General features: G+C 41.3%; 9 protein-coding genes across 19 annotated transcripts; 7 read left to right on the top strand and 2 right to left on the bottom strand.

The window, feature by feature from the left end:
• The first annotated feature begins 20,411 nt into the window (after positions 1 to 20,411).
• Positions 20,412 to 39,170, top strand: cpeb2 (cytoplasmic polyadenylation element binding protein 2). Of its 2 annotated transcripts, XM_061737936.1 has the most exons (11): positions 20,412 to 21,518; positions 23,795 to 24,064; positions 29,837 to 29,927; positions 32,045 to 32,095; positions 33,145 to 33,168; positions 34,305 to 34,478; positions 34,586 to 34,675; positions 34,825 to 34,943; positions 35,040 to 35,154; positions 35,270 to 35,451; positions 35,592 to 39,170. In XM_061737936.1, exons 1-11 carry the CDS (start codon positions 20,832 to 20,834, stop codon positions 35,817 to 35,819), a joined length of 2,031 nt encoding a protein of 676 aa, XP_061593920.1. In that variant the 5' UTR covers positions 20,412 to 20,831; the 3' UTR covers positions 35,820 to 39,170. The 2 variants fall into 2 exon arrangements, with proteins under 2 accessions (XP_061593920.1, XP_061593921.1); XM_061737937.1 differs by lacking the exon at positions 32,045 to 32,095.
• A 1,864-nt stretch (positions 39,171 to 41,034) lies between these two features.
• LOC133458251 (complement C1q tumor necrosis factor-related protein 7) lies at positions 41,035 to 47,023 on the top strand. The gene is made up of 3 exons (XM_061737940.1): positions 41,035 to 41,209; positions 42,964 to 43,200; positions 45,796 to 47,023. Exons 2-3 carry the CDS (start codon positions 42,972 to 42,974, stop codon positions 46,422 to 46,424), a joined length of 858 nt encoding a protein of 285 aa, XP_061593924.1. The 5' UTR covers positions 41,035 to 41,209; positions 42,964 to 42,971; the 3' UTR covers positions 46,425 to 47,023.
• Positions 43,015 to 68,264, top strand: cc2d2a (coiled-coil and C2 domain containing 2A). The gene is made up of 40 exons (XM_061737938.1): positions 43,015 to 43,133; positions 48,035 to 48,099; positions 48,204 to 48,284; positions 49,309 to 49,474; positions 52,056 to 52,147; positions 52,279 to 52,380; positions 52,458 to 52,538; positions 52,624 to 52,818; positions 53,074 to 53,289; positions 53,394 to 53,550; positions 53,649 to 53,785; positions 53,866 to 53,997; positions 55,540 to 55,749; positions 55,871 to 55,980; positions 56,083 to 56,223; positions 56,437 to 56,593; positions 56,734 to 57,008; positions 57,121 to 57,298; positions 57,405 to 57,558; positions 57,687 to 57,834; positions 58,441 to 58,579; positions 61,855 to 62,058; positions 62,157 to 62,249; positions 62,345 to 62,433; positions 63,050 to 63,064; positions 63,471 to 63,638; positions 63,776 to 63,830; positions 63,955 to 64,064; positions 64,290 to 64,386; positions 64,463 to 64,561; positions 64,650 to 64,826; positions 65,131 to 65,145; positions 65,329 to 65,532; positions 65,627 to 65,716; positions 65,804 to 65,917; positions 66,016 to 66,150; positions 66,249 to 66,371; positions 66,704 to 66,762; positions 66,850 to 67,027; positions 67,880 to 68,264. Exons 2-40 carry the CDS (start codon positions 48,067 to 48,069, stop codon positions 68,063 to 68,065), a joined length of 5,115 nt encoding a protein of 1,704 aa, XP_061593922.1. The 5' UTR covers positions 43,015 to 43,133; positions 48,035 to 48,066; the 3' UTR covers positions 68,066 to 68,264.
• Positions 68,265 to 68,346: 82 nt separating this feature from the next.
• Positions 68,347 to 77,010, bottom strand: fbxl5 (F-box and leucine-rich repeat protein 5). The gene is made up of 11 exons (XM_061737939.1): positions 76,899 to 77,010; positions 75,117 to 75,332; positions 74,126 to 74,221; positions 73,755 to 73,950; positions 72,679 to 72,864; positions 72,380 to 72,505; positions 71,881 to 72,035; positions 71,688 to 71,770; positions 70,758 to 71,480; positions 70,091 to 70,239; positions 68,347 to 68,942 (listed from the first exon to the last, which is right to left on the bottom strand). Exons 1-11 carry the CDS (start codon positions 76,980 to 76,982, stop codon positions 68,866 to 68,868), a joined length of 2,091 nt encoding a protein of 696 aa, XP_061593923.1. The 5' UTR covers positions 76,983 to 77,010; the 3' UTR covers positions 68,347 to 68,865.
• Positions 77,011 to 80,829: 3,819 nt separating this feature from the next.
• LOC133458764 (serine/threonine-protein phosphatase 1 regulatory subunit 10-like) lies at positions 80,830 to 86,824 on the top strand. The gene is given in 10 exon segments (XM_061738967.1): positions 80,830 to 80,846; positions 82,984 to 83,084; positions 83,242 to 83,279; positions 83,396 to 83,546; positions 83,643 to 83,786; positions 83,873 to 84,113; positions 84,194 to 84,269; positions 84,366 to 84,628; positions 85,136 to 85,299; positions 86,685 to 86,824. Coding segments are annotated over 10 exon segments (1,335 nt in total).
• Positions 86,825 to 90,413: 3,589 nt separating this feature from the next.
• nek1 (NIMA-related kinase 1) lies at positions 90,414 to 107,388 on the top strand. 3 transcript variants are annotated; one of them, XM_061737941.1, is made up of 36 exons: positions 90,414 to 90,470; positions 90,819 to 90,967; positions 91,072 to 91,168; positions 91,291 to 91,388; positions 91,626 to 91,709; positions 91,814 to 91,881; positions 91,986 to 92,072; positions 92,519 to 92,573; positions 92,768 to 92,968; positions 93,059 to 93,131; positions 93,850 to 93,965; positions 94,127 to 94,192; positions 94,447 to 94,506; positions 94,584 to 94,631; positions 94,846 to 94,926; positions 95,071 to 95,264; positions 95,363 to 95,485; positions 95,569 to 95,671; positions 98,427 to 98,513; positions 99,022 to 99,105; positions 99,206 to 99,283; positions 99,527 to 99,622; positions 99,724 to 99,918; positions 100,009 to 100,062; positions 100,203 to 100,437; positions 100,685 to 100,801; positions 100,888 to 101,064; positions 101,326 to 101,478; positions 101,596 to 101,701; positions 101,909 to 101,985; positions 102,089 to 102,306; positions 102,760 to 102,917; positions 104,017 to 104,390; positions 104,632 to 104,765; positions 104,867 to 104,999; positions 106,591 to 107,388. In XM_061737941.1, the coding sequence occupies exons 2-36, from the start codon at positions 90,851 to 90,853 to the stop codon at positions 106,602 to 106,604; spliced, it is 4,161 nt and encodes a 1,386-aa protein (XP_061593925.1). In that variant the 5' UTR covers positions 90,414 to 90,470; positions 90,819 to 90,850; the 3' UTR covers positions 106,605 to 107,388. The 3 variants fall into 3 exon arrangements, with proteins under 3 accessions (XP_061593925.1, XP_061593926.1, XP_061593928.1); XM_061737942.1 differs by having other exon boundaries at positions 100,203 to 100,422; XM_061737944.1 differs by lacking the exon at positions 98,427 to 98,513.
• A 6,176-nt stretch (positions 107,389 to 113,564) lies between these two features.
• Positions 113,565 to 144,046, top strand: sh3rf1 (SH3 domain containing ring finger 1). 2 transcript variants are annotated; one of them, XM_061737945.1, is made up of 12 exons: positions 113,565 to 113,994; positions 115,049 to 115,550; positions 129,761 to 130,036; positions 130,582 to 130,677; positions 133,368 to 133,673; positions 135,843 to 135,953; positions 138,177 to 138,304; positions 139,040 to 139,210; positions 139,781 to 140,058; positions 140,136 to 140,455; positions 140,803 to 141,146; positions 141,576 to 144,046. In XM_061737945.1, the coding sequence occupies exons 2-12, from the start codon at positions 115,170 to 115,172 to the stop codon at positions 141,742 to 141,744; spliced, it is 2,580 nt and encodes an 859-aa protein (XP_061593929.1). In that variant the 5' UTR covers positions 113,565 to 113,994; positions 115,049 to 115,169; the 3' UTR covers positions 141,745 to 144,046. The 2 variants fall into 2 exon arrangements, with proteins under 2 accessions (XP_061593929.1, XP_061593930.1); XM_061737946.1 differs by lacking the exon at positions 113,565 to 113,994 and adding an exon at positions 114,578 to 114,596.
• Positions 144,047 to 145,792: 1,746 nt separating this feature from the next.
• Positions 145,793 to 152,944, top strand: cbr4 (carbonyl reductase 4). The gene is made up of 6 exons (XM_061737954.1): positions 145,793 to 145,901; positions 148,589 to 148,736; positions 150,592 to 150,712; positions 150,856 to 150,992; positions 151,379 to 151,513; positions 151,613 to 152,944. Exons 2-6 carry the CDS (start codon positions 148,592 to 148,594, stop codon positions 151,786 to 151,788), a joined length of 714 nt encoding a protein of 237 aa, XP_061593938.1. The 5' UTR covers positions 145,793 to 145,901; positions 148,589 to 148,591; the 3' UTR covers positions 151,789 to 152,944.
• Positions 152,660 to 213,417, bottom strand: palld (palladin, cytoskeletal associated protein). Of its 7 annotated transcripts, XM_061737947.1 has the most exons (23): positions 213,233 to 213,417; positions 210,619 to 211,608; positions 188,745 to 188,920; positions 186,798 to 186,864; positions 186,072 to 186,189; positions 185,893 to 185,955; positions 183,164 to 183,305; positions 183,012 to 183,035; positions 180,662 to 180,781; positions 179,485 to 179,956; positions 177,292 to 177,327; positions 161,994 to 162,677; positions 161,126 to 161,270; positions 160,782 to 160,883; positions 160,012 to 160,050; positions 158,904 to 159,125; positions 158,427 to 158,576; positions 158,061 to 158,149; positions 156,971 to 157,103; positions 155,128 to 155,335; positions 154,890 to 155,055; positions 154,311 to 154,444; positions 152,660 to 154,216 (listed from the first exon to the last, which is right to left on the bottom strand). In XM_061737947.1, the coding sequence occupies exons 2-23, from the start codon at positions 211,605 to 211,607 to the stop codon at positions 154,056 to 154,058; spliced, it is 4,440 nt and encodes a 1,479-aa protein (XP_061593931.1). In that variant the 5' UTR covers position 211,608; positions 213,233 to 213,417; the 3' UTR covers positions 152,660 to 154,055. The 7 variants fall into 7 exon arrangements, with proteins under 7 accessions (XP_061593931.1, XP_061593932.1, XP_061593934.1 ...); XM_061737948.1 differs by lacking the exon at positions 177,292 to 177,327; XM_061737950.1 differs by lacking the exon at positions 160,782 to 160,883.
• Positions 213,418 to 217,312: the final 3,895 nt, after the last annotated feature.

The following is a 217,312-nucleotide window of genomic DNA, read 5'->3' on the forward strand; positions in this document are numbered from 1 at the left end:
TGTGTGTGCAGGCAAGTTGTATCAAGGGCCCCGGTGTCTGCACGGGTGCAACCGCGATCAGGACGTTCAATACATGCACTTCTTCACCTATGAAGAACCCGTTTTTGTTGTTTTCGAGGCAGTAACTGGAATATGGCAAAAACACCACCAAACCGGTGCAACGTTTCACTAATCAGCTGCGGAAATTCCCAGTGAGGCATGACAAGTGTTGTTGTTGTTGGCTGTTCCTGTGCTGAAGCCCAGTGAAGCAAATATTTATCCAAGATAAGCGCCATTCTCTGAAATGAACTCCCAAATGTGTCTGCTTGTGATGAGCAGGTGGTCTAAATTTAGAGGATGTGTGGACTTTTCCTGTTGTTTCCTCCCGTCTTTCTTTTGGTGCATCCGCAGGTTTCCACCACTTTTCACGCGTGAGCTGCTGCAGGTTGCATGCAGTTCTTCCTGCAGGGGTCAACGAAGGCCCCTTCATCTAAGTTCGACCCACTGTCTTGTATATTTGCAAGGAGACACATGACAAGTGGTGCTTATTCACTCGTAAACATCTGAAAACTGAGGCATCCACGCTTGGACGACGCAAGTCATGATTCAATCTTATGGTGTATAAAAAGTAAACCCAGAAGGTAAATGCAGAACAACGATAAACATAGACTGAGGAATACAGCTTTATATTCTATTTATTTTAAATATATATATATATACTTTTTTTTTATAGCCCCAACACCCCCCAAAAAAATATATGTTAAGATTTAAGTAGAAGTGTGTATGTGTCGACGAAAGTGTACAAAGCCTTAGTGCAACAGCGACATCTAGCGGTATAAAAAGTAACCACATGGTCTGCATCATTCATTGGATCAAAAATGTACTTCTTTGCCTCCTGAAAAGAGTTGCATTTGAAGTTGAAATGCTCTGAAATGTTTGGTATTCTTACACTGTTCGATGAAAGTTTCCTTTTTTGTGTTGCTATATTAATACAGGTGACTTGCAAATGTGTCTGTGTTTGCTTTTGTTTTTGTTGGGGTTATTGACGCCTCAGGTCACAATCAAGACCTCTGCATATCTTGGGGATTTAAAAAGATGCCAGACTGAATGTGCTATAGCCACACCACAAAGCTGTGAAAATGAATCCACTCTGGGGACAAATGTATAATCACAATAACCTTTATATGTATGCATACTCACGCTCACACTAACACATACACTGACCCAGCAACATGCCAAAGTCTTGAAAATGAATCCACGCCAGGGACAGTTTAGTGCCGATAGAGAGAGCTGGGGAAGAAGGAGGTCTCAGCTTTCATCCATTACTGAGAGACTGAAAAAAAACACATTTTAACAGTCTTACAATAAAAAAGATTGTCTCCATTTCACATTTTTGACCTTCTACTCATGTATAGTGAGATAGAGTTGACGTCTCAACTGTGCACGTGTCAACTGAGACCGATTTCCAGAGTCCAGCAGCCAGACCAACATATGCTTTTTGTCTCAGTTTAACTAAGTCTTATATTTGCATTTTCAAATTTTCTCTTAACACTAACAGTTAGATCTAAAAAAAAGAAAACCAAAAAGAAGATAGTGGATAATTCAGTTCAGTTCAGTTTGAGTTTAATTATGTTGATTTACAGCAAAAGTCCTCTCAGGACACTTTTACGTGAAGGAAAACCAAACCAAGTCCCTCTGGACAAGTGACTAGTGACAGTGGAGAGAAAAAGTACTTTTAAACATAATGAAACCTTCAACAGACCAGAGTCAGGGAGGCTACCTGCCTCAAACATTCTGCCTTGAATGGCCAAGAGGCAGAAAGATAGAAACAGTGAAAAAAGCAAGTGAAAGAGTTAAAAAGTGAAAATGATGTTGAGTATATTAGAGCAGAAGGTTCATTCTTCACAAAATTACAGTCGGTAAATTAAACATTAGTAAAAATGTCTTTCAGAATTTGGTTGAACCAACCCTTTATCCATGTAACCTAGTAAAGCTCATTATGATAAGGGCCACAATCTGAAAATAGATCATAATTTAAAAAAAACATGTTTTTCATGCCGGAGAGTATAAATTTGGGTGATTGAAGTGTGTACTAACTGGAAAACTCTGATAAACTCAGACATTTCACCTTGTTTCGGGGGTGGCTTTTAGGTGTGAAACAAATGTCAATTAGTGAGTATTTATCTCCACTTTCTGTCTCCCTGAAGTATTTAGACCAAAACTCATCTCAGGAAATTGTGTCGGATTTTGAACAAAAGGGAACAAAATGTCTCCTTTGGTGAACAGTTTATTATGACTATGAAAAGTGCAGGGAGGACTTGTTTGTGGATGTATAGTTGCTCGTTTTCATTCCTGATTATATACTCTCTGTTACATGAAATTAATGCATCACTCAAACTGTTGTCCTTAACCTTTAGGGTTTAACCTCTTGTAACCTGGCATGCACATGTGTGGACGTGACAGGTTTTGTTGTCTATGTCATGATATCTAATTTCTTAAATGGGGCCCAAAGCAGCAACAAAAGAACTTTGGCAGGTCTGAGGAGGTTAAGAGACTATTTACCATAATTTATGGCATCTGAATGTTTTTTGCAGGTTAGCTCATTACACTCTCGCCTCAGTCTGTTTGCTTTAGTGCTTAAGTCTATAACCTTCCGTCGCCTCACAACTATTTACTCTTCCCCAGTGGTTCAGGTAATCTAATAATGCAATCAAGGTGGAAAAGTATTATCCCATTTGTCTGAAATGCATTCACGTGATGCAGATTGGAGCCTGGAACGTGACAGAGAGGCTTTCCGTCTCCACTCCGGCGCTTCAGAACAGCAGGTCGGCCTCTTAACGCGCAACCTTCTTAATACCGAGTTCATCATTAACTCGGCAGAGCCGAGAGCTTTCTCCAGACAAACATCAGCTCTGTAAACACCTCCCCTACATTTTCTCCCTCTCGTCTCCGCTGAAGGGATCTGGGGAGGACAAACAGTGTGTGAACTCTGACCTAACAGGGGATGGAACACATCTCGCCATTTCCTCCAAGAGATACAGTGCACAAAGTAAGCAGTTTTGCACACTTGGTGATATTGTAGGCATCATCCCAGAAGAGAACAGCAACACAGAGGAGGAGGAGAGGGGTTACGGTTCAAGGGAAAGAATGAGGGAGGGAAGGTTAGTGAAAGCTTTACCACATCACGTGCCCGCCAGCCTTCAACGGAGACCTCTGTCAGCTTGGGAACCTCTGAGTGGAGAGGAGACAGGACCGGGGTTTGGAAAGTTTGTTTCTTATTTGAGAAGATTATTTGGTAGAGAGATTATGGCATGTCAGAGATGGATACAAATAAACATCCAAAGAAGCTTTTGAGTAGTTTGGTACATCAAAAATTATTTCTAAGCCATCCTGAAACTAACACATCCATTCCTTGTTCTCCTTTAAACAAGCACCACAACTCAAAACAGATGAAAGGGGACACTAGTGAGGAGCACATGTCCTGTCAGTGTTTCACTTCCTTTCATCACACAATAAAGGGGTTTGTTGTTGTTGGTATTTAACTCCATCCTTTCATCCTGGGAGGGAGCAGCATGTCAGCTGTGCCCGAGACACTCAGGGGATGCTGAGGAGTAAACAAAGGGCAGCGTTTCATACCCACCAGCGCTCAGACACACAGGCAGATTCAGACCGAGGTCTGTCCTGGACCTTTTTGTGAAACTCTAGAGCGTATCAGCTCCGGGCGTGGTATGCCAACGGTAAACACAGCGGTGAGGAGGCAGGAACAAGCGGAGGAGGCTCCGCTCTCCCTGCCCTGTTTTCCATCTACAGGCAGGAGGAGGACAAACCTGTTACATGTTAAACAACTGATGTTCACATGTATGTCATCAAACAGAGACTTCAATCTGAGTGGCTATTAAAGCAATGTTGGTTCAGGATCAAGCTGCGTCTGTTCATGAATTGATCATTTCAGTTTGCCACAGATGTTATATTGCTGTGTGTGTGCTTGCAGTTACATGTCTGAAAAGAACGATCAAATACTAAAGAATAGGGGTGGGACGATACGGGTAACTCACGATTCAATACTGTGGCGATATGTGGCCCATGATAACGATAATATCACGATACACAATATCTATGATATTTGATATATTGTAAGAAATGTAATCAACGATATATCACGATATATGTGACTGAAAAAGAAAAAACACCCATAAAAAGGAAAACGTCTGTAGTTATGCATTTATTCAATGCCAAAACTTCATACAATGTACAAAGATAGTGCATTTGTATAGTGCCTCACTGTCTGCTAGGCTTGTAAATGTAAACACTGTACAGCTGGACAAATTAAAGTGCATGAACAATAGTGTGGTGACAACCGCATAAATCCATTATGTGTGTTGTAGTAAAATATCGATATTTGCCGTCAGTTTATCGATTATTTATTGCGACAGAGAGCGCAACAATATATTGCAATATCGATTTTTTTCCCCACCAATACTAAAGAAGTCGGGTTTTGTGTGTTAAGAGTAGATTTTTTCCAATGGAAGATTTATAAAGTGTGCAAAGTTAATACTGGACAAGGTGTTCATACATCATACATGAAGAGGAAAGGAGGGATCCAGTGGACAGCACAGTCACATTTCAAAGGGGATTAAGAGTGTTGTGTTGAAACCTTAAAATCTGAAATCATTATGAGAAACATCTTCAATATAAGATTATTGATCCATCCATACATGTAATATCTTTAGATGTAAAGTGTTTACACCTTGGCACAACTCAGATCAGATGCTGATCCATACAGCTTTAATACAACTGGGAAACTACTCACACCTGATATTTATTCCATTGTTTGAAAACAGCTGACTTTAATTTCACCTTTAATTTAGTGCTTATCCCAAAGGCTCCCACTCGCTGATACTCTTGGACATGTGATCGGGGATCGGGTTCCTCTGTAAATAAAAGAACAAGTTTACTATTAGTATCTGTCTGATTTCATTTGGTTTAGATGTGTTTGGATGTTTCAGTGCATACCTTTGTTGAAGGGGAGGGGAAGTTGTTCACAAACTTTCAGGCTCCTGGGAAGGCTTGAACTTGAAGATTGTTTCCCAGGCAGAGCTAGAAAGAATCAGTATGCAAACGACAAGTTAATGCCAAAAACACTGGGATGCCGTGTGACATGTAAATAAAAATAGAGAGGCAATTATTCGTGAATATCATGAATATTGTGCATTTCCTTATGATGATACGTTTACTGAGGGGTCCTCATGCCTCTTTCAGAAGCAGAAACAAAGCTGGTCGTGTCATGTGAATGGTTAAGTCAGATTATGCAAAAGCCCAGGGGAAAAATGTTTGTGTTCTTGTATCTGCTGGCTCTTGTTGTTTTCTTCAAACACTTGTACGAACAGACATTTGCCAGCACAGGAAGAGCAGAACATTAGAATCACATAAAACCAACACAAAAACATATTTGTACCCCGTACTTCAAATGGAACAGTTTGGAGCACATTTTCAAAAATGTAAATGTACCCGCAGGACTATTTATCCAAATTACTACTTATACTAGTTTATTTATCTTCCAATTCATCTCAGATGTATTTATTTAAGTAAGTATTTATTTTATGATCTGTCTCCACACCTGCAGGTAGGAAGTCTGATGCTGCAGCAGGTTTACACACAAATGCATGCAAAATTTAGGAATTTACAAATGACTTACACTTTTGGTATTTCATCTGTGACTTTGTAAAATAATCTAGTGATCCAGTAATGATCCTTTTGTGGAGCAGCTGTGTGAATCCTGTTCCTCAGGGGTTATTTTCTGTTTCAGTACTGATGATTTACTTGTTTCATGTTCCATTCGAAAGCTGGAAACCTGCATTACATGTAACCCCAGCACAGGTTAACATGTGTCAAGCATTAGAATGGTGGTATGATTCACATCATTATCTTGTAATGTTTAGCACATGATGGCGCTGAGCTAATACCAATAACGGTTGTGATGCAAAACAGTCTCGTGGCTCACAGATTTCAAGTTTCTACCTTGCCAACAGCTAATATGTCACTCCTCACTGGGAGATGAAAAAGCGAGGCGCTCAGACTTTATTAGATTTGTTCCAGGGGTACTTTCTACAAAAGCCTTCTGACTGCTGAAGACTTTCAGTCCCAGAAGACACCTAACTAGAAAACACAATAAAATCCTCCCAGAAAACACTCTAGCAACAATATCACAGTCTACTGGAGCAACCCAAGTTTATAGCTCTGATGTGAATTATTAGAATTGAATCACTCAGCGCACACGCACGCACACGCACACGCTTACAACCCTGGAGAAAAAGTAATTGGTATGAAAAACAAGAGTCCTGGAATAAAAAAAATCTATCTATCTATCTGTCATGGCAGTATGAAGGGTTGATACCAAGTGAGTGAAGCTTTAGGAAAGGAAACGCTGCCCTCCTGTGGTCAGAAATGCGCACTGCAGTTTCTGCATGATTACCTAAAAGATCAGTCTGTTTGGTGTATGGATCTTAAGTGAATGCCTTCCCACATTGAGTGAGCCAGTCATATCTGTTCAAACAGTATGCATATGCATGATCTACCTCTCAAACATACAATGTTAATTATTCAGCAGAAGAGATGGCTGCATCCATAGACGGATTACCGCATGGGCAAAGTGGGCGTGTGCCCAGGGCCCTGGAGCCAATGGGGGCCCTCGACTTTCAAACATTTTTTTTTTTTTTTTTTTATGTGTAAATTAAAATAAATTTACAAGCTCATAGGGCCCAATGATAGGGCCCCGTTTTGTGTGATACGTTCATATATAATCGTAAATTGTAGGCTATAATTACGATAAAATGTGTATTGTGCGGCCAGTGTAGACTAATTCTTACTTTACAACTGTCCTGAACGCATCAGGGCCGTGAGCCAACGCTGATTGGCTGGAAAGCCTGATTTATGGTTCCGCGTTAAATCGACGCAGAGCCTCCGCGCATCGCCGCGTATCCTACGCCGTAGTCGCTGCGTTGGTTTAACGCGGAACCATAAATCAGCCTTAACAGTTGGAGCCAATTTGCCGACTCGGCAAATTTGCGGCCATGAGATGAGCGCTAAACTTTAAAAGAGGACTAAGCATGTACAAAGTTTTATGGAAGAGTCTACCATTGGTGAGTCAGTGTAACCTTCATAAATAATTTCTCAGAATGTTGTGTAGCTTTGACCAGCTGCCTATTTGAATGAGCTTGTGTTGTTGTCAATTAGACCGCCGAGTCTATTCTCTGTTATATAGCTCTATGATGTTATAGACCGCTGTGTCTATATCTATCTAAATAGATTGTGTAATGTTTTTTTTTTGTATTTAAGCTGTATCAAAGATGGAACTGAGTCAGTCCGTGACTGAGTTTTCAGCGCCGTGTGATTGACAGCTGTCAGGCCTGTGTGTGTGTGTGTGTGTGTGTGTGTGTGTGTGTGTGTGTGTGTGTGTGTGTGCTTCTGAACAAGTTTGTGACTTTATTCTGCTTTCTGCAGCATAGGCCTATAGGCTTGCTTAGTTCAATAAAAGTGAGAATAAATGTAGTTTGATGGGTAGGATGAGTTGTTGTTGAACGTTAAAAGACTATCATAAGGGCCCATGGAGAATGCTCCGCCCCCTCTGTACTGAAACCCACGCTCCGCCACTCCGCCATCCACAATCACACGGTGTGATTGTGGAGTCTCTGCGCCATTGTGAGACCAAACTGAGTGCTTGGGGAGGGCATGCACCGTGCACGTAGGATATTATTGTAGATAGGGGCCCATAGCGAGTTTGTGTCCAGGGCCCGTGGTCATGATAATCCGTCCTTGGCTGCATCTCCGATTTACAAATAAGATTTTCAAATTTTGATTCACCAGACTACAGCATGGCAATCTGCTCAGTCTTGGTAGATCTTACATCAGCTCAGGCCCAGAAAGGGCCTACGTGGCTCTGCTGGGTTTCATGAGATTCATTAGCTTTGTTTTCATGTGCCCATTCAGTATTAGATTTGAGGTCATAGAAGTGCTGCACAGTCTTGAGCAAGTTAGTCACAATTGGTACTGCAGGATGTGTGAAGAATTCAAATTCAAATTCCGACCCGTCTTTACCTCTGAAAATCTGATCAAGATATGTGTGTATATATATATATATATATATACACTATATATATATATTCTTTTTCCTCTTCACCAAAATGCTGCTGCATGTTTGAAAAAGTTTGCATTTTAAAATCAGCTTTATTTTGTTTTCCATAAAGAAAAATGTGTCGAAATCCCTAAAAAAAAATGGTGTCAAAGGAAGCATAGGCAGTAATAAATGTCTACAATGACTTTTTGATGAGAGTACTCAAAGTTGAGCAGTGAAACAGCCTTCTGGAAGAAACTGTACTGACGTATGAATCTCCTCCTTTTCTGCACAGATTTGCTTGTTAACCCCATTTTTACAGTTTAATGTTTTCCCAAGGCACCTTGAAGCAAACGAGGACAAGATTGATCAATTACTGTACGTCTCAGTTGATACTTCTTCTATGAGAAGCCTGTATCAGCACTAGTATGTCAAAGTACTTTAACGGGGTCTGAAAGGTTAACTCTAGTCCTGAAACAGTCTTGGAAACATAAGTTGAACATAAAACAGGGGAGAAGTGATGTCTCTTCTTGGTGGTTCGGTCAGTAATCGAGCCATAGCATTTCAGATCAGCTGTATTTTCATGGAATCCTGCAGGCCCTCAGCTATAACGGCACCACAGTCTTACAGCCTGGGTGTGAAAGGTCAAAGGATTAGCTGGTGAGTGTTGGTTTAGGACAGGCTGCTCCTGATCTTGGTAACATTACACAGATGACAGAAGACTGGTCTAAATACTTATTCAATGAGCAAATAAAAAAAGGGAAAAAAAATCCAGGTCAAAAGTGACTTTAAGGTCAAAGATGAGAGATTTGTAAGAGAACAGACAACAATAAGGCCAGACATCACATCACTAAGAAAGAATAACTTCAGTAACGGATTAACTCTGTTTTGTTGACAAATTAAACTCAGTGTCATTAAAATGTTGGCAGTGCATGTTATTGCCTAAAGGAGACACATAGTGAACATGATTGGTACCAACCTAGAACCTTAGTCATTACTGCTAATGAAAATCAAGAATAAAACTGAAAAAAAGGAATCCTCTCAACTGAAATAAAGATAAAAAGTTGTTTTTCATAAAATGGAAGCTAAACATAAACTAGACTCAACAATGCAAAACTAACAGACAACATACATTTACTTTGTTTTTTTTCATTTTTTGCTGCATTCTGACTACCAGTGCCTTTTTACCTCCGACACTTCATTTTCTAATTAATCAGAGGAACAAATAAAAGATCTTTGTTGTGTATGGCATTGTTGATTGGATTCTTACAACCTAGATTATTTTAGTCAATATCTGTAATTTTATTCCTCAAAAATTAAAATTAAGACTAAAACAAGGCTAAAACTAACCGATTCTTCAAAACTAAAAACTTCTGGACTTGTAAAGTAACTACAACTAAACTAAAATAAACAAAGTGGAAAAACAACCCTGAAGAAACACTGTAATTAAGCTCATATTCAGGATGCATGAAGTGGAACTGCTGAGGAAAAACCATGGCTTATACCGCTCCAAAGATGCACCCTTGATCCTGATGTCACAGTGAAGTCTTTGCAGTGCAATTAGAAGTTGGTCGTGTCAAATGTATGGACATCTTTTAGGGACAGCAAAGAGATATGTCAAGGGGTGGTTGAGTGTAGAACCCAAATGCAGGAGACCAAGGAGGCAGGAGTGCCAAAAAAGGGTGATTTATTGTATCAAAAACAAACCAAAAGCGCTGCAGAGCAGCGTAAACAAAAAAAACCCACAAGAGCTTACCAAAAACCTGGTGGAAACAGTACGGACCAGCAGGGAGCGGGGAAAGACAAGACTAGATATACACAGAAGACTTGACGAGACACAGGTCCACACGATCAGGGCAGATGGGAACAAGAGAAGTCAAGACATAATTGAAACACAAGGACACGAGGTTTCAAAATAAAACAGGAACTAAATACCAAACTGTGACAAGATATGTCTTTAGCACTTTCACAAATGCAGTATTAGTACCATAGCATATTCTAAATCCAGACGGAAACTATTCATACAGACCATTATTCTGCAAACGAACAGTTAGATGATGTAAGATGAGGGTTTAAAAGATGAAAAGAAGGTTGGATATAGGTCTGTAATTGGCCGGCACATAAGAATCAAGGGTGTGCTTTGAGGAATGGTGACCTAACTGTGGTTAAGAGCTAGTTGATACAGGTGTATGAGCCTGACTGGAGTACAGAGGTGTCGGTGTGAGGTAACACACCTATAAACAGTTCAGTTTGGACGTAGTCCAGTAGGCATGTTGATGCTTTAAACGCCCTGATTGATGAAGTTAACTCGCCCACATCAAAGACGGAATAACATTGCACTGTTAGGTCAATAAGTATCTGGAAAATGGCAGATATTATGCTTTTGGCTTTATAGTCAAGATTTCATTAGAGTGCAGATTTTCATTTTAATTTAAGGTTTTACTAAAATATGACATTTACCAATTAAGAATTACAGCCGTTTTAAACAATGTACCTCGATTTTGAGGGGTTTAAAAGTATTTGGACATCTTACTGAAAAGAAGCTTATTGGCCAGGTGCAGTTTATAACGAAGCAGATCAAACGTCCATGTCATGTGCTGAGTTGGCATTTGAGAGATGTTTAACTGGAGCTACCGATATGACCTGATATTAGATGTGATATGTTATGTTATGTTATGAATCTTTATTTCGGCTTGTACAGAACAAGATGAAAAGGAAAGAAAAAAAAAAAACATTTCTTTTGCCGAAAAGGTGTAGGCTGAAGCCGTAGCTTATAGTGCATACCCTTTTTTCTTATGATCAGCAAAAATATGAGACATTAGCTTTTACTCAGTGGAAACAAACAATACATAAAGAAGAAGAAAAATAAGTAAGACAAAATATAAAATTGACGTTTCACATCCTAGAATGTTTTTGATAGTATACTTTATAATTATAGTGTTTTATATTTATTTACAGTATTTTCTTTAAACAATTTCTTAAACTTGACGATAGAGCGACACATTTTTAGGTTGTTATTACAACTAAATATGATATGATATGTTCCTAGAAGAGCTTGATACATGCTTGATACATGCGAAGGAGCCAATCATTAGGTAAAAAAAAAACAACACAGATCATAAAGAGAGATAGTAAAAACCTTAGATATGGCCAAATCAACAGTTTGCTACATTTCTAAAAAAGAAAGAAAACACGGAATACAACAGGAGATTACTGGGGAAGGCATGTGTATCATTGTTCAAATATGTGACAATGATATGAGACAAGAAAGGAACAGCTCATGATTCAAAGCATGCCACATGTGCCGGGCATGGCAGTGGCAGTGTTATGGGATGGGCAGACAGAATTAAGAAGAATTGTGAGGTGAACAGGGCTACAATCTCTGCTCACATTCAGCCAAAATGCTACAAAACTGATATGATGACGGTTCACAGTGCCGGTGGATAAAGATCCTAAGCATGCTTTAAATGCAATTCAAGACTTTTTGAAGGCCTAAAAATCGGATGGTCTTCAGTGGCCAAGACAATCTCCTGATGTCAACCCAACAGAGCAGATTTCCAATTACTGAGGACAAAGCTGAGGGCAGAAAGACTCAGACACAAGCAGCAACTGAAGGAGGCTGGCGAACCATGTCCACAGAAGGAAACCCAGGTTCAAGATGTCCACGGGCTCTTGACTTTGGACACTGGCTCTGAAGGGTTTTCATCCAGGTATTAAAAATGATTTTTATATTTACAAGAATCTCACTTTGTCCTATTACTTCTGAGCTGCTGAAAATGGAAATACTTGGTTTAAGGTAGCTATAATTCCTAGAGGCCTAAAGAAAAGACAAATCAATAATTTCTTCAACTGACACGATTTAAATATAGCAAAAATGTTTAAAGAGTCATTGCTGCTAAGTGCTGAAAGGATGCAATATTCAACAGCCATAACCCAAACCCAGCCCTGCACAAGACCTTTTACATGTTAGAAAACTATCTTTAAAGGTTAAGTAGCCGTATTTATGCAATATGTATGGAGGACTATACCTACATTAATAAAATACTTTCTTCTTTATGAACTGTACGTTCTTTTCATTCAAAATGACCTATTCCTGTGACTGTAACCAGGTTTCTATTCTGGTGAAACTTTGAGAACATGTACCAAATAGTTTAGCTGATTCTTTTGTAACATGTCTGGTGGAGGGCTAACAGTGTCAGTGAGTGTCAGTGAGGTAGTACAACGCAAAATATTTGAACTGTCAATGTTTGGTTCAGTACATAGAAACAATAACAGAAGATGAAGAGCATGTAAACAGCAAGTGTGGGAAATAAACAGTCAGTCAAGTGGGTAAATCAGGTGAGGCTTGTTAGAGATCATTGTCCCACTCAGTCTGTTTAATTAGATACCGTCCTTCTTTAAACAAAAGCCAGCAATCACAGAACTGATTAACAATTGTTGATGAAACCCACTGAGTATTAGAAGTACCGGTAATAAGATTAAAGTGGCAAAAAAGAGTTATTTTTCATGTTGAAAAACCGTTTCAATTTAGAGGAACATTAAAATGATACACTGTATAAAGAGAACTGGACAAGACCACTTTGAAGCCTAATTTTCAAGCCTCTGGATGGTGTATTGGAAATAACTGACTTCAGCCAATCTTAATTCATCCAAAAATGGGAAAATGGGTGGAACAAACAAGCAACAAAGAACTGTTTGGAGCATGCCCACCTAACCTCAGTCACCACTAGTTTGCTATTTTACCTATGTCACCTATTTTAGCATGGCTGATGCTAAACTATGACGGCAACTAGTATTACCTTACATCATGCTGACTTAATCTGTCCATCTACCTCATTTCTGACATCGACCTTGAACAAAACCCTGAAACAAGTACTTCTGGAGTTGAAAGCAGGTCAATCGGCGCTCCAACTAATGCATGCTCAGCTAACTGACCACAGCTTTGAGGTCCCCCAAGGCTCTAACGCAGGTCTGGGCAAAGTTAGGCAATATGGAGGGGTCCAGGCCAACCTGGATGTTGGCTCGACTGGAGAAGTCACTGATTCCAGCTGCTGCCAGATGAGATGGAGGCCTTTCCTGCACCTAGTTCAATTCAATTCAATTGTATTTATATAGCATCTATTACGATACAAGTTGCCTCGAGAGACCCAGAGCATAAGCCTCGGGCAATTATTACATAAACAATGGCAGGTAAAAACTCCAATAGTGGGAGAAAAACCTTAAATCAAACAGTGGAAAGGAAAAACTCTCCTTTAAGAGGGAAGAAACTTTGAGCAGGACCCGGATCATGAGGGGGGACCCTCCTGCCGGAGGCCAGCTGGGCAGAGCAGGAAAAGAGAGAACAGAAAGAGAGGATTAAGAACAGAAAGAGGAGATACACAGACACAATGGCTAACTGGTGCACTACACTATACAGACGATTATGTAAACAGACAGCAGACACTGAGGTGGTCAGAGGGTGGGACTGCAGGTCAGCAAGTAGAAGCTCTGGCCTGCAAACATGCACAGAGGAGAAAAGGAGGGGACAGGCCAGCACAACAAACTACAACAATGGAGAAAAATGATGGTAATGAGATACTTCTAATTAATAAGTGAAGGTTGATCTGAAGAAAGGAAAGAGGATAAGAGGATAGGAGAATGGGTGAGGGGCAGCGCTCAGTGGATCATGTTGGTGTGTAGTCCAGGGAGAAGCCTTCATCTGTGGCCAAGGTGGCTGCTGACTGCTGCTTAATTAAATCTCATCCTCAGAGCCCTGCAGGCCGGCCCAGTCAGCTGCAGCAGTCTGCTGCCACAATTAATAGCCCAGCAAGCATAAACAAGAATTATTATTTATCTCTTAGGGGTTTGTTTACACTTCAGAAGTAAAGTTCAATGAAACGATTAAGCGCTAAGTTGCTTATAAAGTGATGACAGCTAGCTAGATCCACTTCTGCAACACAAACTTATTTTTCTTAAGTCTTTATAACCTAAAGAGCCACAAAGGGACTTAAACTTATAGACAAAATGTTTTGTTCCCTTTCAGTTGGATCACTTAGTATGACACATACACACATAGATACATTTCTATTGAATAAAGAACAACCTATACTAGCCACTGGAATGACTGTTAACTGACTATACTCATAATGAATAATAATTTGCTGAACATTTACTAATGAAAATCAGACATTAATCCGAATTGTGTCACATACAGCTGTCACTTGAGAAAAGCATGATCCCAATAATGCACAGATTTACAAAAAACAGAATAACAGGAGCGCTGCTGGTGTCCCTACAACCACCGGTGCTTTTGCAATGGGTGCAACAGTGAACTCAAAAGAAAAAATGCAGGCACTTTGGTGGATTGAAAAAAGTAAAAAAAAAAAAAACTTTATTTAGACTGGGTTACATCTAAAAAACACCAATGCGTGTCGGCTTGCGCCTTCCTCAGGGTGTATGGAGACAAGAGACAAAAACCATCCATAATTATAGGGGATTCAGTTCAGCTGTGGCTCCTCAAGTCTATGCAGTGCTGCTCCAGGCCTGAAGGAGGCCCCGGCACAAGCACCCACATATCCTGCTTCCTGAACAATCAAACACAATCAATTGACTGTTACTGTAATAAGTTACACAGTGTAGCAGTGTAACGTAAATCATGGGTGACAAAATGAAAACCATACAAAGAATAATAAAACTAAATATATAAAGAAAATCTCCCCTCCCTTAAACAAAACATGACAATAAAAACAAAATGTTTTGTTCACTTTCAATGGGATCACTTAGTATAACACATAAACACATAGATACATTTCTATTGAATAAAGAACAACCTATACTAGCCACTGGAATAACTGTCAACTGACAAAACTCTTAATGAATAATAATTTGCTAGATAGATAGATAGATAGATAGATAGATAGATAGATAGATAGATAGATAGATAGATAGATAGATAGATAGATAGATAGATAGATAGATAGATAGATAGATAGATAGATAGATAGATAGATAGATCTGTGTCACATACAGCTGTCACTTGAGAAAAGCATGATCCCAATAATGCACAGATTTGTTTTGTATGTTTTGTACCAAGTTAACCCATTAAAGTGGACAAACATTTTTTCTATAACTTCAAGTCCATTTGTGCCTCTTTAGGTTATAAATACTTAAAATAAAAATTAGGTGTGTGGCAGCTATAGATCACGTAGCTCTTTGATTAATATATTATCAATTCCGTTACATTAATCAAAATCTAATTTTTGAACTGGCTGACCTGCAAAGTTGTGGTCTGGTCATGATGTTAAAATATCTATATTATCAAGGTGCATCCTAAAGTTAAGCCCACACAATCAGCTCTGGAAGAAAGTGCAAAGGAGCACATTCAGGAAGAGGGTTTGTAAAACATAATCAGAACCACTACACCACCAAAAACCACAAACTTAATTAGCAGCCAATGTGCGTTATATCCAGGACTGCTTATTATTTTAAGTCTGATGTTGGGTAGGTAAATAGAAGAAAGTCCATGACCCATCTCACTAGTCCAGACTAGCACTTTCTAAACTGGCTCCACATAAACTACTGTAGATGCTGCCTGGTTTTGTTCAGTTTTTCAATGTGGCATGATCGTCCTCCGCTTTGTGAGATGCGTGTGTGTGTGTGTGTGCAGAGGTTTCTTTCTGTTTATAAAAAGGGTTTTGTTGAACGTTGATAGATTTACGTTATCTTTAATCATTTGAAAAGAAAACATAAATTATTTTATATATGTGAGAATAAATGTTTTTTTATGAGTCTCCCACAGGGCAAACTACGGCAGCATCACACAAAGCATGAAAATTATTATTTCATGTTATCTTTCAGCAGAGTTTTGTTGGAAACCAGCATGTTGTTTTTGGTGGTATACACGGTATACACTACACCTGCCGACTTTCCACACGGCATCTGGAGGTAAAAGGCACACCTGTCAGCGATGACCCCTGACTCCCAGCTGCAGCCCTGCTCTGGAGTGAACCCACACACACAGCACACATGCATATGTACAGAGAAAGGAAGAGGGAGAGGCACACTCACACCTAATTACATTACTTGCAATAATGTACTGACAAACAGGTGCTTCGATAGATTTAATCAGAAACACACTGGCTGTGTGTGTGTGTGCGCGTGTGTCCTTTGTTTCTTCCTTACACAATACTACAAGCATCCTTGTGTGTTTTAGACCACTGTTTGGGTGTGACATTAGCATGCATGGGTGTGCCATTCATGTGTTTGTGTGTAAATAAACTGCCTATGGAAAACCAGAGGGCTGGAGGCTCTTATCTGCTCTCGTGGATGTTTGCTTTTACAACAGGGCTCTGGCTTCTGTGCGACAACCGAGGAACATTTGGTCTGACATTAAGATAACAACATCTTTTCCCCTCACACTCACACACACAGATACAAGAGCTAAAGCCAAGAGAGCAGACAGATGTGATACAGACACAATAACTGGAGAGCACTCATGGGAATATTGGAAATAGGATTAGAGACAAGAGATATGAGTCAAGAAAGCACCGAGACAAAGAAAACAGGAGGAGGATTATCAAAGACAATGAAAACTGTAATTATTTGAACGGGATTGATCTTTTGACTTTCCTACAATATTGTGAGGTCATATTGGGTCCATTCTTGATGACGCAGGGTCACATATTGCTATATTTTGAATATGTAAAGCCTAACAGGTGTGCTCGCTCAGTTAGTTTTCCTGCCACCCTGAAACCAACCTCCAATCCTATACTTAATTCAAAAATGTAAATATCTGCCACTCCCTATATTCCCAACACTTTTGAACTGATTCTTCAGAAAAGTTTTGACATGGGTGTGACATCCGAGGATGAGCCCTAGAATTACCATAAGATAATGTCATCCAAGCAGCCACCTCACCGTATGTCAGCTTGTTTGCGCGTTTGGGATCTGCCGTGGACATAACGTCGTTATCGACACCTCTGACCGTGTATCTGTGTTTGTGTTTGTGCACATGTGTGTCACTCAGATGACTGTGTGCAACCTTTATCAGTCAGCAAACACAAAGAGGCATTCAGCGACTAGAGGGACACAACAAAGGGACAATTTACAGCAACAAAGAAACCTCCGTTCTGGAGGCCACGCTGGGTGCAAATTGGAACGAAAAGAAAAAGGCATCAATTCGTAAACCTGCTTCAAAACATTAGTCCACAATGCAAAATTAGAGCCAGAGGTAGAACAAGAAGCCCGATTCACCAAAACTAAATTTAGAAAAATGCATACAGAAGTCTTTGATCGCAACCACCAACACCCCTGACAATACATCAATGTTACTGAGAGGACAATGCCAAAAAATAGATACAAATTCAAACAAAAATGCTCACAGTAAGCTGTTTTAATATGCAAATGAGTAGGGGTCTTACTGGGGACAGATCCACTGTTTTCTTTTGCGTCATTTTAATATGTGAAACTTTTATTCCAGAAGTGACAAATATTAAAGAGAGGTATGCCTCAAAACGTTGACAGATTAAACTAAAACTATCTGAAAAAGTAGATGATACTAGACCTAATAGTAGTAATAGCTTTTTCTAATTTGTGAACCAAACCTTTATCTGTCATTATTTTAGAATCAACAGTCTTTAAAAGCCTCAAAGTTCCCTCTGAGAGCGACACGTCCATAGCATTTCCTCCGTGTTACTCCCTTGCAACCTCTCCTGTGCACAGATGCGATTATAAGAGAGAGAGCACACCCCGTCAATCCCAGAACTGAGTCATCACTGCTGATAGATGGGTCCGTCAAGCAGCTGATCAATGCCATCAGCACAACCCCTTCAAAACACACAGAGTGAGACTGAGACGGGGCTTTGAGTCAAATAGACTAATCAAGCACACAAAAGGAAGCGCAGATTACCTGTTGCTATGACGACTGCAGCTGTATTGTGTTAAAAGCCATGCACTGAGACAGAGACCTAAATAGAGCAGGCTTTATGAGCACGGTGAAATTTGATATTGTTTAGATGGACAGGTGTTTCCTGATAAACAAGAGAAGCAACAGAACCTGATTAAAACCACTGCGGCTGCTTTATTTCAGTCCTCAGATGAAGTGCATCCTCTAATATGATGAGAAATAATTGCTCCCACATATCAATATATCTATTCTTAGGTTTACATTTTCTCCCTGTGTGCATTACGGATGGGCGGTATGGACTAAAAAATGTATCACGATAATTTCTGGCATTAATCCCGATAACGATAAAAATGACGATAAAAAAAATACTAATTCAACTCCACCTTTGTAACTATAAACCTATCTCATCATCATTTCTTTCTTTCTTTCTTTCTTTCTTTCTTTCTTTCTTTCTTTCTTTCTTTCTTTCTTTCTTTCTTTCTTTCTTTCTTTCATTCTTTCATCTTCCTTCCTTCCTTTATCGTTTTTACCGCGAGATGGCAATTTCTTTACCGTTCACGGTATATCGTGAACGGTAAAATATCGCCCATTCCTAGTGTGCATATATTTATATATTTATTTATACTCAAGTGTCAGTTAATCACAAAAGTTTACGCAAATATGCAAAACTCTGTGCAGCTTCGTCATTTGGATTAAATTGTAAAATTCTGCAGGGCAGCTGGGAGTCAGAGAATTGGCCGCCCCACCTCCCTCTTCCTCCACTTAGCCCCTACCCCAACCAACCAGGCTGACTGTCCCCATCCCCATTTAGCTCATCATCATCATCAGACACCAGTCTGCTCCCATTTAACTCCCAGCACTTATGGGCCCTAGCTAATCACTGGTACTCACCACCAACCACAGCCACCACACCTGCCCCTCTTACCCACCCAGCCCCCACTCTCACTGCTGGGACTGTCCCATCTGGAACCCTTGGATGGGGGTGTCTTCTTACGACTCAAAAAGCCTTAAGGTATAGTGAGAAGGGAGGAAAATTTTAGACATTAGTGACTGGTGTCAAATGCTGTCATTCATGACCTCAATATGTGAAGACTGTGCAAATATGACTATTAAAAACGAATGATGTTTGAAGGCAACAATAATGTATGTGAATCAAAGCCTCCTCCTGGCAAAATCTTACCACTAAGCAATTAACTTTACGGCATTTACTTTTCTAAAAAATATTCCTTGTGATTTTGTGTGTGTTTTTGTAAACAAGTTATTTGGGTGACAATGAAAGCCGGTACATTGATTGGAGTTTGTGGCAAGATAAGCCGTCATCATTAGCAGGGAGCAGATGGTGGATTGATCATGCACGTTACTTTGCTACTCTGTTATCTGGTCCTCCTCATTAGAAACCACATCCACACAGGGATACCACAGCAAATACGTTGCTGTGTTCACAAAACAAAGGTGATGATTAAACACAGTAAAATTTGAGCTTTTCTGTCCAAACTGGAAACTGAGGAGTTATTCATTTGGCTGTGGTTATTTTCCATTGTCAAAGGAGAGCTGCCCTAAAACCTTCTTCCTTTTTTCCTTTCTTCCAAGTCCTCTGATCACAAAGATAGCCTATCATATTCAATATCACCCATTCATTGGCACAAAATAACAGTTTCTCGATAGTAACGATTTGCTGTTCGTGATGACCATTTATAAGGCAGGGGTGGTATTTGCTCATAAGGTCTGAGCCCAGAGCAGGCGATGGAGATTCATCTCCCTTGACACACGCTGACATGGAAAACTATATTTAGCAGTTGGCGTCCGTGCGTAAAGTGACGCCGGCGCAGACGCACGCAAAATGGTTGTGGACTGAATACTGATTGCTGACAGGAGGAAGCTGTGAAAGCCGGACTAAATGTATTCTGTGGTTCACCCTTTAAGTCAAATAATAAGCTTATGAGTGTCAGTTGTACGTTAATCAAAAATAAAATATTAAGAACATATACAAATACAATACAAACCAAAAGTTTGTTTCCAATGGTAAGCACGTGATGTTACTACAAGCTCATTACAAAGTCATAACTGATGCTCGTGCCCGCAGCAGAAGGGTGTTGGTATAAATAAATAAATTTAATTAAATTAAACTGTCATTGTAATACGCTCAAAGTGTAAGTCACCCTACCGAGGGACACTTTTTTGATGGTATGGTGAGGGTGTAGGCCTACTGCACTTTATGAATAATGAAAAAGTGACGTAAACAATGCGGTCCTCTTTGCGGCTCGGGGCTCGAGGCAAGGCTGATTTATGGTTCCGCGTTACACCAACGCAGAGCCTACACCGTACGGTGTGCGTCGCCGCGTACCCTACGGCGTAAGCTCTGCGTCGCAGGCTTTAAGGCGGCGCGCAGAGGCGTGATGCGGCCGTGACGTGGATTCAGCCGAGGATCTTTAATCCTCTGCCGCAGCGGCACAGCCGCTTACCAGAGGAGGGGGTGGCACGGTCGGACAGGAATGGACCGCACAGGGCCAGGGCTACCATACAAGGCCGAAATAGCTCGGTCTTTAGATAAATGATAATAATACCGTGTAGAGGAAAAGTTTCCGTGTGAAACCGAGGCGAGTATTTACATAGGCCGGACCCCCTCCCTCCCTCCTCCCTCGCTATTATGCTTTAGCCCCGCAGCCTATTCACGCACGTCCATCTGCCGACAAGACCTCGCATTTGAATCGGTGCCTCATTTAATTTTTCTCCATTTTTGCGTCATTTAGTGTCTAGTGCGCCCCGGCCGGGCCGGTTTCATCCCGGTGCGCGTCCCCGCCGCGTCCCCGCTGCTGCGTCCCCGCTGCGCCCCGGTCAGCTGCTGCGCGTCAGCGCGACATGCAGGATGAGCCTGCGGGGGTGACAGCCGCGCAGTTACCGCTGTCAGCCGAGGGAGAGGACCGCTGCGGCGGCAGCAGCACGATCCGAGCCCCCGGCCCGGACTACAGCCGTCGCAACCCGCACGCAGCAGCCTTGTTCCCGGCGCGCTCCGCCCGTGACCTTCAGCAGCACGGCCATAGACAGGCGCATCCGCAGATGGAGCCCCCCGCCGCCCACCACCACCTCAATAACGGCACCGGTGGAAGCATGCTGTCCGCCTTCCCCAGCAGCCTCCCCGCCCAGGACATGCAGGGCTCCGGCGGGGGCTCGTCCTCCTCCCCTCCCCTGCCCGGGTTCGGCCCCCCCTGGTCCGTGCAGACCAGCTCCTCTCCCCCCCCGCCCGGCTCCGTGAACCCCGTCCACGCGCACGCCGTTAATCAGATGCCTAGCGCGGACTCCGACAGCAGCTTCTACCCTGCAGCAGGTATCCCCTCATCCATCAACCCGGCCTTCTTCCACAGTTTTTCGCCGGTGTCCGCTAACCCGTGCGCCGGGATGAATGTGCAGGGCTTCAGCGGTCCTTTCTCGCCTCAGATAAATGTCCCCCAGCAGCAGCCGCAGAGCCGCAGGTCCCCCGTCAGTCCCCAGATGCACCCGCAGCAGGGCGCCTTCCTGCAGCAGAGGAACAATTACAACCAACACCAGGTGAGCTGCCTGCAGGAGAGCATCCATCACAAGAAGCTGACACTTGATGTAGGCCGACCTCCAGTCACATGTGTTTAACTGTGTAGTGACCAAGAAAGGACCTGCCATAATTTAATTCTCTGCAGCTTATTGGAAGGAAAACCTAAAAGCATTAAGCAAGGGCGTAGGTTTGGTCTCAACATTGGTAGGGACGACATAACAGCATAAACTGCATGTACTTTTTACTGAGGACGGGACATTAATAAGACCAAACAGATTGGGTGAACGGGGTCAGGGCTACATTTGTCACGAATATGAACCTAATTAATTGATAGGCTAAATGATCAATGCAAAATAAATCTGTATTGACTTATACTAACTTTCATGTGTATTGGTTCACCTGATACACGGTTTGATTCAAACCTTTGTTTTCAAAAACTACTAAAGAAACATTTTGAAAACTTCCAGAATATTCCAGGATTTTATTAACAATTTAAATTGCAATATTTGAACATAACTTAAATTATATTAACATACACAATAAATACAAACGTATTAATAATCTCTTACCTACTACTTAACCTATATTCAATTCAATTCAATTATATATATATATATATATATATATATATATATATATATATATAACATGTAGTTCCATATATATATGGAACTACATGTTAGCCTACATTGTCCTTCACCACACGAGTAATACATTGCTTTAAAATAATTCACTTAATAATGGTAGGGTCAATTCTATCCTTACAACATTTGGGAAGACAATCTAAATTGCCTTTATATCTGAACTCATTATATAATGCAAATAAGGTTGCTTAAAAGTTGGTGGGGACAATTTGAGCCTCCTGAAAAGTTGGTAGTGTTATGTCCCTACCGTCCCTATGCAAACCTACGCCCTTGGCATTAAGGCTAGATTATGGTTCCGCGTTAAATCGACGGAGAGCCTACGGCGTAGGGTACGCAGCGACGTGCACTTTACGCCGTAGGCTCTGCGTTGGTGTAACGCAGAACCATAAACCAAATGTCCTGTGAACTCTTAAAGATGTCCCCAGGTTAGAGAACACCCTGTGACACTGCAAAGCTAAACACTCAAGATGTGTGTCAGTGAATTGGGTGAACGTGTGTACAATCTGCAGCCACAGCTTTCAAATTATAATCAGTTCTTTTCATAACCTATCACGGAAAAAAACATAATGCGTTATGCAAGGGCTCAAGTCACTTCTCTTGAGGCAAAAGCAGGGAGGGGTTGACATGGGAACAAGGGAGCATCACTGAATCTAGCTGTTGTTCTCTCCTGCTAGCTGGCAGTGAGATGCAGTCACATGTCACCGGACCATCCCTGTCTTGTGGTTCGCTCAGTGGGAATACAAAGGCTTTCAGGGTTCTGTCTTACTAAATGGGTGTTTATGCAGGGGGAATGAAAATATCCAGAAAGCCGGTGGACCCTAGAGGAAGAGAGCTCACATGAATGTTCTGGTTATGCTGCAGTTGGGCCTGTGAGCTGGTAGCCTTAAGCTTCAGGTTTCTCATGTGATTTGCACACTGGGTGTGTGCACAGGAGTTTGAGTGGGACAGGGAGTGCCCACAGTGAATCTGCAGTGTTGCCATTTCACCAACCTTTAACCCCTTCCTTTGAGTCCACTGTAAATATATTTTGCACAAAACTGTCCAACCCAGTCCTATTGCTTCTCCCCCATAATCATTTGCACTTCCAAAAAATTGATTAAAACCAGAAAAAAAGCCACTAATGTTAAACAGAGAAGAACTGTAATGTTTGTTCTAATTACAGAAAACCATTTAAATCGTTTTTTTTTTATAAAGCGGAAAAAAACATGTCCCTTTAAAATGTGTCTTGTCTGTGTAAGTGTTGAGTGTAGATGAGGCAGAAAGCTGACACCGCTCTGTTAATGATCTCCACATGAGATTAAACATGATTAAACTCAGTGTATGATGCTTAAGAAGGGGACACCAGGTCCAGGTGGAGAGAGAGTGTGTAAGTTTCAGTGAGTGCTGGTGTCACAGGGCACAGGATACTTAGTCTTAAAGCTCTAAATCTTCTTATCTACCCACCCGTTACAGGAGCAGATCAAATTACGCAGTGGCTGTTAGGGGGAAATGGCCAAACAGAATTGAAATACAGGGTATATATATATATATACATGTGTACACATACAGATATATATATATGTTTGTGTGTGCGTGTATGTATGTACCGTACTGTATGTGTGTGCATCTAACGTTTCTAACCCCTGACTGTGCTCTCACTGTTGCATGTGAAGCCTATGGTGAAGCCGTCACCATGGGGCAGCCATCAGGGGAACGGCTGGGGCTCCGCCGGGATGTCTTGGGGCAGGGACCACCGCAGAGGGAGTGGCATGAGTGTACCTGGTTCAGTCAGTCACGTCTCGCCGCTGAAGAAGCCTTTTTCTAGCAACGTCATCGCTCCACCCAAGTTCCCACGCTCCGGAGGATCACTGGGGCCTAAGTCCTGGCTGGAGGAGAACATGTTCCGCACAGACAGCAACAGCAACTCTTTATTGCCCCTGCAGGTATGTGTTTAGGGCTGAGGCTGCATCGGCTGCTGTTGGTGGTTTAGTAGGATCATTAGTTAGGTGTGTATCTGTTCATATGTAGACACACATGAACAGATACACACCTATGGGAACATAAAGGTTTTGTGTTAGAGTGTGAGAATCGGTTTTACCCCCTTTCAGACAGAGGGCAGAACCCACTAAATTAGGGTTGAAGTGGTCCCTCTGAATGTGCTAAAGTGAGCACAGCTTACGACCCGTTAGCCCACCTAGTATGATTAGCGGTAATCCTTTTAAACATGTTGACTCTGAGTCCCAGAAGAGCCTTTCCTGTGTTGTGACTGGACGGCATGGTAACTGAAATAGATAATAAAGCTCACTTTGAAACTTATCACACGCAAATGATGACCTTAATTCATCAGAGCACTCATTTAGGAATGTGTTAGAATTTAGAAAAAAAGATTAAAGGAGACTGCAGACCGATAATGAAATCAAGGAACTGTTTGCTTCTTCTGCCAAGGTAGAAAGTTCTCTGCAGATTAGTGACACTGATGCAGTCATCTACTTCAAATTTGTTGAAATGCTCTGCAGGCATCTCCTCAGAAGCAAACCAACAGTGACTGATAAAGTGAAATCCATTAGAGAAACCAAAAATGTCATGACATCAGGGATTACAAGCAGCAGTGGGAAAGAGCGTGTCATATGTGACAACAGCAATTGCGACGTTCATCCATATAGAGAGCGTTGCGTTGGCTTGTGGTGATAAGACGAGGAATGCATCACGCAATTTGCCCAGTTCACATATCACAATGGCTGATGGTCCACTGGTTATCATACATTCTTCCTCAGCCTCTCTAGATTCAGGGGTGGGACAGCAAAGATGGACGTATTTTTATATGTGCTAGTTTCATATCAATCTGGCCTTAATCTTGCTAACTGGCCCCTGATCCAAACAGCTCGTAGTCCTGCAGCTCTAGATTTAGGACCGAAGAGACAGAGACACGGGGAGCCAGTCAGCTTCAGAGTGATGAAGAGGCTATGTGCTATTAAATAATCCATATAGCACAAATGAACCTGAATGATGGCTAGCAGTAACTTAATGGCATTTTAAAGACTGTCTGAATGGTCACATTTTCTCTCTCCTGCTGTTTTGCAATAATGTTAAATTGACAGGTTTTGCTTCTAAAAAGCAGTAAAAAGCAAAGTCATTCAGATGCATTAGAGAATAGACTAAAAGGGCCATTAAAGGCTGTGAAAAAGTAAGGATTTCGCTTGACTTCCCTTGTCGTCAAAGGGCTTTTTGGACGTGTTAGTTAGTTGAAATTGCCACAATGTATCCAGCATGGTTAGCATGTCCTTCAGCTTGAAAAGGTTGAAACGCCACCAATTACACTTAAAGTGACCATGATATAATGTTCATTTTCAGTCTTCTGAATCCAAACTGGAATCTCTAGAGTAGTTTTCCATCCAGCTTAACTCCAAAAGCCTGCAGTTGTTCTAAACGATATCTGAATATCTGTATTTGGTCAATATTATGTTCATCACTGGTTACGTTGTCATTTAGTCACTCACCATATATAAAGACTGTATATATATCTTATATGATAGATTATACTTATTTATTCCAACCTACTATAATATTTGTACTGTATATCCCTCTCTGTACATAACTGCTCTTCTAATCACTAATGGTATATACTGCTCTTAACAGTACGTAATGCATATACTGCATATATTGCACTTGCTGCTCTTTGCACTCTTTGCACTAATTAAATGCTAAACTGTATTTCGGTACCTTGTACCTTGCTTGTGAAATGATAATAAAATTGAATCTAATCTAATCTAATCTAGCGTATATAGATATATAGAAAAGCTAATGAACTAATGACTTTTGTGTCTATAGTTGTCAACAATTGAAGATGTCAGGATGTAATAATGAGTGAAATTTGTTCATTAGCACTAGAATTGCGCAAAACCAAAATATTGCAAAGAAAAACCTGTAACGGGAACACCAAGAATTCAAAAAAAACTGTCAAATTTCACAAAATCTTTTTATGTTCTCATGTGGTGGATGTTCAGACATGTCAACAGTCCAGTTTAGCACAAAAGTATAGTGGGAACACTTTTATTTTCACATTTGCACATCTCTGGCATCGCTGGATGCTATGTAGTCAGTTTTTGGTCTCACTAAGACAATGTAGTAGTGCTACAACATAATTTAATCATTATGCATTACTGCGTTACATAAGGGCCTTGTCTTTGAATACTCATTTGAATGATCACCTGCCACCTTTCTCTTCTGCTTGCTATTTTTACAATAGCGGTGGGGGCAGTCGCAATAATGTTTCCAAACATATGTTTGCTTCCATCTTCTTCAAAGCCGAGATCTTCTTTTTTCTCTTGAAAGCAAGTCTGACAGGGTGAAATACAGAAATTTACGGAGATACAAAGAGAGAACTGGGAGAGTTGTGCTCATAAAAAGAGTTGAAACACCTTTGTCGCAGTTACAGAGTTGTCCCTTTTGTATTGTGAAACAGTGTAATGGAAATCCTCCATTCGATCACAAGTTTGCATGAGGTGCATTAAACTGAATAGATTTTTTTTTATTTTATTGCTTACATGAGTGAGGTCACTGTACCCACATCATGCACACGAAATCTTGGAAACCAAACCAAAATATTTAGTAACAAGTTATAAATGAAAAACTCCATACATCCCTCCACCCAACCATACATCTATCCATGGATCCAGACATCCATTCATCCACTGACTTCCACGTATCTGAAGTCGGGTCAGGGGGCCAGCAGCCGAAGCAGAGAACCTCCCTCTAAACAGCTACCTCTTCCAGCTCCACCAGGGAAATACTGAAGCGTTCCCAGTGCAGAGATGTAACCTCTCCATGGTGTCTTGGGTCTTCCCCAGGGCCTCCTCTCAGTTGGACATACCTGAAACCTTCTCCAGAGGGAAGCATGCAGGGCATCCTCACCAGATGCCCAAACCACCTCAACTTTGTTTTTTTAACATACACAGTGTTCATGGTGATTGAGAGGAAAAGAAACAAAAGAAACCCCCCGCAGGACCCCTACATGGGCATGATATGCAGACAAGACCTGAACTGGCTCGCCGGTTTGATTATCATTTTTCTTCTTACAATCTCCAACTTCATCAAACGTAGTCATCGCAAAATGTCTCAGGACCAAATGGTTCAAATTAGTTGTGATCACATGATTTATGTTCATGTGGGAGTGCTGAACGTGATTTAGAAATCCCAATTGAAATAAAAATAGCTTTATTTCTCATTGAACCAGTACAGCCCATCAAGAGAACTTAAACCCTTGCCAGGTTCCTGTTGGTCTACCTGAGTATCTCTCCTTTAACTATGGGTATGTTTTTCACTCCGCAAAGGTTCCAACATGCCAGCGACCTGGCCCCAAAAAATCGCCCCCGAACCCTTGCTGGTGCAAATGCGCTTTAAGATGCAGTTTGTTTCTAGATAGTGGGTTGACTTTGTTCTAACTTCACCACTAGATGTTAACTATTGTTACACATTGTTCCTTTAAAACAGGAAGTGTGTTTGGTATTGGGAAGATGTGAGAGAGGACAGCTACAGACAATATCTGCCGGTGTTTCTCCCAACATTATCTGGAGCTTGTGTTGTAATAGCTTTACTATACTTCTCAAAAGTCAGTTGTATTTATTTAGTTATCCTTCAAAATGAGACTTGACATGAGAAGTTTTCACTAATTTGAATGAAGAAATTCTCCACTAATTGTGCAGAGAGTTTGGCAGCCAACACAAAGATTGGGCTCTGGAGTAACGGAAGGTCATGTGGTCTGAGTTCAGATTTACCACGTTCCAGAGTGACGAGTGAATCAGGGCAGGAGGTGTGGCAGATGACGTGATCCACACTTATCATGGCTGGTGCCCACTGTTGAAAGGCTGTGGGGTTAGTATTATGATCTGGGGCAGATTCAGTTAATCGGGTCTAGGTTCAGCTGCATTACATGCCAAATAATGAGGTCAGCTGACTACCTGAATATACGAAATGACCCAGTTTTTGCATTAATAGATTCTTCCATGATGGCATGCAGATTTTCAAGATGACAATGCCAGAATTCATCTGGCTCATATTATGAAAGAGTGGTTCACGGAGCATGAGACGTGATTTTCACACATGGATTGGTCACTACAAAGACCTTAACCCCTCTGAGGAACTTTGGGATGAGTTAGGGAAGACTTCAGGCACCAGTGAGTCTCCCATCTTCAATACAAACGTTGGGTGAAACATTTATGGAGTTCTGGATTGAAATAAATGTTGAGGCCTTTCATAAGATTTGCATTATTATTATTATAATAACAAGTAGCATTATCTTATATTCATGTCATAATAGAAGCTAAAGGTGATCCAACAAAATATCACAGTGTATAACTCTGTATAACTCAATTCCTCTGCACGCTGTCATGGTACAGTATAAAAAGATGACATTTAAATTGAACTGAAAAACAAAGTGAAACTTTATGCATGACTCATTCAAATTAAGCCACTGATATCATCTAAATAAGGGTACAACAAAACTGTATGACTGTGGTTATAGGCTCAAATTGTTAGTGATGTGAGTCCCAAGAAGCAGAGGACTTCCTATTCCAGGAAACAGGCCCGACTCCAAGGATAGTTCATTTCCATAAACAGTGTCAGACCAGAAATATTTCAGATTCCAAGTCTTTTCCTTCCTTCCTTTCTTTTTAATGTTTGGCAGCCAGTGACAGAATGCATGTCTGTTGTGTCATGTTTTCAACATCAAACAGAGGGAAACTGGGGACAAACGGAGAGTCGCTGCTTTCGGTGAAAGTGTTCTTTCTGATGGTTCATGTTTTAACCCTTTTTTTACAGTTGAGAAGAAAATACCATTGGGTCATTTCTAAATAAAAGTCTCTTAAGCTGAAACTAAAACTACTCTCTAAGTAGTAATAAGAAAAAAAGTAATTGGAGATGAGTATCACCAAATCCGGAATAACAAATCTAGAGGAATCTCTAGAAATAGATGATGAGGTAAATAAGACCACATAACTAACTTTCTCTTTAAAGACTTCCAATCTGTTATACTTTAACATCACCTTCAGTGTTGGGCAGTCGGTTGATGGGTAATCAAAGATTCTGTAATCCAAAACATTTGGAGAGGCTTCAGTATTCATGCTAAATGGGAGGACATTATAAATTGCCAACCTCAATTGTATGCTTGATGCTTTGCTGGTATCGGTTTACTTGTTAAATTAACAGAACTGGCTGATCAAATTGATTCTGATTTCAGCTTATTGCCAGTGCAATTTCACACGTTCGGCGTGCCTACTGTCGAACATGAACCTTTACGGTTTACGGCGTGAACTCAGCAGGAACATGTGAATCCTGGCTAAGAGGAACTATCTTGACTGCCTGTTAATTAACTTATCACTACCATCTCAGCCCTGCCACTCTTGGCTTCTTGGTTTTCTCATTGCCTGCCTCTTGGACTGTTCAAATATCCGGCAGTATCTCGTTGCATACAGTAGGTCCCTTACAAGCTTACCGAATAAACCGAGTAAATACACAAAGAATGTTAAGCAGAAGTTGAGGTCCTTGCACAACTTAAACGCTTACATGTAAAGCCAAATAGCCGTACTTCCGAGGCTTTATTACTCTTAAGCCAAATCACGAAAGTGTGTTAGAAGCGTGAGGATTCAGACCTGCATCGTGACGTGTGCTTCTTTGATCGGACTCTGGCTGATGCAAAACGTCACACCTGTATTTTTCAGGATCGCTCCAGAATGTACGACAGTCTGAACATGCATTCCTTGGAGAGCTCTCTGATTGACATCATGCGAGCTGAGCAAGATCCCATGAAAGGTGAGATCTGACGTCCTTTCCCTTTCTGTGTATGTGTGTGTGCATGTGCAGGGTCAGGGGGAGGTGATCGTGTTCGGGGAGGCAGTCCAATATAGTGCAGAGTGACTTGTTGCAGGGAACTAACAGGCCCATTGCTCCCATAGCTGCGTTGTTTTTTCCACACACCAGCTTATTTTCTCCCCGCTGAGAGCTTAATACTTCTGCCACCAGCTCCACATTTACATGACCTTAAAGCTCTGATCCTGTTCCTGCTTAACCTGGACAACGCTCAGATCTCAGTACTAAGTGGGCAAGCAGGACCCAGAGGAACTGTGGTCCTTTTACTTTGCTCCGAGTATCTAATTTGCCAGTCGATTCCTGAGAGAATCCAATATTTGTGTAAAACACCTGACTTTAGATTATTGAACTTAAAGATGTAGAAATTGCCTCAAATTTGTCTGAAATGATTCCCCACAACTTGGCATGGCAAGCAGAGAGTTCACTGCAGTGTGACACCGGCCTGGCCTCCCACTCTCAGCTGCTGAACATCAGAGTAGGAGTGTCAAATGACTTACCCTCCTCTGGTACTGACGGGTGCTCGTCACTCATTTACACTCATGCAAGCACTTACACTTTGCTGTATTGCAAATAAAAGAATGTCACAGGTAAAAACTGATAAATCCTTCAGTTATTATTATACATAAAGCATCATCATTGTCAGCCTTTGCTCAGTACGGCGCCTGTACTCTCCTTCCTTGTTTTTCCCCGCTAGAGCAGATGGAGAGGACATGGGCCAGTGTGCACAGCAAAGAGGGGTCTGGACTAATTTTAGATGTGATCCACACACTGTGTATGACAGCCAGGAGGGGAGATGAGAGGGAAAGAGGGTTTGCAAAGGTCTGATCGGCCATTTATAGCTGAGCCGTGGCTAACACAACACAGCAATATGGCTAACCGCTTCAAAATATAAGACCAACATTTGTCCGTTAGAGCCAATATTAAATTAGCTTGTAACGCACGCTCACCGGTGCGCTCGCAGTGCATCCTCATCCTGTGTGTGGACCCGGGCCGTCCCACCAGACCTGGGCCAAGCTGGCAGTAGAAAAACATTTGAAAGTGTTCATGTTTTAGTGTATGTATCTTTGTTGCAACAGCAGCTACTAAACAGTTCAGAGTTTGGTTGTAGCCAGTGACATAATTAAAAAATAAATAAATAAAAGGAAAAAAAGCCTGAATCTGGTGCTCCATCAGCAACTGGCCAATGACTCAGCAACTCAGAGGACAGCGGCTTGAGTTTCAGGGCTTTCAGTGCAGCATGCTGAAACCCAGATAACAGATATCCAGGCCACAACATCCTACTCCGTGCACTGGTTGTTATTTGAATCCAAACTATTTAAAACTATTCTTCATGCCACTCAAGCCAACTCAAGTATTGTTGGTAAATAAAACACAGACTACAAGCTGTTTATACATGCAGATCAGGAAGCTTCTGCAGGGAGGTCTTGTCGGTTGCCCACTGATTCTGCATCTTCCTATGCTGATGGATGCATGATAAAACATGTTAAGTGCACCTCGATGCTTCAACATGACTAAAAACTGCAGTAAACTCATTAAAAGTATTCTGTGTTGGTATGGCATAGATGTGTGTTTGAAACGTCTCAACACTAACAGAGACACAGATTTAGTTATTAAAGCTTATTTAGACATGTACAAATTATTCGGACATACAATAATAACAGTGTTATTGGAGACATATTTCAGTGAGTGAACCACAAATAGAGTATTACAGTCTCGGTTGGTGGGAAGTCTTTCATAAATAGTATCTTTGGTACATATCATTTTTGTTCCTAGAGTGTACTATAGACATGTGTGTAAATGGTGTGTGTGTGTGTGTGTGTGTGTGTGTGTGTGTGTGTGTGTGTGTGTGTGTGTGTGTGTGTGTGTGTGTGTGTGTGTGTGTGTGTGTGTGTGTGTATGTGTGTGTGTATGTGTGTGTGTGTGTGTGCTTCGGTGTAAACCCATCGCTCTCGTCCTGTCCTCTCCATCTGCCGTGTTTTATCCGTATTCGTGCTCGTGTCTCTGTGTACATCTGTTGGTACGTGTGTTTGTAACATATGTGTGTGCGTTTCTCACGTCAGGCCGTGTGGGATGCCCTAACCCCGGGGCCGACGGCCTTCTCATGCTCAACGGTAATTATCTCTCAGCACATCTCCCTCTGTTTCTCCGGTCCTCATGATGCTTCCACTGTTTAGGCTTCACTGAACACATCAAACTCTGATACACCAAGAACACAATATGTGAGCCGCGGTAGCTCTGCGACAGCTCTGATTACCTTTTTAGATAGTTTCTAATGTTTTCCTTGCCACTGCAGTTGCATTTTCCTTTTTATTTTTTAATGGAGTTATTCTCAACCTCACCATTATCGGGGAATGTTGTGTTTTCCTCAGAGATCCTAATAGTTGCTGTATGTATATTTTCTCTAATTTGAACACAGATCTACAAAGATACGAGGCTGTGCTGAGTCATGACGACTCTGAATGTACTTCCAGCAGTTCTCGGCTGCATCCTCACATTAAATTTTTAATGTCACTTAGATTATTTATTGCCCTGCAGTGTCTTTCTTTTTGCCTAGCATGTGAAAACACAGCACATTGATGTTGAAAGTAAAGTGTTTTCTCAGCAAGACATAAATTCAGGTCAGATACCATCATCGGATAATTATTATTATTTCCCAACCGTCTGGTGTTTGCAGTTTCCTCCTGAGACTCTGCAATCAGAGCAGAGTTTTTGTCCTCCTTTGGAGGCGGTTTATGGCTTTTGTCTCTTGCAACTTGCTCTCCCTGACAGAAGACACTGAAGTCTTTTGATGTTTGCTCCCAATATTTTTTTTATTTTTTTCAACAGATGCAGAAGCTTTCATGGAAAAACATTAGCTCATTTGTAGGTTAATGCTTATCATCATCATTTGTGATGAATGCTTAAACATAGATTGTGTTTTATTTCTATTTCTTGATATGTTTTGCTTTAACAAGATGTAGGATGAATGTAAGAGATTTAGTACAAAGGATTTTTTTAAAACACATTTTTTTTATCTAAGGATAGTATAAGAGACTTATAGTTAAGAGTGTTTCGATAAAGATGTCTTAAGATATCATCAGCTTAAAGTTACAGTTGAAAGTACCCTTTCAGAAATATCTGCACAGCTAAAATGTGCATTCTTGTGCTTTTCCACATGCAGCCAGGGGCTATGGGAGACGTCGAGGTAAATTCAGCTTCCTCCAATTTGTTTGTTTTCTTGTGGTTTATCTTTTCATGGCATGTTTCACTGCTAACTATAAATGGATGCCAAACTCTTTCTGTTTTATAATCATTTTTGTCAATTACTATATATATATATATATATATATATATATATATATATATATATATATATTTCTTTTTGTAAACATTTTGTAAACATTATTGACAATTTAAGATACACCAACAGTTTTTTTACGACTTTATTGCGTCAGAGATGCATGATGCCAGAGGATTTTAGTTTGCTCATTTGCTCATGTTACTGTGACGTGCTTTGGCTGTGCCTCCTCTAAAAGGAACCTTAAGTGTCTCAACAAAGATGTAATTGTAGATTTATTTGTTTTGAGCCATTTAATGAGCAGATTTAGCATCTTTGGCTTTCCCTGCAAGTCTAGTAATTACCATCATGACCCTTTAAATTGATAATCTACACACAACGTAGTGCACAAGTAACAGCGTTGTGCAAGAATTAGCTATAAAAAGCAGGAAAGCACTTTTTTATTGTTGTGACCGCGTCTACGTGTTGAGGAACTGGAATCTGTGCCTTCTCTGCTCAAAGACTAACCAGCCCCTATATAGTTAAAACAATGAAATACTAAATGTGTATTACTTTTATGAAACATTATTGCATCTTAAATTAGCATTTCTTTTGAAATCATGTCATTTTTCAACGATAAAACAACATCAGTTTATTTGTTTATATGTATGACAGTTTATTCATAGGATAATTACTGACAGTTTATTCATAGGATAATTACTGAATGGCTCGTCTCGCATGCACACTTTGGGGTTCCATGTTGCTCATTCTTTAGTTTTCAGCTTTGCTCTGCAGCGCCTGCATTACCGCTCCATCTTCACCTGCCACACTTATCAGAGTGGGCCACACATTATTGGATATCACAGATCTGTGTACCCTAAACTGTGCATTAACCTCGTTATATGGTGCTTTGTTTTACAAACACTTGACTGTGCCCTTTTTATAGCAGAAATGTGATTTTTTTTTCTAAAGGGGAATCTGGTACTGGAGTCTGACTGGGGTTAGTTTAATAAAGGTGAGATTTTTACTTGCTGTAGCATTTAATGTCTTTTGCTTTCTTCCAGGTCGCTCCTCCCTCTTCCCTATCGATGACAATCTTCTTGATGATGGCCATGGCAACCAGGGTGTCCCCGGAGTCCTTGGCTCCCCGAACTGTTACCCCCACCAAAACGGGGAGCGCATTGAGCGCTTCTCCCGTAAGGTGTTTGTGGGAGGTTTGCCTCCTGACATAGATGAAGGTGAGGAAGACTGAGATAAACGTATTTCAAGATTGTTATTCTGCTCTTCAACTTCTCTTCCTCTGTCCTCACCCACGCCACGTCTCTGTCTTTTTTACATTGCACAGATGAAATAACCTCAAGCTTCCGTCGATTTGGTCACCTGGTGGTGGACTGGCCGCACAAAGCAGAGAGCAAATCATACTTTCCACCTAAAGGTATCAAAAGCAGCGAACTGATGTCATTATTGTGGGTTTATGGTTAATATTGATATATTTCCACTGAGCTTCAATGGCACAAACCTATGAAGCAAATAAATATTGTGCCGAATGTGCGTACTGAGCCCCTGTTTTGTGGTTGGTCCCAGGATATGCGTTCCTGCTGTTCCAGGAGGAGAGCTCTGTCCAGGCTCTGATTGAGGCTTGCATGGAGGAGGATGGGAAGCTCTACCTGTGTGTTTCCAGCCCCACCATCAAAGACAAACCTGTGAGTCCAGAATGAAAAAGGAAAAGTGTTGTCACTAACCTTTTATCCTGAATGGGAGTGAAGATGATTAAATCTGAAATTTGACTTTGACTCCAGGTGCAAATTAGGCCTTGGAACCTGAGCGACAGTGATTTTGTGATGGACGGATCTCAGCCCCTTGACCCCCGCAAGACCATCTTTGTGGGAGGAGTCCCTCGTCCCCTGAGGGCCAGTAAGTACACGGACTCAAGTTTTCAGAGCAAACTTTATGTTCTCTGTCTATCTTGTCCTGTAATGTCCTTTCACGTCTTAACTATCTATCTTTCTTTTTTTCTCCCTTTAATTAGTTGAGCTGGCCATGATTATGGACCGCCTCTATGGTGGAGTGTGCTACGCAGGAATTGACACAGATCCGGAGCTGAAGTACCCCAAAGGGGCTGGAAGAGTGGCCTTCTCCAATCAGCAGAGCTACATCGCTGCCATCAGCGCCAGATTTGTCCAGCTGCAGCATGGTGACATTGATAAGAGGGTATGACCTCACGCAATTAGCAGAGCCTTCAGGCTTTACTTTTCACAGTTTACAGCAAAGTCATCGTTCAGCTGTGCCGTACGTATAATTAACGTTGACCTTAACCGAATGTGTGTTTCCTCTAACATTCTTGACTTCAGGTGGAGGTGAAGCCCTACGTCCTGGACGATCAGCTCTGTGACGAGTGCCAGGGCGCGCGCTGCGGAGGGAAGTTTGCTCCCTTTTTCTGTGCTAACGTCACCTGTCTTCAGTACTACTGCGAGTTCTGCTGGGCCAACATCCACTCCCGCGCAGGACGAGAGTTTCACAAGCCCCTGGTCAAAGAAGGCGCTGACCGCCCTCGCCAGATTCACTTCCGATGGAACTAGAGATGCGCCACCTCTTCTGGGATGACATAGTAAGAGGAAAGGGAAATGAAACACTGGCTAAAAGGAAAACGAGCATCATTCTGCCTCTCCTGCTTACCTAAGCTATCAGTATAATCAAGTGCGTAACACTATACAGTATATACTATATATAGCTATCTATCTTTTGTAGCAGCCAAACACCACAAGCCTCAGTTTTTCACCAAAACCCCCCTCACATCTCAGGCTCTGACAACTCTACAACTCTTTTGTGGTACTTTCATCTTTTCTAAGAAGAGATTTAAAAAAAAGAGATTGATTTTTGTAGCTTTTTTTATTCTTATTATTTTTGTATGTGAGATTTAAAGTAGATACGGGAATGTTTTTGCATGGGGGCAGCTCGTCTGTCTGTCTGCTGCTAGCAAACCACACGGTGCGTTCAGTGCACACTTGTTTCTGGGAAAACCTCGATTCTCTAACGTCAACACTTGCCGCAGGTCATTAACCAAAGGTAGCAAAACCATAGGAAAATTGACACGTTGTCTGCCGCGAAACAAACCTTGTCTTTTAACGTTGCCATGGGCTCTTACTTCTTGTTAGAGAGTTTATTAAAGAAAAAGATAATAAGGTTATTTTTTTGCGCTCATATTGACCTGTAGAGTGATACCTCAAAATACAAAAATCTGGTTTCTGCTAACTATATTCAACATTTATACTTAACAAGCTATTTTCAAAGCTTTGCTGCTATATATACATATATATGAATAGATATGTAGGTATTATATTTAATGCCATTTATAAACCCAAATAATGTAAAATCAATTGCAGTATGCGCTCAACCACTTATGGTCCCCATTGCCATGGAAAGAGTTAGAGTGCATGTAGTGACAATAGACTTAGGTGCACAAACAGCATGCAGGATAGATGTGAGGAAAGGAAAACATACAGTATAACAAAAAAATAAAGCAAACCACTTATATAAAGCCGAGACAAAAATTCTATAGAGAGTCGCATGATCATCAATTACAGATGTCTGAGAGGGGAAAAAAAATCAGATGAAGCAAAATGAGTAAAAAAGAAACGTACGTAAACTTGCATGCATTGATGTTTCTCTGTCGTTTGATCCGTTTACACACTATCAATACAAAAAGTGATGTTGATTCTACCGTAGATTTAGTGGACGCCATCATTTGGTGACATGGTGGCTTGTATAGCAACAAAAAAAATCAAAAACAACAAAAAAAAACAGTAGAAAAGCAGAGTGGTGTTCAGTGGTTTGTGTTTCTGTTGTCCATGTGCTGTGTGACTGTTAGCGTAGACTGAGGCTCTAGTTTAGTTACCAACAGTTAACATAGTAGAGAATCTAACGACATGCCTTCACCCTTCCTACCCCGTGTCTTTGTTCCAAAGTCGATCTGATGCCACGTCGCTCTGGCAGATCAGATGCACACACAAGAGTTTTTCAGTTTGAAAGACTTAATGACAAGCACCCTCACTTCATTAAACTGCTCGCTTTGGGAGGATCGGTCACGCTCTCGCGTTGTGTGACGACAGCTCCGTAAATCCAAGGAAAGCTCTGGCCCAGTTGCTGGATGATGAAGCATCTAAGCATCTTCCTCACCACACTTTTACAGTGAGGAGGACAACACGTGGTCTCGTGGTGTACTAAAGATGAAGCTCTCTTTGTTTATATACGATTTGTTTGATTTCCACCGCGACCTTTGAAAGACTCTTTAAAAAAAAAACTATGTAGGGACAATCGTTGTGTGAGGATGGCGGCCTAGCCGTCTGTTCGGTACTGTAAGTGTGTCGCTATCGTGTCGTCGTGCTTGTAGTGCTCCCTGCCCCTCTGTGTGCTCCGCAGTATCAGTGTTAAAACGTCAATTGTGTACTGTTACAAAACCTTAATGGGAAGGAAACTCAAAAGCTTAATTTCTTGTAGTCGGGTCGTATAATTTAAACTGTTTGTGTCGACTACTTCCCCTTCAGTGGCCCTTCGGTGTGTTTTTTGATAATACATAATATGCACTACTTTTCTATACCCCCTGCTAACTTTTCCTTCTTTTCAACCCCTTCAGTGATTTCCATGCGGTTGTGAGCCCCACCTATATATAATTGTGTAGATGATTTATTAAATTTTATTTTTTCATGATTACTTATTTAAGATGTAGCGTGAAGCGGTGGTCTTAAGTTATCTGTGATCCGTGTGGGTAGAGCAAGAATCCAGTGTTTTCTAATATATTCTAATGTCATCCGGCTGTTGCGAGGACCGGGAGCATCGCTGGCTGCGACTTGAGAAGAAAACTAAATCTCCCGCTGCTCTCTCCTTACCCCCCCCGCCTCCCCACTCCCCGTGGCTTTAGTTCTCACGGCGTCTGATGATGTTTGAATCTTTGTCACCTGTAACACTTGACTCGTGCTGTTTTTGTGAGGTTCTATTTTCTATGTTAAACACTGTTACTTTGTTCTGTATGTGTCCTTGTTTTTTGTAAAACTCATATTTATTTCACTATTTTTATAGAAAAAAAAAATTATTTGATTTTAATTGTATTTTTCTATTTAAAAATGACTGATATTAGAATTTATTTCCCCCCTAATTATGTCCAAAAGTTCTGTTCCAAGAGTAAGAATCACGCCATTATTAACATCATCAAAGTTTTTAATACACTGTTGATTCTTATTTTGATGCACATGACACGTTTCATTTGAAGGAAGGAAACATGAAGGTTTTATTTTATTCTGGGAAGACACTTGAGATTCTCCCCTGTTGCATCGAGGCGCCAGCTGCCTGTCCTCATAGATGCTCTGAAACTTGAATATAACACATTTTGAAAGGCTGACTAACCTCGAATCTGTGTTGTGATGTGCAATACTGTTTCTAATGTTTGTATAAAAGTTAACAACTACAGTGTAAACCTTTTTAATGCAGATTTATTTTTTTCATTGCATATTTTGCAGATTTCTGATCCACAGTGTCATTTTTTACTGTCAGAAAAAGAAACCCCGTTTTTTCATTGCAAGTATTTTTAAATCCAGATATCTTTGTACTGATGTAAATGATTGTAGTTATTTTGGATAGTGTTTTGCTAACAAAAGGTGAGACTTTTTCATGCATATTTCTATTTCCTTTCATGTTGTTTTATCCCACATTTTTATTTCATTTAATATTAGCAAAATTCTTGGAATATTTTTTTCACATTTAAAGGTCATTGGTATTATTTTATACTTTTATGTGGAAACACACAAAATATAATTTAAGATGCTAATTGCTAAGATATTATTTTGAGTTTTATTATTTCTAAAGCTAAATATTTGTAATTTTATTGTTAAAGTGACTAATTTCTAAATCAAGAGTTTGTTTATAGATTCACAGAAGTGGTTTATGAGGTGTTTGGATTGTAATTATTACTAAATGGTTCTTTGATATGCAAAATGAATATCATGTTTATTTTTATTTTTGTTTGTTTTGTATTTAAATGGGGTGTTGATTACAATCTCTTTTTTTTCTTTCACTTCCTGAATAAAGACCCATTCTGTTTGAACACAACCAAGCTGTGTATATTTCATCTTCTTTATCAGTTATAAGTTTTATCGGTAAGTGGATTTGTTTGAAAGTTTGAAATGGTTAAACTTTGGTGTCCATCATGATCCAAACATATTTTATAACAGAACGTAATAGTGATCCACTACATGCAGAATGTGGTTAGGTATGTTTTGCTGAAATAAGTAATCCTTTCTCTTAAAACGGGGCCATCTGGATGGCGTGTTAAGTCTGCGGGAAACTGAAAATCACAAAATACAATGTTGAACGTCTTTAACACTCAGCTCCCCACCTTTCTTTCACAGAGTCAGATGCTCTTGTTACATCCTGTCATGTCACTCACCTGTTTCCAATTAATCTATTTTGAGGACCGCCGCTGTCGTTTCTTTTGCTTTCACGCTTGTAACTGAGAACAATATGTGCTTATATTTTTCAGTTCTAAATTTGAAATTAGGTATTCATACTATTTTCAGTTTAGCAGGATTCAATTATTTGCATTCTGATTTTTGTTTATATTTTATACTTTTACACCATCTTATTTTTTCTTCAAATGTGTCTTCAAAGTGTTAACACAGATCTGTCGGATGTGTTTAGTAGACTCGGTTAAGAAGCAAAGTGTCACAGTAGTTTGAAAGCAGCAGATTTAATACCAGGGTCATATATTCAGCACCTTTCAAACCACTTATGTTCACATGTTACCATCCCAACATTTAGTAATTAATATTGATCACAAAAGACAGTACAGGCTCTTGAGAATGATGTTCATTTGGGCAGCATGACAGATCACTGAGGCAGGGATGGAACAAGAAGGTTAGTTAAGACCTTATCCTCAACGAATAGCTGCATACCTTCATGGCAAAACTCAGTCTCGAGGCTGTAATGCCAGAACAGTTAAGGAACCACTGAAGTCAGTGGGCTTGGACCTGTGGGTACATTCAGCATTTCCATATAATTTCAAGGAAATTCACTTAATAGTTTGTCATAATGAAGCAATCATGACCAACACTGCAACACTTGTGTCTACAGTGTAAAGCCATGATGGTGTAACAATATAAAAGAGATAAATATTTATACCAGTGTAATCCTGTTAATAAAAACACAGTACATTGAAAATCTGCTCTTAAAAGGAAAACTAAGTAATTATCTTTTACTTGCTTGTATTACTTCCTGGTGTTTTTTATTGGTTCAGATGATTTGTGCATTTCTGCTTAAAGTGTCAACAATTTGGCTCAATCAACTCACTAAAATAGCAGTTGTTAAATATAAGTGCCAGCCACAAATAACAATAAAAAAGAATGTAGATATGTATTGCTCAAGTTTGTGACTGTTTAATTGGGTAACCGCAGACGCACAAGTCAAGTTTATCAACACGTCATGTGTCATATTTAGCGTCATCTAGTGTTGAAAGTCAGAAATGCAAAACGTCCACACTGAGGTCAACAAGTCATACATAAAGTCTGTCATTTACCAAGCTGACTTTAATCTGCATCATCCGAGTCATTCCTGCACGGAGGTACACTAATTATTGCATAGTGAAGTTAATTATTTGACTGCATGGCTTCAAGATAGTTGTTTATCAGAGTAAAGTTTATGAGGCAGAGAAAAGGGAGTGGATCAGTGGTGTAGAGGAGGAGGCAGGGAGGGATGGAGGGAGGGATGGAGGGAGGGATGGAGGGAGGCAGGGAGGGAAGTTGGAGTCCAAGCTGCTGCAGTTCTGTGAGACGCTGTTAATAGCCAAGCAGTGTGAAAACAACATGTTCAGCCTGGATCTGCTCTGTGAAAAAGCCAGGAATCTGAGCGGATAGGAGGAAGTGTGACACACAGTGACATTTATTACAACAAGCTTTGGAGATCAACAGCTGCCAAGTGAGGGGTAAGATTACACACCCCTGTCTGCTCTTTTTATTGAATCTCTTTCATTCAGAGACGAGCACCTCCACATTTTTAAATTCTTCAAGAGAGGTCACACCACAGCCACTTAATGGTATATAAGCTCTTTGAAGTTAGAGGCATTGTTGAAATGTCTTTGTTATTTTTTTTCCTAACTTTTCTGCACGAGGGATATTAACAGGTTGCATCAGGGATCACTGATAAACTCTGTCATATCCACTTTCATATGGAGACTACAGACTGTTTCACTTCTAACTGCAGAACTGACCTTGAAATCAACAATACAAAAATATTTTTAAACCTTTTTCTGTTTTATACTTTGATATTGTTATTAACAAAAGGACTGCAGTCAGAACTTCAGCCATGTTCTAAATGCAGCTTTTAATCTCTTACAATTGTGCGCACCCATCTCTGTGTGTTTGCATGCATGTGCTGGAAGTCCTTACCTGTGTGTGGAAAAAGAGGGCCTCTCCCATAAACATCACCACTTTACTAATGTTGACATCACTGCTTCGGAGCGGAAGTAGCGGGCGGGGCTTCTCTCTCAGAGGACATCACTGCTGGCTGAAACTAGAAACATGATGCACTAAACACTGGGGGGAAACTGTATAGAAAGGTCCAAAGGCATGTTTTGTGCAGAGCGTGTGCAGAATTTGTCCGACTTTTTGGTGAGTCTCCAGTGACATACAAGTGGCAAATGTATAACTGTCACGAAAAACAAGTGAGTTACTTGTTGTAGAAAATAAGAATCGGATGAACTTTTACTGTGGACCTGACATGAATGTTCCAACGCCCCCACTGTCCAGAGACAAACAACAGATGCGACGCTTACATTCCCACACTCACACTGGACAACCTGCCAAAAAATAAGACCATATAAATAAAACATATACTTTTATGTGTAAATGCTACTGCTTAACTCCCAAAGGATTTATCACAGGAGGGCGGTCTATTGTCGCTGTGTGCCCATGTGATATAATGATCGATGAACGATTCATGTTCAACATTTGTAGTTCCCAGGATAAGGAGATTCACTTCGTCACTGCTGCATCACATCAGGGCTGTTACTTTGATGTCATTACTATTTTTTGAGCAGAAGTTGGACCTCTGTCTTCCTCCCTGAGTAACATGATTGTGAAACGTTGGCTCAGCTGCCAGTGCCTCATGTTCCAGGTCCCCTGACAGAAATTGTTCTGGATGTCATGACTTGGGAATGTTGGCGAAAAGACGAGTTGGAACAGAGACAAGGATTTTGTTTGAGGTCCCCCTCATGTAATAGTATGTAATTCTGTGGTTGTATGAGATCATTTGAGTGGAAAATGAGAGCACATTGCTCTGCTGTATTTGATAACGAGTCTGATTCATTCTCAATCAATCAATCAATCAATCAATCAATCAATCAATCAATCAATCAATCAATCAATCAATCAATCAATCAATCAATCAATCAATCAATCAATCAATCAATCAATCAATCAATCAATCAAACTTTATTTACAAATCACTTTTCATACATATACGTATGTAGCATAAAGTGCGTTACATGTTTAAAAATTGTACAATTTAAACGACAAGCTTAGGTTCTGACTGCTTCCAGTGTTTCATTAAAGACACCTTTTCTTTGTGCTTTTCAGTAAATATCTACTGGCTCCACAATTGTTGAGAAGTATGGCCACATGTTTAATTTAAGCTGCATACTAAACATTAAATACTCTTAAATCTTCTTTGCTTCTGCAGATATCACGATGCAGGTGTTGGTGGGACTGATATGTCTATGCCACTGCATCTTGGGACAGCTGTTTGAGCCCAAACAGAAAGGAGCGCCGCGACTGATTTGCAGCATCCCCGGGCCACCAGGCCTGCCCGGCAAACCGGGTCCCGGTGGGCCTCCAGGAGCAGATGGGAATGTGGGTATCCCTGGAAGAGATGGCAGAGATGGCAGGAAGGGGGAAAAGGGAGAAAGGGGAGATCCAGGTATATTAAACATAAACAGCTTTAGTTCATGTGCTCTGATACAGAAACACTGTCCAAAAAGATCAAACTTGGCATAGAGCAGCCATCTTATCTGGCATCACCTGGAGCAGCAATGCAGAGTTGGACCTGTGCGCTCCACGGAAGAATGTAGTCAATGTGTGCCTTGCTTTCACGCCGTTAACAGTTTAAATCCTAACCAGGGCTCCAGCTTTCTGTGTAAGGTTTGCATGCTCTCCTTGAGCCTTATTTGGGGTTTCTCCCGAGACTCTGGCTTCCTCCCAAAGTCCAAAAACAGACTGATTGGAAATTGTGGTAAGCACGCAGTTGTTTACCTCTGTATGTCTTTTTTATGGAGTGAGCATGTGGCCATGATGGACTACAGAAAGCAGGACTTTATATATTGTTGCATTTGAACACATGACTTGATATGGTAAAAGAGATTCATCTTTGCTGATTCTAAATTGCCCGTAGGTGTGAGTGTGAGTGTGTCTGGTTGTGTGTATATTTGTGGCCCTGCGATGGACTGGTGACCTGTCCAGGGTGTAACCCCTGCCTCTCGCCTGTAATGAGCTGTGATGGGCTCCAGCAGACCCCCCTGACCCTGCAAAGGATATAGCGGGTATAGATAATGGATGGATGGATGGATGGATGGATGGATGGATGGATGGATGGATGGATGGATGGATGGATGGATGGATGGATGGATGGATGGATGGATGGATGGATGGATGGATGGATGGATGGATGGATGGATGGATGGATGGATGGATGGATGGATGGATGGATGGATGGATGGATGGATGTGTAACCGGGGTTATATGGATGGATGGATGGATCTTTGCTGCTTCCATGTTTTCATTAGTGTGTCCCTTTAAATTATGAAAATTTCCTCAGAATGTTTTAAGTACAGCAAAACTAATACAGATCCTGTTTGGATATTTTGTTTCTTCTTTTTTTTTATGAGTAAGTACTTAGTCATGAATCCCATCAGGTTGATGTGTTTTATCACAGTGACATAGGAGCTGCAGTCATCTGAAAGAGATAGGACTCCCTAAACCTGACACGTCATGAAAATAAAAAAATCATTTGGATAAACACAACCTCAGAAAAATGTAAAATAGTACTCTGTGTCATCATTAGATTAAGCTAAAATGCAGATGCAGTGTGTGAAAAAACTCCACCCTATATTCAATTTCCTATTGAACCACCTTTTACTGGAATACTTAAAGTTTACTTTAAGTCTCTAACACTGTTGTGGTTGAATAATTAAGGTGTACCATTAAGGCTGTCAGCATAAAGGACTGAAAAACTAATCCAAATCATTACCCCTCCACCAGACTAGTTAGATGCTTGCTCTAATATGCTGTTTTTGGTGTTTGTTAGTATTGGCATCGTGCATTGAGGTCAAACCCCCCTTTTTTGGTCTTTTCTGTCCCAAGGACATTGCTCATCAGAAAACTTGTGCTGCCATGTTCTTTCCAGAGAGAAGGGTCTGTGTAGTCTCTATTTTTTTTTAATTGCAGTATCACAAAGCTTAACATGCTGAGGCGTGTAGAGTCTGAGTCGTAGCTCGGTTTCTGTCATTTCTCTGAACAATGATGTGCAGCAGCAATTACGGCGTCCTCAGCTCTGCATCAACACACACCTGAATTCTGCAGAACAACAAAGGAATAGGTGCTCAGGCTTGCTGACAATCAGTGAATCAAGTATTTAATTAAAAGATGCTTCTGGCTCCGAGTTAACTTATTTGTTCTGGTTGAAGCAGTAATAATGTATTTAGTTTTTCACATTTTTTTTTGTTGGGTTTATTAATCTCTTTTGATAAACAATTACACTGTGTTATGTGATGTTGATATAGCTTTGTATTTATCTACAAAGCTATATCCGCAACAACAATTAATAGAGCAGCAGACTTGATACAGATTCTTAAAACATTCAAGGTTATTTTTCCTCTGGAGATGTAAAGCCAGTCAAACGTGTGCATCTTAAATCTGGGAAATAATAAATTCATGAAGATTTGGCTGTTTGTATGTATAATGTATGTTGTAGTTATATATCATACCAATAAGGTTTTGTGGTCCTAACCTTTCCCAAGAGTCCCACACAGGACTCTTTACCAAAGCTTTCTCGAGGACAGTTTATAATGATGATACACAGATTTAAGGTAATGTTTTTAAAGAAGAAAGGCAGCCATAAAAGTAAAAAACAAAAATTGAGAGGTACGTGCCTTCCTGACTGACCCAACAGAAATACCAAACTGATAACATCAGTAAGGTATGTCCTGCGATAAACCTGCCAAGCCGAATAAACATAGCACACCTGAGTTTTCCATCATAAGTGGAAAGATGAATTCCTGGCACCAACAACCGGGCCCACTGAGCGTGTGTGAGCACAGTGTTTTTCAGCTCCAGGATCTTTACTGTTTGGATGAACATGACTGCATATCAAGTTTGCTGCTCAAATGTCAAAGTCGCTTCATTCCGGTGGTGAATTAATAGATGACAAACGGCTACGGAGTTCCAGTGATCGTATATTCAGGTTCAACAGACGCAGGACTGAATTAGATTCATGTTTTGATAATGTTTTCCGTTTCAGGGCCAAGGGGCAAGGTAGGCTCAACAGGTAAGATCGGAGCGCGAGGTGAGCGTGGCCATGCAGGGAAACGAGGTCCGATGGGAGAGAATGGGGATCTGGGCTTGCCTGGTCCTCTAGGCCGTAATGGAGAGAAGGGGGACAGGGGGAAACGAGGAGCCAGCGGAGCTGCAGGAATCTGCAAATGTGGCAGCCTGCTGCCAAAATCTGCTTTCTCTGTGGGAATAACAAGCAGCTACCCTACAGAAAAGATCCCCATCAAGTTCAACAAGATCCTCTTCAATGAAGGCGGACACTACAACCCACAGACGGGCAAGTTCATCTGTGCATACCCAGGCGTTTATTATTTCTCTTATGACATCACACTGGCCAACAAACACCTGGCCATTGGTCTCGTGCAGAATGGTCAGTATCGCATCAAAACCTTTGATGCAAACACAGGAAACCACGATGTGGCCTCTGGGTCTACTGTCATGTACCTGAACCCAGAAGATGAGGTGTGGATGCAGATTTTTTTCGAAGACCAAAATGGTTTATTCGCAGACCCCGGCTGGGCTGACAGCTTGTTCTCTGGCTTCCTGCTCTACGCAGACACAAACTACTTTGACACACTGGCCGAAGACTATGCATAGCATATGGAAAAAACATAACAAAACCACAAACTGTCAGTCACTGTTGGTTTGATATTTTAAAAAGCATACAGTATTGTTAAAACTATGTTTTTTATACAAGTGTTAGGACTGCTACTTGTGTAATTAGTACAGATAATTGTCTGATGATTTGACCTGTATTATCTGGTAATGCTTGAATTTTTTGATTGATTTGAGTGGGAGTTGGGTAAGTATTGTCTTAAATAAATATTCCTGAGCGGTCTAGAACAGTTTGTTTTATTTCCCAAAATAGGCAAAGATGAAACATGTGAGAGTGAGAAAAAACTTTTACAGAAAATTCCCCCTGCCTTTTGCCTGAGGAGAGCTTGCAGAACCTTGTGACCCTGGATAAATATAAGTGGGTATACGTAGACGATTACTGGATGGATGCATGGATGGATAGATGGATGGAAAACATGTAGAAATCTGGATTTGTTATAATAAATCCCTTGCATTTAAAGATAGCATGAGCTAATTTCAGGCACTAACTGAAACATATCCCTATATTGTGCAAAATGAACATTGTAAATTCAATCAAATTTAATAAAGTAAACTTTTGGCATTCATGGTCCATATATGAAGGGTAACTACTTTAGTACACCTGCTTGAATTGACTGCACAACTGAAACAAAGATACAGAAAGAATTGACCCTTTCACCCAAGCCATTTTATAAAAATCCCTCAAATGTAAACTGTATTGTTACAGGGCCACTTTGTGGTCAACAATTATACGTTCAAGAGCTTGAGTAATGGGTGGAATTCAGTATTTCACCATGTTCTACATTTGTAACAATTTGACTTCAACATCTGTAATGTTGGTATCAAAAACAACAACCACTGTGACAAATATCTGGTTAGATTCATAGATATATAAGGCTTTATATAGGCTATACAGGACTGTCTCAGAAAATTTGAATATTGTGATTTTCTGTAATGCAATTACAAAAACAAAAATGTCGTACATTCTGGATTCATTACAAATAAACTGAAATATTGCAAGCTTTGTATTATTTTAATATTGCTGATCATGACTTACAGTTTAAGAAAACTCAAATATCCTATCTAAAAAAATTTGAATATTCTGGGAATCTTAATCTTAAACTGTAAACCATAATCAGCAATATTTCAGTTGATTTGTAATGAATCCAGAATGTATGACATTTTTGTTTTTTTAATTGCATTACAGAAAATAAAGAACTTTATCACAATATTCTAATTTTCTGAGACAGTGCTGTATATCTATGGTTAGTTTAATGCGCATTTGTAACTCCTCGGACACCGTAGTGGGCGGACTCCTTTCCTGCATGTACGGTCTTGATTGACAGTTTATCTGACGAATGAAAATCCCAATTTGGTTTTATCAGTTTAGATGCTTTCATGGTAGGTTGAAAATAAGTTTATTACGGTTACTAGGCAGCGCTAAGGGAGTTCATATCTGCTCCGAAAATAACCAGTTTAAGGCTCGACTAGCACCCATACAGTTACGACTGTTAACACAAAGTACTGTTCGTTGATGAAAAGTCCCACTATGACCTGGAGGAGTCCCGCTGGTTTTATAACCCAGACACTGCTCACGTTTGTGCAAATCTAAGTTCTCCACAGGCTTAGCTGCCGCCCGACTGAGATGAGTGTGAAGAAGCGAGGAGCTGCAATGAAGGTTGGTTTATGCCTCGGTGCTCATCCCCTCTTCCAGCCTCATGTCCTCAAACAGCGACCCGGGTGTGTAAACTTTCTTTTCTTTCTTTTTTGGTGCTGCATCAGGACCCTGAAGACAGCGAGGAGGATCCAGGAGAGACTCTCAAACGCACATTAAGGGCTCAGAGACAGAGGCGAAGGAAACGGGTGCATCTTCCTTTGGTTTCTTATCATTTAGACTCCATGATTACAGACAGTACTGGAGTTGAGGGGGGATGAGGGGGATGGCACCCCCCCAGAAATAAAAACGGTCCAAATCATCCCCCCTGTAAAACTGACATCCCCCCTTTCCATCCCTTATGTCATTTCATCAATTAATGTGGTTTTACTGCTATTTCAACATTTAGAGTCATCACCAGAAAAGTAACTTATTTGACAATTTTCACCTGTTTCAAGTAAATTTTCATTTGAAAATCTGCCAGTGGGACAAGATTTATCTTCTTATTAAAAGCAAAAAAATCTTGTTCCACTGGCAGATTTTTCTACTTATTTTAAGTGAAAATCTACTTGAAACAGGTGAAAATTGTTGTTTTTTCCAGTGATGAGTCTTGTTTTAAGTGTAATGAGATTTTTTTTTACTAAAATGAGACATTTTAACTAGAAATAAGATTTTGATGCCTTGAGAAAGGTCGATGACCGAAACGTTGGCCCAATAAATACTGTAGTTTGGTGAGAAGAACGTGTGCGGGAGTTTTCTTTTTTAAAATTGGCTGCGGCTTTCCTCCTCCGACGCACCTTTCTGCAGAACCGGTGTGCAAAACGTTTCTATACTTTGGATAACTAGAAATAAGACAAATATTCTTGTTAAGATTTTGAGTTTTTGCAGTGATCCATTTTACTTATCCTGTGAAGGACAGAGTCATATTGATAAGTTCAGAAAAGTGTTTTTTATTGTTGTGTTTTGATGTATTTGATGTAAGCCCAGTGGATATTTAAAGCTTACAGAAGGCTGCATGTAACTGCTGCTATGTCATTCCTGCAGTATTTCTGCAGGTGTTTTGGTCACTGCTATTATTTGTAATATATTATATTATTTGTAATCAGCACAAATTATCTGTCCCCATATGATAAAATCCATCATCCCCTCTGATTTTTTTTTTACAACTCGAGTACTGATTACAGCTGCCTCACATCTGTTGACTAACCACTGGTTGTCCCTTTCGTTTGATAGCTGATCCAGCACTCTTCGGTCCAGGACTCTCATGATGATGAGGATGATGATAATGATGAAGCGGAAGAGAGTTCTGTCATTCAGCACTACAGTGTAGATGAGGGATCAGCTGAGAAGACAGATGACTCTACGGTTTCCTCAAGACCACCAACTGGTTCTAGGAAAGGTTTGTTTTGTTTTGTTTTGTTTACACCCAGCATCAAATCTACTAAAACATGTTTTACCTGATTTGATCAAAAGTCTTTCCTTCTTTATATCTAAAATAACAGCCCTTTACACAGACGTTGCCTGATATTGGCAGAAGAAATCCATCCTTGTTAAGTTGCTGCCCTGTTCCTTTGTTTTTTCTTTATTTGACTAGCTCCAGTCACAGCCAGTTTGTAATACCTTTATCCTCCCTGTGCTGTGTGACATGTTATTGCACCTCTGCTCTGCCACTATTCTGCCCTGGGAGGTAGTAACAGAGTTGGAACAGGTGAAACAAGCTCCATGTGTGAGGGTGAGCCAGCAGTGTGTAACACGCAGCTCTTATCAAGGATGCTCCTGTCACTGATTCTTTGATGCGATATGCTGTGCATCACTTTTCCAGGAGAAAGAAGTAGTTCAGCACCACAACACATAGTATGCTGACATCACAGAATTTTCTAGGTGACGGGAAATCCATTAATTGAGGAGCTTGTTCTCGTTCACCCTGATGCACGGAGCTCATGTGTCACTTTTTATTTCAACTCTGGGTCATTATTACAGAAAACAACACAAAGTATCAGTGATTTTAATGATTGTAGCAGGGTGGATGCTACGGGGGCCCGACCGAAGGATGGAGAGGACACGGCGTTTCGTGCAGACCCTTCTTTATTACTCACAGTTTCACCAAAATCACCACACAGTGCACAAGCATGGCACAGCAGCAGCTTCTCAGTCTCCCACCTCCCCAGCTGCAGTCTCCCAGTCCTTATCAAGGCTGGCAGAGTGGAGAGGCTGATGGGACACACCTGTTTCCCATCCACCTGAGTGGCTGCAGCTACTCCACTCTGCCACACACCCCCAACGACAAACTCGAGCCGGGGTCCCTCCGGCCGAGCATACTCCCCCCCCCCCCCCCCGCCCCCTCGGAGCGGGAGAGGAACCCTCCGGGCTTCCCGGTCGGGGGGGTCGTCCCCGGCGTCGGCCTGAGCAGTGGAACGGTCGGGGTGGTCGCCCCCGGCGTCGGCCCGACCAGCGCAACAGTCGGGGGGGGCGACCCCGGCGTCGGCCCGGTCGCCGTGGACAACGCTCTCCTGGACGGGCCCGTGGTGGCCTCGGGCCACACGGTGCGCCCCGGACCGCCTCCTCCGTGGCGTAGTCCTGCGCCAGCTGCCGGTCCGCCTCCGGGACCGCCTCCTCCTCCTCCTCCGCAACACAGCCCTGCTCTGGCTGGTGGTCCGCCTCCGTCCCCACCGTCGCTGATGGCGGCTGCGCCTCCGCAGCCGCCTCCCCAGCCAACTCCGTCTCCCCCTCCGTCTCCGTCTCCGCCGCTGACTCCATCCCCGGAGCCGTCGCCTGGCGGCCCGCAGCTTCTGCCTCACGGCCTCTCAGCTGCGGCGCCACCAGCGCTGCCGCGGCGAACCTCAGACGGGGTGCAGGGATGGGTCGCTCCGCGGGTCCCGTCGCCTCGGGAGCCGTCGCTTGGCGGCCCGCAGCTTCTGCCTCCCGGCCTCTCAGCTGCGGCGCCGCCAGCTCCTCCCGCGTTGCTGCGGCGGCCCTCAGACGGGGTGCAGGGGCGGTGGGTCGCCCCGCGGCCACCAGGGCTTCTATGGCGGCCAGCTGCCGCTCGCCCTGGTCCCGGAAGGCGGCCGCCATGCCCGCCATGGCCCGGGCGAGCGCGTCCAGGGCCCGCTCCGTGCCTCTCTCTTCCATTCTTCGGGCCCCACGTTGGGCGCCAGATGTAGCAGGGTGGATGCTACGGGGGCCCGACCGAAGGATGGAGAGGACACGGCGTTTCGTGCAGACCCTTCTTTATTACTCACAGTTTCACCAAAATCACCACACAGTGCACAAGCATGGCACAGCAGCAGCTTCTCAGTCTCCCACCTCCCCAGCTGCAGTCTCCCAGTCCTTATCAAGGCTGGCAGAGTGGAGAGGCTGATGGGACACACCTGTTTCCCATCCACCTGAGTGGCTGCAGCTACTCCACTCTGCCACAATGATGTTTGAAGTTTAGGGTTAAGTCGGTTTTCCCAAACAATTTAGATGTTGTCTTTCCATGGGTTGTTTTCTATTTCTTTACAGGCTGCACAGACTACTGTCTTTGGGTATCCTATACCTTTAGGGAAAAACCTCCACACTGAAAACATGCTGTCTTTAAAGGTGCCATTATGATGCACTTCAGGGGGGGAAATAATCTTCGAATCACACACTGATACAATTTCTGATTTCAGCTCTGCTTATAAGTCTGTTCACCCAGGGGAAAAAAAATGTTGTTTGGTTATTGCTGGCATTGCCTAATAAACATTCAGAGTTAATCAGTGATTCTGATGCATTTCTCTTAAAATCCTCTCTTTCCACTGTAAACAGTAAATTTGCTTCCTGGAATATATCCATGGGGAGTTTGCAGTTTATTAATTTCTGCTAGGATACGCTACATGACCAAAATAAATATGCTGTATTGGCTCTATTGATTTGAAATAATCATTTGAAGCTCTTAAAACCAACAATACTGAGGAATACTGAGTAGTAAGAACACTTATTCACAGTTTGTTGCATTCCAGGTTTCTCCTTGAGACCTCAACATGCTTCCAGCTCTCAGCATTTAGAAGCGTCTGTGACACAGCACTTGGAAGAGAGGCTGAGAGCAGCAAGGGTAAATCTTATTTTTCACAATCTAATTTTCCTTTTCAAATAGGAATTTGAAAGATGCCATTATCTAAATATCATGGGTAGACAAATAAACAGACTTTTGTTAAAACATCATTTACGTGTCTTGGATTCCAGTCTAGGGGTGAAAGCCTTAAGCAGCCGGACACCTCTCCAGAGCCGCCCAGTCGTCTCCAAAGCCTCAGAGACAGAGACCCCGTGACAAGATTTGACAGAGAGGTGAGCAACTATCTGAGTTTCACCATGACTCGACACCTCTGTCCCCGTACTGAAGGTAAATTCCCAATCTTTCCCAGGCTGGCTCAGTCAGAGTGGGAAGAGATGAGGCCCCTCCATCTCCTAGCACAAGGGTCAAGTTCAGAAAAGCTGCAAAACAAGTAAGACTTAAATGGAGTATCATGTAATAAAATGTTGTGTCCCTGTATTTATTTACTTGTTTTATGTTTATTTTCTCAAATACAGAAAGGAAGAGGCCTCCCAGCCAACGAGGAAGCACCCGATTTGTTCGCATTCAACTTGAAGCCTGATCTAAAACATGAGACAGAGAAGCAAAGGAGGAAAAAACAAAGGCAGTTAGAGGAGAAGGATGGAGATGAAGATGGAGGAGAGGAAGCTGAGGAGCAGGAAGTATCTGAAGTAGAGGAGGATGTAAACCAGGTAACTTAATGGCTATGATGTCGGGTGTGGAGGTTTATTTCTGCTTGTTCTGTAGATTCAGCTGGAATAATCAATGCCATCTGTTCCAGCAATAAAGGTTAATTTCCAGTCTTTCACATGCTGATGCAGTTAGAGCGGGAAAACATGACTTAGCACAAGGGCCAACTTCAGAAAAGCTGCAGAACAAGACTTATATGGAGAGTGTAGTCTTTTATGTTATAAAATGATGTGTACCTGTGTATCTTTCAAATACAGCTAGGAGGACGCCTCCCAACTGAAGAAGAGGCATACGATTTCTTTACGTACAACTTTAAGCCTGATCCGATAGATGAGACCGAGAAGCGTAGGAGGAAAAAGCAAAAACAGAAACAAGCATCTGCAGAAAATAGAGATGAAGATGAAGGAGCGGAAGCCGAGGAGCCGGAACAGTCGGAAATAGAAGAAGATGATCAAGATGAAAATGAAAACCAGGTAAAGCTGCAGGGATACTATGTATGGATGATTATTTTCACTTGCTCTGTAGCTGTAGATGGATAACACAGAGGGAACGTCTCATATTCTTTATCCCGCTTTAGGGTGAAGAAGCTCTTTTGATACGAAATGATGGGGATTTATTCATCAGTGACCAGTCCTCTCGGGATTTCCTGGAAGTGAGAAAAGCAGAGTATGTTGGCTACCGAAAACACATTCAACGTAACAGTGAACTCTTGTTTACACCAAGCTTCCGTACAGGTATAATACAATTTATTAAACTATATGATTTTGCATCACAGAGTTTTGAGTTGTAGGGAATTGTGTCTTTAAATGTAATTGTATAAACATTTTTACAGCTCCAACCTCCGTTAAACTGCCTGAAAACATGAAGCCTCGCTACCTGGAGGATGAGGGTCTGTACGTTGGGAAGCGACCCTACGTATCTCTGACCAATCAGAACTTCATGGAGAATCGCATTTTGAAATCTGAGGAGGTATCATCAACTAACAGTCTTTCCTGTTCATGTATGTTACGACCTTAATATATAATCTAGATTTGTATTTTCTTGATAAGGGAAAGAAGTGGTTTGGAGATGATGGCAGGATAATGGCTCAGCCTGACCCCATAAAGGAATCCTCCATAAGGCCTCCTCTCTTCCACATGGAGGGGGACCTGGATCCTGCTCTGCAAACTGTGTACAGGAAGGTCAGAGACACTTTGACAACCCCACTCACTTGAAACGTCTAGTCCTCTCTTACTGATACACTAAAAAGTGATGCTCATATGTTTTCTTCTGATCATATATTGCTACAACAGAACTCCAACTGTGTGCATAAAAGGTTATACAATTATGGATCTAAAGTGTCTTTAAAGAAGAGTTTGCATTCAAATTAAATTATAGCTTTGGAATATTTTACCTTAATCTTTATGTACGGTTTTGGGAGTAGAAAGAGGAGGCAGCCAACAAGTGTTTCCATTATTGGTGAACCTGTCAAAATGGTTGAGGTCTTGATTAAATATGAACAGGAAATGGTTAGATGATTTCTTCAAATAGGTTAGTTTTATTTGACGGGCACTCAAGATTCAAAAATGTTCAGGTAAAGTAGATCGAGATCAGGTTTTCCATTTTTTCCTTAGAAAGTAACTTCAAAGACGAAGGGGAAATTTATTCAGTACAAGATAATTAAGATGTTAACAACGGATGGAAATTATGTCAGAAAATGCATGTTGGCTAGATTGAACAATGATAAAAGAACATTTTAGGAGGGCCTAGGAACATGTTTTTTGTGGGCAGGACATATGGAGAAGTTACTAGACATGGTGCTTAATGTTTATTTTGGTTGTTTTTAAAAAATAAAATAATGTAGATCTGCAGGAGGCTTTTGTATCTAGGATCGTATGCTGGATATACTGGCTGTTGACGATGGTGCTAATATTTGTTTTAGAGTTTGACTGTATGTATGGGCATATGAATAAATAAGAAAAACTTTAATGATAAAAAAGAAAGTAACTACTTCAGTTCAGGTTATGATCTAAACAACAGATTAATGAACAGTTCCCCACTTTAATCCGGTGTAGTTGTGCAATGATTTTGAAACACAAATGTAACCTGCAATTTAATATCATTCACAATCTCATGTCATGGCTGTAAACATGACTAAAGAAATAGATGTGTATGTATATGTAATGACATGTTAATAACCCAAGTCCTAGGTGTTGTTTCTGTAACAAAATGCTTAGAACGTGAGAAGCCTATGAAAGGTGTACTTACTTTCAGTACTTTTTTTAAGAAGTGTTTTCTATCAAGATGCTATCAATTTTTCCTGTACATATGAACTCTTCTGTAGGACTTTTGTGAACTTTCTCATCCTCCAACTTTATCTGATAATGAGAGTGGAGGAAAATAAGAAATGTGGGGGTTAACAGAAAGGAAATGCAGTCAGGAACTCAGTGCTTAAAGGATTAACAGCAATCCCTCCACATGTACTTTATTATGAAATGAGAAACAGCTGTACTCGTGTAAAACAGACCCCTCCTTCTCATGTCACAGGGTGCTCATTTTACATCCCTGTAATGCAAAACGTTTCTTTAAGACACTCCCAGATGGTGGTATTAGTCTTGGCAACTATGGCCAGCCTTTATTAAGTTGGCACACACAGAGACGGACATGGAAAGCACAATTGCCAACAATATTTAGTGGTGATTATCTTTATCCTGAACACGGGATCATGCTGTTTTCTCCTCCAGGCCCTAAAGTCCAAGTATGCAAATCTATACATTGGTGGTGCAGCAGACCCTGAGGGAGACTACCAACTGGACGTGGATGTTTCTGGACTGATCTTCTCCCATCACCCACTCTTCAGCCGTGAACACGTGCTGGCAGCTCGTCTAGCTCAGCTGTATGATCAGTACCTCTCCAGGCAACACAACAATCTCACCGGCCACCTCACAGACAAGGTAAGCTCTTCCAGACAACTGTCTGTGTGCAAAGCCTTCTTCAAAACTGAACCAATCCAAAAGGTCTCATACATTGTCTATAGAGGTTTTGTTTTTGTGTTGTTGTTTTTTCCTGCTGTAGTTAAATGGCTTAAGGAATGCCCTTCGCAACATGGAAAAGAGCCATGCAGGCATGAAGAACATCACTCTGGCCATGCAGCAGAGAATATCTGAGTACAGTCTGGAAGTGAGGTGAGGTCTCCCATTCAAGTCTTGCTCAGTCTAGAAACACTGCTGGCAGCATGCAAAAGCAGAGTCTATGTTATATTGTTTTGTTCCACCTGAACATCTTAGGAACACTCGGCAGCTACGGGACACTGAGCAGAAGAAAGACAGGACTCTGCTGAAGAACATCATTAAAGTGTGGAAGGAGATCAAGGCCTTGAGAGAGTTTCAGAAGTTTACCAACACACCTTATAAGCTCTACCTCAGAAGGTATAACACTGTTAGTAGTTTAACTTATGATTTCACCAAAATATTGATTCTTGCTGCTGCTTTGTGTGTTACTAATTTGGGGGGAAATATTCCTGATTGAACATTTTAAGCTCTTTGCACTCTTTTGCTAAAAGAAAAAATACTGAAATCTACTGATACTGCTCATGTTGGAATATCTAGATTTACTTCAATGTGTATCCCCTGCTGTTGCAGAGAGAGTGTGGATCGCGCATCAGATGAGCAAGAATATGAACATGAAATCTTGGCAGAGGTTTTGGAACTGGAGGCAGAGAGTGAGGAGGACTACCAGAAGAACCTGGCCGAGTACCAGAAACAGCTGAAGGAATGGAAACTCTGGAGAAAGAAGCAGGTGCCTACCAGCTGTGGCTTTGTTTAGTCATGTTTCACTGCTGTTTGATCAACAGCTTGGGTAGCACCAAGGAAACATAAAATGATAGATTTTGTACTTGCAGTGTTCCACATTCATATTCCCATGTGTTCTCATATCAGAAAGCAAAAATGAAAAAGACAAAGAAAAAGAAGAAGCAAGCCCAGGCAAAAGATGACACAGAGGAGGAAGACGAAGAACAAGAAGGGAGTGAATCAGATGCGCCCGATGAAGAAGGTCCTCCAAAGCCGGAGCCTCCTGAGAGGCCAGAATATGATTTAATAGAGCAGCAGGTGAGAGAGAAGGCCTCCAGGATACGCAGGAAACCCGGAGAGGCCATCCTGGTCCCTGAGCTGTCTGCATCAGGAAACATCACCGCCAGCGAGCTCTGCCCCAGGTAGCTATTCTGAAATGACTGCTAATGAATCCAGTCATACTTGATGAGACTTCATAAAGAATTAAACTTAAAAAGATGGATCCGTATCATGTTTGTTCTCACCGTGTTTTAGGGCTGAAATAGCGCGAAGAGAAGATGTTTCCAGGCGCTCTCTTTTCATCAAGATCCTATACAACGACAAGGAGGTTTCCCGAACAGACAGCCGCTCCCTTAACACTGACTTCAGGGTGCACTTTGGTCAAATTTTCAATCTCAAGATAGTTAACTGTCCCCAAAGCATTAATCTGCAGGTAAAGTAAAGAAATAGAGTGCACTGCCAGACGTTTCTATGGTGATGATTATGCAGCATCTTTAGCTTCATCCTCTTGTATGTTTGTCTGTACGTTGTAAGAGTAGGTGTTTGAAGAGATTGGATCGTCCTGCTCCGTCCTGGCTCAAGTGTTTGTTCCAGTACCAGAATCCTCCGTCGTGACAGGCAACGCCCCTGTTGAGGAATTTGAGTTCAGCAGCAACCAGAGAGTGATGTTTGACCATGAGGGAGTTGGCAGTGGTAAATATCTTCATTTGACACTTATTCAAAGCTGAAACGGCTACAAATGTAGTCCCTTTCCAAATATAGGTTTTATTTCACGGGCACATCCACGTGTCATTTTAAGGACTCCTCCTCTTCTTCCTCAGATGTGCCCCTCTCCTTTGAGGCTGATGGCAGCAACAAGCAGGTGCTTTTGACTTCTGGGAAACTGTCATGCTGTGTGTCATGGGGGATTGGAGATGATGATGTACCACTGGCACCTCCTGTCTCACAACATCCTGGTGGGATCCACAGGTAGTCTCACACTCCTTAGTTTGCATGTTTTAATACCTAATTTCCGCAACTGTGGACTACTTTCCCAAGAATCCCACAGGTAGTGTTTCCCTAATGGCCTTTATCGTTCTGAATAATCAGCTGTTAAAGGCGACAAAAGAAAAAGAAACATGTTTCTGTGCTTCAGAACATATGCTGGGGTGTCTGGAGTAACCACTGACTCCAATTTCCTTCAGCGAGGAGTTCAGATGTGTGTGATATTGTAGCGTTACAGACCCAAATCAGAGTAGAATTATCTAGCTTCCCGTCATTGCTGTAACTGGGACGTGGGTTATGTAAAACTGAAACACTCATTTCAAAAGAGGCACAGGCCTTAGAAAAGCAGGGCAGAGTGGAGTAGTATCGAGTGGCTGACCCCCAAACCAACCCGCCGCCCAAAAGGGAGTACAAACGGGAGTTCTTGTACAAAGCAGCTCACAAACATTTCATTTAAAACATCTGAAAATTGTGATAACTTGTCATTAAAGTCAGGACCTGTGTTGACAGTAACTAAACTACTCTACTTGCAACAAACCATCAAAGAAATGATTGCAGTTAGTGATAGAAGTCACGGTCTCTGTGTTGTAGTGCCGTGGGCCATCTCGATGCCGTCGCGTATATTGGGGCTTCTGGACTATACGACATGAAAAAAATCAGTCAGTGGGCCACGCAGTCGAGACTGGACCCCAACGATCCAAAGAATGCTTCCATCATGCAGCAGCTGAAAGTATGTATTAGGCTACTTTGTCTTTCTTTTCCCACTATCTTTCTTCTGTCATTATCATCTCTCATGTCATCTGTCACGTTACATCCACAGAAGTTCCCGTCATAACTCTGTTTACTCCCAGCCCGGCCATAACTTTCCATGCACCCGCTCAGCTGAGCGCCCCGTCGCATCTGTTCTACGTCATCAGAACACTGCCGCCTTCAGAGCTTGTAGCCTTGGAAACACCGCAAGAACGCTACAGCCCGGGCGGCAGCATGGAAAACGTGGAGTGGATTTCCATGTACTCATTCCCATTCAGAGACATACCACTCTACCAACAGTCAAAATAGAGCTTTTTAATGCTCAATCCCTCACTCTCAAAGCTCCTCTCATCAACGAGCATATTCTGGATAAGGGCTTGGATGTCATGTGTCTCACTGAAACCTGGCACCAGCCTGGGGTTTTTTCAAGCCTTAATGCAGCCTGTCCACCAGGTTACTGCTATATACAAAAAGCCCGCAGTACTGGTCGGGGTGGTGGCCTTGCCATTTTTCACAAAAATGAGCTGGAAATATCACCCCTCCCCCTCACCCCCCCATCCTCTTTTGAATGCCTTGCTGTTCATTCTAAACCACCTTTCCAAATGACAATACTGCTTATCTACCGGCCACCCAAACTGAAACCAAATTCTGTCTTCATTTCTGAAATCCACGATCTTCTCACATCACTCTGCACCTCATCCTCAAACATAATAATCCTTGGAGATGCCAACATCCACGTCGACAACCCCTCCTGCCCTTTTGCATCTGAATTCCTGCAACTCATCAACTCCCTCAACCTCTCACAGCATGTCCATGTCCCCACACACAGGAAGGGCCACACACTTGATTTGGTCATCGCTGACACTGCTCCGGTCAGCAATCTGGTCGCATATGAAATGGGAGTGTCCGATCACAAGGCCATTTCCTTCATCCTGCCATTTCCCTCCTCCCACACTAAACCCAAACGTCAAATTATCTTCAGAAGCTTAAAAAACATAAACCCAGACGCCCTGACTGCAGACCTCAACCATCTCTCCTCTACCACCCATTCATCAACCACTGAGTCGGTGGAATTCTACAACTCATCACTGAGCAGTCTCCTTGACACACATGCCCCACTTCAAAGCAGAACTGTCAGATTTTCCCGTTCAGCTCCATGGTTCAACAGCGAGCTACGAAAAATGAAGGCGGCTGGGCGTGTCCTCGAACGGCGTCACATTACTTCTGGACTAACGGTACACAAATTGGCCTACAGGGACCATCAAAAGGCATACTCCGAGGCCCTCAGAAAGACACGGACTGATTTCTACTCCAACATCATCAATAACAACCCTGGCAACTCAAAACAGCTCTTTTCAACCATAGACCACTTCCTAAAACCACAAACCCCCTCAAACAGAGCAGCCACAACTGAACAGTGTGACAAATTCCTAACGTTTTTCAGAGCAAAAGTTGACAATATTCGTTCCTCCCTTTTCGCCCCGCCTACTTCTTCTGCCCCAACAGCCAGCCCACAGCCTGGGCCTTCCCAGCCTCTATGCTGCTTTTCTCCCACCACGCAGCAAGAGGTTGAAGACACCATCGGCCGCATGAAGCCCTCCACCTGTTCCCTGGACCCCCTTCCCACATCCCTGGTCAAACTGCACATCAAAGCCATAAGCCCCCTGATCACAGAAGCAATTAACCTCTCCCTTCAGTCCGGCCACGTTCCCCCAGCTCTGAAAACGGCCATCATCACCCCACTTCTCAAAAAACCCACCCTAGACCCAGAACTTCATGCCAACTACAGACCCATCTCCAACCTCCCGTTCCTCTCCAAGGTCCTGGAGAAAGTAGTTGCCACTCAACTACAACATCACCTGAACGGCAATAACCTGGCTGAAAAATTCCAGTCTGGTTTCCGCTCCGCCCACAGTACTGAAACAGCTCTGGTCAGGGTCACCAATGACCTTCTAATGGCAGCTGATGGCGGCTCCCCCTCCCTCCTCATCCTCCTGGATCTCACAGCCGCATTTGACACCGTCGACCACTCCATCCTGCTACACCGCCTCCACTCCACCATTGGACTCCGCAATACCGCCCTGGACTGGTTCAGATCATACCTCACAGAAAGAACCGAGTGCATCTCCTTGGGAGGCGTTAAATCCCAAACCCAGCCCATCACCTGCGGTGTCCCTCAAGGATCTGTACTCGGCCCCACCCTCTTCACCCTGTACATGCTCCCCCTCGGCAGTGTCATCAGCAGGCACGGCTTGGCCTTCCACTGCTATGCTGATGACACACAGCTTTACTTAAAACTGGAACCATCTTCTGCACAGTCAACTTCATCCACACTCACCATCTGCCTGGAGGAGATCAAGGCGTGGATGAAACAACACTTTTTACAGATCAACAGCAGCAAAACAGAAGCCATGCTCATCGGCACCCCACACCAGGTCAAGTCATCTCCCATCACATGCATCACCTTTTCTGGCCAGGATATCCCTCTGTCATCCGTCATCACCAACCTGGGTGTCAGAATGGACCCCCACCTCAACTATGAGGCCCACATCAATCACCTCCGTCAAACTTCCTTCTTCCACCTCAAAAACATCGCCAAACTCCGCCCCATACTGTCCCCGAAAGATGCAGAAAAACTGGTCCACGCCTTCGTCTCCTCCAGGCTAGACTACTGCAATGCACTTCTCATCGGGATCCCAAGCAAGAGCCTTCAAAAGCTCCAATACATACAGAACAGTGCTGCTAGGATCCTGATGAGAGTGCGCAAATATGACCACATCACTCCCATCCTCCACTCACTGCACTGGCTCCCCATCTCCTCCCGGACTGAATTCAAGATCTCCCTACTCACCTACCAATGCATCCACGGCAACGCTCCCCCTTACCTCAAGGAGCTGATTCATCCTCAGCCCCCCACCCGCACCCGCTCAGCAAACAACCACCTCCTCAAACCCACCAAAACCAAGCTAGTCACTATGGGTGACCGGGCCTTCTGCTCCGTTGCCCCTAAACTGTGGAACACCCTCCCCACCCACCTGAGAGAACCACAGACAGTTGACACTTTCAAGAGAGGACTTAAAACTCACCTTTTTAACAGAGCATATGCCAGCTTTGATAAATGATTTTTTTTTTTTTTTTTTTTTTTTTTTTGTAAGCACTTTGAGATTTCCGAATGGAAAGTGCATTATAAATTTAATTCATCATCATCATCATCATCATTATTGCAGATGACCCGTCTGTCCTTGTGTCTCACAGGTGGCAAGTAGCGGAGAGGTCACAGCTCCTGAGTACTTTCGTCTCGAACACCTGCAAGAGGAGTTTAATTTTGTGACTGATGAAGAGCTGGAGAAATCTAAAAGATTTCGCTTGTTCAGGCTGAGAAAGCAGGGAGTTGCAGAGTTTCGCAATTACAGATTTGTTCCAGCACTAGAGAGCGAGGTCTCCGATGAGATTTTCCAGGTAAAGCATTCAAAAAAAAAAAAAAAAGGATAAGTAAAGATGCATTAACTTAAGATTAATTTTATTCTTTCGTTTCTTTTTCTTGGAATTGATTTCAGGAATATGAGAAAAGCTTAAAAGATGAAGAGGTAGTCGACACAAAGGAACAGTTGAATTCACACAGAGCTTTAGTGGCCAAATACCTCCAAAAGGTCAGCAGATGAATCAAGTGTAAAGAATATGTTTTCCTCCAATATTAACCATATTGTAGCTCTAAGTTTACTGTATTGTTAAAATGTTCCCACAGATCCGGGAATCAGTCATCAACAGATTCCTTTGCACCAAACATTACCTCCTGTCTGACATGGTGGTTGAGGAAGAGATACCGAGCATTGGGTAAACACACACCAACACTTAAGTGACCTGTCTAACTTCCCTTTATAAGACCTCACAGCCTTTTCCGTTTCTTCTATGGATGTAATGTTCTTTCTTGCAGTCAGACAATTGCTAATCCAAACACTTGTGCTGTGTTTTAATTGATGAATAATGTATATGATCTGCAATTATTCCCCTTGTGAAAAAGAAGGGAGAACTTACAAAGAGTACCTGAGCTGCCAGCACCAGTTGAAAGGGAAAGTGTAGATAGCTTGGATTACCTTGAGCAGGGAGCTCAGCAGAGATATCAGCTCCTCAGAGAGAGTGACAGGGCCGACATAAAACACAGGCTGACGTGAGTATGTTTCTTGGTCTGGTGCTGCTTCAGTCTCATTGATCTCAAGCCCAATATTCTGTCCTCTGAAAGCAGCTCACATTATGTTTTGAGACTTTGTTTCATAACACGTGGACATACAATGGAAAATGTGAAACGTATGAAGAACCTGGATCGTTAAGGTCAAACATAATGATATCAGGCTGTTAGCCTTCACGTTATTTCTTTTTAATTATGGAGGTTGAATGTTTTCATTTGTCTTTTCCATGTTTTCTGCTATTCTGCTGGTGTGCATTTATAAAGTGGGGCAGGTTCAGGGTATGTTCCAAAGGTTTTCTTTTCTTTTTCTCCCACCCTCTGTGTTTTTAGTTCGAACCCCATGTACCAGTACAGTAGTTATGATAGATTTTTAGTAGTGTCTCTTAGGAATTTGCAGAATTGTTACAAAGTACCACATTTTTTAAAAGCACATAAATATCTGAACAAGGTGCTACTAGAACTGTGTTGCAAGCAGTGAATCATCCGTGCATCAGTGTTGCAACTGTAGAATTGCAAATTACTGCATTTTTTGAGTGGTGGTTAGAAATCTAATCTCCCATTTTCTATGAATATAATTTTTTATTATCTCATAAAATAAATTCTGATTTATATTTATATTGATGTGCATCGTTAAAATGAACCTTCTGCATTCCTTTCACGATTGCTTGTTTGCTGTTACAATTAGGATTCTGGGAATCAATTTGTTCAAACTGGCTGAACCCAAGCGGCCACTGAAGCCTCAGAGGAAGGAAAGGAAGAAGGTGACGGCTCAGAATCTATTAGACGGGGACATCAAACTGCTCATTAACATCATCCGGGCCTATGATATCCCCGTCCGTAGACCACAGAGCAGGTGAGTGCCAGCAGTCGTACTCGGATCACCTAAAAGTGGAGAGAATGTTCACATTTTCTCTCACAAACAATCGTGACAAGTTGTACTTAGACTTCTGATAAGTTATTCTCTTTTGTTTCAATGTCCTATCCATTTAGTAAACCTGGGCAGTCTCACAGTGTCATTCAGGAAAGCGATTGGTACCTGAGCCAGGTACAGCACAACTTAAGCTTAAATTAAGCTGACTTTACAGTCGGCATTAATGTGTTTTACATTACCTGGACTTGATATATTTGCATAATATATGTTGTTTGTATAACATATGTTTGTAATACAGGTACAAGTGAGGCCATTTGTCGAGGTTTCCTTCCAGCGCACAGTATTTCAAACAACCACGGCTGAGGGACCAAACCCAAGCTGGAACGAGGAGCTGCAGCTCCCTTTTAGGTGAACAACTACAGACTCCCAATAGTTTTTTATGATTTGTGAACAAATCTTTACTTAGTTTCAGGTAAAGGGCAGATTTGGTAAAATGCATTTACACCCACCTGAGACAACTTTCGTTATGAAAAATGTGTGTAAACAGAAAGCGGTAGCAGACCATAAACTATATAAAGAGCTGTAAGTCAGTGAAATTGCAAATGAACAGACTTGTAAACCTGTTCTGTGCAGCGCTCCTAACGGTGACTACAGCACTGCCAGCTTGCAGTCAGTCAAAGATGAAGTCTTCATCAACATATTTGATGAAGTGCTACATGAAACCGGAGTGGTGAGTAACATCGCCTCGTTGACAGGTTTCATACCAGCAGCTGAATCAGTCATCATTTACATTTTTTTCTCAACAGGATGACAAAGAGAGGGGAACGTCAATACACACCCAGATAGAGAAACACTGGTTGGGTTCAGTCAAGATTCCCTTCAGCACAATTTACTCTCAGTCCAGGGTGAGACACTACAGCGCTGTATAAACTGCCAGACCTTTGAGAGACTGTCTGAAGTTGTGGCTGACTTGTGTTAACTGCTTACTGGCAGATCGATGGAACATTCAAAGTGAACAGTCCAGCTGTGCTGCTGGGATACAGCAAGGAGCGCAGCCCAGCCAGCAACAGCGGTTATGATATATTACGAAACCAGAGTGAGGGAGCATTTATTACTCTATTCATCACTATTGAACCTCAGCTGGTCCCCGGAGAGTCTGTTAGAGAAAAGGTAAGTTTCCTCCAAGCGTCAGCTCCAGGGTGGATCGTTTCTCCTATTTATTTATTTTGTTTAATTTCCATTTCAGGACAGTGCTAGTTTCTCTTTGTCAATGCACCTATTAAGATGTGCTTCCCTCAAAACTTTGGACAAGTGTACAATGTTTTGCAGATCTTATTGCTGTTACTTATTTGTAATGGAACTTGTAAAACTATTTGATATCTTAAATTTCATTCATAATGCACCTGTGCATTTTTTTAACATTTTCTTATCATCTTGAGTCATTTATTGGGTTTTGTTCTGCCGCATGCACCAGATAAGGGAAGTTAAGGTAACTGGTTATCTATTTTCATACTTTTTTTTTTCTTTCTTTTCAAGACAGCATTGTTTATATATATATATATATATATATATATATATATATATATATATATATATATATATATATATATGTATATATATATATGTATATGTATTGCTGGCCTGCACATTAACATTTAAGTATTTAACCCAGTTTGAAAGTCAGGAGGATGAGCGTTTACTGGAGGTGTCGGGGAGGTTTGAGAGGGATGCAGCATTGAACTACCCGGAGCGACCCTGCACCACTACAGTCATAGACTTCAGTGGGAAGACTGTCTTCATCACTCGTTACATTCGACCACTCAATCCCCCACAAGAGTTCCTGGATGCATTTCCAAATAATCCTCAGGAAGCCACAGTCAGTGTGATTTTACTGAAAAAAATTCAGCTCATTTTTCTGTTACTGCTTTAAAATGCTTGGTTCTTTTAAGACTTACACTGTCTCTGTACAGACACTGGTTGCACGATTTGTGTCCCTCATCCCTTTTCTGCCGGACCAAGTTTCATTATCTGGGACATGTGATCTATGGAGCACCTGCGATGTGAGTAAAACCTTGAAATGTCAGAATAGTATGACGAGGATGAACAAGCCTTTTACGGTGCCACGTGTCTCCTTTTTATGTTTTTAGCTATTCCTCACTCTATTAGCAGGGGATGAGAAAGAACATGCTGTACTGCTGTGCAACTACTTTCTATCTTTAGGCAAGAAAGCCTGGCTTATAATTGGCACAGCAATACCAGAGGTGAGTGATATTAACATGTTAAACCTGAAACAATTTGCTTTGTGGGTGCTCTGCAGCAACATTAACCTTTCAGAAAATGTTTATTTTTTTCTTGTCAGGGACCCACAGCATACGTCTTAACTCACGAGCAGAGCCGCTACCTTATCTGGAACCCCAGCACCGGCCAGTACTACAGCCAGTACGACACCTTCTGCCCTCTGCAGACAGTTGGCTGCTTGGTCAATGCTGACAATGTGAGTAAAGAGAGCTGCTGTGTGGGATTCATAATACGATCATTATTTTCTATAGTTCACAGAAGATTTGTGTTTTGTTTTTTAAACTTGTTTCTTAGGTCTGGTTCAACGTACAAAATTATGCATCACCAATGAGGATGAGTTTTGACGTCACAAAAGCTAACTTGTGGAAACCATTTTTCTCTCGATCGTTCTCCCATCCGGGGCTGACTAGTGTGCAGGTGAGTGTTCACCATTTCTGTATCAACATGCAGTTAATATGAGATTTTGCAAAACCTAAAACGCACACATGTATGCATTTTGGTCTTGCAACAGGTTTTTTGTGTGTGTGGGGTGGGGTGGGGGGGGGTTACAAAGGTCTGTGTGAGTGTGTTTCCTTCACTAACTCTCTTGACAGTCTCCCATATTTTATTGACCCTTAAAAAAATTAAACCTGAATCTGTCAAAGAGGTGTAGAGCAGGAAAAAGACGACAAGAGAGTTGATGGGTGCAGCTGGGTAACTTTGTGTTAAATAAATGAGTGTAGTGAGTTTGTATTTTATTTGTATTTTAGCCTGAGGAGCTGGTGTATCGGCACACAGACAAGGCAGCTGCCACGGAGCTTCAGGACAGGTGAGTAATAGAAACTAACTCTCCCTGCGTCAGCTGCTCAGGGCTGCAGGTTACATAAAAAAACCATCTCCATGTCACTCTGTGTAGAATTGAGAAGATTCTGAGGGAGAAGATTATGGAGTGGCGCCCTCGTCACCCAACCCGTTGGAACCGCTATTGCAACAGCACTTTGAAGCAATTCTTGCCAAAACTGGAGCAAAGTGTGGGCCGGGAAGTGGCTGAGGGCCACCGCCATGAGTTACAGAGCCTCCTGGGAGATTACAGGGTAAGTCTGAAAAACTCATACTGGTCTGAGTCACTGTAATGCTCTCATATTGCCCAAAAGGTTTGGGTAATGGTTAACGTACACAAAAAAACATCACCTACTGGATTTTACAGGGCAAATAAATATATAGTCTCCTTGTGAAAATGTACTGCAGTTTCTGCTGTCGTGGGAAACCTCTTTCCTTCATTAACCATGCGAGAAGACACTTCTGTGGTCACTGAAAAGATATTGCTCCGTTTCTACATTTATTATATTATACAAATTATTGATCTTCATCAAACATAAAACAACTTGAGAAAATACTGAAACTGTGTGTGCTATGATCTGGTTTTGCTTTAGTTGGTCAGGTCTACATGCAACAATATTGTCCCTAAAAGAAAAGAAGTCAGCTGGCTATCTTAGCATACTGAATCACCAGGATTTCCCATCAGTTTATTTATTTTTTTTTTTTTTAAATTCTACTGATGACATGCGCACATTTCAAGATGGCAATATCTAGATTCTTCAGGCTTAAACATTAAGAGTTGTGGAGGGAGCATGAGACATCATAGCCACAAATGAGCCGGCAACCAGATTCAAGGCCTTAACCTTAAGTTAATGCAGCACTGAACAGAAATACCAGTAAAACTTGGTAAGTTACATAAGCTTATTGAAGTCATGGTGTATATGTACCACCATCAAAGCTAAAGGTGGTGCCAGACTGTGGCAGTTTATTGTGACATCCGTCATCTCAGCTATAAAATGAAATCTCTGTACAAGCTGGTAGAACGCACTGGATCTGACTTTGATTAAATGATATCAAGATGACCATAAATATATTGTAAACAATAAGCATAATGTCTTTGTTTTTAGATATCGGGATTCTCCCTGCATCTGCCATTCTCCGAGATTCAGCCCATCATTGAGGAGGTGTACAGCACTGGAGTTCACAAGATTCAGGGATCTAACGTGGAGTTTGCCCTCGCTGTTTACGTGCACCCGTACCCCAACAGTGTAATGTCTGTGTGGGTCTACCTGGCCTCGCTCTTTCGCACATGACACAAGACAATCTTATAGTATTACATTGTCTCTAAATAAATTATCTTAAATCTTATTTTTTTTTTTAATTCTTTTACATTAAAGCTTTTCACACAACTCATGTGTAAATCAGGTAACATACATATTTATATTTATACATATTCCTTTTTTATGGTTTGGTTTTGCTTGCACAATTAAAGTCATGCTTTTTAGTTTGTACCTTGTATTTTGTTTTGTATCTAAAACATTTGATCAAAAAATAAAAAATATATTTATACTTTCCTGAGTTTTTTTAATCTTTGTTTTACATTGATTTTGATATAGAAACATGAACACCTGCTAAGCGTTTTCTATTCTTAAACCACTTTATCAAAAAAAAAAAAACTAACCTGCTCGGATATTGCCAAGTATCCTTTACCCTGTTGATTTATTTTATAGGACTTTAAGACAAAAAAAAATGCGGGAGATGTTTCAGGACCCTAGCAAGTTAATTTAAATTAAAAAAAAAAAAAAAAAAGGAAAAGGCAGAGAATGTCAAAAGTGTTCAGTTTTATTAATCTGTATGGTTTTTAGTTGCAGGAATGGATTGTTGAGTGCTCCTATGCATTTCCGTTGTGTTCTATTTAAATAAATGTAAGTGGATAGGAACATTAAATTCCTTTCACCGCCCAGGACAACAAGCAAAACATGCTTCAGTCTCAAATTTACAGTTCCATCAAGAAACATTTTTAGGTGACACAAAATACAGCGAATGGTAATCCCCGGATAAAGTGCAACAATAAGGAGAAATTACATTTTAGCAAAGCATTTCTGGGGTAGGATCACTCTCCAGAGCGACAGCAGGCTCTGAAACCACACTGCAGGTTCTGGCAGCCGCTGGCCGTGTCGGCATGGGGACCTGGAGAGAAACACCAAACACTGGTCATCTACGGATCCATGTCAGAACAGGTGATGACTCTGAAACACACCTCTCATAAGGGCTGGGCAATATGACCTCAAATCAATGTCACAAATAACTGAACATTTTACCTTATTATTGTGATGAACAATTTTAGCCGATTTCCTTCATAGATCAGTAATAACATTTTTTTATGTTTTGTGCTGTTATTTAAACAAGAGTATTTTTTCCAATGAAAGCGTACATGTCAGTGATTTTAAAATGAGGTTAAGAAAACCAACAGATTAACTACTGCATTTATGGTGAATTACTGAATATTTCAAACAGTTGAAGTCAAAGGGCACACAGCTTGAAATGAAAATGCCTTCTGAAAACGTTCACATTTTAGTTTTAATATAAAAGGAACGGAAGCAAGCTAAAAATAAACAGCATTAATAAATGGCTACCCTAGTGTATAGTGCTCTCTGTAGTGAGTCAGAGGCGATTTTGGACGTAGCTTCTCTTTTTAGACATGTGTGTTCATATTCGGTAATGCAATTGTGCTGTAAGCCAAAGTGTACAAATGACAGGCACTGCATTATTATTTGGTTCAAGCTGGTGGACTGTGAGATCTCTTCCATGTTGCTTCCATGTCACAGACTGGACGAGGCAGAAGTGCGTCTACACATCCAATAGTATGTTTTAAAGGGAACCGTACATGAACAATCTCAGCAGGGAAACTTATAGCAGAATTAAAGAAAAATTATTTAACTGACAGGGGAACGATTACGTCAGTTAGGATCAATTGCCCAGCCTTAGCTCACAACCACAGCATTATAATACTTTTGACGATTCTATATTCAAATATATATATTAGCTGTGTAGTACAGAGATAATTGCATAAAGTTATGACACAAAAACCCGAAACATACTGGCTACTGCAATGACCACTTACCTTCCACCTCAGCAGCATTGGTTACTTACACTAGAACACATGCTATGCAAGTGAGGTTAGTAATGTCTGCTTCAACTGTGACTTACACATCATTAACTGTAAAACAGTATGTTTCTTTAATCATAGCACCTAATTAAATCAATAGCAGATATGATTCTATCTGTCAAACAATAGAAATAAAATAAATGACAGCTGGCAGTATCACTTGTGTTACCGTTAATATTGTCGCAGTAATAGAAGTGTTCATCATTGAGGGAAGGACAGGCTGACACCAGCTCCTGCAGCCCCACCTCGGTGATGAAGAGGCAGCCAGACAAGTTGAGATGCTCCAGGGCAGGAAGCCCTCCACTCTGAGACAAAACCCTGAAAAACAATTAAAGAATTGTGAAACGTTTTGGCCACATGCAGAGCAGCAATGGGGAGACCAAAACAGAACACTGTTAATCCAGATTTAGCCTAATAATAAGACCTGCACTGCAGGCAATAGCAAGGGTAATGTAAACCTAAATTAAGTTAACAAATGGTGAAAACACAATGTCAAAAGCAAACATTTCTTTCTTATTAAGCTGTATAAATTAAGAGTCACATTGGATTGAATCCAAAATTAGTGAAAACAGTGATAGATATCAGAGTCAACAAAAAACAAAACGTGTTATTTTGCCATCTTTGTCTTAAAAGTATCCCTGAAAAACACTCGATAATGCCTTGAAATCTGGCAAAAAGGTACTTTTAAGCTGTTCATTCATATTATTTCAGTTCAATAATTTTTAAAGAGACACTATTAATCTACAAATAAATCCATGTTAGAAAAATAAAAGCAAGACATAATATTTCAAGATTTTTTGTTTTGCTCGTTTGAAAAACAAATTCTCAATCATTACCTCAAGCCCAAATCAGTGATTTGGTAACATCCTGACAGACTCAGAAATTTCAGTGAGCGTTTTGCCTTTGAGCAATCAGTCCTGTTTTCAGGCTCCACACACCGCAGCCCACCAAATGGGGGGCGATCAGTCTGGAACTGTGACGTGCTCTTTCTGATGGCGCCTGACACAATTTGGGGCCCAGTAAAAGTCCTCAGGGCCGTATCACTCGAGCAACAGGTTGAGTGACCACAGAACATGTCCCCAGCTAATGCGTGCTGCTGATGCAAGTAGGAGGCATCTGATCCAGTCCTATGTCCATGCCTCCTGCGGCAGCACAGGCCTCCCACAAGCTGCGCCTCAACAAAGCTTTCAGAAAGAGACATCCCTCCCCGACGGCTCCACTCTGCAGCGTCTTCAATATCACCAAGGTCCGAAGTGTCCAAGACCCAGACTTGAGTTGGGATGCGAGCAGAGCCCCAAGGGCCAGTCCTATGCTTGTAAATGATGGCCTGCTGCTGCTTTCGTCGCACTGCATGCAGATTTCGCTCATCCATGAATGTGATGGGTAATGGGGAACTTTTAAGCAGCTTAGCTTGCCGATCCGAGTGTTTGCCAGAACGGATGGAAGACGTGAGGTCACCCAGTCCAAAAGACAGTCTCTTCAGGGTCTGATCAGTGATCTTTTCACACCCTGACAAATCCAGGTGCTCCAGAAAATGACAGCCTCCAAGAGACGACCAGCTGGAAAAAGGAAAGAAACAGGGGAAATAATTGGGAATTTTCTATAAATCAAAAACAACAAAAAAAAATGCCTTGGCTACAATTGGTCAAATGCAAATTAAAAAGTAAGCAAACTAAACTTTATTGACAGGAGAGCCAGTGCAACTTTGTTCTGCTCCAAAAGTGAAGAAATCTGTTTCTGGCAGAGAAATCATTTCTAATTTTTACCTGTCAAATGCAAAATCTGTGACGTCAGTCTGAGTCAAGTCCAGATGAACAATATTGGGGCAGAGGCTGACAATCTGACGCACCTGGTAAAAGAAAAAAAACACATTTTTAAAAAGCAGCTTTGTTTGAACATTCTTAATAACTGGTTAGTTTTTTAACAGTAGAAAAAAATTAAAAGGTTTGCTCTGCATACCATTTTACTTGAAACTGTACAACTGTATGCCAGAATAATGGACTTGACAGATGAACCCACAGCTGGAAGAAGGTTCTGGATGATCCCATTCAGGAGCTTCTTCTCTCGTTGAGCAGCATTAATTGCGACGGAGCCTTCTCTGTCACCCGACACATCTGATGAGACAGTGAGGAAGAAAAAGCAGAGCACGAGTCATTAATCCTTACCTTAATAAAATGGGCAACAACACACTGCCGTTTGCTAGAGATCTTTTCTTTATCTTTATTCCTTTGCTCAACCAGAGCACTAAAAGGAAGCACCTTTTCAATGCTAGGGCAAACTTTTAAAGAGAAAGAGGGTTAATGGTTGACTATTTGTAAACTAAATCACAAATTACACATTTTGGCAACCTCAGCAAAAATGTCACATAAAATAATGTAAAAATTGACATTGACAGACATCCTGTAACAACATACATTTCTATTTTAGTCAACACAGGTGAGTATGAAACTGACGTCACCTGACTCATCAACATCAGCATCTTCATCCCACTCCTGATAAGCACGGCCCTCGTTTTGCCGACTCTCCACCCACTCCTCATCTGCCTCCTGGTCGAGATCCCCTGGAGGGCCACTATAATAATCACCTATGTGTAAGACAAAAATATTTAACAGTCATGCAATAGGATATGTACATAAGCAAAATGCATCTTCACTGCTAAAAAGGACACTACTAAATTCACAGGATTCACAATTGCGGAATGATTAAACCAAGTAAGCATTAGTTCTTTGGGTGTCACTGGGTGTAACTTGAGCATACCTCTGGCCCAGCGCACAGGATAGAGGTGTCTCCACAAAGAGCCAGTCTTTGCCAACTCTGACCACGAACTACACACTTGACTACAGCGACACAGATCATCAGGGCCCAAATACAAAAACAGCCTCAGCATAATTTCTGTAGGAAGCTGGGAGATGTGGGTTGAAGAATCGCTGTTTTTCTCCAGGTCTGAGAGAAAAAGACAAAATAGCTTAGTTTGATCTCAGAGAGAAATGCTCTCAGAACAGTTTTAAGTTTGAAATCAATTATTTCTTTTAAGCTCGACTTGTACATTTTCTAGACAGACAGACTTTATTAAACCTGAGGGAAATTCAAAAAACACACTGTTGTTGCTGCTGCTTTTTGATGAAAAGTACTTAATATCCATGGGATATGTATTAACAGACAACCCACAAGGGTTGAAAAACTACAGAAAACATAAAAAGTGTTTAAAACACTGAAAAACACTCAGACACAGACAGAGCTAACTGAATTGGCCGCTGGTCTCGTCAGCGCCAGAGGCGGAGAAAAAAAGAGAGAAAAAAAATGCTTTATTCACTCTGTATTCAATCTCTTATCTCTGTATAAGTTGCAAATCACTTTAAAATGTCATGCAGACAATGCAGACAATGTTTCATGAATGCATATAGATATATATTATACACACATACACAATACATTCTTTATTGCCAGAAGCTGGTTTGTTGTGTTGCTTGCACTTTTTAATACTAATTAAATATTACAGATGTTCATAATCACCACAGTCCAAAGGGACATCTTCAAATGTTGGCTATCATCAAAATCATTAACAGTATGTTCTACAAATGACTTTCATCAACAACAGACCATTTTGTAAACTAGCAAAAACCAATACAACAGTGGCAAAGAACACTGCGATAAGCTGAAGATTATGTTCCGCTTAATGTACGCATACTGAGCAACTTTGCATCATCTGTGTCTGATAAGAAGTGCTTCTTCCTACAACAGCTGAGTTGTTTTGAGTTGAGTTCAAAACATGCAGCAACATGCAGCTATCAGCTTGTAAATAGGTGAAAACATTAGTAAATATTGTCACTAACCATAATCGGTCTTCTCATGATCAGCATATTTAAAGGCTTTTTGCAGCTCCTCTGCCTGAGTCCACAAGGTGAAGCCCTTCAGCACTTCAGCAGCACAGTCCCATGGCTGTTGGCTGCAGTGTTGTGCTATGACCTGCTTCTTTATGTCCTTCAGCTCGTCGTAGGTGAAGTACTGCATAAGCATAGGCTGAAACACCTGAAACACATCTCCTTTGTTTATTAACAGTTTGGAGCAGGGCAATTTGCTGGGGTATAGATAGACACATTTTCCCCTGTATAGGAAAATAATTTAGTTTTATCAATCCATAGACAAAATCCATTGGCAAAAGTTGTTCATATTAATCTGAATAATACATTTGAGCATCACATACCTCTTCTTCCTCCTTCATGTGGGGCAGAAAGTCCTGTGTGAAAGCCTCCAGTCTCTCCTTCAGCTGCTGGGCATAGTTAAGCTGCTCATATTCACTCTAAAGACACAGAACAATCAGTAATTCATGAGCCATGTCTAAAATTAATCTCATGCTTGCTCACACAGTACTCTCTGAATAAAGGACACTCAACAATGAGCAGATTTCAACCACATAGTTGGCATTTTGTATCAACATAGGTATGTTTTGCAATCAATGTTTTCACTTCTATTAATATAAGACATTGTATTGTGAGACAGAAGGCACTGTACGAGACATGACATGTTTTAATTCTATTGTGCCATTGTTCAGGTCACAAAAACAGAATTGTTCGCTTAATAGACACCAAAATTACAGTCAGACAGTTTTCAGCCCCCAATGCTCTGAACATTTTTTCAAAACTGAAGAGAATTCTACATAATTGAACTATTTACAAATATATCTGAGCAGTATTATGTCTGAAGAAAGATCTGTTCTTTCAACCAGGAAGCAGGACTTCACCCTGAAGCAAAATAATGCTTCTGTTTAAGCAGCTGGGTGGAGCAATATTCAGACACAATTGCCTAATTTTGGAAAGTTCTTTTTAGGTGAACAATAACTTTTGTCTCTTCTGAAGCAGATCTCTAAAACAATTCTGCTTCCATTACACAGTTTAGCATATTACATTTGCGTCCAGTATTTTTTCTTCAGAGTAACAGCCATGAAAAATATCAGTTCTTACATTGCCACCACTGTAATGCCTGCGTGGTTAACCTAATAGTTACTCTGACAGTGTCACCCATCTGAGCATCATGTATGACTCCATGAAAGTGTCGCACTGTATTTTTCTGCTGAACCATTTTTTTTTTTTTTTTTTTTTTTTTTTTTTTTTTTTTTTTAAAAAGGTGCAACACATGTAATTTCCATCCACTACATACATTTAAACTGGCTTTAGATTCATTAAACATACATTTACCTTAATGCTATGCAGCCCCTTTTCAAAGAGGGACAGCATCTCTGATAGTTTGTTGTCGGAGTGCACGTTATAGACTGTGCAGCAACGCTGTTGTAATAGGCTGATAATATACTCATTCTCGATTTGCTCGTGCATCTTGAACTCTTTGAAGGTGGCGCACAGGGACTGAAGGAAGGAGCGGAAGTCATTGTTGTTGGAGAAATTGGTTTTTGACAGCTGTAAGAAACAAAACAAAAACAAAAGTCACAGGTTAAGAAACGTCTACATGCGCCGAGTTTGAAATGAATGAAGCATGTCTGAAATGGCCAATTCTGTGGTGTACTCTAATTCACAATAAATAGTCCATGGGCCAGACCAGATATCAGTACCACTCAAGGTGACCAAACTTACTTATGATTTTTGAAAATATCCACGTCTGTAGATGATATTCTGGTATGATAACCTTCCTGAGTGGCAGCTGGATCAAAGTTATCAGCTCATGAAGTTAAAACCCCCTTCAGGTTAATTGATGATTCTAAATTGGGTATATTATACATTTCCTGAATCCTTATGGTTGTGTGAGTATTCCAGTTTTTGTATTTATTTTGTGTCTCTAATGTTGTTTATAAAACTAAGCTGGTTCCTCATCTCATTGTTATGTCCTTTATGTCCTGCATTTGCAGATAAAGACCAGTTTGTGACATCAGCCTAGTGGCTGTTATAGTTTCATAGGAGCCTAATGCTCTTCTAGTTTAAGGCTCACAATGACATGTAACAATGATATAGTATGGGTATATTATACATTTCCTGAATAATTATGTTCCTGTGAGTATTCCAGTTTTTGTATTTTGTGTCTCTGTTGTTCCTATATGACAGAGGGCTAAAAGATAGTATATCATTTAGGCGAAAGTTGTGTAAAAATGTGTGTTGTTTATAGTTTAAAGAGCTGCAGTGACTTCTATGTTGGTCAGAAAGATTCACATCTTAGCTTGAATGAATGCTTAAAAGGTCCCCTTTAAAATGATACCAAAGACAATATTGTGACACATTGACATATATCTTGTACATGAGTCTAAACCAGGATATGCACCAGCATCTAAAATGTAATTTTCTGAACTTCATGAGCTGATAACTATGATCCAGCTGCCACTCAGGAAGGGTTATCATACCAAAATATCATCTACAGACATGGATCTTTTCAAAAATCATAAGTAAGTTTGGTCACCTTGAGTGGTGCTGACAAGTGAAATTCTGGGCTCTGGCCCCTGGACTAAAAGTGACAATAATAAACACATGAGTGAATGTAAAGTGAAACCTCACAGCTCCCAGTGTTTTGTAAGCACTGGCACACGCGAGCACGCCCGCCGTGCGTTAACCCTTAATGAGCTTATACCTGCCCCATAATGAAGGAGGACAGCTTTAATACACACCCTGGACTCAATACCCAGTATTGGTTTATTGCAGCAGCAGAGCAGCGGTTTAATACCTAAAGCATGTTGCATAACCAGCCCTCTTGCAATTAAACTAACAAACAAGAGGCTGCATTGGGACCGGTTACCTAAACCAGTCCAGGGGGGAATCAAATACGTATTCAAAAAGCCAAGTGATTGTATATGTTAGTCGAAGCACGTTTCTACCGTTGTGAGAAATGATCCGATAATTCAATCCTTTGGGCTCATTTTACACTGTTAAACGCGAGCTAGCGCGTTAGCCGCGTCTGTCCCCGGCTCTGCTCAGACCGCCTGGCATTTCATTTGGTTATAAAAGATAAAGGAAAAGCGAGCAATAGTCATGTGTGCATACCTTTTCGCAGTACAGGCCCACCAACTGCTTCATTCGCCAATGTGGGCCAGTAAAAACATCCACCTCGTCCGGAAAGGGAGCCATCTTCACTGGTTCACTGCGTCATCAGCCCCGATGCTATCGAGCAGGAGGGCGGGACCACGTGACCACTCAAGGCTGATTTATGGTCCTGCGTTACACCGACGCAGAGCCTACGCCGTAGGCTACGCCGTACGCCGTAGGCTCTGCGTTGGAACCATAAATCAGCCTTCCCTATCGCGCTTTCCAAAACGTCTGGGCAGAGCAGTGGATAAAACACTTTTTTATCACGTTTTTTATTTATTTTTATTTTGTATTTTTTATTTTTATTTTATTTATTTTTTATTTTTGTACATGTAAAAAAAAAAGAAACAACACTTCATGAGAAGTTTAAGAAAACAACAACAAAACAAAACAAGGAATTTCATCCTTTAAAACTTGCTAACTTGATTTACATGTGCCAAAAAAGGAGTAGGAAGAAGTGTAAACTTATTTAGTCCTACCCCCATTCACTGATCATTTAACCTGTATTTATAATTATTCACACACTGTACTCACACTGCTAAGTATGCTAAGTAATTATTATTACTATTATATACTGGATATTTTATCCACTGCTCTGCGTCTGGGTTGGTTCAAATCATTTACAATTAAAATGTCGTACAAATTTGGCTCTAACAGGGAAGGGAATACACGTGGCGAATAATAGTGAAAATATACTCTGTTCTGTAACCAATAATATCATTAGCAGGCAATAACAATGATGGATCAGAAACCTATGAGATGGCACCACTGTGAAATTTTAAGAAAACCCAACCTTTTCACTTTTGAAAACTTTGTGAATTTTAGTAGTCTTAAACTGGTTTTTAAATGTTTACATAATCATGTTTCACCCCTGTTCTCTGAAGTATTAGGCATCAGAGCTCTGGTAGAGTAACCACACGGGCCTCCACCAATGGTGATTGTCTTATCCCAAAGTATAAGACCTCTTTTGGTGAGTCTGTCTTTTCTGTGAAGGGTGCAAAACTCTGGAATTCTTTACCCACTAATTTAAAATTAGAAACGCGTGGCAAGATTTTCAACCGAGGACTCAAACTATGGCTCAAATCTAAGCAACAGTGTCTACATGAATAGGTCAGGTCTGGTTCTGCTCTTGAATTATGTTGCCTTTGCTTTATATGTGTTGCAAATTAGCATGTATGCTAAAACACTAAAACAGTGCATTTGGTTTGTCCTATGTAATTGTGATGTCCATACCAAATAAAGAAATAATAATAATAATAATAATAATAATAATAATAATAATAATAATAATAATAATAATAATAATAACAATAATAATAATAATAATAATAATAATAATAATAATAATAATAACAATAATAACAATAATAATAACAATAATAATAATAATAATGTTTTTTGTGTTTTATCTAATTTGTTTGAATGAAAAAGGGGTGTGTCCAAACTTTTGGTCTGTACTATATATATAGTTGTTGTTATTATTAATGTATTTTTTACTTTTCTCCTCTCTTTTAGAGGGGGTGCTCTGTATATTATGATGGGCTACTGTGAGGGTGGAGCTCTTTTCAAAAAGATTAAACACTCAGAATGGAGTAATGTAGGATATCACCAACTCTTTAAAAATGTATTCATATTTAGGATCTACCTGTTGACAGGTTGGAATGATGTACTGATAACATTTTTAATATATTTAATAATTATATTTAACAACTATATTTAGCCTCTTACAGCCATTTGAGCTCTTTCTCATGGAGTTGTTCTTCCACTAGAATGACACAGGTTGTTCATTGCAAATGGTTATGTTGCATCATTTGGTCGATTGTCTTCTTTTTTTCCGAGATCCTGGACTGGTTTGTGCAGATTTGCCTGGCACTGAAGCATGTGCACGATCAAAAAATTCTCCACAGGGACATGAAATCACAGGTATTGCTTTCTACATCACATGATGTTTCCCATAGTCAGTGGCTTACACGTGGCCAATAATAGTGAAAATATACTCTGTTGTGTAATGGTTGTTGTATTTTATCTAATTGTTTAAATGTCTTCTGAATTTCGTTAGAGAGGACAATTGGGACTAACCATCTATCCAGGACCTGTACCTGTCCAGGACCAGGAAACGGGCAGGTAGCATCTCTGCAGACCCCTCACACCCAGGACACAGTCTGTTTGAGCTCCTCCCCTCTGGACGGCCAAAACCCCCAGACTCAAGCCTGAATTATGGTTCTCTTCTAACATTAGACAGGAATGAAATTAATAAATAAACAAAAATAAATAAATACATAAATACAAAAACAAATACAATGTTTCACTGAAAGCGAAAACTTTCCACAAATTCTATAAATGGACTCCAGGCCAAAGTGAAGCTTTTGCAGGCTTTACATATCTTGTATCTCAGTTTCTCTAAGAGTAAGAAAGATAGTACATCCCTCAACCACTGCAGGAATGACGGAGCTACATTTGAGTTCCAGTTAAAAAGTAAAAGTCTGCGTGCAAGCAGGGAAGCAAATGCTAAAATGTTTGTTTGTAAGTTTGAGACTTTACAGCCCGGAGGTGGTACACCACAAGATTCTGTTTTGGGGGCACTATTTAGTAAAACTCCAGCATGGCAGAGACATTCAAACCCTTTCAGAGGATCTGTGACGAAGCGCACATTTGTTATAATTCAAGAATTTGTGAATCTGAAGTAAAATAGTCAGCAAACAAACTTAGCTGAGGCCATCTGAGCTAGTTAGTATATTACAGCTCTTCAACCCCTCAGCCCCTCATGAGTTCCTCCAACTCATGAGGCTCTAAAACTTTGGGGATTTCGAGATCAGGGCGATGAAGCTCCAAATAAATAATTATTATATTTTTAAGGTTGGATATGAAAACAGGACATAAGCTGTAATAGTAAAGAGTGCTTGCTGTTATAAAACGTACATTCAGGGGTCGACTAACAGCATCCTGATTCATTCATCCAGGACTGGTCTTCTCATCCAAGTCATGACAAGTGAATGGAGAAGCTCTCTGTGTGTCCTGGAAAAACTCAGATGTAGATTTATTAGTTTCCTTTTCCTAAATGAATCCCTCAGTGACATCTAACTAAGGCGTTAATACTTCTTCTGATCATTTCACATGTTGAGATAGAAACAGAAAATGACAGGACATCTCTTCATCGCTCAGAAAGCTTCTCTTGTATCATCTAAGGACTCACTACAGGACTCTGGAGATGCCACCACTGAATTACATAAAATATAACATTTAGTTTTGTGTTAGAGGAAAAAAATAAGAAGATACATTTAGGTAATTGTTCTAATGAGTGAAAAATAATTATTATATAATGATAAGGTTTTTTGATTGATACAAGATACTTGTTTCACTAAGTATGTTTTGAACCAGTTTAGTACAGGTCCTAAAAACAGCCCAGTTCTCTGATGGTTTGAGTAAAATTCTGTGGTCAACTGTATCAAATGCAGCTCTGAGATCCAGTGAAACTAACATGTTTCTAACCGACATGTTTCCAGACATTAATTTGCGGTTTACTGAACACTAACTAGAGGTTTACTAAACAGAAATGTTTTCAGTTGGGTTTTAAAGGTGGAGGTGGTGTCAGCCTCCTTAACCCAGATTGGAAGTTGGTTCCATAGTAATTGTTCCTGGTAGCAGAAGACTGTCTTCCAAATCTACATTTGGATACTCTAGGAACTACGAGTAAACCTGCACTCTGAGAGAACGGCTGTGACGCCATTCCCAGTTCCGAGTTCCGAGTTCCGAGTTCCGAGGTAAATGGAACGCAGCATAAAACCACACAATATTCAAAACAAAATAAATACAGATGATTTCCATGGTATCCATCTGGATTCTTGAAATTAAATATTAAAGTTGTTCCTGAAAATAGCTAAAAGCAGCCATGTCGGACACCACTTTGTAAGTGATTTTTTACTACTTCATTTTTTCCCCACATTTTGTTGTCTTAATAATGTTATCTCTAAGGCTTTTCTCCCACTACGGGGAGTTTTTACCTGCCATTGTTTATTTAATAATTTCTCGGGGGTTTATGTTCTGGGTCTCTGGAAAGCGTCTAGAGACAACATCTGTTGTATTAGACGCTATACAAATAAAATTGAATTGAATTGAATTGGATTATCTTTCTTGATGAATGTATGTGCGTGTATCTCTACTCTACCCTTCACTCACCATATCTCTATTTTTTTATTTATTTTATGTAAATTATACTGTTGCTGCTGTGACAAGTGGATTTCCCCGGTGTGGGATAAACAGAATACATTTAATCTAATCTAATTTATTCTAACTGTTCATCTGCTGAATAAAAACAAAAAAATACAAGGTTAGAGGTTAGATTTAAAAGATGATTGATGGATGAGGCCTCATGCGGGTATTTTTACATTTCAAATCAATGAGCATTTATTGGAATAATTTCATTGAATTGCTGTTGTAGCTTTGTGATCGCAGCACATGACAAGCACATAGAAGCAAGCGTTTTTGTTTTTTTTTTGCTGATAATTTGTCTTAAGTTATGATCTCTTTGCATTTGTTTTTACATTTACTGTATACGTTTCGTACCAAAACGACCAAACAGCTTTGTTTTGTAAATTTTTTTTAAATAAATAAATAAATAAATAAGAACAGGCGCCATTTTGAGCCCCGTTTACACGTAGCAAAAACTGTGGCGTTTTCATACGTTTTGGCCGTTCGTTTACACGAAAACGAAGCTCAAAGTCACCAAAAACGATCATTTCTGAAAACTCGGCCAAAGTGGAGATTTGCAAAAACTCAGTTCTCACGTTTGCTTGTAAACAGAGGAAAATGGATATTTAGGCTTCAGAACGTCACATTAAGGCTGATTTATGATTCAGCGTTACACGGAATACCCTACCCTACGCCGTAGGGTATGCAGCGATGCGCACCCTAGGCTACGGCGTAGGCTCTGCGTCAATTTAACGCAGAACCATAATTCAGGCTTTATGCAACAGAAACGTCACCATCATGTGTGCGACCTGTGTTTACAATGTTTTTGGCCACCGTCAATATTTTCTTGTATTTTACCTGTTTTATATTCTAAAGTCACACTTAAAAGTAACTCCACTTCTCTGTCACTCCAAACGAAAGACTTTCGTTCATCTTGGAAGTAACTGGAAGTTACTCGTGTCATTTGTTGACGTTTTTTTCCAGGATTCCAATTGGCTAGCATGACTTTTTGCTTCTCATTACACTGCCCCATGTAGGTCTGGCTGCTCATAGCACCTTAACAGCTTATTTATGTGGGTTCGTGTAAACGAAGAGATTTTTTAAAACGTAGAGGGGGAAATATCCGTTTTTGTAAATACCCAGCTATGTGTAAACGTGGCCTGAATAAATATTATTATCTCAATTTCGGTGTTAAAAGCTGAATAAAAGCCAGTTCAGTAATAAAATCTGGCTAGTATTTGTGGTTATCTCAATATTCCGACAGAAATATAGCACTTTAGAGCAGAGGGGTGATAGTATTTCGACTTCACACGTGCAGTCAGAGGTCCGCCATTACGCCCTTCGTCAGAACAACAAGGTCGCTGCTGGACTCTGCTGGCCATTTTGTTTAACCGAAACGCAGAAAAACGCACGTTGCAACATCAAACGCGTCCCAACCTCGAGAGCATGTTTTGTATTCTGACATGTTACAGACAACTTGTACATTAAGGGAAAACATTTTCAGACGTATAAAATCACAAATTGATGATAAAATACTACACACACAGTTGCAAGGATAGCCTCAGGTAGAGTAAGACTCAGGGTCATTTGAGGGAGTTATTTATGTTTTTCATTCTCAGTTTTGTTCCCAGTTTCTTGTAAATTCTCCTCGGATCCTGGAAGTTGAGGCCGTAGTTAGTTAGTGGGCCCTCTGGCGGCCTCTAAAGGTTCCTGTTTAGTTGGGTTCAGAAACGGCTCCGCCCCCTGGTGGCCACTGGTGGAAATTAAATGTTATTCCTGCAGTGGCTCATAGACGTCACGCCCCCTGGTGGCTTTTGTGGAAATGACAAGTTCCTCCCTCACTCTTTCCCACTAGCTCCCGGCCGTCAGACATGCCCCCTCTATAGAAGTACAAACCCTTGAACACGCCATCAAACTCTGTCAAAGAGATCAAAGTGAAGCTCATTCCAGCTCCAAGTAAGCTCCGCCTCCCTCTTAACATTTCATTATGCATGCATGACAATAAAAAAACCAAACTGCTGTTTAACTGACAGAGATGATGATGATGATGATGATGATGATGATGATGATGATGATGATGATGATGATGATGATGATGATGTGTTGATTGCAGCCATGGAGGCTACAGTCGTCTCACCAACGTCCAACAAGGTAGTGACACATCTGAAGACGTCCTGTAGCTGCTGTCGTTCAGAACGTCCTCTGAGATGTCTGTACTGTGACGCCCCACTCCAACACACCCGTTAATCCTCCTCTCTGGTCCCCAGGCGAGTCCGTTCGACACCAAACCTGCTTCATCGTCTACCAAACCGTCGTCTCCGGAAGCTGCAGCCTCCAGCACGCCTGTAGATGAAGATCAGGAGGTGGAGCAGCCCGGCACCCCAGTTCCCGAGGAGGACTCAGAGGCCTCAGACAATGGTAAGACCCGCTGAGCTGCTGGGAAATGACTGATGGAGCATCCAACACACCCAGGCTTCAGGATTCACATCCACTAAACTCTGCTCTGGTTTTCAGACGAGAAGCCGAATGCTCTGTCACATCCACGACGGGAAGAAGAAAATCTGAACAAGGAAGGAAAGAAGAGGAAGAGGGTCCACTGGGCCGAGGAGGAGCAGCTCAGACACTACTCCTACTTTGACCTGGATGAGACAGAGAGAGGTAAGGCCCGTGATCACGCACAGACCCGCCTGTCCAAGCCTGGAGTGATGTCACGGACTGATGATGTCATCACCTTTCATTCACAGTCAACGTCAACAAGCGAAGCCAAGCAAAAGCCAAGCGAAAGCTCATGACGGACCAGCACACATTTGAGATGACATGCCGGCATTCCCACGACGCCATGGAGGAGAGGGTTCCCTGGACGCAGCCGAGGCCTCTGATGCTGGCGGTGAGCCTGGTGACGTACGGAGCCAACAGCACGGAGAAACTTACCCAGAGGGACCGGGAGATGGGGATCCTGCAGGAGATCTACCTCAGCAAAGACAGGTGGGTGGAACTCCGTCTGCAGCACTAGACATGGAGGTCCGGTCTTGTAGAGCGCTAACACTGGTCCCTCTGGTCTCCAGCGTTCCTGACAGTCCTCATGAACCAGATCCTGAACCATACGAGCCCATGCCCCCCCGACTGATCCCCCTGGATGAGGTAAGATCCTCAAACCTGTCTCTTCTTCAGGTCGTCCAGTAGCTGGTCTTCTGTGTTGGTCTGAGTCCGGTTTATCTGACGTTGTTGTGTCCGCAGGACTCGTCGATGGTGGACGACGGCTACGCTGAGCCCATGGACACCTCCTCCCAGCAGGGCTCCAGCCAGGCTTGCAACCCCAAGCTCCCCCCTGTTCTTGCCAACCACATGGTCAACCTCAGCATCAGCAGCAGCTCGCGCAGCCCCCAGACCTCCAACACCTCCACCAGCAACGCTGCTGCTCCCAGCGTCAACGTCCAGGAGATGCTGACTTGCACCATGGTGAGAGTCCTGCTGCTCCCCTGTACCTCTGCTGCCCCCCCGTACCCGTGTTCTAAGGGCTGAATTACACTTCTGCGTCAAAACGACGCCGTGTCTACGGCGTGTGGTTTTTGGACACGCCGTCACATGCGCCGTCAGTGACGTGCACCTCCCGAAAATTGTAACTACGCGTCGAGGAGACGCAGACCACACGCAGACCGAGAGGGCTGTGATTGGTTCGTTTGAAAGCGAAGCATTTCCGGTTTCCGGTTTGAATCAGTAGTGAACTTCCAGGGCTTTTTTCTTCGTTTATATGTGATTTTTTTTGTTTTTGTTTTTTGCACAATAGTTGTCCTTATTTCTTTGATTTACTGTGACCGGAAAAAGTCGGATAAACCATTCAGAAAAAGATCGCTAACTAGTGGCCGCGGGGGGTACTGCACCGCGACCAAACGGAGAGACGGAGAAGTCAGAACGATTCGTGACGGCACCACGGGTGCGCCGTGTGCTCTGCGTGTGTGTGACGCAGAAGTATACTCAGCCCTTTACCCTCTCCCGTGTATCTTCAGGGAGCGTCAGGAAGCCAGTCTACGGAGGAGCTGGTGGGTTCCCTGCAGCAGAGCCAGAACCGGGGGGGGGCACTTCCACGCAGGGGGCCGGGGTCGAGGAGGGGACCCGGGCTTCAGAGGCCGAGGAAGGGGCGGGCCACGAGGAGGACACAACAACATGAATGGTATGTGGACACCTCACCTGACCCACAGACGGCAACAATTACTTAGTTATAGAATACAGTAATACCTGGTTTTTCGCGGGGGTTACGTTCCAAAAAGTTACAATTATTATGCAAGGCCTCAAATTGCGGGGATCAGCCCCACCGCGACCCGAGTAATTGGATTTGAATGGGAGAAAATGAAAAATGATTATGAAAAAAAATACAATAAGTGCAGTAGGATAAATAGTGACTGCCGCGTATTTAACTGCTCTTCTGTCTGAGTCGCTCTGTAGCGTCTTTCTTCTCAAGCTTGCGGTGCAGGTGTGTTTTTTGGAGAGAAGAACATAGTTATGGGTCGTTGTCGCTCTTTTTTCTTCTGGGCAAAAAGATTCTTATAAACCGACATGCCACCATCGATTATATTTGAGAACTGTAATGAACGATTCATCGAAGGGTCCCGTTCTTGAGTTGCTCGCTGAAGCTCATTGGCCGTTCTCAGCATTGGCCACGGTTACCTCAGAATTAATTATTCCGAATTAAATAATTCCGAATTAAACTATTTTCCTTCGAGTTTACATGGAAATAGTAATTCCGAATTGAGGTTTACAAGGAAAACACGTTTGACCGGCTTTATCCAATTCCGCTTAAGGTCTGTGGGTTTGGAAGGGTTCTGATTGGATAGGGGGGCGGACCGGAAGTTACGTCTACCTGAAGAAAAACAAACTTAGCCGCTTAGCCGCTACAACTTTGAAAAGCTCACAATTTTTATGTTTCCTGCCATCTGCACTTTTAATTATTTCCAGGTCCTCCAAGCTATTTATTAAATAAATTGTCTCTGCTCTTGACCACCGTTTACTGCGCGCTGCCATTTTGAAAACAAGCCCAGCGCGGAATATAAACATCATGGCGACAGACAGGCAAGGGAACAAGCAGCGCAGAAAGACCGGAATTAATTTAAAGTGGACTGAGTGTATACATGATCGCAGAATTATTCTATTCGGATTTAAAATCAGAATAAACCAGCCACTAACTTCGGAATTAAGTTTAATTCGAAATGGCCATTTTCATTCGGAATTAGGTGTTTACATGGTAATTTTTACTGATTTTAAATCGGATTTAATTTTAATTCTGAATGAAAGAGGAATTGAATTTCCCATGTAAACGAGTGTTGCTAAGCGACCAACGTTATTGACACAAGAAGTGAAGAAGCGCAGAGACTATTTAGCCAATCAGAATGCAGAACACGATGCACAATGTAAAATCAGTGAAGCAGCAAGATGTGAAAGATGAAGCGCGTTACAGCCAGGGATTACTGTATACAGGGGCCCCTAGGGGCCACAGTACAGCCCCCCTCCCCCCCCAGAGCTGGTGCCGTCTAACCCACTCCCTGTGCTGTTCTCTTCCAGACATGTCCAAGAGGCCCGTGTGTCGACACTTCATGATGAAGGGCAGCTGCAGGTACGAGAGCAACTGTGCTTTCTACCACCCCGGCGTGAATGGACCCCCGCTGCCCCCCAGCTACTCGAGCAACCAGCACGGACACTAGGTTTCTTTTTTGTATACAGTATTGAATAAATGTCCAAACATACATGCAGCAGTGTTCTCTCCTCCTTCATCACACTCTTCAAAACACCAGTTTGAAGAGACAGACTCGTGCAGGTCCACCACTACCTGGACTCATGGGCGTGGTAGTGGGGGGAAAAGTGGACCTGACTACCCAGGGCCCCAGTAGAGAGAGGGGCCCATGAAAATCCAGATTTTTTTTATTTATTATTATTATTTATTTTTTATATGTTTTTATTTCGAATGAATTGGGCCCTCCAATTAATTGGTGTCAGAATTTATTTCAAATATATTGATAACATCAAATGAGAGAATGAACTTAATGTCAAAGTTCTCCGAACATATTAGACATTCTGGGGCCCCCCTCTTGGAGATGCAAAATGGTTTAGTCCGCCCAACAGCGACCGGCAACAGGTCAGACTGCGCCCAGATCAGACACCTGTGTGTAGGACATCATGCTGCCCCAAAAACATAAATCGGGCTATCAGAAAAAGAAAGAGAGGAAACAAAAAGAAAGACGGCAGAACGAGGGGAGGCAGCTGCTGACTGCTTTCTTTCCCAAAGGTGAACCAAGTTAGCTTGTCATGAGTCCAATTAAAGTTAACAAAGTCCACTCCACACAGCTGCTGCTTATACAGGCCCGGTTCTACGAGGGAGCATCAGCATTGCACCCTCAGTTTATGTGTTTGCTCAGTTGAAAAGACGAAAAGAAAACTGACAAATGCCCGCGCGTTAAGCCTCATTTATGGTTCCGCGTTAAATCGACGGCGTACCTACGGCGTAGGGTACGTAGCGACGCGCACCGTACGTTCGCGTCCCCGCGTATCATACGCCGTAAGACCTGCGTTGGTGCAACGCGGAACCATAAATCAGCCGGTGTACGTCACTCATCTGCAAGACGCTGCTCTCTGCTGCTCCATTAACACAAAGAAACGATGGATATTCAGAAGTTCAAGCACAACCACGCAAGCAAGTTTACAGGACTGTCTCAGAAAATTAGAATATTGTGATAAAGTTCTTTATTTTCTGTAATGCAATTACAAAAACAAAAATGTCATACATTCTGGATTCATTACAAATCAACTGAAATATTGCAAGCCTTTTATTATTTTAATATTGCTGATTATGGTTTACAGTTTAAGATTAAGATTCCCAGAATATTCTAATTTTTTTAGATAGGATATTTGAGTTTTCTTAAGCTGTAAGCCATGATCAGCAATATTAAAATAATAAAAGGCTTGCAATATTTCAGTTGGTTTTTAATGAATCCAGAATGTAGGAGATTTTTGCATTACAGAAAATAAAATGAAACACCGTGCTGAGATTTAATGAATAATCCATCTAGCAATATTGCTGCTGCATATATCAACATGTAAATAACATACCAATATCACTGTAGGCTCAAGTGCACACTAGTAATATATTAATTGAGCAATAACGCAATTTATTATTTTTGTCTGGTAAAAAGCCTTAGCATTGCGGTGCAGTGCTGTGCTTAAAAGCTATTGTCAATGTTCAATAAATTCATGATGTTACCAAAGCCAATGAATAGTCATGTTAAATAACTGTGATCTCACTATCAATCAAAAATGATTGTGATTCGGATTTTTGCAACAGATAGATAGATAGATAGATAGATAGATAGATAGATAGATAGATAGATAGATAGAGAAAGAGATAGGTCTGGGTGGTGAGAACATAGAAAAACAAGTTGCCTCTGCAACTTATTGCAGCCAGATGTAGCCTAATGTTTTAGGTATTTGAGCACAAGAAGGCCAAATGCATCAATTCAGAACCACTCATCAATATAATCTGATCTGATTGTAGTTGATTGTATAAATACACCCCCCCCCCCCCCCCCTTTTTTTTTTCTCTTGCGCGCCTCGCGGGCATGGATAGGGGCCCACTGACATTGAGAGTGTACAGGGCCCAGAATTTGGTGCTACACCCCTGCCTGGACTACACACTCCAGGGGTTTGTCTTAAAACACCATCAGGAATTTGAAATAAAACAATCAACATATGTTCAAAGGGTAAACTTTCAAATGTAATAATTAAAAAAAAAACATTTTAATTGAAGATTTACAAACATTTAAAGCAAAGTAATTCAATTTTCAAGTGTCCAAAGTATTTGGAGATGGTGGTTGTAAATATAACCATAGTTGTTTATTTGAGGGATCTGCTTACAGAATAAAAACAGCTACTTATGTGAATATAAAGTTCAAATTCACCTTTAGTTTGCAAATTAAACTGGTTCAACAAACATTTAGCTGAGGCCCAAGACTGTAGAAGAAGAACTGGACAAACCTGTGATGTAATCACATGTAAGAGCTTCCTGAGAAGAGCTTCCTGAGGAGTGCTTGTAAACAAGCTACAACACGCCTTTATGTCAATCACAGTTTGCACATTTTAGCTCATCTTAACCTGATGGTGTTAATTAATATTAGGTCACACTGATTTTGATCTGGGACCCGTTTCAGGGGCTCAGTCCCACCAGCATGAGGGCCTGTTCGATCGAGACCCTGGTGGTCAGTAGAGGAACTGCAGGTCTGGATCCAGACTCTAGTGGTCAGTAGAGGAACTGCAGGTCTGGATCCAGACCCTGGTGGTCAGTAGAGGAACTGCAGGCCTGGATCCAGACTCTAGTGGTCAGTAGAGGAACTGCAGGTCTGGATCAGACCCTGGTGGACGGTAGAGGAACTGCAGGTCTGGATCCAGACCATGGTGGTCAGTAGAGGAACTGCAGGTCTGGATCAGACCCTGGTGGACGGTAGAGGAACTGCAGGTCTGGATCCAGACCATGGTGGTCAGTAGAGGAACTGCAGGTCTGGATCCAGACCCTGGTGGTCGGTCGGTAAAGGCCAGCCCAGTTCTCCAGTGGTTTGAGTAAAATTTTGTGGTCGACTGGATCAAATGCAGCTCTGAGATCCAGTAAAACTAAGACCGACATGTTTCTTCCCCCAAGCTGTTGCTCTGATGAACTCATCACTCATAGAGTAATCAATTACTGTGCAATAATAATAATAACCACAATCATATGCTGTAACAATGCACCTTTCAATAACCATGTATACCTCATACTGCTGCGTCTTTCACTTAAAAAAAATGTATATATGTTAATAAAAGCTGTCATTTGTCTATTTACTGTACAGTGAGCGAAAATAACCGGAGTCAAATTCTCTATCTTGTTTGACCTGACTTGGCCAATAAACCTGATTCTGATTCTTTCTGATTTTCTTTTCTGACTTACTTTCTATCTACTTCTTTTAACAACTAGGCTATATTCCATGTGATTTGTAAACTAAAATCAAAATAAACTTGTTCTTTAGGTGTAAAGCATGTTTATACTTTAAGTAAAACCGTATATTGTCATTTAATTAATCCCGTTGCCGAAAGTACCACGGTCGGTTTATGGTTGCTATGGGAAATGTCCACAGCAACAGTTCCAGGGGAGCTGGACGTGGTTTACCGTCAAATGACAGACAGCTGAGTGCACCAATCCCTCGCTCAGAATTCTAAAACCGACCAATCAGAATACAGGAAAATGTGTCCATAGTTAGATAGAGGAGTGCGGGCCAGTAGCATGCACCAGACCCTCTGCGAGATAGCAGTGAAAAAGAAAGACTGATGGTAAGATAAGTATTAACGACTTGGCAGCATTTATACACTTTTGCCATTTGACCTACTTTAATTGTACTCTTCCGAGTTTCAAGCGTTTTGGGGAGGGGTTATTTTACAGAGTGTACAGGGTCTTCCATCTTCGTAAGGATAACGCTAGCTATCTGACAGTCGTGTGTCTCAGCATCACTCGCTCTGAATACAATCCCTTTATGTGTGACACATAATTACTGTGTACCATTGCATTACCATATATAATATTTTACTAGTAGATTAAACTCATACATCAGCGTGACTGACACTTTAGTCAAACTTCCCCACATCTATCTTCCCCGTGTAATGTTTGTGATGTTTGTGCAGTCCCAGCATGAGGAGCAAGTCATTCTAGTAACATGGACAAGTACGAAAAGGTGAAAAAAATTGGAGAAGGCTCATTTGGAAAAGCCATCCTTGTTAAATCCAAAGAGGATGGACATCAGTATGTCATTAAGGAGATTGGCATATCCGGAGTAAGTTCGTTTGCAGATACTTTGCACCTTTATAGGCGTGTATTGTTATTATTATTATTATGGGCGTGCTTTCCGTTGTAATGCCTGCTCATTGTTTTTGACAGATGTCTAATAAGGAGAGGCAGGAATCTCGGAGAGAGGTTGCTGTTCTTGCCAATATGAGTCATCCCAACATTGTCCAGTATAAGGAGTCTTTTGAAGGTATTCACAATAATCGAAGAATTTGGCATTTAAAATAAGGAATCACAATAGCTTTTAAAATATATATATATATGTTGTTGTTGTTACTGTTATTGTATTTTTTACTTTTTTCATCCCTTTAGAGGGGGGTGCTCTGTATATTGTGATGGACTACTGTGAGGGTGGAGATCTTTTCAAAAAGATAAACTCTCAGAAAGGAGTACTGTTCCCAGAAGAGCAAGTATATCACCAACTCTTTAAAAAATGTATTAATATTTAGGATCTACCTGTTGACAGGTTGGAATGATGTACTGATAGAATTTCAAATAAATTTAATAAATATATTTAACAACTATATTTATCCTCTTACAGCCATTTGAGCTCTTTCTTGAGTTGTTCTTCCATTAGAAAGACAAAGGCTGTGCATTGCAAATGATTATGTTGCATCATTTGGTCTATTATCTTCTTTTTTTCCGAGATCCTGGACTGGTTTGCGCAGATTTGCCTGGCACTGAAGCATGTGCACGATCAAAAAATTCTTCACAGGGACATAAAATCACAGGTATTGCTTTCTACGTCACATGATGTTTCTCATAGTCAGTGGCTAACAAATTATTATAATTTATTGGTTAATACACATTTTTTTTCAACACTTCTTCTGCATAGAATATATTTTTGACTAAAGATGGGACTGTACAGCTTGGAGACTTTGGCATTGCAAGGGTCTTGAACAGGTATGTTCAGTTTTGTCTGAAAACATTTTCATATATTTATAAAGAAAAGCTATAGAATTGGTAACACAATTACAATTTTCCCTCTGTTTTCCCGGCTTTTTCAGCACAGTAGAGCTGGCGAGAACATGCATTGGAACGCCATATTACCTATCACCTGAGATTTGCGAAAATAAACCGTACAACAACAAAAGGTAGTTGATACCAGGGAATACCAGGATTTTGGTGTTTTCTTTTAATTGTCCTAGCATTCACTGGCATTATGTCCCATTTAATCTGTCCAGTAGGTGGCTACATGTTGATGTCAGGATATAATATCACCTCTTTACTGATTCCCCATCTTGTGTACATCTACAACCGGATGTTAATATTGATTTCTCCTTACCTCCTTTGTAATTTAATCCACTTTAGTCACAGCCAGTGATGTAAATATAGCAGCAGCTCAGTGTTTGGTTCAGAGTTTGTTGGTCATTAAAGTCCTCACTTTTTTCCTCCAATGTATTATAAAGCAAATAGAGGATCTCAAATGGCTAATGTTACTGTATTGAATCAATGTAAATTCACCCCAAAACTTATCCCTGCCTATCTGTTTGTACACTCTCTTTCCCTCCCACTTTCCTTACTTTTCTTCCCTTTGCAGTGATATTTGGGCCCTAGGGTGTGTCCTGTATGAAATGTGCACTCTTAAGCATGCAGTAAGTAATGTGTTTGTGTGAGCTGTTTAGATATTCATGTTCATTTAACACATCCTGCGCACCATATCCGTGCTCGCTGAAATACTGACTTTGATCTCTCCATATATTAAAATGTCAGACACGCTCATCTCAGCTATTCCTAGAGTTTTTTTCTACACTGTGGTCATGTGTTTGTGTATGTGCCTTTCTCTTAGTTTGAGGCTGGAAATATGAAGAACTTAGTCCTGAAGATAATTCGTGGCTCATACCCTCCCGTGTCTGTCCACTATTCCCAAGAACTGCGTTCTCTCTTGGCGCAGCTGTTTAAACGTAACCCTCGAGAGAGGCCCTCAGTCAGCAGCATACTGGACAAACCTTTCCTTTTCTGTAGGATAGAGAGGTTCCTCACACCGCAGGTAGAGTGAGCTGTTTTCTTTGTTACTGTGTTCATTTACATAAAGTAGACTTCATTCTTCTAAAATGTGTTTCTTCTTTTCTCATTCCAGATTATTGCTCAGGAATTCCGCCATACTTTCCTTCACAAGCAGCCTAAAATGGGTGTGGCGCAGGTGCCATCAGGTACGTATACGGGTACGCAGATGCCACAGCGCCTCTCTAGGTTCCACCATAGAGAGTGGTCAAATCAATCACATTTTAAATCTTCCTTATATGCTAGCATATGCTTAGGTGTTTTAATACATTAAAGAAATGACAAGAATCTGTTCTGCTCAGTTTTTTTTTCTTTAACTAACAAAAATAAATGTACTAAAGCCTTACATAAACAGGTGGTGTCTACTTAGTTACTACTGTTTTTTTGTTTTTTTTACTATTTTGGTACTTTTTCTCTTGCCTCCACTGTGAGACGAATAAAGGAATTCTTATTTTTAAAATATTAATCTGGACAGTAATTCTTGAAGCCTATTTATACTGTTTAAGAGCGTTTACAGGGCTTAACCTAAGAGTTTGCATGTACATACGCCAAACTGCTTCAGTGCACAGGAAATGCAACCTGATTTGAAGTGTTAGATTGAACTAAAGATGGTGAACTACAGAGTGCATAAACCATCAGAAACTGGGTTGGGATTTAATGAGACTTGAGTGATACATACCTGGGACGTTGCCATGCTATCTTTTATTCATTAGACTATTTTTAAATGGAACCTAGACTTTCGCATCAAAGCTGGAAGGAGTTTGTGTTAATAGTCCTTTTTTTGTTGACCTTAATTAACTTGGCTGTGAAAAATGTTTTTCAATTATCTATATATCATTGCTTCTTTTTGTATATCCCTTGCTGCAGCTCAGAAGATTACAAAACCAGCTGCCAAATATGGAGTGCCTTTAACTGTAAAGAAAGTTGTAGATGGACCCAGAAGACCACCCTCAGAGAGGAAAATGGTTGTAAAAAACAAACTGGTTAGTAGATTGTTGATGCAGAATGTTTTTCACCTGAACTCTTTTTACTTTTCTTGATACATTTTAGAGCTATGCTTCCTATCTTGAGTGGGTTGAGAGGGTTCTCTGTTTTAGCTCTGTACTGTGTTTGCATCATCTGAAGCCTCATATATTTTTCAAAGGCCCTACTCCCAGGAGCCCCTCTGAGAAGAGTGAGTCAAGTGGAAGAAGAGAGGAAAAAGTACGAGGTACAGCTGAGCGCCCCTTAGGACTGGTATTTCTTGTTACACTTTAATTTCCCTCCCTCTTCTCTCCCCATTCACCCGCATGTGGGTCATTTCTTTGAAAGTGCTGCTCATTTCCATTATACTTGATCCCCCATTTTCACTCATATCCATTCCCAGCCCATTCAGAACATTGTGGCTAATTTAACTTTCTTTTCAGTCTTTCTTTTATCTTTAAGAGGTTTTTGTGTTTGAGGTTTTTCTGTCACTCTCTACAGGATGGCATCAGAAAGAAAAGGATGGATCTGATTGAAAAAGAGAGGAAACAGAGAGAACAGGTTGGTATATAATTTCATCTCTACACAATCTCTGAGAGTTTTATGCACTGAAGTTTTCTGTTTTGTGTCTCCTTCAGATGTTCTTGTTGAAAGCAGAACAAATGAAAAGATGTGAGAAAGAAAAGGCAAGGGTTGACTATCTTTCTTGTTGAAACAGTTTGTATACTTTTTATTTGTGCCTTATGTGTGCGAATAGCATGCACCACGTATACCTTGTTAACATGACTGCAGCGTCCCAGAGTCCTGTATATTAGCATGTAATACCATTGGTCCAGTCCATCCTAACCATTATATGGTTCAAATGTTCTCTTAAAAATCTGAGCCTGTAATCTCTTACAGATAAATCGAATAAACCAAGCCCGAGAACAGGGATGGAAGCATGTCTTGAGTTCAAGTGGAGGCAGCAGCCCAGAAAGGAAGGTAAAGCAAATCTATTTTTATAGCTTTTTAGTTGGGTGTTTAGAAAAAAAGAAGTTCTGTAGTTTAGTGTAGTAGATTACATTGTTAGAAACGTGACAGGTCTGTTGCTCTTCTCTTTGACTCATGGCAACATTTTGTAATCAGTGTTTTGTAGGGGGTGGTATGAGGGCAGGTGGAGCTATGCCGGTCCGAGGCCATCTTCAAGGCCCTGCTCCAGCACCTGGGCCAAACAAAGGCCCTTATGAACACTATCATGCTGCTTTGGACCAAATGTCTAAATCACAGCCTAAAGAGGGCAGCAAGGATGGAAAATCAGCAGGACAGGGAAGTCCAATTAGGTAAACTGAGATGTGGCTGCTTTTTTTTTTTTTTTTTTTTTTTTTTTTTAAAAGCAGTTTAAGCGCATTAGATAATTTTAATTTCTTCCGTCTGTCAGAGGTGTACCAGCTGCTGCAGGTCCAGTGCTGCCCAGCAACCAAGCTGCTCACTTAAATCCAGATGCAATAAGGATGCACCTTCAGAGACTGCAGCATGTTTCAAAACAAGTCCATATTAGCCGGTGAGTCAATTAGTACATGATAGATACTTTAAAAGAAAAAAAAAAAAAAGATGTGAATTTGTAACTGTGGTCTTTGTTTTCAGGCAGCGTGGCCAGATGGGACCTGAACGGGCCTTTCAAGTTCAGGAGTTTTTACAGCGGAAGAAAGAAGCCATGCTGAACAAAGTCCGTGCTGAGGGACAGCTGGTAGGTTTTATGATTTGCACTACAATATAAAGATCAATTTTGTATGGAACATGGATAAATAGAACAAAAATGACCAAATGTGGGTGTTTTTTAATATATTTTATAGATAACTTTACACATTTTAAAGCTCCATAAGTTAACATTTTTGATATAGACAATTAATCCAGTGGCTCAGTGTAACTCTAGAACTTAAAGAATTTAAATACTCTATTTTCCTGTTTGGTTTGCTGAGCTCAAATCTGCCAGCTGTGTTTTTAGTGAATGCAAATGCAATGTCCATCCTGCTTTGTTTTTGCTGGATGGCTTAAATGAGCCTTTGTTGGCTAACAGATAAATCTATTGGCAACAACATGCACACTGCTGCGTGTTTGTTTTGGACCTCTTCTGTTTTGTAAGAGAAACATACTGAGGAGCCTACAGGCCTCCGATCAGCTCTGTGTTGATTCATACAGACTGTTTCACAGTCTGTGTATCTCTTTTTGTTTTATTTTTGTGCTTGGTGTGCCTATAATTGTTGGAGGCACAGGTATTACGCAGCATCAGCTCTGTGTGTGTCTTTTTACGCCTTTCGAAAGTCAGGGGAGTCATTATCAGAACATATTGACTGCAAGTCCATAATCCTTTTCAATTTACTTGAGGGAATCTTATAGATTAATAATATATTTAAACATTTATTGAGAATATAATTTATTAATAAAACTATTTATCTGTAGAATATATTTTTCTTGCTCTGAGTAGATTTAATTATTTTAACTAAACAGGTTCAGGCTTACATGCTCTACGTTTCAGCAATAAGAAAAAAGGCATGTGTGAGCGGTTCGGGTACCATGCGGAAATGATCACGTACTTTTATTCAGTAGTACTTTCCAGTGCAGAGCAACACAGTCTCTTACACAAAGGCTGCTCCTCCAGGCCCTCGGCCTCCTTTGCTCCTGTGCACTCACTATTTACAGGGAAGAGAATGATTGTTAATCTGGCCCAGGTGTGGTCCTCTGCGCCCAGAGCCACTGACTCACCTCTCCTCTGCAGCTGAGCTGAATCACAACCCACCGCCGCAGCGTGCCTGTGTTGCTGGCTGATTACAAGCTCCAGATAATCAGCAGGGGCCCGTTGGAGGAAGTTAACAAACTTCAAGTTATGAAAATGGTTCAGTCAACTCTGAGTATGTTGTCTCTGAGTTACTGTGACTATAAAAAGCCATCGTCAGTGGAGCTCAGATACCGTGATTCACAATGGCAACACATAGTAAGCGGAAGTGATCTTCCTATTTAAGTCCTCTCGAACTGAACTTATCAGTGCAATCATCTAATGAATACAAGCACATATTCAGACAAAAATGCAATATGGCTTTTGCAGGGAAGGAAAGAGAGTTCATTTTGAAGAAAATTGGAGAGCGAGTGAATGTGTAGACAAATTAAAATATTTAATGACTGTTTCATATGAATGACAAACTAATGTAGTATATTGTTCTCAATGTTCACTGTCATGTAGGTGCAATCTTGGTGGCGAAAATAAAAATAACTTGAAAGAGTTCAAAATGAAGTAGGCTCAAACATATTTCAGGCAGGTAACTCAAACGTAACAGGGTCGGTTGTATTGACATTAAAAAACATTTCGGATGAATGGAAAAACTATGATAGTTGACAGGAAGGGGGGCTGGGGGGTGTTCATGAGTTGGTCCCTTTTCTCTCAGTCCTGCATCATTCCCTTTCTAATGTAATAGAATAAAGTATGTTCATTGTCCATTTCATCATTAATAAAACTGACATTTGGAGTAAATTATGAGCTTATAAAATTAATAACCCGAGGTATTTTGTGTGAAGTATGAACATTCGTGATGCACAGAAGGATAGGATTATGTAGGCTGAATGTGACCCCAAAAAAAAAAGAACCCAATCCTCTTTAAAAACCATCAGAGTGTCACAAGTACAACTCTGATTTGACCGCATTAAAATCTACTCGGATCATTGATATATTTTTTGACACAAATGCGACATGCCATCATTCAGAAGTCTCTAAAATGTTGAAAGTTGTCTGAATTAAACTCATTCAGCTTCATGAAGGGGAGGAAAGGGAAAGTAACTCGGGGTATGTTGAAGTAAACCTGCTTTTGACCTGCTTTACTTCACACAGTCAGTTACCGGAATAACAGACTCCAAGTATGAGTTACCTCAGTTCCTGAAACCGGCTTAACTGAACCCTCTTGGTCAGGATTAAGTAACAAATCTTTGTGAAATGGAAACTCTGAGTTTCCCCAAGCACAGGTTGAACATACTCCAGAGTTTCAACATAATCCGCTGTGTTTGATGGAGCCCTGGTCTGCTGTTGTGTGACTCTACTCATCTGTGCTGCTCCTGTATGCTCTGGTTACTGTTGGGAGTTGAGTTGGGTTGAGTTGGATGTGCCTGTGTGTGTGTAAATCTGTACAAAACTGGAGACTCCCATCTGTGTAATTTATGATTGGCAACCACACTCTAATCTGGTCTGGAAAATAAGTCAGCCCCGATGCACTAGTTCAGTTAATCTTTTGGTTGCATGTACATTTACAGCTTTCATCATTGCACCCCATCTGAATAGGTGCTCTAACAGAGTCTCATAGTCAATTTTAACTTTACAATTATTTAATTCAAGGTGAAGACAGTAATATTGATCTATGGAGCTTTGATTCTATTTAGGCCCAACTCATGATCATTGTGACAGTTGGCTATAAGGTCCCGCAACCTTCTAAATTGTGGTTAAATTGAACGGTAAACAGGGTACTCGACAAAATCTGGCTGCCATCTATGGAAGCCGGACTGGTGTGCTTCGGTGCAGGCGACCCAGAGCCAACAAAGAGGAGGAGGTAGGAGCCCAAACCTGATTGGCCAACCTCCCATTTTGGCTCATTTCTACCACGTCTGGCTTTGCAAGTTTCATATGTCTGCACAAAATTCCTTTTGACACATCCATTATTCCACCCAGCAAAGTCATGCTCACTCCTTGTGTAATGTTTGGTTTTCCACTGTCCAGATTGAGCTGTTTATTTATCCCAATAATGGCTGTTATATTATTTCTTGCCGTTTTTTAAGGTTTTGAACTGTGCAATGGATATTTTGCCTTTTAATTTAATACATTCTCAAATGCATTTTTCATGTCATTGCCGTTTTGTGAATGTGGTGCTTTAATTCTGTGTGAATGTTTGATGGTTTCAAAGTAATAACAATGCTGAGCATGCCATTTTTTTTTTTTTAGTGTGTGCGTGTGCGTGTGCGTGTGTGTGTGTGTGTGTGTGTGTGTTAATTTACACTATCTATTATGAATCGGCCCTTTCTTAACCCTTCAGTATGTAACATTTCTGTATTGATTCTCAGGAGTACTTGGCAAGACTCAGGCAGATCCGCTTGCAGAACTTCAATGAGCGTCAGCAGATCAAAGCCCGACTCAGAGGAGCAAAGGTTCATTTTTTTCCACCACCTTTACAGCCTGAGCGTGCTTGTAATGCAAGTGGTTTCATCTCCCTCTGACATTTGTCTCTTCCCTTTGTTTATGTCTCAGTATGACAGCGATGGCTCTGACAGCCAGGAGTCCAATGAGGAGGCCGAGTCCAGGAGGAAGAAGATAGAAGCTTTAAAAGTAAGACTGGAAATGGCACAAAGCAATAGCTTATTGCAATATGCAACATGTGCTTGATAACCTTGAGTACCTCTTCTAATTGTTCTAATGAAAATTAAAGGGTCAGAAGAGTACCAGCATTTACAAGAAACAGGACTTTAAACACTGCATTCCTTTTATGTGAAATAATTATTAAAATACATTTGGTCAGTCAGTGTTTCATTTTTCTAAATTTGTGTATCTGTACATGCATGTATCCATCAGGCTCAGGCAAACACCCGAGCTGCTTTACTGAAAGAACAACTGGAGAAGAAGAGACGAGAAGCACACGAGAGAGAAAAGCGAGCCTGGGAGGATCATGTAGGCTTTCACGGTTAATTCAAAATCATAATCCAAGAATGAAATACCCTTAACTGTCCTTGAAACTAGACTTTAATTGTATCTATTGTGTGATGTGAAAGCTTGCAGCTCGAGGGGTGAAGGGTTTCCTGGCAGCAGGAGTTGCTGCCATAGCAGATTCATCTCCCTCTGATAGTCCACTTCCACAGCCCGTCCCCCCTCAGCCAGACCCGGCTTCCAAAGCTCCTGCCGTGCCTGCATCCAAACTCTCCACACCAGCCATATCCATGACTGGTGCCCTGAAGAACGTTGGCGCAGTAAGTAACTGTGCGCAAACCCCCTAAATTATAGTCATCTTTGAGTATGCATCTCCAGGTAATAGCAATTTAATATTCTGTGTTTGGCAGGTCAGTCCTCTAAAAGAACACTTGAATGAACCGCAGACCACTACAGTGATCCAGGTATGTTTATTTGTTGATGAAGTTAACTGATTAACGACTGTATGCTTTTCATTTTATTGGTGAACATCAACCTTTAGAAAATAAAATTGTACTTCTTAAAAATAATAATGAATTCTAAAAAATGCTATGCTTTTCAACAGAGTGAGAAAAAGCAGATACTGCACAGACTTAATCAGAACCTAAAAGCCCAGACCCCCGAAGAGGTGGCGGAGACTCCTCCAATACCTTCAAAACCAAGTCCTGCTCCCCAGCAGACCCAGTCTGACGCTGAGAAATGCCCTTCAAACGGAGATCAGAAGAAGTGGGACGCAGCGGAGCCTTCTGCAATTCCTGAAGCTCAGCAAACTTTAGACGAGACATGTAAGACAAAAATAAGTAAGTTTAGACTTTCACATTTCACACTCAAGATAGATTAACAAAATCAATTTTTACAATGTGATGTGCCTAATCTGATAATACGCTCTAATACGCTTGAAGATACTACACAGTTATGTATGTTAATTACTGCAAACATCAAGTTATATGTCTAAGTTTAGTTTCTGCACATTAACTTTGCTCTTATATTGTTCTGTAAGCAGTTACGGTCACTTTAAACCCGACTTTTTCTTAATGACCACTTCAGCTTCTCCAGAAGACAGGCCGCCCTCTGGTGGGGACAGGAAGAAGTGGGAGGCAGGTATTCCACTGATTCTACCCATGGCCCAACAGACTTTAGAGGGGACATGTAACACAACCATTGGTGAGTGTCAGATGTAAATAATAAGTTTGTTGTGCACTTAGTCTCTCTTCAAATCTGTCATCACAGATTAAACACTGTCATTTCAGATCAAACAGTGGGTGAAATCACGCAGATGGAAGTGCTGCAGGAAGAAGCTCCCAGGAAGGTGTGGGGAGCGAGTCCAGTGAGTCAGGTGCTGAAAGTGCTTCAGGAGGCTGAGCTTCAGCCTCTCACCGGTCAGCTGGAAACCGTCACCATATGTGAAGACAAATTTTCCACTACTGGTGAGATTAATTGGTTCTTTATACTTAGCAGAGTCGTTCAAATATTATTTACATTGTTAAATATAAGTGATGTTGTGATTTATTTATTTATTAATTTGGAGTTTTGTCATTTTATACCTTTTCATATCAGAAACTCAGATGCGTCAAAAGCCTGTTTTGTTTGAAATCAACCATAGAAAAAAGACGGCTGTACAGGTCTTTGGTTGTATAGGCAGCCAGAATACCTCAGTTTAAATGTCTATGATGTCTGATGACCCTCAGATAAGCCTGACCAGAAAACAGCAGCTGACAGCGGGAAAACACCTGCTGAAACATCGGATGTGGATCAAAGCCTGGCTGCTGCAAATCAGGGTCCAGCCCAGGAAAAGCCTGTGGCCGTTGATCTGCTGCCACCTGAGCTGAGTGAGATTCAGGGTCAGTATTTAATTTTTCATGATATTTTCTGTACCATTTTACTCTCATAAGTTTCTGTTGTTGTTTTTTGTTTGTTTTTCTCAACAGTACAATTTTATTTTACCTCAATTTCTTTAGATCCAAAAGACCTGGAGTCTGTGGTTTTAGAGGAGAGTCCTAAACGAGCCTCACATCCTCCAGCTGGCCTGCAGCGAGCCTGGGAGCAGGAAACCCAACCAAAAATGTGACATATCTAACAAAACTCTTTTAAAGATGCATCTTTTTGCCCTTTTACACCATTCAGGCATTATTTGCTCACATCAATCACATTTAAAAGTCTTTTTTTTTTTTTTTATTTTATTAGCAAAAATACAACTACAACATTTACGAAAATGAAACTCAATGTTTACAGACCCCGCACAATATTAACTAAATTATATTTCTCTGATAGGCCACCAGAGGGCGACAAAAGCCCAACACCTGCCAGACAGGTTGAGAAGAGTGCAGAAAAACAGACCGAACCTTCTGGTGAGATTATTATTATTTAGATTGAGATGATTAGTGAACCATTATCACTCTTTTCAGTGTAATTACGATTTGAATTATATTTGACCTCTTTATCCACCCCCAGGTTTAGCACAGTATGAGGAGCCCCTGTTTATGAAGTTGTGTTCACCGGCCCACCGACGTGCTGCCGCCCTCTCAATCCTCTCTGCCCAGTCCTCCATGGATGACTCATCCTCCTCTCTGGCCTCTCGATCACGATCCGTGTCACCTCTGCGTTCCAAGCATCAGGATGCCCTGCTCATAGGTCTCTCTACAGGCATGTTTGATGCCAACAACATCAAGGTGATTAAAGTCAGAGGATTACTTTGAAAGCTGGCCTGCAAGTTATCAGCTTCTACACAAAATTTACACTTGTTCTTCAAACCAATATAATAAAACAGCTTTTGGTTGTTTTTTTGGGGGGGGGGGATTTCAGTCTTCTATATTAATGATGGAGGCTAGACATGAGACAGGTCCATTAATCACAGAAACTGCAGTAGAAAATGATAGGACAGAGCATCTATTAACCAGTATCTTTAGTTGCTTTTGTAAGGACACTTGAAAGAATTTACAGAACTTAAATCAATATTTCACTATATGTTCTAAAGGGACATGCAATATCAACCCATTATAGTGCCAAACCTCATTCTGCTTACTTTCCATATTCTAATATATGTAAAGTATTTGTGTATTTTGAATTCTTTGGAGTAGCATTGATGTCCAACTACACTGCATGCCACTGTGCTTCTTTGACAGATGCTGCGGACGTGCTCTCTACCAGACCTTAGTCGAGTCTTTAACCCTGAACAGGACGCTGCAGTCACTAATCAGACTAACGTTGCTGCAGACAACAACCTGGAAATTGAAGACCTGGAGGAGACGGCTAAAGATGATGACCAGTCAGAGGCGGAGGAGTAAGACATGCATGAATTGCATCTAAAGCAAAATTATGTTCTGACGTGATGTGAAACGAATCAAAAGCATTTAAAGAGGCAGGCTCTATGCTCCACAGTTCTTTTTTGGAAATACCTGTTTGTTCTAAGCCTATTTCAGCATCCTTAAAGGCTTACCTTGTCCTTTCGCCGACTTTCAGATTGTCTTAGTTAATTCAGTTCCTTGTTTTAACTCTAAACGTTTCTAACACCATGCACTGCTCACCTGACAGAAGTAAACCCTGTAGATGGGTCAGATTATGGTCGTGGAGCTTTTTCACCACAACTTCAGCAGAGTCCCCTGATATCCATGCCAAGACCACCTCTTAAGAGGTACAGGTATTGGTACAGGCATTTTTTTGTGTGCACCGGAGTACAGTTGCTATGGTCACAATGACTGAAGTGAACTGCCCTAAAGTCCAGAATTCCTTTAGGCTGACCTAAATAGTCCCAGTGTGAAAACGCCCTTAAACATTTTAAGAGGTATATGATTTATTAAACAATACGACTAGAAAGAACAATCATACCAGGCACTTACTGAGAGTTTTAATCTCTTCTCAGAACAGCTTTGTGCTTACCAAGCATTAATTGCGTTTGCAGATTGGTCCTTCAATTGTCCTCCGGGGACAAATAAAGTTTTCTGAATCTGAATATATAACTCCAAGTGCAGATCAACCCAGTCCATGCAGTCATCCCCACCCCCCTTAGATGCAATTCAACTCAAAAACCTTCTCCATCTGTCACTGTCTCCATGGTAAATGACTGGCAGTAACATACCTGATTGGGCTAAGAAGGTAACCAATAACAGAAGAGTGAGCGGGGAGCAGTGGGAGGGGCAGGCCTAAAGGGGCTTCCAGCAGCAAGATTTGGGCTATACAGTCTAGGCCCAGAGTGTTTGAGGTTTGTTCAAAACAAAAACCCTGTTGTGGTGTTTGATCAATTTGAATAGGGATTTTATTGCAATTAATTGTATGGTTACAAGTGACTTGCGTTGGTCTCATTATTATGAATGACAAACAATTACATACTGGCAGGTAATGGCATACTGCGAGTGGAAAAATAATTGTTTTCTTTTCATTAGTGTATATGAAGATGAAGATCTGCGAGACATCAGGGCCTCTATGGAGAGATTGCTGCAAGAAGAGGGCGGCATGATGAGGAGCCCTCCAGAAGCTGGAGCAGGAGACTTCAATGGAAACCCTCCAGAGGATGCAGACCAAGACCTTTTCAATGAGATCACAACTGAGATCAATCAGAACAGCAGTCAGATGGCTGTAGATGATGACGATGATGACGATGAAGAAGATGATGATGATGATGATGAAGAGGATGAGGAGGATGAGGAATGCTCTAATGGGAGTCCTGGTGATGTGGAGGCAGAGGAGTTGCTTTCTAACGGTGTGGGAGAAGAGCATCTCAGTAATGGCAAGCACTTCAATGAAGAATGGCATTCAGGTAGGAGGGATGTCACAGGTTTTTTGAAATTATAAAACTGAAGTTGTTTCAGCTCAGGTTGTAATTAATTTCATGCAAGAACAGACTTCATTTTACTTATTTACCATCCTATGCTTGTTTTTCTTCTTTATAGGTTTGAGAAATATTTAAAACCACGGAATGTATGTTAATATAAGCAGTTCCAGTTTGAGCAAGTATTAATGTGTAACTAATTAAAACTACTTGTTCTTCTCTGCTGTAGATGGTAGTGGAGAGGACCAAGGCGGAGAAGCTGAGCATTATGACAGCATCTTCAGTCGTCTGGAAGAGCTTCGCTTCAACCTGGAGCAGCAGATGGGTTTTGAGAAGTTCATTGAAGCCTACAATAAGATTAAGGTATGAATTATTCATTATTTTCCAGTATAATGTTGACAAATGCAACCTCGGAATGAAGTGCAAGTGACTGATTAAACAGACCCCTTCACTTTTATCTCAAGGCTATTCATGAAGATGAAGATGAGAGTATTGAGCTGGGCTCAAGTTTGGTCTTTAGCATTTTGGGAACTGAACACCAGCATCTGTACTCCAACATCCTTCACCTAGTGATGGCAGATGGTGCATATCAAGAAGGTTAGTGACAGCAGGGTTGCAGTGCTGTGTTGTTTGTAGTGCTCCAGCAGTGCCGTGTTTGATCTTCCATAGACGCCATAACACCCAAGGACATAACATTCAGTGTTGTTGTCTTTTTGTCTCGGCTTTCCTCATCCCCATTTACGGATCAATTTCCAGTAACTTGTGTTAACAACTGAAATACTTTGTGTATCTGCTTTTCTTTATCCTGGTCAGCAACAGTATCAGCTGTGTAAAAGCACAGCTGGTGTTCAGTTGTATCTTTCAAATCCTACCGTCTGTCCTTGCATCGCTGCAGCTTTACTAAATCACTTCACTAAATCGTGTGCGTGTGCGTGTGCATGAAATTTGGCCTTTTTCTCATCTAATTTTGTCTTGGGTTTGTTTGAAAAATTAAAATGGGCTTTTTTCTGTGATTGCAGCAACATTTCCATCCTCCAGTCCTGTAATGTGTTTCCTTGTGTTCAACACTTGGGGGCATAATCTGTATACGAGTCAGAATTACAAACAGAAGTGTGTCTTTGTTGAAAGGAACGCTGACTGCGTCTCTTGTTTTGCTTTGTGCTAAGTCTTCTGTCAGACTGTGGCCACACCAGAAATAGTAGCTGGAGGGTAGAGGGGCTTCAAATATTTCTCTCAGGATAAAAGTAGCCTGCAGATATGTTTTTTTTTTTTTTACCGGAGATCTTTTCTATGACAACTCTTTTTGCGTTCTATTTTTACTGACTTTTTGAAAGAAAGTGTACACATGTCAGATATATTCCCTGAGGACCTTTTAACAAGAACTGTTAAAGATGTGTCTTGTGGCTTTAATCCATACAACTGCAGCTATTTTGGAGGAATACGGAACTATCAGACAGCAAACATGAGATAATGGAGTGTGCTCTGAAGACTTTCATGAGCTAGTTATTTATCACATTAACGCCCTGAATTAAGGTTTTAGGGGACATTAATGTTGTGTTTAAGTCTGTGTCGTTACTTCTCCTTCCTCTTTAGTGTTATTTACTATTTAAAATTGTGGAAAACAGTGTTCAGATGTGAACCGAGTCAACTGAACATATGTTTTCATTTTTTCACAGCTGGTCATCATTAGCTTGGTGAAACCTTGAGTTGAACAGTAAGGTTGACAAAACTTGGGGCACTGCAGTGCCTAAGATCAGCAAACTCAAAATAATGATGCTGAAATGATTAGTTTTCTTCCTAATTGAGCCTCTTGGAAAATCCATCCATTAATTTTTATATACGTATCATGTTCAGGGTCACAGAGGGCTGGGGCTTATTCCAGCTGTGGTGAGGCGAGTGGCGGGATACACCCTGAACAGTTTTCTACTTAATCACAGGGCCAATTGAGATATTTTATTATGGATAACGTGAACTAGGTAGACCTTTTGTCAAAGTGGTATTACAACTTTATATGTGTACTTTGCAACAAAGGTGGTTTTGCACTCTGTTATTGGAAAAGAAATGGCTTTATCATTTTTTTTTTTCCACGGCATTTTGAAACCATGCTATTCATTTTTTTTTTTAGAGAACAATCTTGGCTTCTCTAATTATCTGTTCTAACAATATTTTCTTTGTTTATCCATTTTAGACAATGATGAATAATGTTATGTGCAATGGAGTTGCTGGAAGTCTGCCAGCCATCTGATGTCTTCCTACAATACGCATCATCGCCAGAGGGATCTATGCATGTGTGGAAGCGCCCCATCTAACAGTGTTTCAGGCACACGTGCATGATGTATAACTGAAGCACTGCAGACACTATAATTCAATCTTTGACTATCAGCACCTGGCACTCTTTTCTAACCAGTGTTAAATAAGAAGGGCATTATGTGATATGTGTTCTTGGTAACCAAAGTCCATTTCAAATGTCTGTAAATGTTTGTTGAAGTCTTTGTCTGCAAACAAATGGCACATGTACGTATCGTCACTTTTATTAATAGTGTAAACAGTTTTGGTTCTCTTTGTCATTGGTTCACTTCAACCAGTTTTATTACAGCAAGTAAAGATCTGGTCTTCTCAGGTGCTTTCTTCCGACGCTCAACCACAACGTCTGGAGATAGACCTCTACGTACATAAACCAGGACTTACTCAACCAGTTGAACCTCATTTTCTTACAAGAGTTTTCATCAAACAGGAAGTTCAATATTATCTAATACATTTTTTCCACATTTCTTACTCTTTGAGTTAACCCAAACTGAGTGAACGCTTTAGTGTGTGAGATTGTTGTATGTTGCCATGGTCCTGTAGCAAGAGTGGCTAGTGGGCCGGGCCAGACCAGACTTAAACTGAGCGTTACCTTATGATATAACCAGAAATAATAAAGGCACCAGTAGTTGTTTGGATTTAATTTAAAAATTGTACATATTTTTATAAAATAAAAACTTTTCAAGAACTTTTTTCCAATTTCATTCTGCTTCATGTCATGTAGGCTCATGAACACAAAAAAAGATCACAGATTAACTGTTTGTTTTTTCTTTTTATAAGGGAACCCTTCCACCTTTCACTGCTCACTAGACTCCTGCCGCTTGTGAGTGCATGAAGCTATTTTCATCCTTCACCCTTAGCAGGACACTCCTTCTGTCAGCTCGTGAGATTTATTTGTAGTTGCATACCCTGCAGAGCAATATTGCACAAGCCTTTGTTCTTCCAACATCACATTTGATTTAGTATGACAGGAGAGGTGGGTGTATCCCCCCTGATTCTTGTGCAGAGCAATTTGCTCTCGATGCTGCAATGGCATCCTAGCAGGAAAAGAAAAGGCATGGGGGGATCAGTATTTGTCATCTAAAGTTTTGTTTTTTCTTTTATTTCCATGTGTATTTTAAAATATACTAAAAAGTGTCCATATAGTGAGAACTACTTGCCTCTCACTGGAAAGCAAATACTAAAACTAATAGCATCTGGTAACGGTAGTATTACAGGGTAATGAGAGCAAAAGGCAGCCCACAGACAGACCCAGAGTATTATAATTTCTCTATCAGGTGTGGCACTTACCATCGATTATCTATACCCACTTGTTCCTATTCAGGATCTAAATAAATACAACTATTTGGGCAAAAGGCCGGGGTACACGCTGGAAAGACTGCTGGTCCATGTATAAACGACAATGCACACTTTTTCCTTTGGACAATTTAAAAACCCAATTTAACCTGACATGCATGTTTTTGGAGAAAACCCCAGCAAACGGGGAGAGAACATGCAAAAACTGGCTGGAGCTTGCCAGGAACCTTCTTGTTGGGTGGAAACAGCACCATCATCATGCTGCCCTGAGATGTACTTAAAACAACGATAAGAGCGTCTCTTCTAATAGATAAATGACGCCATAAATCTCCCTATTTCATATTTGCTGATTACCTATCAAGCTAGAACCTGCCATTACTGATAAACTGTTGTTGTCAAAAGCCAGGAAGGAACAGCTCTTAGTACTCGTACAAGTCCTCATTAAATATTAATTCTGCGTGATACTCTGGTGTGGTTTTTGGACCATATCTGATGTAGTTATTCAGTTGAGAGTCCTGCTATGCTCATCAGTCATGGGTGGTCTCCTTGTCTCTATAGTGATTAGCATTTTGCTTATTGTGAGGCTTACTCGGTACATATATGTACATATTTTTAACTTGGAGATTTTTGTAGAAAAAGCAGGCTCAGATAATGAAGCACAACTATCTGTGCTTTCTCCAAACCCTGCTGGTTGTAAATAGATTATTTGACAGGGCTTTGCATATTGAAACAGTTAATAACACAGTTCATGACTGATGGACTGATGAGAATGATCACAATCAGACTGTAAAGGACATAAAACTCATATCAGAACATGACCTCACAGACCGTCTCAACAAACACCTAAAGTGTCTGTGTTACATTGCAGTTGGGATGCATGTAGTTAATCCCTTCCTGGCAGGAATTTCTCACTAGGACCTTTGTTCAGTTTGAGTGTAGCAATAAAAGAATTAAAAATCACCTCACACAGAAATATACCCACTCAGTCATTATCAGGCAGCAATATTTTTCACATTCAGTTCAGGTTCCTCAGGCTGGGTGAGTATGTTTAAAAGCCTTATTAAAGTCAGGATCCTGGAGACACGGGTCTTGATCAGAGCAGCATATTCAGCAAAATGTTTTGAGCTTCTTACACTGAAGACATTTTAATGTTAAATAATTAATTGTTAACTTGTAGACATCATTTTGAATCTCTAATCACCACTTTGTTCTTTTTAAAAATTGGCTTCTGCATTCAGCCTACTTCTTATTCTGCTCCTTTCCTTGTCAGGCTCTCCATCACTTTCCTTCCTGTAAGCAGAAACACAGCTGTCACTTCCAACATGTGCAGGTCTGTGCACATGCAGTGACTTTTCTAGCCTTAAGTAAATTATGAAAAAAAACACTATTATTTAAGTCATAAGTCATTCCTGAAACCATCTAAATCAATTCTGCTGCACCCTTTTGCAAGACATCACAGAGAACATGCAGAGGATGTGATGGTGCGTAAGGGCAGAGTGGAGGTGGGGCAGCAGGGTAAAAATATGACCCTGGAGCTCCTGCCAGCTCCCCTGGGATCACATGTGACTGGAGAGGAGAGGCACCCCCAAATAAATCTCCCTCTTTATTGCTTTTTGCTTCCCATCCTTCATCTCCCCCCCTTGCTCAATAAGCAGTGTCCTCTGAATGAGATAAAAATAAATCACATGTTTACTGTCTGGCTGCAGCCAACACCAGCTTTCCTCTGTCTCGTGTAACTATGTGCTTGTGGCTTTGCTGTGAAGGATACTTGTGCGTCAAAGCTCTATTCGAAATGTATTTTATTCAATAAAAGCGGCCCCCTTTGGAAAAGTGATCTCCCTCTCCCTGTGGGCCTTTTATCTATATTTATATCAGCCAAACACAGTCTTTAATTCTGCTCAGCCACAAGAAAATGGGTGGTATCATACCAGTGTTGTGGAAAAACAATAGCACTGTCAAACATCTTGTGCACTAACATGAACTTATTAATAACCATTAGTTCTTCTGTCAGAGATCTAAGATCTGTTTGGTTTGGTGAGGCAATATGAGAGAATAGAGCAAGCAGCTGTCTGTGTCCACTTCAAAAACATTCAATTGGCTTTGTAGATTGTAGAATATAAAAATACGCATGGATCTTTTTTATTTTACTGGTGTCTGTTATGTTTGCAGTAATTAACCGTTGGCTATTTATGCACTTCATGGGAGAATTGGAAACCCCTACATTAACCATCCAGACAGCTCAATTCAAACGACACGAGAGAAAAATACTTTTTTTAAAAAAGCTAAGTGGTTAAGCCTAACAGATGTTGTACCAAGAGCTGTGGCTGTCAGATAACTGCTTAACATGTCCATAGAGTTGGTCCAAGGATGAAGTGAAAGCAGGTAATTTTCCATAGCGTGTTTAAAGAGCGTACAGCTTGACACAATGTTACATGTCGTGAAAGGATTCAGTTCACGCCCTTTTTACAACCCTTGAGGCTGCGTTCTGGTGCACCTCGGAAATTTCCCTTCTCAATTGGATTTCATTCTCAAGTAATTCTTTATAAAAGAACATATTGGTAAGATACAAAAATTATTACAGTAGTTTTGATATTGATATTATTTTAATATTCTTAAGTGCAATGTGGTTCTTCCTCATATTCCTCAACATTCTTAAATTTTTACGTAGTTATTTCTTTGTTTAATTCATTTTTTTTTTGCATCTCTTCGCATCAAAACAGCTCAGATGTGACACAACATGACAAAAGAAAGCAGCACGGGTTGTGCTGATCCTGATTTCTTTTGTGGTCATTTTGTCACAAGTCTTATAGTGTTCATGTGTCACATGTTGGCCTTGTCAGAGAAATTCTGACATCTTTTTGTTTTCATGTATATGTAATAGTAGCTCATATAGCCTACAATTGTATATCCATAAGCGAGTTGTGTGGCTAGTTTGCATGACAATTTATCTATTTATTGCAGCATGGTGGCTTGATAGTTAGCATTGATGACTCACAGCAAAAAGACTCCTGGTTTGAATCCCACTCTGAGCCTTTCAGATGTTTGTTCTCCCTGGGTTTTCTCCAGGTACTCCAGTCTCATCCCACAGTCCAAAACATGTGTGCCAGTTTAAACCGTTTCTAACTTGCCCATAGGAGTGAGTGTGTGTGGTTGTTTGTGGCTCTGTGATGAACTGGTGACCTGAGCAGGTTGTATCCCTGCCTTTGGCCCAAAGAGAGGTGGGAAAGGCTCCAGCAGATACCCATTTTATAAAATATCCTCCTTCACACAATCAGCTCCAGAGCCAGCTTTCTTTATCAGTTTGTTCAGTTTCTTTAAGTTAATGGCTCTGATGCTGCATGCTCCCCCACAAGATGACTCCAGATGTGATTGCACTCTTTTACAGAAGATAGACATCTTCCTGCAACCACTGAATGACGTACAGTAGGCTATCTGAAGAAGTTAAGTCTGATCTGTCATGTCTTACTGCCCTCTAATATCTTAAAATGTGTGGCTCTGTTCTATCATTTACTTCAATTTAACTCAGTTTCTTACAATGCCTCAAGGTGACTGCTTTGTTTCTGTCTCTAGGTAACATGTTATGACTGTGGCATAAGTTCAGTGGCGCCCTGACCCCTCAGGTCTCTGGTCTTATGGCCAGCTGGCCCAGTCAGTCACCAGTCCATGAGTAGACCACTTCTGATGAACTCTCCTCACTCATAGAGTCTCAGAGTAATCTATCACTGTGCAATAATAACAATAATAATAATAATAACCACAATCATATGCTGTAACAATTAGGGGTGGGAATATACGGGTAACTCACGATTCAATACTGTGGTGATATGTGGCCCACGATAACGATAATATCACGATACACGATATCTATGATATTTGATATATTGTAAGAAATTTAATCAACGATATATCACAATATATGTGACTGAAAAAGAAAAAATACCCATAAAAAGGAAAACGTCTGTAGTTATGCATTTATTCAATGCCAAAACTTCATACAATGTATAAAGAAAGTGCATTTGTATAGTACCTCACTGCCTCCTAGTCTTGTAAATGTAAACACTGTACAGCTGGACAAATTAAAGTGCATGAACATTAATAACATGTTTTATATAAACCAGGACAGTGCACTGCTTTGTTTCTAATACTGAAAAGTCGGTATGCAACTTAACTTTGCATAGTACCTCACTGCCTCCTAGTCATGTAAATGTAAACACTGTACAGCTGGACAAATTGAAGTGCATGAACAATAGTGTGGTGACAACCGCCTAAATCCATTATTTGTGTTGTAATAAAATATCGATATTTGCCGTCAGTTTATCGATTATTTATTGCGACAGAGAGCAGAACAATATATTGCAATATCGATTTTTTTCCCCACCACTAGTAACAATGCAACTTTCAATAACCATGTCTACTTCATTTATTTAATTTAAAAAAAGTGAAAGGTGTAGCAGTAGCACCTTTCCCTTTTTTTAAAATGGTATGTTAATTAGAGCTGCCATTTGCCTGTTTGCTGTACAGTGAGCGAAAATAACCGAGTCAAATACCCTGTCTTGTTTGACCTGACTTGGCCAAATAAACATGATTCTGATTCTGATTCATGCAATAATCATGAGCTAAAAGTATAGATCATGTTTATACACAGGAACTGTTTTCATCATTTTATTGTTATTTCCTTTAAAATCGATTGGTGGTTATAACATTCTTGGAGCATTAAAAAGAGAATATCTGTATGTAATTTATACGGAAGAATATTAAGGCCAGGCAGGAGAAAAATAAAAATAAGATTTTAGAGGAAGATTTTTTTGCATTGTGCACTTTGAGAAAAAAGTCCAAATGTCGAGAAAAAAGTCGAAATGTCGAGATTAATGTTGAAGTACAATTTCGAGGAAAAAGTCGAAATGTTGAGAATAAAGTTGAAGTATAATTTTGAGTTAATAGTCGAAATGTTGAGAAAAAAGTCGAAATGTTGAGAAAAAAGTCGAAATGTCGAGAATAAAGTTGAAGTACAATTTCGAGAAAAAAGTCGAAATGTTGAGAATAAAGTTGAAGTACAATTTCGAGATAAAAGTTGAAATGTTGAGAATAAAGTTGAAGTACAATTTAGAGAAAAAAGTCGAAATGTCGAGAATAAAGTTGAAGTACAATTTCGAGAAAAAAGTCGAAATGTTGAGAAAAAAGTCAAAATGTTGAGAAAAAAGTCAAAATGTCGAGAAAAAAGTCGAAATGTTGAGAAAAAAGTCGAAATGTTGAGGAAAAAAGTCGAAATGTGGAGATTAATCTTGAAGTACAATTTCGAGAAAAAAGTAAAAATGTTGAGAAAAAAGTCGAAATGTCGAGATTAATGTTGAAGTACAATTTCGAGAAAAAAGTCGAAATGTTGAGAAAAAAGTCAAAATTTCGTGAATAAAGTTGAAATGTTGAGAAAAAAGGCTAAATTTCAACTTCATTCACGAAATTTTGACTTTATTCTTGAAATTGTATTTCAACATTAATCTCGACATTTCGACTTTTTTCTCGAAGTGCAAAATAAATAAAAAATCTTCCCCTATCAAATATTTGTTCTACTCCATGGCCCTGATACTCTTCCGTAAATTTGAACTGCTAAACACATGAATTTAATCTGCTTTGTTAGTGTTGTCAGGGCATTGTCAGTTCCCTGAATTCCGAGCGGCCGTGAACGCCGCCCCCCGCCCGCTGCAGCAGCAGTCCGGCAGCAGCAGCTCAGTGTTAGCATGGCGCGCAGTGCGGCGGCTCCTTGTCTCGCTTCTGGAGGTTTTCTGTGCTTGGCTTTACTAAAGTGTTGACAGAGACTTGTTTATCCTAGAAGTACCCGAAACAAACAAAAAAAACAACAACTCGGCAAGACGACAGCACTTGTAAGCGTGATAGTGTAGTAAAAGTGAGTGTAGTTTGTGTGTGTCGCTAAGTGAACGCTAGCCGGAGAGACAGCAGGGTTTACGGACCAGAGGAGCGTCCTGTCCTGCAGGAGGTGAGTTTACATGATTATTACTGTGTTTAAGTTTCCCCCTGGCCCGTGTGGGGTTGGAAACGTTATTTTCTTTATTTATCCCCCCCCTAAGTGTGAATGTTTAGGCGGAAACACCAAAGTACTGTCTGGTATCTCCGACTAACTTTCTTCAACATGTTCTCTGGTAGTTTTCTGTTCTTGTGTTTCCACCAAAACTACACGGCTTGGATTGGCGCTGTCATTAAAACAAAAGTACCAGTGCGCCTTTGTAGCGCTGTAAAATGTTACGTAATAACAATATTATCCCGACCGTCTCAAGGAATGGCTGTAAAAAGGCTTCAAAGATTTATTGTAATTGAAGCATCTCCGCATACGTTGAGAAGGGTTGGTTTGTTTTGGTTTATTTATTTTTTTGGAGACTACTACCCACCAGGTCCAGGTTTTGGATCATAGTCTTGATAAGAACTCACTATTTTAGACTTGCATTTAACTGATTGCATTATTTGTCTGTTTTTATTATCTCTCAATTGTGTCTTAATATTGTACTAATTGTTTGTTTCCTGTTTTTAATTGCATGTAAAGCACTTTGTGACTTGTTTTTGAAAAGCGCTTTATAAATAAAGGTATTATTATTATTATTATTATTATTATTATTATTATATGCCTGTGGTTTCTCTCTTGATGGACAAATCACAGTATTTTCCTCCTGGACCATCACTGTAGCTTCCTCTTTTCTGTGAGCTGATGTCTTGTCTAGCCCATTAAAAAGGGTTTAATATCATATTATTGAGAAGCAGTTTCCTGTGTTAAGAAAATTTGGTGATCTTTACCTCAAATAATGCATTTTTGATCATTTTTATTATTAAAAAAAAAAGTGTTATCAACTAGTCCCTTTACTACGCTGCTAAATCCAGTGTAAATATGTCAAGTTTTTAATCTGCCACTCGTGAAAAGGCTTGAACCATATGTCATGTCTGTAATATGGATGTCATGACCTACTTCTTGTCTACACAGTTGATTAATTTGCATCGCTTGACCTTTTTTTTTTTTTGTTCCTCTCTTTTTTCCCTCTTAGCTGATGCAAATGCCATGGCAATAACCGAGGCATGGGAGTGACATGACGGTGCCTGACCTGCTCCTGAACACAGACCCTATCAAAAATCATGCTTTTCTGAAATAGAGGCAGCACATAGAGAATGGACGAGTCAGTATTGCTGGATTTGCTTGAGTGCCCTGTTTGTCTGGAGCGACTCGATGCCTCTGCAAAGGTTCTTCCCTGTCAGCACACCTTCTGCCGCCGATGTCTCCAAGGCATCCTAGGCTCCCGCGGGGAGCTGCGCTGTCCAGAGTGCCGGACGCTGGTGGAGTGTGCGGTGGATGAACTACCGAGCAACATCCTCCTGGTGCGTCTGTTGGATGGCATCAAGCAGAGGCCGAGGAGGACCGGCTCTGGGGCTGGAGCTTGCACCAACGGTACATCTGGAGCGGTGGCGAGAGCGCATGGAAGTGGGACGCGGGAGCAGATCCCTCCAGGGGCACAACCCCAGCGGGCTCAGGCCAAGAGCACCATTGTCAGGGTTAGTATGCCGTCTGACTTTACATGCATTACTGAGTCCCAATCTGTGTTTCCCATTGTTAGCGCCAAGCTGAAGCAAAACAGAGCACATCTGCCTGGATTAAAATCAGCATGTTTGTGTGCTCTAATCTTTTGCTGCAGATTATTGGTTATCATGGCGATCTTAAAGTCAGCTAGTTGACTGGAAGCTCAACCACACCATTAGTGGATATTTAGATGTTACAGTACCTTCATTTATTATTAATGGTTTAAATTAAATAAAGAAAAAAACTCAACTCATGCTTGTGTTTGGATGGAAATGTTCCTCTGATCTGCCAAGGTGTCTAGGACAACCCCCCCCTCGCAAAAGTTAAGCAAGTAATGTTGGCTTACATACTCAAAATAACAGATTTTTGAATATTTCAAGCTGTAATTAAGCCCAAATCACACATGAGATGGCTCCACATAATGTGAGCAGAGGAGGGAAAAAAAAGGAGAAAAGCAAAAGACATGTCGGATCCTCTTTGAGCTGTTCTGCTCGCCACAATGGGAGGATTGGATAGATGAAAAGATGTCAAGGTCTTGTGTAGAATCACTGGAATGTCAACGCACTGATAATGTGTCTACCTGGGTATGCAGGTATGAAGATCAGAGACGTTGCTGTAAATTGCTACTGGCGAGACCAACTAATTTGGCAAAGTATCACTTTTGAGGGTTTATTTTCATTTTAAACTAGTTTGTGTATTTTGGAGTTCCCCCTGAATTTTGAAAAAGTTGTTTGTTGAAACCTAAGAGGGTTGTCTTTGAAAACTATCCTTTTTTAAAAAAAAAAAAACCCTCTTGTGATGATTCTTCATGTGTGCATAAAAGGTATCACACTCACCCACGCATGCATGGTGTGAAGGTATTGCGTAAGTCTTAAAAATTGCTAGTTGCTATGTCTGCCCTGTATTTTCAGCAACTAGCTGTCATTTCATTGACGTATTTTCTTAAGTCTGTTCTGCTACCTAGAGTCATTGTGCTGATGCTGGAGAAGAAGAAAAGCCATGGCGTTGCAGGTGTGACATTTTCAGAACATAAAAGCCAGAGATCAAAGCTCCTGCAGATTGTCCATGAGGACTGAACGCTTCACTGCTCCTGGGTGACACCCCTCAGTTGAATTTCCTTTTTGTTCATCATCTGTCCCTTTTCAGAGAGGAGTGGAGGGGTTATCTTTAAAAGCCCGAAACTGCTTCTCTGGTCCGGTTTTCTCTGTTCCAGCAGCTTTCAGTCTCTGGTTCTTGCTGGCCAGATAATGGCTCGGAGGGCAGAATGGTGGTGACTGGCTGACAGATGCACAACAGGGTTTTGTTTCTGGTCCCCTCTGATCTTATTGACTAACTGACATGTAGAATGGCCAAGAAAGAGTCCGAGTGTGTGGAAGAGCACCAGTAACAGAAACCGATTTGTGTTAAGTGAAGGTGTCGGGACCAAAAGGGACAAATGTTTAGTGAGTAACCTTGCCCAGTTGGCTCTCTGCCCCTTCCATTATTTTCTCCGGGGTTGCAGCAGTTGTTTGACATTGCACCCTGGCATTTCTTTCATGAAGGGAATGAAAAGACTTTTCTATTTTTTTTTCCAACTATAGCATTGTTATCTGTGTCTCACCTTCGTGGTGCAACGTCACGTGGATGTTTTGTCTTCCTCCGGCTCTTGTTGACTCATGAAACATAGTTTTTAGTCAGAGACACAGATGGAGAACAGATAGCTCTGTGGTATTTTTGTGAGAGAGTAAGGAAAGCCATTTGAGCTGTGGGGAAGTCAAAGGTCGGGGAGTTGTGGTAGGCAGGGGTCATAGCCAACTGGGGATAGGGGACAGGAATGAGAGATTTCAGTGGATGTCTTCAGTTTTCATCGTTACTCTCTGGAGAGTTGAGCCTGCAGTCTCGCAAGACAAAAATACACTTCCTGTCATGGTAATTTTTGCCTTTTGTTTTAAAGCTGTCAGTGTTCATTTGTAATGACATTGTGGGTGAGCCAGAGTTTAGGTTACATTTGGATCTATGATGAATTCAATAACGCTCATGTGCTGAGGATTTGAGAGTGTTGCTTTGTATGCCTGTCTTTGTGTGCTTGGTTGACGTAAAATGAGACACTATTCTTTTCTTAGCCTTTGAGGGTGTAATTAGGCCATCGGCTCATCTTTGGTAATGAGGAAAGGGCTTTGTTTTTTTTGTGGCTTTTTTTTGTGCTTTATATCAGACTCTTCCAGATTAAAAACCTTATCCTCCTGGTATCATTTGTTATTAATACCCCACGTCAACAGAGTAGTCAAAACAAACAGGGAATATTATACAGCTCTCTAGTTTGGTATTATTTTCTACCGATTTAGAGAAATTCTCACACAAAACATTACAAAGCCTTTAGTTTCCTGTTATTTTTGGAAGATCGTTACTGCGCTTTCTTTTCTTGAGGGAAGTATAATTTTGTTTTTGAATTCTTTAAGCAGAGAGAGTGCATTAAAATTCCTGTGCACCTCCCGCGCCTGAGGTCAGTGAGTAATGCCGGCTCTCTTTGATGACATCATATTGTTGTTGAAGTGTTTCCTCTTGCCCGGCTGCCTGACCTCTACTGCACGACAGAACCCCGTCATTACACCCTCACACTGCCCACATACTGGCAAACACATACTTAGTGCTTTCCAATGGGAATTTTTGAGGAGGACGTGGGCCTGATCTTCCCTACTCTCTCAACACGCTCACACTTTTCTCTCACCTCCTCTGTATTTCTCACATATGTCCACAAGGTAGATGTCACCTTCTGGACAGGTGATTCAGGGACTTTAGAGCCACCTGTAATTTTCTATTATGAGCCAGTGGCACAAGCTGTATTTTCTTTCCCTTATATTTCTGCCATGTTCCTGTTCCTTGCTTGCCATCTAAATCCAGGCTAGAAGCCTGTTGAAGGTCTAATGAGATTAGAGTTTATTAGACACTGATTCGGCGCTGCTCCCTGTTCTCCTCTTACTGCTGACTGCTGACTTTCATTCCAAGGAAACAAAACACTTGCAATTTATGCATGTCCAAGGCAGAGAGGTTCCCTGTGAAATCCTTATAGACAAAATGTAGTTTTCGGTCTGATTTTTATTACTTGTAATTGTGCACTATTGTTTACAAGGTCTTTCATTATTTTTCCAAATTGCACAAGTGTTTTAAGTTTTTTTTTTTTTTTATATTTGGCTTTGCACATCTATCGTATATGGAAAAAATCAAATACGCAAGTGCAGATCTTGTAAATAAAAAGGATAAATACATCAGAAAGTTTAAGCATATCACAAATTATTAGAAATGTATATACAATTGTCTTTCTTTTGTGAAATAAAAATATATAAAAAAAAGAAATGTATATAAAGAAACTGGCCATCCATCACATTTGCCAATATTACAAGCAAACATAACAGGAATAATAACAATACTATACGTCTCTTACCATACTTGGTGTTTGTTTTTTTTAGTTTGTTTTTATTACAGATGTAGTAAATAAAAATGCGGATGCTTCTGCTCTGGAAAATAATAATACTCTGTTTACCTTATAGTTTTATCTAATGACAAAGAAGAAGTTCAAAGACGCAGTCGTGATTTAATAGGTAGTCATGGTCTCTTCATTGTAGTGTTTTGGTGCCATACTGATGATGGCTGTGTGCTCGTCTTTGTCATTTTGGATTCTTAAGACCTGACGTACAGAGGAAAAGGCTTTTGTTCAGCCTCTTTTCTCAGACAGGTTGAGATGTTTTGTGTTAGTGTCTTTGAGGAATGTTATGAACAGTTGCAGGTCACTGTTGCTTTTCTAAACAGTGGGCCAGTCTAGTCACATCCCACTTGCTGGCTCCTGTTTACCTCCTATTCATTCATGCAAATCTTTCATGTTGTTTGTTTTACTGTTTGATATTTAATGCACTTCCTTGAGTGCATTTTAAGGCTGTGATTTTGAACTGCAAAAGAGGGCTTTAGTTTTGTTGGTAATCATGCAGGCAGTGTTTTGCACCTGAAAGCCTCCAGGCAGACAACAACACACAACTGCTGTAGCAGTTGTTGCTTGTTGCAACGCTGTGCTAGCCAGTTGGCCAACCGTTTATAGGCAGATTGGGGTGTTTTTGTCGTCCACAGTGGGCTGGTGGTTAAATTTAACTTGTTTGAATTTTATGAAGCAAAGACGTGCTAATACTTTTTTATTATTATCATTATTATTTTAGTGGCATTCACCCTACTCTCTGGGTGGTCCACAAACCAAAATGCCACATTTGCTAATGGCCCACTACCCCCACCCCCTCTTCCTCCATTCATGTCACATCTCGTGCGACGTCTCTCAGCTTGACATAGTAAAGGAAACATCTATGACCTTCTTATCCACAGTCCTATCACACCTGTGGGGACTCACAAAAGGCTTTCTTTAGGGCCTGATTTAAATGTGTGTGTGGTCCAGTGGGCAAGGCTTCTTGAGAAAATATTTTTTGTTATTTTGTTTTTTTTTGTGGCAGCAACAACTGTATGTTTGGCAGGCCAGTATGTGATTGTTGCCTGTGATAATAATACTAGCCATAGCAGCGGTTTAAAAGAACCATACAGCTGATTTCATGTTTAATGTATTAGCACTAAAACATCATTCTAAACTTAGTTATTTTACCCTTTAATATTCTGTTAGCGGTTTGTCTGCAGGCGTCACTTTGTGGCCCTGGCCCAGTATTCCCAAAGACGCTTTGATATTGCCGGGACTTAACAGAGCAGGTTGACCCCTCACCCTCTGTTGCGATTGGTGGGCCTGGATTGGTCATCCATGGACCGTTTGACTGCTGGCATCTTAAGTGTTTAGTTCTCATCCCTAAGGCATAATCGTGTTTTACCGTGAGTTTCGTCTTCAGTTGTCTGACCTCTGACCCAGAAGCTATTACTGGATCTTCATGCATCTTCTAGCAGACAGCTGTGGCTCACCTTTCAGCTGCATTTGAGGTGTGTGATCCCCCACCTCCCTCTGCTGAGATATTCACTACGTTTATATGCACTAACAGAAAGTCGAATTGTTGCCTTAATCCGACCGATATCGAATTTTTAAAAGACATGCATACATCTTAGCCGGGCTGTAGGCGAACAGTAGTGAACCTCTTGAGATGGAGCTGAAAGCCAGAATATCCACACACTAGGACAAAAAGAAGAAAAAACAACAAAGTAGTAACCGGAAGAACGCCAACGCAAAAGTGCGTGTGGCGCCACCTAGCATCGCGGAGTCAAACGCACCTCACTCAATAATCGATTGTCTTCTCACACATGTACGGTATACTTGGATTTCTCGGAAACTCCAGTTTAATCCTTAGCTAGATTGTTGCCAATACCTTGATTTAGATGTGCATGTAACCGCACTGAATAAAATGAAAGACACCTGAACATCTGTTTCTTACGGTTTAACACTGTTGTGTTATGTGTAATATGAAGTGCTTTTAATCTATGATTGTCCCATGATTGACATCTCTGTCTGTGAGAAGGCATTGGCTATCCAGTATTGACTCCAAAGATTAGATACTACACTGAAAATGATCATGAATTTTGAGTTCAGGAAAGCATATTATGAATATGTGTGATGTGTTTAAGTTAATTGTAGGGGTGTGTGGTTTTGAGTCTTTTTTTATGAATGACTATTAGTATTTTAGATCATAATCTATCAGGTTTTAGATAAAAACCAAATCATTATTAAATTGACATATAAAATGTTGGAAAATCATTAAAACTTTGCTTATTCAATAGCCACGATAGATTTCTATACAGTTGGACAGACACGGTTCAGTTCAGATTAAGTTTGGAGTTATGCTTTTTGTATGTATTTGGCACAGACGAAGAAACTGTTTAAAGGTTAATGTGATGAGCAAAATAGCTGCAGATGAATCTTCTGTTGATCAGCAAATTCCTCCATCTCTGCAGAGATGTCAGTTTTGTAGCACAGATGGTGAAAATGTGAATTTTTTTTGGTTGTTTTGGAAGAAAGTGCTGCACAGTCTTGCAGATCAGGCTACTGGAGGACTGTGTTTTCAGTTACTTCACATGTGTGGGGTCTGCCGCGCTGACAGCTTGTGATTAATTATTGAGGGGACTTGAAACGGAGAGTGCACTGACAAAAATTTGGGTTGGATTGGCTTTTAGCTATGATATGCTTTCTGCCCCCACAAGAAATGCCTATAGAATTACATTCACACTTGTAAGGCTGGTATCCCATCAAAACTGTTCTCATTAGAGGGAAATGTACTTTGCGCCCACTTGTTTTGCACAAACGCACACACCTAGTTCTCTGTGACTTTAGGCCCCACTAAACCAGGACAATGTTTGACTCAGGCTGACTTTTAGGTCCACAAGTGCCCATTATGCAGTACACACCCACAGAAACACAGGTGCACGGTCATTATGTGGAAATACATGTTACAGCGCTCTTGAAAGCCAGTGTTGGTGTCAGCCCTGTGTATCCGTTCTCCGTGGCAGATCACTGTAACATTCAGGTTGGTGAAATCGAGGAGAGGCCTGTTAACTTGTGTGCTTCTGGAGATCTTGATTAGTTTAATAGGCACCAGCATCTGTCTCTTTCCTTCTCAGCTCTTAACAATATTACAGTGGGTGGATTATCAAAAGCAACCTTGGTCTTTTGAAATATGAATCTCTGCCAGCAAAACTGTCTCATGGGGAGATAAGAGTCTCACTAATGTGTTTGTTTTTAAAGATGTGGCAATAAAAGGCCCTGATTTCTCATTGCTCCACACATGTCCTGTGTTATCAACTACCACCTCCTGAGGAAAAGATTAGCCCGAAATAGGTTCTTTGTGATTTTTCAGATAAACAAGAAATGAATGAGGATATTTTTTCCCCCTCTTGGTATTCCAGGACATTATGCTTCACACGGTATTCTGTGGAGCAGGGGGGAAAAAAAGCTAGCAGTTACATGTTACATCTGGACTGAGTCAAGAGTGGAATGGACCAGAACACTTGGAGAGTCTCTTAAGAGAGTAAAAAATAGTGCTTCCTCTAGACTCGGAGAACAGATGCAGTGTTTGTCCTGTGGGTCTTTGCCACTACTGTGTCAATATCCTGGTCTTGTTTGTCCACTGTAGAGGCGTCCAGATTCCAGCCGACGCAAACAAATTTTCTTCAGGTCCTCACTGGTCTGACACACAGCAGACATTTAAACGGTGAAGCAGAATGTAAGAAATAAAAACTCTGCAGTGACTGCAACAGCTTCGACTTGGGATTTAACAATCCAGAGTGGTTTGTTGTCCAGTTCCGTGTTAGATTTTCCCTTAACTTGCAACTTGCTGTGTAAATCGAAGTCAGCCGATGCAGAGCAGGTGGCTCTCCCTGAATAACTTAAGAGGGACAAAGGACCACAGACACTGCATGCTTTCACCAGCACAGTGGAGTGTGATGTGAGGAAATGCTTAGTATTCAGCTCATATTGACTAGCACTCAATACTTGGATGGTGTGACATTTGTGAACGGGTCCTTTGTAGCTTGGATACAATTTAGCACAGAGATACAAGTTAGTACAGAGTTAATCCAGGTTATTAACATTCAAATCCGTGAAAAAAGATCTCTCTGATCTTGCACACTCAATGCCGATTGGGTTAATTAATTCATTTAATCCAAGTGTTTTATTGTGAGAGGTGCTTGGTTGGCTATTGCCAGTGTTGTTGCTGGAGAATGTTTTCATTGCAGTGGCGGGATACAACATTAATCCCCTTCAGACAAGCGTGTTCAAATATTTCTACAGTATAAACAGAGGTTATGTAATTCAATTGTGTGGATTAGGCCAATAAAATGTTTTCCACAAAGATTTTGAGTCTGTCATCATAGTCCCCTCACTTGTGTCCTTCAGTCGTTTTTAGTCCGTTTTTGTGGCTTTATGAGATTGTTTAGGGTTACTGACCTAATGTCTGTGTCTCTTTGCCACATCGCTGTTTCAAAGGTTTTTGAGGGCAAGCCTTGCTTCCTCTCCATGCTTCGTGTTCTTTTTAGTCTTTGATCTCACACTGTTTCTTTGGCCATGTCTTTCTAGCCTTCTGTATTTTGCTTCCTCACACGCTCTGTCTGCTCTGAAATGTGAGAGGGTTTCTGTGAGAGCGACTGTTTAAATCCAGTGTATGAACTGGCACAGAGTTAAAAAGTTCTGTTCTTTCAGTTGTTGGTCAGACACTCAGACTGGGTGATGTCAAGGCCACCCAGAACCAGCCTTTTAGCCCTCCACTGAGCCCGGCCAGGTATAGAAAGCAGTCCTCACGCACAGGTCTACACAAAAATGTGCCAATTCATGCACAAGTGGCTGTCTAATTGTATATTCACAGCAGAACCCACACTCAAACCCAAACATACAAGAGCTTCATGAAATCCACATGTGCTACACCTGTAGACTGCGTTTATTAATACATACTCACTTCCTGCTGAAATGCTTTCCCTGTGGTGACTAATCCACAGCTCACAAGAGCCCTCAACACAGACACTTTCTGATTCCATGTTCATGTGTTGAATATTTTTATAGACCCTACCACGCATAAACGGTTCCTGGTTTTGCACATGGCAGCCTTATGGGATCGTTCTCTAAACTTTGGTTAGGGCGACCTTCATTGTAGCCCAGCACCCATATTGCCACTAACCCTGAGGGTGCAGCTGGACAGTCTGGAACCTAGTAAATGGTAGATAGTTGGGGTCACTGAGTGGTCACCCCTGAGATGTGTGTTTAGCTTACGTTCAGGTGGAAAAGGAAGACAGTTTTACTCCCAGTAAATAAGTATTTGGCTATCTCTGAAATACCTCACTTGACTTAGTAACATGGAAAAACAGGAGGAGTGTTTCCAAAGGCTTTTGAAAACTTCCTGTTCTTCTCACATGTGATCCAAGCTTCCATCTGGCATCCAGACTGCTCCGAGTGTTTTCAAGCCTGTAGACTAATGTGTGGGACCTCATTTAGTTTGTAACGAGTGAAACAAACAAGCACACTGAGCTGTCACACAGTAAAGCTTTAGCAAGGCTGACTACTTTATTGCCTTTTTGCTGCCTTACAAAGTGTTAATCAAGTCAATAAAGCATTCCCGAAACATAAAGACTGAATATCACTTGGATTTAATACAGCTTTGATTCTTGCTTGTTGATTCTGGTTTAGGTTCTAACCAGGCACAAATAATGACTGACAAATTACACATTTTTTGCTGTAAACGCACATTATAAAAAAAGAGAGAAAAAAGAAATCACCCTCCACAGATCCACACATTGAAATGCAACTTGTGGACTGTTGATTTCCACTGTGAAGTATTCGTTGTTTATAACAAACTCATTGAATCCCTTCTGCTTTCTGCCGGTTTTCAGTTAAATTAGACGTTTAAGCATTAAGCGATTAGTTACTGTTAAACCCAGATTCAGCAACATAAACATGGCGTAAGCTGTACCAGCCTACATCAAAGATTTCAAATGGAAAAAAATACATTTTTCTTTTACTCATTCCTGTCTTTATGCTAGGCTGGGGGAACTGGCTGTTGAAAGATTGTATTTGACACACAGACATGAAAGATGTTTTTTTTCCTCTCATCTTGGAAAAAAGAGAAAACAGAAATAGCAACTATCTCCAAAAAGTCTTATTTCTTTGAGGTCATAAATCAGTAATGTCACCGTTGCTGCGTCCTCTCTCAGATTTAGACACCAGGTGGATTTTGAATGATTCTCTTTCATGATATTCTCTGCACTGTCAAGAGACCCACACATGGTGGAGGTGGTGGTGGTGGGGGGGACCCCTATGTGGCGTTTCCATGGAAACCAGAGAGTGGAAGTTTTTCTTTTGTCTCAAAATGAGGAGAAAATGAATTGGCTATGCCATGAGGTTTGCTGTGACAGGTTCTCATCTAAAGGTCCCCATGTTAAACTTTTCCTAAACCACAGAGTAATCCTTTATCTCCTAGGGAGTTTCTTTTGACTTGTTGATTTCATAAAATTAGTTGAGACTATCTTTGTTTACGTCCTGTATTGTAGACTACCGTTAGGTTTTTAGTCAGTTGGGTGAACTAGAGGGAAAAAAAGCCAGCACTCCAGTGGCTATTAAATATTAGATATCAATTAATCTAATGCATCTGTTTAGTTTAGTTTATTTTGTTTTGGTCATTTACATTTTAAGATGTTTGCATATACACACTGTATATGTACAGTATACACACAGGTATAAATATATATATGTACACATTTCCTTTTTTTTCTTTTTTTTTTTTGACCAAAAAGGTATAAGCTGAAGCCTCATGGCTTATTTTGCCTATCCTTTTCAACAAAGGCAGACTTCAGAAACAAAAGATACTAATAAGAAGAAAACGAAACGAACGAATAAAACAAAGAAAATAAACAAAGAAGAGAAGAAAATAAATGTGGTCACTCACGATTTGAGGATAGCTGCAGGAGGAAAGTTGCATAATTTAGACAGTTTAATATGAAGATAATTTATATTAGTGTTCTATATTTATCCATTATTTTAGATTTATAATTTTTTTTAAATTTATAAATTGAGCAATTTTTTTTTAGTTCCTCATCCAGGCGGTTCCATTGTTTCACACCTTCGACACTGATACACCTTGACATTTTTTTGTTCTTGGCCATTTCTGCTCAAATGTAATGGTATCAAGATGTTTTAACTTGAGGATTCTTTTTACTCCTCACATTTGGCAGTAATTATGCTATAGTATGATGTTAGTGGCACGATCGTCAGTAATGTACAACCTTGGGTATTTGTTGTTCGTAACAATGGCCTCATGGTTCATGTGGCACATGGAGCTTCCACTCTGTCTCATGTAATGTATTAAAAGCGTCACTGTTTGCAGGACATGCCAGACAGACTAAAACCCCACCGTACACATTGTTCTGGCAGTAGTACCCTCAGCTCATTCCCCCCCCTGCTGAGACCCTGGATGTGCCCATATGGGAGTGGAGTCATGTCTGGCACTTGCATGTAGGGGGTAAAGGTTTCTGTCTGCTGTGGTTACACACAAACGTTTAACTGCTGATGGAGCAAAAGTTACCTGCGTCTTTGCTGTTTTAGCGGTAAAGGGAAGCTGTTCTTTACGGGGAGGAAAGTAATTACACATTTGGTGAATTATGACACTTAAATGTGATTTTTTTTTTTTTTTTTTTTTCTTTTTCTTTTTTTTTTCTTTTCTGTTTGTTAGTTTTTTAACTTGCTTCACGTTGTCTATTGGAAAGATGAATGACACAAATAATGGCTAGCTGTTAACACAATTATTCTTATTTGACCTAATAATGCAGACTATAGAACTGCATGCGATGCTGTTATGCTTGTCTGCTTGCTGGTTGTTGACATTTGGCAGCGCTGTAGAGCCGAACACTTGAGTAATTCAGTTATAATCCAGTCCTCTGGAAGAGAACACTGTTACAACGAAATCCCTTTAGCACACAGCTCTAATTGCATTATCTGCAATGCAGGAATAATTGAACACACCAGCTGATGCTCTTCACACTGGGGCCTCGTCTATTTTTCTTTTCTCTACTCAATTTTCAGTACATTTTCACACAGTATAGTTAAACATTTTCACACTGTTTAATGGAAGTTAAAATTTTATAGTGAAAGTGGCGACATGTTTATCTCAGGGTTGCAAAGGTTTGAATTACGACTCTGTTGTATGCCACAGTGGTAATTATGGAAACTATCTTCTCTGATACCCAGTTTGTATTATTATAAACAAATAGTCTTGTTTTTTGTTGTGTAAATATATAATTCAGGAATAATCAAATTAAGGTTGTATTTATCTCATGAAATCCATTTAAGTGCCAGAACTGCATTAAGTAATTTACTAAATCAACGGTCACATTTTTGAATGAATAATAAATGATCCATCTATAACCAGAATGTTTAACTAAATTACTTGTCTGTACATGCAATCAAGTTTTATTAAATATATAAATACTTGCTGTAGAAAGGTGCTATGCTGATATTTATAAATGAAACTGTTAGTGTAAGTTAAAATAAGGGATAAATCCAGTGAGTTTGTTTAATACATTAGCTTTTAAGAGGCTTATGTTTAGTTTTTGGGTTTTTTTTGTTTTAGCTTAAGCCTCTTCTGGTCTGCTGACTGCCTTTAGATTGAAATGGCATATTGCTGTTGTGGGTAATCGTGTATTATAAATCTTAAGGGGTTAGAAGTCATTTGAGAGTGTTGCCTGCAGAGTCTCGTTAAGTAGCCACAATCTTATACAGCAACCTAACAAATGCTCGTTCTGCCGTATAATTACAGCAGTAAATGTTCATGGCTTATCTTTGAGAGCAATCTGAAAAGTGGAAGAAAGGAAAAACAAAGACTGTTTGCCTCGTCTTTGATGGGGAAAAATATCTGATGTTGATGTCTATTCTTGCTTTGTGGAAGTGGAGCGTATAATCAGTGCAGAGCGTTTTCTGAGGTCGAGATTCATATGGATGTTGACACTATTACAGAGTCCTTCTGCTCCGTAAAGGGGCAAAAGGCAATAAAGTTAAGAGCTGTCTGTTTGCACTTGTGTGTTTTTTGTAACATGTGTTTGGATATATATTTTTTTAATAGCCTTCATGTGATATAAGCTCATCCATTCTCTTCTACGTTTCTCTTTGAACATAGCCGTCTCTGTTCTCGGGGGGATGTTTGGTCAGGATTGATGGTGCTTCAATATGCAGGTCCACTGTAGACACAACAGTACTGTCTCTATGGATGCACAAAGGATATTACCCCCACCCCACAGTTTTAGTCTATCTTATTACATTACCAACTCATGCTCCCACAACCTCCTATAGCCAGTCTCTCCATTTATTTATTTTTTTCCCACCTTCACTCGCTATGTTGTGCCATTGAAGCATGTAAGTTTAATTCTGCTGACAATTCTTCTTTTATGAGTTCAGACTAGGAGACTGAAAGAATCCTTTGACTTGTTCAGCAGCATAGTCGACCCAACACATAGAGGAATGAGTTTGCTCTCTGTTGGCGAGAACAAAAACAACAACAAAGATGTATTACAAGTAGATCATTATAATTAAGTGGTGAAACTTTGATTTCTATTCTCTCTGACTTAGCCAAGCTAGCTAATGAAAAGACCAGGCTGTTCTAGTGCAGTATTTTTACATGGCAGGCTTTATGTACAAACACATTTTATGACTGCAGTTACTTTTACCACAGCAACTTATCAAGGTCTTATTTTATTTTGGTCTTGGTGTACAAACAAATGGTTGTAAATGTCAGTTTGTGTGGGACAAGCATTTCATATTTCATGTAATTGGAGTCCATTTGTTTTGTTTTCCTTGAACCGCGTCTGTCATTTGAAACAATTTTTGGCAAAGCTTTTAGTTCCATTTGCATTTTTGTCACACAACTCCCTGTCGAGTCTTGGTGGGCTCAAAAGCCCTGTTTTTTCTTTAAGAGAAGGAGGCCCGTTTCCAGTGTCAGGTCCAGGGGGGTGCAGCGCCCCTCCCTCCCCCTTCGTTCTTTCCACAGACTACACCAGTCAGAGAGTGCTTGGCTCTGCGTTTCGGGCAGTGTGATTCTCTGCAGCAGGGTAGTGTCACCCTGGTTCAACATCATAGCTCATTCTGTACTTTCATTCTCGCCTGAGCCTTTAAACGGTTCATTAGACTTTAACAAGACTGCAGAGCCTACTCCAAACTCTGCTTTAACCCCTTTCTCTCTGGTCACTTTCCAACTCAGCCGGTATCTGCTCAAGTTGTGGAAATTTACCCGTTCACAGTCTGTGCTGTACATTGCCTCTGAAACGTCAGAGTTTAGATCCAGTCTGTTTGTAGTGTTTGTGATTCTGATCACTGCAAACTTTGTCCACCACTGGCGGGATCTTGGGGGGTTGTTTTGGACTGAAGCCTTCTTCATGGACACCCAACTGTGAATAGAAAACATTGATGCTTCTCTATCTCACTACTTCCCCTCATTTGCCGTCCTTTTTTCCCTGGATTGTCATTCCCTGAATGAGCCTTTTAGGACTCCGGGCGAGCAGGCTGAGAATCAAAACCTTCCTCCGCTAGTTAAAGGGACAGGGCCTTATTTAGGATCCTGTGATCAGCCATGCTTAAACTCTGAAAACATTACTGCTTTCACTACTTCTTGTTCAAAGTGTAAAAATAAAGCATAGTTGTTTTACCTGGGGTCAATGTTTCCCATGTTTATCCAGGAGTGACAAATCATGTACTCTTACGTTATTGTTTCAGGGCGTACCGCAGCTGCCTTGTGCCAAGGCACTGTATAACTATGACGGGAAGGAACCAGGAGACCTCAAATTCACTAAGGGGGACATCATCATCCTGCGCCGACAAGTGGATGAGAACTGGTACCACGGAGAGATGGGGGGAGTCCATGGCTTTTTCCCCACCAACTTTGTCCAGGTCATCAAGCCGTTGCCGCAGCCGCCCCCTCAGTGCAAAGCTCTCTATGACTTTGAGCTGAAAGACAAAGAGGCCGACAAGGACTGTCTGCCCTTCTCCAAGGTAAGACGCTTCAGTGTTGTGACACGTACTTTTCAGCCACATGGTCAGTGTAATAAAACTAAAATACCTCTCATTTCAGTGACACTTTCGTCTAAGCATTCATTTTCTCAAGTTGCATGTCTGTGTTAGGTTGTCGGGCTTTTTAAATGAGACGCCCTCAGAAATGGTGGATTTGAGCCAGACTTCTTGATGAGCAGCTGTAATTAGGCAGGAGGAGCATGAATATACACCGAGACGCAGCTTGACTACAATAATCAAGCTGTTGTGTCTGTCCAACTATTCGGTCATACTTTTTTATATTTTTATATTCAGTAAGCAGTTTATATGCCACATGTGCAAAAACAGAAACAAGCTTACTTGGTGGTTTTCTGGGAATAATTTCATGCTTTAAACTTTAGCGTTTTTACTCTTGGGTATATTCCATTTTGCAAACTTTTGCTTTACGCCATTATTTATGTTTAACGTTTGTTCCTTGAGGATGTTTGATACTATTCTCTAATTGGCTTTATCTTTTTTGCATTGCTTTCTTTGTTTGGAATTTTTAGGATGACGTCTTGACTGTGATCCGCAGAGTAGATGAAAACTGGGCAGAGGGAATGCTGGGAGATAAAATAGGGATTTTTCCCATCTCATATGTGGAGGTAAGAAACTAAATCGAATTTGATTCATGGTCTTCAGTGACTGTCTCAGCAAGACGAGCACTGTTCATGAACATTTAAATATATAATGTTCTCCGTATGTCATTGAAAAGCCTGTGATACTTATTTTTTTTATGAGAGCACTAAAGATATCTTTGAGATTTCAAACGTTATTATGTCTGCAGGTCTAACTAAAAGGCTTTGAGAAATGTTTTATTTTGGTCATCTTAAATCCCACCTTTTAACCATATCTTGGTTCTACTGAGCACTTTACAATAAGTCCCCCATTCCTCCATTCCCACAAACTGCTCACCAAAGGTCCAGCTTCAACTAGAAATCAAGTTCTTTTACACTTCTTACCACTTCAAGTAACAGAAATCTCCCTTTAACACAGTAAATCTATGGAAAAACATTCATCGAAAGTGAACAAAGGATTGAGGGGTTACAAAAAGTGTTTGGAATAGGCAGAAAAAAAAGACCATATAGCTTTATTACAGCTGTATAAACCCACTCTGACCTATACTGTACTGAAATGCTCCCACATGTTGTTTAATAAGACACATCTGTGGGGAGAAAGGCGTTACTCGGAGTACTGCTCAGAATGCCCAGCTTTTCTTTTGGGCATTTCCTTTTATGTCACATAGAATAGTCAAACTATTAAGTCACTTTTCAAACACACAAACTCAAAATGTCATGCACACTGTACTTCAATTTGCAGATATTTCAGTGAACCAACAGTGAATCTACAGTGAATTGAAGTTAAGCTTTTATGTCCAAAGTAAAAAGCAGTGGTAGCAAGTAAGAGCACCCTGTGATTAACTAAAACTCTTACTTAGATTTTTATGTTACACCTAGTCATACTCATACCCTGAAAGGGTAACAAAGCCAACAGTTTCACAGCTGTCTTAGACATCAGCCACTTCAGAATACATTTGCATTCACATAGAAGATGTGAATAGCATGCCACCTATGTTTTGGAAGCTCTCAGACCCTAATACATACTCCATTTGGTTATGTGAAGAAGGTTTGAAGGTAAAAGTATTTATTTTCATGGGAAAATGAGTTTATTGCATATGGTTTCATGTTCCTGTCAAATTCTGACCCAGCCATCTGACAAATGGAGACTCTTCAGAGCAGGCAACATTTGTCCAATTTTTTTTTCTATTATTATTTATGTATTGTACCTATTTCATGAGCCCCTGTAAATGTAGCGTTAGTGTCTTGTTAGCTGAGAGAAGTGGCCCCAGGCGATGTCTTCTGCTGCCTTTTCCTGTCTGATTTAAGGTTCAACATGTCCTGCATTCAGAGATTGGCTTTTAATACCTTGGTTGTAATTTAAATTACCCCTTTTCAACCACGAGGAGTGGGAATTGTAGCGTGCCTTTTACAGTGCATGGCCCGCTGAGGGTATTACGATACAGAGATTTTGCAATATTTGATGTATTCTCTCATGATGTATCGCAATTGCTATTTTCATGGAGACAACATATCAGTGAAAAGTTAAAGTGCAGGATTTCTCTCTTTAATCACTAACAATAACTTCAATGTGACATCGGAAAGCAGCACAGTTCTGCAGCATTTTTTAACTGTATAAATTCAGAGCACAGAACTACAGAGCAACAGTAAAGAAATAATAAAATAATTCCTTTTATAAAGGGCACTGAAAGTGCAAACCAAATTATGTATGTGAACAAACACATTTTATGCCTAAAATTATGCTTATACAAACACCCAAAATGCTCTCCATGTTTGTGGAATGTCACTCTTGCTTATCACATATGTTGATTTTGTCCCATCCATTGTACAAAGGCCCAGATGGGTCCACACTTTGGATTTAAGTGTGGCTCTCATAGTCTTTCAGGGGGAGCTGTCTTTGGACACTTACCGTTTTCACATAGACACATGACACTTTCCCAATTTTTCTTTTTTTCCTCCCTTTTTTCGTGTATTTTTATTGAAGAAATAGAGATACATATTATCCTGCTCTTACAGTTAACTTTTCTGCTTGTTCTCATGAAGTTGCAGTCTACTTTTCCTCTTTTATGTGACCAGTTTCACCACAAAGAGCCATGATGTGGCTAAATCTCTTTACAGCACCCTATTTTATTCATTAAAGCATTGACATCTGGCTTAAGCGCATTCATTCTTGTGTTTCATGAAGGAGGATAACCATATTTTTGCTGTATTGATATTTATCCAACTCCTACACTCCAGTCGTATCTTGATATCTTTGGCAGACAAAACAGTTTTTCCCTGAGAATTGTTTCTCACTGGGTATTTTCTTTTTTTGTCCTACCACGCTATAAACCCTAGAGGTGGTTGTGTGATTTTTACTTAGATCAACCTGTCTGGCTCCAACAAACCATGGCACATTTAAAATCCCTTAAATCAACTTTTTTCACATTCTCAGGCTCAGTTTGAACTTCAGAGGGTCATGGTGACCCCGTCTAAACATATTTAAAGCACAGTGTGGGTATTTCTGTGTGAGAAATAAAGTACATTGTTGAACCTGGATGAGGTTCTTTTAAAGTGCAGACCATTTATATTTCAATTAAGATATTCTGAAACTCAGCATCTAGGTGAAAGCAGATCACAGAACTGTATTATAGAGACAGCTTTCATGACTGTTTATCATCATAGGCACTAATACTCCCTTCTCTCCGTTGCCCTCTGCCTCTCGTCCTCTTTCACAGTTCAACTCGGCAGCACGTCAGCTTATAGAATTAGACAAGCCATCAGACTCCAGCGGAGACTCTGGCGAGGGGGCCTCCTTGGGGCCCCAGAGCAATGGTGCCCAGCGGGCAGGGGAGAAGAAGAACAGCAAGAAACGACATTCCTTTACCTCACTTACTATGTCCCACAAACCTATGCTAGCTCCCCCCCCCCAACGCCACTCCATGGAGATTAGCGGGCCGGTCCTCATTAGCTCCAGCAACCCCACAGCAGCGGCTCGGATTGGAGAGATCAGTGGGGGTCTTTCCTGCAGCGCACCTTCACAGGTAAGACTGAGGAAGGAGATGGCTGGATGAAGCAGAGCAGCTCCTTTTCTTGAAGCAGAGTTTTGTTATCCTAAATGGTTACCATTTATTCTGTTATAAATGAATGCCTTTGATTTTATGTTTGATTTTCATAAATTACAAGTGGACCTAACGCACACACCTCAAATATACAAATCAAGTGTTCTGGTTGAATTGACTCTTAACTAGCTTGTTTGTGTTGAATTATATGATTTGTTTTGGGGGGGTGAAAAGGCCACAGTATGCATTGAAGTCCATCCTCAACTCTTTTTGGTTTTTAAGATGCTCTTTGGTTTTCAAAGGCTCCACTCTCTTCTGTTAGTAATTAGGCCAGCTTCCCTTTTCCCATCATACCAAGCAGACTATTGCTGCATTCAAGCGTTTGAAATCATGGCTGCGTGACTTGACTCATCCACAAAAAATGACTCCGCTTTAGCCCTCAAGGTTTCCACACCAATTTTGACATGAGAGCAACTCGCAGCTGCTTTGCGGTTGCCAGCCGCTTGAGGTTGAGTTTTGAATTGGTGCTAGACATTTAGAAAAACAGACATGTGAATACATAAAACAAGTGCTCAGTCATAAGCTCTGGGCTCCTTGGTGACTTATACTGTTGGGGGATTATGATAAAAAAGGATTGCGTGCAGTGGAATTAATCCTTTTTTATTAGATGTGGATTTGAACTGTTATAACAGTAATTATTTTATTATTTGGTACTCTAGAGATAATCTTTCAAGTTTTACCAGAAGTTTAAATTGCACATTCCTTTGGTCTCAGCATTATATTTTCTGAATATTTACTGCACTTTTGTTTGTAAATCATTTAAAGAGGTTTTTGAAAGTCTATATTTTTATATAGTTTACACCTAACTCAGTTGTTTTTTTTATTGTTGGAGTGTTTTCTTTGGTATATAGTCTTGACTTGTTTTGGAGACTGCAATCCTCTTGAATTTCTTTGTTCTAAAACTCCTTATTAAGAACAATCATTTAGGTTTTTGGATGTGCAACTCTGAGGGAGTGAGACGAGGAGTTAGTCAACAATGAAGCGCATTTACAGGATCTTCCATTTAAAAATAAAAATGCTTGACTTGTGAATATAATCTTTGAGTCATGAAGGACATTTGTCCTGGTAGAAGTTGTAATCCATAGACCATTTACCATCTGTTACTATCACGATACTATGTAGAATATAAGAGGACCCTTTTTGCCGCTGTAAAAGGGATCCTTCCTACTGACGACAGACTTAACAATGTTTGATTTACAGCTCTCTGTTGAATAACGGCACAGTAAAAAAAAGTTCTCCAGTCTCTGCATGTGCAGCTTCTTTTCTCTCTCCTTCAACTACAATAATCTTCTGCTCTTCCAACACTCAGACAAGAAAACAAAAAGAACAAACAAAGTAAGCCCCACGCTGCCAAGAGTGGTAGACGGCTGAGTAGTCTGTCTTGGAAACTCAAACGGCTGTTTCACAATGTTCCAGGTGGCAGGAAGGAAAACAAATAGTTGTTTTTGTTAGCATTATTTCTGTATTATAAAGGAGCGTGTTAATTTGATTTATCATAACAAATCTGTACTGTTCATGTCACTGCTTGACCGACAGCGTTACTCTAAGCACACTGCTGCGTTTGGTTCCCCAGCTTTATGAAAGGTTCACCTTAGGAGGCGGATCAGACTGAAGCAGTCATCCGTAGAGAGTCACTGGGCCACAGGGCGATATTGTGTGTCCAACAGCATGGTCTTGTTACCAGGACACCATCGTGACTCATGTGGATGACTGCCTGGGGAACTCCCCTCTCTTAACATGCCCAATAAAAGGTCGTCTTGTGTGGGCACCTGATTTCTTCTGGCCAATCAAAAATGGTATTGTGGTCATGACTTGGATACAAAGCCGCATGTGTCCAGGAGTCGTCTACACATAATCTGAAAGGAGATTGGAAAGGATCTTTTTTCCTCCCCGGCATAAAATTATGGTGGGAGCTAAAATATTGTATGTGTTGGCACCTTCTGAGTAATGACAATCCTGTGGTGTTTACTGGAACAAATTTGTTTGTTTTCTGTTTATTTTAGTAAATGAGGAGTGTGCCCACTACTTTTTATTGATTTTGTCTTCAGTAGTCTGCATTTCCTTTTTTTCTTCTTTTTTTTATGTTGACAGGTACATATTTGCACAACTGGACTAATTGTGACCCCACCCCCTAGTAGTCCTGTTACCACAGCAACAGTCTTCACGTTTCCTTCAGAGACAAGCTACACCACCCTTCCTTTGGTAGGTGTACAAATATAAATGCTATTAGAAACACTAGAATTGAGAAAATCAAAATGACAGCAGAACAAGTGATCATTTTCAGAGTAATTTGTTCAAGTGATATTTGGCTCTGTTAACTATTACTATGACTACGAACATGCATTTGAAGCTTTCATATAATGAGAGCTGTCAGGTGGGTTGGAGCTTAAGGTCTACTGGTGTGTGCATGAAAACACTACAGGTAATGGCACATACTCTGAGTACTGCAACGCATGTGATTAATTAAATCCACCTTCATCTTGAGAGCCTGAAAAGTCTAAATTGTTAAACACATTGTCTATGTCTATTTTTGTGTCTTGGGGGAAGGTATGGCAAGTTAATGCAGAAAAGCAGTTTATCCCAATAGTTTAATTTACTTTTTCTTGCTATTGTATGTCAGCTTGTGTTAAACAAACATACTAATCACTGTATTTCTTTACCAATGGGAAGCTCTTGGCTGTTGTGTCTGGATTAAAAAGGCTCTCGATACCAAGAACAGTTGTATCAATTACATTAAGGTTACCCTCTTTCCTGCTGAGTGATATTCTGGTAATGATTACAACATGTTTTCAAGTGGTCTCAAAATGATTTTTAATGACCTGCTTCAGCTGTAGATTTTCCATCCATCCATTTTCTATACCCGTTTATACTGTGCAGGGTCACGGGGGTCTGCTGGAGCCCATCCCAGCTCATTACAGGCAAGAGGATGGACGGGTCCTGTAGAGTTTAAATTCAGTTACGGCTCTAAGGACATTTGCAATGTCCTGGGGATTCTGTCAGTTCATGGGGGGGGTAATCAAAAATGACAGGACATTAACAAATTATATGATTTTATTCTGTTACTATTCTTTGAATGAAAAATTGACTGATTAAGAAGAAGCAGTATGAAGCATAGCGATGGAACTGTCCAACTTTCAGCACTGTAGTGAAGAGATCCCAGATTAATTTTGACTCTGCTTATTATGTTTGGCTGCCAATTTTATCTCATCAAATTTATGTGAAATCGTTATAGCTGTTATATAGTTTGGACTCCACCCGCCATCCATTTACACTCATAGTTCATGGTGTCACTTATTATTATCATTATAATTACTATCATATTTGACAGGATTTATTAACACATTGCATAAATATTTTATTTCCATTGAGTGTCTGACCTGTTTGTGCCAAGGACAGTAAATCAGCACAACTTAAAGTTTCAAGAAATCCCTTCAGCCCACACAACGCAGCACGCACACTTCCTGCCCATGTGTACGTTCTGGTATGCAGAGTTTTGAATGGGCAGGAATGTGTACACAAAAGGCTGAGCTCTCGCTTCACTTGGGAGTTGTACATGATGTTTTTGTACAGATGATTTTTTTCAGCCTGCAGGCAACCTAATTATCTCAGCTCAAGAGTCGCCAGCCAACCGAAACTCACATGGACACTTGCATTTACACGTAGACTCGTGCACGCACCGCAGGGCTGTCTGAGTGCCACTCTCCTCCTATGTGTGTCATGGAAGCGATTACTCTGCTGCTCACTTCTGCCAGTGTTTGACTGGCCAGGCTCCTTTTTCTAGAAAGAGTTACCTTCAACATAATTTTAACACACTCGGGCCTACGGGGCGTTTTCTCTTCAGTGTTTCTTATAAAAAAAAAGGGTGTTTTTGCTTAACTTTTTAATCCTTTTCATTGAAAGAAAATCTACTACAAGTGTGGTGCAATGAATTACCCTTTTGTGAACATAAAAAAACTTGACAAGACTGAAAGAATCCACTCTTAGCTGGGTTTGAGGGTTGCTCTGAAGAGTGCTAGCAGACATGTTTTTCATTTCATATGGTCCCAATTAAATAGTGCAATGGGTTTGACTTCTAGTTGTGTGGTCTCCTAGCAACAAACAAGCAAGCAGAATGGGAGATTCTCCATCGCAAGGGGAAGTCGGGGACAAGACTACAGCGCCTGCCAAACCACTCTTCCCTTGTGTAGGCAAACCAGAGGGACGAAGCCAAATGACAGATGATCTCCCATTCTCTTTCCTCTTTGTTCGTCATAAACAGACGAGTTTCTCTGCTTATGCAACTCTGTTATTGAAGCTCGTGTTACTCCTTGTTTTGTCTTTGTGCGCTTCACACTGAGAAGAGGAAAGTGATGAATTGCTGAGAAATTGCAAATGAACGCTTATCTTTTTCTAATGACTGATAAGTTTCCATTTTTTCTGTCACAGGACGTTCTGCCGCCGCCCCCACCTCCTCCCCCGCAGTCCTCTGTCAGCGGGGCGGCATATCCACTCGCCGCCGGACAGAGACCCTCCCCCAGCATAAGCGACCAAAGTGGGAGACAAAGACCCACAGTGTGAGTTACAAAAACAGTCCCACATGAAAATATGCGGTCTTCCTAAATGTGCAGTGAAATGTCACAAGCAGTTTGTCCTCTGATGGCCCAGGGTCTTAATGCGCGTGCTCCGTTGATGAGGAGGGAAAAACCTCCCACCTCTTTTACCCCCACCACCCCCCTCCAGTCAGCTGTCATTGTGCCCCTGCAGAGTGTGAGCTTGTGTGCAGGTGAAAGGGTCAGAACCTGCGGTGGATGGTCTCCAGGGTCTCTTTGGGAGATCCTTTCTATCGCCCTTGTTTTTTGACCCCTCACCTTTAGCCTCATTACTGCGGCAATACAACCAACACACCTGATAAGTATTAGATGCACTCATGCCTGATCTCCTGCCGTCGTCTGGGTTTGCCATTGCACGCATGTCAAACTGAGGCATTTATGTCCCCCCCACCCCACCTTACGGCACTCAAATCAGGCTGAAAACATTCCAGCTGAGACCGTCTACCTGGCTGCTATCACAGGCCTGGTCTTGAACTGCTCTAGAGAGATGACCTGCAAATTGTTTTGCCCTCCAGTGCTGATTTTCTCTTGCGTTTACCCTCCACCTCTGCCGGAGGGGGGTCTCAAATAGTTGACAGTTGTACAGAATTACACCAGAATAAATCCAGACCAAATGGTGTGCTGTAAAAACTTTTTTTTTTCCCTCCATGAGGAATTCATCTGTTTGTCAATAAGTGGTCATCTTTGTGATTCATCTAGGTATGTGGCAATGTTCCAGTATACTCCTCGTAAGGAGGATGAGCTGGAGCTCAGGAAAGGAGAGATGTTCCTGGTGCTGGAACGCTGTCAGGACGGCTGGTTCAAGGGCACGTCTATGCACACAGGCAAGATCGGTGTCTTTCCTGGAAACTACATGAGCCCGGTCAGCAGGTCAGTCATTGATTTATTGTCAACGATTTGTTCTTGTCAGTGGACTGTATGTTCAGTCACACATGCAAATGGTCGATTTTTACAGCCATTTGTCTGTATTGTATAGCTGTAACATTGCCATTCCCCCGGTTTAACTTTAAGAGGATTTATCTCATTTTTAGTTTTCAATGTTTTACTGATGAGTTTTGCCTGCATGCTTCCTTTCATCATATGCAAATAGTTTTAACGTTGGACTGCAAACACTCTCCTAAAGATAAGCATTTGATTGTTTTTTCAAAATCCTCTTTAGAAAAGTACCATTTTAATTTCTTGAGATTGGCTTTTGTAATCTGCCAACTCCATATCAAAGAAACATAAAAGTCATTCAAAGTTATCCATTCTCTTTATGGTGGATTAAAGAGTCAAAAAGGCAATCATGTTGTCAGAACCAGAACAATGTCCCATATTCATGTTAAATTAGAATAAGTAGATTGTTCGGTTATGCTTTTTTAAAGAATTTTATGAGGTACATTTATGTAGCGTCCCCCTGTTAACTCTGTTGTACCTTTCACTCCTTCCCCCCTCCCACAGGACGGTGTCTGGAAGCAGCAAAGTTCCCATGAGTCTCTGTTCTCAGGCCGGTAGAGGAGTCACCATCGTCAGCCCTTCCTCTGCTCCCCTCTGTGCTGTTGTCCCAGGCTCTGATTTCAACAAACCCCTGGCTGTCTGCTCCAGCGCTGGACCTGCCAGCTCCCAGCCTGCAGCTGTGGTAACAGCAGCTCAGACAGCCACAGGCCAGCAGCCAAAAGTCCCGTTGCATGTCAGCTCCCAAATGACTGTAAATCAGGCTCGCAGTGCAGTCAGGACAGGTAAATGGTGTACACGCCGCCTGGCTGAATGGAAGAAAATGTCAATGTTTGATGTTGTTTTTGTATTATTTCTGCAGCTGCGTGCCACAGTCAGGACAGGCCCACAGCAGCAGTGACCCCTATCCAGTCTGCAGCACCTGTCGCCTATCTCCCACACCTTGCAGTGTGCTCACAGCCTTCCTTCAGTCCTGCTCAAGGCTGCTCCCGGTTGGGAGTGGCAATGGGCTGTGCTGCGTCCTCTCTGACCCCCCCCAATGTGAGTGCTGCTTCCCTGGACGGCGATGCTCTGAGACCTGTGCCTGTCCTCGCTGTGCCTGTTGGCTCCGGGAGCAACGCCGCCCTCAATCCCCCTTTCAACGGTGCAGCCCCGGGCTGCCGGCTGGACAAGGATGTCAAGGTTAGACACTTCTGGATGTCAGCGATCCTGTGAGCACAAATAAAACGCCCCGTAACCAATTATCTGTTGCACTTTCTGCTCGATGCAGATTTCTGCATGTTTTATAGGGCAGATAATATAACAGATGAATGCCTTTCTGGCAATTTAACGCATTGGAGTGTCTTATTAAAACACTAATAGTTCATGAGTCATCAGTGCTATAAAAACCTTTTTTTCCCCCTTGAAAAAATGTTTCTACATTTTATCTGCCAGAAGAGAAACAAGTGCTTCCAGGTGCCAGTATAGCCCGTGTGTGCTCTCCGTAAATACGTCTCACCTTCTAACACAACTGCTGTGTTCTTTTCCAGAGAGAAAAGAAAAGTCTTCTGAAGCTTTTGTCCTCCAACAAGAAGAAGTCTCGTCCTTCACCCCCCTCCTCGCCTACGCTTGAGGCAGAACAACCTGCTGCTGGAGAGGTGCTGCACGGTGCCGTGGGCCCCGACACATCCCCTCCCTCTGGCCCAGTCAGCTGCTTTGAGCTGGAAACTGCTGCTGCTGCTGCATCGTCGTCCTCCTCCTCCTCAGCCCCAGAGTCCTCCCTGCGGAAGAGCAGTCCCCTGGATGGCTGTGCTCCCATCGCTCCACCTCCTCGCCAGCCCTGCTCCTCTCTTGTATCTCAACAGCAAGACGCGCGTCCCATCCTATGTGAAAGGTACATAGCTGTGAAACTGCAGGTTCTGTGCTGTACATCAGAGATATCCAGCCCGTCTTTGCTTGCAGCGCCTTCTGGTTTGCTGCAGCTAACGACTGGAACACACTACAAAACACTCTCAAACTCTCTGCCCTCATATCTCAGTCTGTCTTCAAACAAAATTTGCAACAAATTACACTCTTAATGTTTTTCAATGTTTTTGTATTTATATTTATTGTACATATTTATTGTATTATTATGAAATTTTATATAACGTTGTTATTTATTTCTAGCACTCCCCTTCCCCTCTCCCCTCAAAGTGCTTATGCTCTTTGTTCAGGCTGCATTTGCAAATAAGAATTTGTTCTTAAATTGCTTGCCTGGCTAAATAAAGGTTAAATAATAACATTTTTGCCAGTCCCTCACTGTGCCTCTGGCTGTCCTCCGCAGGTACAGGGTGGTGGTGTCATATCCTCCGCAGAGCGAGGCTGAGCTGGAACTTAAGGAGGGCGACATTGTGTTTGTCCACCGGAAGAGAGAGGACGGCTGGTTCAAAGGCACGCTGCAGCGGAACGGCAGGACCGGCCTGTTCCCTGGCAGCTTCGTCGACAGCATCTAATACACACACTATAGTGAACAAAGCTTTGCCATGACCTTGTTTGACCGCTGCTTGTCAATGGCTGGGACCAGACCATCATGCTGACACTTTATGTCCTCGAAAAGAGCGCTAGAGGCACATCAGAAGGAGCTGAAGAGAAAAACTTTAGATATATTAAAGTGCAGTGGACAGAGTTAGAGGAGAGCATCGTACTCATGAACTTGATTTTTGTTTTTCCGATTATTTATGTCTTTGTAACAATTCAGCTGTCAAATGTGTGCCTTGTACTGTTCCCCACTTTATTGTACATAAGGATGCAGATATAATTAGTCCTTAAAAGAAACGGTATCATCTGTTAATTGGTATGTTACACATTTTAACTTATTTCATATTGTCTTTTTGTCGTGCCACACAATAAGGGGGTAAGTACAGCACATGCCTTATGCTATAAACGACCACATTAGTGATACTTTTCTCTACTAGACTGCTGAAAAAAGTCTCATCGTAATTTCAAGCTGTCAGCATGCAGGGGACGGTACAGATAAATCACTAGTACTGCATAGTGAGGAAACTTTCCCTGCTGCAAAGGCATTACCTGAACCACAGATATATTGCACATTCAAATACTCAAGTAGCTGCAGTTCACAGCCTTGTGGGTGGTGCACATGACTAAATATTGAAGTGTGACATTCAGATTTTTTTTATCTCAAGGTGTGGTTGAGGGCTGTTGCCTGCAGCGATCAAATATTTGCATGTGATAAGCAAAGCCATCTCCAGCAACAGTGGTGATGGACGGGTGGCTGGACTGTTTGTAATTTTCTAAAAAAAACACACTCCAAAATGGACTTTGCAGTCAAATGTTGCGTGACTTGTACCTTGTTTATATTTACTGACCAGAGTAGCTGCTCTCCTAACCCCTTGGCAACAGCCAAACCCAGACAGAGCTCTGCAACACTAGAGCCACATAACCTTTCAGTATCGGTGTATATTTATGTTTTAGACATTTCACAGAAGCCCACAACCTGCTGCTCGCAGAGTTGGCGGCTCATGACTAACCTCACTCGGTACACTCTTCAGTGGGCTCGGTTTTTGGACATTACAGCTCATTTCCGAATGTGACCTTTGGCAATAAAACACACTGCGAACTAAAGCACAGAATGTTTGCCTAAAGTAGCATTTTAATGTGTCTTTCCACAGGAAGAGATGTGCTGTGTACTTAAATCTCAAATTTTATTGAAATCATTCACTTTGAGCCCTTAATTTTGTTTTTTATTTTGTGGTTATCTGTTAAACATTGTACGTACTTGAATTACTTTAAGATTTGTTTATGATTTGAGGGGTTTTGGTCATGTATTTGAACGTTTTCGCAGTTATAAATTGACTACTTTGGAAAATGGGAAATATGTTGTAAAACTAATAGACGACAATAAGTAGTCTCTATTTTTCAAAAAGGCTTTTGCAAAACTAAGACCATCCTTCAGAACAATATTAGACATTGTTATAGAGTGGCGCACTGCCTCCGTGGACGATCAGCAGCTAAAGTTATGACGTTTTGTCTGAGGCGTATGTTGTCTGATGTCCAGTATGGTCATGGCAGTTATTGGCGTTCGCTAAATTTGACTTTCAGAATTGTGATTCAGATGTTTCTTTTTTCCCATTTGTCTTCTTTTTTTTTTGTTTGAGCTGTTCATTGAGGGGACCACTGTGTAACTGACTGCTGGAAGATGTAATAATTTGTTTTGGAGATTTGGAGAGGTTGTGGAAAAGGATGGTACAAATCACTGTTAGTCTTTTTGTTTTGTTTTGTTTTTTGTTTTTTCCTGAATTGATTTATCCTGATGTTGCATCGATGTCTTGGCAATCACCAGACCAACCTCAAGCCTTCTGCTAAAACTCTTCCTGTCGAGTGTCTTCATTTCACTAGTAAGCCTTGTAACACATACACACCAGACTTGCAGCCTTTCATGCTGACACGTGCACTCACCATTGCTAATCTTACTGACATCTCATCCATATTTTTCTTGAATAGGCTGCACGAACGCAGAACATTTCTTGAAATACGTATGACTTTATTCTCATTCACCAGAACGTACGGCAGCTTAAGTTTGCTCGGTTCGTCTTAACAGTTTCCATATGCCAAGGTGTCTTACTTGATTCTTTTTTTTTTTTCCTTTAGTTTGTAGTTGGTTTGTTTTACATCGGAGAATAGTGAAACTGAATTTTAACTATTTGGCACACGTGAAAAATATTCTGAAACAATTGAGGGAATTGCACATTTTGTAAAATAAAATAAAAAAAAAATTAGAACAATAAAAGCAAATGGTTTCCATATTTCCTTGGTTCTTGTTTTTCTTTTTTTTTTTTTATCTCTTCCAGCCAGCCAACTGTGTCAGCACGAGTACAGTCAAGAACAAGTGATCTTGACAGGAACTGAATTGATAAGTTGTGCATGTGCAGACTGCATCTATAGTATGTTTACATGCATATCAGCAGCAGATAAGCATGTTTCTCTCTGTAGTCGCGTGTTGGTGACTCGTGGAACATGCGGCGATCCAGGAACGAGTGCTGCAGACACACGTGAGCCTCTCCACCAGTGTGCTCGGCTGGGAAACACTGACAGGAGCTGACAAGCACCCAGAGTGGTCATTGTGCTGCACACGGCCCCCTGCAGAGGATGAGTTACCATGGATGTGTGTTTGTCTAACTTATGAGCTTGATACTAATATTATGCATTCTACAAAACATGTTCTTGTTTTAAATCTGCATTTGTTATTTTAGCATGTGGTATGCATATTTTGTTACAGGAAAATAGTTTTATGATGCAGTTATGAAATAGAAACAATGCGTAGAGAATGTAGGTATAATTCATGGCTGCTCGGGATGTAGGGAGCTTGGAAACTGAGCCTCAGGGTCAATAATTTTAAATATTTAAGTACACTGTATGAACTGAAATGAAAAGTGTGAGCCACTATGAAAACAGCTTGAAGCCATGTCTGTCTTGTATAGATTTTCCTGTTTTGTGATACAACAATAGACTTGTGTTGGACGTACAGTAGATATGGCAACTTCTCCAAAAATGTGGTTACAGAAAATGTATTGAGCGCTGACCCAAGATTGTTTCTGCATGAGAAATCATTACAGCCCTGCTGGCAAGTGTCATTACACGTCTAAGGCAGGAAGCAATCTAATGTGATCTGAATACAAAGCTGCTCTACTTTCTCCCTTTAACATAGTTACTTATGCATGTAGTGGTGAAAGTGTTTGCATTTTCAGGGAGTTGTGCTGTTGTATTTTTCCGATGTACTTTTGTGTTTCACTGGGTTCAGAGATCTGCTGCAGCAGTGGTTGTTAATCTTATTTGACCTCAGTCTCTCAGTGATGGACTGTGCATGTGTAGGCCACCCACTATCATCACAAATGTCTTTTTGCAACAGTGACTTTTTGGCTTTTCCTGGTGAATTATATTACCACAGGGAACAACAGTGCATGGAGAAAAGAGGAGAACGAATGGCTGTAATTAAAAATCAATTTGTTGTCTCATTGTGGCAATAAATATCTATCTGGTTATGAAGGTAAATGAATGACAAACTGACACGTTTGCTTTTTTGGGTTCGAAATGTAAGTGACTTGAGTTAGTTTTATGATTTGAATGAACCAGAATGATTATAGAGGACCAAAACTGACAATTAAAAATAAAAGCAGAAATATATATATATATATATATATATATATATATATATATATATATATATATATATATATATATGTGTATATATATATATATATATATATATATATATATATATATATATATATATATATATATATATATATATAGTTTTTCCTTATACATGCATTGCTTGTTTGAAGAGGAGAAACTAAATATATACATTTTTTGACTAAAATGCATTTATAATACATTTTATATATTTTTAATTATGTCAGTTTTGGTCCTCCATAAATGATATAACAGTATAAATGATTCACTTGTTTTCTCGTCGTTCTCAGCGCGGTTAGTCAACAGTTGGACCAGCGCGCCCCCTGTTGGTCAAAGTGCAGCAGCGCATCAAGGACACAGACAACAAACATGGCGCTGCCCGTAAGAGTGTGTCGATAGCGATCGATGTTTGTAAGTCAATAAACTTCTTCACACTCGACCCGCACAAGACGACAGGAAAGTAAGCGGTGGATTTTCATACTAAATATCAATGTTGCAGTTTAATATGCCTTCAAAACTGTAATTTACGTTCCTTTTTTAACTAACATCGACACTAGGACGTCCGTCTGTCTGCTTTTAATAATTATTAACTGAATAATAACGAGAAAATGAATCAGTGTTTGATTTAGACGTTTTTATTACGACATTCATATAGCTTAGGCTGAACATTTGCTTTATTTAGACATATGAACCCGATGTAACAGCAATGTGGTCATTGAGTGGAGTATTCATCATTATTATTATTATTGTTATTATTATTATTCATTAAGACAAAAATAGAGGTTTTCATCCGTTTTTTCCTTTCCATACAACACATTAATTCATTGGTAATTGATTGATTGATTGAAATCTTTATTTCGAGCATACATAAAAAAAATACACAAAACAACAAAAAAAAGAATATAAATAAACAGTCATTAAACAAAATCAAAGGGTAATAAACCTTCATGCCTTCTTGTTTCTATTTCAATTTTGCTTGAAAATAAAAATAAGAAAAAAATATAACAGCAAGCTTTACTACTTTATAAAAAAAATTATACCTGTTATTACCTTATGAAAATAGTACAGCACTTCATTGCAATATTATACCTCAGCATTATAAATATAAGTATACTTGAGCATTATAAATATTATACCTGAGCTTTATAGATAAATGATATACCAGAACAATTATAAATAATATACATATAGAACATATACAGCGGGGAAAATAAGTATTGAACACGTCAACATTTCTCTCAAAAACATATTTTTAATCGAGCTATTGACATGAAATTTTCACCAGATGTCAGCATCAACCCAAGTAATGCACACATACAAAGAAATCCAAACATTTAAGTCCATAAATTAAGTTATGTGTAATAAAGTGAAATGGCACAGGGAATAAGTATTGAACACATGAAGAAAAGGAGGGGTAAAAAGGTCTGGAAAGCCAAGAAAACAGCTGGAGCTTGTCAGTAATTAGAAAGTTAACCTGTCCCCTATTAGTAAAGTAACATCAGCTGGTTCAGTCCTGATTGATGCCTTTTAAAAAGGTTTCTCACCAGCAAGGTGTTAGACAAGAAGCATTGCATGATGGGTAAAAGCAAAGAGCTGTCCAAAGACCTACGCAACCTTATTGTTGCAAAACACACTGAAGGCATTGGTTACAGGCGCATTTCTAAACTTCTGAAAATACCAGTGAGTACCATTGGGGCCATCATCCGGAAGTGGAAAGAACACGGCATCACCATAAACCAGGCACGGCCAGGTGCTCCTCGCAAGATTTCAGACAGAGGAGTCAAAACAATCATCGTTAGGGTTCTCCAACAGCCCAGGACCACTCGTGGAGAGCTGCAGAAAGACCTGGAATCAGCAGGTACTGTTGTTTCAAAGAAAACAATACGTAATGCACTCAACCGCCATGGCCTCCATGCACGCACACCACGCAAGACTCCATTTTTGAAGAAGGAGCATGTTGAAGCTCGTTTGGAGTTTGCGACACAACATCTGGATAAATCCATGACATTCTGGGAGAACATACTCTGGTCAAATGAGACCAAAATTGAACTCTTCGGATGTCATAAGACACAACATGTTTGGAGGAAAAATGGCACCGCACATCACCCCCAAAACACCATACCAACAGTCAAGTTTGGAGGTGGGAGCATCATGGCGTGGGGCTGTTTTTCAGCATGTGGTACTGGTAGACTTCATATCATTGAAGGAATAATGACTGGAAAAAAGTATCGAGACATTCTTGATCAGAATCTGCCGTCATCTGCCAGGCTGCTGAAGATGAAAAGAGGGTGGATCTTTCATCGATCCCAAGCACACAGCCAAGCTAACACTCAACTGGTTGAAGAAAAAGAAAATAAAGCTGCTAGAATGGCCCAGTCAATCACCAGACTTGAATCCAATTGAGAATCTTTGGAAAGGACTGAAGATCCGGGTTCACAGAAGAGACCCCCGGAACCTTGAAGATTTGAAGGCAGTTTGTGTGGATGAATGGGCCAAAATCACACCTGAGCAATGTATTCCACTGGTTTCTCCATACAGGAGGCGTCTTGAGGCTGTAATCACCAACAAAGGTTTTTGCACAAAGTATTAAATAAATTTCAGTAAGCGTGTTCAATACTTATTCCCTGTGTCATTTCACTTTATTACACATAACTTAATTTATGGACTTAAATGTTTGGATTTCTTTGTATGTGTGCATTACTTGGGTTGATGCTGACATCTGTCGAAAATTTCATGTCAATAGCTCGATTAAAAATATGTTTTTTGAGAGAAATGTTGACGTGTTTAATACTTATTTTCCCCGCTGTGTGTGTGTGTATGTATATATATATATATATATATATATATATATATATATATATATCTTATCATAAACAATATAATCATTATTATATATACCATTTTATATACACATTTTGCTGAATCCCCACACAATCACTACCTCATTTCTCCTCTTCCCTGTATTTGGCAAAAATAATTTCTTTGTATTTGCTTTTGAACCTGTAGATGGTTGGGCATTGTTTCAGCTCTTTACTCAGACTGTTCCATAGCCTCACTCCACTGTTTGAAATGCAAAATAATTGATTCAAATAATTGATTAACATCAAATGCGTCCCTGTGCTGTCTCTGCGGTGTCCCCTGCTGCAGCTCATGTCCCGGCTGGCGGTGGTGTGTGGCGGCTCCAGGGGCCTGGGCAGGGCTGTGGCCCTCCTGCTGGCAGAGAGAGGCTGCAGGCTGGCCGTCCTCTCCAGGAGCCACGATGCCGCCCAAGCCGCTGTCAAGACTCTCCATGGAGGTAAATGCAGCAAAATTCATGTATGAATATACAGTATTTGGAAACTTGAACCTTCTCTAATTAGATTGTTAGATAGTTGAGTTTTATTTCAGACATGTATGTCTATTTCAAGTTACAGAAAAATAACATTACAGCTCCTAAATCCAGAAGAATAAGATCTTTTCCAAAGTTTCCAGTCACAGGAGTAGCATCTTGTGCCACTTCAGGCTGGATCACTTAAAATCCTTATGATTAGATTATTTCAATCCATTATCCGATATGTACATCGGTACACACAATTCCTCAGTACAGCATAAAGGTAGGTACATTACGAGACACAGACATGTCACTTCGCATTCATCTATCACAGCAACTTGAGCACAAATCTGAATAAATCATTAAAGTCCACCTGACGTTTTTTTCCACTTTTGCCCTACTGTAACTACACCAGTGATGTGCTGGTAGTGGAGTCCAATATCCTTTAAAAAGGGCCGTCTTAACTTCATCTATACACATGTGAAATTTACAAAGCCAGCATATGGGCTTGTGCATACAGTCTGTAGTGGTGATGCTGTATATCATCATCATCGTCGTCGAGATCATCACTTATGTGACAATCATGCTTAACTCCTGATGCAACATAAAAGATTATGATGGAAATGTTGTTTTTTTTTTTTTCAAAATCTTTTTTAATGAATTTCAAAGCTTTTCAACAGATGTTCATGTACAGACAGTGTTAAATGAAACAGCCATTTTATAAACACCAAACCCACCCCTTTCCCACCCCACCACCCGCACCCCACCCGGAAACGTTGGTTTTTTGTGTTAACTATCTTTATTACACTCTTTTCAGGGTTAAAAGGAATCTCATATTGTACACCGTAGCCTGAGCAGATATGTAACAGTTGTTGTAAACCAGCACTACAGGACGGAAACACCAAATCGTCTGCATAAATTAAAGGATTAAATGTTTTATTCCCCACCATGCGTCCCGTTTTAGATTCTGACAGTTGTCCGGAAAGATCATCCAGCTACAGATTAAAGGAACAGGTGACAGTGTTCCCTCGTGACAAACGCATTGGTCACAAGAGCATGTGTGCCTCTAATCAAACCATGCAAGTTAGATGGGGTAGAGTATAAAAACTGTAATGTCCTTATCAAATATGGGGGAACGTCTCCTTCTTGTAGCTTGCCAAACAAGATTAATTCAATCAAACGCCTTAGCCAGAAAGAACATGAATATTGTAGTCGTTTTGGTAGTGACTTATGAAAGAGCACCTCACTGTTTTACATGTCATTGTGAAGCTTTGCACTGTAGAAACAATCAAGTCATTCTGAAGGGAAAGTATTTCATCATAAATGTTTTTAGCTGCTCAAAGTTTGCTTTGATTTGTTTTGAGGGGAGAGGTGTGGACTGAAGACAGTCCAGTTTAGCACCCAAGTTTACCCACATGGTGAGACTGAACAAACTACCCCTGAAATCCATGGGCCTGTATAACCTCTGGTATTGATTTATGAGACCACAGGACAGTTTTCTCTTTCATCTCAGTCCATCTTATATGAGCTCTATTCTAGAGAGAGTTTGATGGTTTGTTGAAAATAAACCTGATCAGTTGTGCGATGTTCCCTGAGGTTTAAGTATTCTGCAATATTTTTAGTGTTTTATTGACTCATATGTGGTGCAGGCATCGAATCCAAAATGATGATCAATTCTTGACAAAAATGTGTTTCAACATTGACATGTTGTCATTTTACTCTTTTGTCTTATACTTTATCTTGAAATGAGTTGTTAACTATTGTTGAACGTGTGGCAAATCTAGATTTACAGGAGTTGTTCCAGATAGTGTACTCACAAACCTGGCATGTGTGCTTGTAGCTGACCACGTAGCTCTCAGCTGTGACGTTTCCAAAGAGCAGGAGGTGCAGAAAACCTTTGAAACGATCCAGAAGACCTGTGGAAACATCTCTTATCTCGTGAATGCGGCTGGCATCAACAGGTGAGCACCAGAACAGGGACCTCTGCTGAGGCTCTGCTCTATTTTAAAAGTATTAATAGAAGATTGTACATGAGTGGAAAAGGTGTTATCACGGTGGATGTTACTGCCCTCAGGCTGACCCGGTTATTTCTGTGTCTCCTCAGGGATGCTCTGTTATTGAGGACCAAGCCTGAGGACATGGTGGCTCTGCTTCACACCAACCTGCTGGGCTCCATGCTGACATGCAGGGCAGCACTGCGGAGTATGCTGCACACGCAGGATGCAGCCATCGTTAATATAGGTACTGACCGCTTCAGGATTTAACTTGTTGTATCTTGACAATTTAGTCACTAGGTGGCAGTATATGTGAGGTCAACTTTCTTTACTGTTACCTGATTTCCAGCTTGCTGGAGCATCATGGGGCAGTATGGTGGCTTGCATTGTAGTGCAACGTTTTCTTCAAACTCAAAAGTATTAGACTTATTTTATCAAATATGTGAAACCATAAATGTGACCAATTAATAAGGCTTCAGCCATGAAGTTTAGTACAACTTTTTATCATCCATGAATGATGAATAATCTATCTCAGAACTGAACACCCATCCATCAGACAGAAGCTGAGGTGTTTGAGTGTATTTGGTGTTTCGTTATCTAAATGTAATCTACATTTGTGTTTCCCGCTTGCAGGCTCTGTGGTGGGTCTAAAGGGCAACGCAGGCCAGAGCGTATACAGTGCCAGTAAAGCGGGTTTAGAAGGCTTCACTCGCTCTCTGGCTAAAGAAGTGGCTTCACGCAACATTAGAGTTAACCTGTTGGCTCCAGGTATGGCACAAGTCTGTTTGCACGATGATGTTGCTTGTCCCCTCTGCCATCGCATCACTCAGGGATACCTTTCTCTTTTTATTGCTCTCTCCTCTTGAGGTTTCATCCACACCGACATGACAGCGGGGCTGGCGGAGGACAGAGCCCGCTCCGTCCCTCTGGGGAGGTTCGGCACACCGGAGGAGGTTGCACAGGCCGTCCTCTTCCTGTTGAAGTCTTCCTACATCACGGGACAAGTGCTGGTGGTGGATGGAGGGCTGCAGCTGGCCATGTAGGGAGCACAACGTTTCTCTAGATACGTTGCATAAAACGTCATCGGTTACTCTGATCTCTGATCGTCTGACTTTAATCAAATAAGCTGAAGTGGACTATTTGTTTAAAGACACTTGGGGGAAGGGAACCATAAATCCACATCTGCCTATGGATGGCTGTCCTGCTGCTCTCTGTTAGCAGACGGCTCAGCCGCTCCGCACGGCTGTCGTGGGTGTTGCCTGAAGCGTATGACGGTCCGTCGTGACTAACGCTGCAGACTCCAGAGTGTCTGGCCCGGTCCAGAACCCCATACCCAGAGGTCCTAAATTAAATCAGTGGATTTAACGCTGTTAGTCTTTTTTCCACCCGCCGCTGATTGTAATGCTTATGTTTTGTTCCCCCACTTCCCCCGGGAAACCCCCTCAGCAGACACATGTTGTCCCCCACCAACAACCCCTTGATTGTGGGCCATGTCTACGTTCCCGGCATGCTGGGCTGCAGCTGGAGGAAATTAGAGGTGGTGGAGGTGAGGGGGGGTGGGGGAGGTTATTGTATTTTTAACTTTTGGAAATGTTTTGAGGGTCTGATTACGGCTCAGGACCGGCAGTGGGGATGGATGGGTATAGATAGGCTTCGGGGCGACCGTCTAAGCCACTGATGAGGAATTAAAAATCAGAGTTTCTTGTCAAATTCATTAAACCTGGCTTTTTCATGAATGAATTGAATAAAAGTAGGTTTGTGTTTTTCTCATATGTGCATTTGTCACCAAATCATTGCATGTTTTTCTCAATCACTGCTGGAGTGACTCCTCACGGTGAACGACAATGTCTTCATAAGATTTCTGTTAATGGTTTAAGAGAAGCCTACCAGGGTATGAAACCATTTCACTCTGTCTCTGAAGAGTTTCAATTTTTATTCACGTTTGTAACTTAAAATATCGGGACAATAGTTCATACACAGTCATCTTTTGGCACAGAAATGTGCCAACGCCGAGCTGCTCCAAAACCCTCAACAGGAAAAGAAAACTTCCACCGTGTACATTTTACAGAAGAGACAAAAATGATACATATAAATATAACTTTTTATTTTTATTTTTAATGATTATTGGTGATCGTTTCCTATCTCAGAATATTGGAAGAAAGTTGTGTTTTCATACATCCTGGCAAAAGCGCCTTGGCACAATAAAAGTGTCCAAAAGTAACATGCAAAGAAATGGTGTTTTCTTTAAGTGGATTAAGGCAGTAAATATGTCATAAAACTTCATTATCCAAGCAGATTCATCGGTGAACAGAAGGTTTCAGGTATAATTTAAAGTCTTGGTTCTTGAGAAAGTAAATAGTCTTTTTTTTTTCTTTTCATACAAAAATAAAATGCACAATCTGTGACGTGTGAGAGAAATACACTGAAACTTTTCACAGCACCCTCCCTTGAGTGAGAACATGTCAATTCACACTTCAGAATAATTAATCACTAATGAAGCAGGAAAGAAAATCCCCAACATGAGCGGTCGCCGCTGCATTTCTTTCACTGTTGCTCTTCATCTCCAGTCCCTCATATCCTTCTTTCAACCTGCATTTTCCCTTTTTTCCTTTTAAATCCAACTTTGCTTCAGCCACCCACAAACTTTTTTTTTTTTAATTTACCCATTTCTTCTGCTAAAAAAAAAAAAAAGTACAGTTTAAGGCCCGGCCTCTTCCAGTATCCCTAATTTATAATGCATCAACGTTGGGGCTGTAAGGTTCTCATGCTTCATGAGCAGGTTATTCAAAACTGTGATCTTCATCCAACTGACGAAGCTTCCTTTAGCCATCTTTTTCTCCTCTACACGTGGCTGGTAAGAAATGTTACCTATGGATACAGTTTAAGTCTGAGAAGTGCGAGTGGCACCACTTAAGCATGCATAGTAAGTATGTGTTTTATTGATAAACTTGTGTTGTATCTTTACAAGATTCAGAGGCACTTTACTAGGCAACCTTCTGCAATGGCTTCTGAACAAACACTTATGAAAAGTCTCTAAGCACTTCAATCATTTTCCAGGTCAACTTGATGGATTCTTTTCTATAATGTGTGATGGGTTTATAAAATGTAAGAAAACCACAGCTGCACCATCTCCCTCCAACGACTGTCACTTTGCTCCTGTATCTGCAGTTCAGTGGTGGTGGACTGAGGTGAAGCGCTGCCCTTCCTCTCCGCCGTCAAGGGTGTGTCTCGGAGGGGGGGCTGGAATCCAGGGCAGCTTTCAGGGGGTTTCTGAACTGATGTCACAAGTCCTTGTGTTGTTGTGCAGCGATTACAGGTCATCGCTTTCCACCAGGCCGCCGGGCTGCAGCGGGCTGGAGTCGGGGAAGAAGGCCGCCTTCACGTCCAGACCCCTCTCCGTCAGCGCGGCGTAGCGGCTGGCGGAGGGACGCACCTTCTTGGGCTTCGGGAGGTTGGGCTGCTGCCATTGAGCTGAAGTTAGGACAAAAGAGGGTGTAACATTTAGTCGGGGGGTGATTGGAGGGGGTGGGGGTCACATTGGTTTTGGTGGCATGTTTAAACGTACTGTGAACGTCAAGACGGGCGGTGCTCGATACGATTCCAGCGTCGTTCTTGGCTGAAACGGTGTACCATCCAGCATCTTCCTTCATAGCCGGCTGGATGATCATACACAGGTAGCCACAGTTGTCCTGGTGCATGCTGGGAAAGAGCACAGATATGTTTACAACCGGACTCCTTACAAACACCAGGAAACTGGACCATATTACACCGGTCATGAAATCACTACACTGGCTTCCAGTGAGTCAAAGGATAGAGTTTAAAATCTTACTGCTGGTCTGCTCCAACTGTCAGCTCCTTTAAATGAGGCCTAAAAACATTACTGTTTACTGAAGTGTAGTCTTAAATTAAATACTTACCTGCTGTACTCTACTGCCCTTACTTTTTAACACCTTGTGCTTTTTATTATTTTACCTCTTTTCTTATCATTTTATTTAATTTTATTTGTTATTAAGTGTTTAATTGTGTCTTGCTGCTTCTAATGTTGATGTAAAGCACTTTGAATTACCTTGTGTTGAATTTTGCTATCTTTTGGGACACCTTCCCCTAGTGCAAGCATAAACTGAAGAAAATCGAAATAATTCACCTGATTCTGTCCGTGTTGTGAGTGAATGACTCGTTCTCCCTCTTCCAGAAGATTTGTGGGTAGGGAACCCCCGTCACGCGGCACTCCAGTCGTACAGGGTGGCCCTCGGCAACGGTTGTGTTCTGCAGCTTCTCAACAAACGAAGGCGTCTTGTGCATCTCCTTGGCTGTGGAGAGCGTTGGTTACTGAGGTGCACCGTGAGAAACAGCATCAATCCTGCATCGTGTTCTCCACTTACCTGCCACGATGAGCTCCAGGTTAAAGGAGTTCTGTCCAGCTCTGTTGCTAGCGATGCAAGTGTAGATGCCGGCGTCGCGGCTCGTGACGGGCTCGATGACCAGCGAGTGCACGCCGTTCTCTCTCACCAGCATCTTGTGGGCAGAGTCGGGGCGGATGGTGTTACCGTTCAGCTGCCAGATGAGGTCAGGAGTTGGCAAGCCGCTCACCTGCAGGAGGCAAAACAAAGAAACAAATCACTCCATGTGTGAATCCTTGATCCAACAGGTCTGTCAAAGATGCTCTTAGTTTACCCAGCCAACCATTGTTTTTCTTGGAGAAAATTAGTTTATCAGATGCTCATGTTCTCCAGAGACGGTGTATGTTTACTGGGAGCATGAAAGCACGAGTGTTTGGTTGATCTATGTATGTTATGTTTGTCAGGAGGAGGCCGGCTGTCTGCGTGCTTTGTCATGGGAATAAACCGAACAGAGGAAGCTCGTCTCTCTTTGTGGAGAAACCCAACACCTGCTCTACCGAAGCCTCCCCCGCCTGGAAAATGTGCCACTGTGGATACGCATCTGTTTTTATTCCAATTTCAGATGGACAATGGTAACTGCAGATATCACAAAAGCACGGAGACTAAGCAGCGGTAGGTAGATCTGGAAGCGACTCCGTACATGTTTCAAAAGCAGAAAGCTGAGAGAGCTACAAATCACCTGTAAATAAATATTTGCTCTAAATATCCTTGACATTACTGGCTCCAGAGGAATGAAGGCTCCCTCTATTTCTGACGGGCATAAAAACAGTCTTTTTATAGTGAGTTAATTGCAGGTCTATTTTGTTTTATTACACAAACCAGTTTTCATGTATTTTTCTAAATGTTGTAGGGAGGTGAGGTGAAGACGGAGAGAATAAAGAAAGAAAATGAGTGCGAGTGATAAGAGGGGGAGATAATTGTTGAAAACCTGAACCCACTTAATCCCGGAAAAATGACACCTCTGTATTCTCTCTGTAGTCTGCCTTGAGCCCATTCATAACGCCGCAAAGTGATGAAACGTCCTTGCCAGTTTTTTTTTTTCACGATCTCCAAAGAGGCTGGAATGCACAGGAAGGGAAATGTTTCTTTGGCAGGAGTCTCGCTGAAAGCAATCCAGACACTGAATTAAAGGGCGGAGCCGAGAGGGCTTTCTGTATTACTATGATTAACGTATCCTCTTTGGTGAGGGCATACTGCTTTCTAGTCACGTCTCAGCTATTTTAAATCATCTCACTCTCTATGCTTTATCGCAGGGAGCAACAGGATAGGGTAACATGTTCACCCGGGGCTGATAGTCGGCTCCATGAGTTAAATCAACGCACAAGTTTGGTTACTGCAACTTCGTCAAAAGTTCAATTCTGACATAAAAAGCTAAAAGATCAGTCTTTTCCTCTGTTTGAGTCTTAAAATGACGCTTGAGTTGCAGCACTCTCTCAACTTTTCTTGTAAGCACCGAGCAGATGTGAAAACATAAACACTGCAGTCATGTTGCTATTGGATATATGTTCTTTCCACTTAGTCATTGGTCTCATTTGTAAATATGTCACTTCACAAGATGAAAAACCTTAAAAATACACAGTCGACATGACGATATGAGCAGTATAGGTCAAACATCAGCTGCCCCGCCGCCCTCCAGTTAGAAGAGATGACATCAACCATTAAGAACCCAAAGTCCTTCAACTACTTGTTTTATTATCTCTTAAGTCTTTTTTATTGCATCGCAGCTGCTCAAATTAGGAGATGATTACATTTATAGGACACCCACCCCCAAAAACACTGCTCAGCACCCGTGTTGATGCAGGTCGCCCCAGAGGTGTGTATTTACCTTGCAGTCCATCCGGCACAGGCGGCCCTCCTGGACGATGAGGTCACCGGGGGCCTGCAGGAAGTGGGGGCGGAAGTGGCGCTCTTGGATGTTATCGTTCTCATCGCCACTGTCTCTGGACCTGGACCTGGGCCTGACGGAAAGAGGGGATCCGACAGTATGTGAGATTTGAAAAATCTAAAATTTTGCTATTTCAGATCTGGAAAATATGGTAGAATCAACATTTTTTATCAATTTTAGTACTGGTACATGTATGTTTGGTTTGCTGAGTCTTTAGTTTTATTAGATTATGAGACAAAATAACTTTGTTTTTGGCTGTTGAATAATAAGTTCCCACTGAAGCAAAAGAAAAGTCAAATGCTTTTTTCGGAGGCACATATTTTTTTAAACAGGGCAATACTCCTCGGTAAGCTCCTCTTTACCTAACTTATTTCCCCTCTCATGTCAAGCTTTGACTTCCTATTTTACACCACTGAGTCCTCTTAAGCTGCGCACAGCAGGTCACGACTCTGAGGTGTTTGCCCGACTCTTCTCTACAACAACAGTGACATCACCACGCCACCTGCATGTCAGCCAGGAATGGAAATAAAAGAGAGGGAGACACTGATTGTTATCTCAATCTCTTTATTCGCTCAAACCATGTCAGAGCTCTTATCTAATCAGAAATTGATCCTTTGATAGCAGCTCACAGGCTGGTTTTTTACATCCTTTAAGCTGCCAAAATAGTGTCTGTGATCATCTCTGCATTTTTCATTACCCGGACTTGCGTGAATGCGGACCGTATATACAAGGCCATTAGAGCAATGAGAAACAGAACAGAGCAAACAGGTGTTCCCTCTCATTAACGCTCCCCTTCTCCCTTGAACAGACAGTTAAACAAAGAACAAAGCAGGATTTGGCTAATGGCAAACATTTGTGTAAATAGAAGGCTCTTGGAGCGTTTTCCGTTTGAATCCGTGCGGAAATGCGAGCGGCTGCAGGAGTAGCACAGATGGTGAACAGGCCGCGACACATGTGCCAGCCAGCAGCCGGATGACCTGACTTATAAACGCCCCGTCTCCGTCTCTCCCGCCAGTCGGGGGAGCCTCACCTGCGCATGTGCCCTGGCGTCGATCTCTGGCTGCGGCCTCGCTGGTTCACCGCCTGCACCATCATCCTGCCGGTGCAGCTCACCCGGCCCTGCAAGGGGAGGACCAACACGGACAGATATAACACCACGCAGCTCTCCGACAGTGAGGAGGAAATCAAATATGAGTGTTAAAACTGTGAAACGCTATTAGGCAGCCTGTACAACACGAACTTTTGACCCTTATGAGGTTTTAGTGATTTCCTGCCTCATTCAACACCCTTTTCCTCTTCAGGCTGGAGACCATTATCTCAGTACACATTAATTCTCCCGCTAATGAGCTGCCAAATGTACGTGTGCCAGCTTTTTTTTTTTTTTTTGAGGCCGTACCTCCGGGTTTCCAGCCAGGATGGTGTAGTTGCCGTCATCGTCCAGTGACGCTGCAGCGGTGTGCAGAGAGCAGGTTCCATCGGGGTCTCGGCTGATCCGGTAGTGCTCGCTCCTCTTGGAGATCTGCTTGCCGTCTTTAAACCAGTAAACCTGTGGCGCAGGATAACGCCATTATTTTACTGTGATGTTCTACGAACCTCTTTTTCTACGAACACAGTGAAGGCTGTCATCACTGAGTTAAAAAGTTCGCCCAGACCCGGGCAGGCAGTGTGTGTTCCTGCAAAAGGGCCTCTCCTTATCACAACACAGAGCACAATATGTACAATATGTACACCTCCCATCATCCCCACCACCAACAGCTCCGGAGGCAAAGAGGCTGGGCCACCACGAATGCTTCGGAGGTGACATAATTCTTATCTAGCAACAATAAGCCCTCTACTTTAATCCAGGGTGGTGGCATTAAGTAAACTGTCCCACCTTGGGTTTGGGGTCTCCTTTGACCTTGCAGGAGAATGTGACTGGCATGCCCTCGAACACTTTGTAGTGTTTGAGCTTCTGGTCAAAGGACGGCGCCGTCCCGTGGCCGGCGGAGTCTTCGTCGTGCTGCACATCATCGTCCGATTCCTCCACCGGAGAACGCTCCAGACGGAATTCAATCTCGCTGATCAGGCGCTGCTCGAAGCTGGACACTTTGTATTCCTGAATGCCAAAGAAAGAGACAGATTTAGAGGAAGACTGAGGCCGAAGAACTGGAGCAGTGAGAGAGCGGGCCGTGAGACCACGCCTGCAAGTGTGGAGAGAGCTACCAGCAAATCCCTCCGTCTACAAACACAGTCATTAACCTCTCTCTTCATTGTGACCTTAACTTCTAGACTTCCTGCATTTCCTAATTCTCTTTCCCAAGATGAGCTGCTCCTACTTCCCCAACAACTCCACCAATCTCTCATCGGTCTGCAGAGGCAGCGAGGAACATCTGCGGAGCAGCCCCGTCAGATGACACATCACACAGATAATGACAGGCCTCGGGCGCAGCTGGAGAGCTGGCATTTCTCCTCCACGACTAACTCAGCTGTTCACAGCCCCAACATTCATAGAAGTGGTTCATCGTGATCTTTTCAAGCCATTATCGTGTTAATTTTTCAAAGCAAAGTGGTTTAATTGCTAATTCAGTCTCAAATTAATTCAAGGCTGCAGCATGCACTGTAAAAAAAAAAAAGGTGCTGACAGATAGCTGTTGTAAAACAACATGCTTCAGTACGTTGTAATTCAGTGAAAGATGCAGATTCAGACACATATAACACACTATAAACTCTTTATGCACATTTTTACAGTTTATATTGTGATTTTTCTGAATGCTGAGAACAAACACAAAGTGAGCAGTGGATGTGGAAGCCGGGTGATCAAAAACAGACTCCGTGAAGCTCACTATTGTTCAACATTTGTCTCCTTATCAGTGAAATCCCTGGCTGGGTCAAAGCACTGGCACACCTGAGATCTTTATTGTGACATTGTGTTCACACGGTGACATTTTACACAAAGAGGAGGAAAAAAAACCCAGGAGGTGTCAGAAGGAGGTTTCAACAACCTTTTGAGGATGTGATTCCCTATCAGCTGACTTGTCTTCCTGTTGGGAGAAAAAAAAACAGGTTTTGTTCTTGTGTCGTTGTGTATTTGTGCAACACACTGTGGGAAACACAAGTCCTTGAGGGTGTGATGTATTTCAGTGCATCACTGCAGAAAGGTTGGTGCTCTTCATGCATAGAAACGGCTGCACACAGGTGTGGGAGGTGTGGGTTTCACCTGACGACACAGACGCAACCTTTGCTCTGCGTTTTGTTTTTTTATGGGTGATCTGCTACGTGACTTCAGGACGATACTGGGTCAGTAAAGCTTTACTGTCACACGCTGTATGATTGTGCACAGTGATTACACATTTATACTATGACAATTTAAAACGTATTGCAGATTGGAGCAACTGTAAAATTCCAACCCGTCCTTGAGATGCACGGCCACCTGGGGACGACGTGCCGTTCATGTGCATTCCTACATAGCTGGCAGCTGCCTCGCAGTCAATCATTAGCTTTTATTTGCTGTTACTCTCCAGCATGTTTGCAGCAGCTTTGCTTTGCAGCGGCTTGCAAGAGTTCCCCCAGAGGACGTAATCGTGTTTACAGTGACGTTAGGGTGGGGTCGCAGTTTGCAGGACGTTTGGGAAAACTGGTGATCAAGATGCATCCGTGATGTATCATGCAAAACAGAGGATTCACAAGAAAAACAAATATATAACTGCTAAATGTTTCCATGCCAGTGTGATTTCAGGAGTGTGCATGGATCCTGATGAAGGGGCCGCCGTACCTGTGTGACCGGCTCGTCCTCTGTGTCCTGTGTGTTTAAGACTGTGGCAGCGTTGTCAGCACCCAGCAGTCTGCGAGCCATCTTCTCCTCATAGGTTAACTTCTGGAAGCAGGGATTAATGGGGTCAGCGAGGGTTAGTGTGTCAGTTGCGCAAAACGTCACAAATTCATTTCACGGTGCATGAAACAAAAGCTTATTTTTAGGCACTTTTATAAACCATTCTTTTTTTGAGAGGCTTGTTAATCCGTGTTAATGACGTGTTACTGAACACGCTCAATCCCTGTTCACACGCAGTCTTTTGATGTCTCGATTAGATATAAAACACAGACAGATTAAAGGCGCACCTGTTGGCCATTGCTCTGCCGTTCCTCTTTAAAACGCAGTTTCCTCTCTAAATCCTGAATGACGGCATCCTTGGATCCCTGGATGTCCGAGTCAGAGACGCCGCGAGGTGTCTTGGTGACCGAGGACTTCCTGGGGAACGCTTTGCTGAAAGAAGGACAAATCAGAGACCTCTATCAACACTAAAGTCTCTTCCTCCTCTGTGATGCACACACTCACACACACACACACACATGCAATCTCAATTCCTCTTTCCTCCTTTACTCTCACTCTGCCTTTCTCCCTGCCTGCTTATCTGGACATTTCCAGCTATTGCATTCCACAACGTGTCTTCTTATCTCTCTGCGGCTGCAGCAGGAATGTCAGGGTGAAAGGGGGAGTGCAGGGGCGAGTGAGGGGTTGATGAAACAATAACTGGTGAAGAGCTGAAGCTGGAATGTCCATGATGGAGGAGAAGGAAGAACTTTCTCCTTCAAGGGCAGCCGACAACTTTTATCTGCTAACCCATAAATGACCAACTTGGCTCAAACATATAAGTCCAGAATGTGGATGGTTATTTGATTTGGTAAAACCTTTTAATAGTTTCACCATCAGACTGTGTATTTGGGATAGTGTGTCCTCTCTAGTTAACATTTTCCTGTAAACATGCTGGATTAAAAAAAAAAAAAAAAAGTAAACATGTCATTTCCCAGCCAGCTGCAGACATCCTGCCCCCAGTTGAAAGCAGGTCTGTGTGTGAGAGAGAGCGGCTCTCGCGCCTGCGACGCACTGTTCTGGCACGATAACGAGCGTGCACAGCTCACCTAACTCGACGTTTGGTTCTGTAAATAAAGCTGTGGGTGTAAAATGTAGTTGGGAAGCACAACTCACACAGTCCCGTTTCCTCTAGGAAGGCCCAGGGCGTTGACGATGGGACTGGTAGGTGTGGTAGGTGTGGTAGGTGTGGAGGGCAACACCGAGGACAGGAAGCTGGATGCAGGAGATGGAGGGACGGAGGAGAAGGGCGAGGACATATCTGAGTAGGATGGAGACATGGTGAGAGGGGGCGGTGGTGGAGGAGGGAAGTCGTGGGCGGGGCCTGATGGAGATGACAGGTTGCTGAGGAAGGGTGGCGGCGGAGGGGGGAAGGAGGGGGAGGTGGGAGACTCCACGCTGCCGGACTTGGTGAAGGGGGGCAGGGCCACCCGGTTGAAGGTATTGTGTGAGGTGGGAGGAGACATGGGGGACGACAGGCTGGACCCGGAGGAGCCGGAGGACTGCGGCGCGAAGCCCGCCCCGCCGGGGCTCTGGGCGGCGATGAACTGCTTGGGCCGGGCGTAGTTGAAGGTGCTGGCCTGCATGGCTGTGCTGCTCTCCAGCTCCTGGAAGGAGGGAGGAGGGGGGAGAGGTGGAGATGGAGAAGCAGAAGCAGGTGGAGGTGTTTCCTGGAGCGGCTGCTGGGGTGGCGGCGGGATGTCCTGGTTTTGCTGCTCCTGCTGCTGCCGTTGCCAGGTGTCTGCTTCCTGCTGCTCCAACAGAATCTGGTCCTGCAGCTGCTTCAGCTGGGCCGCGTTTCTGCAAAGACCAGACCGTCATCAGAACATAAACCCAACCAACCAATCTTAACTTCAAAACCGTGCATCTGTTTTAACTTTATGCAAATGTATATCCGACTACTCTCAGTACACGGCTGCTTAAAAAACAAACAAACTGGACACTAGAAGTGTATTTTGAGGACAGCGTCAGCACATTTCAGCCTGACAGTTGTCAGCAAGAGTCGCCTACGCAGCTTTTCCATGGCTCTGAAGGTGAGGCCAGGCATGTCAGGCCAGATAATTTGGCGCAAAAAAGTGGTGTGTGTGCAACTTCTGGGGAGGAAACCACAGCACAGGCGGCATGAACTGATAGTTTATCAGACTCAAAGCTCTTAACTGAGACATGTTAAAAAGCCAGACTGTTGACAGCACTTCAAATATGCTGCAGGACTCAGACCAGAAGTGTAAGAGTGATGAAAACAGCTCTGCTGCTGTTCTTAGACAGTGTAGCAGATGATGGAGAGGCCCAGCTCAAACGGAGCTCTTCCTGTCCCGTAAGGAAAGACGGCCAGGCCGTTAGGTGTGGCTCCTGTTCGACTGCCTTGGTGATACAAGGAAACAGAAATGTAATGCTTGTGTGTCATTCTGCCGGAGATGGATCCTGATCTTGAACTCCTTTGTGTTTTTTGTCAGTCTCACCCCCAGCTCAGTTGATTCACTGTTGTGTCACGCCATTGCGGAAGAAAGGGAGGTTAGAAAATGTTGCAATGTGATCGGCTCCAATACTCGTCTTTGAGGATATCTGAGACAAACCTCTTAAAGGTTTTGATGAGACTCTGAACTATTCCGCTGGGTTTTACCCTTTCGTTTTACAGCTCACTTACACGATATCATACAGGGGCTACTTTGGAACAATTAAAAGAGCTGATAGCTGCTTGCTTGGTTTTATGTTTTTGGCCATGTATCGAACTTATCAGAGCAGACTGGATCTTTATAAAAGATGTTGCAGCAACAGATGACACCAGAGAAGAAGAAACTGTTTTTGACTGATAACGCAAACAAACCTTCTATAGTAGACCCCAGTTTAAATGTCTGTACTTTTTAAATTTTATTTTTTATTTATCCTTTATTTATTCAGGAAAGTCCCATTGAGATACAATATCTCTTCTGCCAGGGAGTCCTGATCAAGATAGCAGCAAAAAAATAAATTCAGTTTCATATAAAAGAAAATAAATACAAGGACAAGTAACTTTACAAAAAATAAAAAAAATATCAAAACAAAAAACAAACATAAAACATACAAGGATCAGAAAGCTAAAAAGAATTCATGACAAGAATGACACTTGATTAAAAACAATGACATTGTTCTGTAAAAACGGATTTTAACATGTGTTTGAACATGTTAAGAGAGGGTAAATATTTAAGGTTGAGTTTGTGTTGTAGCTCATTCCAAGCTTGCGGTGCATTAAAGGAAAAGGCTGATTTACCCAACTCTGTTCGAGTGCTTGGGACCTTGAGGAGAATTTTCTCTGATGATCTGGTATTATAGCTGCTAGAGTTTACCCAGTAATGCTTTTGCAATAAATATTAACATATGTGATTTTCTCCTTAGACTCAGTGAGTAAATGTAAATGTAATGTAAATGTACATAGTGTTTGCTCGTTAAAGAGGACTAACTTTATAAAACCACAGCACCCAGGAGCTCCATGATTGGATCAAGAAAACGGTTTGACTAGTTTGGACATGGAAGAGTGTCTGGTGTCTATGCGAGTTCTCCCTCCAGAATATAATGTACATCCCAGCGGTGCACGTTGTCCACAGTCCACCAAGTTCACGTGGCCAAATCTGTTCCAGATGTTGAATAGTCAGTGGAGCGTTGTGACAGTGCAGAGGATCCCCCCCTCCCCGCTGGTCCCAGCGGTGTACATTTAAACAACTCCAGTGAATATGTGACAGTGGCAGCGTAGCGTAACAAACCCGCTACACAAGTCAGTAGCAGGGCTTACACTCCGCTCCAAAGGGGCTTCACTAACTCAAGTCCACTCTTATTTACTAAAAAACAAAACATCCACTGTGATCGCTCTAACATATCCATGCCTGGTGCTCTCTTTACAGGACTCGGCGGCTGCAGGAGCAACCAATCAACTCAACACGTACCCCCGGTCTGTATACATTTCCTTTACATTCCCCAAAGGTCTCCTGTTAAGGCCTCCACCAAAAGAGTGCTTTTACAGGAATAGTTTGGCAGCCAGCGAGGCTTGCAGCACTCAGCGGTGGTTTCATTCCTTTTTTGGCTGTGTTCACACAGCGTCAGGCAGAAGCACCCTGCCCGTCCGCTCCAGCAGAAAAGAAAAAATAAAACCCACTCAATTTCCTCAGTGCCTCATCCCTCTCTCCTCCACACACACTGCTTTACTGGCTCAGCAGGAAAGACCTCAAAGGCCTTATGTTTACTTGTGTTTTTGACAAGTTCTTATTTTACTCTTGTTGGAGAAGTTTAAGAAATAAAACAGAGGGGAGAAACTATGAGCAGAATGCACAGTAAATGCTATTAAGCTGTAAATAACATCATCTGTTTAACCTAAAATGTGCTTTTATACCCCAGTTTAAATAACACCTTTGTCGTTTCTCAAAAAATGAAGTCTTACTGACTTGGTACGGTCAAGAAAACCATGACCAGTAGATGTACTTTGGAGGTACATCTTTCTAGATGTCGGTCTGCTCTCTCAGGCTACACGACGAGCTCTTTGTGATGCAAAACATGCATCTCAATTAACATTCAATGACATGGCAGCTGACATTTACCAAATACCATTCAGCTTGATGGTATTCTTATTTTTCCATATTAGACTGGTATTCAGTCCTTGTTGAGCCGCTCGCTTCATGTTTAACAGCGCATGAAAAGGTCAACTTGTGCTATTTGCAGCTGCATGAATAGTTTTATGGAAAACTAGTGAAGGTTCAGAGGTCTTCCAGACTCTGCAGCAGCAAACCTCCAGTTCTCCTCCTCCCGAGAGTAACGGCCATGACAAGGACACTACAACCGTCTGTTTTTCCCCCAGCTGTACAGCACAATCCTTCCGAGAGGCTCGATCTGCACCTTTTTTGTAAGAAAAATCACAAAAAGGCTTGAGAATCGGAGCAGGCTTTCATCTGGCTTGTTTATTCTTGGTGTTCGCAGCAGAGCGGGGATGAATTAGGAGGGAAGTGCTCCTCTGTCGTCATGCCAACGGCCCTGTGTTTTGCTGCTCTGGTCTGAGCCAACTGGACCACAAAGTGCCGCGCTTCAAAGAGTAAATGCTCCAGCTCCTCTGTCTGTCACTCCAACTGTAAAACAGAGTTAATCTGACGTCTCGTACTTCTTCTCTACTTTTTTTCCTGGTGGTTTTAAAACAATACTCTCCCGGCACTGGATCTTTCCTGTAAATTCTTCAGTTGGACGAGAGAAGGCACAGGAACACGAAGAAAAAGGAAGATCGAAAAAGGTCAAGTTTCTGAAAGCCAATAAAGAGCAGCCTGACAGTACCATGTTTGGAGGAGTGCTTTGCTCAGCAGTGAGATGTGCCACGTGCAGTTACAGTTCCTACAGCTCGTTGCTCCAATAAATTGACACCAGAACACTGTGGATGGCCAAGTTTCCCCTGTCCCTTGAGTTTGTAATGCCCGACACCCCGCTGTCCATTTGAAACTTGTTCCAAGGCTGAAGCCAACCGAGAGGCAGCTGTGTCTCGTCAGCTCTGCAGCTGGCAGTAAAGATGGAGCTGCTTTATGAGCCCCGTCAGCCGATGACAGGAAGCGTGCAGGAAGTTGTTGAGTGTACATCGGCAGTAATGAGGGGTTTCCTTCTGTAAACAACAACACGAGGGGGGAGCTGAGATGAGATGGTGTCTGTTCTCTTTAAAAGTCTGTGGATGCCAATGAACAGAAACCAGGAGATTTGAGGTTCTGCACCAAGACGGACAAGAAAAGGCTTGTGGGAGTTCACCTTACAGGTGAAAGACCCAGCGTGTTTGCATTGCACCTTCCTGCATGTTTGTTTCTGCAAACACTAGTGACTCAGTAACAGCACGGTCATGACATTCATAAATGATTTATCTAACAATAAGTGAAACTGAGCTCCACTATCACGCCTACACAGCCTGGAGAGAGTGCGTATAAGATCAGAGCTTGACCCAAACTCTGACACGGACCACAAGTCCCCGACAATAGATTACGCCCACTTCTGAGCGTAAAAACAGGGTGTGTGTTGTTTACAGTGGCCTGCACATGCACTCACCTGCTTCACCGCTACCTTGCATTCACTAGTAAGACTTGCATCATCGACGTAATGCGTCACTGGGATTTGTCTAAAGCCCTTGAGCAGTTTGACGTAGTGATAGAGCTGATATCTGAAGGACCGTTGGAGACTGTTGGTAAAGGAGCTGATCAAATCTGCTGGAAATGGCTCTTGTCATGATGCTCAACTTGTTCGTTTTCCTTTTTCTCTGGAAAACTGTCCCATCTGGGGGTTTCTAAACATTCACTCCAAAGAGGGAGTTTTTGACAAGAAACTGTTATGACACATCCGTATCCAAAAGTGTGAACAGACTTTACTTTATCCTCTGTTAATACTGCAATACAACATCAAGATACATAAAGGGTGTGTAGCATTCAGACGGTAACATAAAGGGATTTCAGGAGGAAGAAGCTGAGGCTTTCCACAGGTTGCTGCTGCAGGGAACCATCCATCCACTGTCCATCGCCCCCCCCTCTCATAAGGCCTTCAACACTGGTTCTTCCTGGGTACCGCCATCCCCTCTTCTCCTTTTCCTCCCCCTCTTTCTCTCTGGCCCTAATTGCATACACACCACATAAAATAGAACCAGACTGTTTTCCTTTCCCCCTCCTCCCCTCTTTAAAGCATAGCACAGAGCGTTTTTCTTATTCCAGCCAGGCCAACAGCTCCTGGCTGCTCCTATCGCCCACTTTCTCCTTGCCCTAGTTTCTTTCTTTCTTCTAACACTATTACTCTCCCCCACTCTCGGTCTTGGCTCGCATTTCCAATCAAAGTGCAAGAGGTAAGGAGAGCTTTCCACGACCACTGAGACCTGCTTTTTTTCTTTATACATCCATCCATCTAAACTTTTTCTCCCCGTTCCTCAGCCTCTGTCCAAGTGAGACGGGGAGTGTTTTTTCTCTTTTTTTTTCTCCTCTTTACAGCAGGAATGCTGAAGACATTCTTCTTTGGATTGGAGTGGGAAAGACATCGGCATCAAATGGGATTAACAGCAGGAGTAAAAAAAGGGGGGGGGGGTACTGGAAGAAGAGCCGCAGAGAGAGAAAGAGAGGCAAAAAGTGAAGAAATCAGTCACCTAAAGAGTCACAACTGAGACACAAGCTGTCTTGCTCAAGAGACCCTATTGTGTTAACTAATCCATCTGACTCCACTGAGGCGCTCTTGCAAACAAATGAAACCTGCCACATAAACACCGTCAGCTTGTGTCATACAGACAAAAGAAAACTAACAAACTATTTTTTGGTGAAGTCACGCAGAGTCACGCTCCCTCTGTCTGGAGTCTGACTCTCTACCTTCATCCAGTCCTGTTTAAACCAACAGTGAAAACCAGACATCCATTCACAAAACCTGTGATTTCAGCAATAGCATCACCAAGAACATGGAGAAAAAAAAAGTCCTTATTGTGCTCCAAATATTGATCCTCTGCTTCATCTTATTCATGTATTATATACTTGTCTCAATGTTTGTAAAGCAAATAATAATCTTAAAAAGTTTCCTCAGAATTTGAGTTAAACAGCAATATGACTCTATTTACATGTAAGCCTTTTTTTTTTCCAATGCCATTCTCTCATTCCTGCTCAAGTTTGCTAAAGATACACGAGCTGATATGACAGAAGAGGATAAGACAAAGCCATACCTGCAGTGTTGTGATGTGTGGTGGTGATAAACCCTGCAGGAGAGTGTCTGAGCGCGTCCCTGCCAGGTGTGAGCGGCATATATAGCGCCGGGCGGCCAGACGGTGACGGGCGCAGCCGCACTCCCTCTCTCCCTCTCTCCCTCTCTCTGTGAGTCAGTCTGCCTCAAAGCTCCTCCTCTCCACAATAAAAGCCTGCAGCCTGCCCGAGAGCAGCCGCCCCTTTCAAAATAAAAGCCGCACATTGCACTGACCAGGAACTTCTCTCTGAGTCTCTGGAGCCAAAACTTAAACTAGTCAGAGCCGCATTAAAGAAAAACAAACAAACTTTGTTGTTGTTTTGGAGTGTTAAAAACTTGAAAGAGTAAATTACTTATAAAGAGAGAATAAAACTGGAATCTTCTGTTTGAGGAGACACGGATGAGATTTGTCTATTGTAAGTTAAAGGGGACCTATTATGAAAAACACGTTTTTTTCTTGCTTTAACATATATAAAGTGGTCTCCCCTCAGCCTGCCAACTCAGAGAAGGAGGAAAGCAACCAAATTCTGCAGTGTCTGTACAGCCGCCCGGATGAGCCATCCAGTGTGATGTGGATTTACGAGCTGTTCAGATTCTGCGCCCGTCGTTATGTAACGACGGGCACGATTTACATCGGTTGGTCTCCGATGCGTGAAACCACGCCCACAACTAACTCGGCCGGCTGGAACTTCCGCCATTTTTTTGTAGTGGTGTATCGCGTCATTCAGGCAGCCAATCAGCACAGAGCCTCATTATCATAGCCCCGCCCACTCAGAATCCTGCATAGATAATGAGGTTAGAGAATGGGAAGATAAAGACATGGCTGAATTTCTAATTTATTTAGCAAAAACAATCAAAAGCTTGTTTTTATGACATTCAAGGCCTGTTTAAAATAGGTATTAGATGCCATAATAGGTCCCCTTTAACATTTATTACCAAACTGGCTGGAAACATCCTCTCTGTGGACACACGGACACATTACCTACCAATCATATGTCAGCATAGCTCCAGGGTAAGCGGCCCCCCACACGCCAAGGACAAACAGCACGAAGGCTTCGTCACTTGTTCTGTTTCAGACCTCTGATAAAACGTAACAGATGAACCCTGTGTGACAGCGTGTGCACAAACACTCCCGTCACAACCGCCAGATATGGATTCATTCACAGAAGTATGTTCACAAGAATTTCTCATTTTTGTGGGATGATTATTTGTTTCATTTAGGAGTTTCCATTTCATCATTTGTGTTTTTGGGAGTTATTTTTAGAGTCCCTGTCCAGGGAGTGATGATGAGTCACGACATGGCGGTGGGAGGTGGGAGAACAGGGGGTACGGCCCAGTGGGGTGATGTGTGTGTGCTTTGTAACAATTTGTCAAACTATTGGGGAGAGGTCAAACAGCCGTTGGGGAGGGGGGGCCCTCCTTGCTCTGTGCTACGAGTCATTCCTGGCGGGGTGACTCACCGACACTGAGAGGCGAGTCAGTGGGGATCTTGTCTGCTTTCAGAGCATTTCTTTTCTCAGTGACAGCGGTGTCATGAGAGTACACCATCATCACATTATTACACCCTCTAATTAAGCCCCACAAGTGGGAGTTGTGTGGTCATCACATAAAGTCGGAGATTCTGTCAATGCCACACGGGCCACTGCACTCACCACATTCACCAACAGCTGTCGGGATCGAGTCACAGGTTGATTGATATCATTCACAAACAATGTGCTCTTCTGAGTGTGTGTGTGTGTGTGTGTGTGTGTGTGTGTGTGTATGCGGGGTTGATGTGTGTTTATCTGGGTGTTTCTCAGTGTTTTCTACAGGGGATCGCCGAGGCTGGTTAGTTTCCATGTTGTCAACTCCCAAATATACGTCCTGCCGAGTGTCTCACTCCTCTTATCCCTCGTTCGTCTTTTCATCACTCCCTGTTTTTTCTTTCTTCCAGCTCCCTGTCCGTGTTATGAAAGTTAGCTCCCACAACTCTCTTCCTTATTTGGAAAGTTTCTCCATTCCAGGCAGGTCACTCTAAGCCGTCCGACCAATCCAGCGCTTTGTTGGCCCGGCGTCCCGACCAATCCTGTGCCCCGACCCCCCCACCCCCATTTCCATTTAAGGACTGTCCGTCTTTTACTTTGGAGGCCCATGTGAAATGATCTTTTCTGCTCTCTGTGACTTCATTTCACTTTTTTATTCAGTTGCACAAACCCTTTTCCCTCCCAAATGAGAAACAACCTCATCTCTGCCTATTTTTTTTTCTTTTCATTCGCTTGTAATCAGAGACCTTGCATGTGGCCAGCGAAGGTATCCGTTAGAAGGCTGATCTGGTGTTTTACATTCACTTCCAATTAGACGTGTGATGGCGACGAGCCACAAGCAAAGCTCTCTGTGTGTCGCCAGAGCTTCATGTGGTTCTCCAACACGCATGTTTGCTGCTTTCTATAAAAACCGCGAGCAACACCTCGACAAGAAAGGGATTGTTAATACTTCATTAGAGAGTTCATGACTTGCACCTCGTAAACACAAACACACTGCTGAGGGGAAGCTCTGAGTCACAGAGCAGATATGCGACAAATCCTGACTGCCCGAGCTTCTTGCTCAGCAGAGCGACACCGGTGAAAACACACACCAGATTGTTTGTACATTCAACACAAGAAGCCCAAAAAACAGCTATTCTAGGAGGGAAAAAAAAACGGAGGAATGGGGAACAAAAACAGATCACTTGCTGTGACTTCCCACTGTAAACTGAAGAAGCAGTTCAGCATGAACGTGTGCGTGGAACAGCAGAAGACTAATAAGGACTGCTGGAGAGCTGTTTGTTGCCTTCGGTTTGTATGCCGTTTCCCTGACAACAACTTCATCGGGGTTAAAGAGGTTTGGAAATTCTGCAAAAAATCAGTTAATCTCCCTGGTATGATAGTTATGTCAGCAGACATGGATCGAAAGGTATAAGGTCAAGCTACAGGAGATGCGGGCCAAATTAAACCGGCTTTTCCCATGCTTGCTCTTCATCACCGCAGCATCTATGCATGTATGTTTGAGTTGTGTGTCTTACAATCATGATTAGTAACTAAGGACAACTGCACACTGCTGGTCATGAAATTCCCCCTGAATCCAGAACTTTCCACTTGCTCTCTTTGCACAACAATATGTAGATTGAGTTTTACTTTGCTTAGACAGCCGGCTTCTGCATGCACTTAAAAGTATCATCTCAAACTATTTATAATCAAGTGCAGGCCCTGCTTACTGTATGCACGGTATGGTCTGTTCAAGTTCACACGCGCAGCTTCTGTTGCTTTCTTCCAACCATCTCTATGCAAGCCACCCACATATCGCACGTCACAATCAGTCATAATTATAGCATCTTTTCAACTGCACAGAAGTCAAAATTATTGAAGGAACACTTAAATCAGTGTAGTGAGTAAAAGTTAAATCAAGGTGCCGTGAAGTGCCAAAGTGTGCCTGTTTTTCATCATACTGAGTAAAACTGATTCAATTGCAAAAAAAACACAAAAAACTTCAGTTATATCACAAATGAGACTTAGGCTTGCTTAAAAAAACACTGTGATCTAGTCTGTGCAACAAAACGATTTCAGCTGGTAGTGTTGATTCCTGTTCTAATGAAGGAGGGATTAAGCTGGTGAATGCATAATTGTCGCTTCACTTACGTGCGCTACCCACCCAGACATTAAACAAACCTATAATATAATGCTCTGCCATTATCATCCCGGCCAGCATCTTGGCAGTCACACCTTCATCGTGTTGCACCACTTAAATGTCTTCTCATTTGTCCTCCTGGATAGTTTTTCACAGACTGTGAAGTCGTTGCATTTCTTTTCTCTTTCCTGCTGTAATGCAGCCGGATCACGTGTAAACTGTACTGTACTGCACCATGATTCAAGTATCGAGGAAGTGCCAACATGCAGCCTCCGGCTGGTTGGCAGGCATATGTCGTCATATCAGGTTGTGCAAAAGTCACATTAGGTGAGCATGAAAGTTCACCGATAAAGGAAAGCTGACAACGTCAGCAGTGTCAGCTCTTACTTTGACACAGATTTGTGTTTTTGCCTGCGAGTTACAGTGCCAGGTCTTATCATTGTGTCGAGATATGACTTTACAGGGTGTCACGTGTGTGCAGTTAAGCCTCAAACTGAAATGAGTGGTGTTGTTGAACTGAGTGACTGTTATTCCTCAAGTCTGGGCCGTGTCTTTTTGTTGCAGATACAACAGATACTTGTTGGCTTTTCATCTATACTTTTCTGCAGGGACCCTGGCTTGTTTTCCAGATTAACCCATACAATCAAACAGGCTCCAATGCCAAAACAATTTCTTCTTTTTCTTTTGTTGTATTACATATCACATATATACCAAAGCAAGTGATCCTGAAAGAAAAAACCTTTTTTTCAACCCTCCTTTCAGTTTTCTGCTAACAAACATCTGAAAATGTCAAACACACCAACAAACTCACCAGTGAAAACATAAACCCTCCAAATCATTTGTGACTATGTGCAGAGACACAATTTGAAACGAGTTAAGTTAATTCTAGATGAACATACAATGAGATACTTCCAGATCACTGGCTATCCGTTCAGCAAAATATATTGCTTTCTTTCTAAAAGCTTGGTTAACCTCCAGACAATCAGAGCCTCTCCCTGGAGAATTTCCTCTGATTCTTCTCCTGATGTCTGGCATCACTGCCAGGCATCAAACCCAAATAGCTACCGACCCAGGTCTGTTTTCACAGCTCAGGGGCCTCATCTATAAAGCTTGCTTGCGCAGAAAAAGCGCCTGAAAGTTGCGGAAGCCACCTTCTACGCAAATCCTCGGATCTAAAAAGAAAAAACTAACCGAAAAATCTGCGTATCTTTACGGCAACCCGGACCCTCCCGTAAGAATTTACTTAAGACACGGGGAACTGGCGAGGCAGGCTGTGAGGTGGTGAAATGAAGCCAGATTCATGTCATACTCTTAATAATGTCATCACATATCACAACATATGTCAGGCTTAAAATAATAAAATAATAAAATAAAATAATATAGCGCTGATCGTGTCCGTCTGTGTGTGAAGCTGTGACAGCTTCACACACAGACGGACACGATCAGCCGGCTCTGAAGCTGTCAGTCAGGACTCTGCTGCTGCTGCTTCAGCCTCTTCTTCACCCACCGCTTTAGGACAGAACAAATGAGGGGCTGCGTTTAGGGAGCCCCACGGAGCCCCTCATTTCTTCCCTAAAGGGACACAGATTTTTTTTCATATATATGAGTTTTATGCGCGCGTGAAACCTTTACGTGCTGCTTGTATATGGTGCCTAAATTAGGGTCCCGCGTTAAAACGACGCAGAGCCTACGGCGTAGTGTACGCGGCGACGCGCACCTACGGCGTAGGCTCTGCGTCGTTGACGCGGAACCATAAACCCGCCCTGAGCAGCTCTGAGGGGAGACGGGAGGGGAGGAGGGGGAGCGGGGGGTGAAGCGGAGCTGCGGGGCCGTTTTCGTATCGCTTTCATACAGTGTCTTGATAATTTGCAATTTAAGGCTGATCCTACCGTTAGTTTTTAAACTGTAAAAAGTAAGGGGAAAAAAAACATGGTTTTGAAAAGACGGGGGGCATGTCCCCCCCTGTTGCGCCGGGGAACTCACGGCGTTTAGCGCAGCAACGGCGTGCTGCCACTCACTCACTTTATTTTATTGTATACTATTTATATACTTATTCTAACTTTTACTGTGACCACCAAATAATGTGGTTTTCCTGTCCTCCACATCATCTACAACATCTAGGTCTCCGTGAAAGTCAGTGTCACGGTGGCTGCTACTTCTCATTCATTCTGACGCCAAACCATGGATCTGCGCCAAACAGGCTGCAGAAAGCCACTGCGCATGCTCAGCAGGCTCATCCATATGCATTTCTGGGCGTGTAAAGGGGCGGATTCAGCTACGCAACCTTCCAGCTGGACTGCGTGGAAGTCTGCGTGCACATGGTTTTATTGATCCGGATTTTTTTTTGCGCACGGCATTTTCGGCTTTTGAGCGTACGTGCACTTTTAGTATGAATCCTACGCACTCCATTTTAAATGAGGCCCCAGGTCTCCTGCAGTCCATTCCTTCCTGCAAAGTCCCACAACAATTTCCTCCTTCTCATCATGCTGTATACAGGCTTCCACTCTGTTTTTTCTACAATGAAGGAACAATTTATTTAAGATTTGTGACCACAAGCACATCTACCTGATTATAATGACTGTAATTCTCTTTGATCTACCTGGGAACTGTGAAAACACTGTACCAACATTTCAGAAGATAGTTACAAATGACTCACGTCTACCTTTAAGCAAACGCTTGAATCTGAAGTGCTCCAGAAATATCGGGTGTTTAGACTAAAGTTGTGAAAGTCAAGATGCTCATCCTATATCATCTAAGAGTTTGAACCATTTGCTTTGTTTTTAAACTACTGACTTTGTCAAGATGATTCGCAACATTAAGAAAAAAAATAGTCTCAAACAAACAATGACGTTGAAATATTTGCACTGTGCCATTATTTATTTACAAGAATTAAACCAAATATTTAAACAAAAATAGAATCATATGGGCACATTTAAGTATTATTATTATTTTTCAGCAGCTTGTGGAGCCATCTTTCACAGCGATTACCTAAAGTAGATAATTTCTTGCAGTCCCCAACATGGTTGAGGAGGAAATTTGCATATACATGATTCAGTTCAATGAGATATTTGACATTCACTTACGCACAGCTCTGCTGAGCTGCCATCATGACATTTTTAATCAGACTGAGCTCTGGACTTGGACTTGGTCTTTCCAAAACCTTGATTTTTTTAATTTTCATTTCTTTAAACCATTCTTCTGTAGATTTGCTGGTGTATTCTGTTTAGAGATTTACCTATGCAGAGGAGTTGATTTAATGACTGCAAGGTGTCCAGGTCCTGTGGCTGAAACACAATCCTAAATCCACCACTCCTCCACCACTGTGCCTGACAATAGGTATGAGGTGTTTTTTGCCCAGAACCATGATTTACAAACATGGCACCAGGCATTAAAGTCAAATAGTTTCACTTTGGTCTCATTTGTTCACAGGACATTGTTCAACAAGTCTTGTGGATTGTGCAGATGCAGTTTGGTGAACCTCAGTCATGCTTCCTTGTTCTTATTAGTCAGAAGAGGTTTCCTTCTGCCAACCCTTCCAGATAAGCCATACTTGTTCAGTGTTGCTCTAACTGTGCTGCCACAGACATCAATATTTAATATGCTCATTGAGGTCTGTAGGGTCTGGAAGTAGCTCTTGGGGTTATTTTCGTCTGTTCTTGTGGTCAATTTAATTTACCGGAACGTCCAGTCCTGGGAAGATTGGCGAATGTCTTGAATGTTTTCCACTTTCGCAGTGAAGTACAGTACACCAACAAAATTGCTTTATAATACTTTCCAGATTGATGTGCAGCAACAATTGCTTCTCTAAGACCTTTGGTAATGTCGTTCCCTCTTGGCATTGTATTGAGATCTGCACACCTGATCAGTTCATCAAGGGATGATGACTAGCAAGACCCAAAATAAACGTACTCCCTTAAACACTTTGGACTCAGTGAGGAGGTATGTGGAATTGTGGACATGATGCTTTTTTTAAAGGGTTAATTTTTGTTACATAAATAAAGGCACAGCGGGGAAAAAAAAGCAATGTGTTGCTTGTCTGAGACTTTATTTGCCAAAGACCAGAAACCTTCTATGATCAGCTGATCAGCATTAAAAAAAAAGGATACCGACTTTATGTCTTGCCCGTATTTCACATCAACGCAATATGGGTTAATGAATAAATCGCTCACTCAGGTAACAAAAGTCAGTCAGTCCAGATTCCACTGCCTTTATGTAAATGCAATAAAACACGATTTCCGTCTTTATAATGCCTTATTAAATCAACCAAGAAATCCGGGTCATAGTTTCCACTGGTCCTGTTAGAATTACAGCAACTTAACAAAATGCTTTGTTACAAAGCGGTGTCGCTTTTTAAAAAGAACATACACTTTTAGAAAAAAAAGAAAAGGTTTTACAATGTGTTAATGAACAAATTGGGATTTAAGTGCCCTGATGTGCAGCAGCACGTGGTTCACGCGGCAGAAGCGTCAGCCTGTACGTGAAGCACTGCACAGCGGACGGGGTCAAATGAGCGAAATGATAAGTTTGGTGTCTTCAGGGCGACTGCCGTGGACTTCTGTTCATACGGGCTGCTTGAGGCAACAGAGTTCAGTCTGGCAGAAACATGATCTTTGCCTAATGGCAGGGCTGCTGTTTTTACTGTGTAATTACAGAATTTAAAGGGGAGAGGGCAGGAGAGCGGTGGCTCGCGCTCGCTATTTGCTCCACAGTTGGGAGCTGATTGTTTTGGTCATTTTCTTTTGATGGAAAAAAAGAAACAAGTATATATTATACATACATTTTTGAATTCTGCAAGAAGAAAAAAGAATAGCGGTCCTTTAACTCTGTGACGAAACAAAATAAATCAAAAATGGTATTTCTTGTGCAAAATGAACAGTATTTACAGTGTGTTATCAGGGAAAAATTAACCCTGAGTATGACAAAAGGTATGAGTCACTGAGTCTGATAAATTGTGGTTACAGATTTACATATTGATCCTGCATTAGCCTCCAAATATTGAGTAATACTAAAATGTTGAAATAAAACAAAAATGTATTAGAACTCAACGACATCCACAGCATCACCATCACAGTCAAATATTTACCTGTAGTTTTGTGTCTCCCCGTCTATAGCGCCAGCTCTGGAGGCACAGAATTAACAAGTCATAGCATTTATATCAGCAGACGGGGACAGCGCCCCCGAGGAGGAGGATCTGGTGCACATGCAGGGCAGCTGGACTTTGCATTGCAAGACATGAGCTGTACTGCACCGTAACCAAACTTCACATGCAGCCTAACACAAGCCATGGCAACACCACCGTTTACTCGCTATTTTGAATGGGATGTATGAATTCAGTGGTTCGATACTATGACGCGTGTCCAAAGCCGCTCCTCAAGGGCCTGTGTCCTACAGGTTTTAGATGTTTCCCTCCTTCAGCACACCCTGATACAAATGACATGTCATTACGTGTCATTAACAGACTTGTGCAGACCTGGATCATACGTTGGTGATGAGCATTAATTAAAATCAGGTGTGTTGATGCAAGGAAACATTTAAAACATGCAGGACAGCGGCCCTCAAGGACTGACTTTGGACACCCCTGCTATAACACCATCATTGTACTAAACGTTTCAAAGACAAGGATTGCCAAAATGGAGGTTAAGGCTCAGTGTACAAATCTTTTCTGTGAGGCTGTTTACTTACAGTAGGTGAGTGGTTTCATGCTAACAACAGCAATGCGGGTGTATTTTTTAATGCCATAATGTAAATTGCAGTACGTATAAACCAAAACATTGATCAAACAGAATTAAAAAGAAAGTTTGGATGAAAGGAAAAAGATCCATCTCTGGCAACCTTGAATATCTGGACCAGATCTTACAGCAGTCCATCCAAGTGTTGCATGATTGCACAAACCGAAGATTTAGGCCATCATTTAAGTCATTAGGATTCCTTTCATTCATCTGTTTGTACTCCCTTTGCAGCTTGAGCCGCCCCACTTACAGTGACACGGCTATGCATCTGTGTCAGTTTAAATGGAAGTTAAATCTGGGCGGGTACGGCCGGCTCTTGTAATTGGTTCGAAAAACAAACACTTACATCCAAAGTGACATGTCAGGACACATAGTGTAACGAATGATCAATGGTTTCAGGCCAATTCAGTAGATACAAGGATGGTCTGGCTGGTTTTATAATGTGGCCTCTAGTCCACAATAGGACCAGGAGAGAGGACCACCGAGGTTTCTACAGTTCATCCTGAGGGGAGTGAGATTAGACAATATTAATCATGCTTTTCTATTGAACCTCCCATCTCAGTATCTAAAACTTTCAATACATTTTACTCTAAACTTCAACTGCCAGTCCCACAATGGTACTGTAGGTGAAAACCAGACCATCTGGAGTCATCCTCATGAATGTCTGTGCAAAACTGAATGACTGTTCGTCTAATTGTTTTTTAACATATTTCAGTCTCTTCCAAAGTGGTGATCAAGGCTGACAGGCCGACCAATAGACAAAGCCTCAAAGAAAGACATTAGAGTGAAAGAATAGTCTACAAATATTCAAGCATGTACAAGCGAGACGTCCCGGAAGCCTGGGGGATTAAAATGCTAACCACGTAATGGCAGCGTGCCTGGTTTGAGTCTGAATGTGGAGTTTTGTTGCACGCCAGCCCTTCTCTTTCTCATGCCTTCTCTCACTCCCTCCTCATTTCTCCTCAGCTATCCACTATATTCTTTCTAAAAAAGGCAAAAGACGAAATGCATCAGTAAGTAGGATAAGAGGAAAAAAAAAAGAGAAAGAAAAATGACATGCACACAAAGCCTGTTCACTGCAGACGTTACAAACGCAGGACCGTTGACAATAAAACTATTCACGGCCCAGCTCTTATCTAACAACAGTGACATACTACCTGATCCCTATAGAGCTGTCAGAAAGGTGCTCAGGAAAAAAGAAAAAAAGCCAACACAATGGTGCTGTCCTGGGCTGGGCATGCAGTGAGAGGTCAGACAGAGACAATAGGAGCCATCCAGCAAAAACCACACAGATCTGTTTACAGCCACAGACAAACAGAGAGTGAAAAACTGGCCCCGGCTCACATGAAGCCACACTGACACCAACATAAAGGTAGACGAATGATTTTGTTCTAAAACGGGTCTGTGATTCTTCTGACAACCCGTGAAAACAAAGCTGAGACACAACACTATCATTTCCACCACACCTGCGAAGGTTCCTTTACTGTGTCCTGGTGACATGCATCGTCACCAGGGTGGAGACAGGTGGGGGCAGATCAGGTACTCACAGCTTGGGTTTGGGCTTGGTGGGCAGTGGAGGACCATCTTTCCCGTGGGATGGAGACAGCTTGCCGGGAGCTGGGGGGGAGTCTGGTACCGTATGGACTGGACTTGGGGGGGCTGGGGCTGCAGGGTCAGTCTGTGGCAGAGGAGGAGGTGGAGGTGGGGGCGGGAGTGGGATCTCTTCAGGTAATCTTGGGGGTGATGGGAGATTAGGAGGTTGGCCATTGTGTAGCGGTTGTTGCTCTTTGTCCTCCACCTGTGAGCTAATCTGGACTGAAGGCCGAGCCGACACGCTGGGCCAGATCTGCAGCTCCTTGACATGGAAACTCTCGGACGCAGGTTGGGACAGCGTCTTAGGCGGCAGCTCCAGGAGGCTGATCTCTGTGGGTGGTGGTGGAGGAGGAGGAGGGAAGGACATCGCCTCCTCAAAGCCGGAGCTATCGGCAGACACGCCGTTGCTGGATGAGTCCTCGGCCGCTGACGGAAGCAAACAAGGAAAAATGGAACATTTTTTGAAGCCAATGTTTAGTTTTATTCTGGCCACCACATACCTCACTACATACAGATTGCACACAGACACACATATCTGAGCTGATTTGATCTGAGACAGCAGCTGGGTCCAGTCAGGGTGATGCAGTTCCTGTTTATTCAGCCTTTCCTTTAAACTTTGTGGTGAGCACTGTGAATACAGTTTGGTCTGTGAGGATATGCACAGACAAAGTTCAGTCCCGCTGAACTCTCATCCTTTCTTTGTTTTTATACATATTTAACATTAATACGCAAAACAAGAGACAGTCAAGCGACGCTCTTGTCCCATCACAGCTCTGATAAACCACAAGGCCTGTAGGAAACTACTGCATCAGATATTAACCTGCGTCATTATCCATCACATTTGTTTTGGGAATAGATTACTTTAATCTCAGTGGAATTTTACTTTCAAAATATTTCCTTCTTTAAAGACATTTTATTGTAGATAAAATGTTGGATGATAAAGCAATAATTGCTGGTGCTAAAGGTGGTTTTAGGGCATAAATGACATTTTAGAATCCATAATCACCGTAATACTTTTCTTTAAAGCTGAAAATGAAAAGGTCTGGCAACATGACGAGACCCAGAACCTGAAACTGGACCTGAAGGACTTGACCTTGTTGGCCGTTACTTTGGGTCTCTTACTGCACGCACCTGGGGTGACGGAGAGTTGGACTGTGCTGCTGACGGAGCCGTGCAGGTTGGACGCTGTGCAGCAGAACAGACCCCCATCCTCCGGAAAGGCCTCTGCTATCACCAGGGTGCAGATCTCCTCTAAAAACAAAAGATACCAACAACACCTTTCATAAATGTGTTTGTTATGAGATTTAAGAAAGACATACACGACACAAGTCGCGTTGCACAGAAACCTGATGATGACATGTCGCGTAGACTGATGAGTCACTATGCAGACGTACTGAGAGCAGAGAGAAGCGCGAGGATCAGACAGACAGACAGATGTTCGGGGATGTCTGAGTGACTCAAAGCCTGAACTTATTCCTGAGTCACACAGGTGGGAAATACTGCAGAGTGCACATGCATCTTCTTACTGTATGTGTTTTTACATGTTGGGGTTAATTTTCTCAGGGAATCCTTCTGACTGTAATAGATCGATGATGAATGCTGTGAGAGACATAACCCAGTAACTGTAATGTGAGGTAATCATGATCGGGGTTAAAGGGCTCTCTGAGGCATGTGTTTTTGTCATGAGATACGTAACTCTGCATGTATTTTACTATTTATGTTTTCATCATTTCTCTGGCCCTAAAGGCCGTAAAGCTCAACCTTCTGTGACTGATCGCAAACACAACACTCCAACCTTCCTGACTCTGCCAGCGGCGATGTTGAAAGCACCGTGTTTACAGAGTCACCAAAAGAAAGCAATAAATCGTCAAAAAAACGGCCTCATGTTCCAACTGAGTCACATTCTTAAACACATAAGGACACGTTTGCAGTTCTGCACAACTCAACGAGCCGATATCCATCCAAAACAATGTATAGATTCTGCAAAATTATATTGAAACGTAACATTTGAGTTTTTTTTTTTTTTTTTATGAAAAAAGCACAATAATGGATAATTTTATTAAATGTATTCTAAGTTGAGCACTACATGTAAATATGAGTAAAAGAAGAGAAGAAACTGATGAATCGTATCAACACATGAAGTCGGACGTGTGCCAGTCATTTGTTTTATGTTAACGTTTTAAGATTGTTTTGAAATTCCTAGGGAGTACTCATGAAATATTACGAAACCCTAAAGAATAATGGAAATCTGTGGAAATTTAAAATAGTTTCATGACTAATGGGTTCTCTTGTACAGTATGTTATTTTTTTTGGTTTTAAGATCTATTGGTCTCGTTAGTTTTAGTCTTGGTTTTCTCCTTGTGGTGCGTTTGTGAGGCTCCTGTTCTGTGTTTGGTCCGTATTTGCTTTAGTTTCTTGTTCTGTATTCAGTCAGTTTCATGTTTGTTTTATTATTCAATTAGTTTTTTTCTTCTGCTCTTTGGTTTTCACAACCTCCTGCTTAGTTCTGTAGAACCTTTTCCTCCTTTGTGCATTCGGCCTTATTTTGTTGTTTTTGAAACTATATACTCTGCATAATATAGTATAAAGCATGTACTGCCTTTTGTTGTGGCGTTTGTCACAAGTAAGAAGTATTTCACTGTAAAACTGTGCTATGACACAACCCGGCAGACCGTTGTAACCGACTGACTGACTGCTGAATTGCATTATGGGATATAGAGCAGTTTAGTTGCACGCTGGACGGTTTCCCAGATGAACACACCGGATTCTTGTTTTCCTGATTGGTTTATTTCCTGCTTATCTTCTCCAGCTTGGCTTCTTGCTCCATCAGCTCCTTGTCTGGATTCAGTTTGAAGATCTGTTTGGACTTTTATGGGCACGGCTAAAGCAGCACCTTTGGTTATGATAAGTTATGATAAGTTATTGTTGTTATTTTCTGTACCTACTTGCCTCTGTCATCTGGATCCTTTCTGTTTCTCATCGTTATTGATAAAAGGGTGTGTTCAGTCTGTGTATTAGGATCAACCCTAATCAATGTAATTATTACATAACTCTTCTAGTCATTCGTTTACAGTTCTTTCCTCTAGTGGCGACAACGGTATTGTTACACTGGATTTAGATATATGGAAGTATGCATTTAATGTAAAACGTGAGCTTTGCTGTCAGCCATCTAGAATCAGTCGTCTGCACATCGGATAGATATAACACTCCTGCATTTTAAGTTTGTGAAATATTGTGAAATATTGTCAGTTTTTGTTGTTTGTGCACACATGTGGTGCACCTTATACAACAATGGAGCCCCGGAGCTCCTTCACGTTGCACATTCACTTTGGGCCCTGCTCATGATCAAAGCTGCAGCTCATTTTAAGTCTCCAGACAGAGCTTGTAATCCATTACTAATTTTAACCACTGACAGAGGTTCAGAACATGAAAGCAGCGTTATTACTGACAGTCATACTCGGATGAACCTGGGGCAACATACCTGGCTCAGCTGCAGATCGAGGCTCTGATTCACAGTCACAGGCAGAGAGGAGGAGGAGAAAAAATATATTTGGTTGTTAGTGGACATGTGCGATCAATTTAGTGCTCATCACTGATAATCGTTTAAATCCGACAAGTCTGTCAGCGGCTCACTTTTCTGGAGAATTCGGAAATCAGGAGAGTCCAGGATCTCCTCTCCCTGCCGGTACCATCGGACCTTCAGAGGAGGACTTCCTCGGACTCTGCCCTCCAGAACCACCACCTGGCCCTCTGATGCCTGCGTGTCCTGCAAAAGCTGCACAGAGGAGTAAATGATGAGCCATTAAGGAAAGGGATGGAAAAAAAAGCAGCAGAGATGTAATAAGAACGGTAGATGAAGAAGAAGTGGGTGAGTGATGAATGAGAGAGAGAAGAAAAGGAAAACTCTGATTCATAAGAGACACGACTTAGATGGATGAAGATAGAACACGGATGAAAACTATGTGCTCATAAAAAGAATCCCATCAACATCTAAGCCCTCTTATGCAACTCCCCTCCTCCTCCAGCTACTCGTTCACACGACTCCAGACGGTGCAGAGCACTGGGAATGTTTTCAGACCTTTTCAAGCTTCTGTGTTTTTGTTATTTATCAGATTTAAATCAAGATTCAGACACTTTAAACTTCATTCTCCGAATGATCCTACATCCTGCAGGCACACCTTTAATTTGGAGATTTCACTTGTGTTCAAGGTTGGAGAAGCATTTTAGTTAAAGAGCCAGTGTTGTTGAATTAACACGCTCATCTTCAGATCCTCCTTAAAGGTGTGCTTTCCTTAATCCAACAATAGTGGTAAAGCAGAAGTCATCATCTTTGGTCCTCCCAAATCCATAAACACTGTAGCTCACCTCACCCTAAATCTGCACGTTAAATCCCATGCCAGAAAGCTGGGGGTTATACTTGATTCAGGGCTCTGCCTTGACAAACAGATAAGCTCGGTTGTTAAAAACTGTTTTGATCAGTTACGAGTCATCTCCCACCTTAAATCGCTTTGAACCTATAATGACTTGGAAAAAGTAATCCACACATTCATTACATCAAGCTTGGATTACTGCAATTCCCTTCACGTCGTCCACCCCCAGTCTTTATTAACGCGCCTGCAGTTGGTTCGAAATGCTGCTGACTGGAACAAGGAGGCGTGAACACATCACCTCTGCCTTCGCTTCCCTGCATTGGCTCCCCATTCATTTTAGAATTAAGTTCAAAGTTTTACTCATGGTTTTTAAGGCTCTAAATGGGCAGGTCCCTGCTTATATCGCTGAATATTATTTAATGTATAGCACTTTGGTCAGTGATATCACAAACCAGTGGTTTATTAATCTCAAATAAACCTTAATCAATTCAACCTGTCTTTTAATCCCTCAACCCCTGTTGGATGAAGCCAACACAACTCATGATTAAGTCAAAAATAATCGTAGACCAAAAGAAAAAAAGTGTTTATTTCTGTCAGGCTTTAAAACAAAAAATACAAATTGTGTAGGAAAAAAAAAATAAAGCCATGTCACATTATTATTTTGCAGACTAGAGGCTGATAAAGCCAAACATGCAGCGCAGGTTTTGTACGAAGACACGGCTGTTGCTTTCACTGAAAAGAAATGGTCTCGCCCTAAACAAAAAAATTCACAGAACCTTGTGTCTGATAATATTTCCTATCATCCTTGACAAATAACTCATCTCACATTGTTCTTACAACTGAAACTGTGATACTCTTTCCTAAAGCAGCAGAAGAAAAAAATACTTGAATCAGGTCCAGACTTTTATGAGAGATAATTTCCATTAGGTATGATAAAACCCTACTTTTTATTTATTTTTCCTCAAGTGAAACCAGTCAGGGGAGGTTATAAAGGAGGAACCTGGTCCAAACTATGGCAAGGTCACTCTGAGTTTTCCGTAAACTCTCTGGATTAATTCAGGTCATTGTATTATTGACATGTAAACTCTCTACAGCCTGTGATCATGCACCCTCAACAGGATGTCCACTCTGGCTTCTTCTTTATTTTTCAACTTTTTTTGTTGAGGCATATACTGCACACATAGTTGCTCTGAAAATCCACACTGCAGCCAGTCACATGGCAGCTCATGGCGCTAAACATCCACGTGGGAGCTGATGGAGAGGCAGCAGTGACATAACTGGCAGATCCACAGAAAAGAGGTGTTCAGAGTCCGTGTGGGGAAACGTGCTTGAGAGCCCCTGTCTGTTTTCCGGATGGACATATTAAAGAAGCCCATCATGGGTCAGGGTGTATGGCTGATATCGGGGTGCTTCTTAAGAACATTATCTCAATGATATGATCAAAGTTAGCAAGTATTTTTAGAGGAGGAAATTTGAAGGGTGAAGAAAAACAAATGCTTTTTTACATGAGCTGGAAAATGATTTAGTAGTTGGCAGACTGAATGAGAGTAAAGGAGTTGTGACCCTTGTGGCTTTGCTGGGGCCGTTTGAACCTCTGCCTCAGCCCGTCTCTATCCAGCCATCACAAGACCCACAGCAGGAGGAGGGGGAGTCGGGGGGGGTTGTTATGGGAGTACTGAACTGGAAGAGGAGGAACTCTCATCAAAGTCTGTTTTATCTGACCCCCACTGCTGAAAACCACAGCACCGTGTACTGTTGTGTGTGTCAGGTTCTGTGAAGTACGTGCATACATCCTCTGTGGCATGTTTCATGGTATTTCTATCATCCTTTAATTCAAGTTCACTCTCTAAATGTTTGGAAACAGTTTGGAAGGAAAAGTCCTCTAGAAAAAGACAGATCTAAGACATTGAGCATGAAAAACCAACTAGGTGACACGGCTGAGGGTAAGAAAAGAGCAAACATCTGTATAGTAAGCTGTATATGCAGACTGACCTTGGTGAACAGGGGAGGGCCAGACACCTCGCCACCATGCAGCGATGACACGGGGCTCTGCATCTAGACACAGGAAAGACACATAAGCTTAGATGGACTCCTTTCAGCAAGAGAAAGAGTTTTCATGTCTTTGGCAGGTCTACAAGTATGTCTGACTCCACCGTCTGCTTGGTGCTTACCCGCTGTGGGGGCTGAGACATGGACTGGACCAGCGTGGAGCGATGAGGAAGCACATCGAGGGTTTTGGGGGATGAGGAGCGTATTGTTAGGGACATTGAAGTAGTCTTTTTCTGTGCTCTGAAATAAGAAAAACAGAAATCAGCAGACAACTTAGTGCACTCCTGAGAAAAAAATTGGCAGAATATTTTCCACCGCCTGTCAAAATATAAGTGATCTTGGCTTCAGCATGTAAACAAACAGGAGGAATAAAAACCAGGGAGCAGGGCAGATGGAATCAGGGCTGTGTAACAAAGTTACCAGAAAAATGTACAGAAATAGGATGTATTATTATATACGATGCAGAACAAATGCTGTTCAGAATAAAAAATGTGGTTTTTAAAATGTTTACAAGAAGCAAAAAACTGGATGAATGAAATAAAAATGTTTTTATTTAGTTATACTGAGAGAGTGATAAAGACAAAAACCCAGCAGCTTAAAATTTGAAAGTAAGTGCAGAGAAAAGGTTGTTTTTTCACATTAACCAACTGCACCTCTTATTATCTGGACTTGGACTGGGTGCTTTGTTCTGGGTCAGGGTTGTGGCTCTTTAAGGGTTTTTAAAAGGTCAAATTCAAAAGACTTAATTAGCAGCTGCAGGGCGCAGTTAACACGTTCACTTACTAGTGAACCCATTCAAGGTTCACTCGGTCACGGGGTCACGAGAGGTGATGCAGAAACATACGTACTGAGGCATGGCTCCTGATCTGGGCTTCGACCCCGCCCCCTCTCCGTCTGAGTCTGATGACGACGCCCCTGCAATGCACAAAAAAATATGCAGCAGTTGTTTTGGCTGCATGACACAGATCATTTTTATTGAAAACAATTAACAGCAGATTCTAAGGAAAATTGTTTTGCTGCTTTTAAATGTGCTACCTGTGCATCAAAATTATGTGTCTCATATCCTTTGCAGAAGCTATTTTGTTTCAGTCCGGTCCACTTAAATGGAGGCTCGCAAAGAAATAGGATAATCCAGTAGTACTGCTTGCTTTGTTGCTAGGAGCATTAATGCAGATCAGCCACGAAAGGAGCCCACATACACATATGTCACATACAGTCCTGGACACAGTTTACATTTGCTCCTGATGTTGTGCTTTCATTGTTTTCTTCTAATGTACAACAACTCTTCAAAATACACATTTAACCATGCTTTAAAAAACAGTGAACAAGTATAAGATGATTGTGGATTCTCTGAGTTCAACACATGGTAAACACACGAATGCCCCTTATTAAGCTGAAGTTTGATGGATGCGCAACACTGCTGAGGTCAGGAAACTTTTCATTTGTTTGTATCATAAACTAAAGCTTCTTTTGGACTGAGGCCACAAATCTGAGCGTTGCCAGTAAAACTGGTGTTGCAGCATCTTCCAGTTCACGATGGTCCTGATGCTTCCTGTACTTGACCATCCAACTGATCTCAATTTTTTTTAACGCTATGTTGATTTTAATCAACCCACAATAAATACAAATTCACTTACATAATGTGTTTTTTTCTATTAAAAATGTACTTATTTCAGTTCATTTTATTTATTGTTTCATTCCAGAAATGTCAAAATCATTGTATATAGCATAACAACGTTAACACTTGAATCTATGTATCCATATATAAATAGATATACATACACATACGTGTATACACGCACATTTTGAACTTATATAACCCCTTGCGAATAAATAATTACAAATAAGTGAATCTGTTTTCAATTAAATGTATATATGTATATACATATACACACACATATAAACATACACATAATATACACATAAATCTCGTTTAACATCTCTGAAAAGAGGTAGGAAGAAGTAAAACGTATTAAATCCTGGCCCTTGTCCGGTAGTCCATAATTACACCTCACATTCATCCAGTTTTTGGAGTTTTGGAGAATTTGTGAATTTGAGAATTTGTGAAAAAAACAAATCCAAAAAAACATACCGGTATGTACAAATAAAATAATGCAGAAAGTAATCTAATATTAGTTTAATGCTACATTTTAAAGTTGGAAATTCACACCCAAGTGCACATTTACACCCACATACACTGTCACACTCACATGAACTGTCACACACATGCACATTCATACCCGCTTACACACCCACGTGCACATTTACGCCAACATACACTTTCACACCCACGTACACTTTCACAGACACATTCACACCCACTTTCACACCCACATACACATTCACCCCCGCCCCGTCTGGCCGGCACAAGACCCCACACTAGCACAAGCCCCCGGACCCCTGACAGCAACACCCTCGGGTCAGCCCAGGCACCACCCACTTTCTCCCACTCGCCCCGAGACCTCCCCACCCCACAATGGAAGCATTCCTGCCACCAACCTGCTCCAGCACAGGCAGCCTCCCGCCAAGCAGTGGAGACATCCCGGGAGTGACGAAGAGCGACGGGAGACCCCATAGCCAAACCTTCAGCATCGCCACCAAGGGCCCGGACACCCATGCCAGCGCGGTGCCCCGGCCAAACCCCCCAAAAGGTCCACAAGCACCCCCAGACATTACGTAAGTTGTGTCATTCTACCAAAACTACAGAACGAAAAAATCACAGAGAAGCAATTTTTCTTCTGAAATCTGTCGAACTCTCCTCAGTTAGTCTGCTAGAATAGTGCGTAATGTCTGACCTTCAATGTAAACCTCAGCAGAGGTGTTATCTGCTCCAAGGCTGTTGGACGCCACGCAGGTGTAACGTCCCGTGTCGTCCTCAAAGGCTTCAGTAATCACCAGCGTGTGCAAGTCACCATCCCTCCAGATTTGTATGTCAGGAGAGTTTTGCAGCTCCCGGCCTTCACAGAACCACCTGCCGGAGAAGGAAAACTTGGATTACTTTAACATGTTGAAACAAAATCAATCACGGTTTGGTGTCATTGAGCGGCGCATCATTGAACGCTCACAATAACGATGTCTATTTCTTTTCATTGAAATAATTATCCGACAAGCAAAACCCACCACCTCTTTTAAAATACTTGAATCAAAACACATCTCTTTTAAATATGATCTCTATGTAATCAACTTCGTATAAAAAAATAAAACATGCACACACTGATTCACACACAGCCTCTGGGCATGTCTGAGTTTCCATATCTGCTAAACATCACCACCCCGGAGCACTGACAAGACGCTGTGTTACGGGAAGCAGAAACACCCTTTCCCCCTGTGTGTTTGGGCAGGCGCCTGGGCCCTGTCCCACCTCCCTGGGCTGTGCTAACACATGCTTTGTTCCCTGATCTGGGACTCAAGGCAGATGAGAGAGTCTACAACTCATGCAGCTTCACCCGTCTCATCTCTCTCCAAGGGCTGTGATTAAAGCAGACCCCCCTCCAGGACTGCACCACCACATCAAGTGCAACATCAATCAACAGGAGCTAAATCACCAATCTCCTACAGTCAAACACAAGGCTTTAAACGTCCCAATTTGAGATCGTCTGCTCCCTTTATCAACACTAATGTCATATCATGTTTTAAAGTATTTAATGAAACATTAATTTAAGACAACCACCCTCCACTAATACAACACAACCTCTGTTAAACTCTCGACCTGGATTGCGACAGGGAGCGGCAGGATTTCCCAAAATGCCAGAGGAACAGCTGTTCTCGCCACCCAGAGCCCAGACCTGGGGACATTCCTGCTGCGTTGGAAAGCTGCATGAAAATTTCCGACATCCTGCTGCATGGCCATTACTTGACTTCGTGCACTTCTGGTGTGTCAGTCAAACAGCAGGCTGACTCTTGTTCCAGAAAGCAATCAATCAGCCCAAATATCCAGACAACACTTCATACTTGAGAATTTACACCTGACAGTGTGGGTGTGGGAGCGCAAAGTGAGACAGAGAAAGTGAATGAATGAATGGTAAAGTTCGGGAACAGAAGGGTATGAGTCAGGCCGGGTTAGACGGGGAAAACGATGCGCCATTACTGACAGGAATCATGCAGAGCTATTCATCAGCAGCAGTGACAGGCGGCACAGTCCTCAGCTCTGTCATTCTGCCCCGTTTTAGTCTATTTCCTCCGTCTCGTCACGCTGGTGTTGTGCAGCCTGATGTTGGAGTGCTAAATGATGACTGTCCTATCGAGCTGTGACAGGAATAAAGAGCTGCTTGTGGCACAAACAGGGAAATGTTATCCCTCAGGGCAACAAAGGGCAACGCTTCCCATGACTCAGCAAATATCTGTACATCAAATCCATGAGCCAAGCAGCGAGAGACTGAGATGATGCAGCACTATGTGCAACATGATGTCATTAGCTGCTGTCATGTTGAGAACAGCTGGGGGCTGAATGCAAAAATCTATTTTTTCTGGATTGCACATATGGACAAAAGTGAAACCTTCTTTTTTGGGTGGCTGCCAATTCTGATTTCTTTTTATGGTTAAATCTGCTTAGTTTAAGTAGTTACTATATTGATAAGAAAATGTTACACACTGAGCTATTGATTTGGAGAGTCTGAGACAAATGTTTCCCCAGAAGCATTTGTTAACGTTGTTGTTCATGTTCAGCTGAACACCGGGTGGAGGTTCAGCTCTGTCTGGGTGTTTTTCTGTGTTTGTGCCAGAACTGAACAGCAAGAACAGAGGCCAGCAAGCAGCAGGGAGATGTCTTTCCCTCATGTTGGCTTGAATCTATACTAAATCTGTCCACACTCAGCATAAATAAAAGCTAAAGTGCAGAATTGAAATAAGGCTCAAGCATTTATTAGTGGTCTTTTTCCTCTGTCATGCAGCACTTTCAGTAGTTTTCCATTCTGTTTATGGCACATATGCTTATCATACCTTGTGAATTCCAAACAGAGTCCAAGTGTTCAGCAGAAGCAAAGCAATGAAAATGTACATTTGTTTGGGTTCATGAGTAAACTAAGCAGTTTAATTATGAGTCGGGCGGAGGACTCTCCAGCTCCTCTAAGGGTTAAATGAGCATAAATTAGGAAGTAGAAACATTTCCAAAGAGAATAACAATAAAAAGCCCTTATTAATCAAACTTAACGATGCACCATTATGCATAATTACTGAGTAAACTCATTTAGAGATAGGCAGTAATGTTTATTTGATCCCCTCTCTTTTTCTGTGGAATGTGCTGAACATGATAATAATGCTCAACAGCACAGCTTGTTTTCTCCAGCAGGGGAACCAAGACTGTGTCCAAGTGCAGAAAGCACAAAAGGAATCCACCCACCAATATTCGCACTTTGAGGGGAAGCAGGGTGTGTTAGCATAGCACTCACCAAGTGCTCTGAGAAAACTGACCGACGGACGGTAGACATTTCTTGGCTGAGAGTAGCTTTACCACCCATTTCCTCTCAACACAATGCCATTATAAAACAGCAATTCAGAACATGCAAAATTGCTGGAATAGCTTTACGAGTAATTCCTCACCTCTTCATTCATACCCCACCCAAAGGGCTCCCAGCCAAGAAGGTGATTAAGCATCTCACCGTCACGATCAACCAGCCCGTCACCAGCTCTCTGAACAATAATAGCATGTCAGAAAGCAATTATGCTCAGCTCAGTTCAGACAATTGAGGCCAGATGAAGCCTCGGAGACAGTGCTGTGTGCTGTCTATGCTAACCTTGTCCAGAGGAAGACAGCATTCCTCAGTGACAGGCCAAACCAGAGCCCGCTCGCCCTGGCCTCAATACTGGGAGCTGAAGGCCGTATTCGCCTCATCTGACCCTGTTGTTATTTGCTGCTGTTGATGGAAAATTTTATGAAGCAAAGCTCAGTTTCACCACAAACCCAAATGAGTGGAGGCCAGAAAGAAGGGAGAAAGAAAACGAGAGCGAAAGAGAGAGGGAAGGGAAGGGATCAAGAAAAGAGCATGTTTTAGAGAGAGCAATGACATGATGTAGGAGTGACTGGATTGCAAACATCACACCTGCAGGACATTCAATAATCAATGTGAGACATGCAGTAAGTTATGGGTAGATGTCTTCCTGAGGCATGTTTATCTTTTCTTTTCCTTCCCTGTTGGCCCTTAGTATCGGGTTTCAAGTCAGAGCCACAGAACACAACTGAGTTTCAAGTGGACAAGAGCGCGGCATGAAGGCTGTCTTTATCCCTAATTACAAACTACAAAAGAGGTCAGCTGAAACTGCCTAAACCCTATAGCAAGCAATGTTGGCTTTATTATCTCCTAATTTTTGCAGACACAGAACTGAAACCATATTGGGTTTCCTGTTTCCCATGAATTCTGACTAAAATTAGCAATAAATGCAGATCAAAAAAGAAAAAAATAGTCTATGAGTGCAGCCACACCAAAATAAGACTTATTTCACCACAATCGTCCTTAGTCATTATGCGGCATTATTATGAGTGATGTATCCCTTGTGCACTGAGACCAGTAGGAGCATCAGTGGGTGCATCATTAGGTATGTTCACACATATTCATTTATTATTAATGTATACACACACACATTTTTATATATATATATATATATATATATATATATATATATATATATATATATATATATATATATATATATATATATATATATATATGAATGAATGAGAGACAGAGAGAGAGAGACAAATGAATCCGGCTCACAAAAAGAAGCCAGGATGACGGAGTCTGGCTAAAGGCCACAGAATGACGGGTCAGAGTTTACTAGAATTATCTGGACAACAGGCAGCTGCAGAAGACACTTGAAGCTCCGACCGGAAGCAACCAAAGGAAATCCACCAATAGCAACCGTCTACGAGTTTATTACTGCTGTGCCAAACAGGCAAAGGGTTCAGAGTGCATGTGAGAGAAGACTAAACTGAAATAGTGACAGTTATGTGCAGCAGCTGAGCAACAAATGCATCTACAAGAGCACTCAGGGGGACAGCCCCCTCCACACACACACACACACACACACACACACACACACACACACACACACACACACACACACACACACACACACACACACACACACACACACACACACACACACACACACACACACACACACACACACACACACACACACACACACACACACACACACACACACAGGTTGTTACGTACAGTGCACCCAAATCAATCCCAGAAAAGCCACAGAAAGACGTATATGTTGTTGTTTTTTACAATGAACAATATAATCTACCAATATATTGATTTCTTCCAATACTGAAACACAGTGCATCAGCTGTTTCAAAAATCATCCTAATATTCCTCCTCAAAAAAAGTTAGAAGTTATCCGTGTTTAGAAAAAAACCAAACCCTCCAGCCAGGTTCAATAAATGTCCTCCACATCACGTTTAATTCAAAGTATTACGAGTCCACTTGTAACAGCGAGTGAAATTAAATAAATGTATCAAGTACGTTGGACCTCCACTCAACGGTCCCAGCATCACTAACAAAGATGTTTGCTCAAATATCTTACCTGAGCTGCTGTGCTTCTCACCTCCGAGTCTGATGAAGCAAAGTCACTAAAATGTTCCTGTGATGTTGGGTTGCACACAGAGCTTCTCCTGCTGACGGCATGACACACGCAGCCTCTGACACTCACACCAGGACATCTACTCTGAATCACACTCTCATACCGACATATGCACCATTCTCAGACTGTTTAGAGGAGGGAGGGAGCAGCCCTGGGCTGCCAAATTCCACATGAGACAGAAGAGCAGAAAAAATTACATTTAAGAATAATTTGAAATACAAACTGTTTCACGGCTGCCTCCATTGAATTCATTCATATGATTCCAGTAGTCGGTGGAAATATCTGCATGGGTTTCTTTTACTTACAGCAAAGATAAATGCATCGTGTGCCAAAGTCATCAAAGCTGAATGCAGGTAAACTTCAACTAGCATGATACAGTTTGTGGGTTAGAAGCCTTTTGGCAACTTTTCTGGCCTTGAATTTTGTAGGATTTGTCTCCAAAACAAACAAAAAAAACCAAACAACTTTTTTTCTGCTGCTATACAGGTCCTGGCAACAGTCTGCCGACCATCAAAAGCACCACAGTGAGCTCTGGGCTTAAGCCGGTGGATCCTATCACTATGGAAACCTCTGGAGCTTTGATCCATGGCTGCAACAAGAGGGAAATAATGGAAATAACAGATTACTGTGCTACAGTACGAACAACGCAGCGAACCAAACACAAGACAACATTAGAATATTGGCCCCTACCTACGAAATGCCACATACCACAACTAAGTAGGTCACTTAAAAAGTCTAATTTGGCCTGAACAAAAATAGCCCGCATAAGTCAGGATCTAAATAGACCTCTTTTTGCTAGCAGCACCTGGCAAAAACAAGACAGATGGTTGTGGCTTCTGTGAGAAGTGTTCACATGTCAGTGTGGATATCACCAAGTAAAACCATAATAATATCTGTTGTTCCTAACTTTGAAAAAAATGAACTTACCAGGCACAAATCAACTATCTGTGGTTTTATTTAGAGCCCGCCAGTGACTGATACACAGTCTAAAGCAGAATGAAGGGGTGTGTTTTACTCTCTGCAGGGGCTCCTCACCACTCAGATCTCTGGATATTTCAGTCGCAGTCAGTAAAAACCCTACCAGCCTTTCTCTACAGAGTGGTAGGTGGGATTATTTGCAGCGCTCATTAATTAGAGGGTTTGCACTCGATGAATATCAGCATTGGGAAGAGCTCACATCTTTTCTTTTTTTCCTTTTCTCATTTTTTTTTTGTTGGAGCTGAGAGAGAACTAAGAGAAGCTGTCAAAAACCTCATCTAACCAAGCACACATCTAACCAAGTCCAGTTCCTGTGGCACACACTGTCATCTGGAGATACTTCTTTTTTGCTCCCACTTGTTGCAACTGCAACATGAAAAAGCAAAAAAACTCCCCCACAGTGACTATAAAAGTCCGGATAATAAAAGCAAGGGTTCTTGCATGTTCCTATTAATCACTGAACCACTGACAGTGGGCCCCTTACATCAGCTGCTTTGTTATTGTGCTCAAAACCACCAAAAAAAGGAAAGAGGGGGGGTGGGGGGGTGGGGGGGTGCAGATGTTAGCAGCTTTCAAAAATAGAGTCCACAAAATAACCTTGAACCAACATGCTGCTTCTATTAACATGCGATACACAAGTACACATGAACAGTTGAGGCTTAACGTGTTCAGGTTTTCCACATCTTATATTTCAAAACTCATCTTTCAGTAGTTTAAATTATTTATTTTCTAATATGTCAAACACACAATATTCCACAGTGGAAATTCTTGGGACTCAAACTTGGCACACTTTTGCTTTGGACATTGCAAATTGGAAACATCAGCGCCCAGCCACGTTCAGCTCTTTTTGTTTAAAGATATTGTCTTGGATACTATGGAACATCTATAGCTTACTATCATGTCATGACATACCGGTAAGCTAATCTGAATCAATTTGTCGCCTTTTAATCAGCTCCTTTATAAATAACTCAGTCGATACATATCTTTTATTTTCCCCACAATATGGCTTCTTTGGGCCTCCAGGACAGGTTGAGGATTTAAAATAATAAAATTTGTTATAAAGTTGTGTATCTTACAGGTGATGAAAGCCGTGCAGATAAATTTAGATGTCACCTTCTGGAAGTACTCAAAACTGAAAGAGTGTGGACGGTTTGAGATATTAAAGTTGTCAGGGATGACCAGGAGCAAACAACTGTATCTGATGCCTTGCCCCAGCACAGGGCACACCGTTAAATCCATCAAGAGCTGCATCAAAAGTACTCCTCATCAGATGCACAAAAAAACATTAATACAACGCCTGAAAGTCTGAGGTTATTGACGCTATGACAGAAGCAGACGTTTCCAAAACGCCTTTTTTTTCTCTTGGCAATACATTAACACCTAAATGTTTATAGCTGGAACCCGAGACGAAGCTCATCTTGGCCAAAGAAAACAGGTCCAATATGTGTTGAGGATATCCTTTAAAATCAATCTAAGGATCATGTCAAACAGCGCATGTATTTATTTAAACAATGGTTTGTCCTTTAGGGCAGGGAAAGTGTATAAAATATATTAATAGTCCATTCGTCTGTTACGTATCATGGATTCCTTGGATGATTGGCAATCCATACTGTTCCAGCAGGATCAATAGTAGAGGGAATCTTTACATGCAGACCAAAAAAAGGTATATTTTAGGAAAAAAAGTATATTCATATGTTATCTATATGTTATGTATATTTGCAGACAAGAATTATAAACAGCAACATGTCATGAAGACATGCATCTCAGTTTATTACATTTATTAAAACATTTGGTTCTTATTGAGGTTGTTAATCAATTTAAAACAGCACAAAATACTTGTTCACATAAAATATCAGTTTCAACTTAATTTGAAGGTCTTACATTTTCAAGTGTTGTCTGACTGACAGTGTTCTCTCCCTGTTATGGCCAAAGGTCCGCCAAAATAACTTCAGACTTCCGTCCCAGATCTCTCTTTTGACAGGTGCTTATAGCACTTTGTCATACATTAATAATTGTGATAATTTAGTTCACAGAGCTGCTGTGGACATCATGGTAGAGGCAGTTAAGACAGTCAAAGTAATGAGGGCAGATAAGGAGGGTATCTGTGAAGAAAAACAAACGAGCAGGATGTCTGGAAAGCTTAAAAAAAACTTAATGTCCACTGGATTCATCCTGATGATCCTGAGATTAGCCCATGATTATTTTCCATGTTTTAACTAGAAAGAAATACAGAATGTAACAAATAATTCACAACAGGGAACCCAGGATCAGTCATTATAAATATTTCATTTTACCATCTAAGTGTTGAGCTAATGTTCAGCTACTCATTTGTCTGATTTGTGCAGGTGAGAAAACTGATCATCGTCACTATTATTTTAAATTGTCTTGAAATGTTAAACACATACACATATTCCTGAGACAGAAATGGCTCACTTACTGCATAGACAAGTATTTCATGATTTTGTTGTATTTTAAGTTCTTATTTTTTATTCATATATTTTTTGGGGTCTATTGAAAATCTTAATTAAGAACACAATTGAAATTCAGTTAAGTGTGCACCCCTAATTTGTGCTGTTGTTGAATATGATTTTATTAATTGTTTACATAATTTCATATTAAAAAGGATTTATTTTATTTTCATATAAGTATAAGGAATGGCTATTCCATGCTACCTGGAATTTTTGCAGGTTTGACTGATATGGCATGGATATGTGGCATGTAACATCTATGCATCTGTCTCCTTGTCCGGATTAAACCGTCCCTCAGCTTCTAAGCAAAGAAAACTGGTAGAGAGGTGATCCAAAGGAGAAGAAAAACCATTTAACTGACATTAACATAAATGATTGGGATGTACACATTCACATTTTAATATGGTACAGTATGTGAAAAATCTGAAAAGTGTTTGGAGATCTGCAAAGAAATTTCTCTTGACACTACCTATAATTGCAATTTAAAGGGGACCTATTATGGCATCTAATACCTATTTTAAACAGGCCTTGAATGTCTTAAAAACAAGCTTATGATTGTTTTTGCTAAATACATTAGAAATTCAGCCTCTGAGCCATGTCTTTATCTTCCCATTCTCTAACCTCATTATCTATGTTGGATTCTGAGTGGGCGGGGAGGCTATGATAATGAGGCACTGTGCTGATTGGCTGCCTGAATGACGCGTAGAAAATGTCGGAAAGCTCCGACCGGCGGAGTTGTTGTTGTTCCGGAGTTAGTTGTGGGCGTGGTTTCATGCATCGGAGGCCAACCTATGTAAATCGAGCCGTTCAGATTCTGCTCCCGTCGTTACGTAATCTGAACGGCTCGTAGAAGCCCCATCACACTGGATGGCTCATCCGGGCGGCTGTACAGACACTGCAGAATTTGTTTTTTTTTCTTCCTTCTCTGAGTTGGCAGGCTGAGGGGAGACCACTTTATATATGTTAAAGCAAGAAAAAACTTGTTTTTCATAATAGGTCCCCTTTAAGTGAATCTTTGATAGCTAAATGTAATGATGTACCAATATAATATCCTGAATCAGCCCTTACTAAAAGGAATACCTGTCACAGTCTGCTCATCTCCTGTCTGCTGGTATCTCTCCACTAACCTGTCTCGGCTCCTCATCAAGCCAACTCCCCACACCTCTGACAGCCCTGGCTGCATTTAAGCTGCTCCTCTCTCTGCTTCTGTGCCAGATTGTTCTGGTGTCATGCCTGACTTTCCAGCGGTTTTCCCCAACCTGCCTGCCTCGTCTCTGCCCTGGATATGACCTCAGCCTTCTGTCTTCGACCACAAGTTTTGCATACTCCCTCCTGGTTACACACCTGCTCGGTTCTGTGGCCACACATCTCACCACTGGACCTTTCTGCCAGCTATAATCCACTGAAGGTTTTGCCTTCAGTCAGCGACACCAGACTCACTCCTCTGATCTTGCAGAAGATCACTGAGCCAAGACTTTTCACCCTGCTACTGTATAAACTGTTAGACTGCAGTTAATAATAAAAAGGTAACTACTGACAGATCCTGTCTGCCTGTGCTGCTTTTGTGTCCTCACCATACCTGTGACAATACCATATTAATTAAAACCTTGACATAGAATAGAGAACTGACCTATTACAATCATTTGGTGTTATTTTGCTTTTATTTGGAGTGCAATTTACGGTATTAGAAAATAAATTTGAGTAAACTAAATACATTGCTATTAGGCTAACGACTAAAACAAATAGTGTATTAAGGACCTCTAATTGTGGACTTTTCTTCCAGCAATGCGAGTTTCTGCTGAGTCAACAGGAAGCGTGCCACCATTATATCTTCCCCTTGGTTTTCTGAGCGGCCCTAGAGGGAATACCACACTGCTGACAAGAAACTATCCATGTGGGTTTGGGCTCCGTTGTTGTTTGCTGCTGTCTAGAAAATCCATCAATACCACCATGACTCTCCATCTACAAAAAAGGAAAGGGCTGTTTTAAAAGTACCATGGCTTGACAATGTCAAAAATGCCATGCAGATCTTTGGCTGAAACAGATGTTCAATAGCCTTCACATAATGATGTGAATTTATGAACAATTACTTAAATAGATGCTGAACTTCAAATTTGAGTGTGCAAAGTTTATATGGAAGAAGCTTAAATTTACCTCAAGAAGAAACTTTCCTTAAGATGTGAAAATAATTTCCAGTTTGTTTTGGTATATTTGGAACTTTTGATACTTGGTTAAGTAAGTTAGGCTCTACCTTAATTTCTTGTTTCTCAAAATGACATTACATTAATTGAAGGATATCACTTTATATTTTTTTTAAATGACAGGATTTTTTTTTAGATTGATCTTCATCATTTTGTAAGTCAGCAGGAGCAGTAATATTCCTGTCAATCCAATGTTTGGGATATAGAGATATATTCTATTGTATGTATTGTTCCAAATAACCATTCTTTGAAGAGAGAAGCTGTGGACAAAACATAATTTTGCTGCTATATGAGCCTGTTGATTAACTTGATTCATGTGGTAATTTGGTTGGATAATTACATTGTAAAAGAATTGAAATCCTCCATTTTTTCTAAAGGTAAAGATTCCAAATTAATTCTGGGCCTTTAAAATATTATTTTATCCATTTTAATTTGAAGGTGTTATTCATGTCCATGAAATAATTGCCTAACAAGGAGAAATCTTTAAGTCACATATAAGTTAGATTTTTGGTCTTAATGTATTTTGGGAGATTTTCCACTTTTCATTTTGCTAACAGCTTTAAGTTATTCAGATTTAAAACTATTGAAATTTGAGGCATATGTTCTTAACTATCATTGAGTGATTTAATGTAATTAGAACTGTCTAACTGAGTATACTTTATAAATATGGTTTGCTAACCTTAGAGGATCAGAGATTGTGAAGTTATTCATTCTCAAGGATGTTATATGGTTTCTTCTTTAATTTCTTTGTATGTTCACTCTGGAATATACGGTATAAAGGCTCCATTTGTCATATCAACATATAATGTATCTATTTCTTCTTTCAGAATTGTCCATTTTGATTTTTCACCTATAGTAGGATGTTTATTTAATTCATAATTTCAAAATTCTTTTATATCATTGTTTTTTCAATCCTTTACTGTGGAAGATGGCTAACTTTCTAATTTAAAATTTCAAAAACTCCCATTTCTGTGTACTGTTCATTTGATCACAATAATAACATGCTTAGCAATCATTTCCATTGACTTGCAAAAGGTTTTATCATTCAGCAAATTACAATTGACTTTCAAATAACCACGTTTCTTTGTTTTTGTTTTTTCCTGTTCAAATGGGTTTTAAATCTGACAAAGACGCGTAGCTCTGTGACGCATGTGAGCTGAATTGCACTGTGGAGACAGATAATCATGAATCAATTCCCGATTACAGAGAACCATCAACATTGCTCCGTGTGTATTCTTTTTTATAGAGATGCCAGATGTCAACAACACTGAGTTGAGTTTATCCTTTCTGGCAATCTATACAATTGATCATCTGCTGCATCATTTAAATCACTTTCAATAGTAAAATAAGCATCTTTGCATTTCTCTTTCACATTGTGTTCAAGTGTTCAAACATGTCTTCCCAATGATTTATTATTACTATGACCATAGATATTGTGCAGTATCAGAACCACGTTGTTTACAGAACATCAATAATCAATCTACCTTCTTTGTCAGTATGTGAATCTATCATATCACCTATAAGTTGGTCAAACAAAGCAGCTACTCCTGCTGAGCGGTTCGAGATATGACTTAAAGGTATAGTCTGTAATCGTATTCAAAAACATTTATTGTTATACTGGGTGAAATGGTCCTTCCATCCTGAGAGTAGCCAGTGAATAATGTGTTCAGAAAAAGGAAAGAAAAAAATCCGACCTCTCTGACAGCTTTAATCCTGTAAAAACTCGAATGGCACCAATCTGTGCCATTCGGAGCGCAAAAAACAGATTGGTCAGAGGACCAGAGGATTGGCAGGGGGGAAAGAACCAATCAGATGCCTTCATTTTAAGTCCCGCCCACACCCCCCTCTGTCCCATGTGTGCACTCGTCACGTCGAAAATCTTGCCGGAAAACTTCACGCACTCGAGTCACGTTTTCTGAAGAATGGCAGAGAAAACGCAGCCAAAAATACCACCTCCAGTGTTACTTGTAACGGCTCGCCCTGCTAAAAAGGCTAAAAAAAGAAAGCCAAAGTGCGATTCTGCGGCGCAGGTTGTCCGCTACTGGGGGTCTGCCACGGACCGCAAGAAAGAGGCCTGATGATCCGCGTCAACATGGGGTTCTGTCAGGTGTCCCTGCCCCATCAACGCAGGAGCTTTTGCAGAGTCAACTCAGCAGAGGGCTAGGTGAGTTTTCTTACAGTATTGTAGCTTGATCATGAAGTGCTAACATACCGGTACTTATGTGGAAAAGGTAATTTGAAAAATCCATATCATAACTTATGATCTAAAATACAGGTGCATATCAAAAATTAGAATATCGTGGAAAAGTTCAATATTTTTTTGTAAGATATTTCAGGAAATGAAAAATAAATAAAATATGTATACATATTTTCAGACACCATGAAAATATTTATATATTTTTGTTTTCTGTACTTTCTAAAACATCTTACAAAAATATTGAACTTTTCCATGATATTCTAATTTTTTGAGATGCACATGTAGTTATCTAAACACAGCCAAGGACAAACCACTTAGAAAACTGTCATGAATGTTTGTTGCTGTGTGAAATGGAAACACAGTTGAAGTGTTGTCATCCCCACAGAAAGAAGATGCTACCACCATGCTAAGAAACACATTAATGAAGTTATTCTTCCTTCTTTAATGAATGTGAAATTGTCTTATTTCCGTTGTCATGTGGCTCTTTGTCCTCACTATCCTTCAGGCTTCTTGTTGAGGTTTGAACTTTCCTTCTATCCTTCTATCCTTCTTTCCTCCTATCCTTCTATCCTTGCATCCTCTATTCTTCTATCCTTCAACCCTTCTCTCCTTGACTTCTCTATCCTTCTATCCTTTTATCCTTACATTCTTCTATTCTTTTATCCTTCCATTCTTCCATTTTTCTTTCCTCCTATCTTTCTATCCTTGTATCCTCTGTCCTTATATCCTTCCATCCTGCATTCTAAAAATACTTTTCCTTCATATCCACCCTAAATGTTCTTTTATCTCGACTAGTCTCCCAGTGCCTGCCGCAGAAGAACATCCCCACAGAAAGGAGATGCCACCGCCAGGCTAAGAAACACATTAATGAAGTTATTCTTCTTGTTGTGTTTTGTTTGCTTGTTTTTTTTCTATGTGGGGGATTTGAAACTGGACAAAATACTTCAATATTTGCGGGACATTCCCAGCAGCTTGTCAAGTGCCTTTTAGTGAGGAATGCCTTGTGTTTAGCCACTTTAACATAATGGCCTAACAGGTCAATGCTTTCCTCTAAGAGTTCTTCAGTATGTGAAAATGATCTCTGGATCTCATTTATATTGACATTTCTTGAATTTTTCTCTAAATCTGTGATTTGGCACAATCCTGAGCCTCACAGACACAGAGGATTACCTCAATTTGTGGCTTAAAATCATCCAGATAAACATCGTCTCTAGACAATTTCTAGATGAAGGCCAGGCGTCACTTGTAGAAGCAAGACACATTGTGGGGAATTTAGCGTAAGTTTATGTGATGTGAGGGAGAACTAAAGTTATGTTATGTTAAGTAGGGTCAAAAACCTAGCAACATTTTGAAAACTTTCAGTGGTCTGAAAACCTTCTGTATGTTCTATCCAAGTTTACATAAATAGAAAACCATTTCCCAGTCCCACTACAAACAACCGGACATGCATATTAAACCAGAACACCACTTTTGTTTGAAAAGGTCCAGCAAGGGGTCAGTTGACATCACTAAAAGTGGGGGCATGCTGTCATGGCGATTTTTGTGTTTATGCTCCAAGGAGACCAGTGGACACTAATAAAAACAGAGGCAATGTCCTCTGCATGATGTGATATTGTGAGGACAATAGATAATCACAGCTGTCAAATAAATCCAGCTTGAAAACCAACAAAGGCAACATCCAGAAGAGCCCAAAATTAATCATTTCAGCTACGTAACATAAATGGAACCACAAATTTAAACAACACTGTGAAGCATCCACCAAAAGAAAATGAATTGCTGACTAAAAGTTCAGATAAGAAGTCTAAATAGCTGTAATGGTTACTATTTTTTGTTTGTTTTTTGTGTTGTTTTTTATTAAAATAGCTGTGGGTTCAGCTGAGCGTTAAACCAAATGTATTCCTCACATTAGAACTACATGAAGTTGTCACACACCTACAGGAGTGCTTTCATCTGCTCCCATGCTTCACTGAATCTGATTATCTTACGCTTTTCTGAGGTCTTCCACAAGCAGGGCCATTAACCTCTTTGGAAATGAGACATCTCAGCTGAAGACAAATGACAAAACAGCTTGTATCAGCGCAAATTATGATTGTGTATCATAACCTTCTGGGAACAATGACTAGATTCAGATAATGCAATAACCGCACAAACACAGGATTTTTAGTTTTGCTTTCAATTGAACCCTTGAGGCAAGGCCAACTGAAATGAGCATGCTCATTTTGGCTGCTCAATTAAACAGGGTCTGTTGAGTGGCTGCAGGGATTGTTTTCCCAACACTTTCTGTTTCTTGCCAATTGAGCTTTACCCATCTCAAGTGAAAGTTTACTTGGGTTGAGTTCTTTTCGCAATTTTAAACCAGCATTTTTAAAATGAAAAATGTCAGCGGAGCTCCAAAACTAAAGGAAATTTTGTGGAGAAAGTTATCTTGAAGTTTTCAGCTTTTTCAACTTTCAGATTTTACAGTGAATAAGAATTGTCTTACACATGCAAATTACTACGACGGAGTATTAGGGCCAAACAAAAAAACAAAAAAAAGGAAATAACGAGAATAAAGTCATAATGTAATGAGAATAAAGTCGTAAAATTACGAGAATAAAGTCATAATATTACGAGAATAAAGTCATAATATTACGAGAATAAAGTCGTAAAATTACGAGAATAAAGTCATAATATTATGAGAATAAAGTCATAATATTACGAGAATAAAGTCGTAAAATTACGAGAATAAAGTCATAATATTACGAGAATAAAGTCGTAATATATTATAAATATATAAATATAACTTCACAAGATGCTCAATATTCCTCATTTTAACACAGGGAGAAGAAGCTCTTCCTGTTAGAGTTCTCATAAATTATATTCTCATAATATTACGACTTTATTCTCATAATATTACGACTTTATTCTCGTAATGTTACGACTTTATTCTCGTAATTTTACGACTTTATTCTCGTAATTTTACGACTTTATTCTCGTAATATTACGACTTTATTCTCATAATATTACGACTTTATTCTATTACGACTTTATTCTCGCAACATTATGACTTTATTCTCGTAATTTCCCATTTTTTTTGTCTTAGTTTGGCCCTAATACTCCGTCGTAAATTACCCCTCTGCCTGTTAAGAATCTGATAAGATCACTCATGGTATAGAAGTATCTTAAGATATTTCAGAAGCTGGAGTCCAGTACTCAGTGCTGAACAAAGTATGATGCTGTGATTCTCATGTGCTGAAATCATATGAGTGAACAGTAAATCGCCTGCCAACACAAATGCTACTTGAAGAGATAGATGCCAGTAGTGGTGATGGGCTGATGCTGCTTCTGTCTCTCCTCCTTCCCCCCTGACGTCAACTATCACTGCCCATAATATTTAGGTTGTGAACAAAAGGCAAAGATTGAAAAAGGAGGATGCAGATCTTAAGTTTTTAAGCAAGACGCGTTAACATTCGCACAGCTGTTATCCTGTCACATGTACATGGGAAGAGAGATTCAAACTTGTATTTATAAGTCCCAGTAGACCTCTCATCTGCTCGTAAAATAAGTATTCTTGTGCAGCGTTGGATTTTTGCACACAACACACAACTTTATGCACTATATATTTTTGCAGTTTTAGGTGCCAAAATAGTCTGAAGATATTCCAGTACAGAAAGTAACCCAGGAAACACTCAAACAATCACAACACACAACACACACTGAATTCCTCTGCTTCAACACTGTCAAAGATACAGCAATGAATTGGGCCCAACTCCAAACACGGTTCTTTGAAAGCCACACTGGAGTCCAAGATCAAGGAAAAATAAGAACATGAAAGATCTCAGCAGAAAGAAGATTAAGTGAAGCAAATCTAATGGCCATGATGAACAGCAGAGAGTCATTTAACAGGTTCACAGAAAAATGTGACCCAACGCTTATTGGTTCAATCCACCTGTGGGGTGGATTCAGTGATCGACCCACAAATCTTGTGCAGAAAGACAGATGGGACCTGAATGTCACAGGAGAGCACTGTAGTCCAACTGTTCCCCTGTCAACATGATACAGCATCTATAATTGATCACTCCTACACTACAGTGCAGCACATGGACAGCTTGTGATGCTGTAAACAGACACATGTGAATATTCTGTTTGAAGCTTACTGTCACCCTGAAGTGCAAAACACAACAACAAAACAAACGAGTAATCCCATGGCATGATGAATACAGTATCAGCTCTGTTTGAACCAGCAGCCGGGGTTTCAGATGGACCTCGTGGTTAAAGGAGACTCATAGAGACTGCAGAGACTTTTCCACATCTTGACAGTAACTTGAAGTGCACAAACAGTGTAAGTGCAATTCAAGCACAATCAAAACTGAAGGCTGGGTTAGATCTTATTATCTCCCTTTCAAACATCTAAATAAGGCCAACATTTAAAAGAGGCCCTTTATTCTTTACTATAAATATTTCTCAGTGGACGTGAGATCAGATATATGTGAAAAACAATTTGTTTATGTAGTCTGTACTGACTGAGGGGCAAATCTTGATATTGCTGTGCATTTCTGGTTTCTGGTTTCCCGTCAGTTTAACTGAATCAGCTGAATCTGTGCTTGTTGTGACTTTCCAATCAGGATCCAAACTTTGTGGCAGATTAAACTCTAAATGTTGCAACGTGTTTAAGTGCAGCTAACCTAGCCCCATGCTAAACGACTCCGTGCGTGCTGCTCTTGCGTTTTTGTTTATTGCTGCCATGTTTTGCACCTATTGGCAACACTGTAGACTCGCTGTAAGTAGTTTGGGGGTTTCAGTGAGGAGTCACATCTCCAGCAGGAGGGGCTTATTAGGTATTTACACATTTATGGGTAATGTCAAACAGGGCTGCTAAATGCACGTGAAGAGTGGGGGCTTATATGTGGAGTTAAAATTTATGGAGCGCCCCCTGCCCATGGTAGCTGTTTTGGGACGATATATGTGATATACAGGTGAGAATAAAATGTCTCACCTTGTGTTACGGGATTCACACATCAACTCTAGGCCGAGGGAGACACTAGGCCACTGCTGAAGCTCAGACAGGACAGCTCCATTTGTCACAGCAGCAACTTAACATGCTGGTGAAAAATATCACTGACATGCATCCATCCGACTGTTTTACTGCTGATATCTGAACGATGACACGCTAGTGGAGGGATGCTATATGCTGCTGGGGGATGATACTGTAAGGGTTGTTTGAAAAATGCTTCGCCTGTGTAGTGCCACCTCAAGAAGCTCTCTGACAGCCTGCAGTGAACGAGCTGAAAGGTATACGCACAACTTAAATACACGTCGAGAGCACAGTCCAGTTATCAGAATGGTGAGAACTAAATAATACGTCAAACTGAGTATCTCACATCAACTTGCAGAATCTCCACGCCAGTCAAATGTCACCTTCCTAAATATTTTCATGTTTAAAGAAAGTTTCTTGCAGATATACTGCAGAGTCCCGATGAAAGTATTAAGTCAGAGGCCGTGTGCAGCCACACAGTCACTCTACGCTCTTTCATTACTTGGTTTCAATATGAAATGACATCATGCTTGCAACATTTTTAAAGAAGGCAGGTATTAAAAAGAGCAGTGCTTTTCCCTTTCCTCTACTCCTGGAAAGATCAAATGAGTCCGTGAGGGAGACTTTAAAATAATGACCACTCAGAAACACGCCGAGCAGTCGGCATTACAATCCACTTATGTCATGAGTCAGCAGTGGGTCACCTGCTATGAACTCATACGAAGTCTGTTGCACATAGTGTGGGAGGAACAACTGTAACCATTAGCTGGTTAACATGTAACAACAACCTTGCATAAGAGAGCTGTAATTGCTATTTAATATCTGTGAATACCATCAGGGTCATGATGGATCTTAGGCAACAATTTCCATCCTTAATGTTTGGAAGTGTTGGAGACGTGTCTTGTGTAGATGTCTTAGCAGAATTCTTCAGTCACATCTCTTCTTTTAAATGGTATCTGTGGGGTTTTTAAAAAAAAAAAAAAAAACAAGGCTTCTCTCCACCTTAACTACCCATTTCTCGTCAATCATCACTAACTCGGGTTTTGAAATGCTTCAACTGCAAAGGAGATAGTTAAGGGTAATGATACGGACGAGCCTCGGATGAAATGCCAGGAATGGCGTGCCACATTTGGAGATTTTGATTTGCAGTGCACCGAAATAGTGATTGGTGTTGATGTCTGATGCTTTCCACAATGAGACCTCACACACAGAGACATGTTTAGAAATGCTCTCTTTAGTAGCACAGACACACATGGGGGTCTCCCACTCACTGAACACATTTACTTTTGCCATATGCCAAGTGTTAATCTTAACCTCAAATCAGCCCCAGGAAGAAGAAAACAGAGCCTGTAATGACCTAAGACGGAAAAAAATGCACACGCTCCCACCAGGATGCAACTTGCATGCATCCCAGGAGGAGAAATGCATCACTATAAAGAGAGCACTGCATTAAACATTGTGTGAGGAGAATGAAGGCATAGAGACGAATAACAGGCGTTCATCACCATGAGACTCTGGCAGAGACGAACTGCGGTCGACCACGGAAGGCCGCGCCTAGCACCCAGCCACCAGGAATGCCTCCGTCACTGGCTGTGCAAAATGCTGGCAGCGGCTCAGCGCCAGCCCATCAGATTCTGAGGAGGTTAAGAGGTGCATCACCTGCTTGCACTGGCAGCTGCATCAAAGACGCTGCCCATGGGAGCGAGCATTAAATAAATGGGAGAAAGAGATCCAACAGAAACTTTGTATAATCAAATTAGAAAAAAAAACAAGTGAATTGCACAGTCACAGGTATAATGTACACACTCGTGCAAATGACAGCAGACAAACTTTCAAGTGTTGTGTTTTTACTTTTCTTAACATCTTATACTCTTGTGGACATTTATCACATACCACTGAGGGTGCAACCGGGGAAATCTCTGACTTTCCATCTTTGCTAAAATCCCATGGTTATATAGTGCATTCATAAAGTGCAAAATTTTCCTTATGATTTGCAAACAATATGCTGCCATCTAGTGTCAACAGACAGTTGCCAACAGAAGAAATTACACACAAATTGTGACACAGATCAGGTCAGTGAAAGAGTAAATTAGACAATCACATCAGCAAATTCTGTTTCACTGATCTATATTCTGCTCCAGAGCTTTCCATCTCATTGACAAAATATATCATAACCTTTCTGGGACACTTAAGGAGGTGAAATGATGGAACACTTCTGTATATTTCCACTTCACACCTCGCAGCGCTCCCGTTCATACTCTGAGTTGGGTAAAGTAGGTGTTGCTGCAGTGCCCAGACTCTCCTGTTTCCCCTTGGTTATGCACTACCTCCATATTCCCCAAGAAGGTGTTGGAAAAAGTAGAGCTGTGACTGAAAACGCCTTGTCATTGGATTATCTGAATTCCTGTGCCTGGCTCCTACTGGCCTGAAGACTATTTATACAGTCACAGAAGAAGAGGCCCCTCACAAACTACAGGGGAGGTATACATCCTGAGCTTTCACCTTTGTATCGTCTGGTTAAACAAAGACATCAAAACAAATAATTAGTGCAAAACCTCCTGAAACAGAACCTAATGTAAAGTGACGCAAAACACGTAATAGCTTTTTAAGATAGAAGTGAAAGCAAGGTCTGACTCAGTTCAGGGTCACTGTACTTGGAAAGGACATAATCCATCAGCATCATCATTCAAACACTGCAGAATGACCAACCAGTCAAACAGACTTAAAGTTAAATTTGGTCTACTATTTCTCTCTAGTAAACAGCAAGCATTGTGACAGAGCTAAGAGCTTACGATGCTTAGAAACAAGAGCGGAGTGTATTTTTGGTTTCCTGAAGAGCTGGTGCAAATAAAAAGGGCAGAGGGTGCTGCCGTCTTGAAGTGACTAACAGTTCATCGGGTGTAAATTAACCGGGGTCCTGGTTTCAGCTGGCACAGGTACCAGTGGACAAAAGAGCTTACACAGAGTGGAAGTTCCCCTCAGCTCAGGACCAGGTGCTTCGCTTGTCAACACAGGGGTAACTCTCACATTCTGGCCACCTCTCACCTCACGCTGCTTATCTGAACTGCCAGAGCAGCAAAGCTGGATCCTGGCACTTTGTCTGGTCAACATCACTGACACCATGATATAAAGGTCTGTTGGTGTAAGAGGGGTCAGCGCAGTCCTGTAGTCAGCATGTGTACACCTTCTTTTCAGATCAAATTATGGTGAGAAAAAAAACTACCGTATTTCTTTTTCTTTCCACTTAAACTGATAACTAAGCATTTTCCTTATTTATTTTATTTGGTGTCAAAATCAGTGGAATAAGGATCTATAAGAGCATTTACTGACTGGGATCCTTTGCCAAAACCAAAGCCACATCTTGAAAGTCTATAAATGTTTTTGCTTAATCTTGTAAATAGACAGACAAAGTAATAGCACTGAAAACTTTCCTGCCAAATGGAGCGGATACCAAAGTGGTTGACTAAATGTAAATACCACAAGGGCTTGTCTTAACCCTAAGTCTTTTTAATACTCTCTTTCAGATTTTATACCATTTTACATCTAAATGCAATGTATTCAAGTAAATGCGGAGATGGGAAGCTGGGCAACACCCCAACAAACAACAACAATAATTACCATCAACTAGCCTGTACCTGTGCGAGCTCTGAAACAAATGTAAGGATAATAAAATCAATAGTCAAGAATTATGGAATGTAATTCCTCCAATTCACTGTATTCACTGTTGAAGGCGAATGCAAGATGCACACGGTTCTCAAACAGCAAATCAGAACTGTAGGACTTTTGTCATTCAGTAAAAGAGATCAGTTAAGTTAACCCCCTCCCCTTCACATTTAATTAAAAAAAAAAGAAAAAGAAAATATATATGAATATATATATATATATATATATATATATATATATATATATATATATATATATATATACGGTATAACTTTAAAAATATAATGTTAACCCAAACATTTCCCGTTCTGTGGTAATCGTAACAAGTAGGAGTCCAACTAAATGCATTTTGAAATATTTAGAACTGATTATATATGAAATATTAAAAATATATTTCACCATAAACATGTGGCATGGGGTTATTTTTCATAAAATGTTCATTAAACATCCCATCATGTGAATCATGATATCTACCAACAAGTAGAATCAAAATGAAGTGAATGCTCAACTCAAATCCAAACTGCGGAATGAAATAATGTGAATTAGGGGAAACCCTACCGGACAAGTGGAAGGGGGTTTCCTTGGACTCTGCATTCCAGTCTTATGGGGCTTCCTCCTGCTACTTCCTGACTTTTCAGCTTTTGGAGGAACTGTGGAGCGAACAGGCCTCCAGATGTTGCTGGAGCTGCAGATAGTTGCTGCATCTCAGCAGCTTCCTCACCCAGCAGGCCTCCAGGCTGCAGGCCTGTCTCTGGCTGGCTGCTCTTGGTGTCCTCCCGCTGGCCGGAGGGTAGGGAGGGAGCAGAGGCCGACCCTTGAGGAGCCGGCCTCTGGCTTCTCGGAGACAGATAGCCACTGTCAGGAGAGGAGGACTCCTCCTCCACCTGCTGCTCTGAGTGAGAAGAACCTTTGAAAATGGACGACAGCTCCTCAATGAAAGTGGCAGCTCGACTGCAGAACTCTGTGGCTGAACCCACCCGATCATTCAGCTCCAGGCCTTCGTGAACCAGCCTGGGTTTATCCTGTTTGTACACTGGCTGGATGGGTTTGTGGTGGACAACCTTCTCAGCAGAGGAGGAATCCTCACTGGGCAAAGGTACTGGTTTACTGAGGGGTACATTCTGGCTGGAGGAAAAAGAAACTGCTGCACTTTCATCCGGGCAGGGGGCTTTGGTCTGGTGGTGCAGGTTCGGGCTTACATTGAGGATTTCAGTAGTTTGTGGGGACACAAGTTGGGAAGGGGCTGATTGGAGAGCCTGCTCCTGTTGTGTAAGACTAGAGGGATCTGGTTCTTCAGATTCACATTCACTAAAGGCCTCCCAGGCCAGGTCCAGGCTACGATTAATTTCGTCTGCACTGAGGAAGGCAGTAAGATCTGCAAAGTCTCCATCTCCACAATCCTGCTCTGTCACTGAGTCCAGGTAGAGTTCTCCATGCGAAGAAGCCTCATTAAACAAACCCCCATCAACCTCCGAAGTCCTGCCTGGTGCTCGGTCTTGTGGCAGCGCAGAGATGGAGAGCGGCGTATTCCAACTCCCTTCCTGCATCCTGAAATGAAATTCACGTTTCAATAACTAGCTTATTACACACGTTTACAGGTAGTACAGTTTACTCATCCATAAAAAGGGAAATGACAAAGAAGTCAAGTTTAAAATAAAGAGATCACCGTCCGCAACTGCCTCTCACAGCCGTCACACAAGGCACGGTGACTCAGGCCAGCGTTGTCTGGACACAGTTGGTGGGTATTAGTGAAGAGCTTTACTGAGGTCATAGTGAACATGACTAGCATTTCTTACCGGCCTCGCGTCTGTCAGTACATTTCACTCCTTCTCTTGTTCTTTGTTATGTTCATCACACAAATTGTTATTAACCATGTACAACAAGCATATTTAAGAGACTTGATTAAAAAATTGCAAGTCTGAAAATAGTTTCATTTGGTTGTTTGGTGAGCTGTGAAAATTAAATACAAAAAAATTGTAAATCTTTGACTGAAATGGGGAATAAAAAAACAATGAATATTTTTCCTCTAAAATTAAGTCAACATTCATCAATAATCATTTTCCCCTGTCTTAAATCCATCCCTCACAAGAGAGCAAAGCGGTGGCATTTTATGATATACAATAATGCTCAATTCTGCTGTAAATGTATCATATCATGTTATTATTTATCATTTAACACCTTTTAGTTTACACCTGTTCTCATGCTTGCGTTCATATATGCATGTTCATGCCCTCTTATTAATACATGTTTGTTATTTATACCTCAGTCATCTATGTAGGGACGTGATGAAAGAGTCTGAGAATAATTTGAAACCATGAACCGATTCTTTTAAAAAAGCCAAAATGACGCCACCTGATATATAATTTTACCTGTTGACATAACAGTCATCTCAACGTTTCATGCTAAATCGATTTTTTTTTGTTCTCGTAAAAGGATGTTGCCTGGGCTATGATCTTCTGTGAAGCTGAGCATCGTATATAATGTGTTGTCTAAGTGATGGTGTAGATAGATATATGGATGTAGTGTGACACTCGGCGCCTGATGGCGTCCCGAAGACCAGCTGTTGTTATTTTTAATCCCCTGGGCTATGTTTCACAGCAGCGCCGCAGCCCTACCCAGCCACAGCGCAGGAGAGAGCTCTCTGCCTTTAAACACGCACAGGTACAAGTGCACAACTTTACCCAAAGTACCCTGATGTTCTCGATGGTACAGCAAAGACGTAAACCCCAAGAATATCGCTAGAGGTCTAAAAGCAGCAGTGGTGATTAAATATAAATGTGGAAAACTTGAAACTGAGACTGACTGACAAAATATTAATAACTGAGGTCACTGATGAAGTTTCCACAACCTCTTTATGTGGTAGATTTCAAATTTTCCTTTTTTGCAAATATATACAGCTCCAGTATCTAATATATTCAGAGAACCTTACATTTAATTCATGAAAATGCCTGGTTGAAGCAATAAAATCCTTTGGATGACATGACAAAGAGAGAAACCAGTTGTGACACATTTGACTTTAACTAATGTGTACAGTACGTATATGTTAACTATTTTTAAAACAGCCGTACTGTTACGATTACTATTCCAGTCAAGGATTTAGGTCTCAGTCTCGATAAACACTTAAGAAACCAAACCATAAGATGCAGATGATTGAAAACACATTCAAACATACCTTCAAGAGGGCTGTTCGTCCAAAAGCTCTCCTCTCGGTTTACTTGTTCCAGGTTTGTCTTGTTTATGGAAGAAAGGGGCAGAAAGAGGCTTTGCTTCTCCCTCCTGAAGAGCAGCCTTATTGGTCGCACAGTTCGCAGGATCTCTCAGGTTCAGGGTCCAATTGCGTCCTGCCTCTGCAGTGGCCTGTGTCCCATCTGTGCTGGTCCCTAACTGCTCACTGTGTGGGGCTATATTTGGCACCTGGCTCAGGTTACACAGCCAGACTCCTGGCAAGAGGAGAGCGTGTTGAGGTAGTCCTGGGGAACAGAAGGTGGTGGTGACATTTTTCTGAACCGGTACTTGTTAATTAAACACAGTACACACAGGCCGCTGTGTTATTCAAAACATTACACCAACATTTTTGAGTTATAAATACGTGCAGATGAGATTTGTGGAACATCTAGTGACTCTGTCGCCATCGGCCGCAGTTAAAACCAGCGATTGGTGTTCTGAAACTAAATGGAGAATAACTTGTTGAGGAAATCACTGTGGCAAGGTCAGAGTTCGTCTTGTTAAGACATCTGAAATGACAGCAGTGTTGTCATTGCATCCAGCTGAGTTGACTCTATGACCCCAGACCACCCACCGCCTTCAGGTATGATATCCAAAAATGGTCCCGAGAGGATTCATCAAGAACTGGTGTTGAGTTCAAGGTTTGGCATCAATTTAGTCAAGTTCAGTGCCGCACATGTAAAAGTGAAAGGTCTAAACATGTCTTCTTTTGTCTGAACAGCTGGAACTTTGGTCATTTTCTTACATCCAGACAAAAAATGTTTAGAGTAAAGGTGAGTTAGACAGACACAAATAGTTCTGGGCCATGAAGAGTCACTTGCTCTATTTCTGGGCTACTATCACATCATGCGCCCTCCGAGTTATTCTGGTTCTTCATCAAACTACTGATTGCGGTGAAGTGGTTCTGATAAGTCCAGGAGGAATTTCCACATTCATAACTGTCTAGTTACACACACACACGCGTGCACACACAGACACACACACACACACACACACACACCAATTTAGGAGCAACCTGAAATCAGCACTCTGTGCAAGGCGTCATTTAAAAATAACTGCATAATTTTGTAAAGACGTCAACATGTGACACGGCATGTGTTTGCCATCCATGTAAGAATAGTGCAGGAACGTTTCCAGGTTCTTGTAAATATACGCCTCATCACTAACCCCTTTCACATTTACTATATTAAGTAGTTTTTACTTGCATGATCAAACATGGTGATCATGTTGTTATTCTTAAATACCCACAGTGACTAGTTCAGACTTTTATTTTGGGGCTCTAATAGAAAAAGGTTTCATCGCTTTTACGTGAAAGAAACAAGTCCTCTTTGTTATATTGTTCAAAGTTGTGGCTCCTTTTGGTGCCTCCTGCCCAAAATAGTTTTGTTCTCTTTCTAAAGCATAATCATCAAGTAGAAAATGTGTAATTATTTGGAAAGTAACTGGAATATTTAAAAATTATGTTCTTCAGAGAAACATGAGAAGGAATTTGTATATTTACCCCTCTATGGTGCATAATTCCATTACATTATTCAAGGATTCTGGAGGAATTTCAGTCTGTAAAAATGGAAAGGGCGTGAGTCAGAGCTGGACTATTGTGATCTCTGATCCTTCAGATGGCACTGCAACAAAAAACATTAATCAAATCTGATATAACCACATCTGTAAGATATTATTTTGTAAATGTCTAACATGCAACGTAAAACTTTACTGAGCAAAAAAAAGAAAAAGAAAAAAAAAGAAGCTGCGCCGCTGCCCTACCCAGCCAGAGCGTATTTTCTGGTGCAGAGATGGCGTTGTGGTCTCTGGGCTTGGAGGCATCTGGGTTGTTCTATGATGGCACATTTAATGCACCACAGTGCACTTACATTTCAGAGCAACATGCTGCCTTGAAGACAACACATTTTCCAGGGACATCCATGTATTTTTCAATCAGTCAATGCAAAACCACATTCTGCACAATACCTAAGGCATGACTGAAGTTGTCTAGTTAATGCACTGGACTGACCTCCCTACAGTCTCGAGTACTTTGAAATGAAACCTAAGACAATGATGACCTCATATTGTTGCCCACTTTAAGATTTGAACAATTGGAAAACATTATATCTGCTATTAACACTTATTACACTCAATGTACTTTTTTAAGTGTTGTGAGAAAAATCTACACCCCAATTTATCTTTTTTTTAAATAATCACTCCATTTACATTTTTAATACTCTCTCAACTTTTCTTAGAAGAGCATACTTCACATAACATTTGCCCATATTGCCCATTTATAAATGTAACATGAGAATGTTGTATGACATGTTTTTAAAAATTGAGCCAAAATGTGTTGATAAAGCACATTTAAAACAAGGAGTTGACCAAAGAGCTGTACAATTGCATTGATAAAACAAGGCAAAGGCAAGGCAAATGTATTTATAAAGCACATTTCACATGATGAGCATGGGTTCAATGTGCTTAAATGCATAAACAAACAAAGAAACAAAGAAACAAACAAAATTACAGGTTTACAATAACAGAAACAGACAAAAGTATGTCAAGAGAAAAACAACAATAACAACAATAATTCAATTTTAATGAATGTGCGATCACTCAGCCAACCATGTAGAGTTTTAGTCAAACGCCTGTGCAAAAAGGTAAGTTTTTAGTCTGCTTTTAAAAGAGGGCACTGTTGGAGCAGACCTTAGTTCCTGTTGGAGCAGACCTTAGTTCCTGTGGCAAGGAATTCCAGAGAGTGTAGTAGTGAGTGAAAGCACCATGAGCAGATCTAGTGTGGATTCTAGGAATGATTACAAGACTCTTATTTGATGATCTAAGGGATCTGTCTGGTGTGTATTCAGTGAGCATGTCAACCATGTAGGTGGGAGCTAAGCCATTCATAGATTTAAAGACAATAAGAAGTACTTTAAAATCTACTCGTTGTTTAACAGGGAGCCAATGAAGAGAGGATAAAACAGTGATGTGAGTGATGTGTTCATACCTCCTTTTTGTTAGAATTCTGGCTGCAGCATTTTGAATAAGCTGGAGTTTATGTAACACTTGCTTTGTTAGTCCTGCAAAAAGTGCATTGCAATAATCTAATCTACTGGAGATAAAAGCATGAACCAACTTTTCAGAGTCTGATTGTGACAGAAAGCATCTTACTTTAGATATATTTCTAAGATGATAGAAGGCAGTCCTGGAGACATTAGCTACGTGTTTCTGGAAGTTAAGATCAGCATCTAACATAACACCCACGTTTTTGACAAGTTCACAAGGTTTTACTGACAACAAACAAAGTTATACATTTCTCAATAGTTCCCGCAATAGTAAGAACAACAAAAATATAAATTTTAACTTGTGTACTTTTACATCAATATAGAATAATGAGCATAGCCAAATTTTGTTTTGCAAAAGTTTTACACAGATAATATAACATGTGCATCTAAAGATTTGTATGTATGCAGATTTCTCTTTGTATAAACACTGTAATTCTTAATAACTAATTTGTATACTTTTTGCCTGGCATGGAGGACACAGTTGGTAGCCCTCCAAGGGGAAGTTCTCTTGCCCCCTCAGGTGCCAAATAGTCTCTCAGCAGGACCCTGAACTGCACATTACCCCAATTACTTCTTGTCCTGGTTCCCCAGTCACATAGTGCCGGTAGTTTGTGGCCGGTTTCTATCATTTGGAAACATCTAACCATTTACTACCAACAATATTTTGGGGATCTGGTCTTTTTGATGCATATCTACTTGAGATTATAATTGATTTTCTGTTTGGTCACAATAGCACTTCCAGCCACTGTTCCATATAATAGTATCTTCCATGTTTGTTGTCATCCTGTGTTATCAGTGGGATACTTTGAAATAAAAAGTGCAGAAACACACAATCATTGTAAAAGAAACCTGGAAAATCTCACAGATATATATTGCAAACTTACGTCTTTTTATTACACTGTTTTAAATGCTGAAAAAAATAGTGATTGCTGATGTAATTATTTAATTAAGTCAAGGTTTAAAATTACTATTGTGCATTTTCAAAG

This window comes from Cololabis saira, chromosome 13, assembly GCF_033807715.1.
Source record: "Cololabis saira isolate AMF1-May2022 chromosome 13, fColSai1.1, whole genome shotgun sequence".
NCBI classification, from domain to species: Eukaryota; Metazoa; Chordata; class Actinopteri; order Beloniformes; family Belonidae; genus Cololabis; species Cololabis saira.

Coding starts and splice junctions, on each gene's coding strand:
- cpeb2 (XM_061737936.1), top strand. CDS start 20,832: ATGCAGGATGAGCCTGCGGGGGTGACAGCCGCGCAGTTACCGCTGTCA. Junction 32,096..33,144: donor CGGCCTTCTCATGCTCAACG/GTAATTATCTCT, acceptor TTCCACATGCAG/CCAGGGGCTATGGGAGACGT. Junction 34,479..34,585: donor GCCTCCTGACATAGATGAAG/GTGAGGAAGACT, acceptor TACATTGCACAG/ATGAAATAACCTCAAGCTTC.
- LOC133458251 (XM_061737940.1), top strand. CDS start 42,972: ATGCAGGTGTTGGTGGGACTGATATGTCTATGCCACTGCATCTTGGGA. Junction 43,201..45,795: donor GGGAGAAAGGGGAGATCCAG/GTATATTAAACA, acceptor TTTCCGTTTCAG/GGCCAAGGGGCAAGGTAGGC.
- cc2d2a (XM_061737938.1), top strand. CDS start 48,067: ATGAGTGTGAAGAAGCGAGGAGCTGCAATGAAG. Junction 66,151..66,248: donor GCTTGGTCAATGCTGACAAT/GTGAGTAAAGAG, acceptor CTTGTTTCTTAG/GTCTGGTTCAACGTACAAAA. Junction 67,028..67,879: donor GCCTCCTGGGAGATTACAGG/GTAAGTCTGAAA, acceptor CTTTGTTTTTAG/ATATCGGGATTCTCCCTGCA.
- fbxl5 (XM_061737939.1), bottom strand. CDS start 76,982: ATGGCTCCCTTTCCGGACGAGGTGGATGTTTTTACTGGCCCACATTGG. Junction 72,036..72,379: donor TGCTGATGTTGATGAGTCAG/GTGACGTCAGTT, acceptor CTGTCTCATCAG/ATGTGTCGGGTGACAGAGAA. Junction 71,481..71,687: donor ACAGATTTTGCATTTGACAG/GTAAAAATTAGA, acceptor TCCTTTTTCCAG/CTGGTCGTCTCTTGGAGGCT.
- nek1 (XM_061737941.1), top strand. CDS start 90,851: ATGGACAAGTACGAAAAGGTGAAAAAAATTGGAGAAGGCTCATTTGGA. Junction 99,106..99,205: donor CCCGACTCAGAGGAGCAAAG/GTTCATTTTTTT, acceptor TTTATGTCTCAG/TATGACAGCGATGGCTCTGA. Junction 99,623..99,723: donor AGCGAGCCTGGGAGGATCAT/GTAGGCTTTCAC, acceptor GTGATGTGAAAG/CTTGCAGCTCGAGGGGTGAA.
- sh3rf1 (XM_061737945.1), top strand. CDS start 115,170: ATGGACGAGTCAGTATTGCTGGATTTGCTTGAGTGCCCTGTTTGTCTG. Junction 135,954..138,176: donor GCTACACCACCCTTCCTTTG/GTAGGTGTACAA, acceptor TTTCTGTCACAG/GACGTTCTGCCGCCGCCCCC. Junction 140,456..140,802: donor GGCTGGACAAGGATGTCAAG/GTTAGACACTTC, acceptor GTTCTTTTCCAG/AGAGAAAAGAAAAGTCTTCT.
- cbr4 (XM_061737954.1), top strand. CDS start 148,592: ATGTCCCGGCTGGCGGTGGTGTGTGGCGGCTCCAGGGGCCTGGGCAGG. Junction 148,737..150,591: donor TGTCAAGACTCTCCATGGAG/GTAAATGCAGCA, acceptor GTGTGCTTGTAG/CTGACCACGTAGCTCTCAGC. Junction 151,514..151,612: donor AGTTAACCTGTTGGCTCCAG/GTATGGCACAAG, acceptor TCTCCTCTTGAG/GTTTCATCCACACCGACATG.
- palld (XM_061737947.1), bottom strand. CDS start 211,607: ATGCAGGAAGGGAGTTGGAATACGCCGCTCTCCATCTCTGCGCTGCCA. Junction 186,865..188,744: donor TGCTGAGGTTTACATTGAAG/GTCAGACATTAC, acceptor TGTGCATTGCAG/GGGCGTCGTCATCAGACTCA. Junction 154,217..154,310: donor CGCCCGTCTTGACGTTCACA/GTACGTTTAAAC, acceptor TCCTAACTTCAG/CTCAATGGCAGCAGCCCAAC.